Raw genomic sequence first — 288358 nt, 5'->3', positions numbered from 1 at the left:
TTTTAAAGTCTGGTGTTGGTCTATACAGAAGAAACAACAAAAACATGGGATGAAAAAATATGCACAAATTCCAGGAATGTTTATTTGATAAAATTGAGAAATGAAAAATTTAAATGTTTTAGAGTCTTATAATATTTATTAAGCTTTTGAATAGGTAAATCCATTAAAGAAGGAAGCACAAGCATAATCATATGCATAAGGTATATGCACATGCATAAGCATAATGTTCTTCCATTATAGAGAGGATAATTCTGTCAACTTCCACTTAATATCAATTTTTTAATAACAAAATTTGTCTATTCATCCCTGCAGCAATAGTATCTAACCATAATTCCAAGCATAGTCTGTCCACAGCTGTTCCAAAGTCATTACTGGAGAATCTTGGAATTAGATGGGGCATTGGAGGTCAGCTCTTCTAACCTCCAACATGGGAATCCCTCCTATAGCTCTCCTATCTTCAGGGAGGCAGAGGAATCCCACTACTGTTGTGGGAACTCAGTGTATTGATGGACAGGTGAAACTGCTCAAGAACTTTTGCTGATGCGTCAACAGTAGCATCCCTGAGCTTTCGATTGGTACTAGCATTATCTTTGGGGGAAGTGAAATTATACTATTAATTCATGTTGTACTTGAAAGTGCCAATTTCCACTAAGTCACAGCCTTTTTTAAGTTGTAGCCCAAAGTGTAAGAATTTAAGTCGGATGAAATTTGATGGAAATAAGTGTTGTTTTGGCCTGCTGTTCATTGGCTTCTAGCAAGGTGTCTTTTGAATCATGATCCAACACTAAATAGCAGCTGCCTCTGCAAGAGTTGTATATTCTCTAAATTTGATAGGTGTCAAGAACATTGGAGAGCCAGGTCTGAGGTTTGCATCTTAACTCTGGCATGCTACTATGAAGGAGTTATTTAACTTCACTGAGCCTCAGTCTCCTCTTTTGTGAAATGGAAGTCATAAATTAATAATAATAGTACTTACTCCAAGGAGTTGTATGAATAATTTGTCCATGTACTCTGATTTATTCAAGTAATTAATAAAAATATTTGACCAGAATAGGACTCAAGACTGAACCTTGTAGCACACCATGGCTGGCCTTTCTCTGGGTTAAATAAACACCATGATTTGAGTACATATATCTGCTCCATCACCCAGCCTACACTCTTTCATCTTTCAGGTATAGCTGGACAGGCTTTGTCAAATGCCTTACTAAAATCAGATACTTATGCAGGCAGGTTGATTTGGGCTACCCATGTGTCTTTTTCCTTTTTCCTCAGACATTGGGGGATAGTTACTATTTTTTAATTCTCTCTTAATTAGTTCCTCCTTGTTCTTCCAAAGGATATACAGAGGTCTCTGGTTTCTAGGCTACTACATTTCCTGAGATGATCCCTAGACAGAAGCGATTTGAGTTTCCCTGGCTTCTTTTAGAAGGAGTCATTGTATAAAACGGCACACGTGTTAGCTAAGACAGATCTCTCATTTTACTTGAGGTGTGTGTGTGTGTGTGTGTGGTGGTGCAACAGGGCTTAAATTACATCTTTGGAACTCTGCTCCCATTTACTTATTCAATATCTCCACCATCAAACCAGCGCTTAGATTCCCCATCACTGTTGCCATCATCACAGGCAATTAAGATTCAGTAGGAGGAGATAGCCTGAAATTCAATTCTAATCAGCAGCCAAATCCAAACTTCTAAAATATGGGTTGGGTGGTAATATGTTCTGATAATCCAGTTTAGTGAGGGAGGAAGTGCCCCCTACAAAATAATAATAAATAGTCCTCAGGAAGTCCTTTTGTTAACAGTGTTCTCCAAGAAACCATCTTTTTCTAAACTTTAGTTTTCTCCTTGCCACAGAAATCCTTTTGTTGGGAGAAATTGTAAGTGAACACAGGAGTGGCAGGTCTCTGTAAGCACCAGCTCTGTCTCCAGATTCTTTTAAATTGTCAGTCTCTTATCTGTCTTTTTGGGAAATCAACCTTCTAGCCCAGGAATCTCTTAACAAATGCCAAAATGAATGAAGTTATTCAGAAGCCCTCTTCTTAGACTTAGTTTATGTCTAGTTTTTTAAAATCAATCACTTAAATTCTATGCAAATGACAATAGCAATAACCTTGCATTTTCTTCTTCAAGGCGATAGTATTATGTACTATCGCCTTGAACACCATATTTAAACTATTCTAGGTCATAGGCGAGGGCATAGAACCCCTTGTTCAGTATGGAGTTAGATTTGAAGCTTCTTAGTAAGCTGAAGCAAATGAAAACCGAAACTGCAGAAATACAGCCCTGGAAGTGAATGAAAAATAAACACAATTAAAATAATGAACAACAGAGTATTGATGAAGGAAATCAGTTAAACATTGCAAAGTTATTGATGGCATTATATATATTGATAGAAAAGGTAATGATAAAGCATAAGAGAGGCAGCATCTTAACCCTGGTTATAAGAACTAAGAAAGCTTTACAAATAATCAAAATCTATCTCCAGATGGATTCTATAAGCTATCATTGTAACTCACCACCACCAACTGCTCAAAACATGCCAAGCTTTGAAAGAATATGTGTAAAGCCATTACTGTAGTGCCTGGTGTGTGGTATCTATCCAGTAAATTTTAGTTCTCCTCTATTTCTCTGTTGTAGACATCAGTGTACACTTTTTCCCTGCCTGAAACTGACATTTTGAAGCTCTTTCAAGAATCTTAATTTTGAGGCATTGCTGCCAGTTACGAAGTCCTAATACCCCAATTTACATTTTGACTCTCCTGAAAAGTGAATATTTTAACATAAATTCAACTCACTGGAAAAGATTTACAGGCCCCAAGTGTCCATGTGATTACTGCTTTTAGTTTCTTTAACTCTAGCACTCTAGATTTTGCTGATCCCAAGCCATTTATTAAACAGTTTAATTGCTCTAGCTTTTCCCTCTTGTGGCTCATCTCAGTTTTATCTCCTTACATTCGTACCAAGGCCTAGGGACATCATGAGATTACTCTAGCAGAGACAAAATCTGCCTTCTCCCTTCTTCAATTGCTGGTGCAGGCCACAAGCTTGACACGCTGCATTTTATTGATTTTCTATTGTGACCGATTTATGTCTACAGGTAACCATTCTTTGTGGAAGGTCACTGTAGATCAGAAAGGCAAGGTTATCTCCCTACCTTCCAGCTGCTTAAGAAAATAAAATAACAACAATAGAAATAATAATAATGTTAATGTAGCACCACCATCTGAGCCCATTTCCATTAGTGTCTTTGATAATTTTATGAAGAGTAAGCCCTCCACTTCACAGAACGCAGCTGAAGTTCATTCTGTCCTTATAACTAGCAGGTTTAAAATAATTATACAGTAAAAGCTCTGCTCTAGAGAATATTTTGCTTGGGAAATACCACATTATATCACCAATTGTAATTCTAAATGTATATTGTCAAAATACAAACTTAGGTATTTCATACAATGCTCTGAGGATCAGCTATAATATTAAACTTCCCTGCTCTTTGAAGACAAGACAATGATCTTAGAAGAGCCAGGAAGCTGGTATCTTTAATGCGTATATGCCTTTAAATCATGACAGCCAAAGATAGAGATCAAAAGAATGAAGAGTGAATCCAGCCATGTGAGTGATATTGTTGGGGGGTGTGTAGGGAGATGCTGGTGGTTACCATCTAGGCCCCTGGGAAGCACGGCCAAGCTGTGGTTGTCAAATGGGTGGCCAAATCATAGGATAATGCTTGTGGTTTGGGATATAGCCAGGGTCACCTAAAGGGCGGGCAGGCTGGCTGGCAGGCTCTGCATGTGGGCTCTACCTTGATTCCTCTATCTCGATTGCTGTCCCATCTACCGCCATGGAAGCCCCAGTATGGGAAGTGCTCTTGAGACATCTACAGGGTTGTCTATATTATGGTGACTTTTGGAGTTGTCCCACCTGGCTTCCTGTGCCAGCTAGCAGTACTCATTTAAGGGTATGGTGGCTTTGGGAAAATCCTTCACAGCACCCCTTCCTCCTCAAGATTACCCTGGAAGGTAATTTGTGCCACAAAAGTGACCAACCATCCTGGTTTACCCAGGACTGAGCCAATTCTAGTACTGAGCATCCTGCATCCAGGAAACCCCTTGGTTTTGGGGAAAACTTTGACAGTTTGTTACCCTTACCAGGACAAAATTTTGCCCTGTCAGTTGACAGTGAGAATTCCCTAGTTAAGGAAAAACAGTTGTTTTCAATTTGCAAAAGTTGCACCTTAGAGTCTATACAAATAGATTTCCAGCTGGGCACTGTGCCTCACGCCTATAATCCCAGCACTTTGGGAGGCTGACGCACCAGGAGTGCAGTGGTGTGATCTTGGCTCACTGCAACCTCTGCCTCCCTTCATCCCACCTGTGTCAGCTGAAGATCTCACACTGATGAGGAAGCGTGGAGGTTCTGTCTTAGGAGCTTTATCCCTGCTCCGGGAGTGGAAGAGAAAGGCAATGCATGTAGTTATTCTCTTTGCCCAGCCCAGGCAATGGAGGCCTGAAGAGGCAAGGCCACCTGTCCTAGAGCTGGCGAGGAAGAACTAGAAACAGCACAGAGGTGCTCTGAATCCCTGAGCAATGTCCTCTTCACCTGGCACCAATTGCTTTTCAATTTGGTCCATAAGGAACCTCACTGTTGCAACCACTTACCTGGAAGAACCTGGGCGATCTCGCCCTTTCTTTTCACCAGCATTTGCTAAACTGGGCTGGGTGGTGACCTGTCTGGTAGGAGGCCAAAAGGTCACACATTTCTGGCTTTAGCCTCACTCCTGAAACTGTAAACAAAGACTCCTCTGTAGGAAGGAAAAGAGAGAAGCACCAATATGTTATTTCCTGGGATCTTTTGTGGTATATTTTTGTCTGTTGTAATATTTGCCACCTGAAGAAATGTCAAAACATGAGCCGGACTTATTTACTAATAATTCATACTGACTCATAGATGACTCACTTTACTGAATCCAATAGTTGGCAAGTGCTTTCTATTTAATTCAATTTAATGCATAGTTACCAAGTGAACACTTGTGCAAGGCAGTATGCTATGTGTTGAAGATGATAAAAATAGGAATAAAACTGGGAGGGACACACACATACACATACAAACAAGGACCAAAAGTGAGGCACAAACAAAGGATTATGAAAACCTCTCCCTCCAAGTCTATGGAGCACAAAGAGAGCACAGACAAGGTGTCCTTTGAGACCTGAAGGATTACTATGCCATCAATAGTGAAGGACTGCCAAGGAGGATATTCCTGGTTGAGGGATCAGCATGAGCAAAGATATGAAGGAAGAAAAGTGTTTGAGGGAACTGCAAGTCATCTTGCATGGTTAGAACAAGACAGACAGGGAGATAAAGTTGGAAAAATAGTTGGAACCAGATGGTGAAGGGAACTAATATCATGTCAAGGAGTCCGGACGTTAGTTAGAGGGTGATGTTAGAGAGTGACAGGCAATGAGCATCACGTTGGGCTAGATATGTTTTAGAAAGTTTCCAATTTTGTTAGTTACATTAGGCAATCTTTTTTTTTTTTTTTTTTTTTTTTTTTTTGAGACAGAGTCTCCCTCTGTGGCTCAGGCTGGAGTGCAGTGGTGTGATCTCGGCTCACTGCAGCCTCCGCTTCCTGGGTTCAAGTGATTCTCCTGCCTCAGCCTCGCAGTAGCTGGGATTACAGGCAAGTACCACCACATGCGGCTAATTTTTATATTTTTAATGGAGACAAGGTTTCACCATGTTGGCCAGGCTGGTCTTGAACTCCTGACCTCAGGTGATCCACCTGCCTCAGCCTCCCAAAGTGCTGGGATTATAGGCGTGAGCCACGGTGCCTGGCTGGCAATCTGTTTATATAGACTCTAAGGTGCAACTTCTGCAAATTAAAAAAAAAAAACTATTTGAAAATATATATACTACCTTTGATGTCCAAATCAGGTATTTGGTTAGCTCAGAATACTGGCAGTTCGCATTTTCCCAAGTGACTGTGTTTGTTAAGTGCTTGCTAGTCCTGAATACTCACTACACTAAAGCTACAAGCCAATTCCTCCAAAAGTTGACATTGCAAGGGGCTTATCTGAAAAGTAGGGAAAATAAAACTTCCTGGCAGATTGCTGTAAGTTTAAAGAAGATAATATATGCAAAACACCTTGTGTTAGTTTCTGATACACAATATGTTTTTAATAAATGGTAGCCATTGTTATAAGTATTAGCACAGATATCTGGGAAAAATAGCAAGAGGCAGCAGCCACATTGTCGCCAAAGCACATCCGCAAAATTTGCTCAGGGCCCCTTTCCACTTGGGCATTGCTTTTCCCAGGTTCACAATTTGCATAAACCTGGGATGCTCAAAATACCTCACAATTTAACAAAAAGAGAGGCTTCTGTCCTTAGTGCACCAAAAGCATAAAATGCCTTAATAATACTGTTTGCTGGAAGCTGCTCACACCCAAAGGGAAGAAATAAACTTGCCAGCTCTGCCTCACCTGGCCTAAACTTCTGCCCTGAAATGCTGTGGGTAATCTGGGGTCTCTTCCTCTTGTATTTGGAATCGCATATTGGCTAGGCTGGAAAGGGGAGCCATCATACCATTTGTTGATATGCATAAGACATTTTCACAAGGACATTGTAATATGCAATTTTGTATTCTACTTTCTTTTAGATCTTGTCATAGCATAGACAGTTAAATGGCTAAAATAAACAGTGCATATACTTTACCAATTATTCTCAAATCAACTCAAATCCAAATCATTTGGGGAACTTCTCTCAGGGAGAAGTATCCTCTTGCCTTGGGGACAGTGGCATGAAAAGCTGGGATTTCCCTTCGGCTTCCTTGCCCCTCAAAAGCAGCAGCTCCTCAAAAGCAGGGAGGGAGGGAGAGAAAGAGACACTATCTGGCAGAACATGCTGGGAAGGCAACCGGTTAATCAAAAGGATTCCAATTTGGCCGTGGACTGCCAGACTCTCCTTCCCAACTCATAGAAAAAGAAAAAGGAGGAAGGAAGAAAGAAAGGGAAATAAAAAACGAAAGAAGCTGTAGCACGGCTCTCCTTCAGCAATCTCACAAATGCAAAACCTTCCACTCTGGTGACTCCTCATTAGCTTCCCGAGGCTGACAGCATAATTATCGCAGCTGCTTCACTCTTAGAATAAATAAATATGAAAGCGGGTGTTTAAAAATTTTTTGAGAAGGGAAATTCAGTCATCTAGACAGTCGGCAGGACAAGTTTATTTAAAACTTTTAGATTCTTATGTATTTAGATCATTTCGGAACGAGATAATGAGATAGTTGTCTTTTTAGTCTAATTGAGTTCCTAAGCTCATGGCTGTTGCCTGTCACCCCTTTCAAACTTTGCTTTAACTTTCCTTCCTTTAGAAATCTGATCCTGGTGTCTCCATTTACTCTTTCCTGGGCTGATAACCTGGTGAAGGCTCAGTGCACTGGAGCGCAGAAAGTGACTTAATGGGATTGAGGGGCTAAATAACCTTTCACAGGAAACAAGATAATCAAATCTCTTTTACTTGCCCATAATGGCTAAAAGAGAAAGCACAAGCCAAAAAAAAAAAAAAAAAAAAAAGGTTGAAAATTAAGCTATCATTTCAAAATGTCTTGTAATCTTCCGTGTTACGTGGGTTTTGCACTACTCTCCCACATCATCAATCCATCAGCTGGAGATGCTTAGTGCATTTAATTATTCAAAGTGCACACATCCTCGTGATTATGCGGTAATTTTAGCTCATGTGTATGTATAGAGAATTCATATCTTCAAAGCCCAGAGGATCACACAGCACTTTAAATTGAAGTTGCTAACTAACATGAAGTGCACTTAAAACTCTGACTAGGGGCACAGTACACATACATTTCCGATTAAAGCAGATGATCTTTCCTTTTAAAATTAATTATGCCTATTTATTTTTTTCTTTCCCTCCTGCCCTTCATTCTCCCAGGACCAAGTTTATATGAACCCTTGCATTTAATGAGTTAGAAGCATTATAAAAATAAATATTCTGTCAATCTGGGGTAAAGAAAACTAGTGTTAACCCATCGTGCAGATGGAGAAACTGAGGTTTATGACAGCCAAAACACATTATGTTGGGAAACAAAAAAGAAAACTCAGGTCCTTTAACTCTCAATCCACAGCTCAGACTGCCTGTGCCATTTTGTTTTAACTTATTCTTTTAAACAACTAAGACAATATAACACCAGTATAAGGAAAGCTCTGAGAAAGGAAAAGAAATGACCTACAACCCCCCTAAACTAGAATACCATTTTTATTTTGTACACTACCTCTCAGTTTCGTTCATGTGCATATTAATTTTCACAGGTATATTATAATATGCAATTTTGTATTCTAGTTTCTTATAGCTCATGTTATAGCATAAAAACTTTCATAATATCACACACTTCTATTAATGATCATTTAAAATGGTTACATAGTACTGTATGTGGAGTCAATATACCAACATTTGTCCAATTGTTTCTCTGGTGTTTAACAGTTACATTGCTTCTTTTTATTTAAAAAATTGTAAAACATTATAGACAACACTGCAATGAACATTTTCATTAATCTAGGTTTTAGGGTTTTTCCCCCTATTCAATTATTTCTTTGGATAATTTCCAGGAACAAAGGCATAGGGTATAAGGGTATGATCATTTTTATGGCTCCCGATATGCATGCTATAACACTTTGCAAAAGTTTCAATACCATCAGCAGAGAATCATTTTACTACAGTCTCATCAACACTGGGAGCTATTAGGTTACAGGAAAAAATAACTAATTTAACGGTTATTTGTACTTTTTTAATCCCTAGTAAAGCAGTCGATTTATTCCATGTGTTGCTGTGCTCTTTTTGTTTCCTCTTGCATAAATTGCTATTTTATGCCTTCAACTCATTTTCCATTGGATTCCTTGATGTTTTCTTATAAAACTGAATGAGTTACAGGTGAAACAAAAACATTTATCACCATCGATTAAGAAATCTTGGCCAGACAAGGTGACTCACGCCTGTAATCCCAGCACTTTGGGAGGCCAAGGCGGGTGGATCACCTGAGGTCAGGAGTTTGAGACCAGCCTGGCCAACATGGTGAAACCCTGTCTCACTAAAAAACGCAAAAATTAGCCGGGTGTGGTGGCACAGGCAGGTAATCCCAGCTACTCAGGAGGCTGAGGCAGGAGAATCTCTTGAACCTGGGACATGGAGATTACAGTGAGCCAAGATCATGCCATTGCACTCCAGCCTGGGCGACAAGAGCAAAACTCCATCTCAAAAAAAAAAAAAAAAAAAATCATCTTAAAACCCAAGGCTGATTGCATATATTATTACAAGAAAAGAAAAGAAAAGAAACTAAGATAAGATGGCATTGAGGAAGAAGTTGGTCCTGGGGCGTAAATCTCTATTCGAGATAAATTGAGCCCTCTTAATTGTGAGATATTAAACACGCTACCTGGGGACGTGTGGAATCTTTCCCAGAAAAGCTTTAAAATAAACACAGTACATGAGAGAGTGGGAGGAGCACAGAACCGGGCATCAAGATTTTGGTTCTAATCTTGATTTTGCAACTAAGTTCCTATGTGATCTTTAGCAAGAACAATGAATAGTAGGAAAGGAGTAGCTTTTAGGAGTCGGATTTAAAGTAAAATGTTGGCTCTACAACTTTCTAGCTGTGTGACTTCAAGCAATTAGCCTACCTCACTTCCAGCTGTCTAATCTGTAATATGAAGATAACAATTCCAGCCTCACCAATTAGTACATAGATTGATAATTTATATAAAGCATATAGATGTCCAATAAAAGGCAGGTACGATTATTCTTCCCCGGGCATCAGTGATTCAGCTATATAATGAAGGTATGGAATAAGTAGTCTTTAAGATCCTTTATAAATAACTCTTTTCCGAATTATTTATCTTCACTTGGAGACTCAGCCATGAACGTAACAAATTTAACCAACTTAAGGGCTTGGTAGGGCTGAGGGACTTGGTTTTCCCAGACTTCTGCCAGCAACACAATGCTATGCAACCCCATAAACCACGTCTCAACCCAGTATCTCCTCTAATGTACTCAAGTGGATTGAGAACAACTTTGTGCATAGAAGGTGAGGAAGTGTGTTATGGAGGACATCTCCAAATTTGCTTCTTAAGGGCTGATTAATGGAGGATTTAAAAGGTGGACAGATTGGTCTGAGTTGTGTTACAAACTCCTAGAAGTAGCATAGAGTCAAGAGAATGGCTGAGAATCTTCCTTCCCTCTTTTCCAACATCCCCAGCCCCTGAAACCTGGCCTCATAGAACGACAAAATATTCTGGTTCAACTTTGAATAGAATACACAATAAAACCAATAAACAGAATAGGTTTGAAATTATGTGGAAGCATTTAGAGTGAAACGAAGCTTGATTAGTACATGTTAAAGAATGTTTAAATTGTTGCAAAAAGGCATACGATGATAAGAAAAACTACAATGGTATATGAGTTAAGACTGAGCCACTATGATTAAAAAGAAGACAACTTCGGAATGATCTTAGATGGTATTGAAAGGAACATGACATTCCTTTGCCCGTATGCCCTTCCTCCCCAATCATCCAGACCCATCATCTTTCAAGGCCCACTCACAAAATCATCCTGGATCCCCACAGCTGGAGTTAATCTCACCTCCTTCAAACACTTAGAGCACTTTGTTTACTTGATCTGCAGCTGTTTATATATTTGTCTTATTTCCTAAAGGACTGTAAGCTCTTTGAGGACAGGGTCTATGACTAATTCATTTTTGTATCCTTTAATATCACACCTCACAGACACTCAATAAACCTCCAGTGAATGAATGGAACATGATTCTCCCACCATGCAAGAAATTTGAGTCTATACTCCCTCCATATTCTCAGAGATAAGCAAAATAATTGGAACAGATTCAGAAAAGAACAATAAAACAAAATGACTAAAAAGTGGGAGAAAGGGAATTTGTATGTGGAAACAAAGGTTAAAGGGATTCAGCCTAAAGTGGCCTTGGGAAGTGATATCATAGGGACCTTCCAATATATTAAGGAGATAACACTCAAAGAAGGCCTGAAGTTCTTTTATTGAACCAAAACAAAATGAGACTCAGATTTTAACCGGGCAATGAGGCATGCTGAAGAACTTTTGGAGTATAGATATCGGGATGGTGTGACCAAAGGTAGAGGTAAATGCCATGCTTTCTTCCATCCCTATGTGTATATAAGTATACACTAACAATGGGGCCTGTGGTACAGCATTTTTGCAAAATTACTTGTGAAACAATTGCAAGCTTTTAAGATTTTTCCCCCTAAGATGCTAAAACCCATTTTAAAGGAGAAGGGGATTTAGTCCAGGAAGGAATGGGAGACTCAAGTATGAGACTTGGCTAGCAAGCAAAATGGGACCAACCCAGAGAGAGAGAGAGACAGAAAGAGAGACAGCCTTTGATGTCCTGATGATCAAGGACCATGGCTTAAGGACCAGACTCTTAAATCACGTGTCATTTACTGCCTCAGATAAAAAATACTTTTCTGGATCAGTGTCTGTAGTTCAAAATGGCTAGGTTCCAAAATCAGTCTTAACTTTCCAAGGGTAACATTTGGAAGGTTTCCTGCAAGAACAGAGCAGAGCCAGTTTTAAGAAGGGGCAGCTTAATGATTTTCTACTAACCCCACCCCCAAATCATTAAACAGTGTTCCTTTTCCAGAGCCCAAGTTCATGCTGAGGGCAAAGGGAATTAAATGAAGGAGCTGAACCTGCAGCTAAGATTAGAGAGTTGCCAAGGGCCTAATTTTAGGTCCTAGCTGCTCCAGCTGACGTCCTGCCCTGCTGGCTCAGCCACGAGGACCACAAGTGTGGCTGCAAGCGGGTGTCTGAGTGGGAAGAGCGACTCCCTGGCCATCTGCAAAAGCAATTGGCTTGCTGTTGGCTGTGTTTTGAGAGGGACTACCAATAATTTCTCCTTCAACAAGTGTTTCTTCAGGTGTTCACGAGTCAATAAGGGAAAATGCCAGAACTTGGCAGAAGTTCCCACATGCTTGCCATTCTAATATTCACACTTTTCCACTTCAGGTGCTGTCCAAAAGGAAACTAATCCTGGAATTCCTGGTTTTCATGGCAAATAACCCCCTGATAAATGCCCTTCGGCTCTAAGCGTACTGCCACAACCTAGGGAAAGCATTGTTCAGGACTTCTCAGCGTCATGAAAATAGAGATGGATGGAACAATTCTTTCATTTTGTGAGGAATTTCTATGCCGCTCCTACACTGGGATTTAGGCTGTCCTTCCACTCTCCATGTATTTCCCAGTCCCAGGCTTTATGCTTTAATTGTCTTCTTTAGAGGGCAGACAATAAGAGCTGGCATCTTCCAGATCAAAGGGGAAACGGAATATATTTTAAAGTGACAACTCTGTTATCCTGCAACCAGAATAAAACCAGAATAATAAAATGATATAAATATAAGCCCCTAAATAATTTTATACTGAAATGCCACCAGAGAGCAAAATTTCTTGCATAATTATGGCAGAGAAACTCTCCTTACAAATCACTCACAAGAGCATGCCGATTTTTGCACAATTCTCATGCCTGGGGCAGCCCTCCTCAGGGATGGAGTTTCTATGTCCCTGCAGATTGGGAACTGTGATTACCCACTGGTGTGCTCTGTCTGCAAAGGAGGCTGTTAATAAAGGCTCATTGCCAGGGGCAATGAAAAAGCAGGCTGGCACTGCCAGGCCAAGGACCGCATCTCTTAGTAGATAATGTGCTGGTGGTGAGGGCCACTCTCACGAAGGTGCACAAACCAGCCCTGGCTGCTTCTGTCTCTTCCTCTATTTTTCTTTCCTGGTAGTTTTGCTTTTTCTATCTACTTGTCCATCTGTCTCTATACATATTTCTACAAGCCCACCACCCTGCCACACACATACACAAGCACACACACATGCTCGTGCACATGAGTGCACAAGCACACACACACAGAGGCACACACACCCAATCTTGCCCCCGCCTTTCCCCGTCTCTTGGCACTGGCCCTTTCATCTTCTCCCTCGGGGATTCGAGATGTCGCTGCAGGAAATGCTTGTCCGCCGAGGCAGCAGCAGCAGAGCCCTGTGGCTTTGACAAACCTCATTTAATTGGGAGGAAGCCAGGAGAATTTGAAAGAACTGAAACATCCACGAAACTCCTTTTATCAGGCATAATTTAAGCGCTGCATGGAAAAACCCCTATATGTATAAAGAAAAGTCAACTTCCCTCCTGCTGTGAGCACTCCTGGTCTCCCCCGCTAGTGCAGGCAGCCTCCTGCAAGATTCCATCTTTTCATTTTTCTAAAAGTGTCAAAGTAGATTTGGGCTCTGTGACTGGGCAAACAGGGAAGGAATACAGATTGTTCTCTCTCTCTCTCTCTCTCTCACACACACACACACACACACACACACACACACACACACACACAACCTTAGACATCCATGTACCAGGGCCCCACTGTTGGTGGCTTTGCTTTTGGGTCAGCCAGGAAAAATCAAAAACCAAGTTTCTAACAACACATGTTTGGACAGTGATTGTTTCTTCCTAATCACCTTGCGTCAGGCAAAAGCTGGAGCCTAGAAAACTTTGAAGATCCCCAGCAATTCTCTGCATGTGGAATAACAGATCCTAAAGGAGGGCCAACAGGGCAAGTTTCTTTGAGTGGAGAGAAGGGAGTGTGTGTGTGTGTGCGCGTGTGTGTGTACATCCAAGCGTGTACACTTGCATGAAGTAGTAGAGTTGTAAGTCCCAAGTCTGAGAGGAGAAAGCTGAAAAGGAACCATCTAGAGGCTTGGACTGGGAAGAGGGGATTGGGATGGGAGTGGCTGGGGAGGAATGGGGCTGAAGTGGGGGCAGAGGTACCAGGAAGGGAGTGAGAATTGTGGATCTGCCTGCAATGTCTTTTGTTCCACCCATATGCCTCTCCCCTCCTTCCAAATTCCACTTTAGATTCACCTCCAGTCTAATCCATCTCATTTGAATTCCTGTTCCTCCAAAGAATTGCCTTCAACACACATAGTCTCTGCACATCTGCAGTTGATTATGCACAGACTTTTAGCTGTTTAGATATGATTTGTGCTGATATGTGTGCGAGGGTGCCCCGTTTCCTCTTCCTCGCCCTCTTTTCCTCCCACTTCATAAAAACCTGGAAGCCAAGGACAAGTCTCTTGTTTTCCTCAACTTTTTATAGCACTTAATATGTTCTTGACACTTAATGGCAATTTAATAAATACTAATGACTGACTCTTTCTACAGGGTTAAGTAAGACATTAACCCCACTTGTATGATTATGGTTATTTTTGGAGATCCTAAATGACTCACTTTAGTCATAAAACAGAATGCCTCAACAAGTCCCAAACTAAGCGCTTTGGACTGCTGCAGGACGATGTCCTAGACACAGAGGAGCTGCGTCTGCAAACTCTGGCAAGGTGGACCAGGCTGTTTCCACACCTCTTGGGCAGTAGCTCCTCACCCTGTCCCCATCCTTATCCCACTGCACCCCATCACCACTCCCCCACACCCCTTCCAGTGTCCTCATCCCAGTTCCAGCCCTTAGGCCCTCCCTCCTAAGCTTTCTTTCCTCTGGCTTAGGACTTCTAAAACCAACCCTGGCTGCTTCTCTCTCTTCTGTTTTTCTTTCCTGGTATCTTTGCTTTTCCTGTCTACTTGTCCCTTGTTCCTAAAACTATTTTTAGTTGGATGGTGGATTTTTTCAAAGAAACCTCACCTAAGGATAGTCCCCCATGACCAGTGCCCACATCCTCCTGTAGCCCTCCCTGGCCACAGTCCAAGAAACATGACGGGAGTTCCAGCCACATGATCCCTCAGCAGATTTCAGATTTGGAAGATGACTTCAGGCCCAGGCAGCAAAGGCTGATTCCAGGGTAACTTGTGTTTACAGGTGGGCAGCCTGGGAGGAGGCCTCCCTTCCTCCAGCACCCCACCCCGGCACTGCCTTCTGCAGCTTGCTATTACCAATCAAGAAAGGCCCAGCTCCCTCTCAGGACGTACCCGCTTCACCTACCATCTTACTCTCTGCAGAAAGGGAGAAGAGTCAGGTTAGAAACACAAGTGTGGCTTCCTGGCAGATGGTAGCTAAGGCAAACAACTCACAGACAACATCCATCTCATCCAATTTCTGAGTGTAAATGTGTACCTGTGAAATGTCTGGACCCTTACAAAGAGGTCCTTGTAACCTCTCCCCACCAGTGCTTCGAAGTTTGAGAGAGGCTCATGCAAAACTCAGACAAGATTGGGTCCTATCTTGCTTCTCCCAGGCAAATTGATCTCTAACTTCACTCCTGGGGGTAAATGCTATGATTCTCTGGTGCTGAGGCAAACTACTTAAGACACCAAGACTTACACTCATGCACACGCACTCACGCACACGCACATGCACTCACGCACACACACACACTCCCTCACTCACCATCAGGAAGCTGGTACAGCTGAGATGGCAGGGCACTGAAATAATCATGAACAAGTGCTTCCTGGGCGGAGACGCGGTCTCTGGGAAAGCCTTTCAGCATCTGGGAGGCCAGGTCTTCAGCTTCAGGAACCCTGCCCAGCCTGGAAAAGTGGGAGAGAAAAATAGAGTTTCTCCAGCAGCCTCCCTTCTGAAAAACAAAGGGAGAAAAACAAAAAGTAAAGGAGATGGCTAGACTTAGATTTTAAGTAGAATTTTCCTGGAATTGCTAAAGTTGATGGCAAGTGGAAAAGTAACCCCCATACTAAACTCTTACTGACTGTCCTGTTACTAAGTTGAAGGGGAAAAATCTCCTCATTCTATCACTCAGCTCCCTTGCCCTCCACCATGTGTCTGGGCACCATGTACACATAAAAGACACAGAAATATAATTATAAACAGAAATACATAATCAAGGATTCCTTTTGGAGGAACACTGCAGCCCCAACCAAGTAGAAAGGCCTGATTCAAAATATGATCGAACTCTGAGAGGCTGAGGTAGGCAGATCACTTGAGGCCAGGAGTTCGAGATCAGACTGGCCAACATGATGAAACCCTGTCTCTACTAAAAACATAAAAATTAGCTGGGCATGGTGGCATGCACCTGTAATCCCAGCTACTCAGGAGGCTGAGGCATGACAGTCACTTGCGCCTGGGAGGTAGAGGCTGCAGTGAGCTAATATTGTATCACAGCACTCCGGCCTGGGCGACAGAACAAGACTCTGTCTCAAACAAACAAAAAACATGTTCAAGGCTCTGGACTCCAAGGGTGGCAGGCACAGAAATCTGGAGGGGGAAAAGCACAAAATTCTAAAGAGGTGATTCTGGAGGGTGAAGCTTGGGTAGAAAATACACTTGTTTGCAGCATTTCTGAAGCTCAGCCAGGCTTATTAGTTAGGAAGCTCTCTTGGTTCCCCTGAGATGGAGCAGAGAAAGAGAGATAGTTAAGTACTTAAATCACAGTAAGGACAAATCCTCGAGTTGATCTTATGTTGAAATATATATCTAGAGATGAGCAAATTCATTTATTGAGCAACTACTATGTGCTAGTAAGCGGTTGGCTTTGGGAGACACAGGAAAAGACTGTCTTCTGGCAGCTCAGGTAGAAGAGTCAGATGTTCTTCAAATTATCACACAGATGTCTAAGGACAACTTTGAAGAAAAGAATCTTATGGTCTGACTGTTTGTATCTCTCCAAAATTCAAATTTATGTTGAAACCTAATCACCAAAGTGATAGTATTAGAAAGTGGGAACTTTAGGAGGTAATTAGGTTATAAAGGAGGCTTGAGAGAGCCCTTTTGCCCTTTCTGCCCTGTGCAGACACAGTGAAAAGGTGCCATCTGTGAAGCAGAGAGCCCCTGCCCAACACCTAAGCTGCTGGCACCTTGGCCTTTGTTTTCGCAGGCTCCAGAGCTGTGAGAAATACATTTCTATTAATTGGCAATCACTCAGTTAAGGTATTTTGTTATAGCAGCCCAGGTATAACATTTTGGTTCCCCCGAGATGGAGCAGAGGCAGAGAGATAATTAAGTACCTAAATCACAGTAAGGACAAATCCTCAAGTTGACCTTATTTTAAGGATTAAGATAGCCTCAATACCTGACCTAGAATGGGAAGAGGTGGTCAGGAAAGGATTTCTTGAGGAAGTGGCATTTGAGCTGAGAGTTGAAGAATGGAGGGCAGGCCAAGAGGCAGACCTTGCCTGACAGGGATCTGTGGTACCTACACAGACCCTAGAGTGGGAGGGAGAAGCCAGAGTTTTAATAAGGGAATCAAGGCCAGTTGGCTGGCCCAGGACAAAAATGGGGAGAGAGGCCTGACATGAAGCTGGGGAGGGTGGCTTGTGGGTCTTCATGTTTCCTATTTACTTACAGTGCTTGAAAGTCTTTGCTCCTCTAATGCCAATCATTTACTTACACCCAACTCCACAACCCACACATAGGTTTATAACTGGAAAGGCACAAGAGGGAAAACTGTGCATATCCCAGAGGGCAGCTGATCATGGGACCGATGTCTGACATTCACAATTAAGTTGTATGGCCACGAAACACCACAGCAAATCCCCAATTAAGCAGACATAGATGGGCTTAGTTAATGTCAAATACACCTACTGACTTAAAGCAAGAAAGACCAGATATTCTTTCCCTTCCAGGTGCCATGATGCAGAGATGCTGGAAGTCTTGGCCCAGAATTGTAATTTACCTAATTTTTGCATAAGATTTGCATTAAAAAATTTGAGCTATTTGATTCCCAAGACATGAAACTGTTTCTGCAAACAGATAACTACCTTCAAACTCAGGAGCAATTGCTTCATAGGCAAGACAGAGAAGAAATTTGCAAATTTCCAAATCCTTGCAAATTTCCAGTCCAGTTAGGAGAAAAAGGAATCGGGTAGAAGTCTACTCATTTGCTGTGGCCTGAAGAAGGACTGGCAGATATATTCCTCATCCAGGGTATCCTGTCCAGGCAGAGGTTTTTTAGGGCCCGTGAAATGGAGGTTTGGAAGAAGAATGTTAGTACAAATCACTACAGCCTAGGATCCATCTGGAAGGAGACTCGGGGAAATCTCATGAACAAATTAAGCTGGTCCACCCACACTATTGGGTGGTGAGGTGAAGTTTGTGCCAAAATTGGGCCCTGAATCCACTTTCTGCAGGCTTCATGCTTTCTGGTTAAATATGAACTTCTGGACATGGGGAGGGCAGGTAGGTGGTGGGGAACAATGCATCTATCAACTTCCACCTCCACAGTCCCACCCCAATCAGCGATTTGTTCTCTCGCATACTCCCCCAACATTAACCCACAACAGATGGCTCCTGAACTGCCCTGTAGTGGGGGCTGAGGGGCTGCAGTCTAATTGGACAGGGAAGGCTGGGAGACCTGTTTTAAACTTGTTTTAGCATGGCAGACATATTGTTTTTACTTAGACTGTGTTTATGTAGAGTGTCTGGGGAAGCCAAGAAAGGCTAATGGAGTTTACAGGGGTATTAGGGGCACCCCTTTTCTTATAAGAACAGGTTATATGGCCAGTGCTGTGCCTCATGTCTGTTATCCCAACACTTTCGGAGACTGAGGTGGGAGGATCACTTGAGCCCAGGAGTTCGAGACCAGCCTGGGCAACATGGTGAAAACCATCTCTACCAAAAAATACAAAAATTAGCCGGGTAGTAGTAGTCCCAGCTACTCAGGGAGCTGAGGCGGGAGAATCACCTGAGCCCAGGAGGTCGAGGCTGCAGTGAGCCATGATCATGCCACTGCACTCTAGCCTGGGTGACAGAACTAGACCCTGCCTCAAAAAAATAACGTAAGAACAGGTTTTTGTTTTCGTTTTTTTTTAAACCAGGTGAATGAATAAAAGAAGAGTAGGTACTAATCAGTGCAAGGACCTCTTTTTTAGGATTTTCCATTTCAACCAACAGAACCTACCCTCACCCTCCCCACAGGGTTGTTTCAGGGCTTCTGGTAGTTTCTGGACTTGTTCCAGTCTCACAGCCTCTGAACTATGACTGCTGCACTTTGCTTCTCCTTCTCCTTCACCGGTAGAGGTGGTCACCAGGGCAAAGTGGGCAGGTGAAGGCTCTTCCTCCTAGGAGCCAAGTGTGTGTCGGTCTCCCCTATACAAGCCAACTCCACCCCACATGAACACAAACCTTCACTGGCAGCACTGGTAGTAAGACCATTAGGATCTGGGCCTTTGGCAAGCGCCCCAGTAATCGCCGCCTTGCTATTGCACATTGAGCTCTTTTTGCGAGGCTGAGGAAAGAGTCCCAGGAAAACAAATGTTGCTTTTTGGGCACAAATGTTGATTTACTGACATCTTCCGTGTTTGTATCATTATGCTTTTTCCCGTCACCTATGGCCTTGCTTGCTACCAATTGCCTTTACTGTCATAGTTGTACACATGGCCACCACCTCTAACTCCCGCTGGAACAATTATCCACTGGTTACAACCCCTACTTTAAAAATAAACATTGGCATAAAAAAATGAACATCACAAATGTTAATTTGCCTACCAGCACCTTTCCATATAAGGTAAATGTGAATTCATACTCTTGGGTTTGTGATGTTAACTACCAAACATGACAGGAGTATCTTGCAGAGGCAGGAAAACCCCCCACCCAATTAATGAGAATCTGCTATTAAAGATAAAGAATCCTGTGATAAATCAGTCCTTCTAGTAACATTTCAAGGGGTAAGAAGTGTTCCAATGCCAAAATAATTCATACTTATTGTGGAGTGCTTAGAAAATGCAGAGAAGGAAAATTATGACTAGCCCATCACTCTGAGATAATCCTCTGATACTCAAAGATAATCACCATTGCTTAAGGTCTTTGTTTTCTTCAGTCCTTTGCTTTTAGACAGGTATAGTTTTTGTTTTACAAAAAAGTGGGATCATACTATACATGCTCTTATAACTTACTTTTTCCATTGAACTACGTTGATCATCTTCCCATAACTTTGAATCACTTTCTAGGACATTATTTTACTGGCTGTTATGGTTCGATGATGTAGGCATACCATAATTTACAGAGCTAGACTCCTATCTGAGTTGTTTCCTTTATTGTTGGGATGGAGGTAGTACTATTAAAATCACACTGTAACAAATATTCTCAAAGAGAAATCTTTGTGGGTTTGTGTAATATTTCCTTAGGATAAATTCTTAGAATTGATGTTCCTCAGTTGAAGGATATATACAACATGTTAAAGTATTTGATTCATACTATCAGCTAGAAGAGCTATACAAACTTCCATTTCTGCCAGTAGCCCAAGAGCGTGCTCAGCCCTATGGGCAAGGATAATAAATTCATTCCAACCCACCTGAATTGCCACAGGCCCCATTGCTTATAAAAGTCATAAAAATAATTAAAATTGTGTATCAATCCTAAAAGATGTGCTGAGGGCCAGGACAGCTACATGTAATCTTAAAAGTCCAGAATAGAAAAACAATAAGAAAAAATGAAAATTGAGTTTTGTGACTGTGTAAAACACCATCTACTAACCCATCACTCCATACTTCTAAAATCTGGTTGTTCTCAGCGGTCTGGGACAGCAGTTTTGATTTCCTAGCACAGCCTCGCTCTGAGTATAAAAGTCTCCCACCCACAGCACTGCCACTGACCTCCGAGGTGCAGGACAGGCTGGTCAGTATGAGCTCAACTGGATTCTTCGGTTTTCCCCCTAGACCTACAGGAAGAGGAACAGGGCAGGGATAGAGTAGGCACTTTTTAAATGTTCTCAGTTCGGGATGTAGTAGATGCCCACAGTAAGAAATACATCCAATACTAGAAAGAAACATTGCAGAAGCTGTCCTACAATTTGCCAATCAATCTAAAAAAGTGAGTGCATACCTACTAGGCCCACATTAAGGAGATACCATCAAACCTCAAGCAAGCTCCAGGGATTCATCTACAGGCCTGTGAATGGTTCCACCGCACCTCTGAAGGGATTGTGTAGAAAAGCCAGTGACACTTCGGCTGCTTGTTACTCGCCACATCTGCAACCTGATTCAACAGCCAAATCCACAGAGACCTGGGTACCAGACGAATCCTGGTTCTACCACTTACTTAGTTGGACTACCTTGTCCAAGTTACTTAACTTCTCTCAGCCTCAGTTTCCTCCTCTTTGACCTGGGAATGATATTTGTAAGGATTAAATGTAATACTATATGTAGCACCCTGCTAGGTACATAGTATATATCCCATCTAATGTTAACCCTTTCACAGAGCCCTTCCCAGAGCCAAGAATTTTCCTATGTGATAATCTAGGCTAACGCTGCCAATGGAATTTTCCATGATGATGGAGATATTCTATTTTTGCTCTGTCCAATATCATAGTCACTACTCCAGTGTGGCTACTGAGTCCTTGGAATGTAGCTAATGCAACAGAACGGAATTTTAAACTTAATTTAAATAAATTAAAAGTTAAATAGCCATACGTGGCTAGTGGCTACTGTATTAGACAACATACCTCTACATACCTCTAAACATTACTTCCCCCTCCACTTTTTTTTTTTGAGACAGAGTCTCACTCTGTCTCCCAGGCTGGAATGCAGTGGCACGATCTCAGCTCACTGCAACTCCGCCTTCCAGGTTCAAGCAATTCTCATGCCTCAGCCTCCAGAGTAGCTGGGACTACAGGAACATGCCACCACACTCGGCTAATTGTTTGTATTTTTAGTAGAGATGGGGTTTTGCCATGTTGGCCAGGCTGGTCTTGAACTCCTGACCTCAGGTGATCTGCCCACCTCGTCCTCCCAAAATGCTGGGATTACAGGTGTGAGCCACCGGGCCCAGCCTAGACATTACTTCCTGTGTTAAAGATCTGAGCAGAGAAGCCAGAAGTCTGAGAAAAGGTGAATACATATTGCTAAGGGACAAGGGAAGGCGCAGAGGCCACGGGTGCTGTATCGTCAGAAAAGCCAGAGAGATATTCAGAGAATTCAAGCCTTGCTCAGCCCTCGAAAAAAGGCTGGTGGGGTGATAGCAGGAGGCTGAACTATCTTCTGCCATGGGACAGGGGCAGCTGCAGCAGCAGCATGGAGTATTAAGATGGTTCTCAAGTTGAGAGTTGCCATTTACTTTGGAAGCTGATAGGGACATGAAAGAAAGCCACGGGGCAGTGCTAAAATCCACGTATCTCTAGGTAAAGGGGAAGGAGACTGACTATACTGCAAGTCTTGAATGAAGTGATAAACAGTAGTTCCCTAGAACCTGTCTCCAAAAGGTTTCAGGTTATACAGTGCTTTTGAAAATAAGAGTGGAGGGTGCAGATGTCCTGGAGAGACCTGTCCCTCCCAGTGAAATATCTCTGATAGTCCATAGTTCTATGTTCCTAACCTATTTTACTCTTTGTACCCTGATATTTATTCTACGTGGAGGCCTTTTAAAGGAAATGAACAGTAAGAGTGAAGAATTCAAACAACTTTTGGTTAAGTTAAATTCTACCATATTTTCAGGGAAAAACAATGTTTGAGTGTTCAGTCAGGATCTTGGCCAGTGAAACTCTTCCACTTCTCCCCACCTGCAAGAGTGTGTTTTTCTTTGACATTTGAGCTCGTTTCCCCTGTCTCTGATGTTTTCCTCACTGCCCTTTTTGCCTCCTCACTGAAGCAAAAAGAACAGAGCCTCAGCTAATTACTCGCAGATCAAATAATACTGGTTATTGTAATCGGTCATTGTCCGAAAACACTGAGTTCTTCTTAGCCCGGAGGTTGCCTGGCACAGCTTAGTTAGCTAACTATTCCCGGAATGTCTCTATTATCTGTTTTACTTTGCAAAAGAAACTAGGGATTTGTTGAAAGCTGGTAATAAAAGTCTGCCCTGGTCTGAGCTGAGACTGCGTAGAGAGGGCCTGGGAAACCATGACCCCCATGAATCAAGTTGCCCCCCCTCCAATAGCCACTCAATGATGTTATTTGGTTTCTCTGTGTCAGAGAATAATAAACCCACTAGGTTTTCTTGCAGACCAACACACTCCCTCGTTCTCAGGGCCTGGGGCATGGCTGAGGGACACAAAACAATTTTAATGACCAAACTCACTGAAAGTAAAATGGTTCATAGAGAAGAACTAACAGACTCTCAGGGGTCTGGCGCTCCCAGAGGCATCTTCCTACAGCTTAGAGCCCCCACATGGAAGTGCTCGGGGGCTGCTGTTCAGTGGACTGAGATCCAGGCAAATGTCTCTCCAATCCTGCTTAAAGATCCCTTAAAGATCCCTTCCTGAGGTAGTACTCACCTGTTCCAGACAACGTGAAGGCTTCGAGGCGTAGGCAGCGGGAACCATTCTGGGAAGCATACAGAGGGCGTTAAAAAATAAAATCAACCCGAAAACCCTGTTGCCAAATATACTGTTAAAATTCTAAATGCTCTTCTTGACTTGGTATAAAAAAATGATTCAAGTACCAGGTAGGCTAATGTGATTTTTAAAGCCTCGTCTCCTGCTGAATTTTTATGATTTGGTGAAAGGTCACTATTATGGGTTGAATTATGTGCTCCCAAAATTCACATGTTGAAGTCCTAACCCCAACTATTTTAGAATATGATCTTATATGGAAATAGGGTCATTGCAGATGTAATTAGTTAAGATGAAAGCATTAGGGTGGGCCCTAATGCAATTTGACTGCATCCTCCTAAAAAGGCAAAATGTGGACCCAGAAATAGACGTGCGTCAGAGAAGGTGAGGTGAAGAGACTCAAGGAGAAGATGACCATCAACAAGACAAGGAGAGGGAGTTGGAACAAATTCTCCCTCACATCCCTCCCACGGAACCAACCCTGCCAACACCTCAATTTCAGACTTCCCAGTCTCCAGAACTGTAGGACAATAAATTTCTGTTGCTTAAGCCACCCAGTTTGTGACTTTGTTACAGCAACTCTAGCAAACTAATACAGTCAACATATTCAGTAAAGTCAACAAACATTTGTTTAACGTACACTGTGTGCAGAGCATGTACCAAGTGCTGGGAAGAATACAAAACAGATCAAAAGAAACCCCACTACCTCTGCAGAGCTTACAGTTCATTTGGGAGAACAAGTATATGCACGTGAAATGTGATGAATAATGAGGCAGTCTTAAAGACTCAAAAGTGGTTTAAAAAAAAAAAAGTCAGGGGAGCCAGGCGCAGTGGCTCTTGCCTATAATCCCAGCACTTTGGGAGGCCCAGGCTGGATGATTAGTTGAGACCAGGAGTTCAAAACCAACTTGGACAACATAGTGAGACCTGTCTCTAAAATAACAACTGAGCCTGGTGGCATGTGTTTATAGTCCCAGCTACTTGAAAGGGTGAACTGGGAGGATCACCTGAGCCTGGGAGGTTGAGGCTGCAGTGAGCCGTGATTGTGCCACTGCACTCCAGCCTGGGAGACAGGGCAAGACCCTGTCTCAAAAAAATAAAAATAAAAATAAAAAATAAAAAAGTAAGGGGAGCTAGTTCTATATGTTACTTGTGGTAAAAATGGAAGTGAATCCTGGCTTGAATATTCCAAAATAGGTGATAATAAAAATTGGAGCACTCTATAACATTTATATTTGGGTGTATGTGTTTCTATGATTCTTAGTATTGATACCATTTAACCCAAACAAAAACCATCCTAAAAGGGAATGATTTCTCATTCACTCAAGAAATACTAACTGAATGCTTCTTCTATGTAAGGGCTGTAAGAGAAGCTGTGGGGGAGGCAAGCTGATGGATGTTCTTCATCAAATTTCCTTTATTGTCCACTCCAAATTGAGAAAATAATATTTCAATTCTCATTCAAAATGGTATTTCTGCCTTATATTTTTCTTAGGCCTGAAATGTAATTATTTTGTTAGTTTGTTTAGAGACAGGATCTCACCCAGGCTGGTGAGTACACTGGCATGATCATGGCTCATTGCAGCCTGGAACTCCTGGCCTCAAGTGATCCGCCCACCTCAGCCTCTGGAGTAGCTAGGATGACAGGCATGCACCACCACATCTGGTTTTTTTTTTTTTTTTAATTTATCTAGAGATGGGAGTCTCACTTTTTTTTCGTCCAGGCTGGTCTTGAACTCCTGGCCTCAAGTGTTCCTCCCACCTTAGCCTCCCAAAGTGCTCGGATTACAGGCATCAGCCAACGTTCCCAACCATTATTTTGGTTTTAAAAATCTCTTCCTCCAGTTCCTATATAAATGGAATAAACCAAGGCTGTTCATCACAACAAAGAATTTAATCATGGTTGGGCAAAAATTAATTTGATAATACTCATGTGTTCATGTTTGTACGCACATAGATCTGGAAGACTATTCACTAGATAGTGGTGGTGGTTACAGGGGCTTACCCTTTTTCCTTCTTTGCCCATTTTCTCAAACATTTTTGAAATAAAGCGTATACAATATTATTTTGTAATTTCAAAAGGAAGTTCAATGAAAATTTGAATTTGTAGTGCTAAGAGTTGTAGAGTGAAAGGAGTGATCAAAGAAAGTGACTTCAGCTGAGTTTTCAAGGTCAGATGCAATCAAATGTGGACCTCTCTGCTGGCATTTTATAGTCCCAGGTGGGCACTAAGGGAAGCACTTGTCTATACAGGTTATTTACTCTCTGTTCAGTATGATTTTGCCTAAATTCAAAATAACCAGTAAAGATAAGAATATCTGGCATTTGCTTAGTATATTTCTCTTCAAACCACTTTCTGCTGCCTATTTACAGCTCTTCCCTGGCCAAGCAAAATCAAAATATTTCCTCATTCAGTCATCTCCCAATTTCAATCAACAAAATGAAATCCATTTCCATCCTTCCCCATTTTCTATTTTTCCCTTCTGAGAGGTCTATGTGCTGTGTTTTTGGCCTTCAATATTTTAATACTCTTTCTAACTTGAGTGGGGTTCTTGTGGCACGTGGGTTGGGGGTTAGCTGACTTAGGGTTTCAATATGGATTCTGCTGCTTCAGTTTTGCTGAGACCTCATGTAAGATACTTTGACCATCCATGGCAACCCTCAGTTTTCTTTCTTTATTTTCTGATTTTTTTAATTTAATTTCTTTTATTATTGTACTTTAAGTTCTAGGGTACATGTGCACAACATGCAGGTTTGTTACATAGGTATACATGCGCCATGTTGGTTTGCTGCACCCATTAACTCATCATTTACATTAGGCATTTCTCCTAATGGTATCCCTCCCCCTGCCCTCACCCCACGATAGGCCCCAGTGTGTGATGTTCCCTGCCCTGTGTTCAAGTGTTCTCATTGTTCAGTTCCCACCTAGGAGTGAGAACATGCAGTGCTTGGTTTTCTGTCCTTGCGATAGTTTGCTCAGAATGATGGTTTCCGGCTGCATCCATGTCCCTGCAAAGGACATGAAGTCATCCTTTTTTACGGCTGCATAGTATTCCATGGTGTATATGTGCCACATTTTCTTAATTCAGTCTATCATTGATGGACATTTGGGTTGGTTCCAAGTCTTTGCTATTGTGAATAATGTCACAATAAACATACATGTGCATGTGTCTTTATAGTAGCATGATTTATAATCCTTTGGGTATATGCCCAGTAACGGGATTGCTGGGTCAAATGGTATTTCTAGTTCTAGATCCTTGAGGAATCGCCACACTGTCTTCCACAATGGTTGAACTAGTTTACACTCCCACCAACAGTGTAAAAGCATTCCTATTTCTCCACATCCTCTCCAGCACTTGTTGTTTCCTGACTTTTTAATGATCACCATTCTAACTGGTGTGAGATGGTATCTCATTGTGGTTTTGATTTGCATTTCTTTGATGACCAGTGATGACGAATATTTTTTCATGTGTCTGTTGGCTGCATAAATGTCTTCTTTTGAGAAGTGTCTGTTCATATCCTTTGCCTACTTTTTGATGGTTTTTTTTTTTTGTAAATTTATTTAAGTTATTTGTAGATTCTGGATATTAACCCTTTGTCAGATGGGTAGATGGCAAAAATTTTCTCCCATTCTGTAGGGGCAACCCTCAGTTTTCTCAATGCAAATTGAAGGTGGTATTCACCTTGCAAGGATCCTGAAGTGAAACAATGAAATAATGAGTGCAAAATGCCTGCTCTGGACCATTAAACAAAATAAATCCTATGTGCTTTTCCTTCCTCTTTCCCTTCCTTTGAAAAGTTATGGGCAGTATAAACAATGCGTGGCCAGGCTCTTGGACCCAGGACCTGAGTGAACCCACACTATGCCTCTTACCAGCTGTGTGACCTGAAGATATTGGTTAACCTCACTGGGCCTCAGTTTTTCCACCTGCAGAAGAGGGATAGTAATAGTTTCTACTGCATAGGGTTGTGAAACTAGGATAGTAAATGTAATATAAATATTTTCTCACTCTTTGTCTCTTTTTTTCCTGCTTCTCTCCCTTTCTGACATAACATCCCTCTCTCTCCCACTCAGGTGTTTCTGCCTTATTGTTAGTTCTCCTTGGAAACCTTCTCTAAATGTCTTCTACTAAAATTCTAACTTGCTCCAAGCCCCAGTTCCTCTAAGTCTGACTTGATTTCTTCTGAGTCCTCAGTGTGGGTCAGTGGTGTGTTTCTTAGCTTGGTAGTATGGTAACATGAACACAACCCCAGGCTCAAGTCTCCTTTTTGCCACTTACAAGCTTTGAGACTTTAGAGAAATTGCTTAGCCTCTCTGGTTAAATAATTGAGAAGTTTCCAAACCTGTAAAATGGGAATCATTTTCCAGTTGCTGGGAGAATTACAAAAGATTAAGCACGCAGCCTGTAGCAGGGGCTCAGTAAGTGTTAATCTCATTCCTTTTCTTCTTTTGGTTCTGACCTCTCATTTTGGAGAGGTAGGTTCTCAAAGGGAGTTGCACACTGGCATCGCCTGGAAACCTTTACGAGAAAGGAGGCCCTGAGGTTTGATTCAACTAGCCTGGGAAGGGTCCAGACATTAGTTACTTATTGTACTGTTATTATGAGTTTCTTTTGGTTTTTGAAAGAGGTTCTCATTCTGTTGCCCAGGCTGGAGTGCAATGGCATGAGCATGATCATGGCTCACTGCATCCTTGACCTCCCAGTCTCAAGCCATTCTCCTGCCTCAGCCTCCTGAGTAGCTGGGATCATAAGTGCATACCACCACTTCTGGCTAATTTTTAAAATTTTTTGTAGAGATGGGGTCTCCCTATGTTGCCCAGGATGGTCTCAAACTCTGGTATCCAGCAATCCTCCAGCCCCAGCCTCCCAAAGTGTTAGGATTATAGGCATGAGCCACCATGCCTGGCCTGTTATTATGTCTTCAGTGGTCTCCAGAATTTTCCAGTGAGGAGCTAAGGCAGAGGACCTTTGGTCTAGCAAAGAGGGCAGGGTCTATCACTCACCAGCAACTCAACAAACACTTCTCTGAGGCTCATTTCCTCATCTGTAACAACTCAAATGAGGTTGTTGTAAGAATTTAATTAATCAATGTATATAAACGTTGCAGAACATAGGGTCTGACACATACTTAATATGTTTGTTCAGGGATGTGAGAGAGGAAGCATGACAAGGGAAAATTCAGTTCTCATAAATTCTGCCAGAAAAGGATGACCTGTAATAGTTGCCCCAGGACCCCAGGAGTAACAACATTTTGTACTTGAGTCCATGTTTGGGGTAGAAGGATTGTGCTGACGCCCCTCCCACCTCTATTTTATAGCTACATTAGCTGAGACAGGAATGGATGTGTCCGGGTCAGTCAGGGAGCTGCTATTAAGCAGAAGCAAAGCCCGTCGCCTATTTGTGGCCTGCCCTCCCACTCAGGCAGATAACCTGAGGCTGAATGACCTGCCTCTCTCCCATTGATTTTTCCCAGTAGGTAAGCTGTGAGCGATCAGTGGGAGAATGATCCACAAACAGATAGGCATTTCACACAGCACCATTTCAAGAGGAGTCTGGTTTCTCCGGATTCAATAGCCTCTAAAAATAATAGGCCTGGAGGTAGCTTGTTTCCCTTCTCCTTCCAAAGACAAGAGTAAATCATTAGACCCGATTTTTCTCCTTCTCATCCCTCTGCAGTTCTCTCTAAAAAGTGTTCTCATTTGAGTTCAATTGGAATTCGAGGCAGGAAAAGCAAAGTTGCAAAAGGAAAGTAATAAAGCAGAGCATTTAAATTTCCAAACTAAGTGGAGTGAAATCAAAATGAGGGCAGAACTGTTGCTACCATAGTAAAAATAGTCCATTTTTCATAAATATTTAATAAAGCTCATTTCACAACGGATTTCAAGTCTGGTAACCTTAGTCAACAGAGATTTGTTGATTGATTGGTAAAACATCACTGCACCATTTTGAGTCTTAGCTCAAGGTAAAACATTTTCTAGTTACCATAGTCTTGCCACAATCACCCTAAGGTTATAGCGCTGTCTACTGAACTACACTTCTGGAATTTCCTGAATACAATGCATTCTTGAGATACCGTATATTTAAATAGTTGATAATGTTGTTAGCCTTATTTCACTATCTTAAGCAGTAACTTGAAAATTGCACTGCCAAAATCTGTAACTCTTTTTCTCCTACCTGCCCTTCACCCTCACCCCAAACACACACACACACACACACACACACACTCATGCCCTCACAACCGTTTGCTTCACTCTTCCTCAGGTAGCTGGCTTGGAAGTTTCTCTAGCATTTGGCTCAAGGCTTCCCAAGCTTTTTTTTTTTTTGAGATGGAATCTTGCTCTGTTGCCCAGGCTGGAGTGCAGTGGCACGATCTCGGCTCACTGCAACCTCTGCCTCCTGGGTTCAAGAGATTCTCCTGCCTCAGCCTCCCAAGTAGCTGGGACTATAGGCACACACCACCACGCTTGGCTAATTTTTGTATTTTTAGTAGAGACGGGGTTTCATCATGTTGGCCAGGCTGGTCTTGAACTCCTGGCCTCAGGTGATCCACCCGCCTCGGCCTCCCAAAATGCTGAGATTAAAGGCGTGAGCCACTGCACCTGGCCCTTCCCAAGCTTTACAGTCCCCTTTGAGCATCATCGGGATGCTCTAAAAGCCAGTGTCCTCACTGAGGGTGCTTCTTGGCATTGTTCAACCTTGTTCCTCCAACTCATATTTGTAGTGTATCACTTTTCTAATTGTGAATCAAAACTTTCTGTGGATTCTGAGAAAATATCCCATCCGCTAAAGCCTATTCCTGAGGTCTCTGTAAAGGAAGGAGAGACCAGGCCTTGCTCCTGGTGGATGGAGAAGGTGAAGGGAACGGGCATAGTCAGGACTCTCCCCTCTCTCAGAGGCAGGGCCATGACTGAACTCTGTCTGCCCCAACAAATGATTTTTGACCTATGGCTTGATCGTGCTTCTAAGTGAGTGTTGTATTTAATGATGCATCATTTGACATTGACCACTCCTTGTAGTCTCCACAAATATTGAAGGACCACCACATGCAGCCATTGAGCTCAGCATTGCGCATACACAGGCGTGGAACCCAGTCCTCCTCCAGTGAGTGCTGGCCATATGATTTCCATGGTATTGCTAGGATTACCTACTGGTCTCCTTTAGCTCCTCTGGCTGTTTCTTCTCAGCTTCTAAAGACTTCCTTCCCTCTACCTAGTCCTACAGTACTGGCCCCACAGGGTTCCCTCATTGTCCTTTCTTCTTTCTCTACACACTCTCCTTTGGGCAACTAAATTCACACCTGAGGCTTTAAATACCGATTTAAGCACGTGACTTCTCCTGTATTTCTAGGCTGGACTTTTGTACTCACAGTTTATATTTCTACTTGCTTTTTAGATATCTCCATTTTGTGGTTCCACAGATATCTTAATCTCAAAATGTTAAAACCTTATACTCATTACATTCTCTATAAATCTGTTCCTTCCCCCTTTTGTTTCCTTTGAATAAAATACAGGCACAGTGGCTCATGCCTGTAATCCTGGTACTTTGGGAGGCCAAGCCCACGTCTCTTTCTTTAAAAACCATCCCTAGGGTAGGCATGGTGGCTTATGCCTGTAATCCCAGCACTTTGGAAGGCTGAGGTGGGTGGATCACTTGAGGCCAGGAGTTCGAGACCAGCCTGACCAACCTGGTGAAACCCCCGTCTCTACTAAAAATACAAAAATTAGCTGGGCATGGGGCCGCACGCCTGTTATCCCAGCTACTTGGGAAGCTGAGGCACAAGAATCACGTGAACCCTGGAGGTGGAGGTTGCAGTGAGCCAAGATTGCGCCACTGTACCCCAGCCTGGGTGACAGAGTGAGACTTCATCTCAAAAAATAAATAAATAAAACTATCCCTAAATTCCCCAAATTAAGAGGGCCGTTTCCCTAGTTCCTTCTTTTCTTTTATTTTCTGTTCTTTCTTGTCATATCACAGCCAAGTCCAAGATTTCCCTAGTTTCTTAAAGATCCCCAGGCAATGCTGCTGTAGTATATTTCCCACATTGTATTATTTATTTATTTTCCCCTCTAGACTATATTCCTGGAAGGCAGGTACCACTGTCATATTTATTTTTTACTCTCTCAGTCCCTAGTACCTAGCATTCAATACATATTTGCTGAATAAATAAGAAGTAGATGGTTGGATGAAAAATAAAAATGAACTAAATATATTAAACCTTACTTTTAAAACGTTAAAGTAACTCAGGTGAGCCCACTTGTGTACCTGCTCTGTTTATGTATGTTTTGTTTTGTTTTGTTTTGTTTTTTTTCTGAGATGGAGTCTCACTCTGTTGCCCAGGCTAGAGTGCAGTGGCATGATCTTGGCTCACTGCAGCCTCTACCTCCTGGGTTCAAGTGATTCTCCTGCCTCAATCTCCTGAGTAGCTGGGATTACAGGTGCCTGCCACCACACCTGGCTAATTTTTGTATTTTTAGTAGAGATGGGGTTTCACCACGTTGGCCAGGCTGATCTTGAACTCCTGACCTCAAGTGATCCGCCTGCCTCGGCCTCCCAAAGTGCTGGTATTACAGGAGTGAGCCACCACACCCAGCCCCAGCTCTGTGTTTTACAGAGCTTGATGGTGCAAAGCACTGGCCATAAACATGGAGAAGGAGGCTCTGGTTTGAGCCATTTACATGTTATTTGGCACCTTGAGGCCTCTTTTATTCTTCAACTTGGAAGGAACTTTATTTCTTAACATTAAGAAAATTTATTCATTATTTTTTAATTAATAAATTAAAATTGTATATATTCTTGGGGCTTTACTTTAGAAAAAATACTTTTTACCTGCTTTCACTCACTTGCAATTTTTCCTAATCTTAATTACTTTAAGATCATCTACTCCTCCCTCAATAAAAACTAATAATTGACACCAAATAAATTAAAGATGAGAAAACTAAAAATAAATGTAGAAACTAGAAGCAACCATTAATGAAGATCAAAGTGGCTGTGTATCTAAATTAATTTCACTGACTGATTTGGGGGACGGGTTAATAAAGATGTTAATAGTAACTCCCCAGGAGCTTTCGGCAGCGCTCCAGAAGTGAGACAGTAATGAGCCCAATCGAGGTTCATAGATTCAGTGAACGCCAGTGGCTTCATTAGCTGCAGCGAGGGAGGCTGCTGGAGTCCCAGGGTAGGAACTCCACTCAGATTACACTCCTGAAATATGTCGCCAGGCTCACAGATTCTAAAATCAGGTCTGGGTGGAAAGACATAATCATTTGGAAATGAACCTGCAAAAGTTTATGGCCAGTCCCCAGTCTAGGGCACTGTTTTAATTACCAAATCATTATATCTGCCCTTTGATAATTAAGGTAAAGTGGAATATGGCTATGACCCCCTTGGAGTCCAACAGGTGTGGATATTCTAGGTCACCCCCTTCCTGGTTAGGTGACCCTAGGCAAGTCACATACCTCTCTCAAAGCCTCAGCTCTCTCATCAATAAAGTAGGGATTACAACATTGTCTCTATCTGATAGGGCTGTTGTGAATCAAAGTAAAGTAAAATATGTAAAGTGTCTAGCTCATAGTTAGTCCTCAATAAATCGTAATTATTATTACCATTAATAAGGTGAATAATAACTTATATGTTCTTCTTTGCAAAGCAGACAATAAGAATTATTTAGAATCCAAGAGGGTGCAATTGGAACTAGAACTCAGGTTTTCTAACTCTTAGTCATTGATTTCATTTCACAGATATCTACTGACTACTTATTATGTGCCAGGTAGGGGGCTTGTGTAAAATACTAGAAGCACTAGAAGTGGTCAGGTGTGCTCTGTAGAAAACTTCAGCACTCTTTCCACTATACCATGTTTGGGTGAAATTAACAATGGTAACACTAATGTTGTCTGTGATTTAGTAGCCCTTACTGGACGCCCATTATGTAGCATGTAGATGACAAGGATTCTCCCAGGGAAAGGCCCTGTGGGCATAGAGTGGGCAGACATATCACTGCAGTCCAGGTGTGGGGAGCAGAATGGACCCATCACCAAATAAGAACAGCCTTAACAGGCGCACAACTGACTTAGGTAGGCGTTTGAAAACTGAGAGTCAGCTCTTAGGATGTGCGGATTCAGGCAAGGTTTAGGCCATGCAAGTAAAAACAAAAGTCAGTTTTGGTGCCTGGAGGTATTTCTGACCTGTAGAAGGAAGCCAAGATTTCTAAGGGAGCAGAGATAGCATCAGTTCTCACACACCTGTCACTAGGTCTGAACCATGGCAAGTCCCTGAGCAGCTGAACTTCCACACTGTGTAAAAAAACCGAATGGAGGCAGTGGCTCACACCTGTAATCCCAGCACTTTGGGAGGCTGAGGCAGGTAGATCACTTGAGGCCAGGAGTTTGAGACCAGCCTGGCCAACATGGTGAAACCCTGTCTCTACTAAAAATACAAAAATTAGCTGGGTTCAGTGGCTTGCACCTGTATTCCCACCTACTCGGGAGGCTGAAGCAGGAGAACCGCTTTAATCCAGGAGGCGGAGGTTGCGGTGAGCTGAGATCATGCCACTGCACTCCAGCCTGGGTGACAAGTGAGACTTCATCTCAAAAAAAAAAAAAAAAAAAGAAAAACAACAAAACAAAACAAAACAAAAAAAACCGAATGGGAACTTTTATTGAGCACCTACTAAAAGTTAGGCACTATAGCAGATGCAATTCAATATCATTTATTTTTCAGACTCATCCTGCAAAATGAGACAGAGGGATACAACATGATTAATGAAAGGAGAACAAGGTTTGGATGCAGATTTCACCCATTTCCAATAAGTATACGCCTCTGTGTGAGCCTAGGAGAAAGCCTCTGTTTCCTCATCTGTAGAATCGGGCTACTCCACTCAGCATTGATCTTGGCAGGCAGTAATAGGATTAGCAATTGTGTATGTTCTGTGTCTGGCACATAGGAAACACTTTTACAATGATAGGATTTCTCTCATTTTGTAGATTAGGGAACTAGGAAATAAGTAACTTCCTCAAGTTACCCCAGACAGTAAAATGGGGAGCTTGGACTTACAGTTCCATATGAATTGATGCCTGCAGTTAAAGCCTCTTTTATCAATATCTTTCCCCTTAGTTCAACCCACTGAATAACTCCCTTGGCTAATAGCTCATGCAACCAAGCTGATGCCGACCCAGATGCAGACCTTAGCTTGTGCTCACAGCAAACACAGAGACTTGCTCAGAACTCTTTTGAGCCCAAAGCAGAATAGCTCTTTATCATCCCAGTGGGGACAAGGATCATTTTAATCATCTTCTGTCTCATAGTGGTTTCAGATGCAGTGAAGCTCTCACACTGGATTTAAGGTCAAAATAAGACATTCCTAGAACAAGGCTGCATTGCTGCAGTACAATGCTGTCTGATGTCAGTATGCCATCCATGCTGTTTCTTGCTTCCACCTGGTGGTCAGAAGTTGATAAAGCAAGCGTACTGAAAAACAAGTGGGCGTCCCTTGGCCTGCTGCTTATGGTACATCTGATTCTGGTCCCTGCAGGGCTTTTAGTACCGCTTTCCTGACTTTTGATTTTCATTACATCCTTTTAGTGGAAAAACTTCCCACGTGCAGTGTTCTTTCCTGGGACTAAAAAAACCAGGATAATCCCGGATGCTTCCCTGCGGCTGAGCTCATGTCACAAATCAGGCATGATTTTCAGCAGATATTTCTTTAAAAGTTTGAAGGCCTCTGTGGACTCTATTCCCTTCTCTATGGGAACAAGCATCAAAGAGACAGGAATAAAATGCTTTGCACGCACATCAGGAACTAATTGCCAATTTGGCAAATGCATTGACTAATGTCATGCACTGTTATTTCTAAATCCTCTCCTGTCCTTGACCCCCAGTATCTAGATGTAAACTTGGAACCATTAGTGGAGAAGGATAAAGTCTTCTGGTGCCTCAAATGGAATTGAGAGGGATTTAAACTCAGCGCTTTTGAGTGTGGTGAAATGAACCCAGCAGTACATTAATGCTAGGATTTGAGCTCACACAGCGTGAGCGCTTTCAAAAACCGTGTTTAAGGAAGCAAACAGAGCTATGACAGACCCTTTCAGTGGAGCAAAAGGAGTCGGATGAAACAATCAATGACACATTAAAAACCACAACTGGGCTACAATCATGTAGGCAGAAAAAAAGTTTCTCTTTATCGCAGGATCTTTGCATCTAATGAGATGGTGACTGGACAACCTCCAGAGGAGTAAGGCCTCCGTTTACTTTAGTTGAGAAATGTCTAAATATTTAGTTGATTCTCTTAAAAGCCCTACATGATTCTGTAGCAAACTGATTTCTAAGGTACGATCTTATCAGCTCTGTATTGCCATTGGAACATCTATTTAAAGGGAATTTGAAAAAGAAAAATCAGAAAATATTAAAAATACAAATGTTAACTTTTTCTCTCTCAAAATTATTTTTAATACCCTTCAGATGCTTAGTTTAGGACCAACACCTTTTCAGCTACTTAACTGGTTCTAAATTGAGAGAACCCTCGATTGGGCTCCCAGCTGGGCTCCCTCAAATTGTACTGGCTGAATTCAAAGTTTGGGGGTGCTTATGACTACTTTGAATAAAATGGAAAGGAATGGAAATCTCATCCAGAATGGTATTCTCTGCTTCTTGTATATTCTTCATTTCTATTGGTTCTGATGGTGAAACCTACACTGTAGGGTTTGTCATAGCCACTGCCCAGTGCTTGAGTCTCCAAAGGGGAGTGGCTCCTGAGTGCATTGTCGTGGGAGTGGTAGGGAGAGCTAATAAGGCTAAAGGAACTTTGTAAAAATGTCTCTAGAGGTTCACCATTTGAATGCACAGTACTGTCTTCTACTAGCAGATTTTAGCCAAGACCAACATTCAATTTGCTCGAAGTTTCTGGGATCTTCAGCGCCACAACTCCTGTCCATTCTAGCTATGGCATCCATTGGGGCTTTAAACTCTTCCAACTTTCTGATAGCAGAATCCCCTCTAGCTTGCGGTTCTTTATTGCTTCCTGTGGAGTATTATTAAGGCTCACCAAACTATCTCCCCTCCCCCACTGCAGGAGGCCCACGCAGCCCCGTCCCGCCAGCTTGATTAATGTGTCTTGGCTAATTGTGTGAAAGACAGCAGCCCTTTAGCAAGTGTGACCAGTTTATTGTTCAGCCAATCACGGGCGCCTCAGTTAGCATGTGAAAAGGGGGTGTGCTGCCTGAGGAGGGTGAGTGTTCTGGCGGCTGAGTCAAAGGAGGAGCGTTTTGGGGGGTCACAGAGCAACACCCACTTCTTTGAGGGGATGTTACTATGCTCTACTAAACCTGTAAACCTCTTACTCAAAACACTTTTTTTTCTCCTCCCTCTTTTTTCAAGATTTATTTTTTTTCCCTTGGTGAAAGCAGGCAAGACACTGGGTACTCTGCAGATGGAGTTCACGTTCCAGGGTTTTTAATATTTCACTTTTATATTTCTGTTAGAGAATGATCCTGCTGAGAGTCTGGGAATCCGTGCTCATCAGAACCCCCTCACTGACACTTGGATATATTGCTCTGAAAGCTATCCCAAGAGAAAAGATTAAACAAAAAAAGCGCCTACTTTTCAAAGCCTACTTTTCAATCTGCCCACATCAAGATAAGACAACTGGCCCTTTGAAGTGGAGGACACAGAGTTCTCAGCCAGCTTGCTTAAAATGGGGAGTGGGGAGGACAGAAAGGAAGGAAGGAAGAAAGGAAGGGAGGGAGTGAAAGAGAGAGAAGGAAGGAAAGAAGGAGGGGAAAGAGAGAGAGAGAAGGAAGGGAGGGAGGGAGAAAGGGAAGGAAGGAAGGAAGGGAGGGAGGGAAGGAAAAGCAAGTTTCCAAAATTATACAACCCTCTTACCTTGCCCAGGTTTAATCAGGCACTAGAATCTGAATTGATGGATAGAAAACTTACAACCCTGCTCATCAAAGCTCCAAGAAAACAGTTAACTGTCAGAGAAATCTGGCTGGGTCAGCATCAGGTGACTTTTTAAAAACTGTACAAACGGAAACTTTGCTGTCCTCCTAGAGGTGTCCAGATAAGGCCTAGAAATGGCGGCATGGGTGTAGATGGACACTGGATGGTTCTCCCAAGTTCTGGACAATTGGACTCCCTCAAAATTGTACTGGCTGATTCAAAGTTTGGGGGCTCCTAGGACTACTTAGAATGAAAAGGAAAGGAATGGGAAGCTCATCCAGAATGCTGCTGACACAGTGCTCATCTGTGACACTTTCCTGCCTCCCAGCTTGTCTTCTGCTCCCCTTAATCATTGACATTCAAGTGTGTAGAAGCCACAGCAGCTCAGGGATGGGGATGGGTAGGGGGTGGCTCAAAAGGAACTTATTGACTCACGTAAGAGGATGTTCCTGAAATGCAGATGTTGAAGACCCTTTTAAAACACAGTCCTTGGGACTGAGTTATCAGTAATACTGACCCCATGGCCCAAGATAGGCTGGACTTTTAAGATTTCCAAATCCAGGTTTAGACATCTTGGCTATGGCTAAGGTTCCGACTCCCTTTGCTCCATAAGCTCAGCCTGGCCCACAGCCACAAACTCTCCAAGCCATGGAAGCAGGGCTCACAAATGAGCACCCCAGTAACAAAGAGAACTGGTGAAAGAATGTGGGTGAATGAATCCAAACCCAAACACTAGAGATCCAAGAATGCACCCTCTCCATCTGTGTAGCCCTAGCACACGGCACTGCACCTGGCAGATAGTAGGTGCCTGAAAATTTTTGACTTATTTGAATTAAACTGAAAACTTAAAAGAAAAACAATGGATGATGAGCCCTATGGATGTTGGGCCTGGAGACTTTTCTTCTTATATAGAAAAACTGCACATTGTTTTGAAACAACAGAAAATTTTTAAAAATGCAACATATTTTCTCTGTTTTATTGGAACCCAGTTATCTTATTAAGCACACAATCTGGCAGGGAAGCACTTTGGCCAAGTTTCTTGATTATTGCTCTCACCAAGACATTTTGTATTAAGGATCACTGTTGATGGCCTGGACCAAACTGAAACCCAAATGTCTCAAGTTTGGGGGAGCAGCATATGCCCACCACAGTAGCTTTGTATTGGCATCATCCAAATTGTTTCCTACAATCCATCTGTGACTCTAAACTTCTGCTGGCATCCTCAGTTAGGAAGCTGAGGGAAAATAGAGAACAGAGTAGACAGGGAGAAGTACAAGCAGGGCAGGAAAAGATGAGAGCCATGTTCTCCTGGAAACCATGGCAACTGGAGATAGGAGCAATTTGCAGACTGGACCACGGCTCCACGAGAAACTTGTTCTTTTTTCTCTATCTCAGACCAATGGAAATAGGCACTATTCTAAGCCCTGTGACCAGAGAGTGGCATTTTTCTCAGGTGTTAAACTCTAGAAAAATAGTTAGAAATCATAAGCCATTTGCAAATGATTTTAAGGCCTTTTAGCAATGGATATAACCATTCACAAAGCAGCTGAAAGGACTTTACAGTTAGTTTTTAGCTTGCTGTAGGGCTTCCATAATCCTGGTGGTTCAAGATGCCTGATCCCTATGGATAGCTGTAAGCAAAAGTATTGGATGCTAAATAAAAGAAGAAAAAGAGTCCCCAGCTCCCTATGTATTTTATTTTCTTCTTTAATCACATTTTAACTCTACCTACAATTTCTTGCTCTCAGGAAACCCTTCCAGGATAATCTCATACCAAAGTTAGTAAGGACAACAGGCCAGGCACGGTGGCTCATGCCTGTAATCCCAGAATTTTGGGAAGCTGAAGCAAGTGGATCACCTGAGGTCAGGAGTTCAAGACCAGCCTGGCCAACATGGTGAAACCTCATCTCTACTAAAAATACAAAAAATTAGCTGGGCATGGTGGCGGGTGCCTGTAGTCCCAGCTTCTTGGGGAGGCTGAGGCAGGAGAATTGCTTGAACCCAGGAGGCGGAGGTTGCAGTGAGCCGAGATCGTGTCACTGCACTCCAGCCTGGGGGATGAGAGCAAAACTCCATCTCAAAAAAAAAAAAAAAAAAAAAGGTTAGTAAGGACAACAATTTGGGAAGGTTTCATTTTTAGTAATGGAACAATGTAAGACCATAAAGACTAGAAAAATCTGGCTTGGAGCATATCCACCCTAATCTTGTCGTTATCTGTACCTTTCTACCTCCCCTTCAACCCTGCCAGTGAGAGCTCAGGTTTGGCATGGTCTTTATTTGCTTCTTCAGCTTCTAATACGATCCTTCATCCTGTAGTTCAGTGCCTATCTCCTCCCTTCTGTCTCAACATCCTTGAAGTGACTAGTGCTTAATCTGATCCCTCTGGTGTGGCCTTGAGACAACTTCTCAAAGAAATCCCCCATGGATAACACTTCTAGCACTTCTAAATCCATCCCAGAAGCCAGTCTTGAAAGATGAAATGTGTGAGAGACAATGACCAAGTGTCAGGTTTACAGGCAACGAATGAACTCTTAGTAAGTATAACCTAGAGACAGCTTACTTGGCATGTCCTAGGCCTAGCGAGCCTCTACCTCTGTTCTGTTGCATTAGCTTTCTTTTTATACATATGAAATTCAACACTAATCAATAAACTTATGACAGTCAGGGGGCCCAAAAGTGAGCCCATCTTTTGAGTTGTTCTTTTGAGCCATTGGGTATTTGATAGTGGATGTGGAATCCACCGTAATAGTCATTTCAAATTCTATTCAGCTTACTACTTGTGTTTTACAGAGCTGGGGAACTGATCTAACCTCATACTCTTTTAGTGTCTTCCTCATACAAAGATTAGTCAGGGGATATATGAATGTAGAAATTCCTCTACACCCATCTTTGCTGCTGAGTTCACAATACAAGAACTCCCTGTTAGCGTGGTCAATGCTCTCCTTACATTACTAATTCTCAGAGTATTCAGAAGCTCAGATCAATATTACCTGGATTGTAGTTAGGTAGTTTGGAGACTCCCGGCCAAGTATCCTCTGTAGGGACTCCCAGCACCTATATAAAGCCAAACAAAGAAAAAGAAAGGTGAGGTGGGGAGATGAGGTGGATGGAAGAGGTATGGAGACATGCAGGACAGATCAGGGAAGAACAGGGAAGAGTCAGATGTATGTCCCATTGCATGACACCAGCTGATGTATACGAGAAAGAAACTTGAGTGTTTCCAAAGTTTGTGGTTTCTTGGGCAAAACTGTAATACATTCCTATGGTCCTGGGCCTGCATTCTTACTGACTCACTTGTACTGAGGCAGATCATACAGCCTTGCTCAAAGTCATGTTCTTATCACTGAACATTTACTGCATGATTATCATGCATTAGGACACCATGTTGGGAGCTAGGGATATAAAGAAGCAGGAGTGACTGTCTATTTGCCTTACATCAGATGACCACATGTATATTGACAGGAGACACTTGACAGCTTAAATTATGCCTCAACATGGGTATTCAGCTGTTCCCCGATGTGCTCAAATTAAAAAGGATTCAGATTACTGACCTTCAAGCAATGGAATGTTGGCTAAAGATGACCCCAAAACTAACTCTAGTCTTTTCTATTACATTCATCTCATCTGCTTGTTTTCTCTGTGACTAGCAGCTTGGAATATGGTATTTGGTTTTTCACTGATGGATTGTCATGGAAACAACATCACTTGAAAAAGGGCTGGTCTATGCTTTGAATTACCGATTTTTTTTCTTTTCTTTTTTTTTTTTTTTTTTTTTTGAGATGGAGTCTCTCTCTGTCGCCCAGGCTGGAGTGCAGTGGTGCGATCTCGGCTCACTGCAAGCTCTGCCTCCCAGGTTCACGCCATTCTCCTGCCTCAGCCTCCTGGGACTGGGACTACAGATGCACACCACCATGCCTGGCTATTTTTTTTTTTTTCTGTATTTTTAGTAGAGACAGAGTTTCACCGTGTTAGCCAGGATGGTCTCAATCTCCTGACCTCGTGATCTGCCCACCTCGGCCTCCCAAAGTGCTGGGATTTCAGGCATGAGCAACCGCGCCCGGCCCTGAATAACCAATTTAAAGCCCCAGTTTTTAGTTAAGATGAATGAAAATAAAGTCTTTTGGAGTACAAAGCCAAAACAGCTCAGACTTTGGATGAAGCCAGCACCATGAGTTCCTTGGTAGGCATTACCTTAGTATTTTTTTTTAAGAGTAATCATAAAAGCCCATAGATAGTTATATATGGGAGCCAGAGTAACATTGTTCTTGTGAAATACTAATAAAAACACTAGTAGCTTTCATTACACTACTACAGTATAACTTTTCTTAGAAGCATATCTCACTATAACTCTTTTCAGAAACATCTCTTACAGAAAGAGTCTAGTGAATCCAGCTGTAAAATGCTGGTTATAGATACTGGCCCAATTATTATGGCAGGGAGTCAATTGCCCAACAATGACTGAATATAATCAATGAAGAATCCAGAATCTTAATATCTATCAGCTTGTTGACTAGGACTCTGGCTGAGAGGTGTACTTTTTGGCGTCTGTTAAGCTTGTCTTTAAAAAAAGACAGTGAAGTGCTATTTTCCCTCATATAATAAAAAAACATGCCACTCAGTAAAATCTTCCTTCTTTGATCCATTCCCCAAACAAACTGAAAAGTGACTGAGAGGATTATAGGCTTTTCCTATCAACCACCTTGAGCCCGAGGGAACACTAAGAATCCTGGAATCCATTTTGAAAAACCAACTGGACTAATTCTTTTGTGGGAGAAGGCCAGGGGACAGGACGCTAATTCTTCTTTTTTAACCTACTATCTTATGTATTTGCGCAGATGCATGTGTAAACAAGTGGGTGTGAGTCACATGTACCCATACATCCTCTGTTGGCTGGCAAAGTGCAGTGAAAAGAAAGCAAAGATAATGAAGAGAAAACAATAGAAGAAATAGGTAACAACCACTATCATGTTTTCTCTAAGGTGAAAGTTACCAGATGGTTGGTTACTTTGCATGATATTTAACTAAAGCCAACAAAATGGATACTAAAAAAAATTTTTTTAATCTTATGTTCAAAGCTTTAAGCTTGAGATTTTAAAAGTTTAAACAAAAATTCAATATACTTTATTTGGGAATTTGATCTCAGTTTCTATTTGAAAGTTATTGAATTCTTTTTCACTTGAGAAAATTACTAAATCTCTCCTTCACTGTCTGGGAAACTGAAAACCAAAAATTGTTGTTTTACTCCCTCCCTGAAGGCTCTTAAAAGGCAGCCAGTGAGTGCTATGTTTCAAACCACAGTGGTCTGAAGGGGCTGTTTATCTGCCTTTGTTGGAATGGAAACTAAAAGCATTTTGATTAATGGATTCAAAGTTTGCATAGTTTATTCTGATTTTAGAACTAAATCCAGGATTATTTATGAAAAACACTTATTTAAAATTAGTTTCTAAAATTGATCAGAAAGTGGTGACAGCTATTATTTAGATGTAAACACACACACTACAGGCACTTCAGAAAAATAGTAAAATAAAGATTCAGGACTTCTCAATGTGTTTTTATTCCTAAGAGTGAGATCTCAGGATAAATATAGAACAAATTATGGTTAGAGGTTAGGAGAGTTAGAATGGACCCATTGCTTTCAGAGATGCACTTCTGACATCAAATATCACAGATTCTGAAGTAGCTTTCCTGTTTTCATCTGTGTAGGCTACGCTTAGTAAAACACAAACTCAGGAACTATTTATAATCTGCATAATTTTCTAACCTGCTTATAGGCAACAAATGTGAAAATAGACAAATGGGAATAAATAAAACTGAAAAGTGTCTTCACAGCAAAGGAAACAATCATTAGAGTGAAGAGACAGCCTTCAATGGGAGAAAATATTTGCAAGCCATACATTTGATAAGGGGTTAATATCAAAAATATATAAGGAACTCAATAGCAAGAAGACAACCCCATTAAACAGTGGGCAAAGGGCTGGGCACGGTGGCTCATGACTGTAATCCCAGCACTTCGGGAGGCCGAGGCAGGCAGATCACCAGAAGTCGAGAGTTTGAGATCAGCCTGGCTAACATGGTGAAACTCTGTCTCTACTACTAAATATACAAAATTAGCTGGGCATGGTGGTGCACACCTGTAATCCCAGCTACTCTGGAAGCTGAGGCAGGAGAATTGCTTGAACCCAGGAGGCGTAGGTTGCAGTGAGCCAGGATCAAGCCACTGCATTCCAGCCTGGGCAACAGAGTGAGACTCAGTCTCCAAAAAAAAAAGTGGGCAAAGGACTTGTTATGGTTTAAATGTTTGTATTCTCTTCATAATTCATGTTGAAACTTTATCCCCAATGCAACAGTATTAAGAGGTGCAGCCTTTAGCATGTGATTAGGACACAAGGACAGAGATGAATGCCCTTATAAAGGAGTTAGAGGGAATCAGTCAGGCCTGTTTGCTCTTCTACCCTTCCACCATGTAAGGACACAGCATTTGTCCTCTCTGGAGGATGCAGCGACAAGGCACTAACTTGGAGACCAAATCTCTCACTGGACAACAGGCTACAGTGCCTTGATCTTGGACTTTCCAGCCTCTAGAACAGTGAGAAATAAATTTCTGTTCCTTTTTTTTTGAGATGAAGTCTCACTCTGTTGCTCAGGCTGGAGTGCAGTGGCACGATCTTGGCTCACTGCAACCTCCTCCTCCTGGGTTCAAGCAATTCTCCTCTCTCAGCCTCCCAAGTAGCTGGGACTACAGGTGCACACCACCACGCTCGGCTAGTTTTTGTATTTTTAGTAGAGATGGGGTTTCACCATATTGACCAGGCTGGTCTTGAACTCCTGACCTCAGGTGATCCACCCACCTTGGCCTCCCAAAGTGCTGGGATTACAGGCGTGAGCCACCGCACCCGGCCAATTTCTGTTCTTTATAAAGTGCCTGCTCTATGGGATTTTGCTATGGTAGCAGGAATGGACTAAGAACCTCAATACACATTTCTCAAAAGAAGACCTACAAATGGCCAAGAGGTATATGAAAAAATGCTCAATATCATCAATCGTCAGACAAATGAAGGCTAGGACCATGGTGAGATATCGCCCCACAACCATTATCAAAAAGATGAAAGAGGTGTTGGCAAGAATGTAGAGGAAAGGGAACATTTGCACACTGATGGTGGGCATGTAAATAGTACAGCCATTATGGAAGATGCTATGGAGGTTCCTCAAAATATTAAAAATGGAACTACCATATGATCCAGCAATCCCAATGCAGGGCATGTATCCAAAGAAATGAAGTTAGTTTGTTATCTACAGTCCCATGTTCATTGAATGTAGTTTTGTTATTGCATCTATAGTTTCTTGCTCTGCGGACAAAGTGGGAAAGTCATCACGTTCAGCAGCTGTGTTATCATTTATACCACTATGTCTCAAGCAGGTTAGAAAATTATTATTTTTTCTCTTTCCAGCATAGTACCTAGCCCATTGTGAGTCCTAAAGAGTGATCAGGCCTTGAGAAGCATCTTGTTCACTTTATTCTATGATTTCTAAGTGCTGTGCTAACTGTACACTAAAGAACCAGAAAATGATTGTTTTTTAAATTGTGTGGTCATTCAAAGATAGTATGTCATATTTTAAAATGTTATTTTAAATTTATATTTATTATTATTAGAGATGGGGGTCTCACTATGTTGCCCAAACTCCTGGGATCAAAGGATCCTCCTGCCTCAGCCTCTCAAGCAGTGGGGACACAACACTATGCCTAACTGTATATTGTATTTTAAAAATCAGTTTACAAGGCTGGGCGCGTTGACTCATGCCTGTATTCCCAGCACTTTGGGAGGCCAAGGCAGGCAGATCACGAGATCAGGAGTTTGAGACCAGCCTGACCAACATGGTGAAACCCCGTCTCTACTAAAAATACAAAAATTAGCCAGGCGTGGTGGCGGGCACCTGTAATTCCAGCTATTCAGGAGGCTGAGGCAGGAGAATCGCTTGAACCGGGGAGGTGGAGCTTGCAGTGAGCCGAGATGGCACCACTGCACTCCAGCCTGGGTAGTAGAGCAAGACTCCTTCTCAAAAAAAAAAAAAAGAAAAAAGAAAAAAATCAGTTTATATACAACTCTTCAAATACTAATGGCACACAAGGATATACTTATATTCTTTTCAAATAAACTACTCTTCAAATATCCTAATAGCACATCTTATTTCAGTATTACAATTTATATTAACTATCAATACATACATCCTTTTACATATATACATAGTTTATGTTTGTTTCACATATATTTACGTATACTTCACCCATCACCCTACCTAGACTGAACAACACTTGAAAATACAGATCATGTATTTTTCTTATTCTTCTTTTTTTTCCCCCTTGGCTTATAGCTTCTTACAAGACCTTGTAGAGTCTTGTAGAGTTACTCGCCTTATATATGGTAAATAAGTGTTGTTTCCTAATTAAATGACCAGGAAAAACTCTGCAAATGTATAAAAGGTCATTGCAGTGTCAGAACTGCAATTGTGCTTCCTCTATTGTGGACAAGAAATAATACTGCTAAGTGAAAGAAGAGAACAATCGGGTTAAAATTCAGGTAATACTTGCTAGCAGTCAGGTTACTGAAACATCTGTACAACAATTTGTGTGAGACAGGAAGAAAGCAAACATCTATTGAGCATTTATGGTGCATGGAGCTTGTTATGCATTTGTTTTTATGGAATTCTCAAAGAAAGAATTAGGAAGTCCTTATCATTGTTCCCATTTTACAGACAAGGAAACGAATCAGAGGGACTACATAACTTGCCCATGTTCATTTAGCCAGAAAATGGTTAGAATTCAAGCCCAGGTCTTTGGACTCCAAAGCTATTACAGCAGGCTGTCTCCAGCTTAGATGATGTTATAGCACCCAATAACATAATGTGAAGATAGCATTTCTCTGTCTTGCAAGAAAGGTTTTAGAAAAAGCCTTTTGTCTTGGATTTTTTTTTTAAGTTATGAATGCTTCCCAGTTTTTCCCATGTTCCTTCATAATAGTCCCCATGTTTCTAGAAGAAAATTTAATGTCAGTAATTAATCTCTATAAAATGTCTTAATTTCACAAAGTACATTTTATTTTAGCCAGAAGACAAGGAGCAGGATCCAGGATACCAAGTAATAAAGTACCCCCCTGCACCTCACCGATTTAAAGCCGCTTGACACATTCTACAACATGGATGAACCTTGAAAATATGCTAAGTGACATAAGCCAGATACAGAAAGACAAATTTGTATGATTCCACTTATGTGAAGTACCTAGAATAGGCCAATTCATGGAGACAGAAAGTAGATTAGAGGTTACTAGGGGCTAGGGGAGTGTGGGGAGGGAAGATGGGCAGCTATTGTTCAGTGGGTCCAGAGCTTCCCTTAGGGATGATAGAGAAGTTCTGGAAATGGATAGCGGTGATGGTGGTGCAACTATATGAATGTATTTAATGCTGATAAGCTGTACACTTAAGGAGGGTTAGGATGGTAAATTTTATGTTTTGTATATTTTACCACAATAAAAATATGACCAAAAAAGGAAATATACAGATGACTATAGTATGACTGTAATATTATATAAGGGCCATAAAAACAAAGCATATCATAGGCAATTGCGGTAGGGATAAATAATGAATTAAGAAATGGAGCTGCATACACAAAGGCACCTTGACACTTTAGGAACTTGGTTGTGGATAAGCATGATAAATGGTACACTTCTCTCACACTAAGAGGGAAAGCCTCTGTTCTATCAGGGTTCTATGAAAATTTTGTGTCTTTCTTTTGTTGCCCAGCCTGGAGTGCAGTGGCATGGTCACAGCTAACAGCAGCCTCAACTTCCCTGGGCTCAAGTGATCCTCCCATCTCAGCCTCCCGAATAGCTGGGACTAAGGTGTGCGCCACACAGCCCACTCATTTTTGCTTTCGTAGACATGGGGTTTCACCATGTTGCCCAAGCTGGTCTCGAACTCCTGGGCTCAAAGCAATCCCAAAGTGCTGGGATTACAGGCATGAGCCACTGCACCCAGCTAAAAATTCTGTGTCTTATTTTCAGCTGACAAAGATCCAGGGCCAAATATATGGTAGCATTAGAAGTGGAGGTAGCAAGGTACGGGCATGTCTGAGTAGTAATGGCAGAAATTGCCCTGGGAGGTTAAGACAATAATAATGACAGGGAGCAGGAGACCTGAACATCATTCAGTGAGCTGGATTCATGGGCTGCTATGCGGCAACAGGGAGTTTCCTGACCACACATTCCCAGGGTGCTTATAGCTGTGGCAAATGCTACAGTTTCTACAATCTTAATATACGGCTTAATATCTCAAAGGAGATGGACTGCTTCATTTGTCTGTAAGGCAAATTTGGTTCAAAACTTAAAATGCAGATATTTCATTTTCTTTAGAAGAATTCTTCTCCTACCTCCCAGATTTTCTCCAGCTGTTCAAGGATGTTGGAAACCCCAGGAAACAAAGGTTGACCCTGGAACATTTCAATAAAGATGCAGCCTGCACCCCTAGCAAAGGAAACAAGAGTAAATTGACACTTTGAAAGAAATCATACAAGCGAAACTGAACTACTAGAATTTCTCTTCCCAAGAAATATTTTACGGAGAGTTAAATACGGACCACATGATATTAAAAGTCTTGGGCCAAAAAAAAGTCCCTATGTCAAAAATAAGAACGGCCCACAGCTTTTTATTAAAATGGAACACCACGAGCAGCAGTTAGGAAAGCAGTAGAGTTAGCAAACATTGTAGATCATTCAAGCTCATTACCTGTTTTAGGAGAAGAGGGGAAAGTACTGTATCCCCAAATTTCATTTCATCCCCACTTTTCATTGAGTCTAAGATGCTATCATTGTAAGAAGCATCATTGGTTTTTTGCCATTAAGAAAAAAAAATGCAAGTTAAACTATGACATGATCAGAATGTTCATTTTATACTTATTGAAAGGGCTGTTATAAATTTAATTAAATAGAGATTATTTTCTCATATAGCATACTTGTACATGAAAAAGAGAAACATTAAGCAAAATAAATTGGTTTCGGTATTCCTAAAACTTTTTCACATTCAGCATTTGACTCAGACTCTTTGATGTCTACACTTACCCATGTATCATCCTCTATATTAAGAATTTGATGATGCAGCATTTCTTAAAATAATCCATAAAAGAACAGAACAGAGTCATTGGCCCTGGGCTCCTAAGCTGGCCTTGCAGTTATGTAGTGTTAGCTTACTTTTGACTCCTGCTAAACATGAATGTTGCAGCTGCTAAGCTGAATGTTGCTAAACATGTCTGATTTACTCCTTCTCCACAACCATTTGGTTCCTAGGAGTTAAAAAAAAAAAAAAAAAAAAAGGACTTTTCTTTGCAGAATTTTCTTCCAAGTCGCTGACACCAATTCTGCAATTTTTTTTTTTTTTTGTGGAATCTTGCTCTGTCGCCCAGGCTGGAGTGCAGTGGTGCGATCTCAGCTCACTGCAACCTCCGCCTCCCAGGTTCAAGTGATTCTCCTGACTTAGCCTACCAAGTAGCTGGGATTATAGGCACCTGCCACCATGTCTGGCTAATTTTTGTATTTTTAGTAGAAATGGGATTTCACCATCTTGGCCAGGCTGGTCTTGAATTCCTGACCTCAAGTGATCCACCCACCTCAGCTTCCCAAAGTGCTGGGATCACAGGTGTGAGCCACTGTGCCTGGCCATTCTGCAAGTTTTGATGCTGGCTCATTTGATGTTCACACATGTGCAATTCTAACTACAGTCACAACTGCAGCCTGGCTGACTTATACTGTTAGATGCTACTGATTATAAGGTGCATCCTGATTTAATGGGAAATGTTCATCTTTAAATAGATTAAACAGTGAAATGTAAATTTTCTTTCATACATGGTCAAGCTGAAGGATAATTACAGAGGGACAGGAAGGAGTAAGATTTATTTTGCTAATAAATCTTAGCAAAAATCAGATTTTTATTCTCATAAGTCTTTTGAGTGTTAAAAGTGGCTCAGGTGACTGATTACAGAGACTATCCCCATGGTCCCATACTTCTCTCTCTCTCTCTCTCTTTTTTTTTTTTTTTTACTGCAAACCTCTTTCACTACACCACATAATTTTGCAAACTCTTTTAATCATTTTGCCATTTTTGTGTGGCATGATAAAGAATGAAATTTAAGTAAAACATTTTATCATAGATAATATTATTAAAATTTATTATCAAGTTTATTTTAAAATATGGTCCTTAATATTATTCATATGTGTTTATTACATATTTTTACTTTCTCCATCTGACTGCAGACATATGGTCTTTTTTTTTTTTTTTTTTTAGTACAGATGGGGTTTCGCCATGTTGTCCAGGCTGGTCTTGAAATTCTGGGCTCAAGCAATCTACCTGCCTAGGCCTCCCAAAATGCTAGGACTACAGATGTGAGCCACTGTGCCTGGCCTGAAAAACACTGTTTAGATTACTTTTCATTGATTGTGTAGGAGAAAACAGATTTCTTGACAATCAAGTTTAAAAATTGCTTAGTGTCTGGTTTGGGAACAGAATACCTATTAAAAGAAAGACTGAAATTTATTTGTATCTTATCCTGTAAAAATATACAAAAACCCTTTTCATAACCAAATATTTGGTTTTAGCTTAACTGACTGGCTTGTTCTTAGAGTTTTGTTTAAAAAATGATATCAGACTGAGTTTTGCAAGCAGGTTTTTCCTCCATCAAGCAACAGGTTGTTTTTACTGCCAATTTTTTTTTCCCTTTTTTTTTTTTTTTTGAGATGGAGTCTCGCTCTGTCGCCCAGGCTGGAGTGCAGTGGCGCAATCTCGGCTCACTGCAAGCTCCGCCTCCTGGGTTCACGCCATTCTCCTGCCTCAGCCTCTCCGAGTAGCTGGGACTACAGGCGCCCGCCACCACGCCCGGCTAATTTTTTTGTATTTTTAGTAGAGATGGGGTTTCACCATGGTCTCGATCTCCTGACCTTGTGATCTGCCCGCCTTGGCCTCCCAAAGTGCTGGGATTACAAGCGTGAGCCACCACGCCTGGCCTTTTTTCCTTTTTTTTGAGACAGGGTGTCACTCTGTCACTCAGGCTGGAATGCAGTGGTGCAATCTCAGCTCACTGCAACCTCCACCTCCCAGGTTCAAGTGATTCTCCTGCCTCAGCCTCCCAAGTAACTGGGATTACAGGCATGCACCACCATGCCTGGCTGATTTTCGTATTTTTAGTACAGACAGGGTCTCACCATGTTGGCCAGGCTGGTCTCAAACTCTTGGCCTCAATTGATCCACCCGCCTCAGCCTTCCAAAGTGCTGGAATTACAGGCGTGAGCCACCATACCCAGCCTTATTGCTGATTTTTAAAAAGCCAATTTGGATATAACAGCCCCATTTTATTCTTTTTCTTTTTTATCTTCTAATTTTTTTTATAGAGATGGGATCTCACTATGTTGCCCAGGCTGGTCTTGAACTCCAAGCCTCAAGCAATCCTCCTGCCTTGGCCTCCCAAAGCACTGGGATTACAGGTGTGAGCCACCACACACTTGGCCTATTTTTTCTTTTCTACTGATTTTTGCTGTATAAGAAACATCTTGATATGGGACACAAGAATTTTGATCAGATAAATGTAACTTATGAATTTGGTAAAGTATCTTGAGGTAAATTTTTAGAATTATTGTTATTTTAAAGTTCCTCATTAACTTGTATTTAAATATCCATGTTCTTTTTGTCTCCTGTCTTTAAAACAAGAGATACTAAGGGTATAAATGAAACAATATATGAAGGCAAATAAAAGTGATGGAAAACTCTCAAATGCTTAAAAACACCCTGGTTGCTAGCAATGGTCCACTAAGAGATAAGCCAACTGAGAAACCTAGTTAGTGGGCACCACCAAATGGTCTCCACCCTGCCCCCCATGACTTCTCCACATGGACTTTCTTGAAAGGCCTCAGACCATTTTGTTTTGAAGTAAAAATAAGTATGTGTCTGTGTATATAAAATACATACATAATTGGGTTATTACTTGCTTATAAAATAGAAATGGAAATGTACTGGCTTTTAAAGGCATGAACTAACCCTCTATCCAGTTCCCAAACACCTTCCAGAAACCCCAGGAGCTCACAAACCACTAGAAGGATTGAAAACATTTTAAACAAGTTTCAAAAAATGACATTCCTAGGTTTAAACCTGTAATTCACTTTCTTTTCTCCCCCAAAAAGCCTTCCATTGCCTGGAAGAAGCTTGTTGCCTTTTCAAGGTGTGTTTTCATACTTACAGCTGTAGGGAACAATGAAGTCATTTTGTTACACAATTCCTTAGTGTCCTTTATCTTCTATACCACTAAACTTGTATACAAAATTATGTAAAATATATTAGCAAAAACTAGAGCATTCAGGCCATTACGTAAGTACCATAAAGTAACACAAGATGTTTGTGTTCCAGAGATAAAATGCCAATATTTGGTTTATATGGTTGAAATTCTCCATTTGCATTTTGGGGAAGGTTGAAACCTTCCTCATCTAACAAATCTAAGTCTAAGGTTACTCATTTATATACACACACACGCACACACACTATGTATATAGTGTGTGTGTGTATGTGTGCACTTGTGCAAGCCTTTAGAACACTTATAAGACAAAATTCCTAAATCAATTTTATTTCAGTACATGGACTATCCATAGGTACTGTAAATATCAATGCATTGATAATAAAATAAGCCCACACTGTAAATTTGAAAGGTGACAGATCTGTTCTAGGTGTAAGCTTGTAATCCCAGCACTTTGGGAGGCCGAGGCGGGCGGATCACGAGGTCAGTTCGAGACCAGCCTGGCCAACGTGGTGAAACTCCGTCTCTACTAAAAATACAAAAATTAGCTGGGTGTGGTGGTGTGTTCCTGTAATCCCAGCTACTCAGGAGGCTGAGGCAGGAGAATCACTTGAATCGGGGAGTTGGAGGTTGTAGTGAGCCGACATCACACAACTGCACTCCAGCCTGGGTGACAGAGCCAGACTCCATCTAATAAAAAAAAAAAAACTATGCAATTTATCTTATTTTTTCATTTCTGTTCAGAACTGTTTTTTTTTTTTAAATTTGCTTCTTACCCTTAAGAATACAAGTCATGTGGCTATCATCTATTTTGCCCACCACAGACTATTCTTAAAGCAAACATTTTAAATATTCTGAACATTCAAGTCCAGATAGGGAACCAGCTTCTATTTCCATTTATTTTTCTGTTTTGTCTTTAAATCTTCATTCCTGGGGCTCCTCTTACCCTACATATCTTTAAGCTTCCCCTGGATTTCTGCTCTGTGGAGATACCCCTGGGGCAGCCCATGTAGATGAAGGGGAAATTTATATGCAGGGGAGAAAAGACCCGGTGACATCAAACATTAAACCCTTCCAGAAGGGAGAGATGCGCTGGGTCATTTTATTGTTGCAACTGTGGTTCTTCAGTCAAGTTAGAGGAAACTGCTTACATGTTTTCTCCTCTTTCTGGTTCTCCTCCTACTTTTTCTCTATTCTGAGCATGAACAAATTCTTCCATAAGCCAGGAAAGATTCCTCAGATTCCTTAGGCAATCCCTGGAGAAAAAAATCCATCTCAGGAGTTTTAGGCTTTTTGGAGGTGCAAGGAGAATATCAAAATGTTGTTGGGAGAAATGAATCAGTATTTCATTTTTTACTGTTGAAGTTAATTCAGAATAACATAACATATGGCAGTGACATGACATTCTCACTTGCTTTTCTCTAGACCACTCTTTTTATATTTGGAAGTTTGCAGCGAGAAATGTGACAGTAAAGGATCTGTTAGGCGGAGACAACTTTCTCTAGTCCTAACACCAGCAGCTGCCTGAAACTGATACTGAATAGCTGCCTGAAACTTGTGCACTGAAATAAATGCTTCTTGAAAACTCAGTGTACTACGACATGGATGAACCTGGAAAATGTTATGCTAAGCAAAACAAGCTGGACACGGAAGAGGTATCGTAGGATTCCACTTACATGAGGCACCAAGAATAGTCAAATTCATCAAGATAAAAAGTAGAATCGTGGTTACCAGGGGATGAGGAGAGAGGGTAATGGGAAATTATCATTTAATACGTGCAGAGTTCGAGTTTGGGATGATGAAAAGTTCTGGAGATGGACAGTGGTGACGGTTACACAACAATGTGAATGTACTGAATGCCACCGAATTGTATACCTGAAAATGGTGATGAATGGTAAATTTTATGTATACTTTAACACAGTACAAAAAACTAAAAACCACACCATTTAATAATTCTAAAATATTGCATTTTTCTCACTAAAGTCACTAATGGAATCTTTTAAGGTCTGAAAAGGTAGCAGAAAGAGAGAGAAGAAAAGACGTCGGAAGATGAGAGAATGTTGGTTGGGAGCTTTGGGAATAACCAATATGTCCTGGTTGCAAGTTTTCCATAATTAACTAGAGCCCCTGTTTATTTGCCCTGGCCCCCTACTGACACTGCTGCCACCAGGCCTCATTGTGAAGGAGAGGCTCTGCACTACGGGTTATAATTGGTTTCTTTAAGACAAAGGCACTAATGCTCACTCAGTGTCATCTACCTCCTACAAAGGCATTCACTTTGGACCCTATGGGGTTGCATGGCCTAGCAGAATAGGATTATTCTTTCTTTTTCATTCTTTGTCAACTGGAAATCTTCTCCCTTCTCACTTCCCCTCTTATCACTCTGAAAAGAAAAAGAAAAAAATGGGAGGAGAGGGATCTCAGTGTAAACACCCAAGGTCTAGCAATTACTTGGAGGGTAAACAAATATAGTGAGCTCAATGGAAGATGCATATTGTTCTATTTCTACATTACATTTTTAGTTTTACCAAGCAAACAACAATCCAATGGAATGAATAAGAGTAATAACAATAATTTTAACTTATAACTGCATTTTTATATTGTAAGTGTCATTGTTATTCATGGTTAAATTCATGAAACATTTATCCATGGAATAACATACATTTTTGTATATGCAGTAAAAAGGTAAGAGATATAGGTTGGTGCAAAAGCAATTATGGTTTTGCCATTACTTTGAATGGCAAAAACTGTGATTACTTTTTCACCAACCTAATACATAGTTTAAGAGAGACTTAAAGAACTGGTAGATGAGCTGAAGAAATTACCCAGAATGCATCACAGAAAGTTAAGGAAATGGAAAATATGAAGGAGAGAAGAGAAATGGATAACAGAAGAATGTGGTCTAATAGTGTTTCATTGGAGCTCTACAGAGAGAGAATAGAATAGAGTCAATATTCAAAAAGAAAATGGCTGATGAAAGACATGAATTCATAAATGGAAGAAACACAAGATATACCAAGCAGGCCAAGTAAAAAGAAATCCACACTAGACACCTCCTAGAGAAAACTGCATAATTATAAAGGCAAAGAAAAAAGTCTTTAAAACATCCAGAGAAAATGAGATCACCTGCAAAAGGAAGATAATAAGGCTAAAAGCAAACTCCTCGACAGCAACAATGGAAGACAAAGAAGGGGAATGACATCTTCAAAGTTCTGAGAGAAAATAACTGTCAGTCTAGAATCACATCCCCAACAAAACTACCTTTCAATAATTAGGGTTTATCGTCTGAAAACAAAAACAGAGAATTTGCCACCAGCAGGCCTACACACACACATACACACACACACACACACACACACACAAAACAAAACACTCTAAAAGATGTGTTTCAGGAGAAAGGAAAATTATTCTGAAAGTGGTAACTAAAGTGTACAAAGGAATAATGAGCAGTCTTAAATTTATTTGCACTTAATGAAAATAGCTTCAAAGCATATAAAGCAAAAGTGGACAGAATTCTGACAAATAAAAAATATAGTGAATGAGTTCAACACACCTTTCATTGGTAGGTTAAAAAGACGAAGATAATATAAAGAAGATTTGGATAATACAATTAGCAACCTTGAATTTTTGAACATATGTAAAAATGGGTACTTGGCCAGGCGTGGTGGCTCATGCCTGTAATCCCAGCACTTTGGGAGGCCGATGTGGGTGGATCACCTGACATCTAAAGTTCGAGACCAGCCTGGCCAACATGGTGAAACCCTGTCTCTACTAAAACTACAAAAATTAGCCGGGCGTGATGGTGTGCACCTGTAATCCCAGCTACTTGGGAGGTTAAGGCAGGAGAATCGCTTGAACCCAGGAGGTGGAGGTTGCAGTGAGCTGAGATTGAGCCACTGCATTCCAGCCATGGAGACAGAGTAAGACTCTGTCTCAAAAAAAAAAAAAAAAAAAACAAAAAAAAAACCAGCACTGAACAATTGGGCAGACACACACATTCTTCTCAAACACACATGAAGAAATTACAAACACTGATTACATATTAGGCTAGTGCTGCCTTACGCTAACTTTGATGAAACAGTAAGGATTTCGCAAGTTGGAGGCAACTTTTAATCTTGAAATAATTTCAAACTTACAGTAAAGTTGCAGCAGTATAAAGAACTCTCTTATATCCTCCAAACAGGTTCATCCATTGCCAGTATTTTGTCACTTTTGTTTCATTATTTTATCTGTCTGTCTGTCTGTCTGTCTATATCTTTTCTGAAGCATTAGGGAGTAAATTGTAGATATCATGACTCTCCATCCATAAATAATTATGTTGGTATTTTCTGAGAACCAAAGTATCCTCTTACATAACAACAGTGCAATTATCAAAATCAGGAAATTTAACATTCATCCAATACCCCTATCTAATCCACAGTCCCTACTGAAATTTCACCTATAGTCCCTACAGTATTCTTTAGAGCACCATCTCCCCCAAGATCCAATCTAGGACCATGCATTACATTTAGTTGGCAGGTTTCTGGAGTCTCCTTTAATCTGGAACAGTTCCTCAGTCTTTATCTTTTAAAATCTTGACACTTCTAATAAGTACAGGTCAGTTACTCTGTAGAATGTCCCTTAAACTAGGTTTATCTGATGTATCTTCATGAAGAAGATGAATAGGCTGGGAGACTTGGCCTACAAGATATCAAGTATTATTGCAAAGCTATAGACATTAAAAAAACCCTGAAATATTCACTAACAGAAAATAAAGTATAGCTAAACAGATCAACATGGATGAATCTTAGAAACATGTAACATATTGAATGAAACAAAGCCAAGTCACAGAAGACTAAAAGCAATATTACATCATGGCTGAGGCAGGAGAATGGTGTGAACCTGGGAGGCAGACCTTGCAGTAAGCCGAGATGGCGCCACCGCACTCCAGCCTGGGCGACAGAGTGAGACTCCGTCCCAAAAATAAAAACCCTCAAAATCAAGTAAAACAAAAAAAATTCTTTAGAATACCTCTAAAATGTAAAAGGATTATTTTTAAAAAGATATAAGAGAATACTGATGAAAAAAAGAAAAAAAATCAGGTAGAAGGCCTTCTAGTGGAGGGGCAGGTTGATGGAAAAGGGACACAGTTGATAGGAGAGTATGGATTATGTTCTAGTTGTTACACTGGGTAGCAGGTTATGAAGCTCACGTTATTAAGCTTCTTAATTGGTTGGGCATGGTGGCTTATACCTGTAATCCCAGCATTTTGGGAGGCCAAGGCAGGAGGATCTCTTGAAGCCAGGAGTTTGAGACCAGCATGGGCAACAAAGTGAGACTCTGTCTCTACATTTTTTTTTTTTAATTAGCCAGGTGTGGTGGCACACACCTGTATTCCCAGCTACTCAAGAGGCTGAGGCAGGAGGATCACTTAAGCCCAGGAGTTGGAGGCTGCAGTGAGACAATCTCACCTCTGTACTCCAGCCTGGGCAACCAAGGGAGACCCTGTCTCTAAAAGTAAATTAAGCTTCTTAATCTACGTCGGCTTTCTTAATCTTGATACTACAGACGTCTGGGGTTGGATAAATCTTTGTTGCAGGGGGCTGTCCTCTGCACTGTAGGATGTTTAGCAGCATCCCTGGTCTCTACCCACTAGATGCCAGTGCTACCCCCCACTACCCCACCCCCAGCTGTGAAAACAAAAAATGTTTCCAGACATTGCCAAATGTCCCCTGCAGAGCAAAATTGCTCCCTGGTTGAGAATCACTGATCTACATATATGTTATATATACTCTTGAATGTTTTAAATATTCCATAATAAAATATAGTTTAAAATTGATGGGCAGAAGTTTCACTCTCTCTGTGAAACATAATCAGGAAGACATCATTAAGAGCTGAGTAAGCCAGAGCCTGCCGGAGTCCTTTGAAGTGACAGTGCTGAGTAGTGTGAGCTGACAGTTTCAGGAGGGTTTTGACTAGCAGATGATATTTCTATAAATTGTATCGGGTATCAGAAATCAATGACTCTGTACTGGAGAAAAATGTCTGCAACCTTTCTTAATTCTTTGGGAGATCTAAAAGCTTAGTTTAGCCTTTTAGGACACCATTTAATTTTTAAAAATCAATTATGGATTTTTGAAAACGGGGCTTTGTGTTTTTATGTAAACCCTTTCTTCCAAGGTACTGAAAGAGATTCATATATTTCATTACCTTTGGGGAGTTGTCTGTGTCTGTAAAATCATCATATATCTAACAGTGGCCCCCAAATGACTGGGAGGTCTCCAGGAATATGATCCAGAGAAAATAACACTGCCGTTCTAGGATGATGAGTGTCTGAGAGCCTATGCTCACTATTGTACCCCATTAACTTTAGAGCCTCCCCAACTCTGTGGCTTTACTTGATAGCACCTATCTGGATTCCTTCCTTCCTTCCTTCCTTCCTTCCTTCCTTCCTTCCTTCCTTCCTTCCTTCCTTTCCTCCCTCCCTCCTTCCCTCCCTCCCCACCTCTCCCCCCTCTCCCTCTCCTTCTCTTTTCCTCTCTCCCTCTCTCTCTCTCTCTTTCTCTCTTTCTTTCAGATGGGGTCTCGCTCTGTAACCCAGGTTGGATTGCAGGGGTACCATCAAGACTCACTGCAGCCTCAATTTCTCAGGCTCAGGAGATCCTCCTACTTCAGCCTCCTGAAGTGTTTAATTAGCCATCACACCTGACAAATTTTTTTAAAAAATGTAGAGACAGCATCTCACTGTGCTACCCAGCCTGGTCTTAAACAACTGGGCTGAAGCAATTGATCCTCCAGCCTTGGTGTCCCAAAGCGCTGTGATTACAGGCATGAGCCGGCAAGCCCAGCCACCTATTTGGTTCTTATATTTGTACTACAGTTCCATTTAACTCAGATGGAGAGAGTTTATTACCTTCATTTTTTAAAATGGAGAAACATAGACACAGAGAGGATACATGACTTTTTCAAGATAACGGAATCCAAAGTTAATTAATTAGAAATCGAACTGGCATGAAAATCAGGTGTCTTGAAGTTTGGTCTTTATGCTTTTTTTTTTTTTCCCTAAACCAGGCTCTGAACTACGTTTGGACATGTGTGAGTATGTTCATGCAGATGTGTGTGCATGCACATGCACGTGCGCACACATCTGTGTGTCTGTGGTTTGGGGATGTATGTTTGTTTCTCTGAGGATAAGGTGTCAAGGAGGAGACAAGACAAAGGATTAAAGAGAGGAGCTAGAAGGAAACGCATGAAAGAAAGAGCATGAGATTGCCAGGGTGCAGTGGTGCCACCCTATAGTCCCAGCTACTCAAGAGGCTGAAGTGGGAGGACTGCTTCAGCCTGGGAGCTCAAGACCAGCCTGGACAATATAGTGAGACCCCAATCTCAAAAAATAAAATAAACAGAAAGAGTGTTGGATTCAGAAGATGCCTTGGGCAAGAACTCTGTGGGTCTCAGTTCAACAGTAAAAGGTTATAGAATAATTTTAAGAATCTTATATAAATATTAGTATTTTTTTAGTAGAGCTACTCAGGAGGCTGAGGCAGGAGAATTAATTGAATCTGGGAGGCGGAGGTTGCAGTGAGCCGAGATTGCACCACTGCACTCCAGCCTGGGCAATAGAGCGAGACTCCATCTCAAAAAACAAACAAACAAACAACAACAAAAATATATATATATATATACCATATGATTGCCATTTTTAGAATTATTATTAAAATATAATGTAGATGATAAAGCAACCCTTGTGAGTAGGATGACTCACATTTTCTCCATTTTCTTGGCACCACTCTTACCATATGTCCAGCTCAGAGGAATATTCAGTGGCTCCCAGCAAAGCATCGGGGGGCCGGTACCAGAGGGTCACGACTTCTGAAGAGTATGTCTGGCTGGGAATGGACTTGGCCCGGGCAAGACCTGTCCAAAAGGGAAAAGCATAAAATCCATTGTTCTGGACCTTGGCTTGCACCATCATGCACTGGACCAGGGTAAACACCATTAAAAAAAACACACACACACACAAACTTTAGGTGCTTTTAGTAGAACTAATCGCTATCTTGACTCTATCACTTTGTCAAGTGAATTTCTCAAATTTTGGCCTGCTTTGCAGCTAGATGTGGCCTTGGCAGCTGAGTGTGGTCAAGTGACTAAGTTCTTGCCTATATGACATGAACAGAGGTGATGTGTGAACTTCCAGATCATGCCTTAGTGGAGGGGTTAAGGATTCTGCTTCCCTTTTCTCCTTCCTCTGGGCTGTGATGAGCAGGAGGTGGCAGCCATCTTGAAACGTACAATTGGGGATGGTGGAGCCACGTGACAGAAGCAGCCTGGGCCAAGATCACATGGGGCCACCATACATGCTCTGCGTGCTTAGGTCAGGACTGTGATGCGAGAGAAAGTTAAGTTTCTAGCATGTTATACCTCTGTAATTTTGGGTCTCTGTAACAGAAACTGAGCTGTTCATGACTAACATGGCCACCTTCTGTTTTGGCACTCCAGGAAAGCCCAGTTTAGTAGATAAACGGTAGGGACTGCTCATCCAAATTAATTAGTTTGATAGGACCTTAGATGAATTTCTAAGTACTGTTCTGCAAAATTAGTCTTTCTGTCAGTCAGCTGTTTATCTCACAGAATTGCATGATCTATTGTTGGGAAAAACTTCAAGAGATGAGTTTGTTATTGTGGAGAATTGATAAACAAATACCTGTTAAATGCTTACATGTCAGGATAAAAGCTGCCATCTCACAATAAATACTGCAGTGATAGTATCACCATTTGGCATCTGCCAAACAGGGAAGAGTGGTTCCTTAGCTCACATAGAGCCAGTTTTTCAACAAGTATTTATTAAGCACCTACTATGGTACCAGGCACTAGGGATAAAATGATAAGCAAAAACAAACCCAGGCTGCCCTCATTATGCTTACAATCCAGTTGAGACAAAATCATCATGCAAATCTATATATATTTGTGCATGTGGGTGTGCTCACACATGTGTATTTATTTGTACGTATGCATGTATGTATTTATGTGTGTGAATATAATTATAAACTGTGATAAGTGCTAAAATGGAAAGATATAGTGATACTTAGAGGAAATCTGCTTCACTTTAATGGGAATAAAACTTTGCATCTCACACTTATATAAAGAAGGTAGGAGAGCATGAACAAGTGTCCTGGAGTCTCCATCCTGACAGGAGTCCATGCTACAATCTGGGGTTAGCCTCTTTATCATCTTGGGATAATCTCAATCTATTCCAATATAATTTGTATATTCACTTAGATTTAGGAAAACTTACTAAATACAGTTTACTCTACCAATGTCTCTATATCAAAACTGGCAGTGGGGCAGCAGGGGTGCCCAGCTTTTGGCCATCTGACTAAACTGGGACTTGGTGGAATCCTAGAAAGCTACCAATCCCTCCCTGTTTCGTGCCTCACACTTCCTTTATGGTAGTTTGATAGCCTCACAAAGCATCATGTTCTCGGGCCTCCAGTTTTCAAAGGCCAGGCCCAGTCAACGCTTAAACAAGTGCACACAAAAGCGTCATTGTTCACAGCCCAGAATGAGACCCGAGGGGCGACTTACCAAAATCAGCCAGTTTGAGCTCTCCCAGGTGACTGATGAGTAAGTTCTGAGGTTTCAGGTCCCTGTGAAGAACGTGTTGGTGGTGGATGTACGCCAGGCCCCGCAAAAGTTGAAACATGAAAAGCTAGAAGGAAGAAACACTATCCATAAGGAGATTTGAGCCACCACGTGCTGATTTCACCTCTAAATCAAAAACAGTCATCTCAAAGAATATAGTAAAAGCGTCTCTTGAGAGACCAAAAAAAAAAAAAAAAAAAAAAATGAAGAAGAAGAAGAAGATTTTTACATTCAGAGGGGGAAGAAAAAGGACAAGGAAAGTCAAGTAACTAGACTGTGTCCTAAACAAAGGGATTCTGGCTTTTCCTGACATCTCATTTCTTTGATACTGAAGGAATTACCCTTCTTTAAAAATCTAAAGTGAAACTTTGAAGTTTCCTTTGGAACACTAGTTATTGATTTAGATGTGAAAGATTTAATTTTTTCCCCACCAATGAACTTGGCATATAAGATCAAAGTTGACCTGGAAATGATATTCTAAAGTTTACAACTGCTTAAGTTTTCCAGGCTCTCTGATATGAAACCCTTTTAAAAACACAACACAAGGAGATCACACTAAAAAATATATCTTTAGATGGTATTAGAAAATAAAGAAATCTTTATCTTTTTAAAGCTATTTTTAAAGTCTTAAATTCAAAGTTAAAACAAGGGAAATACACAGTACAGATGAAAAGGGAAGAGAGACCAAAAGAAGTTAGACCCTCCCCCCTCAAAAAAATCAAAAAAGAATAAGGAATAAATTGTAGGGGGAAGAAGACAGAAAGGGTAAATGGTAGTGGTGGAGAAATAAAAGGGAAAAACACATTCTGAGCCCCAATTTAAAAATGTTTCATGTGGTTATGAGGCACAGAAACCAAAGCCATTACTAGGTTCCCATCACTACAGAAACTTATGGGAAAAAAAGAATGCTTAGTATTCCAAGTATCTTTTGCTATTTTCCAGTGCCATTGGCAATTGAGAATTCAAACACCAACATCAGTATTTACAAAGACCTATGTCAACTGAGAACATGTTCTGGCAGTTGAGAAAGGAAGGGCCAGGCCCAGCATTCCTGGGACATGGGCAAAATGGCAGATGCAGAGTTATGTGGATTAATCCTCTTTTTCAATAGCATCTTAGAAAGCTAGGACCTTCAGAGATGCTAGGACCAGTAATGACCTAACAAAGACCTGGAGACACCGGAGCCAAATGGTCCGATGGAAGCAGGAGCATGGGGAGTTTACCTACCATAGCATACCTGCAGCTGTGCAGGTTTCATGTAGCTACCACATCAGGTTCATAAACCATTTAAGAATTTTAAAAATTTCTTATGACTCCTAGTTCAAATGTTAACTGGTTCTATGAATCTTCCCAGCATTTTCTCTTCCTGGTGCTTCAAATATACACACACTATTCATTTTACCATTCACCAAGCCACGAAGCTTCCACAGCACAAAATTCCTACACTGACATTTAAGCCTTCTGATTGGTTATAAATATAAATGTTCATGGAAAAGATAATACAAACAACCAGCTTAAATTCCAGGTAAAAGACAAGAAGATACCATAGTATGTGCTTAAAAATACATTTTGCAGACTGGCCCAGTGGCTCACGCCTATAATCCCAGCACTTTGGGAGGCCGAAGCGAGCGGATCACCTGAGGTCAGGAGTTCGAGACCAGCCTGGCCAATGTGGTGAAACTCCATCTCTACTAAAAATACAAAAATTAGCCAGGTGTGGTGGCGTATGCTTATAATCCCAGCTACTCGGGAGGCTGAGGCAGGAGAATTGCTTGAACCTGGAAGGCAGAGGTTGCAGTGAGCCAAGATCACGCCACTGCACTCCAGCCTGGGTGGCAGAGCAAGAATTCCATCTCAAAAAAAAAAAAAATGTTTTTCAATATGCAGGACTAGGGAAAGAGGAAGATGAAGACAGGTAGATAGAAGACAGAAAGCTGGTGACCAGTGAGGGATACAGCCTTTGGGATAGCAAGCTGATCCTCAGTTTACAGAGAAAACTAGGGCTCAATGTAACTTTAAAAACATGTCTAGGGGCCGGGCGCGGTGGCTCACGCTTGTAATCCCAGCACTTTGGGAGGCCGAGGAGGGCAGATCACGAGGTCAGATCGAGACCACAGTGAAACCCCGTCTCTACTAAAAATACAAAAAAATTAGCCGGGTGTGGTGGCGGGCGCCTGTAGTCCCAGATACTCGGAGAGGCTGAGGCAAGAGAATGGCGTGAACCCGGGAGGCGGAGCTTGCAGTGAGCCAAGATTGTGCCACTGCACTCCAGCCTGGGCGACAGAGCGAGACTCCGTCTCAAAAAAAAAAAAAAAAACATGTCTAGGAAGAGTCAGAGCCAAGACTCAAATTCAGACTTGTCTGACTCCACTCTACCATCTTGAGAAACGACAGCAAATGAAAACATGACAGGGAAGGAGAGAGCCAGCTGGCTGAGTCAGAGACAGAGCTTCTTAGTAGGTCAGCTTGAAATGCCTTTTATGTCCCAAGTGTAGATTGTTTTCACTAATTAGCCACAGTCCCTTCCCACCTTCTTGCCATTCAACCCCTTTCCTCTCTGCCAGATACGTCTACAGGCATTTGTAGGTGGTAAAGCACTGCGGCATTAAGGTATGGTATTTTATAACCACATTTCTCAAAACTGCAGTCTGTGCTGACAAACCTCACCACCCACTCACCCTTTCATCCCTTCCAACCTGGATTCTTCCTTCAACACTGCAGAAGCTTCACCAATTATTGCATCCTAACATAACCAAATATGATGATGTCTGCACAGTTCAACATCAGCTAGATTGTGGGTGACTCTTTCCAGAAAGGCTTCCCAGATCCCAGCAGTTAGAGCTGTTTCCAACTCAATAAGTTTTGGGGGAACAAAATAATTCCATTGAACTAGTGCCATCTGGGCCAGGAGTTACTCAAAAACCAATGAGATCAGTTAGCCAACTCCTTATAGGGAAGCCTGAGTCCTTCCATCCCCCCTGGAATCCCTGGGACTCATTCTACTAGAAATCTGAAACAAGATAGCCTCACTAGGATTCCCACCCTGTCTTCCTTGGTCACAACTCAAAATATAAGCCTCTGACTATTCCTTTTCCTCCCAACATACTCATCTCCATTCTGCTCTGTGCTTCCTCTGTTTAGCCTCGTATCTATTGCTCCTCTCTCTCCCAAACATTTTCACTGTTTACTCTCCATTCTTCAATCCTGCTTTAAAAACTACCTAAAAGCTAACCTCTGGTGAATTTCCTTCTGGCTCCTTTCCTTAAATGAGACCTTGAGCTCACTGCTTCCCTATATTCTCAAGTGGATGTTAATTTTTCTATAAATTCCTCATACCTTTGACTACTGAGAAGTGTCATAAGCTGCCTCCCTTTTCCCCGCTACCACTTCAAAACCATTACTTCCCTACTTTTAAGTAAAAACTCCTGTCCCTTGGATTTTAATGCCATCCAGCCACATCTTCCATTACTCTTCTTTTAGTGGTCATTCACTGAACTCTCAATCACTCTCTGTCATTCACTGAAGATGTGGGCACTTGGATCACAGCTGTTGACTCCATGACATTAGTGCCCATGAGAACAGCTCTAGCCAACCTCAGCTCCAATGATCTGCTTCTCCAATCCACTTCAGACACTAACTCCTGTGGTCACACACTAGATCTTGCCATTGTATGGAACTGTTTGTCCTCTGAAATACAAAATTCATCCCCCTATAAAAATGCTTTTGCAATGATTGTGTCATTCATAATGTGTTTTTACCATGGTTTCCCATGACTTTTCCTATGAAACCCAATGGATACCTCTTATTCCTTATCTTTGCAGCATTTGGCATCATAGACCATGCCTTCCTTCCTGAGGCACTCTCTTCTTTTGGTTCCACAATCTCCTAATTTTCCTTCTACCCCTCTGGCTGTTCTTTTTATAGGTTCTACTTCTACTAATATCTAATATATTGATATTCTGGCCAGGCGCAGGGACTCACACGTGTAATCCCAGAACTTTGGGAGGCCAAGGCAGGAGGATTGCTTGAGCCCAGGAGTTTGAGACCAGCCTGGGCAACATAGCAAGACCCCATCTCTATAAAAAATAAAAATAGGCCAGGCACGGTGGCTCATATCTGTAATCCTTGGCACTTTGGAAGGCCAAGGCAGGGGGATCACTTAAGGTCAGAAGTTCAAGACCAGCCTGGCCAACATGGTGAAACCCTGTCTCTACTAAAAATACAAAAATTAGTCAGGCGAGGTGGTGGGTGCCTGTAGTCCCAGCTACTTGAGAGGCTGAGGCAGGAGGCTGGCTTGAACCCAGGAAGTGGAGGTTGCAGCGAGCTAAGATTGCACCACTGCACTCCAGCCTGGGCAACAGAGCGAGACTCCCATCTAAAAATAAATACATAAATAAAAATAAAATTAAAAAATAAAAAATAAAAAATAATAACATACTGATATTCTTAGGGTTCCATCTTTGATCTTCTGTTATGACTCTACACATGCTCCCTTACCTATCTTACCCACTGACAGTGCTCTAATGAACAACTGTATTCTGATGATTTCAAAATCTTTATCTCCAACTCAGATTGCCTTTCTACTTTAGGCCCACACAGTCTGGAGTTCGCCTGTACATCCCATAATCACCTCAAACTTAGCATGTCTAAAACACAATTCATGTTATCTCTCCAAAATAAATTTTTCTTTCTGATTCTCTATCACAGTGAATGGCACCATCATCCATTTTAATACTCGGATCCAGAAAAAAATATCGCTGACTCTTGTTTTTCCCATCAGTTCCGGCTAAGTAATTGGTCTCATATCTGTCCACTTTCTCCCACCATCATCTCACATCTGTACCAATGTGGTTCTGATTAGCCTCACTGTCAAGGCTGGAACCTTAACAGACACCAGCATTCAGGGAATGAGTAGAGGGAGAGAAGTTTTCTGTGTGAGTAGGGGGAGAGAGATAGAAGAAAACAAGGAGAAAGTAGGGTCAGGGGAATATAACATTTCAAAAAAAAAGTATTGCCCTCATTCCAATCTATTCACCACACTGTCATCAGTGTAAGCTTTATAAAAAGAAAATCTGAATTTATCACCTCTTTGGTTAAAACCATTTAATGGTGCCTGATATAAAATAGCACGACTGTGATATTGTGAAATATATATTTGATCTTCAACTAAATTCCTGACAGCCATCTCCTAAAACCCTTAGAATCTCCAAAGTGATGTCTTTTTGTAGAGTTGACTGATAGCTGGCAGACCGTTGGGTAGCTTTAGGATAGGGACTGGTCACTGGAAAGACCAAGGCATGATTAGGGAGGGGAGAGGGGCTGAAGGTTAAGTTGATCACCAGCGGCCAATAGTTTAATAAATCATGCCTACACAATGAAGCCTCTGCAAAACCCAGAAAGATTAGGATACAGTGACCTTCTGGATAGCTGAACTCTCATGGAGGCTTCTGGAGGGTGGCTTGCCTGGGATGGGCATGGATGCTCTGTTCCCCTTCCCACATTCACTGATGCCTCCACCTTGGAGAACTCATCCCTACTCCCACCTGCTTTGATTTGGATAACCTCTTCCTTTGTGCCTCCATATACCCACAATAAATTCCTTTATTTATTAGTGTGTCCCTCACAAATCCACAAGGTCAATGCAGTCAAGAGTATGACTTTTAGCTGTATTCCTGATGCTTGTAATACTGTCCACCATACCTTCCTTCTTGAAATTGCTTCTTCCCTTGACTTCCATGACAGTGTGTATTTTTTTCCAGATGCTCTACATTCCTACAAGCTGCTTCCCTTCGTTCCTTAATTTCCTGTTCCTCTTCTCATCCCAAAAGGCAAAAGTCTCATCATCAGTCCTCCTCTCTTTGTGTATTTGCTCTTTTGGTTGCCTACTCCTTGGTCTTCTAAACTCTATGTGCTGATGACCCTCAGATCTACACGTCGAGCTCACAGCTCCCTTCTGAGCACAGATTTCCTTTTAGGTTGCCTACTGCTCATTTCCCTTTGGAGATCCTGTTTCACCTGGGACCTCAACACGTCTGAAACAGGACTCCTCCTCTTTCTCTCCAAACCAACTTCTTCTCCTATTTCTGTTAATAGAGCTACAATTCTCCTCGTCAGTCAAACTCAAAACCAGTTATGTTTGGCCCCATCCTTTCCCTCCTCATGCTCACATTACCAAGAGGTGAACTCTTCTTTGTTACTGATTTTCACGTTCCTCTCCATTCTTATTGTCACTACCATATCAGCCTTGATTACTAATTGCTAACTAGATCCTTGCTGCTTGGTGCTTGGCTCTTGACCAGCACCATCTGCATCAGCTTGGCTCATGTTAGAATGCAGAGGCTCAGGCTTAAACCCAGACTTGTTGAGTCAGGTTCCCGGTCACTTGTCTGCTTTTGAGTTTGAGAAGCACTAGGCCAGGCCACATCAATAAACTCTTTGGCTCACCCCTGTAATTCCAGCACTTTGGAAGGCCGAGGTGGGAAGATAATTTGAGGCTGGGAGTTTGAGGCTGCGGTGAGCCATGACTGCACCATTGCACTCTAGCATGGGTAACAAAAGGAGACCCTGTCTCAAAACAAACAAACAAACTCTTAAGTGGAATCCTTGACTCTAGTCTCTTATTTCCTTTCATACATCCTACAGACCACAGTGATATAAATTTCTTCTGATCAATTATTTTCTTTCAACTCAAACTTAATGACTAATGACTGTACTGTCTAAGGAATAAAATCCACGTTTCTTTCTTTTTTAGGGACAGGGTCTTCCTCTGTCACTCAAGCTGGAGTGCAGTTGTGTGATCATGGCTCACCTCAGCCTCAAACTCCTGGGCTCAAGCGATCCACTCGCCTAGCCTCCCAGGTAGCTGGGACTACAGTCGTATGCCACCATGCTCAGCTGATTTTTAAAATTTTTGTAGAGATGAGGTCTTGCTATGTTGCCCATGCTAGTCTTGAACTCTTGGGCTCAAGCGATCTTCCTGACTTGGCCTTCCAAAGTGCTGGAATTATAGGTGTAAGCCACTATACCCTGCCTAAGGTCCACATTTCTTAGAAAATGAGGCTCTCAGCCACCTACCCAATCTATTTCCCCAGACTTGTGTATGCTGTTTCACTAATATATTCTGTATTTCAGGCCAACAGAACTAGAAATGCAGTATGGCACTAGTGGGAAAGAATTTTAACTAAGAATCACTTTTAGCAATGGCACAAGCTGGTTCTATAACCTCAGGCAAAATGTTTGTCCTCTCAGATCTTGGATTTCTCCTCTGCAAAATAAGGAAGTTAGACCAGGCCAGTGCTTTAAAGATTTTTTGACTGCAGTCTACAGTAAGAAATATATATGTATCCGGTATTCACATCCATACACAAAAATATAAGTACAGTTACAATTGGAGCAAAAGTTGCAGAAAATAATACTTGCTCTTTCAAAATGTAATGCATGCTAATATTTTCTATTCTCTTCTCATCCATTTATTTCATTTTTTAAAATGCAGGTTGCTAACCACCATATTGATTTCATAACGCACTAATGGAACCTGGAGATTGCAAAACACTGTGTTTCCTCTAACCCTAACAAGCCATGACTCTGGGGTCCTCTTCCTTGAACATATCCTGTATTTCCCTACTCTGTACCTTTGCTGAAAACATTTTCTCTCCCTGTAACATGCTCTCGTATTCCAGACTCTTGAAATGCAGTGTGTTTAAGATCTGAAACTTTTTTTTTTTTTTTTTTTTTTGAGATGGAGTCTCACTCTGTCACCCAGGCTGGAGTGTGGTGCGGCGATCTTGGCTCACTGCAAGCTCCGCCTCCCAGGTTGACACCATTCTCCTGCCTCAGCCTCCTGAGTAGCTGGGACGACAGGCACCTGCCACCACGCCTGGCTAATTTTTTATATTTTTAGTAGAGACGGGGTTTCACCGTGTTAACCAGGGTGGTCTTGATCTCCTGACTTCATGATCCACCCGCCTCAGCCTCCCAAAGTGCTGGGATTACAGGCTTGAGCCACCGCGCCCGGCTGATCTGAAACTTCTTGAAACTAGAAGATATCTTTGATGCCGTTGCACATCTACAGTACTAGATCGTATTTCTTTCTTGACATTCTACACAAATGTCCTATAATAGCATTGGTGTGTATTTCTTATCTCTTGCTTTTGGCTGTAAGTCCCTTGAGGGCAGAGATCATGTCTTTTATATCTAGTTACCCTTCGAAGCATTTAGCACAGTGTCTGGTATGTGAGAGTCACTCAGGCCTGAAAATCTCACTCTCTCACAGTTATTCTTTCTCCAATCATTCTTCTATTTAATCAACACCTCTAGGTCCTTGAACTCTTCCACTCTCTTCGTAACTATCAGCAAGCTGCTTATCTTCACTTCCTTCCCTCAGATTAGACTCAGACTAGATGCCACTGGCCAGCACATTAACTTCTGTCTTGATAATCTCTTCAACTCTCTTGCCTACCTGTCTCTTCCTTTCACATGTCTGGCAGAACTTCAACTCTGACTCAATCCAACTGTCTACATTCTCTGCTCCTCTATTCAAATTGCCAAGCGTTACCATAAAAAAAAAAATCCCGTGATCCTGCAGATAATGTAATGGTCTTCATCCTTACCAGGGTCCTTAACACACCATGAAACATTCCTATTTGATTTCCTAGTTAGCTCCCTATCCCATTCTCCACACAGCTAACTGGTATTTTAATTTTTTTTTTTCACTCTCCTTAACCCTTTGTCCTCAAACATTCCTTTCCAAAACCTTACTTCCAAGACTGGGTTAGGTTCCCTTATTATGTGTTCCCACAGTATTCCTAGTTACCATGGTCATAGGCTTTAGCACTTTGCTTCTCACCGCCTGTTTATTTATTTGTTATAGCACAACTTACATGTTTCTTTTTTTTTTTTTTTGAGATGGAGTCTTGCCCTGTCACCCAGGCTACAGTGCATTGGTGTGATCTTTGCTCACTGCACCTCCGCCTCCTGGGTTCAAGCAATTCTCTTGCCTCACCCTCTCGAGCAGCTGGGTTTACAGGCGTGTACCACCACACCTGGCTAATTTTTTGTATCTTTAGTAGAGACGGGGTTTCACCATATTGGCTAGGCTGGTCTGAAACTCCTGACCTCATGATCTGCACACCCTGGCCTCCCAAAGGGCTGGGATTACAGGTGTGAGCCACCGCTCCAGGCTAACAACTTATATATTTCAAATGTACGAAAACTAGTATCATTTACAGTATCTTAAGATAAATTTCCTTTGAATGGGAGCTTCCTTTCCAATACTTTGAACTCTACAAGATGTATCTAGAAAATTTACTACTATGGAAAATGAAGACTGCTTACATCGAGTATGGGGGAAGAGGAAGGGCCTGTGGTTTTTCTTTTTGATCAACTGCTGTAACACTGTCCTTCAGATGGCTGAGGGAGTTTCACATTTTCTTTAGACATCATTAGGCGCTGAAGCTCTTGAAGGATAACTTTGATGATATATGAATTCTGCCATTTTGCTAGCACTGATATGGCTCTTGGGTTCACCATTCCATTAGAACTATTAACTCCATTCATATTAATTTTTGTTACAAATCTTACAAAGGGGAGTGCTTCTGGGTATTTAGGTCCACATTCTATTTTAAGGCTGTATATTCGGCTTTCATAAATTGCCCGAGCCCATGGTGGCTGCCATCTTGCATTGCTGTCGCTTGAAGACTGGCCCTCACTGCCTATTTAAGTTCATATATCTTAGTGGACTTTAAGCTCATTGAAAATAAGAAACACAACTTATTCATTATTGAAACCCCAGAACTTATTACAGCAATAAGTACTCAATAAATATTTCTTAAATGAATGAATAAATGAACACATAAATAAATATTAGTTAAATGAATAAATACATCATATACAAATTTCATATGGTTATTTTAAGAGCCAATCAATTAATTAATGCCAATAAAACCTTAGGGAATAAAAAGTATGAAATATAAATGGTTTCTAAAATTTATAACAGATGTAGAATTATAGCTAATTAAGAGTTTATTATTTCTATTCTAATGACTGGAAACATGGGAGTTAGGGCCACATATATAATAGGATCTGCTAGTACAAGTATTGCAGACTTCATCATAGACCACAGTAATCTGATATGAAGAAGGTATTTATTTTTTGATGGCCTAGCTTTACTTTTTTCCTTTTAGTATAATTCTCCTTCACTCGTTTATTCATCTAAAGGCACATTTGCATGTGGCCATGACTGACAGCATCAGGTTGCTCAGAAAACATTGCTCCATATCTTAAGAAGCAACTCAGCAACTCTTTTTCTTTTTTCTTTCCTTTTTTTAAAAAAAACAAAAACAAAAACAAAACAAAACTTTTCTGTGGAATATCAGTGATGTCCATCCTCTTATTTAGTATCATAGGACTTTGCTTGGTGAGGCAGTCTGTTTCAGAATTCTCCTTCTGTGGGCAAGCCAGGAGAGGGTCCTGACCCTTAACGTACTCACTCTGACATTGTGAGGATGAAGCCCTCCTGGATGCTGAGACATATACTGGGCCAGGTCTGTGTGCTAAATAAAACAGCGGAGAAAGAGAAGAGAGTGAAGTCAGTGGTGCTTGGATAGCGTCCTAAAGCAGAATATTGACTTGACTGTCAGAAGGTATTAAAAAGTACAGAATTTTAAGAATAAGGTGCAAAAGGAATATAACCAGGTTTTCTGAGAACCCACTGTTAAGGTCAAACACAGTGTGTCTTTCTAACTGGCTGCTCTTAGAACAAAGACTGTTTCTCAGCACAGAGATGCTCATTTTAAATGACTGGCACTGAACACAATGACGCAGGAATTTTTCACTCTCCAAGTGTCCTTGGAGGCAAGTCAAGTACACATACCTTGTAAGTTCTTTCTGCTTATTTAAATATGTTTTCTTCCAAAAATACAACATGAGTTATTCTTTAGCAAGCTTGCATACAATTTTTAAATATCTTGTGATTTTTACCTTGTCAATGAAAAAATGTTGGATTCTGCTCAGATAGTGATTAAAACTAGATTAAAAATAAGTGCAAAAGCTTTATTTAGAAGGTAAACTCAAGATCCTCATTTATTATTGCTGATGAGGGGAAAAGGGACAGCAAAAGTTATGGGTAAGGAAGCAGGACCAAAGACGGATGTGGGAACAATAAGGTTCTACTAATCACAGTAATGAAAATTTCCATGATACTTTCCACATTGTAATAAAAGTTTTATCATGCCATAAAATATTAACAGATTCATTATACAAGTACCAGGCTATTTTTCTCAAGTGTTGTAAAATGCTCGAACAACTCACCATGTATTCAAAAACGAATGTCAGTGTCTCTTTGGTGTGGATTATGTCATGCAGGAGCACAATATTGGCATGTTTCAAACCCTTCAGGAGAGAAGCTAGAAAAAGTAAACAAAATGTTAAATCCATCATTGATAATGAAAGTGCTGCTCTAAAGATATCAGACAGTATATATTTTTTAAACATTTCAAATCAAACATTCTGGTTATTTTACTGCTGAAAAACAATCTCTTGTGGCAAAAGAATATTTAAAATTACAAAGAACCTTCATTATTTCAAAAATGGCAAATCATTGCATTTATACAACTTATTGTTCCTACAGGCTAGAGTGGTTGCAAAAAATATGTTTCCATTTACCTAATCAATTTCATCAAAGCACTCAGAGCACTAAATGCTCCCCTCTGGGAATCTCATCAACCCGGCTTCAGAGCTACAGGAGGAGAGGCCTGGAGAGATAAAGGGCTTTGGAGGAGTAGGAAATGGAGTGTTCTGCCTTCTAGAGCAGGACTTTGCGACATATGACCAGTCTCCAAAATTCTAACTCCCACAAGCGGTCAATAGGGCTGGTGGATATGATTGGTGGGAGACAGAGATAAGAGCATGGGGTAAAGAACTGTTGAAACATGATAGAGACTGGAGATGATTTCTTAAAGGTAATGTTGCAAACCTCTGTGGAAAGGAGAAAATGTGAACTTGAAAAGAGGAGTCGGCCAAACTTGGGGAGCCCAGGGAGGTGAAAGTGGAGAAGGTTGAGGGCTTTCTCTTGCCTCTTCAATAATAGGTTACTAAAGGCAGCCTTGAAGGAAAGAAGTTATCACAAAAGGCCAAGTGACAGGGAGGGGTTTGAAAGTCTGTCTTTGGAGTTTCCGGAGTTAGGAAGACCTCTGGCTTCAGGAAAGCAAAGACTAGAAAATGTACAATAAAGAGACCATGAGGCCGTGCGTGGTAGCTCATGCCTGTGATCCCAGCACTCAGGGGAGGCCGAGGTGGGTGGATCACCTGAGGTCAGGAGTTTGAGACCAGCCTGGCCAACATGGTGAAACCCCGTCTCTACTAAAAATACAAAAATTAGCCGGGCGTGGTGGGGCATGGTGGTGCACACCTGTAATCCCAGCTACTCGGGAAGCTGAGGCAGGAGAATCGCTTGAACCTGGGAGGCAGAGGTTGCAATGAGCCAAGATTGCGCCACTGCACTCCGGCAGGGATGACAGAGCAAGACTCCATCTCAAAAAAAAAAAAAAAAAAAAGAGAGAGAGAGAGATGATGAGGCTCACCTCAGGGCATCCCTGCATGAAGAAATCGTGTCTTTAAAGCTTAAAGGAAAGGAAAAGTAAAGGATAAAAACTCAAAGCAGCATTCTGTAGCCTATGCCTGTATATCATGAATCTCCTGCACCAACTCCCTCCCAGTGTAGAATTCCATAAGATTAAAAACAACTGAAATACTCCCTTAAATTTAGGAACAAAATTATTTTCTTTAGGCATCAACCTATTTTAGTGAATCTGTCGTTTTGCCCTCCTGACAGCCATTCTCCCTTCTAGTGGAGGCACTTCTATTTTCCCCTGGAAAAACAACCGTCTTCTTCCTCAGACCATACTCATCCGGTGGAGCTGACCCTGCGTCTCCCCAAGAGTGGGCATGTGACCCAGGGCTGACCAATCAGAGCACGGCTCTCTCCTATCCCTAGTGATTGGTTCAGAGACAGGCACAAAACCCAAGTTTGGCAGAGCCCTGTTTTGCTGGTGCCATTAGAAAAGAAGTGCTTTCTATTGTGAGAGCTAAACCTGTGGGATTTAGCCAAGAGTTGCTGGGGTCAGATTACCAACACCTGGTGACAACATGCCTGGGAATAAAATGAATGCACAGCAAACCAGTGTTGGGTAATGACAGACACGGCTTCCTGATGATATTGCTTATGCCCTACCAGCCTGTAGTTATCAGATCTGTGAGCCAGTGAATTTCTCTCTTTACTTGTCAATTTAAGCTGACTTAAACGCTGAAGGACCTCCATCACACCTGTTAACCCTACTTGCTGTAATGACTAATGCTTTAATTTTTACTTTTTGCCCCCAGAGTCCTTATGGGCTAAATTTATTATTTCACTTTGACAAATGTGTTGCTTTGTAAATGTAATAAACAGCTTCTCAGGCATCTGTTTAATCTCCCTAGTCTCAGACTGAAGGCCACATGGGAATTGAGGGAGTGACTTTCCCCCTTTTTGAGATGCTGCCACACCACCTAGTACCACACTCAGCCAAGAGTAAGCACTTAATTTGTCAAACATATTTATTGAATGTCTTAAGGAGAACTGTCTGTGGAGCCAGAAGCCCTAATATGAATCCTGGCCCTGTCACTTCCTGAGTAAGCTCTGGAGAGTATCTCAACCTAAGTCTCAGTTCATTCCTTAGGAAAAGAGACATCGTCTTTTCTGACTTACTTCATAGGGTTGATATGAGGATGGAATCAGATACCATTTGTGGAACCTTGGTAAATGTAAAGCATTACAGAGGCAAATTAGAATTATTATCCCTTCCCTCTTCTTGCCAGCTTCTTGCCCCTGTCTTTCACCCTGAACCCCACTAAACCTTTACTCTCAGTCTTAAAATCTTGTTTATGGTATGTTTCTGCTAGAGTTTTAAATACCTTCCATATTTTCTGACCATCAGTTAAGAATGCTTATACTTTAGGTATATTTTTATTTATAAATTATCTCATAAATTTCTCTCTTTCCCCCACCCCTATGTTACAAAGCATATAGCAAAATTAGATTTCAAAAGGATATGGTAAAGCTGAAATTGCTAAGAATATTGTTAAGATATTTTAATTTTATGTTTAGTATAATTTTAGTCTCACCTATTACTAAAACTCCAGATGCCTCTTTTTAAATCATGATGGCATGATTTGTTCATTATGATGGCCTCATGCTCTCATTTGCTAAAATGGCCAAGGAACAATATCTACTTGGAATGAGGCTTCCTGCTAACAATACTGGGTATAAATTTCATGTCATTTTCTTGATAATTACAGTTTTTGTAGGAGTAGGAAAAGTGTCTGTTTTATATTTCTCTGTTGTTCACTTACATGGGAATTACTAATTTTACCTTCAACCCACAGTTTCTTTGCAGAAATCTTTTTAACCATTCATCCATTTTATGAAGATTAACCACTTGTACATGTCAAGTCCTCTCAACTTTTTATCACATACAAATCTATTGGCATTACCTTCCAAATTGTCCAGAACCCCTCCCTTCTTGTCATATCTTCTGCCAGCACCCTGGACCAAGCCACTATCATATGTTGGCTGAATTATTGCAAATGCCTCCCATCTGCCTGCTTCCCTGCTTCCCTCCTATGGCCACTTCTGCACAGGACAGCCAGACACTGCTATCCTTCTCAAATGAGTTAGTGCATGTGCCTCCTGGTTCCAAACCCTCCAGTGGCCTCTCATCTCATGCAGAGTAAATTCAAAGGACTTGCGATTTCCTGCCCACCCCACTGTTGGCTGTGTCCATCGTGACCTGTCATCTCCTCACACTCCCATCTTTGCTCACTTGGCTTTAGCCTCATTGGCCTCCTGGCTGTTCCTTAGACACACTTGCAAACACATTTCCACCCCAGGATTTTACAGTTGCCAGTGTCTTTTCCTGTAATCCTCTCTTCTCACCTCTCTGCCTTCATCCTCCCTCACTTTCTTCAGAGCCTCCGCTCAAATGATACATATAGGTACAGACTTCCTTGACCATTCTAGATGAAATAGCAGCCCTCTACTCCAGCCCACCTCGGCAGCCCTCCACCCCATCCCACCTCTACCCCATCCTACCCTCTCTCTCTGGGCCCTGCTCTATTCTTTTCCATAGTGCCTGTCACCACCATCTGACATTTTATATATATAAATATTTGTTTATTGTCTGTCTCCACAATTGAGAATATAAACTCCATTAAGAGTGGGCACTTTTGTTTTTTTGCTTATTGCTATATACTCAGTGCCTAGAACAATGTCTGGCACTCAATAAATATTTATCTTTAAATCAGTGGTCACTAATTACCTAATATCATTTCTATATCTCTAGTTGGTTGGTAAAGGGTGTTTCTGTTGAAGATGCTTTTATTCCTTCTTTTAGTTGTCTCCCTCATTAGATTATAAATGTTGTATGCTTTATGGCCATTCCTATTACTGCTTTTCTAGTGCCCTAGAACTACTGAAATCATTATATGAAAACTTTGAATTTTGCTGAATAATGAATAGGGAATTCAGATGAAAGAGCAGATGATGTTTAAAGCATTTATCTCACAGTATTGTTTATCATTTTGGTCCATCCACCAGAGGGATCTGAAATGCCTACAGCCTCAGATGTGTGGGTCTTAAACCCAGGAAGAAAAGGTCTTTCTTTCTTCTAATTTTAAGGACATTTTATAAACTGCACAGCAGGATGTGATATCTGTCCTGCAGACTAAACAGTTGAGGGACACAAAAGTCAACTGAGAAGGGCAAAGATCCTAAAATTAGCATTCTGAGTCTCATAAAATAGTGTTTTTTATTATTAATGTATCCTATGTATACTTATTTTTGTTTTTCTTCAAAGAAAAGACACAAAAGTAAATAGGGATGTCTTTAAGGCTCCAGAGGAAAGCTGATTCTCCAAGTCCTAGGATGTGGCTCTATGTAATGAAGGCCTCGTAGTCAAAGTTGTCTTTAGGCTGTAAACTCATTGAGGGCATGGATTGAACTTGCCCTTGTCTTTGCATCTCCAGCACTAGCACAGGCCTGGCATGTGGTGCTCAATAAGTGCTCATGAATTAATGAAAGCCAGGCCATTTGTAATGAGTTTATGAGGAATCATATAATGAGTCAATGATGGAGTCCTCCTCAACCCTCACTGGACATTGAATAAAAAAGTGTTTCTAGTCCCTGTTGTTACATTTCCTCTGACTTGAGAATCACAGATCAAGTCAATGAGTCAAGTTATGCATTCCAAGAAAAGAAATAATTGAAATAATTTTAGATAAATGTTAGAGAAATACTAAGACAAGTGTCAGATAAGTAGTTGTCTTGGTATCTTTGGAATTGTGGTGCTGATCACATACCATTATCCTGGCATTATTTTGTTTTATAAAGATGTAACTATGCACAATGAATTTGCTATATTTGTGATGTGATTTGATTGTGTTCAATGGCAGACTTTCTGTCAACCAGGCCTACCCTAGACTATTTGTGGTCATTGGCAATTCAGAGGTTCAAATCAGCCTCCTCCCCTGCCTCATTGTATGACCTTAGGGAGGCCCCTTAGCCTATTTTCGGCTCAGTTTTCTCATATATGGATTGGGAATCATTACTTTATAATGTTTTTACTAGAGAATGATCTTAAAAGATTCTTAGCTGAGACTGTTTCTAACTTAAACACTGCAATTACCGGCACTGTAGAATCAATGATAGAATCAGAATTGACGAATATACAACATGATATGTTATTTTCTTTAAAATATTTCTTCTGGACACACAAATGGCCAACAAACATGTGAAAAAATTGCTCAATGTCACGAATCATCAGAGAAATGCAAATCAAAACCTCAATGAGATACCATCTCACACCAGTCAAAAAGGCTATTATTTAGAAGTAAAAAATTAATGGATGTTGGTAAGCTTGAGAAGAAAAGGGAATGCTTATACACTGTGGGTGGGAATGTTAATTAGTTCAGCCACTGTGGAAAACAGTTTAGAAATTTCTCAAAGTGAGGCAGGGCAGGCGAGCCCCCAAACTGGGGCTTAGCCTGGGAGGGTTCTTGGCTTCACCCAGGAAAGAATTCAAGGGTGAGCCTGTGGTGTTAGCAGCTTTTATTGAAGCAGCAGTGTTCAGCAGCAGCAGGTGTACCTCTCCTTGCAGAGCAGGGCTGCCACATAGGCAGTGTGCCCAGAGTAGCAGCTCAGAGGTAGCTCTACAGTTACATTTATACCCACTTTTAGTTATATGCAAATTAAGGGGCAGTTTATGCAGAAAGTTTTAGGAAAAGAGTGGTAATTCCAGGTTGTCAGGTTGTTGCCATGGGAAAGGGTGGTAACTTTCAGATGTTGCCATGGCAATGGTAAACTGACATGGCACACTGGTGGGTGTGTCTTCTGGAAAGTTGCCTCCACCCAGGCCCTGTTTTGGCTAGTCCTAAATTTGGTTTAGTGTTCAAGCCCCATCTCTGGAGTCGAGTCCCATCTCCTGCCTCAAAAAAACCAAAAACGGAATTACCATTTGACCCAGCAATTCCATTCCTGGGTATATACCCAAAGGAAAATAAATTGTTCTGTCAAAAACACTCCTAGACTTGCATGTTCGTCACAGCACTATTCACAATAGCAAAGACATGGACTCAACCTAGGTGCCCAGCAATGGTGTACGGGATAAAGAAAATTTGTACACTGGCACCATAAAATACTATGCAGCCACAAAAAAAAAAAAAAGAACAAAATCAAGTTCTTAGCAGCAACATGGATGCAGACGGAGGCCATTATCCTAAGTGAATTAATGTGGGAACAGAAAACAAATACCACATGTTCTCACTTACAAGTGAAAGCTAATAACTGGGGGTATTGGGTACACACAGACATAAGATGGGAATAATAGACACTACACCAGGGACTCCAGAAGGGGAGAGGAAGGGAGAGGGACACGGGTTGAAAAATTACCTATCAGGTACTATATTCACTATTTGGGTGACAGGATACCTCAGCATCATGCAATATACTCATGTAACAAACCTGGACATGTACCCCTTGAATCTAAAATTAAAGATTAAAAAAATACTTCTTCTGCATTTTCCTTAATGTTTATATAAAATGTATAATAAAAAACGGATTCCTATTTTTATTTTTACTGTTGCCAAACAATAAATACTTTAGTTAAGCATTTCCAAATTCATCATAATAAAGTAGAAAGGATTTTAAATAGAATAGATATGGATTCTAACAACTCTGATTACTATCTCTGTGACCTCAGACAAGTTACCTAACCTCTCTGAGGCTGGAATTTCTTTATCTCTACAACAAAAATAGCACATTTTACTTCCTAGGGTTGGTATAAAGGTTTTAAAAATATATATTATATGGGGGGGGAGATTATGTCATATGCCTGGTCCTCAAAAAAGATTAGTTATATGACTCCTTCCTAAGAAAAATGCTATTAACAGGCTGAAAGTCCTCAGTTTAAACCAAAAGTTGACCACTTGAACAAAAATATCTAAAACAATGCACATTATTAAGATATTGCTATAAAGTTTCATAAAACTAAGAAATGTTGTACTATGTAAAAACATAACACATTAGCCTATTCAAATGAAAGTATTTTCTCCTAGTTGTAAAAATAAACACTTAAAATACAATTCTAAAGTCAATTATGAGAGATTTCTAAGGCACTATGAAGGCCTCTGCTTTTCTTAATTAGCAAAGGAACGAGGGTGGTAGGGAACACGTCTATTTTGTGTATTGCTGTGTATCTAGCAGTTCGGCAGAGTGCCTGGTCATAGTAGGTGCTAAATGAATATTTCTAGAGTGGGTGCATAGAAAGCATATGAATTTTTGAATCAGAGAGATTCGGTTTGAATCACCACCATATAGTGGAATAATATTAATAATATCTATCTCTAAAGATTGTTAAGAGGATTGAAAGAAGTATGAAAAGCACCTGACACATGTATTAAGGTATATTTCCCTTGGGAGGCTAAGACACGCGGATCACCTGAGGTCAGGAGTTCAAGACCAGCCTGGCCAACATGGTGAAACCCTGTCTCTACAAAAAATACAAAATTAGCCGGGTGTGGTGGCGCATGCCTGTAATTCCAGCTACTCCAGAGGCTGAGGCAGGAGAATTGCTTGAACCCCGAAGGCAGAGGTTGCAGTAAGCCGAGATCTTGCCATTGCAATCCAGCCTGGGCAACAAGAGCAAAACTTCGTCTCAAAAAAAAAAAAAAAGAAAAGAAAAAAATTATTTCCCTTAGTGCTGTTCATACTTTTGCTAGTTTCATAATATCACATGTTAAGGTCAAATGAAAATAGTACTCCAAATGACCAGACTAGTAAATTGCCACATGTATTCTACCTGTATAGAAAGAGACCATATATGTAGTAAAATCATACTTAATAAATCTTTGGCTGCTATACCATCAGGGCAGCCAAATTGTTCAGGAAAAGCAATTCCTGCTTCAAGGCTTTTTAAAGAAGGCTGTATTACTTGTTCAGTTTTCCTGCACGTGCCTTTCGGTTGCCTTTTTAGCTAGTGACCCTGGATTTTAGCTAATGAACTCCAGCTGTTCTTATTTTGCCTTCCAGCCCTTCTCATTTAACCTCCTGTCTCCCTGGTCTCACATCCTTAAAGTTCTTACAGGAAAAATGGGACAGTGCCAAAGTTTTCGAATAAAGCCTCATATCTTCTTGAGGGGAGAGGGCTCTTTTAACAAGGGCTCCAAGCTTTTATAGTGGTGTAAAAAGAAACATTCATTTTTGGAAATTGGATTCCTAACAACCTCCAATGTGTCAGAAATCCTCTTGTGGTTTTTAATATTACACAAGCAAAGCATTCGGTAAGGTAAGTCCATAAAACAAACCAAGAAAGTCCACAGTTGACTACTAAATGTAATTGTAAACACCTGTGATGGAGAGGCAATTCCTCCGTAAATATGCAATGAAAGAAACATTTAGCATACAGAACAAAACAGATCCAGCTTTTCTGAACCATGCTGAGAACCATCTGTTAGCAAACCTGGCAAAAGGTTTCACTGTTACAGTTAAATGTCAACCTGAAAAACTTGGCTGTGGGCAATATCTAAGCAAAGCCAGTCTTAAGCAATTGGCAAACTCAAGCTCACAAAGGAAACCTTCCTCTTATGCGGGTGACCTGGGAATTTCTATTACGTTCACAAACACTCTTTAACTTATCCATACACCTCTTTCCAAATCTGATCATCCTTTCATGGAGACCATTAATAAGTACATTAGTTAATGCAGTTTCCATTATATTAAACACTTAAAACCATGCCTTCTCCCAGAATGCACCTGATCCTACCAGGATGAATCTCTGGCTAAACCAATAGCCCATTTGGCCCTTCCAATTAAATTCAAAATGATGTATTTCCCAGGGGCTCTGACAGACTTTTGAAAAGGGTATCAAATTCAGTTATAAACTCATTTTCTGAATTGCTTTTTCCATAACCCATCCTTCCAAGCTCAGTTCAAAATCTACTGACTCCATCAGTCACACTGAGACTAACTTGCTCTCATCTTAGTTTATGTCTTTTATACACTTGTAACTTGAATCATGTGCTCTGCTAAGACTGCAAATGATGGAACAAAGATATGGGTTTCTCTTCTTATCCATCACAGCATCCAGCAGCATACTCTGCATATAGCATGTGCTCAGTAAAGAACAGAAGATAAGTAGTTAAAAGTGGGAGAAAATAAGGCCGGGGAAGTGCCATTTCTCTGGGATTTTGCTGAAATGCATAGCAATCCTATCATCATCTTATTTCAAATGGCTCATGCAATAAAGGTTGATAAATTATATTTTTAATGATTCATTTCACTATGTTGGCTTCTTGATGTTTATATTATAAAGTATTAGTTATCTTGATGGTAAATAAGACATTACCCAGGAAAAGAAGAATGGAATAATAATGGTCAACATTTGTTGAACTCTGAAAAATTGACTCTGTGATAAGTGCTTTATATACATATTCTTGTTGAATCCTCATAACAACTCCATGAAATAGGTACCACTATTATCCTCTTTCTGCAATAAACTGAGTAATAAATAAGTAAAGTAACCTACCCAACATCATACCACTAGTGATTGGTGGACCTGTGCTGCAAACCCAAGTCCATTTGACACCAGGTTCCTCACCCATTTGCTGTACTGTCCAGGCCACAGAGAAAATCAGGCAGAACACTAAAAATGCATGCCTTCTGCAGAATCTCCAAGTGCTAGCTAACAACATGCTATGTTCAGGCAAATTTCCCAGGAAGAATTTGTGTGATTATATATTTTCACTTTTATAGGAATTTTCTGAGGTTATATAGGTATAGCCTTAGCACCTAGCATGAGGCCAAACACATGGAAAGTATTAGTAATTGCTCAGTGAATTCATAGTTTCGGTCAAGTGATATAAGAGTTTTAAATCTCAATTTCCTCAAAATTAAGTAATAAAATAGCAGTGTACAGGCTCTTGAAAAACTTGTATGAAAAATAAAAATGTAATTATAGTATTCCAGAAGAATCAAAACTAGATGCTGAATGGATCAATGCAATACATTTTTTACCAAATCAAGGACTCAAAACAAATCTATTGGGTCCATTTCTGCTGTTCTTACCTTCTCGGATAGCTGTAAATGGGACTCCTTCCTCTGCATTCATGCTGATGACTTTTAAAGCCACTAGTTGTCCATTTATTCTAGAAGAGAGGGATTGAGGGGCACACACTTATTGGTTCAAAGCAGCAATTTATACCAAAGATGGCTTAACAAAAGCACTTTCGCTTCAAAATATATTCTAGCACATAAATCTATAATTTTCTCAAAATAAAAAGTTTAACATGTATCAATAAATACATAACATATATATTGCAAAGCATTTTCCCTCTTTGCTAAAGTGATATATATATGTCCATTATAGAAAATTTGGAGCTTATTATTATTTTTCATCTGACTTATTGTATTTTTTTTTTTTTTTTTTTTGAGACAGAATCTCGCTCTGTTGCCCAGGCTGGAGTACAGTGGCATGATCTCGGCTCACTGCAACCTCTGCCTCCCGAGTTCAGGCAATTCTCCTGCCTCAGCCTCCCGAGTAGCTGGGATTACAGGGGACCCCCACCACACCTGGCTAATTTTTGTATTTTTAGCAGAGATGGGGTTTCGCCATGTTGGCCAGGCTGGTCTCAAACTCCTGACCTCAGGTGATCTGCCCACCTCAGGCTCCCAAAGTGCTGGGATTACAGGTGTGAGCCACCATGCCCAGCCTTGTAGTGGTCTTCTAACAGTTTCCCTGCTGAGACACTTGCACTCCTACTATTTACTCTCAGCAGAGTAGTTGGAGGTATACTTTTCAAATGACAATCAGGACAAGTCAGTTTTCTGTTCAAAAGCCACCATATCTCCATGCGTTACTTAGAATAAAAGCCAAATTCTTGCAGCGGGCTTCTAAGTGCTACCTGATCTTCCCAGGCCACACCATTATCTCTCTTCATTTCCTCCTACTCTCCCCTCATTCATCATTTTATTCATGATATCAGCTAAGTGCTGAGAATAGAGAAGAGATTTTAATGCAGGTATAAATCCATTGTTCTTAATACAGTGGGATTAAAATCATATAGTTAGTAACTTTTTCTCCTCCGTGTAACTTTTCTCTTATAGTTCATTCTTGTACAATCCGATATTTAATAAAGATTTAACATTTCATCAGGCCGGGCACGGTGGCTCATGCCTGTAATCCCAGCACTTTCGGAAGGCAAGGCTGGTGGTTCACGAGGTCAGGAGATTGAGAACATCCTGCCTAACACGGTGAAACCCCGTCTCTACTAAAAATACAAAAAATTAGCCGGGTGTGGTGGTGGGCACCTGTAGTCCCAGCTACTCGGGAGGCTGAGGCAGGAGAATGGCATGAACCTGGGAAGTGGAGCTTGCAGTGAGCCAAGATCGTGCCACTGCACTCCAGCTTGGGCGACAGAGCGAGACTCCGTCTCAAAAAAAAAAAAAAAATTCATCATATAAATGTACTACACTGTATTTAGCCAATTTCAAATGCCTTTCCATTGTTTCTAGCTTTGGGCTATTATAAAAATACTGTGATGATCGTACTTGTTGACAAATCTTTTCACAAAACCCCAATTACTTCCTTAAAGCAGTGGCAGAATTGCTGAAACAAAGGGTACGCAATGCACATGTTTTTATTGATTTGCACTCATGTTCCCAAACTGTCCCATGGAGTATACTACCTGGTCATGCGAATGGCCATTCTCATGCTCCCCCACCAACATGGGGCAGGTTTTGTTTTGGGGGCTTTTGGGCTTCATTTTTTAGAACAGTTCTAGATTTACAGAAAAATTGAGAATGCAGTACAGAAAGTTCCCATCTATCTCTCATTTAGTTTCCTCTATTGTTAACATCTTACATTAATATGATACATTTGTTATAATTAATTAAAAATATTGGCACATTATTACTAACTAAAGTCCATAGTTTATTAAGATTTCTTTAGTTTTTACCTAATGTCTTTTTTTTGGTCCAGGATCTCATTCAGGATTATATTTAGCTGTCCTGTCTTCTTAGGCTCCTCTTGACTATGACAGTTTCCCAGACTTTCTTTGTTTTTGATGACCTTGGACAGTTTTGAGGAGTACTAGTCAAGTATTGGGTAGGACTCCCCTCTTTTGGAACTTTTCTGATATTTCTCTTATGATTAGACTGGGTTATGGATTTGGGGGAGGTAAAGTACCATCTTTATCATATCATATTAAGAGTGCATACCATCAGCCAGGCGCAGTGGCTCATGCCTGTAATCCTAGCACTTTGGGAGGTTGAGGCGGGTGGATTGCCTGAGCTGGGGAGTTTGAGACCAGCCTGGGCAACATGGTGAAACCCTGTCTCTACTAAAATACAAAAAATTAGTCGGGTATAGTGGCACACGCCTGTGATCCCAGCTACTCAGGAGGCTGAGAGAGGAGAATCGCTTGAACCCGGGAGCCGGAGGTTGCAGTGAGCCGAGGTTGCGCCACTGCACCCCAGCCTGGGCAACAGAGTGAGATTCCATCTGGAAAAAAAAAAAAAAAGAGTGCATACCATCATCATGATTTATGACTTTTGATGCTGACTTTAGTCACCTGTCTGAGATAGTGTTGGTCAGGTTTCTCTATCCTAAAGTTACTCTTTTTCCCCCTTTTTCATACTGTACTTTTAGAGAAATGCCACTATGAATGACCCACACTTAAGGAGTGGAGAGTTATGCTGTACCTCTTTGAAGGTATATTATCTACATAAATTATTTGTATTTATTTGGCATGAGAGATTTGTTTCTTCTCTCCCATTTGTTAATGTACTGAATCATTTATTTATATCAGTATGGACTCATAGATATTTATTTTATACTTTGGGTTATAATTTAATACCACTTTTTTTGGTTGCTCAAATTTTTGCTGCTTTGTCCTTTGGAAGCTCTTTCACTTGGCTCCTGCGTCCCTCTGACATAGCCCTATCATGTGGGTTGGCTTTTTGCTTTCATCTTCATTTTTTTTGGCCTATTTGAAAGGTAAAAAGGTTTATCACATTTTAATTTATATTTATTTAACCATATGTGAAACTGACTTTTCATAAGTTTATGGATCTTTTCTGTCTTTCTTGTGATTTGCCGATTTGCCCACCTTTTTATTGAACTATTTTGCATATACTTTTCCCCAGTTTCTTTTGTTTGCCTTATCATGTCTTTGAAATTTTGTTTTAAAGTTTTATGATGTAAGTATTTTCCTCAGAACATGGTTCTGTGAAATTCTCCCCCAAACTCTGCAAAGAGTTTTTTTGGCAAATAATGTTTATAAGAGAAAATGCTTTTTTTTTTTTTTTTTTTTTGAGACAGTGTCATTCTCACCCAGGCTGGAGTGCAGTGGTGCCAATCTCAGTTCACTGCAACCTCTGCCTCCAAAGTTCAAGTGATTCTCCTGCCTCAGCCTCCTGAGTAGCTGAGACTACAGTTTTATAAATAAGTAACACTTGAACCAGGAATCTGATGGAGGGGAGGAGTCAGCTGTGTTTATGAACAGTGGAAGGCAGCTCCAGGCAGAGGGAACAGCAAGTTAAAAGTCCTTGACTGAGGCAGGAGCAGTCTGGCATTGAAGCAGAAGAGCGGAAGGAGATGAGGACAAGGAGGAGCTGAGTGTGTGCTGGGGAATGGAGGGTAGGGATTCTATAGGGTCTTGTACAATGACCATTCCAGAGACTGTTGTATTAGATATTTACAGGATATTTGTATTAGAAGATCTAATAATGCAAAGATGTCAATAATTCTCTAACTTAGAGTTTTGATATATTCTAAAAATAGCCTAAAGCAACAATAATTAAAATCATGCAGCACAAATATAAGAAAAGATAGATTAAGGAAACATGATTTTTAAAAGACTAGAACAGAAAGAATTTCAAGTATTTGTGAGATCTAATATATAATCATGGCAGCATTTCAAACCATCAGAGAAAAGAAAATCTAATAAATGGAGCTGGGATAATTGTGAATATACAATATAAATTCCCAGTAGATGAAAGAGTTAAATGAAAAAGAAAACATACAGTAACTAGAAGAAAAGATAAGTGAATTCTGTGTAAACTTTGGGCTGGAAAGGTCTGTTTGTGCAGAACAATCAAAGTCAGACCTCAGAAGATCAGGAGTGTCCATGGGGCCCACGTATCCAAGTATGTTCTACGGTGCCCCCGTTCTGAGCCACCTTGAAACAGTTACCATGGCCAAATTGATATGAGGAAGGTTAGAATAAAATAAAATGCGGTCCTTTATTGCAGATGTTCTCAGCATTAAAAAAAGTTAATGTACACCATGACTAAAACAGAGTAAGAAAGTATAAAGGGCCAGGGGCAGGAGAGTTGCTTGAACACAGGAGGTGGAGGTTGCAGTGATCTGAGATCGCACCATTGCACTCCAGCCTGGGTGACAGTTTCCATTCCAAAATAAATAAATAGATAAATAATAAAGTGAAATAAAATTGTATGTCCCCTACAATCCTGTTTTAACATGTAAAAATAATAATAACAGCATAAATACTAAGATAAATAATAAATAGTCTTATAGTAGTTATATAAAATTTTTCTTTTTTCTTTTTTTGTTTTTGGCCAGTTAAGTGAAGCAGTGGGAGTGGAGAAGGAACAAAGAAATCTGTAACTGGTTGTGATCAAGTAGTTGTAAACACCGCTGCACTCGGATCAGCTATATTTTTAAAATTAATATTTAACCACTATTGAGCCATTACTTTTCTCTCTATTGGAGTAACATAAAGAAAAAAGCGACCTTCCAACTTTCCCACCTTGACTAAAAGGGGAATTGATGGATCTTTTACATATATTTAACAAAGTTGGTTGTTTACCAAAATTAGTACTTAGCTTTTGGATAAGCAGTATTTTTATTCTCCAGACATTTTGTGTATTTTGCAAGTATAAAAAAATCTAGGATTTATCATCTTTTGCATGTACCATAATTTGCAGCAACCAACTTCTGTTTCTTCTATAAAGGCCAGGTGGAGGAATGAAGCAGCAAATTCCAGGTTGCCATTACAAACTTCTGTCATTGTGATTTAGGGAGGGATATAAAAAACCTGTTAGAGACGCTTTACCAACTGTGCCTCCCACCAGCCTGAAGAGTGGTAGTTGTTCTTTGGGTCAGTAGTAGAGAACGTCTATTTTCTTTGAATTCTCTGAATTGAATGCAAGAAGGGAAAGGCTGATAAACACTTAAGTGGGCTGATTTTAATTAGGGCAGGGCAGGTTTGTTTTTCTTTCAAGGCTGTTTAAGTCATCATGTCTCTCTCCCTATTGGCCATGGTGTCTTGCATAGGTCCTGAGTGCTATGAACTTCTATGATGTCTCACCTGGTTTATAATGTGAAATTGGGGGAGGCGGGACCCTCATCTCTAAAGTCTCTCCCAGCTATGTGTCACTCACCTGCTAATCCCCTTGTAAACTGTAGCATAAGAGCCTTCGCCCAGCTTCTCCAAGTTCAAGTAAGATGAGGCTGCCCCAAAAGCGAGGCTCTTCCTCTGCTCTAGGGGAATGGGGAAAAGGAGTGGGTGAAAGGGAAGAGAGAAAGAGCACTTTTTTTTAATGTTGACTTTTTTTCCCCAGGGAAATTAGACAGCATTGCCAGAGCAGACTTGGGAAGGCTCGCTCAATAATTGCCCTGGAAGTAAGGGCCGGCTTCCCTAGACAAGCACACATTAAATTCTTCTTGATCAACATCAGCTGCTCACTCACCCACTGAAAACCCTGCCTCAGATCCTCTTCCTGAAAAGAATCACTGTTACTCCGTGGCCTTTTACTCTTGAACTTCTGGGCACGGACAGCTTGAAGTCCCCTGGGGTGAAATGAAGTCATGGAACATGATGCTTCTTTTAGGTCTGTTAGCTAGAGAAAAAAGAAAGAGCAGAAATCAAATTTATGCAAAGTAAAGATTCAGTGCCTGGTAAAACCATTTTTTCTTTATTTGCCTCATTTTCACTCTTCAAATGTTTTCTAAGCTTCCTGTACCCCCAAAAGGCACTTTTCTTGAAAGATCCCTGAAAAAGACCATAATGGTATCAACTCCTGAAATACTGCATTCTTTCTTCACCTAAAAATGTGTCTTTAACATTTAGGTTAACCTAAATCTCTTTGATAGATGTTTTCCAACTTTTTTCTGTTTGAGTCTGGCTTTTTTTTTTTTCCATGTCCACTTAATTTATTGCTGTAGGGGAATAATCTATGGCATTGCTAATAATCATTAACTAATTACTAAAGTTTCGAATCCATAGCATACCAACTAATACTGCAGCTTGCCTTTTAAGTTTCAGCTCTGTAATTTAGGACCTTAGAGATTTTGAGAGAACTACTTTCTCGACTTCAAGCCAAGTGAGTTTCGTGCAGCCCAAAGCCAAGGATTATTTTTCCCTTTTGGTTTACAAGAAATTCCCCAAATTTGATAACTACAGCCATAAATTTTCTGTGACTTTAATAGAATTTTCATTTTATTGGTTTAGACCTACAGCAAAAGATCAGACCCCGCTACGAAAAGGGAGTGTCTGAACTCCTTGGTTTATCAATAGAGAAAGATGCTCTCCTCCTGGGATACAAATACCTTGAACGCAGCCTCCATGGTCTCAGGCTGACTCCTCCGACAGCTGTGTGCCTCGCCTCCCTCTGAACAACGATAGCAGCTGCATCCAGGCTGTACAGTCTTTGCACACAGCTCTTGACCCATAATCTTCTGGGTTCAAGGAGAAAACCCGCACTTGAACCTTTCCCCCACTGCCTCTCCTATCCTCGTTCTCTCCCTTTTTGCCAGAGGTCAGCAGCGTGGAGCTTTCATATGACTCACATGATGGCTCTGCCTGGAGCAGCCTCACAACTTCAGCAGTTTTTCCTTATCAGTGCAAGAAACTCCACATCAGACAGGGATTGCTTGCATTCAGATGTGCACAATTGAAAACGAGGCAGCTGCTATTGAACAGAATAAAATTTGGCACAGTTAAGGTTCTTGTTCTGGCCACAAGTTAGTGCTATTGGTATACATAGTTTTTAGGAATTGACATTGCTTATCTATGTAATGATATTTATATGATATAATTGATAGTGATATTGATATTAGGTTTTCCTGGTGCTAAAGTGGACATGTTGAGGAGTATTTTTCTCCCTACCTTTTATCTGAAAGCATTTTGGTTTTCAGACTTTAAAACAAATTTGCTACCTAGCTAACTTTTAGTAGTCAAAGAAACCACAGAATCATAAAACAGGAAGAAACTTGAAGATATCTACTCCATCTATTTGCCTTCAAACAATAGTGTATCCAATAGTCTTAGAAGGGTTGCCATTCATTCATTTATTCAAAAACTATGTGGTGAGCACCTATGTTGTTCTTAACTATACAAATGATGATATTAGCCAATGGTGATGGAGAGAGAGGAGTTTGAATGAAATACTTTCTTCCTTTCTTGCTTGTATTCTTCCACATATATGTAATTAATGTTTACTATATGTAAGTACTATATTAATAGCACGACATGTCAAGGAATCTGGCTTAAATTTGTTTGCAGTCTCTAGTCTTCAAATGCAACATTTTTCTCTGTTAGATTCCTAAGATTATTGCCACTATAATGTACTAATCATAGAGTGAGACAGAATGGAGGATGTATAAACACTCAATCATTATTAAGGGAAAAAATAAGAGTCATGTCTATTATCACAACAATATTTACGAATATTTGATATTTGAACCTCATGATGGTTTTTAAAAATGTTCATGTAATTTAATTATGAGCATGTATTTTTTCATTTCAAAATTGCCACAAGAGAAGAGACTTAAGCCAATTCCAAGATTCAATCTAGAGATATTTTTTGAAAAAAAAGAAAAAGAAGAAGAAGAAAAGGAAGACTACTTGGCTCAAAGACCATTCAACTTTTTTTTTTTGAGACAGTCTCGCACTGTTGAGTAGGCTGGAGTGCGGTGGCACGATCTCGGCTCACTGCAAGCTCAGCCTCCTGGGTTCATGCCATTCTCCTGCCTCAGCCTCCTGAGTAGCTGGGACTACAGGCGTCTGGCACCACACCCGGCTAATTTTTTGTATTTTTAGTAGAGATGAGGTTTCACTGTGTTAGCCAGGATGGTCTCGATCTCCTGACCTTGTGATCCGCCTGCCTTGGCCTCCCAAAGTGCTGGGATTACAGGCGTTAGCCACTGCACCTGGCCAAAGACCATTAGTTTTGACTGACAACTGAGAGTGAGAAGCTAGTTTCTCAGAATATTTAATTCCATTTGAATTTATAATAATATAATTATAATACATTTTATCAGAAATGCTAATTTCTTCCTAAAAGATTGTGAATTTCATCACATAAAAGTTATGTCCCAGGTCAAGTTTATGATGTCTTTTCTTGCATTTTTTTTTTTGGAAACAGGGTCTCCCTCTGTCTCCCAGGCTGGAGTCCAGCTGGGCGATCACCGTTCACTGCAGCCTCAGCCTCCTGGGCTCGGTGATCCTCCCACCTCAGTCTTCCAAGTAGCTAGCTGCAGGCCTGTGCCAAGACAACCAGCTAATTATTTTTTATAGACACAGGGTCTCACTATGTTGCCCAGGCTTGTCTTCAACTCCTGGCTTCAAGCATTCCTCCTACCTCAGCCTCCCAAATAGCTGGAACTGGGGGTGCACGCCACCATGCTTGGAATTTTTTTTTATTATTTGTACAGACAGAGGTTTCACTATGTTGCATAGGCTTGTCTCCAACTCCTGGGCTCAAGTGATCCTCCTGCCTCCCAAAGTGCTGGGAATACATGTGTGAGCCACAGCATTGGCCTATAGCCTGATTATTAAAGGGTGTAAATTGCTATGTTTAGATACTAGAATTAGCTACTTTTTTTTTTTTTCTTCCAGAGACAGAGTCTTGCTTTCTTGCTCAGGCTGGAGTGCAGAAGCTATTCACAGGCATGCACCATGTACCTGCCTAGAACTTCTGGGCTCAAGCATCCTCCCACCTCTGCCTCCCAAATAGCTGAAACTACAGGTGTGTGCAACCACACTGGCTTTATAGTCTTGTTTAAAGCCAAGGAAAAATATCTGATGACTTCTTAAGATGTTTTCTTGCTGTGTCAGAAATAGCTTTTGTTCTGAAAGATTTCTGAAGGACAAGACTTAGATGATTTCATTTATCATTGTGCATTAGGCTCAGCTTGTGAACCACTCCAGATTGGCTTGGCTGCACCTCCTTTAGCAGCCTGGTCGCCATCATAGCAACAGAGGCCATTTCTGGGGTCTTGAAGCGCACTCATTGTTGCTGCCACCTCCCCCCGTCATAGGACAAGGAGCCCCAACACATGAAGCTGACTGACCAGGAGAAACCCTTGTGCTTACCCACCAGCCTAAATAGACCAAGAGCCAGAGAGGCTCAGGCTTCTCTCGCAACTGCTTGCGAGGGCCAGGTGATACAATCCAGAATTGCAGGAAGTTCCACGGAGCACACTTCCACCATTGGGAAACCAGAGATGTTGTGGAGCTGAGATCAGCTCAGAAACATGCTCCATTTGGGGAGTGTCACTTGAGCCTGGGAGTTTGAGGTTGCAGTGAGCTATGATTGCATCACCCACTCCATCCTGGGCAAAAGAGTGAGACCCTGTCTCAAAAAAAAAAAAAAAAAAGAGAGAGAGAGAGAGATGAAAGATGAAAGAAAGAAAGAAAGGGAAAAAAATCTTCCATTTATAAGGTTGATCCTAAAGTAATTACAGTTTTGCCATTACTTTCAAGGGCAAAAACTGCAATTACTCTTGCACCAACCTAATAATCCTAATATTTGCTCTCTCCTTCTCCTCACTTCTACTTCCCTAGGATCGCACAAACTGCCCCTACAATACCCACCCCCCCCAACCCTTTTGCTTCAGGCTCTGTTTTCAGGGAATTTGTGTTAAGAAAAAATGGTAGCCACTTTTTAAATTGGCAGTAAACATTTTAGGTTACTGATCATTTCAGGCTAGCTTCTCCACCTACCACATTTTTGGAGTTCTTTTTCCTTTCTCAAGTGGTGTGAATTCAAACTACTATGTTTAGTTAAGAGTTGCCATTTTTTTCCAATCTTTGCATTCTATCTTTATTAAATTTAGCCAAATATAACATTTCTAGAATATGTTGATTATCACAGCATTCAACAGATAATATGAAAAATAATGTAAAATCTATGTTATAAACATTGAAAATAATTCACATATGTCCACACAATGGAGTAATATGCAGCTGTTAAAAGAAAGGAGATCTATATATAATGACATGGAGTGATGACCAAAATATATTGTTAAGTTAAAAAAGCAAAATGCAGAACAATATTTGGTGGCAAAGAAATGAAGGGAAATAAAGTATAGTCAGGGTCAGGCATGGTAGCTCACACCTGTAATCTCGACATTCTGGGAGGCCAAGGTGGGAGGATTGCTTGACCCCAGGAGTTGGAGATCAGCCTCGGTAACATGGTGAGACCCCATCCCAAAAAATAAAAATAACAAATAAAAAAAGTGTAGTAGTAATCTTACCAATAGTAGCAATATTATTACTATTATTTTAAATCTATTGTAGAGGAAAAAAGATTTCTCACCCATCTCTAGGTTCATGGATGACATCCATATACCAATAGACAGATTAACAAGAGAAAAGCACACAAATTTATTTAATGCAAGTTTACACAACACAGGAGGCTTCAGAAATGAAGACCCAAACAAATAGGGAAATCTGTATTTTTATGCTAAGCTTGATGAAGAAAAGTAGATAATTGTGAAGAAACATGATTGGAGGACAAAAGGGTCTGATCTAATGGTAAGAAACTGGGGAGAACTTAGCAAGACCTGTTTGTTCAGATTATTCTTGGTGTCTGTGTGTCTTCAAGGATAATGATATTCCTTTTTACGGGGTATAGGAAACTTATCTCTGGAGTTGAGGTCTTATGACCTACTGTAGTGGGAAGTCAGCTAGATTTTATGACCTGCTTTCAGGGAGAAGGGATGAGAGGAAGATGGGAAGATGAGAATGACTTTCCTGCTTCTGCTGTTTTCTCAAATATCAAGGTGCCATACTTGGGGGTAGCATATTCTGAACCCCATCATTATTATAGGCACATCTTAGGTTAAAACCAGTGAGCAATTACGTTAATGCCATTGGAAACCAAACTTTTCAGCGTGAGAGAAAATAGACATAAATATCAAATCAAAGAAATCAAGTAAAAATTATGTGATCTTAAATTTGACTTGGAAATAAAAACTTATGGTTTTTATTTGTTTAAAAAAAGCTCTGTCAACCAAAAAGACCTAGAAGCAATGACAACTCAATAGCTATGAGCAGCCCTACTGCTCCAATTTTGGTCTCTTAACACCATTTTCCACTAACAAGAAAGAGCTAAACATCCGTGGAGAAATGGTGGATTCCAGATTCCAAGTCTGGAGTATGAACTCAACAAACGAGCCTGGGATATCTTTCTTGCCAGAAAACAAGGAAGTTATCAAGAAAGATGTCCTAGGCTCATCTTAAGCCAGTTGGAGTCCTGTCAAAAGGATATGAAAGCCAACCTGAAAGGGACTCCCATTGGCTTAAGATTGGGCAATTTGAGTAGCAAAAAGAATAATAACTGCAATGGATTGAAACACAGGGAATGCGAAAAATCTATAACTTTACAGTAATTCTAAACAAAAGTGGTCACTTGAAGGTTTCTAGTTTACAAACTTATTACTCTGAATATTAATAAAGGAGAAAAGTCAAGTATTTTTGGTATTTTCTATATAAATTAGTTTTTCAAGATTATAAAATACTTAATGAGGGAAAATTTTTTCCTTATGGGAGAATTCCAGCTAATAAATGCAGAAGAAGGGATAGAAATAGAAATATCACTATCATGGCATCTCTAATGCAATGATCTAAGAAAACAATCATTAATGGATGCTAAAATCATTAGGTGGAGGATTGATGAGGAACTTTGCAATGAAGGGGTCAGGCTGACACCATCTGAGCCCACTGATCAGTCTTAGCTTCACTAAATTTGGGACATCCAGATATTATGTGCCTCCTGTTATGATGGAACGGGACATATAGCACCATCTGTGATGTATTTTTGACTAAAGAAAACAATTAAACCAGAATCTAATAAAGTTTCTAGCTCTAAAACCAAATTACAAGAAACATGGAGGACACAAGTTAAATAACACCACAAGGAATCAAATAGGCAAATCAGGAAGGACAAAAATCTCTAACAGATTTCTCTAACAAATCAATGGCATTAAATAAGAAGAAAATGAAGAGAATTTAAAAGACTTAAGGGCCAGGCCCAGCGGCTCACGCCTGTAATCCCAACACTTTGAGAGGTCGAAGCGGGACAATTGCTTGATCTAGGAGTTCAAGACCAGCCTGGGTAACATAGTGAGACCCCATCTCTACAAAAACTGAAAAAATTAGCCAGATGTGGTGGCACGCACCTGTGATCCTAGCAACTGGGAAGGCTGAGGTGGGAGAATTGCTTGAGTTCAGGAGGTCAAGGTTGCAGTGAGCCATGGTTGTGCCACAGCACTTCAGACTGGGTGACAGAGCAAGAGCCTGTCTCAAAAAAAAAAAAAAAAAGACAAAAGATAACAAATGCAATATGTAGATATTGTTTGGATCCTGATTTGAACAAATTAACTGTAAAATGACATTCCTGAAAGAAGTATTGAAATTCAAATATGGTATTAGATGATTTTAAGAATTTATTTTTAATTTTACATGATGATTATGTTTTAAAAACAATCCTGCCATTAGACATGTACACTAAAGTATTTATAGGTAGAATGGCATAATTTCCAGACATAATATTACAGACATATAATGCTGGGGGTAGAAAATACAAAAGTGGTAAAAATATTGAATCATCGTTTAAACTGAGTGATAACTATATGGAGGTTCATTCTGTGTATTTAAGACTTCTGAATAAAAATGTAGAAAAATAACAGTATTAAAAAAACACCTTTCTACAAAATCTATACATTTCAATAATGTATTTCTTTTTTTATATTCATGGCTATTTTCATCAAGGGTGGTGGAGGCTTTCAATAAAAATACAGCAATCATCATCATCATAGCAACAGCTACCATGTCACTGCTTGCTCTGTGCCAGGCTCCATGCAGGCAGAGATTAATCCTTACAATGCCATGACAGTGAGGTAGGTACCATTATTGACCACACTGAATCATTGAGGGAACTGAGTTCAGGGAGTTTAAGTAACTTTCCCCAAGGTTATTAAACTAGCAAATAGGCCAGGCATGGTGGCTCATGCCTGTAGTCCCAGCACTTTGGGATGCCAAGGCGAGTGGATCACCTGAGGTCAGGAGTTCGAGACCAGCCTGGCCAACATGGTGAAACCCCATCTCTACTAAAAATACAAAAATTAGCCAAGTGTGGTGGCATGTGGCTGAAATCCCAGCTACTTGGGAGGCTGAGGCACAATAATCGCTTGAACCCAGGAGGCGGAGGTTGCAGTGAGCCAAGATCTCACCACAGCACTCCAGCCTGGGCAATACAGCAAGATCCTGTCTCAAAATAAATAAATAATATAAACTAGCAAATAGTAGAAAATATTTATAAAACTCCCCAAAGACTATATACCAAATTTCACACATTTTATTTAATGAGGAGACATTAATAATTTGTATTTGTAAAAGGGCATGAACTCTCTCTCTGTGTGCTCACATTTCTTACTAATTATAAGGCTGAAGTTTAAATGAGTTGTTATATTTCGAATAAACCAGTAATAGATAAACTAAACCAGGTATAAGTGACGCTAGTTCATTAATCAAGAGGCATGTAACATTATCCTTTGTAAAAGATGGTATGTCTTTTGGTAAAAAATAAAAGCAGCAGAGTATATATATATATATATATATATTTTTTTTTTTTTTGAGACGAAGTTTCGCTCTTGTTGCCCAGGCTGGAGTGCAGTGGTGCAATCTTGGCTCACTGCAACCTCCACCTCCTGGGTTCAAGTGATTCTCCTGCTTCAGCCTCCCAAGCAGCTAGAATTACAGGCATATGCCACCAGACCTGGCTAATTTTGTATTTTTAGTAGAGATGGAGTTTCACCATGTTGGCCAGGCTGGTCTCGAATTCCTGACCTCATGTGATCCACCTGCCTCAGCCTCCCAAAGTGCTGGGATTACAGGAGTGAGCCACCACACCCGGCCAATTCTTAAGTCACACTTCTTCCTTCTTCCTGAAGTACCCTAACTTGAAACTGACATGCTGAGAGTGCTGTCTGCTGACTGTCAGCAGAACTGCAGGCACATGGTATCTAGGTCTCCTTTGTAGCCTTACACACATACCTATCTGTCCTTTCTTTATATCATACTATTATTGCATAATAATATGCTATTTGTTTACTAGTACTTAATTTTCACAAAGAAGTTGATGTTGCAAATTCCAGTGTTATCTTCTATCTCCATTGTTTTTAATAAAGAGTAAGGTTCAAAACTGGTGAGTTATTGAGTTTTTACTGACTTTAAGAGACCATTCCTGGGGCCCTGCGAATAATATGCTTAGGTTTCTAGCCTTAAATTCCATGGTCCTTGCCTTGATACTAGATTCCTGCCTCTCATTCAGGCTTTCTCCACATCCTGGACTTCACTCCTGAAACAAGATTACTGGTTGTGGATCAAAATTCTTTTAACTACAAATGGAATGTTCAAGAATGCTGAGTGATTCCATATGTGTAGGTCCACATTCTAAATCTACTGGAAAGCATTTGACATGAAAAAAAAAAAAAGACATTGCAGAGGCAGGTAAGGAAATCTCATTGCAAGTTGTTCTTGTGACAGAATGGCTTAGCTTGTGAAACAATGCCATTCCAGTAGTCCTCCCCAATCCATGGTTCTGCTTTCCGTGGTTTCAGTTACCCGTGGTCAACCACAGTTTGAAAATATTTAATGAAAAATTCCAGAAATAAACACCACATAAGTTTTAAATTGCATGCCATCCTGAGTAGTGTGATAAAAATCTCACACTAACCTGCCCAGGATGTGAATCATCCCTTTGTCCAGCTTATTCACCCTGTATATTCTTCCCTCTCATTAGTTACTTTGTAGCCCTCTAGGTTATCAGATCAACTGTATCTCGGCGCTTGTGTTCAATAACCCTTACTTTACCTAATGGCCTCAAAGCGCAAGACTAGTGATGCTGATATATTGTTACAATTGTTCTATTTTATTATTAGTTTTTGTTACTAATCTCATATTGTTCCCAATATAAATTAAACTTTATCATAGGCATGTATGTACAGGAAAAAACGCAGTGTATATAGAGGTTCGGTACTAGCTTTGATTTCAGGCATCCACTGTAGGTGTTGGAACATATCCCTCGTCCCTCACAGATAAAGGGGTACTGCTGTATACTGACCACGTACCTAAAAAAGGACTCATTATCTCAAACTGTAGGAATACCTGGGATAGCTGTAGAAGCAAGGAAAGTAGAATACTTCTTGCTTCCAGTCTAAACAAAAAAGAAAATTATGCTTCTACAGACCAGATACTTTCTGTTTTTCTTTGCATTTATATGGTTGATTGGTTTCTTGAGTCTGAATGGACTATGGGAAAATTCCAGAAAGGACTTGAACTGATGATGTGATTCCCCTGAAATGGAGAACCACAACTTTATATTTAATTTTCCACTTTCAATATAACAGCATGAATTTTTAAAAGAATGACTCAACGTTCTTTTTATAAAGAACAGGTTGCAAATATAGCACAATCAGGTCCCAGAGTGAGGCAACTTGTCATGAATTTAGTCCAAGTCTTCTGGCTCTAGGAAGTGAAAATAATAAGGCAAACACATGGTTTACTTACATTTACTCATAACCATTCTGCGGCAAAATTATTAAATAATTTGCCCAAATAAGCAAGATGTGGTAGAACTAGGATTTGAACCAAGGTGGATCAGCTGCAGAGGCCATACTTTTAGCCTACCTCACCATTTTCCTTCTTCATACAATTTACGAATGTGGAGATGATGAGTCATACCAGAGTTTTTGTGCCTGTGCTTGCTTCTGCCTTCCTTCAGTAGGCATTATCACCGAATATGGCTACCATTTTGTATCTGTTCTAAACAAGCACTTTGCATACATTATCTTAGTTAATTCTGTGATGTAGATATTTATTCCCCCAATTTTGGATAAGAAAACTGCAAATTGTTCAAAGTTTTTTAGAGCATAGATGTCAGAACTAGAATTTAAACTCACTGGTGCTGGGATCAGTGGCTCATGCCTATAATTACAGCACTTTGGGTGGACGAGGTGGGCGGATCACCTGAGGTCAGGAGTTTGAGACCAGCCTGGCCAACATGGTGAAACCCCGTCTCTACTAAAAATACAAAAATTAGCTGGGCGTGGTGGCACGTGCCTGTAATTCCAGCTACTTGGGAGGCTGGGACGGGAGAATTGCTTGAACCTGAGAGGCAGAGGTCACAGAGAGCCAAGATTGCACCATTGCACTCTAGCCTGGGTGACAAGAGCAAAACTCTGTCTCGAAAAAATAAAAATAAAAATAAATAAATAAACTCACTGGTATTGACGCTAGGGACTTAGCCATGTCTCCACACAATGAGGACCTGGGTACTGTGAGTAAGCACCCTTTCCCCGATACAATGGGTCCGAGAGCTCAGCACATCATTCTTTGTATGTGGGATTTGCTTTTTGGTACTCATGTGAAAAAAACTTCCTCTCTGACAGGAAACATGCATTACTAAAATAGAGGCTGAGGTGAGCTTCCTTCACCTGCTGTCTTCAATTCTATGCCTCTCTCTCTAGCAGTCCCTCAGTCAGTGCACACACAGAACAATCAGTCCACTATAGAAGTGCCCAACCTATTGACTAAAGAATGATATCTTTGTACAACTTGTTAATTCCTGTGAAGTACATTAAAACGCTCCCATTAACTTCTTTAATATTATCCTAAAGTTTCTTGCTCTGTCAGAATAAAGTGGTCTGGCCTAGAAACCCTCCTTTTCATGAAGTTCAGCATACTCTGCAGTACTAAAAACAGTAATTTTAGAACTGTTTGAAAAACGTCTTCTGCAAGTTATTACTTTAAAATATGCTACATGTTTTATGGATGTATAAAATACAAATAAATGCAAGTTGCAAAACCTGATTTGTAAATTTCTGATATTCACAAACTGTGTGGGAGATCCTCTAAGAATCCCTCTTCCCATCTCAATCCCAGGGTGCCTGGACCCTTTCTGGCCCTCTTTCCAGAAAGAAGACAGCTTTGTACCGACAGCACCACTCGGTGGCCAGGATGGAGAACTGACCAAATCAACTTTTCTTCCCTCCCAACTTTTTTTTCCTCAAGACGATGATGCCCTTCCAAACCCCAAACCTCTCCACCTACCCCAATTTTCCTTGGACTTTGCCACTCACAGCCAAGTTGGTTCCACCTCAGGCACTCTTTCTCAAATGTACACACATCCTTTGTTAAAAAATCTTTTTTTTTAGCCCTATCCAGTTGCTTCATAAGATTTTCTCACTCTTCCAACTGCCTTTATCACATAACATAAGCCTAGCAGTTGCTAGGGCCAGACAAACCAGACTTGGCCCCAAGGCTCTGAAATGTAGAGGGGCTAACCACAGTTTTTAAAAATTAAGTATTTTAAAGCTTTGTATAAATTGATTAGGCCATTCACCCCTCAGAAATTCTGTCCTCCTCCCAGCTCCCAACCCCTAGTATCCAGTTGGCTCCTGCCCATAGCAGAGTCTTCTATAGCAGCCAGGGATGGAGGTGGAGATGCAAAGTAAGAAAAGAAAATGGAAAGGAAAAAAGGAAGGAAGAGAGGGAGGGAGAGAGGAAGAAAGAAAAGAAAGAATAGGGAAAAAGAAAAATATAGAGGGAATATTTTCGCCTGGAAGACCCCTTATGCAGCTCCCTTCCTCACTGTTTCCAATGGGTGCTGGGACTGAGAGGAAGCATAAGGGGACCCCAAAACACTCAGTAGTTAAATGCATAAAAATAATAAATAATCTCAAAATGCAATATTTCTAAAAAAAACTTTAAAATTAAAATAGGCTGGATGCGGTGGCTCACTCCTGTAATCCCAGCACTTTGGGAGGCTGAGGTGGGTGGATCACCTGAGGTCAGGAGTTCGAGACCAGCCTGACCAACATGGTGAAACTCCATCTCTACTAAAAATACAAAAATTAGCTGGGCGCGGCGGCAGGCGCCTGTAGTCCCAGCTACTTGGGAGGCTGAGGCAGGAGGATTGTTTGAACCTGGGAGGTTAAGGTTGCAGGGAGCTGAGATCACACCACTGCACTCCAACCTGGGAAACAGAGTGAGACTCAGTCTAAAAAAAAAAATAATTAAAATAAAAATTAGTGCACAAAAATCCATGATGAGCAAAATAATCAGTATCAGAATTTTAAATAGAGAATAGTGGTTTCCAATCAGTCCACAGGTCCCAGGTCACTGGGCTGCCAGGAGGGCCCCCCTCCCCATCCTCCTCTCTGCCCCAACACACACAGAGAGGGTTGATCTCTATGTGAGAACAGATTGACAACAAAGGGCTTTATATGTAGGTGTTTCCCAAATTATAGGAATTGTATTAATTTTTCTACTTGATTCAATATGTGGGAGGATATTTTGATATCCATAAGTATAAAGGCACACATCGTTCCTTCTGCCTTGGGCTCCCATATGGCTGGGCAGGGTGCTGTTTCTGCTCACCAACCCCTTCTTCGCTGTGCCCCACAACTCCACAGTTTCTGTGGATCTCTCGGTCCTGGTACCCTGAAACATGCTTTTCTTTAAGCACCGATATTCATGAAAAATGACTCACTCCATACCAAGGGTTTTTTCTTCTCATTTTCTAAATTACAAAATACTGCAAAAGCATTGCTTTCAGCTAAGAACGACATCATAAATCAGTAATTGTAAGTTAGCCCAGGAATTAAACCATTATTAACCTCACTGTTTCTATGGGAAAACAACTCACTTGCAAATAAATATCTGAGGCATGATTTTTTGGTAGATGGGGGACTAACGCTTTTTAAATAAAAATGTATATAGAAATGTATGTGTTATGCATTGTAATATGAAAAAAGAAGCTCTTTAGCCCTAAACTACTGCTCTTAATTTTTAGAAAAAAAAAAAAAAAAAGAAAGAAATTTTAAAAAGAAAAAAACAAACCAGGGTGCTTGTAATGCCCAGCTTGAGATCAGAATGCTAGGCCATGTCAACAGCACAGGCTTTGCCAACAACACTGAGACAAGAAAAGAATCAGACAGAGAAGTATAACACCATTAGGCACACATTGCATAAAACTATTCAGATATAGAAGAACATTTTATTTAAATATAGATATTTACATTTTATTAAAATATTTTTGCTTTGATGTCTAATTACTTATAAGTCAATATAGGATTTATGAATGTGTCTCAACAAGTCTCAAACAGCATGTGCTTCCATTCTAAAAATAGCAAGCTAGCATCTGCTTACCTGCAGCTGGTGGTTAGTCATTCAATCCACTAATTATTTTTTGGTATGAGATGAGTAGAAGCATTGCTATTGAAATCATTCCTCCAAATTACCGTATGTCATCAGCAGGTCTTTTCTCCTCACTTTGGGCTTTATCTTCTTGCATGAAGTTCAGCCACATAGTAAAATACTCCCAGATGTCAATGAGGGGTGAGTGCCCCTTTTCTAAGATCTCATCCACTTAGAATCTCATCATGTATTTTTAAAAAACAATAGTCTAAGTTGTTCTTAACTACCTTGTTTAACTTGAGAGAGGAAATGTAATCTAATTTAGTAAGAATAAAAAATGTGGTCTGACTGACAGCTTTGAAGAGAGTAGTGGTTCTCCCAGCACGCAGCTGGAGATCTGAGAGCGGACAGACTGCCTCCTAAAGTGGGTCCCTCACCCCTGAGCAGCCTAACTGAGAGGCACCCCCCCAGTAGGGACAGACTGACACCTCATTCAACCGGGTACTCCTCTGAGACAAAACTTTCAGAGGAACTATCAGACAGCTGAATTTGTGGTCTCACGAAAATCCGCTGTTCTGCAGCCACCGCTGCTGACACCCAGCCAAACAGGGTCTGGAGTGGACCTCTAGTAAACTCCAACAGACCTGCAGCTGAGGGGCCTGTCTGGTAGAAGGAAAACTAACAAACAGAAAGGACATCCACACCAAAAACCCATCTGTACATCACCATCATCAAAGATAAAAAGTAGATAAAACCACAAAGATGGGGAAAAAACAGAGCACAAAAACTGGAAACTCTAAAAAACAGGGCACCTCTCCTCCTCCAAAGGAACGCAGTTCCTCACCAGCAACGGAACAAAGCTGGATGGAGGATGACTTTGATGAGTTGAGAGAAGAAGGCTTCAGACGATCAAACTACTCTGAGCTACGAGAGGAAATTCAAAACAATAGCAAAGAAGTTAAAAACTTTGAAAAAAAATTAGAAGAATGGATAACTAGAATAACCAATGGAGAGAAGGGCTTAAAGGAGCTGATGGAGCTGAAAGCCAAGTTTCGAGAACTACGCGAAGATTGCAGAAGCCTCAGTAGCAGATGCGATCAACTGGAAGAAAGGGTATCGCTGATGGAAGATGAAATGAATGAAATGAAGAGAGAAGGGAAGTTTAGAGAAAAAAGAATAAAAAGAAATGAACAAAGCCTCCAAGAAATTTGGGACTATGTGAAAAGACCAAACCTACGTCTGATTGGTGTACCTGAAAATGATGGGGAGAATGGAACCAAGTTGGAAAACACTCTGCAAGATATTATCCAGGAGAACTTCCCCAATCTAGCAAGGCAGGCCAGCATTCAGATTCAGGAAATACAGAGAACGCCACAAAGATACTCCTCGAGAAGGGCAACTCCAAGACACATAATTGTCAGATTCACCAAAGTTGAAATGAAGGAAAAAATGTTAAGGGCAGCCAGAGAGAAAGGTTGGGTTACCCACGAAGGGAAGCCCATCAGACTAACAGCTGATCTCTCAGCAGAAACTCTACAAGCCAGAAGAGAGTGGGGGCCGATATTCACCATTCTTAAAGAAAAGAATTTTCAACCTAGAACTTCCTATCCCGCCAAACTAAGCTTCATAAGTGAAGGAGAAATAAAATACTTTACAGATAAGCAAACGCTGAGTGATTTTGTCACCACCAGGCCTGCCCTAAAAGAGCTCCTGAAGGAAGCACTAAACATGGAAAGGAACAACCGGCACCAGCCACTGCAAAAACATGCCAAACTGTAAAGACCATAGAGGCCAGGAAGAAACTATAGCAACTAACGAGCAAAATAACCAACTAACATCATAATGACAGGATCAGATTCACACATAACAATATTAACGTTAAATGTAAATGGGCTAAATGCTCCAACCAAAAGACACAGACTGGCAAACTGGATAAGGAGTCAGGACCCATCAGTGTGCTGTATTCAGGAAACCCATCTCACGTGCAGAGACACACATAGACTCAAAATAAAGGGATGGAGGAAGATCTATCAAGCAACTGGAAATCAAAAAAAGGCAGGGATTGCAATCCTAGTCTCTGATAAAATAGACTTTAAACCAACAAAGATCAAAAGAGACAAAGAAGGCCATTACATAATGGTAAAGGGATCAATTCAACAAGAAGAGCTAACTATCCTAAATATATATGCACCCAACACAGGAGCACCCCGATTCATAAAGCAAGTCCTGAGTGACCTACAAAGGGACTTAAACTCCCACACAATAATAATGGGAGATTTTAACACCCCACTGTCAGCGTTAGACAGATCAACGAGACAGAAAGTTAACAAGGATATTCAGGAATTGAACTCAGCTCTACATAAAGTGGACCTAATAGACTTCTACAGAACTCTCCACCCCAAGTCAACAGAATATACATTTTTTTCAGCACCACACCACACCTATTCCAAAATTGACCACATAGTTGGAAGTAAAGCTCTCCTCAGCAAATGTAAAAGAACAGAAATTATAACAAACTGTCTCTCAGACCACAGTGCAATCAAACTAGAACTCAGGATTAAGAAACTCACTCAAAACCGCTCAACTACATGGAAACTGAACAACCTGCTCCTGAATGACTATTGGGTACATAATGAAATGAAGGCAGAAATAAAGATGTTTTTTGAAACCAACGAGAACAAAGACACAACATACCAGAATCTCTGGGACACATTCAAAGCAGTGTGTAGAGGGAAATTTATAGCACTAAATGCCCACAAGAGAAAGCAGGAAAGATCCAAAATTGACACCCTAACATCACAATTAAAAGAACTAGAAAAGCAAGAGCAAACACATTCAAAAGCTAGCAGAAGGCTAGAAATAACTAAAATCAGAGCAGAACTGAAGGAAATAGAGACACAAAAAACCCTTCAAAAAATTAATGAATCCAGGAGCTGGTTTTTTGAAAGGATCAACAAAATTGATGGACTGCTAGCAAGACTAATAAAGAATAAAAGAGAGAAGAATCAAATAGATGCAATAAAAAACGAAAAAGGGGATATCACCACCGATCCCACAGAAATACAATCTACCATCAGAGAATACTACAAACACCTTTATGCAAATAAACTAGAAAATCTAGAAGAAATGGATAAATTCCTCGACAAATACACCCTCCCAAGACTAAACCAGGAAGAAGTTGAATCTCTGAATAGACCAATAACAGGTTCTGAAATTGTGGCAATAATCAATAGCTTACCAACCAAAAAGAGTCCAGGACCTGATGGATTCACAGCTGAATTCTACCAGAGGTACAAGGAGGAACTGGTACCATTCCTTCTGAAACTATTCCAATCGATAGAAAAAGAGGGAATCCTCCCTAACACATTTTACGAAGCCAGCATCGTCCTGATACCAAAACCTGGCAGAGACTTAACCAAAAAAGAGAATTTCAGACCAATATCCTTGATGAACATTGATGCAAAAATCCTCAATAAAATACTGGCAAACCGAATCCAGCAGCACATCAAAAAGCTTATCCACCATGATCAAGTGGGCTTCATCCCTGGGATGCAAGGCTGGTTCAACATACGCAAATCAATAAATGTAATCCAGCATATAAACAGAACCAAAGACAAAAACCACATGATTATCTCAATAGATGCAGAAAAGGCCTTTGACAAAATTCAACAACCCTTCATGCTAAAAATTCTCAATAAATTAGGTATTGATGGGACGTATCTCAAAATAATAAGAGCTATCTATGACAAACCCACAGCCAATATCATACTGAATGGGCAAAAACTGGAAGCATTCCCTCTGAAAACTGGCACAAGACAGGGATGCCCTCTCTCACCGCTCCTATTCAACATAGTGCTGGAAGTTCTGGCCAGAGCAATCAGGCAGGAGAAGGAAATAAAGGGTATTCAATTAGGAAAAGAGGAAGTCAAATTGTCCCTGTTTGCAGATGACATGATTGTATATCTAGAAAACCCCATTGTCTCAGCCCAAAATCTCCTTAAGCTGATTAGCAACTTCAGCAAAGTCTCAGGATACAAAATTAATGTACAAAAATCACAAGCATTCTTGTACACCAATCACAGACAAACAGAGAGCCAAATCATGAGTGAACTCCCATTCACAATTGCTTCAAAGAGAATAAAATACCTAGGAATCCAACTTACAAGGGATGTGAAGGACCTCTTCAAGGAGAACTACAAACCACTGCTCAATGAAATAAAAGAGGATACAAACAAATGGAAGAACATTCCATGCTCATGGGTTGGAAGAATCAATATCGTGAAAATGGCCATACTACCCAAGGTAATTTATAGATTCAATGCCATCCCCATCAAGCTACCAATGACTTTCTTCACAGAATTGGAAAAAACTACTTTAAAGTTCATATGGAACCAAAAAAGAGCCCGCATCGCCAAGTCAATCCTAAGCCAAAAGAACAAAGCTGGAGGCATCACGCTACCTGACTTTAAACTATACTACAAGGCTACAGTAACCAAAACAGCATGGTACTGGTACCACAACAGAGACATAGATCAATGGAACAGAACAGAGCCCTCAGAAATGATGCCGCATAGCTACAACTATCTGATCTTTGACAAACCTGACAAAAACAAGAAATGGGGAAAGGATTCCCTATTTAATAAATGGTGCTGGGAAAACTGGCTAGCCATATGTAGAAAGCTGAAACTGGATCCCTTCCTTACACCTTATACAAAAATTAATTCAAGATGGATTAAAGACTTATATGTTAGACCTAAAACCATTAAAATCCTACAAGAAAACCTAGGCAATACCATTCAGGACATAGGCATGGGAAAGGACTTCATGTCTAAAACACCAAAAGCAATGGCAACAAAAGCCAAAATCAACAAATGGGATCTCATTAAACTAAAGAGCTTCTGCACAGCAAAAGAAACTATCATCAGAGTGAACAGGCAACCTACAGAATGGGAGAAAATTTTTGCAACCTACTCATCTGACAAAGGGCTAATATCCAGAATCTACAATGAACTCAAACAAATTTACAAGAAAAAAACAAACAACCCCATCAAAAAGTGGGCAGAGGACATGAACAGACACTTCTCAAAAGAAGACATTTATGCAGCCAAAAAACACATGAAGAAATGCTCATCATCACTGGCCATCAGAGAAATGCAAATCAAAACCACAGTGAGATACCATCTCACACCAGTTAGAATGGCCATCATTAAAAAATCAGGAAACAACAGGTGCTGGAGAGGATGTGGAGAAATAGGAACACTTTTACACTGTTGGTGGGACTGTAAACTAGTTCAACCATTGTGGAAGTCAGTGTGGCGATTCCCCAGGGATCTAGAACTAGAAATACCATTTGACCCAGCCATCCCATTACTGGGTATATACCCAAAGGACTATAAATCATGCTGCTATAAAGACACATGCACACGTATGTTTATTGCGGCACTATTCACAATAGCAAAGAGTTGGAACCAACCCAAATGTCCAACAACGATAGACTGGATTAAGAAAATGTGGCACATATACACCATGGAATACTATGCAGCCATAAAAAATGATGAGTTCGTGTCCTTTGTAGGGACATGGATGAAACTGGAAAACATCATTCTCAGTAAACTATCGCAAGGACAAAAAACCAAACACCGCATGTTCTCACTCATAGGTGGGAATTGAACAATGAGAACTCATGGACACAGGAAGGGGATCATCACACTCCGGGGACTGTTGTGGGGTGGGGGGAGGGGGGAGGGACAGCATTAGGAGATACACCTAATGCTAAATGACGAGTTAATGGGTGCAGGAAATCAACATGGCACATGGATACATATGTAACAAACCTGCACATTGTGCACATGTACCCTAAAACCCTAAAGTATAATAAAAAATAAAAAAAAAATAAAAAATAAAAAAAATAAAAATAAAAATAAAAAAAAGAAAGTTGAAGCAATAAACTGAGTCACGCAGTTCAAAAAAAAAATAAAAAATAAAATAAAAAATCAGATCTTGAAAAAAAAAAAAAATGTAACATGCACACACACACACACATACACACAGTCTCTATTTTAATAGTTAAGTAGAATAAGGTACCCAGACTACGACTGTACTTTGAAAGCACAGAAGATCTTTCTGCGGTTTATTTATCTATTTATTTATTTATTTTTGAGATGGAGTCTTGCTCTGTCGCCCAGGCTGGGGTGCAGTGGTGCAATCTCGGCTCACTGCAAGCTCCGCCTCCCGGGTTCGAGCCATTCTCCTGCCTCAGCCTCTCCGAGCAGCTGGGACTACAGGCGCCCTCCACCACACTCGGCTAGTTTTTTGTATTTTTAGTAGAGACGGGGTTTCACCGTGTTAGCCAGGATGGTCTCGATCTCCTGACCTCGTGATCCGCCCGCCTCGGCCTCCCAAAGTGCTGGGATTACAGGCATGAGCCACCACGCCCGGCCTGTGGTTTATTTTTTTAAATGCCTCTTTGACCATTTCTGATTAAACATCCTCATAGGTCCCCTACCTACCTGTGGAATCAAGTGTCGATTCCTCAGCTTGGCTTCTAACTACCTGACGCTTATCATGCCCTACCTACCTGTGTTCACAGGAGCCACACCAGTAGCTCCTCTTTCTAACCAACCTTCCTTGCTCAACTGACTGAACCTTCATGTGTTTCTCATCTGACATGTTCCCCTTCCTTTGTGCCTAGCCCTCTTTCAAGTCCAGACTGAGGTGCCATCTCTGCTAAACCTTTACTTGCTTCTTTGCCCTCCCCTCCCCAACACTGACTTTCCCCAAGGCTGAGATCTGCGTCACTGATTGTCTGATTTGTGCAATCTTTTTTTTTTTTCTTTAAATTTTTTTTTAAGACAGTCTCGCTGTGTCACCCAGGCTGGAGTGCAGTGGCATGATCTTGGCTCACTGCAACCTCCACCTCCCGGGTTCAAGTGATTCTCCTGCCTCAGCCTCCCAAGTAGCTGGGATTACAGGAGTGCACCACCACACCCGGCTAATTTTTGTATTTTTAGTAGAGACGGGTTTCACCATGTTGGCCAGGCTGGTCTTGAACTCCTGACCTCAGGTGATCCACCCACTTTGGCTTCCCAAAGTGCTGGGATTACAGGTGCGAGTCACCGTGCCCAATCGTGATTTGTTCATTCTAATCACTATTTTTATCATTTTCCTCACAAGATGGTAAGTATACTATCAGGGTATGAACTAGATCTTCCACCTCTTTTAGAGTCCTAATAAAGGCTTGTCAAATTAAGTAAGGGTACTTATATAAATGTGAACACACCTCTCCCACACACGCACATATACACGCACACAGGATGGGCCCCTGGAACCGATGTTTACTTAGTATTCATTCCGATCCCCCTCTGAGGCATATCCCTGTACCACTCTCCCATGAATCTTATCCTCAGTTTTTAATACTGGCCTTCACTGACCCTGTTATTTCATTTCTATCATCCTCTATCATCCCTTTCTTAAACTGCACTTTTTACATTAGTCCTGAACTCTACTTAACACCTTAATTTGTCCAGGCATTGTAGTTCACACCCATAATCCCAGCACTTTGGGTAGGCTGAGACGGAAGGATCACTTGAGGCCAGCAGTTCAAGACTGGTGTGGGCAACACAGGGAGACCCTGTCTCTGCAAAAAATAAAAAAATTATCTGGATATGATGGTACCTGCCTGTGGTCCCAGCTACTCAGGAGGCTGAAGCAGGAGGATCACTTGAGCCCAGGAGGTCAAGGCTGCAGCGAGCCATGATGGTGCCACTACACTCCAGCCTGTGTGACAGCATGAGACCCTATATCACAAAAACAATAAACAATTTTCTGGGTGTGGTGGCAAGCAGCTGTAGTCCCAGCTACTCAGGAGGCTGAGGCAGGAGGATCATTTGAGCCTACGAGTTCAAGATTACAGTGAGCCATGGTTGCCCCACTGTACTCCAGCCGGGGTGACAGAGTGACACCCTGTCTCAAAAAAATAAAAAGTAAAATAAAAACACCTTGATTCATTAGGGGTTGATGTAGGGAGAAAGCAGAGTATTTGGAGTTTGGAGACCTGGGTTTGAGTCCCTCTCCCACTTAGAATAGTTGAATTAACTTGGACAGGTCACTGGGCCTCAGTTTCTTCATCTGTATTTTAGGAATAATTATTCCTAGTATGGGGTTGTTTTGAGGATAAAATGCACACACAAAGAATTTTGCAAATAGTACATTAAAAATATATCATATTGCAATATTATTAAAATTAGTCCAAATATCATCACCTCCCAGAGGCTGCATCACATACCACTCCACACTTGTGGATCACTCTGGGAAAGAAAAGCCATTGCCTTCAGTCTTTTTGCCATTTGAGACCAGGAAGATCCTTGTCTTGTATGACTTTTAAGGATAGGGAATTGGGAAGACCTCTCTTCAATTCCTCCCACTGGGCAGCCAATCAGAGGATGTGAACTATAACCAATGGCAACTGGGTAGGTGACAGAAAAGGCAAGTACTTATGTCTATTTCAATGAACTGCATTTCAACAAATGGTTAAATTGCTGAATCTCAATAAATGAATTCATCAAATAGTAAAGTGCAAGGCACTGTGCTAGACTCGAGAATTTAAAAATAAGTAAAATTGTCTGAGAGCTTAGATTCTAATAAGAGAGACAGACAGGTTTGTAAATTAGTGTTATATATGCCATGATAAAAGAACTTATAAGTAGATTTGACCCAGACTGTGCACTCACAGTATTGAGTCTACGACAATATATAGAGAGATACATTTGGATATCTTTTCTGTTTTCCTTTTAAGGTCAGATTCTGTCTAATAGAAAATCTAGCTTTGCTGTCATACTATCTGTCGTCATCATCGTTGTTTTTAAATGCTTGGGTTTGGAGTATCTAGTCTATACCTTGACCCCACATCCTCTCTAGATACCGCCCCAGGTTGTGACTCCACACAAACCTCGAAGGAGATGTCTTCACTTCCTCACCTCCTATTCTGTCTTTAACTCATCCCAACAAAGTTTCTGTGTTTATTGCTCTAACAAACCTACCTTTGCCAAGTCACCAGAAATTCCGTGTTATCAAAATCCAAAGGCTACTTCTCAGATCTTACCTTGCTTTACTCTTTGATGGCATTTAACACCATAATCATGCCACCCTTTTTGAAAGCCTCTTTGATTCTGTGAAGTGGGCACTTTCTTGGTTTTCTTCCTGCCTCTCTGGGGACTCCTCTGCAACCATCTTTGCTGATTCCTCCTCCCCTGCTCAACTTCCTAATTTGAGTGGACCCAGTGTTCAGTCTGAGCCTTATCTGTACTTTGCTTCTAGATAACTTCATCTAGTCCCTTGGCTTTGAACGGCACCTATCTATGAATAATTCTCAAATCTCCAGCCTGACTTCTTTACAACACCAACTGTCAATTTGACATTTCTACTTGACTGCCTAAAAGGTATTCCAAAGTTTAATAATATGTCAAAAACAGATTTCTCGAACTGCGCAGAGATGGCTTCTCCTTAGTTTTCTCCAGTTCAGAAAATGGTATTCTTGGCTGGGCGTGGTGGCTCATGCCTGTAATCCCAGCACTTTGGGAGGCTGAGGCGGGCGGATCACGAAGTCAGGAGATCGAGACCATCCTGACTAACACGGTGAAATCCCGTCTCTACTAAAAATACAAAAAAAAATTAGCTGGGCGTGGTGGCACACGCCTGTAGTCCCAGCTACTTGGGAGGCTGAGGCAGGAGAATGGCGTGAACCCGGCAGGCAGAGGTTGCAGTGAGCCAAGATCATGCCACTGCACTCCAGCCTGGGTGACAGAGTGAGACTCTGTCTCAAAACAAAAACAAAAACAGAAAACCAGAAAATGGTATTCCCATCAATCAGTTACTCAGAAAAGTAAACCCAGGCAGCATACAAATAAAATCTCACATCTAATCCATCAGTAAATCATGTCAATTCTACTTCCAGAAAATAACTCAAATCTAATTCTCTATTCATATAGCTGTCTCTCCCTAGTCCAAGCATCACCATCCCTCATCTGGCCTAACGCAGTACCTTCTACTAAGTTTCCCTGCTTCTGAAACCACCTTTGCAAAAATTAAAACTGAGGAAATTATGACAGTGAAAGTGATCAGACCTAACCGACTCCATCTTGCTTCTAACCTTTGAGCTGTCCTTGTTCATTCCTGGGTGAAGGCCAAACTGACTTTGGGAAGGAAATCAGTTCATGGTTTGACTCTGAAACAAAACTGATAATAACCCTTTCATGAAAAAGGGCCCCTTCTTGCCTGGGGACCAGTTTGCCTTTGCAGGACTAACAAATTAGTTATAAGACTAGAAATTAGGTTTAAGAGTCATGCAGCCTCTGGCTCCAAGAGTCTGAACCTCCCCAAATTGCTCCTGGGGATAATGTTACTACTATAAAACCTAAGATCAGTGCTTGGGGTATTTTGCAGACCCTGCACTGGATGGATCAGCTGACACCACCCGGAGCCATAATCTGGCTCAACCAGTTCTGCCATCCCACTCAGGAACAGAAGACAGCCAGAAAACCTCACTTCGACCCCCTATGATTCCATCTCCAATCTTACCAGTCAGCACTCCCCACTTCCCAAGCCCCTACCTGCCACTTTGTCTTTAAAAGCTCCGATCCCCCGAGACTGATTTGAGTAATAATAAAACTCTGGTCTCCCGCACAGCCAGCTCTGCCTGAATTACTCTTTCTCCATTGTAATTTCCCTGATAAATTTTCCTTGATAAATCGGCTCTGTCTAGGCAGCAAGAAAGGTGAAGCTATTGGGCAGTTACTTCCTTCCTAAATTTCCTATAATCTATTCAGTCTGAATGAACTCAAACAAATAATATTATCTTAAGTAGACATCTTTTTAATATTCTGTGTAATGAAATGGAAGTACCTGTAAAGCACACACTAGAATGAACTTTGAAAAATACAAATCAGGTCAGGTCATTCCCCCACTTAAAACTTTCTGATGGATTTAGGATAAAATACAAAGTCATACTCTGGCCTACCAACCCCTACATGATCATTGTAACCCCATTTTGTGCCACTCTTCCCTCTCACCCCTTCTCTGCTAGCTATTTTTGGCCTTCTTTCTGTTTCTCAAACACAATGATTTCTCCCTTCAGAAAACCCAGCAGGATCTTGGACTAGATGCTTTCTATCTTTGCAATCTCTAAATAGAACGAGTGTCCCAGGGCTCAGGCTTCAGACTGCTTCTCTTTTCTATCAATGACTTCCGGTATTATATCTCCAGCCCTGACCATTCTCCTCAACACCAGACTCCTATCCAGTCAATGCCTAGTAGCCATATAAAATATTGCCATTTTCTGAACATGAAAACCTAATACTTCCTTCCCATAGCCTCCAACATACTCTTTTTCCAGTCTTCCCTATCTCAGTAAATGACAGCTCATCTTTTTTTTTTTTTTTTGAGACGGAGTTGAGTGCAAGGTTGCTTACTGCAACCTCCGCCTCCCGAGTTCAAGCGATTCTTCTGCTTCAGTCTCCCTAGTAGCTGGGATTACAGGCGGATGCCATGATGTCCAGCTAATTTTTGCATTTTTAGTAGAGACGGGGTTTCGCCATGTTGGTCAGGCTGGTTTCGAACTCCTGACCTCAGGTGATCCTCCTGCCTCAGCCTCCCAAAGTGCTGGGATTACAGGCGTGAGCCACTGCACCCAGCCAGCTCATCTTTACCAATAACTCAGGCCTTAATTCTTCTTTTTTTCAAAGCTCATGTCTAATCAATGAGCAAATATGGCAGGCTCTACCTTCAAAATACATCCAGAACCAAACTGCTTTTTACCTTTTCCTCCCTTGCCGCTTGGGGCTAAGCCATCATAACTATCTGCAATTATTACATTAGCCTCTTACTGATCTTTCTGCTTCCAATCTGCCACTCCTACATTCTGTTCTCTACTCTCCACAAAGCAGAAGAATCATCCCTTGAAAAAGGGAAGCTAGATTACAAAACCTTCTGTGAAAAGGCCTCCAAGGGTTGCCTGTATCACTCAGATAAACCCTTAGATCTTTTCCTGGCCCTATTACCAGATCATTATCTACTGGCTCTTATCTTATCTCTCACCTTCCCACCCTTTTCTCAGCTCTAGCAGCACCACCCTCCTTGCCTTTACAGTTATGTCCATGTGGTTTATGTCCTCACTTCTTTACAGGTCTCTGTTCAGATGTCTTCTTCTTTTTTTTTTTTTTTTTGAGACAGAGTCTCACTCTGTCACCCAGGCTGGAGTGCAATGGCATGATCTCGGCTCACTGCAAGCTCTGCCTCCTAGGTTCATGCCATTCTCCTGCCTCAGCCTCCCGAGTAGCTGGGACTACAGGGGCCTGCCACCACGCCCGGCTAATTTTTTGTATTTTTTAGTAGCGATGGTGTTTCATTGTGTTAGCCAGGATGGTCTCGATCTCCTGAACTTGTGATCCGCCCACCTCGGCCTCGCAAAGTGCTGGGGTTACAGGCGTGAGCCACTGCGTCCGGCCCAGATGTCTTCTTAAAAGAGAGGCTTTCCTTGTCCAGTTAATATAAAATTAGACCCTTTGCCTTCTAGTTCCTTACCTTTCTTTGTTGTTCTCAATAGTAATAATAATAACAACATACATAACATTTACTATGTAACACGTACAATAGCACTTTACATATATTACGTCATTTAAACCTCATATCACTCCATAAAGTAGGCAACATTATTATCCGTTTTCTGGATGATGACATTGAGACACAGGGAGGTTAAACAAATTGCGCCAAGGTCACAAAGCTGGAGTTGAAATGTGAATGCAGGCTGTCTGGCTCCAGCATGGCCTTTTAGCTACGCACTATTTGGCCTCTTTATAGCCCTGGTCATTACCGTATTTTAGATTTATTATCTCCCATTCTTCCCACTTGTTTCAGTTACTGCTGCATAACCAACCACCCCAAAACTTGGTAGCTTAAAGCAACAACTTATTATTTCTCAGGAATTTAGGTCAGGAATTCAGGAAGTGCTGGACTAGGCTGTTCTTCTGCTTCACTTGGCATTGGCTGATGCCACTCATTCAGCTGCATTCAGATGGTGACTGGGCTGACCTGGAAGGTCCCAGAAGGCTTTACTCATATGTCTGGTACCTCAGTGTTTATCCATGTGACCTCTCTCTTCATATGGTCAATTAATCTGGAGTATACCATGGAAGCTGGCTTTTTAGAGAGAAACATGGAAGCTGCCAGTTCTCTTAAGGCCTTGATTCAGAACTTCATTACTGCCACATTCTATTACTTAAAAAAAAAAAATCTCAAGGCTAGCCTATATTTGCGGGGAGAGGACACAGGATCCATCTCTTGATGTCAGTGATGTTTGTATGCATGGAAGGAGGAAGTGATGACTTCCATGTTGAGACTCTCTTCCACACCACCAGAGTGTTTGTTCCATGAGAACAGGGACTCGTGTCTATTTTATTGATTATTATGTCTTTTCAGCGCCTAGAACAATGCCTGACACATAATATGTATGTAATAAATATTTATTTTGTCCCTGAATTTAAGGAGCAGGTGAAAGAAGGAGTCTGCAAAGGTAAAGGAAAGGTCTGAAGGAGTAGGGGGAAACTCCTGCTATGACTCCTGGAAGGAGTGTGTCCCAGCAGTCAAGGAAGAAAAAAGTGAAAGGAAGATACGATTGAGAACTAGACCCTTAAAAAAATGTTTAGGGATGGGTGCAGTGGTTCATGCCTGTAATCTCACCATTTTGGGAGGCCAAGGCAGGTGGATCGCTTGAGATCAGGAGTTCGAGACCAGCCTGGGCCACCTGGGCCACATGTGAAACCCCATCTCTACTACTAAAAATACAAAAATTAGCCAGGTATGGTGGTGTGCACCTGTAATCCCAGCTACTTGGGAGCTTGAGGTGGGAGGATCACTTGACCCCAGGAAGTCAAGGCTGCAGTGGGCCAAGATTGTCCCACTGTACTTCAGCCTTGGCAATGGAGCAAGACCCTGCCTAAAATAAAGTTTAAAAGCTTTAAAAATAAGTAAAGAGCATATGATTAAAAATTTAAACAGCAGAAAATGGCATAGAGGGAAAAGTGAATTTTCTTCCCCCCTTGTTCCTGATTCCCCTCCGCAGTGGTAGCCACTCTTTAATGTATCCTTTCAGAGATAATACATGCATATACTAGGATAAAAATATATGTTATACCCATCTATTTGTTGATAATTAAAATTAAAATCCTGAGTCCCCCACCCAACTGAATGGACCCTCTTTTGGCCAAGGGGACCCCTGAGAAACCTTAAAAACTAAGTTCCTGGCAACGGCAGAGTCAGACGTGTCTCATTATAACCCCTCCCTTCTGTGGCTTAGATACAAGTGACCAGCCGTTAAAATAGAGATCACAAAACTAATGGAACAGACTCTTTGTGGCAATAAGATACCAAATTACAAACAGGATCTAAGGCCACGCCAGGAAAGGGTTGTCACGCACCCCTACACTTAAAGAATAACCTATGTTCTGGGCCAGGTGCAGTGGCTCGCACCTGTTTGGGAGGCCAAGGTGGGAGGACTGTTTGGGCCCAGAGGTTTGAAACCAGTCTGGGCAACAGAGTGAGACCCTGTCCCCACAAAAAAAAAAAAAAAAATTAAATTACCCGAGTGTGGTGGCATGCACCTATAGTCTCATCTACTCGAGAAGCTGAGGTGGGAGGATCACCTGAGCCCAGAAGGTTGAGGCTACAGTGAGCCACGTTCGTGCCACTTCACTCCAGCCTAGGTGTCAGAGTAAGATCCTGTCTCAAAGATGAATGAATGAATGAATGAGCTATGTTCTAACTGCCAAAGGTTTCTTTTTTTTTTTTTTCCTAGCAGCTAAACAAGTGCTGGCATTGAGATAAGCAATATTAAAACAATTGCAGCTCATTTACCACCAGACGCTGACTAACTGAGCCTCTGTCCCACAAGCCATAACTACAGCTTTGATTGGACAAGAGACTGATTTCAGTAACTTTCTCCTGATAAGAGACCACCGACCATGGACTGGTTCTGGCTAGTTCACAGTGGCTGAGCACTTAAGTGCCTTGTATTCCTGCTTCACCTTAAACATTAAATGCATTACATAATTATAATTGCCCTCCATATCAAAATGATATTATAATTATGTAATGCAATTAATGTTAAGTCTCTATCCCAAAGTGAACATGGGATGCACGTAACATGCATGCTATTCAGTATACATGTGTCAGGACTCCCCTTAGTGAATATTCAATCTGTTCAATGTGCATGTTTAGCCAACACATTCAGCTCCTGCCTCAATCTTTCCTCCTTCAAAATGCCTGCTAATGGTCTCTACTGTAGGCTATACTCCCAAGCCTGTCAGTAATGGCCACCTTGCAGGTTATAACTCTTTATAAGAAAAGAAGTCTCAGCCGGGTGCAGTGGCTCACGCCTGTAATCTCAGCACTTTGGGAGGCCGAGGCAGGTGGAACACGAGGTCAGGAGTTTGAGACCAGCCTGGGCAACATGGTGAAACCCCATCTCTACTGAAAATACAAACATTAGTTGGGTGTGGTGGCACGTGCCTATAATCCCAGCTAATTGGGAGGCTGAGGCAGGAGAATCACTTGCACCTGGGAGGCGGAGGTTGTAGTGAGCCGAGATTGAGCCACTGCACTCCAGCCTGGGTTACAGAGCAAGACTCTGTCTCAGAAAAAAAAAGAAACGAAGTCTCCTTTCTAAATTTGAGATATTTGTATATCTCAAATTTAGAAAGGTGATTCTTCAGTTTACACTATCTTCCAACCTACCTATCTCTCTCCTGAAAAGACACACGTAACACACAATTGGTAGACTACTATGCACAGGACTTGGCATCTAGCTTTTTTCTCTTAACTCCTAATTTCCAGATCATTCCATATCAGTATATAGAGATCACCCTCTTTGTTTTAGATGGTTGCATAGAATGCTTCCATTCTATGACAGTACCATTAGATTACAAAATGAGAAGATGACTATTGATTTCCGTAGACTTAAGGAAAGGGTGAGGAAGACTGGGAAGTCAGAAAGTAGAGGTAGGAAATTAAGTTGGAAAGGAAAGAAGGCAGAAAGTAAAAAAATTAAAGATGAGATAGCAGGTTTATACACTAAGTATATAGGAATAAGAAGATAGGCAGAGGTTGAAAATACATGAAGGAGAAGTGATAAGTAATGGAAATGTAAATAAAAAATGAAATTCTCAGCCCCCCAACCAACTGAATAGATCTCCCTCCACCCTCCTCGGCCAAGGGGATCCTAAAGAAAACCTTAAAAACTAGTTAAGGCCATGATGGGAAGGTAGGTTGGACATACCTCATTATATCCCCTCCCTTTGGAGTTTAGACCAGCATTAAAGTGTTCTAAACCATTTTCATGAAGTGAAAATAGAGATCATAAGACTGACAAAATAGACTCTTGTAGCAATAAGATTATCCAACTCTAACCTGACTATGGTATAGCATTACAAGACAGATAGCGGGCCCTGAAGAAAATAAAAATATTTTACCCCAAAATATATTTCTTTGACATATTTTGAAATGACCCTGCAAAGCTGTCTCTTGTGGGGGGAATTTGCATTATACAGAATTCCTTTCCTTTTTCAGGTCTTTTCCTGATCCAGGAGAGATTTAACCAAGAGTCTGACACATTTTAAGGTCCTATAACATATGCTACCCGGAAGCTTCATCTACGTAACAAGAACCTTGGCTTCCACAACCCCCTTCATTTTAACTCAAACATTTCTTTCTGCTAACTTCAACTCTTTGGAAAAGCTTAGCTTTTTCAACCCATCATAAAGTCTCTGAATCCACCCATGATCTGTGAGCACCACCACCCCCCCACGTATTGATCTATGTCTTTGCCTATAACTTCTGTCTCTCTAAAATGTATAAAACCAAGCTGTAACCCTTGGGCACATGTTCTCAGGACTTCTTGAAGCTGTGTCCCAGGCCATAGTTACTCATGTTTCGATCAGAGTATATTCAATCTCTTCAAATGTTTTACAAAGTTTGTCTTTTTTCATCAACAGAACAAAGTCTTTCCTTTGGGGAGATTGGAGGGATTCTGAGTTCAGGTGGAGTCATTAACCTTGAGAGGACAGAACACCTCTTCTAAGAAGAAAGAGGGAGAAGAAAAGGACTCGGTGAAAAGAAGCCGGGCTCGGTGGCTCGCGCCTGTAATTCTAGCACCTTGGGAGGCTGAGGTGGGTGGATCACTTGAGGTCAGGAGTTCAAGACCAGGCTGGCCAACATGGTGAAACCCCATCTGTACTACAAACACAAAAATTAGCCGGGCGTAGTGGCGGGCACCTGTAATCCCAGCTACTCGGGAGGCTGAGGCGGGAGAATCGCTTGAACCTGGGAGGCGGAGGTTGCAGTGAGCCGAGATTGCACCACTGCACTCCAGCCTGGGCGACAGATCGAGACTCCTTCTAAACAAAACAAAACAAAGCAAAACTGGTTGCAGGTAGGTTTTGTGGTAGTGGCTGATGGGATTTGGGATTTCAGGAAATTCACCTCTAGTGGTCTCACTTTCCTCAGAGATATGAGACAAAATTTTTTATTTTTATTTTTACCAAAGCGGGTGAGTGAGTAGAGTTCAGTAAGAGGTTAGAAGAGCATGAGGGCTGGAAACAGCAGGGGAGGGGAATAGGAGATAATCTGAGTAGCAATGTGTAAACGTGACTGTCTTAGGCTCAGCAATATTGTGTAGTCGCACGTGGAAGTCCCGACTGAAGTTGGACACTTTTGGTTCGCAGTGGTGCCTGTTCTCAGGGTTGTGTGATTTTCTGCACCGATGCAGGAGTGAGCAAGGTTGGTTGAACTTTTGCAGACTAACAGTTTTGCAGGTGGGCGAAGGATCAGGGAGGAAATTGAGTTGAGGGTGTTGGTGAATGTGATATAGGAGTTTCAGAACCTGACTACACATCTGTCGTTGATGGTCTAAATATTTGCATGTTTGCAGGTCCAGCGATGGCACAATGCCTAGCAGCAGAAGGTTTGCACCCACTGTGCGACATGAGTGGCGGCTCTGGAAAATCATAAAATCATGGGAGGACTTGGGAGTGCAGGCTGGGTGGGGTGGGACTGTGGCTGCGAAAAACAGTGTTATGAAACTGTGAGCGGGACAAGAAAGCTGATTTTACTGATTGTATATTGGGGAGTCCTACGGGAATCATTGGAGAGGCCAACTCATTTTCTCCTATCCCACCCCATCTTTTGGAGTTGCAACTAACCTGTAAGTTTACACATTGCGGTACAATGGCAAAACGGGGCCGCGAGGCGATGACGTCATTCGCGGGAGTCGGCGGGGGAGCAGCGACCACCGTTAGGGTACTGTCCATAAAGGCAGTTTGAAAATATTTCAGCCTTTTTACTTTCATACTTCTGGCTCTTGCAGTTTGAGGTGGTAGCAAACGACTGCTGCTGACAACCACTCTCACCACTGCCTGTTACCACGGAAGAGCTCGCGTAGCTAGGCTTGGACAACTCTATTTACGTCATCGTCAAAGCGCATCCCAGGACTGATAGCTCCGCCCTAACCTAAGGGAGGGGCTGTGCTCCCAAGTACGTAGCCTGCAGTGCCTAACGCATTCTCAGTAATTTTGACCCCCAACAGACGCCGTCGACAGGCTCCCAAGAACAATTCCCAGGAGATAGGATTCCAAGAGCCGCCCGCGCCCTCGTTTACCTTCGCTAGTCGCCCTGCAGCCCCGCCCTGTCCGGAGGCCCCGCCCCCCATGAATCAGCTGATCCCGCGGACCCACGGGGTTGCCAGGCTCGCGCCGGATGCAGAGCGCCGTGCTGCCGGTAGAGCTTCAGGTGAGCGAGCGCGGGTCCCGGGTTGGCTATTGGCTAAGGAGGGCTTATCGGCTGGGACCCCTTGTAAGCGGAAGGCCGGGGACAGGGAGCTAGGCGGAGGCTGTGGTCGAGGCCGGAGAGCGCGCTGCGGGGGCCTGCGGAGACGGCGCCCGCATCTTCCCAGGTCTGGGTGCGATCGACTGCTCCTGCCGGTCCAGCAGCGCCCGAGGCGGCCCCTGCCTTGGCCCCAGGTTCTCCCACTTGCCCCGGTCTCTCCTTCCCCAGACTGGGCGCCGCTGCAGTGGTCTCAGCCGCGTGAAATTCCTTCAGGCCCCCTCTTCCCGCCTCCACCCACGCTGCCTTCCAGCTATTCATTCATGAGAATTTCTTTAATGCCCACACTAGACGCTGAGCTGATAAACGGGTCCGTGGCCGGGAACCCTGCCGAGTGTCCCTGGCGGCCTTGCCACAGGGTGCAAATCGCGTTGAAGAGTGAACCAAGGGTTACTTGAAAAGGCGGTTGCGGAGAAAGAAAATGGCTTTGATAATAAGAGTTAGTAGTTTAGGCAAATCTTTGAGCGTATCAAGTAATTCATCAAGAGGAGAAGATAAGTTATTTTGAGAAGCGAAGCCAGAAAAATAACACAGGTCCTTGACGCTGGTGTTGGTCCTCGGGTAACAGGGCTACTTTGGAGACAGGCAACAGTAGACTGGTAGAGTCGTACTATTGCTTAAGGCTTTGATGGTGGAAGAGAAAAAACACTCTTGTTGAAGTGGCATATCCACGAACAGTGCTTTCTTTCTGGTTTAGGATGGAGAGGGAACTGACTGCTGTACCCAAATGAAGATCTTTACTCAGTTACCCTTATATTTGGCTGTACGGAATAAAATTGTGTGATGTGTTTATTCTGAGCAGGTACAAAACTTCAGCAAACCTATTGGTCCCACATTTTCCCCTCCATTTATCATATGATTTGGAGTGACCGGTTTACCTTTGAGTTAATGAATAATTTAAAGCAGTGAAAAATTTGTTTTTGCAGTAAACTACCGTGTTTTAACCTTAATAACATAAGCATAGTGGTTAAGATTCTAGGCTTTGCATCTGAACATACCCAGAGTCACATCCATTTACATCTTTGATTTTGGGCAAGTTATTTAATCTCTCTGCCTCAGTTCTCTGGTCTCTAAATTGGGGATAAAAATGTTTTCCTGATAACAGTACCTTTACATGTAATGGTTCATGTATCGTATTTATTACAGTGCCTGCTTTATGGTAAATATCCAATACATATTAGCTATTTTTATAATTAATTCCTCCCACTACATCATGATCCAGACAGACTCTTTTCCTAAGTGATGGGGAAGCGAACTGAGTATTTTAAGGAAGTAGCTATAAAATATGATTTCAAGTTGTTCTGTGGTAATTTTGGTATTCCATAGGACATTTTAATGTGAAAAAGATACTGACAGAATCCATACGTGGTTTGAATTTATTAGTTTCTAAACTATGACCAGTATTAGCAGATTTAAAATTCATAATTAAAGCAAGAAAACGTCAAAGCTGTTTAATAGTGTTAAAATTTGAAACTATAATGATCCAGAAAAATGAAATACCAAACAGATAATTTTGGGAAAAAAACAAAACTTGAGTGGCATTATGCAGGCCATTTATGTTTTAAATGTACACAATATAAACAGGAATCCCTTCTCTCCAAATTTCAGTTTTTCAGAATTTGGGCTGTCATTTGAAACACTTACTTTGGGCACTTTGACTGTTAAAGACGCAAAGGGTATGCTAAGAACTTCAATGAGTCTTGATGTTAGTGTTTTTGTAATTAGGTAGAATCTCCTACCTTTTCATGAAAAATGTGGGTTTAAAGCAGTAGCTGCTGGGTCCATTCTAATGATAATCTCAAAAATGTGACTGACTTGTAAAAATCTACAATTATTTATTAATGTGAGACTAGGTAAAGTATGAGTTGAAAAACTAGGAAGAAAGGCAGAGTGGTGATTTTTAAGCTTGTATAAAGGAAGGCCTGCTTTGGGTACTATGAGGTACCTTTCTCACTCAGAGGCATGCTGTGAGGATTTGTGACTTTTGAATCATTTAGCTCTTTTTATAACTTTGTGGATTAAATCTACCACGTATTTCAAGTGTATTCAGGATATGAATTTTCCTGGTAGAGTTTCAACAGATTTTTTTCTCTTAACCCTTCATTGATGACCAAACAATTTTGTTGTCTGTAATAAGAAAGGACTCGGTTTTGTAGGGTGTCAGTCCTTAAGAAAATGTTAGGTAGCCATCAATAAAATAGCAACAATCTCTGGCTTGTTTGTTTTTCACATTGCATTTAATTTTCCTTTCCCTGTCTCTTATTCCTCTGTATATGTGATGGTGCTTTCTTTAGCTTATGTCTTGATGTTTGCCTGCATGTAGTGAACTGATTGATCCAGGTGGGTAGAGGAAAAAATATTTAAATTGGTAGTTTTTGGAGCTATTGTGTATTTCTTTTAAATTTGAAGAAAATTTACAGTTTTCTCAACACCTATGAGAAAAAGACTGGAGTTTGTTTGCAGAGGTTCTCTTAGCTGCTAGTGAATTATGTCCAGAGAGAAGATCCGTTTTCGTCTCATTAATTCCACAAATTGATCATCTCATGTTTCCCTTAATTATCACATTTTAAATATTTTTCTTTTGAGTCATCACACAGTTCTTCAGTTCACATGGCCTCCCTATCAGGAAGAGAGTAGTTTAGACCCAATAATGGTGTTTGGGTGGGCTAACATTCACTCCAGGATTTTTTTTTTCTTCCATAGCCTAAATTTTTGTAGAGCCAAGATCTTGACTAAACTTGGGGCAATTGCCTAAGCAAACATATAACAAGGATGATTATAGCAGCTCTTTAAAAGAGCAATAAAGTAGAGCAGTCCAACTGTAAAGATTAGTAGGGAAATGGATAAACTGGTTTATTCATGCAATTCAATACTATCTTCTCATAAAAATGAATGAGCTAGATCTATACTTACCAACATATATACATCTCAAGTATGTAATACTGGGTGAAAAAAGCAAAATGCTAAAGGATTTATACAGTAAGATGCATTTGTATACACTTTAAAAGCAACATAATAGCATGCATTATTTATTGATATGTGTGTATCTAATGAAAGTACATAAAAGTAAATATAAAAACGCGGGAATGGGATACATTAATTTTAGAAATAGTAACTAATTCTGAGTGGAGTTTCTTCACCTCTGTAACTTGTTTTTTCTTGTATTTTAAAAAAGAGCTGAAGCCAATGTGAAAATATATTAGTATGTGTTAAAACTGGATGATGAGTACATAGATTTGTTATTTATTTTTACAGTTTTATGTATAGTTAAGATAGTTTATGAAACTAGCACTTTAACATTTTTATTTATAATCAGGACTGTTTCCCAATATGCTTGCTTTATTTTACTTTGTACCCTCAAATTAGGAGACTGTGGAAAAAGAACTCTTCTCTACCTGCAATAAGACAGGAATGTGCCAGTGCAGCTCCACTATGTAAAGCTTTTCTAAGGAGAGGAGACAGACCAATTATTTGTTCAGTTTTGCTTTGCTGTTTGTGCTCCTGGGAAAATGCTTTCTTTAGGACATGAAGCCTGCAGGGGAATTAACATTCTAGAGATGCTTGGGAAATGTAGGCATATACCAATCACGAACTCTGGAAGTATAGGGGAGCAAGTTGTATAATAAGGCCCTGAAAGGAATTTGGACGTAGAGTGACTCAGATACAAAATTACTACAGATTTGTGTAGTATTAACACTAACACTTTAAAAAGCTTAGCTTCGTTACATTTTATTACAATGTAGTTATCTTGAGTTTATACCTTGAATGCAAGTATCCTAGTTATTGCTCAAAGAAAATAATTGTCTCTGTAGATATTAGTAAGTAACCTGATGACAATGTGTTAAATGGTTGACTAATGAATAATACATTTAGTAGCTGATCCCTAATGTAACCTCAGTATTTAAACTTGTGAGTTAAACGATATTTTCATTTCTAATAAAGAATACCTGCTACTAGCACTGTTAAAGTAAGTGAAACTTGTATCATCAGAATAATATTTTTTAGTATGAGTAGTTCCTGTTTAGTTATGTGGCCCCTGAATGATCCTAAGCACTAAGTGTTATCAGTTAGTAAAAGAAGTCATCATACTTTGAACTGTAAATCTAATATTGCCTTTAAAAAAAATTGTGGCCATTTTAATAAGAGAGTAGTTGCAAATATTAAGGGAATAAGTAGTTTGTATCAGGACTTACCAGGACATTCACTGTACCATGTAATAACAGGCACAAATAGTGGCAGTACCTGGGAATTTGAAATTCATTTGTTAGTATTATAATATTCATCACAATGCATCATGGGATTATTGTTTAATAATCCTGAAAAATGTGTTAAAAAATATGCAGTGGGTACAAAAAAGAGCTAAATGGGCATTGCTGGAAACTTATTGTACCGTGTTTACACACTTTCCCCCCACTCCACCATGGATAATTTCCCGTTTAGAGGATCCTCATAACCAGGAGAGTGTAGTTTCAGTAAGTTTCAGCATGAAATTAGCAAGGCATTAAAAAAAGACTGTAAAGTCTTCCTGTTTCTCATTGCACCAAAAGCTGTGTACTAAGGAGAAAGGGAGAAAGGAACACTTCTCTGAGTTGTTTAACCGTTTTTAAAGTGAACATGAGATAAAAGTGTCTTCATTGTTAGGATATACCTTTAGCAAATTATATATGAGAGTTTCTATTAGGAGAAGACACTTTTCTTTTGTATCTGATACTTTTATTACAGGCACTAGAAATCTATAGCATGGAAGTCTGTGGATTGGAACTGAAAATCAGGGGCTGTATCTTTCACTGAAGCACTCACTTAAATGTAACCAGCTTGTTAGAATGATTATTATGGGTACAAGAGTATACCAGTGAATAAGTCATAGTCTCTCATTTCCAGGGGCTTAAAATATATTTTGAACCAGTGACTTAGTGCATATCCTATTAGTAACAATATTATAACTAATAAGTAGCTTTCTAGGCCAGCCTACTGAATATATCCAATGCCTTAATTTACTGAATTCCCTTACTCTGAGTCAAGATTTAAAGGCTCGTTGGCTCCCATACTGGTATCAGGCAATGCTTTCTGTGCGGCAGTTAAGGCTGAGAGGCGTGGGGTTCCAAGTGGCCTTCCTGATGATTGGTTGGCCAAGGCTTCAGTGCAAGGTGAGTTTTCCTCAACCTTCCACAGGGGTTGGGAAGGCTTCAGTGGCAGGATATCCCGGAAGTAGCAGTTGTTGGTGTATAGATTATTTGTAAGTCAGGTGTTTGAGTCAAAGGTTACCATAATCCATGTGTAAACATTGACCTAGCCTCTAAAAGCAAATTATTTATTAAGCATTTACCACGTGTAAAATACCAGACTCTATTATTGTTTACTGCAAAGTGTAAACTCTGGTTTACTACATTGTAATAATATGTAACCAACTCAGACTTTAAAAAGAAGGTGTTAATGGCTATAGGAAATTGATGGTAATTTTGTATCCAAATCACTTGCCACTCTACTACATTGTAATAAAATGTAACCAACTCAGACTTTAAAAAGGAAGTGCTAATGGCTACATGAAATCTATGGTAATTTTGTATCCAAGTCACTCTATGTCTGTATTCCATTCAGGGCATTATGATATAGTTTACTCACCTATTATTTTTATTGCCTTTCTATCTGAATGTCTTGTCATAATAATCACTGATTAACATTACTCTTATAACTACAATTATTACTGTTGTTTTACTATTTTAAACCAGTAATTGAGACAGGAGAATAAGACTAGGAAGGCCCAGCTTTTCTAGTGTAAATTAGCTTTCTTATCCCTTAAGGGTACTATCTAACTCTATAGAGAGCCATTATTCTAATGAGGAAGAGGACATACTAGTATGGAAATTTCTTAAGGGCAGGAACTCATGTATTTACAGATATTCATTGAGTACCTGTTATATATCAGGACTAAGCTGCTGGGATATACTAGAAAATATGATATTTGTCACTCTGCTTCCATGAAAATTTTAGATTAGCATAGTACCTGGAACATAGTAGATGAAAAAAATACATGTGGTTTTAGTGGTTGAAATTTAAGCATTTGAAAGTTATTATACTTATGACTCACAAATTTACCTTTCACCAAATTAAGCCAAAAAGACTTTGTCCAGAAAATAGTTTAGTAGAGATGAATACATAGGATCCTGCATGATTTAACTTTCTCTTTGCATTTGGGATAATAGACTCAACACATTTCTGTACCACATTTAGAATTTTTATTTATATCCTGCCTTGTTCCCCAAAGGATTTAAAGCAGCTTACAAAAATGTATACCAGGGTGGGATAAAATAAAGAAACAGAATGAGTAGAGCCAGGAGGGAGATTAGACTATACAACATGCATACTGTGAAGTCCTCGTCACTTCCAGGTACCATCATATGGAACCCTTATCCTCCCACCACAAAATTTATAATTCTGCTTATATCTATACCTGTGATCTCTCTTCTTTCAAAAACGTAGACCTTTCTCCTTATGAAAAAAAATCCCTCCACATATATTCTGGATGGCATCCTCCTTCATTTTGTCTAGGACTTTGGCTCTGCCCACTGTCCTCATCATCCTTGTATCCAGGATCACAGCCTTTGTCATGCAGACGTATTCAGCTTCCTCTCATCTCCCCAACCTCCAGCAAAAGAAAACCCTTCATTTTCACGTTCTCCTCCAGCTACTGCTCCATTTCTTTGTTTGCCATTTCAACATTTTTCAAAAGGATCACCCACTGAAAATAAAGATATTTCCACATTGCCACCTCCTGTTTATATTCAGCTTACTTCAATCTGGTTTTCAGTGCCCAAACAAACCACTGAGATTGTGGCCATGCTCCGCAGTTACCTGTGTTGGCAAATCCAATGACACTTTAGTTATCTTACAAGACCCCAGCTGCCTTGACCTAATTGAGGTCCTCCCTGAAGTGCTTTCCTTTGCTTTCATGTGCCCACGGCAGACCACTTCTCAATCTCAGTCCTCTTTGTCCGATCCTCATCCTATCCAACTTCCAGACGCAGGAGCTCCTTAAAGCTTGACACTGCGCTTTCCTTTCTCTTTCCATATACCCAATGACATTATTCATTGTCTTGTTTTTAAATACTATCCGTACGCCCTCCCAATTTTAGCAGCAGCTGATACTTTTCTCTTGAACTCCACATTCATATATTCAGCTGCTCACTTAATATGTACTCTTGGGTTTCTCACAGACATCTTGGACTTAAAAATAAATTTTATCCTACCAGAATCTTATCTTTGCTTCAGAATCCTGTCTCCCTCACTCTTGCCCATTTCAGGAAATGGAGCCACCAACACCCAGCTATTTGAGGCAGAACTAGGGATCATTTCTGATACCTCCTTCTTCTTGATCCCCCACCTTTGTCTAATCACCAAGTACTAGTTGTTCTGCCCCCCAGAGCATTTATTCACCTCTTCTTCACTAAATTGGCAGCATTGTATGAAACTTAAGAACCCAGGCTTCCTTCCTCCATTGAGAAGATGAGCCGATGGAGTATTTGCAGGCAGGATATTCCTTGCAAAACTTCATTTTGGTGCTCCATGAGTGTTCACCATAAAATTGGTTTAAAACGTTTGAAACAAATGTAAATCATTGTCATTAAAATAAATCATTGGCCCTTCGCATTGGCTCACGCCTGTAATCCCAGCACTTTGGGAGGCCAAGGTGGGCAGGTCACAAGGTTAGGAGTTCAAGACCAGTCTGGGCAACATAGTGAAACCTTGTCTCTACTAAAAATACAAAAAAATTAGCCAGGTGTGGTGGTGTGCACCTATAATACCAGCTACTCGGGAGGCTGAGGCAGGAGAATCATGTGAACCTGGGAGGCAGAGGTTGCAGTGAGCTGAGATCACGCCATTGCACTCCAGCCCAGGTGACAGTGCAAGACTCCATCTCAAAAATGAAAAAAAAAAAAAAAATCATGAAAGCATCCATAGACTGTCCCACTGGAAGCAATGCAACTCCCCAGTGTACTCTCCAAAATGAAGTAAATGTTCAAAGTACATAAAAGAAACCAAGTTAAGTATAAAATAGTTAGAAGTTTTGAGACTTCTACTAAAAAATGATAGTTGTTGTTTTTAAATATAGATCCTGGTCCTTTATTCAAAATGCTTGGGGCAAGATGCGTTTTGGAATTCAGATTTACATTTTGTTCTTTAGAATAAGATGCATAAACCATATATTATGTAACACTTCCTGTGGGATCTGTGATGCTGCCCTATTATATTCATATTGATATTTCTACAACACGATGTATGAATGTTCACACTAAAGGGATAAAAGTGATAAATAACCTCGTATTAGTTCAGGTCAGATTTTGCTGTCAGATGAGTTCAGGTCAGATTAGATTTTGCCACCAAAAACATTATTGAAAAAACTTTTAATTTTCAGAGCTATAGATTTCTGGTTAAGGTATTGTAGACCCGTAAGATGGTTGTAGCTCATCTTTCTAACAATAGTTGGGACATCTAGACTAGATTTTTGTTGTTGTTGTTGTTAAGGGCACTTCCATTTCATGGTGTTAAAATGATATCCTTGGCTCGTACAGGGCAACTTATTTCTCTGTTAGATGTAACAGAAGGATGTGTATCCAGTGGAGTCTAAAAGTGGCATCAGTTTATTAAGAAGCAACGTTTGCCCTTTGTTTAAAGGGCCACCTGGGGTTTAGTTACTTTACATATCAGTGTGAAGGAGATAATAATTTGAAGGATAGACGGGTATGCTTTAAAGTGAATCTAGCTGTGTTCTGTGGTTCAGAAGACTGAAGTCTGGTTTGCTCATTTTATGGAGATGCCATTTATCTGTAGAGAGGCCATGCAAGGTAAGAGAGGGTACCACAGTAAATACTGTTTATGCAACATCACATGGCTTCTTTATCAGAGCTGGTTAACAGGTCTATTCAGGGAAGTTACTGTAACAGAAGAAAAGCAGCAGAGTACAAGGATCTTGCCCTCTTAAGGAATGTAAAGACCTTAAAGCTCCTCTGGAAGAAGTATCCCCAGAGGAAATTTGATGATTAGGCAATTTTATAAAAACTTAAAATGTTAAAGCAATGAAATAACATACAGAAATTTGAATGCTATTTGACTGGTTGAGGTGAGTCAATAGATTTCCTGGAGAGACAATCATAAAAATATTAGAAAGACAAAAGTTTTTCATTTACTTTCTTTTCATGGATGGATACATAATTGAGAAAGAATGTTAGATTAAATAGAGTTGGTAAATACCACCCTTAAGTATATGAGGATAAAACTTTAATAACATAAGATCCCCACATTTAGTTGCAATATTCCTTTTTAGTTATGTTTCCTCAGCAGTCAGTTTTCTTCATTGCCCTATTTGAGTTTCAGGCAGACATATCTTATTGGAAGATGTCAAACATATTAAACACTATTAAAACAAAATGAGATAGGGGCAGGGCACGGTGGCTCAAGGTGGCTCATGCCTATAATTCCAGTACTTTGGGAGGCCGAGGCAGGTGGATCACCTGAGGTCAGGAGTTCGAGACCAGCCTGGCCAACATGGTGAAACCCTGTCTCTACTAAAAATACAAAAATTAGCCAGGCGTAATGGCGGGCACCTGTAATCCCAGCTACTCGGGAGGCTGAGGCAGGAGAATTGCTTGAACCTGGGAGGCGGAGGTTGCAGTGACCCAAGAGCATGCCATTGCACTCCAGCCTGGGCGACAAGAGCAAAACTCCGTCTCAAAAAAAAAAAAAAAATCTGTAAGTACTGATATAAAAAGATGTCTGTGAAATAGTATGTTAGTTTTCTACTGCAGCTGCAACAAATTGTTATGAACTTAGTGGCTTAAAATAACACAAATGAATATATTATCTTCAAGTTCTGTAGTCTGAAAGTCTGACATGGGTCTTGTAGACTAAAGTTAAGGCGTCGGCATGGCTGCTTTTTTCTGGACGCTCTAGGAAAGAATTCTTTTCCTTGCCTTTTCAGCTGCTACCTGTCACCTGCATTCCTTGGCTCATGGCTGCCTTCTTCCATGTTCAGTCAGCAATGTCCATCATCTCTGACCCTGCCTCCATCATCATGTCTCTTTGATTCTCCTCCTGCCTCCCTCTTCCACTTTTAAGGATGTTTATGATTACATTGGGTCCACCTGGATAACCAGGATAATCTTTCTATCTTAAGGAGAGTTGATTAGTATCATGCAACCTAACATAGTCACAAGTTCTGGGCATTAGGACCTGGACACGTTTGGAGACTGTTATTTGGCCTGCCCTATATGTAAGTAAGAAAAGAAAGTTGTAAAAACAGTTTGTAGAGTTTTAATTCCCTTTAGGTTAAAAAAAAATGAGTGGTAGTGATAAATAATATTGAGTAAGGTGTAACCAACTTTAAGGAAACTGTAATCAAAAATCTGGCACTAAGAGAGAATAAAGGTTGACTTTATTCATTGTATCAAAAGATTCTCAACATTTTTTATTGTTAGTCAGTAGGGCAAAATTCCGTTTACATATAGTGTGTCAGTTGTGTGAAGTAAGGTGTGCTTGTGTGCTTCCACATCCTCGTAGAATAATTCTCTGGCTTCTGCTACATATTGTTGAAATTTAATCAAGGGCATAGTAACTCCATGATCTCTGATAGATAAGCACAGATTAGATCTGGTGGCAGAATTTCTCTGTACACCATGAACTGTGCATTTTACAAAAGGCTAATTACCATCATGGACAAAGCATAGTAGCACTTAATTATTTATTAAATGAATAGCATTTATTAAATTTATTCAGATATATCTCTTGTTAACATAGTACCCATCTTCCAACTTTGAATGATTCATAATCTTTCTAAAATAAGCATTAGGTAGAAAGTAATTTTCTTCAGATGTACAGATGGGAAATGGTAAGAATTCACAGGCAACCTGGAGGAAACAGATGGACCCTAGATCACTCGTGCCAGTATGGGCTGTTTCCAGAACACAGTGACCATTCCATATCCTTTTGCAGAAAAACCACAAATTTGGCACCAATATTTTTATGGTTTACACAAATAAGACCTAACTGCTTTTGTTTTCTTGTGTTTTGGTACCCTTACAAATGTGGATTTCTGAGTTGAAATGCACTCAGCATTTCTGTTTATTTTTCTATCTCTTATTAAATACTGAGTTTCTAAACTGATGGGCCATGATATTTGTAACCATAATTTTCATACAGCTATTTTCTATTAAAGGTGGATTTTAAAACAGCTGATTTAAAATTCAGACTTCTTTCAACCGTTTGGGTTATGAGGCATGTTGTTCTGAATTGAAGGTGATTTGGGGAAAATGTTCCTTCTTCCAATAAGTGGAAAACTTCCTATTTTAATGACATAATTTTTTGTGCATTACTGAAAAATATAAATTAAAACTACTTGAATCAGATACATTACTGAAGAGATTTTAGAAAATCTGAGTTAACTGGTATTTAAGTCTTCATACATTCCAGACAGAGTGTTTAAAAAGTAACCTTAATGTGTGTGTACTTTTTGTATTTAACATATTGATTTTTCGGATTGAACTTTTTTCTTTATAGTAAAAAGCAAAATCTATTGCCTGGAAGAGTACAGCTTAATTGTGGGTAGTCTTTTCATCCTTTGACATTACATTTGACAGTCAATGGGCATTTTTATAAGCTTAGTGGACAGGCTTAGCCTATGTTTGACTTTGGCAGGCAAGATATGAAATAGTTTAAATAGTTTTACTGTATATTTATTTCCTAGTGAATGTGCACTTGTTAGAGGGCTGCCTTTTTTTTTTTTTTTAATGTCTGAGGGGTAAAATATTCTTTTACTGCTCTTTTCCTTACTTGTCTTGTACTGTTTAGGTCTTGATAGACTTTCTGTAAAGAAGGAATGATTTGGTGATGGAGTGTTCCCACTGACCGATGGACTCAAAGAAGAGAAGGTAAAACCATTTCTTCCTTTTCTCTTATCCACCTAGGAAAACATAGCAAACAGCTTCACATATGTGTAGCTTCTCTTCAGTTTAATTTCCTTGTTGACGGTTGTTAAGTGGGAATAGTGACATTTGTAGTTAGTTGATTGGTAAAGATAAAATTTTAAAAAGGCTAGTTAGTTGTAAGCTTTGTAAGAAGCACTAAATGTCTTCATTTCATCATTTTAAAGTGCTTGTAGCCATTTTTCCCTCACAAATAATTTCGGGTTTTCAGAAGTAGCCTTGCTAATCTTAATCATCTTCCATCCTTAAAGAACTAGTTATGGAAGATATTTAAAAGGAAGGTTAAATGTGTAGTGTTCCTCCTATAGAACCATGGTTATGTCCAGTTATAATTTAAGGGAATATTATTTAGCAAATGTAGAGAAATTCCTAGCTATTCAAAAGTTTCTGTGCCTCATTAAAATTTTGGCATCAGCGTTCTAGAAAAAAGAAAATGAAAAAATGTATTACCAATGGTGGCACATATCTTAACGTGCCCTTTTCTTAGAAGAAGGCAGTTACGATATGGTCATTACTGTGCAGCTGTGTGTTTTATATTCTTTAAACCAAAATCATCAGATATGTAGAATTCTTTAGCTAGAACTTGAGCAAAGCATTAAGGATTTTACTGATATCTATTATAAACTTGATTCCTAAAAATTTAAATAGCAATTCTACACTTAAACTCAACATAAAGTGAAATATGAATTCCTGTTTCTCATATTGTTCTCATCAAGTACTTTTTACTTACTATAAAATTTTATGATAAGACTTCAACTTGGGCATGTTGTAGCTTTGATATCTAAACAAGGAGTGAATATATTGAGAAGTTAGAATCTTGGAATTTTATGCTACCGAATGCTAAAACTTCTAAAAATAGCCCAAGTTTTGTTTGCTTCTTAGATGGAGAAAAGTAATTTGTGGGTTTAGAGTGTCCTTCAGTCTTTTTTTTTTTTTTTTTTAGACGGAGTCTTGCTCTGTCGCCCAGGCTGGAGTGCAGTGGCAAGATATTGGCTCACTGCAACCTCTGCCTCCCGGGTTCAAGCACTTCTCCTGCCTCAGCCTCCTGAGTAGCTGGCACTACAGGTGCGCGCCACCATGCCCAGCTAATTTTTTTTTTGTATTTTTAGTAGAAACGGGGCTTCACCGTATTAGCCAGGCTAGTCTCGAGCTCCTACCTTGTGATCTGCCTGCCTTGGCCTCTCAAAGTGCTAGGATTACAGGTGTGAGCCACCACGCCCCACATCCTTCAGTCTTTTATATAAATAGTTGTTTTACTTTGGCTCCTGTGAGCATAACCAAAGCATAAAATAGGTGCTAATTCAGCTATCTGACCCAGTCATCCATGTGCTGGTAAAAGGTACAATCATGAAAAGTATTAAGAACAAAGGATACCGTTCTGAATTGTAGAAACAATTAAGCTATGTTTCTTGATGTTTTAGCTCAACAGAGGCAGAAGGATCCAAAGAAAGAGGCCTGGTCCATATCTGGCAGGCAGGATCCTTTCCCATAACACCAGAGAGATTGCCAGGCTGGGGAGGAAAGACTGTTTTGCAGGCAGCCCTCGGAGTGAAACATGGAGTTCTTCTGACTGAAGGTAATGAAAAGAATGGCTTAACAAATACGAACTGCAATGCTAACAAATGCCTGAGTGTGGAAGGTCAGGTATGGGAATCACTGAATGAATACTAGGGGTTCGTTCTTTCTTTTTTTTTTTTTTTTTTTTTTGAGACAGAGTTTTGCTCTTGTCGCCCAGGCTGGAGTACAATGGCGTGATCTCAGCTCACCACAACCTCTGCCTCCCAGGTTCAAGCAATTCTCCTGCCTCAGCCTCCCAAGTAGCTGGGATTACAGGCGCTCACCACCATGCCCAGCTAATTTTTTTGGTATTTTTAGTAGAGATGGGGTTTCGCCATGTTGGCCAGGCTGGTCTTGAACTCCTGACCTCAGGTGATTCACCCGCCTCGACCTCCCAAAGTTCTGGGATTACAGGGATGAGCCACCACTCCCAGCCTAGGGGTTCTTAATGAACTGTTTCTGTTTTCAAGATATATTCTTACTCCCCTATCAGAAATCAGATTAGTTCTTAAATTTAAAATATACCACTAACTAGAATAAAAGAGAGAATTATAGTTTTAAAATTTTATGGTAGTAAATACATGAAAAATTAACTTTTTAAAAGGTTACCTATTCAGAGACTCTTGCTATAACTTTTGTTCATTAAGTCTATCAGAATACTAATGCTAATAATAGCTAATGTTTGTTAAGCCGTTGTGTGCCAGATACTATACTAAGCCCTTTCCATGTGTTATCTCACTGAATCTGCACTACTACCTTATGAAGTAGCTTCTATTATTATTCACAGACAAGGAAACTGAAAGTCAGGGAGATTAAATTTTCCCAAACGCACACAGCTATTGAAGTGTCAGAGTCAGGACTGGAACTCAGTCTGATTTCAAAGGCTGCTTTTAAAGCCACTTGGCTGAACTTTCTCAGTATAATTTTTTTTTCAGGCATAAATAGCAATTCACAAAGCATATTATAAAATCTATGAGTCTATTACAGAAACATGTGTTATAATTTATAGAAGTACCTTTAATCTTAATGGCACTTTATCAACGCAATCATGACAAATTTGATTTGGGCACCAATTGCCATCTACTTGACTAATTTGTAAATTTCTGCTCAGTAAGCATTTATTAAGGTGTTAAATAATGCTTTGGTATTTTCTTTCTAGGAACTAAAGGAAGACAAATTCTAGGAAACAAGGATTAAATCTGGTCCTGGTGCTTGTATGGGATAAACATGGATTTCTTTCTAGTTTGTCTTATATCAGTTTTATTATGATATTATTATTCAGGACTTTAAAAACAATCTTACTTTAAAAGTGTGAACTATATTCAATACCTGTCCTATGAGATTTAAAATATATAGTTTTCAAGCAAATATAAGTGGAATTCTGTTGTTGTTTTCAATAAGATATTTGGAATATTTTCATTAAGATAATGAAACCAGCTGGGCACAAATTGCCCACACCTGTAATCCCAGCACTTTGGGAGGCCAAGGCAGAGGGATCCCTTGAGTCTAGGGGTTCAAGATCAGCCTGGGCAACATAGGGAGACCGTGTTTCTACAAGAAATATTTTAAAAATTAGCCAGGCATGGATGCCCACGCCTGTAGTCCCAGCTACTTCAGAGGCTGAGGCAGGAGGATAGCTTGAGTGTGGGAGACCAAAGCTGCGTGCCGTGAGCTGTGATTATGCCACTGCACTCTAGCCTAGGTGACAAAGTAAGAACCTGTCTCAAAAAAAAAAAAAAGTTATTCGACTATAAACATGGTATCTTTAGAATCATACCTTCAAGGCTAGGACAACTGAAGGAAAACTTTTCAAAAATATTTAAATAGCCTATCATTGTTCATGTTTAAGCAGTGTCGTGGTATTAAGTGTCACAGTTACGAAAAAAATGTCTTCTAACACAAGCGTGTGTTTGAAATTGCATACAGATCTCCAGTGCTATCTTTTCCAGCTGAGGAAATGGTTGAGTGCTAGAAATTTTCAAGGTTCTTCATCTCTATTAAATATGACCATTAGCTCATAATTCAATGAAGATACCTCATTGATTCACTTTTTTTTGTTTGTTTTTTTGAGATGGAGTCTTGCTCTGTTGCCCTGGCTGGAGTGATGGCATGATCTCAGCTCACTGCAACCTCTGCCTCCCAAGTTTAAGCAATTCTTCTGCCTCAGCCTCCCGAGTAGCTGGGACTACAGGCGAGTGCCAGCATGCCTGGCTCATTTTTTTTTCATATTTTTAGTAGAAACGGGGTTTCACCATATTGGCCAGGCTGGTCTCAAACTCCTGACCTTGTGATTCGCCCGCCTCTGCCTCCCAAAGTGCTGGGATTACAGGCATGAGCCACCGCACCCAGCCTGTTTCACTATTTTTTATATGCTCCAGTTGTTGTTTTTGTTTTTTAAGGAGGGGGATCTAAATATCCATTTCTTTGCAGTATTGCTCTTTCTAGTGGAATAATGTTAATTGAAAGACTTGGTGAGCTTTTTCAAATATATTGTTGTATTAGGAAACAAAGTTTAAAAGAGCCTACCAGTGAGCTTATTTTCTCATCTCGGTATTCTTGATCCAGACTATACATTTCCTAATAAATGCACATATCTTCCCTCTAGCCACTATTGAGTCCTTACTTATATAGATGATGTGATGAGTTAACTTGAGTGTATACATGTATCTGCCATGTATAATAGGTCAAAGATAAAGTTTGCATGTTTTCATCATCAACTCAATTGCTGCCTTACGAGAAAAAAAACAGTGCTTATTTCTCCATTAATTAAAAAATCATAAGTCTCTGGTCATATGGAAAAGAAAGGATAGTGGGCTTGGCTCAATATTTTTTGAAACCAGTAGCCAAGTCTTTGTTTCATTGAATTTTTAGCCAGCATAGATTCTGTGTACCTGCTCCCAAGCTCCCACAATATTACAGTAAAATTAAGACTTGGTAGCATAGCTGGACATACATACGTTATTTATTTATTTATTTATTTATTTATTTATTTATTTATTTTGAGACGGAGTCTTGCTCTTTCTCCCAGGCCAGAGTGTGGTGGTGCGATCTCGGCTCACTGCAAGCTCCGCCTCCTGGGTTCACGCCATTCTCCTGCCTCAGCCTCCCGAGTAGCTGGGACTACAGGCACCCGCCACCGTGCCCAGCTAATTTTTTGTATTTTTAGTAGAGACGGGGTTTCACCGTGTTAGCCAGGATGGTCTCGATCTCCTGACCTCGTGATCCGCCCGCCTAGGCCTCCCAAAGTGCTGAGATTACAGGCATGAGCCACTGTGCCTGGCCATACATAAGTTATTTATATACCCAACTCACTGGTGCCTTTCATTAATTCTAAAGCTAGCCAGTTATTCTGACAGGTTCATTTGCTTTTTTGCTTTGTTCTGTTGTGATAATTTGCTTTTTATTTTTAACATTTTTTAGGCTTAATTCACTTTATTTTTCTTGTATAGAAACCCTATGTTGTAGCCACAGCTGGAGCCTGGGTCCTCTCTCTGGAGACTCTGGTGTGGGTCTTGACGAGGTGGCCAGTGAATTCCTGATAGGGAGACTTGGTGAATACAGTCTCCTTCCAGAGGTTGGGAGCCAGTTAGCTGTAGGTCTTGGAGATGGCATCATAGGTGGCCTTGGTGAAGTTGGCCAGGGTGGCAGTGCAGCCCCTGGCTGAGGAGTAGCAGTCATTGATACAGGCCATCAGCAGCAGCTTCTTGGGCACCAGGGCTAAGAGAATGCCAGTGCCTCTGGGTGCAGGGATGAGGCGCACCAGCACAGAGCCACAGCAGCCTATCACCTTGCAAGGGACCGCGTGGTACTTGCTGATCTTGTTCCCCCAGTAGCCTCTGTGCATGGGGACAATGGAGAGCTTGGCCAGGATGATAGTCCCTTGGATGGCAGTGGCCACTTCCTTGGAGCAAGTGGCCATTGTAGTCCCCAGTGGCAACAAACACCTGGAACCTGGTGTGCTGGCCGGTGCACATCTGCTTCTGCACTGGCACAATCTTCAAAACCTCATCCTTGAGAGACATCCCCAGGAAAAAGTCAATGATCTCAGACTCCTTGATGGGCGGGGAGAAGCGATAGATTTTCACCAGGACTTGATCTTCGTGTCTTTGTCCAGGCAATGCAGCTTGGTCATGGGTGTCCACTCCTTATCCTCAGCCTTGCCTCCTTGAGCTCTGTGGCCCCAACCCTGGCCCCAGATGCCACTGACCACGCCTCCACGGAAGTCGCTGTGGTTCCCCATCCCAGGGTCCCTGGGGCCTCCGGGCCCTCCCGCTGGCCTGGCTTCATCTGCCATTTGATGTTTTTTCAGAGAAGAAGCTGATTTGCTTTTTAAACAAATCTCACCTCAGAAAGACTAGCTAGTATCTAGTACATAAAGTCCAGGGTGAGCATCCCACATTAAAAAATCAAATCTAAAATGATCCAAAATCCAGAACTTTCTGAGCACTGATATGAAGGTGCTCAAAGGAAATGCTCACTGGAACATTCAGATTTGGGATGCTCAGTCAGTAAGCATAAGGCAAATATTCCAAAACCTCGACCTGAAATCCAAAACATCTCTGGTCCCAAGCATTTTGGATAAGTGATACTCAACCCATATATTTATGTAACATCTCAAAACTATATATAACATGACATACAACGTAAAGACAGCCATGTCTTGTTAAGAACTGATGCTTCCTGTACAGCTTAGAGTCATAAAGTTAATTTCTTAGTTTTGGCCAAAATGAATCTCTAATATTTTTAAGCTATTGCATAATGTTTTGCTGTTCCAACTTGTTTAGTAGTATTGAATTGTAGATATTAGTGAATGTGTCTGTTTTGTCTTATTTTTTGCTTACTTTATCTTAACATGGTTATTTATTTTGCCTTTGAACACTTGGAATCTGTTTCTATAATAGCCTGGATGATGGCCATTAGGAGTGGATTGATGTGAGGAGTTTGTAGGATGAGGCTGAAGGAAAGGAGTAGCCTCCTGCACTTTGTAGAAATTCTCCCTATAGTGCAGAATATTAAAAAGAGTCATTTTTAAAAAGATGAATCAATGTGAAATACTGTGCTTGAACCAGATTTCTACAACTGCTTTTGAAAATTTAAAAAGAAAATCCAATTTGGTTAAATCTAGAGGGGACTAAAAGTTTGCTGTTAAAATTTTTAGTTAATTCACTAACCCCTTTTTTTTTTTTCTTAACCTTCAGATGGTGAGGTCTACAGCTTTGGTACTCTTCCCTGGAGAAGTGGACCAGCAGAGATTTGTCCAAGTAGCCCCATTCTAGAAAATGCCCTGGTTGGGCAATATGTTGTTACTGTGGCGACAGGAAGCTTCCATAGTGGAGCAGTGACAGACAATGGTGTCGCGTACATGTGGGGAGAGAATTCTGCTGGCCAGTGTGCAGTAGCCAACCAGCAGTATGTGCCGGAACCGAACCCTGTCAGCATTGCTGATTCTGAGGCCAGCCCTTTGTTAGCAGTCAGGATTTTACAGTTGGCATGTGGCGAGGAGCACACTCTGGCATTGTCAATAAGCAGAGAGATTTGGGCATGGGGTACCGGTTGTCAGTTGGGTCTCATTACCACTGCCTTCCCGGTGACAAAGCCGCAAAAGGTAGAACATCTTGCTGGACGAGTGGTGCTTCAAGTTGCCTGTGGTGCTTTCCACAGCTTAGCCCTTGTACAATGCCTCCCTTCCCAGGATCTGAAGCCAGTCCCAGAACGATGCAACCAGTGCAGCCAGCTCTTGATTACTATGACTGACAAAGAAGACCATGTGATTATATCAGACAGTCATTGTTGCCCATTAGGTGTGACACTGACAGAATCTCAGGCAGAAAACCATGCCAGCACTGCTCTCAGCCCCTCCGCTGAAGCCCTTGACAGGCAGGAAGAAGTATTTGAGAACACTCTTGTAGCAAATGATCAGTCTGTTGCTACTGAACTGAATGCAGTAAGTGCTCAGACCACGAGCAGCGATGCCGTATCCTCTCAACAAAATGTCATGGGAACAACTGAAATTTCCTCTGCCAGAAACATACCATCATACCCTGACACCCAAGCAGTCAGTGAATACCTGCGGAAACTGTCAGATCATTCAGTAAGAGAGGACTCAGAGCATGGTGAAAAGCCAATGCCATCTCAGGTACCTGCTCAATTTTATAAAAGTGTGTCTAGAGTTGAACTGTATGAGCTTTTCTTTAGAAACTTTAAAATGAGTAAGGCTTGGAAGCATTTTTTATTTTTTGAATTTGACTATAATTTAGTTTCATCAGGCAAGCCTAGATAAAGGAAAGAAACTGGATTAATTCAAAATCACTCTTTATGTTTGTTCTGGCCCTTTATGATATTGAAAGGTGTCATGTTGGGCTTGTTTATAAGTAGGAGCATTTCATTTTTTTTTTCTTGCTAGTACTTTTTCTCTATGGCTAAAGTACTGAATTTTGGTGGGCCCTGAATAGTTTAATATAACTAGAGATACACAAAGATTATTCTTACTTGTGTTTGTAACACTCTTCAGAATTCTGTAGAGAACAGTCTTTTCCTTCTTTAACAGGGAAGGTTGTTTTGTGGCAGATCCTTCAATTGTAGGCAGATTTAAAACTTACAGGCAATTACATGTTTCAGTTTTTTTCAATTACAGCTGTGGTCCTTACTGGGCTTAATCTGAAGAGGTGGCCAATATTTTATCTTTCTGTTTGTTTGTTTTTGAGATGGAGTCTTGCGCCATCAACCAGGCTGGAGTGCAGTAATGCGATTGTGGCTTACTGCAGCCTTGATCTCCCAGGTTCAAGCGATCCTCCCAGTTCAGCCTTCCAAGTAGCTGGGACTGCACACATGCCACCACACCTGCTGATTTTATTTTTAAGTAGAGTAGAGCCTGTTGCCCAGGCTCATCTCAAACTCCTGAGCTCCAGTAATCCTCCTACCTCAGCCTCCCAAAGTGTTGAGATTACAGGCATGAGCCATCATGCCCAGCCTATTTTATGTATCTTATTAAAACTATTTTCATTTTGAAGATTTGTGGTAGAATGAACAAAAGCTGTTATCAGTAGCACATGGTAAAGTTTGAGTTCCCACTTAAATTATTTTAAAAGGATTATTTCTGTGTTTCACTCTTAGTGTGGCCTTTTGATTTTGCTTTACCAAAACTCTAAGAAAACAAAACAAAAGATCATAATCATAAAAGATCTGTCCTGCGGTGTTTCTTTTTAGGTTTTTGAAACCACATAGCCTCTTGATTCTCGATTCTTACTGTTTTACTCTGTCAGAATGCGAACATGAAGGTATTTTTAGAAATAGTCTTTATTTCACAATCTATTCACTGAAACTTGTGGGTATTTGAATTTTTTAAAAATCAAGGATAAGCTGTTTGGAGAAAGGTATTATAAAGTCTGAACAAAGCAAAAGTAGTAATTTAACAAGAATGCATGTAGCAAATTCTTAGACTGTACATGCTTATCACATTTAACTTTGTTAAACATTGGAAGTTTTTGTTACTTATGTTAGTAACAATGTGTGTGTTTCTATTGAATTAAATTTAATTTATTTAAATGTGTGTTTCTATTACATTTAATTTATCCTTTGTAAATAACATCTCAATCATACAGCTAATTCACAAGGAATTTATGTGTTTTAGGGCAAGTGTTTTCTCTTCTGGCGAGATGTAACTGAGACTCTCTCACTTGGGAAATAAACCAAAGTATTACTGGTTGACTGGAACTCCTAAAATTATATATTTCATCAAAATTGCTAATTATGTTTTTTGTAGGGGAGGGCTTATTTACTTACTATATTTTTCAATATAATTAAGTAGAAGGAGCCAGTTAGAACAGTAGTAGTTCAAGGTTTATATAAGGTAGAGTTTTGTGACTTTGCTCTACCTAGTGGTTAAGAACCCCCTAAAATAGTTACCTCTAAATACCATCACTGCTTCTGTAAGGAGCCTTTGTAAACAAAAAGTAGACATAGTGACACTAGTTCTTCTGAACAAGCTATCGTGGGAGCTGTATCACCAAAGAAGTAATAGGCTTTGTATTTCTTTTTCGTTTTATTAAGTATATTTGTTTATTGACTATTTACAGACTAATTTGCATGGAAATAGCTCTTTTGAATTTAGTGTTTAATTCAACAAAATGTTTTGAGTACTTACATGTCAGGCACTTCACTAGGTACCAGGAATTATTTCCTTTAAGAAGTCAGAAGCCAATGTTAAAATATACAAACACACACACACACACACACACACACACTATGTTTGTATTTTAGTTTAGGACAAATGAAGGAATGTGTATATTCCCTTTGAGATCTTTGGGTACAATAAGAAGCAAATTTTTCAATATGATCTATGCTGATGAGCTGAAAGCTTTTTTATGTGTTTGGTAGGTACATTTAATGACCTTCCTTTTTAGGGAACAATGATGTTTGACAGCTTAGAGTAAATTTCAACTGATTTTTTCATTAAGATATCAGAAAACTTTTTTTTCTTTTTTTTTTTTTTGAGACGGAGTCTCGCTCTGTCGCCCAGGCTGGAGTGCAGTGGCGCAATCTTGGCTCACTGCAAGCTTCGGCTCACTGCAAGCTCCGCCTCCCAGGTTCACGCCATTCTCCTGCCTCAGCCTCTCCGAGTAGCTGGGACTACAGGCACCCGCCACCACGCCCGGCTAATTTTTTTTTGTATTTTTAGTAGAGATGGGGTTTCACCGTGGTCTCGATCTCCTGACCTCGTGATCCGCCTGCCTCAGCCTCCCAAAGTGCTGGGATTACAAGCGTGAGCCACCGCGCCCGGCCTAAGATATCAGAAAACTTTAGTTTGACTTTCTAGTACACTTCTAGAATCACACTAAGAACATTGGTTCCAAATGTTTAATTATTAAACTACCACATTTGCCATTTGTGGTAGCAAGAGCAAAGGTAATCCTACAGCTTGTCTAGCCCCTGGGTCATAGAAAATAACTCATTGATGAGCCAGCAAAGGCACTCGAGTTGAGCATAATTTGGGAGATGATAGGTTACAGGTATAACTTATTTTTCCATCTCTATATGCTATATCTAAATTTCAATTTATAAAGCATTTCAAGGAAAGCTTTTTTTTTTTTCATAAAATCTAATTTTTTTCCTGCCACTTCTAGGTAGTAGTCTGTATAAATTTTCCTGAAAGGGATCAATAATGAAATTTGCATTTTTTCAACCTTTTGTCCAGGGCTGTCACAGTGCACTTAGCATTAAAGGCAGTGTTTTCCGTGCCTTTTCTTCTCCCTCCCTTTTTACTGTGTTTAATTTTATAAAAGCAGCTGAGGCTTATTTATAAATACCATAGAAAAACACAACATCTAGACAAAAGGAAGTACTTTGGAAAAGGAACTGTATTTTGAGTACTCATTTCCATTTAATGTGTTAACTCCATGATCAAGAAGAGAACTTCTGTCGTTTTAGATTCTTACATGCAAATAGTGATGGATATTAGACTTTCTTTTTATTGATTGCTTATCGTATAAGGGATTATATTTTTATATAATTTTTTATGTGTGTATATTTTAGCCTCTTGTAGAAGAAGCAATTCCTAATCTCCACAGCCCACCTACCACAAGCACCTCAGCCCTAAACAGCCTGGTGGTCTCTTGTGCATCTGCTGTTGGTGTGAGAGTGGCTGCTACTTATGAAGCTGGTGCCTTGTCACTGAAGAAAGTTATGAACTTTTATAGTACAACCCCTTATGAAACTGGAGCTCAGGCAGGCAGTAGTGCCATTGGCCCCGAAGGTTTGAAAGATAGCAGGGAAGAACAGGTTAAACAGGAATCAATGCAAGGAAAGAAAAGTTCAAGTCTTGTGGATATCAGAGAAGAAGAAACGGAGGGAGGCAGTCGAAGACTCTCCCTCCCTGGATTGTTGTCACAAGGTAAGGAAATAACCAGGTTTTGTGAATTGACTTTTGGGGAATCCAGGATGCTCCTGACATCAAGTGCTGTATTATTAAAAAAGCTTTCCTAATTATGAAGCTGACATATTCAAATGTCAAAATTTATTTAATGGTGGTTTTAAAAGAAAGTTACAGTTTATCTGCTTTAGATATCACTATAAATTTAGAACATCACTTTTGCTCGATGTTTGCTCCTGCTTATGAACCTTATTATGAATCTTATTTTATTGTTCTGGAGTGTTAGAATACCCTTCTTATTTCCTAATTGGGACCTATACTACAGATTGATGAGGTTGCAGATGTGACCATTGGATAAGTGAGGAATTACCGTACTTGACTTGAAAGAGGAGAGAATTCTTAAGCTTCAAGAAGAGAAAACTTCATTTTCTGAGACCATAGGCAATAAACTTTTTAGAATATTATGCAGTTGGTTCTTCTCCTTTTCTCAATCAGTTCAGCAGTCTCAGCCATCTGGACTTGTGCTTCTCAAGAGTGGCCTGCAGACCAGCAGCATCAGCAGCATCTGGGAACTTGTTAGAAACGCAGACTCAGGTTCCACTCTCAACTTACTGAATCAAAACATGCATTAGAGGCCGGGTGCGGTGGCTCACGCCTGTAATCCCAGCACTTTGGGAGGCCGAGGCGGGCGGATCACAAGGTCAGGAGATCGAGACCATCCTGGCTAACACGATGAAACCCCGTCTCTACTAAAAATACAAAAAATTAGCCGGGCGTGGTTGCAGGCGCCTGTAGTCCCAGCTACTTGGGAGGCTGAGGCAGGAGAATGGCGTGAACCCGGGAGGTGGAGCTTGCAGTGAGCCAAGATAGCGCCACTGCACTCTGGCCTGGGCGAAAGAGCGAGACTCCTTCTCAAAAAAAAAAAAAAAAACATGCATTAGAGCAAGATCCTCCAGGTGATTAGTATGCACACTAAAGTTTGAGAAGCATTTGTTGAGACCAGGATTTGGCAGACTTTTTCTGTAAAGAGCCAAAGAGAAATATTTTAAGGTTTGTAGGCCATCCTGTCTCTCTGTGACAACTACTCAGCTATGCTGTGGTTATGTAAAAGCAGCCAGAGACAATACGTAATGAATGAGTGAAGCTATATCCCAAAAAAACTTTATTTACAAAAACATATGGTAGGCACTGTTTGGCCCATGGGCTATAATTGACCAACTCCTGGTTTACATGATTTTGTGCAAAGCTCAAAAGTTAGGAATTCTAGACTGTACTAAAACTTAGCTTTTTTACTCTGCACCTGTTTCTCCCCTTGTTCTACTTACTGAACACCTTGTGCCACTCTTATTCTGCCTCCTAATTCTCATTACCACCAGATTTTCCTCTACACAAATAAAACTTAAGTCCTGATTAATGTGAGTGTATATGTGTATATGTATATATATATATATATATGTATGATGTATAAGAAGGCCTATGATCTCTATTAAGTCTGAAGGAGAATCTTGCACCAAACTTTTCTTATTCTTAAGTGTCCTTTAGCATTTTAAGTATATAAATATATTTGCAATCTCTTTGAACTACAAATGTGGAATATTTTTTCATATCATTACATCATGAATCCCACTAATAGACTTATATCCTATGGTTAAATTTTACTTAGTAACCTAAAGTATCTTTAGAAAAATTTTACATGTATTCTTTTCCCCTCTGTAAGAATTATCTGGAGTACATCCTTGAGGAATCTTCAAGTAGGTTTATTTGAGTCTCTGTATGCATAGAAACAATACATTCACCAGAAAAGATGTCGATATTAGGCAGAGATGATCACTTTCTTGTGGCCCACAAGTTAATGACTTAATGACTAAGTCTCTACTGAGTGACATTTGATGATTTTCTTCAAATCTTATCCTGGCATCAAACACTATTCACATAGTGTTGTGTGTGTTTGATGTAATTTTGAACACTATAAAAGGTGGCAATGTTCTTTCAAAACATTTTTTAACATCTCTGTAAAATAATTTGAAATAGGCAAATACAAAAGCTTTTTGGTATATCCCTTTCATAATCTTTTTCCCGTCTTAGAAATGTTTACATTTTATAGCTAAAATGAATTCTGTATTACAATTATTTGTAATATATTTGAACTTAGACCTTGACTTAGAAAGGCTTTTTGTGTTTTAAGAGATGGGAGCCGGGCACAGTGGCTCACACCCGTAATCCCAGCACTTTGGGAGGCTGAGGCAGGAGGATTAGGAGGATTACTTGAGGTCAGGAGTTTGAGAACAGCCTGGCCAATATGGCAAAACCCTGTCTCTACTAAAAATACAAAAATTAGCTGGGTGTGGTGGTGCGTGCCTGTAATCCCAGCTACTCAGGAGGCTGAGGCAGGAGAATTGCTTGAACCCAGGAAGCAGAGGTTCCAGCGAGCCGAGATCTTGCCGTTGCACTCCAGCCTGGATGACAAGAGCGAAACTCTGTCTCAAAAGAAAAAAGAGAGATAGTGTCTTTCTATGTTGCCCAGGCTGGAGTGCAGTGGGTATTCACAGGTGTAGTCATAACACACTATAACCTCAAACTCCTGTGCTCAAGGAATCCTTCCATCTCAGCCTCCTGAGTAGCTAGGACTACAGCCACTTTGCCTGGCTCTTTAATTTTTGTTTTCAAATGAGAAAAGTATTTGTCAGCCTTAGTACAGTATTTTGTTCAGCATATTCTTTAGAATACAAGTTCTATAGGATGTCACTAGATGTTATACAGAAAAGGATTCTGTGGCTAAATGTTTGGAATTCCAGCTGGGTTAAACCTATTTAAACGGGGCTTTTATTTACAGGATTTGTCACCACCTTCAGTGTGTGCTAATCTGTGTGTGAATCTCTGCAGAGGAGGTGGTGGGAGGATAGATTGTAGCAGTGAGTATTTACCAATTTCATTTGACTAACAGGTCCCCTTTTCTACAGAGAGCCTCTAGAATATGCTTCAAAAATACCATGGGTAGTGTATGTTTTTGAAAATCTTAAGTTTGTCCAAATGATATGTTTTCTTACCCTCTGGACTCCCACTCCTTCACCCCACGTCTGGTTGGTTTTCAGTTTCCCCCAGGCTCTTAAGAAAGGCTGCACGGGTGAAAACGAGGACAGTGGTTCTGACCCCCACATACAGTGGAGAAGCAGATGCGCTCCTGCCTTCTCTGAGAACAGAAGTGTGGACCTGGGGGAAAGGGAAGGAAGGGCAGCTGGGGCATGGCGATGTTCTGCCTAGGTAAGCGCTACCAACATTTACCGATAGGAGTTGGCTTAAACAAATAACCTCTCTCGGGAAGGTCTCTAAATCTCACTTTCCTCATAGAGGAAATCTGGGCTCTACTAGCTTCAGATTATTACGCACCATTAACTCTGATAAAAAGCTGTCACTTCAGTCAAAAATTTGTTCTTAACAGTAAAGGACTTGGCTGGGCATGGTGGCTCACACCTTTAATCCTAGCGCTTTGGCAGACTGAGGCAGGTGGATCACCTGAGGTCAGGAGTTCGAGACCAGGCTGGCCAACATGGCAAAACCCAGTCTCTATTAAAAATACAAAAATTAGCTGGGCGTGGTGTCGGGCGCCCATGATTCCAGCTACTCAGGAGGCTGAGGCAGGAGAATTGCTTGAATCTGGGAAGGGTGGAGGTTGCAGTAAGCTGAGATTGCGCCACTTCACTCCAGCCTGGGCAAAAGAACAAAACTCTTATCTCAAAAAAAAAAAAAAGAAAAAAAGACAAAGAAAAAAAAAGCAGTAAAAGACAAGTATCCATGGTGCACTTTTCCGTATCTTCTTCAATGTGTGTTCCTCTTGGAGTACAGAAAGGGGTGTTGGGATAAGATTATATTTCACTGGAAGACAGGAATGGCTCAGATTTTTAATTGATGAAAAAGAGGCCCTCACCTGTCACATAGGAAAAGAAAAGAGCCAACAGGTTTTCCGTTTTGTTTTGTTTTTTAACCTGAAATTTGTCTCTGCCACTGCCAAAATAACTATAATTGAAACATCAGACTATGTCTATTCACGTATATTAGGGTAAAACTGGCATTTTGTTTATTAGAAACTGTTACGATATTAACAAATTAGATATTGGGAAGTTTTTAAGTGGGTAATTGGAATGATTATGTAAAGTAGTGAGTTAATATAAATGTCTATTCATAGTAGAGTGAAGGCAACTGGAATTAATTTAAAAATTACCTTCTGTGGTTATTTTTTATTGTATCCTAAGTCTACTTTTTGCTATAAAGAATCATTTGTAGTTTTATGATTCTTAACAGATTCTAAATTATGGGGATTAATTAGTGATTGATAGACAAAGATTAAAACCTTCCAAAAATTATTTATGATATTTAGGAGTAGATTGACCATATATCCGTTATGTTTATTTTAATGTTTTCTTTAGAAATATTTATTTTTACATGACAGCACTTTATAATTTGAGAAAGGCTACGATTCTTGCTGAGAATACTTTGACTTTGTGTGCCTATGTGTTTCTCTTTAAGGCTTCAACCGTTGTGTGTAAAATGTCTGGATGGCAAAGAAGTAATCCATCTGGAGGCAGGTGGTTACCATTCTCTTGCACTTACTGCGAAATCCCAGGTAGGAGGCACTGTTAAATGCTTACCTTATTTTCATGGAAGGCCAACATGACATTATGGGACCCTCATTTGTTGATTATCTGTTATATGTCAGGCAGTGATAACCGTATCTCATTTTAGCTTTCCAATATTTTATATGGTATTATTTCCACTTTACAGACGAGGGAAGTGGAGTGCGAGAAATTATGTAACTTATCTAAAGTCACACATACGTAACAGTAGAGCTTGGATTTAAACACTTGTCTCCCTGATTTAGGAGCTTTCTATAATGTGTTCTCATCTAAAAAGAGAACCCCAGATTTTCCAGGGTATTGGTGAATTTTTGTTACAAAGAAGATACATAGTAAAACACTAAGAAAACAAAGGCATTTTCCTTTAAAACTGTGGCACCTGAAAGTGACCTGTAGCATTACTAAAAACCATACCCATGTACATAAACATAAAGAAGTTGTTTTAAGTTTTTATTTTTTTAAACCCAGACTGCTCATCTGCAATAAGTTAATATTAAATATATTCATATTTCAATAATGGTTCTTCACCGATTCCCTTACCCTTTTAAGAAGCCAGTAAAGGATTCTAAGCCCTTTTAATATTTGATTTGATTGCACATTTCACATACTAGGCTAGCCAGAAAACTAACATAACCTGTATAAATATTAATATTAGGAAAGAAAAAGGAGAATTTACTGTTTTTAACATGATTCATTCATTCAAAAGACTTAAAAATGAGAGATTAGGAAGGAGGTCAGTTACAAAATAAAAATTACTGGCTTTATTGTATACATACAATAAAACAAAACATACTTGAGGAAATTCTGCTCACAACTACACCAAAAGTATTAAGGAAGCAGGAATAAGTATAAAATGCGTATAACCCATATGATGCAAACTTTAGAACTCTTTTGAAGGGTCATAAAAGCAGTAGTAAAGGGAGAGATTTTATTTTTGGATGAGATGCGTCAGTTGTAAAAATGTCATTTCTCTCTTAAATCATTAATCAGCACAGTGAAAATTCAGTACAGTCCCCAAAATATTCCAGTATAATATTTACAATTTGATAAAATAATCCCAAAATTACTTTAGAAGAATAAACATAGATGAGCCAGGTAAAAAGAGAGATTTATCCTTATATATTATAAAATTAAACAGATCAATGCAACAGAAATATGCCTATAGGCTAGAAATAATCTCAAGTGTATATGAGAATTTAACATATAAAAGTGGGTGTTTCCATTCAGTTGGGAAAACAAGACTTGAGTATCCGGTAAATGTAGTAAATGTTTACTGGCTTCGTATTTGTAGGAGAAAACTAGGATGGCTATACATATTCTAATTCTGGGGGTATTAATGATGTCATTAAAAACTAGAACCATGTGTATGTGTGCGTGCGTGTGTATGAACAAATTAAGACGAGTCTTTTAGGCATAGAAAAAGACATAATATCAAAACTGGAAATTAGAAAGTAAGATATGTTTGTCAACATGATAATTCAACAGTCCCGAACAGCAAATAAAACACTGTAAACAAAATGAAAATACATAACAAACTGGGTAAAAATATCTGCAACATATGTGATAATGTGTTGCTGCACTTATATATAAAGGAACAATTGTCAAAGGATAAAAATTGTCAAAAAGATATTTATATTTTCGTCATAAAAGAAGTAGAAATGGCCAGCAATAAATGAAAAGATGATCATTTAGCAAATACATTTAAATTAAAAAACAACAGTACAGTGTTTTTCTCACCTATGAGATTAACATATGCAAACCTAAGGATTGCATTCAATGCTGAGCATTGATTAGGATGTGGGAGAAAATATGCATGCAGTGCAGGCAGGAATGTAAATTGGACCTTGCTGGAAGACAGTTTGTCAGTATGTATCAAAAATCAGAACGGCATCGTCTTTGCCTAGGAATTTATCCTAAGCAAATAGATACATGAATATATGTATTCAAGGAATTTTCCTATCCTTTTTAATATTAAAGAATTGGAGGCTGAGTGTGGTGGCTCATGCCTGTAATCCCAGCACTTTAGGAGGTCGAGGTGGGCAGATCACCTGAGTTCAGGAGTTCAAGACCAGCCTGGCCAACATGGTGAAACCCCGTCTCTACTAAAAATACAAAAGTTAGTCGGGCGTAATGGCAGGCACCTGTAATCCTAGCTACTTGGAAGGCTGAGCAGGAGAATTGCTTGAATCTGGGAGGTGGAGGTTGCAGTGAGCCAAGATCGCACCATTGTGCTCCAGCCTGGGTAACAAGAGTGAGACTCTGCTTCAAAAAAAAAAAAAAAAAAAAAGGAATTGGAAAGAACTTAATTCAGTAGGTAGTTTGTTAAAGTGTATGCACAGAGAGTTCTAGATAGTTATTAAAAATGATGTTACAGATCTATACTTATTGATGTACAAAATAGTAGGTGCCACCAAGTGGTTGATCAATGATTTCACTTTATTTCTACTTTTATTTTTGTACTGTCACAGTCTTGTACAATGACCATGAATTACTTTCATAATCAGAATAAATAAACATTTTAACTAAATCTAGTCATTGTAATCTAGTTTCTTTTGTCTGTAGTGGCGTGTAGGTACTTGTGTTTCTCTTACAGTAACTCTTCATGTATGAAAGGTTTTCTGTTCATTCCATAGTACTTTTATTCTACAGAGTAGGAAATTATGATTACTTTTCCTGTATATCACTTAATGTTTTTATTGCTTTCTCTAAAAGAGGTGGTATACGATAATTCCTGGGATTAAATCCTGCCTCTTACATATGAATTTGTGACCATGGGTAAATTAATTAACCTCTCTGGGTTTCCTTATTTATTTATTTTTGTTAGGATTGTTGTGAGAATGAATCATCAATTAATATACAGAAGGTGTTAAGAACAATGTCTGGCGATTAGTAAGCACCTGAAAAGTGTTAGTTATTCTTATTGTTATTGTTGATTCCTCAACTCTGTGTCGTTGTCTTCTTTTTTTTGTTTTTGATACTGAGTTTTGCTCGTGTTGCCTAGGCTGGAATGCAATGGCACGATCTTGGCTCACTGCAACCTCTGCCTGCTGGGTTCAAGCGATTCTCCTGCCTCAGACTCCCAAGTAGCTGGGATTACAGGCGTGTACCACCATGCCTGGCTAATTTTTTGGCTCTGCGTCTTCTTATGTACCAAGACTATTTGCCTATTATCCCTGGTCTTGTTTAAAAATGAATTTCCTTAATATCTGTTAAAGAGTGAAAGACTAATAGAAGTACTTAATGTATAATTGTTGGTATTTGTATATATATGTTAATTTTTATAAAGGTTCAGAGTTGATGTGCAAAATCAGATTCACAACTCTTAGCTACTTTTCTGTGTTTTTTTTTGATAGGTTTATTCATGGGGCAGCAATACCTTTGGTCAACTTGGGCATTCCGATTTTCCAACAACAGTTCCTCGTCTTGCAAAGGTACTTTTGTGAACTTGATAGCAACTTATTCCACAATTCTTAGCTGTAACACCTGATACTTCTCCATTTCTTATTTTAAAATATCAGGGGAATTTCATACATACAGCCTAAATTTGTTTTGGTTTTCATAAGAAAATTTTTAAAAACAGGAAGCCACGTGTTTTCAAGCTAAATACCTGTTTTTTATGTGTTTGTATTTCTTAGCTTCAACCGTTCATTAAATATTCATAGTTCCTTTGTTTTTTAAGTAAAAAAAATGAAAAAGTGCTTTCTTTTAAAACATGTTTCTAGGACTCTGCTGTTTTCTCAGCGTTACCAGATAATGTCTACTCTTTGAGTTCTCCATTGTTTGACTTTTACGTAACATTATTTGGTGGTGTAATTTTGTGTGTGCGTTTTAAAATAACATGCAGAGTAGTAAAACTTTTTTTTTTTTTTGAGACGGAGTCTTGCTCTGTCGCCCAGGCTGGAGTGCAGTGGCGTGGTCTCGGCTCACTGCAAGCTCCGCCTCCCGGGTTCACGCCGTTCTCCTGCCTCAGCCTCCCGAGTAGCTGGGACTACAGGCGCCCGCCGCCACGCCCGGCTAATTTTTTGTATTTTTAGTAGAGACGGGGTTTCACCGTGGTCTCGATCTCCTGACCTCGTGATCCGCCTGCCTCGGCCTCCCAAAGTGCTAGGATTACAGGCTTGAGCCACCGCGCCCGGCCCAACTTTTTTTTTTTTTTTGTAAGCCTTTTCACTTTCTGTAGTAAAGCTAAAAGTAGAGGTGATTTTTTTGTTTTTTTTTTTTAAACTGTTAGATGGCCTGGTTTTAGTTTATGTAATGCTATTGAGAGACTGGTAGCTTCTAGTCTCTTTGATGCAGTTCTGTAGCAGTGTTTCTCCACCTTGTTTTCCGCCTCATCACCCTGAGGAAATACCAAATTCTCATCAATTGTACTGGTTCCTTGAACAAGAGTTTTAGGGTTTTTTGGTAGAGATGCCCTCCATGTGACAGAATGGAATATGGAGGTCATAGATATGTAGTTGGATTCTGATATCTCCCCTGTCCCAAGACATGCTCCCTCTGGAGTAATGGAGATTAAAGAAGGGCAATTATGTCAATTTTAGGAATATGATTTGAATGTAAGTGACAGTTAATAAATATTCCAATAATTCATATATGCAATGTGCACTATGCATCTGTCACTATTGGAGAGTTTTACATGCTGCCTTTCCTTTTGGTGAACTTAATTTTACTGGGAAGAAAAGGCTTAATAAAACATTAGGGAACAATTATTACTTCTGCCTCCAATCTGAAATGTTTTCAGTATAAAACATCGTAGTAGTAAGCTATTCAGTTTCTGATACATTATCACAAACAAAGATATTGCAAATCATTGTTCCTTGTTTTTTGTTTATTTGAAGTGTGGACTTATTCATACTAAGGAAAGCTTTGTAATGTAGCATGGAGACCTGAAAATCAAACTCCTTTTTAACATTTTAGAGTCAAACAAGAGAATAGTTTGTTACAAGATTTTAGTTTCATAACTCTTCGACATCATTAGGAGCTTGGTTTTTTTATTTGAGGAAGGCTGAGAAAAACATTTTTGAAGTCATCCTGATTAATCTGTGAGAATTAAAAGTGAAGGCAGAGTGAGATTTGAATTAGTTTTGAGACTAGGAAGAAGACTCTTTCCTTTTGCAAAAATTGTAATGCATCCTTTGCAAAATGAATGGGAAGTCCGTTATTTGGATAGCCTGAATTTGAGAACATAATGTCATGCCAGAAGAAGACTGCTATAAAATTAGTAGTAGACACACACACAAAATCACCTATGATTTGGAGCCTGACTAGATACTAAGGATCTAATAGATTAGGGGTTATTTGTTCATCACTCCAGGCGTCAGTGCTGAAACTATCTAAACACAAAGGATCTAACAGATTAGAGAGTGTATTTGTGTGTGTGTGTGTGTGTGTGTGTGTGTGTGTGTGTGTGTGTGTTGCCTATCAGTCTAGGAGCTGAAGCTGGGTCTAGAGGTTAGAGGTAGTAGTTTTTGCAGTAACACACTTTCTCCAAATGAAATCTTCTGAGGAATCCCGTACATAAAACCCACAAATGAGGAACTACTTTGGTTAAGGATGGAGTGGGCGCCTAGAGCCCTGGCACCTCCCTTTGCATGGTGGCTACTGAATCACTGTGTGGAATCCCGAGATTTGAAAATTATTGATTTAAAGGCAATGGTTCTCAAACTTTTGCATACATCAGAATCACCTGTGGAGTGCTTGTTAAAACAGAGTGCTGGGCTGGGCGCCGTGGCTCACGCCTGTAATCCCAGCACTTTGGGAGGCTGAGGCAGGCGAATCATGAGGTCAGGAGACCGAGACCATCCTGGCTAACATGGTGAAACCCCGTCTCTACAAAAAATACAAAAATTAGCTGGGCATGGTAGCGGGCACCTGTAGTCCCAGCTACTCAGGAGGCTGAGGCAGGAGAATGGCGTGAACCCAGGAGGCAGAGCTTGCAGTGAGCCGAGATCGCGCCACTGCACTCCAGCCTGGGCGAAAGAGTAAGACTCTGTCTCAAAAAAAAAAAAAAAAAAAAAAAAAAAAAAAAACAAAAAAAAAACGACAGAGTGCTGGACTCTATTCCCCATTCCCCTTCCCCCAGTAGCTCCGGGACCTGGGAATTTGTGTTTCTAACGTTCCCAGGTGATGGCTGCTGCTGCTGCTGCAAAGACCACTGAGAACCACTGGTCTAAGGGATCCCTGTAGATGGGCTTCTCAGGGGCTCTGCCTGTTTTAACATCCTGGGAGTAGGCACAGTAAAGTCATATAGGACTGGTAGAGTTCCAAGTGGGAAAACTCAATTTTAGCACCCAAGAGTTTAGTTGGCCAGAATAGAATTTAACCTTATTAGATTGTTTTCTTTTACCTCGATTTTTGTGCACACAGCCAAATGTGGAGGGACAGAGTTATGTCCTAATTGTCACTTCTAGAGTAGGGCTCTGGAAGTTTCTGGGTCTCTTCATTATAATACAGTCTGTGCAGACTTCCAAAAGTGACAATAAAAAATTAGATGTGTGGTTTTTCCTTTTTAAATTCCAATTTTTCAGATTTTTATAAAAACAGTTCTAAATTTAAAAGCCGAACAAGGGATTCCATCTTACTCCTGCACCTGCTCTGCATTTGATTGGGCAAATTGCTGGGTAAGTTTGCTCTCAGATATGACTGACTTTGCACCACGCTTATTTAAGCAACCTAACGTTTCAGTTCCTGTGGATCCGAAGTTCTCTCTGATTACCTTTATCTTGGACAGACACTATCTTTCTGTCGTTGCAGATAAGCAGTGAAAATGGAGTCTGGAGTGTAGCTGCAGGCCAGGATTATTCCCTGTTTTTAGTGGATACAGAAGACTTCCAACCTGGGTTATATTACAGTGGCCGACAGGACCCTACAGAAGGTGACAACCTTCCAGAGAATCACAGTGGTTCTAAGACTCCAGTACTTCTCTCCTGTAGTAAGGTGAACAGGAATTGGATCCTAAGGCCCACATTCAGTAACACATGAGAAGTCTTTTGTTTTTGTTTTTATTTGTTTGTATGGCTAATTATTAGTAAGCATCTCTAACTACCTTATTTAAAATTGCAAACTCTTTCAAGCCCTCTTCACTCCTTATCTTTTCTCTCCATAGGGCCTATCACCATCGAATATACTGTATAATTTACTTATTTTGTCTATTGTCTGTCCTCCTTACTATAATGTAAGATTCAGAAGGTTAGGGATTTTAGGCTATCTCATTCACTGCTGTAGCATAGTACATACTTTGTAAATATTCTGATATTTGATGAGCATAGTACATTATAAATGTTTGTTGAATTAACACCCTCATGTAGGAATATTGGAAAGTACATTTTACTATGAAGTTTCCTGACTGCAGCCGTAGAGCCCTCGAGGTGAATTAGAACAGAAACAGAGTAGATGAATTTCTGACTATTAAGTGGGAAGTAACAATGCAAGAGCCTGAGATAGGCTCATGGCAGACCATGAGAGACCCAACAGACAACCAACAGTGTTCTGTTTTTCCCTGCTTCACTTCTCCACTTTTAATTTGATTTAATTTATTTATTTTTTGAGCCTGAGTCTTGTTCTGTTGCCCAGGCTGGAGTGCAGTGACGCAGTCTTGGCCCATTGCAACCTCCGCCTCCTGGGTTCAAGCAATTCTCCTGCCTCAGTCTCCCAGGTAGCTGAGATTACAGGTGCCCACCGCCATGCCCAACTAATTTTTGTATTTTTAGTAGAGACGGGGTTTCACCATGTTGGCCAGGCTGGTCTTGAACTCCTGACCTCAAGTGATCTGCCCGCCTCAGCCTCCTGAAATGCTGGGATTACAGGCCTGAGCCACCTTGCTTGGCCTTAATTTTATTTCGTACTGTTTACCTACTGTTTATCCCCTTTTATTTGATCTGCTTTCCCACTCTGTTTTCCCTTCTTTTTTGTAAACTGAAACCATTGGCTTATTTCTGGCTTTCTTTTCCCCATAAAGTAACTCACATTCTCAAAGTGACATACTGCAGGGACATTAACCCCAAAAACTAGTATATTCTAGGATTTCTTATTTTTATTGAGTAAAATAGCATATGGGCTTTTTTTTTTTTTTTTTTTTTTAGTCTTTGTTTTTCTGGCTAGTAAGTTATGAATGTGTGGGGACAAGATCTTTCTTGTTAAAGGTAACATTGGGGCCAAGTACAATGATTCATCCCTATAATCCCAGAACTTTGGGAGGCTGAGACTGGAAGATCACTTGAGGCCAGTTCAAGACCAGCCTGGGCAACATAGCAAGACCCCGTCTCTACCAAAACAAAAAAATATTTAAAGATTAAAGGCAACATTGGCCAAGATGTGTCTGTAGTTGCTGGTCCTGGCTTTACATTCCCCATGAATGATTTCACAGTCTAGATAGGCGATCAAATAGGCTGATGAAAGGAATGAAGCTCTCATGTGTGTCTTTGGTTACCATGGGATGTTAATAGTTCATTGGGTCTGTAGCTTGCCTGCCTGATTTAATGGGATATGTGAATAAAGACATGGAATGTTTTTTATACAGTGGTATCTTGGGTAAATGACAAAAAGTCCCTTTTTAAGAAAATCTCTTTTCATTGTACAAAAGGCAGGTTAATTCTTAGATCCTAGATATTTTAATATATAGCATAGAGATCCTCCCTGGTCTCATTAATCTTATTTTACTCAGAAGGGGGTCCTGAGACATGTATCCTATCATTTGAATCTTTATATATCCAGGGGGTCTGTTTCCAAACACTTGTAATGTGAAATGAAAGGTGTCTTGGAGATAATTGAAAGTAGGTGTATATAGTTATCTATAGATCCGGATATGCATATATAACAATGATGTACTGATGAACCAGCTCTAAAAAAAAGAAGCAACCCCCACGACCCCCCCAAAAAAAACTCTAGTCTGTAGTGCTTGCAGATTTTCACTATGGCCAATTTTCAAGCTGCCAATGGTTTAATTACTTGCTTGCAAATTTTCTGAATATTTAACAGTTAGCTCTTGTCAGCTGATATAAGCCAGCTTCAGTATACCAAATTACTAACATAATTATATGTTATATTTAATCCTTTTATTTTCTTCTGTTTCAGCTTGGATATATAAGCAGAGTGACAGCAGGAAAAGATAGCTATCTAGCCTTGGTGGATAAAAACATTATGGGGTATATTGCCAGTCTCCACGAGTTAGCTACTACAGAAAGACGATTCTATTCAAAACTAAGTGATATCAAATCTCAGATTCTCAGGCCTCTTCTCAGTTTAGGTAAGTTGCAACCCCCTCTCTCCCACCATTAAACCATCAGGTCTTTATCTCTTCTTCGTATATCACAAATAATGAAAACCTGTTAGTTTACGGTTTACTTCTTTCTATCCACTGTCTTTGTGTGTGTGTGTGTGTGTGTACACAGGTAGTCAACAATTTACAAACTGTTTCCAATTTGTCAATAGCCTCACTGCCCCTGCCCTGTCCTGCCACTCTCGGAGCTCCTGCGGCTTGCAGAAGTAGAAAATGGAACTTTTAGGATATTCATGGCAGAGGAACAAAAACAACTTTGGGAAAGTTGACCCTACATAAAGTTAGACTTCCAAACAACACTTCTCCCCCTGCTGGTCCTAAGAGATCTTCCAGTATACTGTCTGAATTTTTTATTTTCCTCATTGTAGTTCTTAGAATTATATCAAGTAGAGATTTATTTGGATTTACAAGTAGTCTCTTAAAATTGTGCATAACTATGAGAGTGTTAAAGATCTTATCTGTCTGGGCTTGGTGGCTCACGCCTGTAATCCCAGCACTCTGGGAGGCCGAGGAGGGCAGATCATGAGGTCAGGAGTTTGAGACCAGCCTGGCCAACATGGTGAAACCCCATCTCTACTAAAAATACAAAAATTAGCCAGGTGGGCGCCTTTAATTCCAGCTACTTGGGAGGCTGAGGCAGGCGAATTGCTTGAACCCAGGAGTCGGAGGTTGCGGTGAGCTGAGATTGTACCATTGCAGTCCAGCCTGGGTGACAGAGCAAGACTCCATCTCGGGGACAAAAAAAGATCTTATCCCTCAGCATGAGTTCATTAAATGTGATTCTTTTTTTTAGCTATGCCAAGCTACAAAGAGGTTGGAAGTGAGGGGGTAATACAGAGGGAATGGGTTACAGTAGTACTAGATGGGATGCCACTGTCCAGATATACTGGGTACCTGGGGGTCTCTGGGAGAATAGAAAGGAATACAGGATGGAAGTTGAGGGAACTGTTGCAGATAAACTTTTCCTATTTAAAATTTTTTTTCTGGGTTTGGCCCTACAGTCAGAAAACAGAGAGGAAGTTTTCTTTCTCTTTCTCTCTCCTGCACTCTTTGCCCCCCTGTGTTGACCCAGAATTCAGGCTAATTCTCTAGTACGTCACTTTTGCCATGTTGAGGACGTTGTCTTCTGCAGGTCAGCCTGTTGTTTCTTTTCTTTTCTTTTTTTTTGAGACAGAGTCTTGCTCTGTCACCCCAGGCTGGAGTGTAGTGGCGCAGTCTCGGCTCACTGCAACCTTCACCTCCTGGGTTCAGGCAATTCTCGTGCCTCAGCCACCTGAGTAGCTGGGACTACAGGTGTGCATCACCACGCCTGCTAATTTTTGTATTTTTAGTAGAGACGGGGTTTTGCCATGTTTCCCAGGCTGGTCTTGAACTCCTGGCCTTAAGTGATCTGCCTGCCTCGGCCTCCCAAAGTGCTGGGATTACAGGCATGAGCCACCGTGCCCGGCCTGCCCGTTGTTTCTAGTGGAAAAACATCTTTTCAAACAACTAATTTACAGTCTTTGTGAATATAATCCTTTTGTAAGCTGAGGACTGTCTGCATTTGTGTTTTTGTTTTTATTACCTTCTGCCTTTTAAGTGTTGTGGAGTCTCTGTTCTATAAATTCCCCTCCTCTAGTTAGGCTGAACATTCCAGGACTTTGCCAAGGGAAAGGAAGCAATCTAAGCTGGAACCTTCCTGGATTGCTGTGAAAGGAAGGTTAAATCTGCCTCTTTCCTGTCCTGGTTGCTGATTTCTTTGTTGGTCTTCCCAGTCTACTTCCCTAATTGCTTGGAAAGAAGTCCTAGAAATGAGGAACTTTAGACAGGCAAAAAGCAAATAATATCCTGGTGCCCTCTCTGAAATTCAGAGCATCCTCGGCGGTCCAATGTTTGGATTGCCTTCTCTGCACTGAAGGGTTGGGCTTTTCAAAGAGGCAAGTAGAGCAGAAGTCAGAACAAAAAAGCTGAAAATGTTAACAAAGGTATAACTCCCCAAGTGAGTTTAATTCCTGACTGTCACTAATCAGTGGCTTAAATTACATAATTGACTTCCCTTCTCTTGGCTTCAGATTACTTATCTTCAAAATGACCAGAGAGTTGCATTAGCTCAGTGGTCCTCAAATTTGGCTCGTCTTTAAAATCACCTGGAGAGTCTTTTTTAACAGAAAAAGCCATCCTGGAGTCTATAAGGTTCCTGTGAATGTGTTTTTAACAAGTTCCTCAAAGGACTGGATGCTGTGATCTTTGAGGTTGCTTTAATACTGTAATCATGTGGGTTCCTTAGTTGAGAGCACATGGCAAAAGTTTAAGTAGTCGTAGAGGAATTCATAATCCTAATCATATGATCATAATAAAGTGATCGGTTTTCAGTTTGTGTTGTCATCATCATCATTATTTTGTTATAGAAAATTTGGGCACTACAACTACAGTCCAGCTGTTGCAGGAGGTGGCTAGCCGATTCAGCAAGCTGTGTTACCTCATTGGTCAGCATGGAGCCTCATTGAGCAGCTTCCTTCACGGGGTAAAGGAAGCCAGGAGTCTGGTCATCCTGAAGCATTCAAGTCTCTTCTTGGATAGTTATACAGAGCAAGTATCCAGTCCCGTGTCATGTTCAATCTCTGCAGGGTTATTCTGCCAAGGAGAACAGCTCCTTAATCAGAAGAGACTAGATTAGGGAGAGTGATATAAGGTAATAGAAATTGCAAAGCAGTATTTTAATCTTAAGCCAACTATAGTTCTGGATTGCTAAAATTGTCTTCCCTAAGTGAAAAAAAAGTTTAAAAATAATGAATTTTCATGTTTTCTTCTATATTCTAGCAGAGTGATAGCATAATTTACATAAAATCTACTATAATAAGTCTGGTTCTTTAGAAAACAATTTTGTTTACTTAACTAAATTGTACTAAAACTTGAAGAAATTAGTAACTAAACAAATTATTTTAAGACCAACTGCTGATTGTAAATATGGAGCTGTTCTGATGTCTGCTTTTTACTTTTGTATAAATGGAAGTTTTAAAAGACCCAACTATTTTTAACATGAAGATGTTTTTCCTTAATAAAACCTAGAATATTCAAGGTTGTTTGCATATTTTTCAAGCAAAATATCCCAAGTGTACTTGAAAATGTAACTTAAAATGTTTCTCACTTTTTCTTAACTTGTATTTTGATATGATGATGTGAGGCATAATTTAAGTGTTATTTTAATATGTGTTAGGTTATGCTTTGATCTGAAGTATGTATAGGTTTTGTTCTCTATTCGTTCACACCTCAACCATCCAGCAAACACTCAGTGCCTACTCAGTGCCAGGCATTTGTGGGGAGCTCCAAGCCCACAGCAGCACAGCATGGGGCCTGCGAAAAGCACCAGCCCTCAGGGAGTTCATGTTTTGTTGGTGTTTTGTTTTGATTATTTATAACATAAATAACATGTGTTTCTTACTGAAAACTGCACAAATAATCAAAAATCACCCATAGTCCTACCACCAGAACTAACCACTGTTTATCATCTTAGTGTATTTCCTTTCCAACCTATGTAGTATGTACAGATAGTTGGATGCTATTTTAATTCTAAGCAAAATTGAAAATATTTGAAGCTGTTATCTAAGAGGAAATACCCTGGTTTGAGTCTTTTAACTCATCATCTTTCAGAAATGAAAAATAAAAATAATAGAACTTGATACTAATTTCTTTTTTAAAACTAGATTTTGTTGTTGCTGTGATTCCAGCTTTTACTGGTATAATTTTCCTTTTTTGACTTGAATTCATCTCATAATACCTCTATTTCACTTCTTTTTCTTCTCTGGTACTTTAGGCCTTATGCTTAAAAATGCTTTTGTTTTGATACTTTGGGCTTTTTTTAACATAACAGTTTATTCCTGTAGATAGGGCAAGTAAAATATTTGGGCTTATGTGTGAATCTTTAAAATTATTTTTATAATAATTTTAAAGTTATTAAAGCCTGGAGTGCTGTGGCACCATTACAGCTCACTGCAGCCTTGATCTCCCAGGCTCAAGTGATCCTCCCACCTCAGCCTCCCAAGAAGCTAGGCCTACAGGTGCATGTCAGCACATCCAGCTAATTTTTTTTTTTTTTTTTTTGTAGAGATGGGGGTCTCACTATGTTGCCCAGGCTGGTCTCAAACTCCTGGGTGTAAGTTATCCTACTGCCTCAGCCTCCCAAAGTGCTAGGATTGCAAGTGTGAGCCACTGTGCCTGGCCAAAATTATTTTGAATTGTGATAAAATACACATCACATAAAATTAACCATTATAACCATATTTAATTGTACAGTACTGTGGGCTAATTTTAGTAGGAGTTTACCTTCTTCTTCCTCAAAGTCAGTTGATTCCATTTGCCAGCCCAGGTGTGTATAAGAAATGTACAGAGCTCAAAGCAGTATAACTAGACTTGTTCTTTAGCAGCATATCAATATTTAATCAACATTTTCTAACACTGACTCAGCACTTTTAACATATTTTCTTACCTTCACTGTCATTTCTTTTTTCTTTTCTTTTTTTTTTGAGCTGGAGTTTTGCTCTTGTTGCCCAGGGTGGAGTGCAATGGCACGGTCTTGGCTCACCACAACCTCCGCCTCCCAGGTTCAAGCGATTCTCCTGCCTCGGCCTCCCAAGTAGCTGGGATTACAGGTGCCCGCCACCGCACCCAGCTAATTTTTGTAGTTTTAGTAGAGATGGGCTTTCACCATGTTGGCCAGGCTGGCCTCAAACTCCTGACCTCAGGTGATTCACCTGCCTTAGCCTCCCAAAGGGCTGAGATTACAGGAGTGAGCCACCGCCCCCGGCCTTCACTCATTTCTTAATTGGGAAACCTGAAGTGAAGATTAGAGAAAATTTTCATCAAAAATTCAACTATTTTAATTATGTTTTCTCAAGTATGTTAATTAAGTTACCACATAATAGATATTGTTTGGTAGATACCAAGTAAATTACTGCATTTTCTGCTTAGCTTTAGGTGTTTTTAAAATTTCCTTTTATATTACCATCTTTTTTTTTTGGAGACAGTCTTATCCTGTCGCTCAGGCTGTTCAATGTTGGAATCACAGCTCACTGCAGCCTCAACCTCCTAGGCTCAAGGGATCCTCCCACCTCAGCCTCCCAAGTAGTCGAGACTACAAGCATGTGCCACCATGCCTGACTAATTTTTCTATTTTTTGTAGAGTCGGGTTTCCCCATGCTGCCCAGGCTGATCTCAAACTCCTAGGCTCAAGCAATCCGCCCACCTTAACCTCCCCAAGTGCTGGGATTACAGGTGTGAGCCAATGTGACCAGCCTTATAGTACCATCTTTACTAAGCTGGAATTCCCCTACCCCTCCTTTACCTCCATTATTGTAATTATTACACAACCTGCCCTTCACAAATGTTGACATCACAAAACTTCTGAAATTCATTGGTGAAATAATCAAGAATTATCTATTCCAGGTATGTGTTTGGAAACTGAAGAACTAATTTACATTTCAACTAATGTAGATGTGTTTTCTTTTTTGCTCAAGGTATTGCACATCTATTACAAATTTCCTGGTTATGGGAGGATTCCAGCTTCTTGCTAAGCCTGCCATGTAAGCAAACCCACACCTTCCAGTTATCATTCTGTCTGCCAAAGATCATGTTTTATAGTGCTCTGTGTTTTCAAGTGCTCAGGGAAAGCTTTGACTTCATCATTTTACCAAACAGATCAAAATATAAACTTTCAGTAAGTCTTATAAAGGACAGGTACTATTAGCCCCTGGTTATCATTATAAGTAGTATGCTATTGAAAAAGTACTGAATGAATAGGCTCAGGTTCTGGGTCCTTCTGTGCTATCCCTGAGACTTTGGACAACTCTCTTTACCTCAGTAGGCCTAGTGTCTTTCATCTGAAAAATGGGAATGTTCTCTCCCATTGGAGAGGAACAGGTAATGTATGTGATGATACACAGAAAAAAGTGTTTGCGCAGATACAAAGTATTTATATTTAGCTTCTGGGTAAATAATTTAAAGGCTCCTTACACAAGGCAATAATCCTGACCAGATAGTTTCTCAACAAGTGTTGACCCAGCAACAAAGCGAAGGTTTTAAAAATTCTGTATTTAACTTTTTTTTTATTTTTAAAATAGAAGAGATAGGGTCTCACTGTGTTACCCAGGCTGGTTAGGAACTCCTGGGCTCAAGGGTTCTCCTGTCTCAGCCTCCCATTGTGCTGGAATTACAGGCATGCACCACTGTGCCAGGCCAAAAATTCTGTATTTTGATAGAAAATACTTTAAATATGTACTCACCACCCAGATTTAGCAGATGTTAATGTTTTGCCATGTTTTCTTTTTTTGTTCGTTTGTTTTTGAAACAGGGTCTCGCTCTGTCGCCCAGGCTGGAGTGCAGTGGCGCAATCTTGGCTCACTGCAGCATCTGCCTCCTGGGTCCAAGCAATTCTCCTGCCTCAGCCTCCCAAGTAGCTGGGACTACAGATGTGCACCACCACACCGAACTAATTTTTGTATTTTTAGTAGAGATGGGGGTTTCACCATGTTGGCCAAGCTGGTCTCAAACTCCTGACCTCAAGTGATTCACCCACCTCAGCCTCCAAAAGTGCCGGGATTACAGGCATGAGCCACCATGCCCAGCCCCATGTTTGCTTTTGATCTTTTATCCTAATGGAAGGAATGCTAACATTCTCATCTCATTTCTAGTTTTAATGAGAATGCTTTTAATATTTCACCATTAAAAATGATTACTTTAGGTTTTTGGTAGATATAATTTATAGAGTTAAAAAGGCCCTATTTCTAAAAGTTGTAGAGGAATTGATTTTTATAATGTTAAATATCTGAGTTTCCAAATTCCAAAATTCAGTAATCTTAATGTATTAATGTTTTAATACATTGCTGAATTAAATTTACTTATACAGTTGTCTCGATACCCGTGAGGGATTGAGTCCAGGACCTCCCAAAGGAAACCAAAATTCAAGGATGTTCAAGTCCCTGATATAAAATGGCTTAGTACTTGCCTATAACCTGTGCACATCCTTTCATATATGTTAAATCATCTCTAGATTACTTATAACATCTAATAAAATATAAATGCTATATAAATAGTTGTTATATGGTATCGTTTAGGGATTAATGACAAAAAAGTGGTAGAAACATAATTTTTTTATGAAATATTTTTGGTCTGAGGTTGTTGAATCTGCAGATTTGGAACTCACAGATATGGAGGAGCTTTTTCTCCTTTTCTGTTTCCTGGAAGTTCATAGTTTATATGAAGTAGGAATTATTTGTACTTTGAAGATTTAGTAGAATTCATCTGTAAAAATAATCTAGGCTTCATGGGGGCATTTGCTGTAGGGAGTTTTTACTGATTTAATGAATAGGTATGTTCAGGTCTTTATTTCTTCTTATGGCTTTTGTTATTTATATTTCTCTGGAAAATTGCTCATTGCACCCTTGTTTTAAAGTTTATTGGCATAATGTTCCTAGCATAGTCTTAAGATGATTACACCAGAATAACTGTAGTTGTACCCCCTGTTTCTCATTCTTACAATTATTCATTTGGGCCTTTTATCTTTTTTATCTTGATCAGTCTTGTCAGCAATTTACTGCTTTTTAAATTAATTTTTTCAAAAATTAGGGAATCATTTCTTTTGCTTTTAAAAAATTTCATTAATTTCTGCTTCTTATTTCCTTCTACTTTCTTTTTGTTCACCTGTTAACTTCTTACAACTTCGAGTTTAGCACTTGGTTCATTAATTTTTCAAATTTAAAATTTTTCTAATGTAGCCATTGAAGACTATAAATTTCCCTCTAATTGTTGCTTTAGCTGAATCTTACAAGTCTTAATACGTTTTGTTTTTATAGTCATTCAGTTCTAAATATTTTTGAAAGTATTTTTCTAATCCATTATGGATTATTGGACTCACACGCTTGTTGATTTCCAAAATATAGGGGTTTGGCCTTTATTTTTTTAAAATGACAGTTTCAAGAATATGTCTTTAACTTTATGTAGTAACTTTAAAATTCTTGATCTTAATACACCACCATTTTCCATTCTTTTACTTTCAGCCCGTCTGCATTGTTTTGGTATATTTCTTATAAGCAGCAAATGGATGGACTTACTGTTTGTTGTTGTTGTTGTTTACATTTGAGAACTTCTGGTTTTGAAGTTTACATTTGTTATTACTGATTTTATATTTATTATTTTAAATATCTTTATTATAATGACTAAAATAGCTTAGTTAACCTATAATGTTGGTGAAATGCTGAATCATAGCCAAAGAAAATAGGAGAAAATGGGGCTGTAGCCAAACCAATAATTAAATGGAGCAGAAAGAAAATGCAATAGTTATTTTTGCAAATAGTAATGCTTGAAGAAAAGCAAGTTTAATTACAGGAAGATGCAAAAAATAGATGGAGACTTGTGACAGTTTAAATGGAAAGCTTCTGGGCTTCCTGAAGGGCTACAGCAGTTACTGACCCTGGTTCCTTATTCTGCTGCTGTTGACCTTCCTCTAGTATTTCCGAGTTAGATTCACAGTACTGAAGAATTGACCTTGTTAGAGCAGGAAAATGAGATGACACAAGTTGAAAGCCTCTTGCCTTTTGCACAGCACCATGCCCAGAGCCTGGGTTTTACATAGTTAAAGGCAGCAATGACATCTTTTTCCAATTTCTATTTACAAAGTCAATATTTAAAATTACCATAAAGATTTCATTTTCAGAGGAGAGTTTGAGAATGTCTAGAGCACAGCTAGGCTGCCCACATGGCTGTTAGTGGATCTTGGATGATGATGTGCAAGCACTTATCATTCATCCAATTGATCACTCAGCTGCTCACATCAGGCTTGCCTGGTGGTTTGATTATCATGCAAGTTTTTTTCTTAATATGATAAAATATATGTAATGTCATATTTATCATTTTAATCTTAATTGTACACTAATTGTACACTGATAAGTGTACAATTAAGGGGCATCAAATACATTCACAATATTGTATAACCATCACTATTTTTTCATTATCTCCGAGAAAAACTCAGTGCATGATAAATAATAACTCCCCCCATACTGTCTCCCTCTGTCTGCCTGGCTGTGGTAACCTCTATTCTACTTCCTCTCTGTTTGAGTTAGCCTATTCTAGGTACCTTACATGAGTCGAATCATGTATTTATTTGTCCTTCTGTGTCTGGCTTCTGGCTTATTTCTTTAAGCATAGTATTTTCAGGGTTCATTCATGTTGTAGCATACGTCAAAATTTCATTCCATTTTATGGCTGAATAATATTCTCTTGTATGTACACATTACCACATTTTATCAATCAGTTCATCTGCTGATGGACACTTAGGTTGTTTCTACCTTTAATTTTTTTTATTTAAAAAATCTGAGCAAAAAGTACAGACCTTGCCACATAAGGAAAGAGTGATATTGCCACTATTAGATTAAAAACTCCCAAGAAAAGATAAGCTGATCAGAGATGGTTTCTGGTTCAGATTTCTTAGGAGTGTAGCTTGGCCTCTTTCAGGGAAGATCATAGGTAAGGACATGAGTGAGTCCTGGAAAGTAATGGAGTTCACAAGAGTTGGAACATTTCTGGTCTACTGTAGACTGGGTACTGGGTGTTGAGAATTATGGTCCAAGGGAGTTTGTGTTCACTATATCTTACCTCCGTCTCTCAGGAGCAGGTCAAAGCAGAACACTTGTGTAAAATTAAATAAGTCCTCAGCTGATCTCTGCAGTAGAACATGGAGAAGTAGGAACATTAGCACCAGCCAAATATAAATAAAATCTGGGCAGTCTATCTAAGATCTTTTTCTTTTTCTTTTTTTTTTTTGAGACAGGCTGGTCACCCGGGCTGGTGTGCAGTGGCACAACCCCAGCTCACTACAGCCTCAACTTCCTGTGCTCAAATAATCCTGCCTCAGCCACCTGAGCAGCTGGGACTACAGGTGTGCGCTTCCATGCCTGGCAAATTTTTGTATTTTTTGCAGAGACAGGGTTTTGTTATGTTGCTCAGGCTGGTCTCAAACTCCCGGGCTCAAGCTATCCACCCACCTTGGCAGCCCAAAGTGCTGGGATCGCAGGTGTGAACCACGGCACCCAGCTCACCAACTCTTACTGCTTTACCATTAAGTATTTTGGTTTGGTGAGCTAAGCCTTAATGGGTTATTGATCAGCATTAAAATTTGGAATAAAATTTTAACAATGAATTTATTAAAAACTGAATATTAGCTAATTTTTGGCTTCAGTTTGAAGTGCTTTTGAAGATCTCAGCATTGAAATCTTCACATATAATCATCTTTATTTTTTCTTGTTAACTAATACTAGTTCTTGCAGCTTTTTATTACTTTCCTATAATAAACTCTTATTAGGTGATCAACAATTGAAGAAAAAAAGAAGAAATTAGAAGTGTTTTAATATCCACACTGATTCTGTTGGAGCAAGGAGCTTTGCTTTTCTTCCAGTGATTCTATTTAGCACAGCTGCCTAGAACAATTAGTCTTGCCATTTATTGCTGTGACTTTTGGCTTTGAAATTAACAGGTAATGGTGTCAGCTGGTCTCTGATTATTCACCTTAAATTGTTGGATGCATGATTCATTTTCTAGAATATAGGCACAAGTCTGTGATTAACCATTTGTATTGCTACCATTTGCTACTTTTTATACTTAAAAAAATCATGTCTTATAGATAGGGAAATTCTTTTAATTATATCTGGCTTATTTCATTGTATTTCTACTTTCACAGCACCTAAAAAATGTGCATTCTGAAAGAGGTACTTTCTAGTGAAATTTTTTATTTAATATATGTATTACCAATTCCAAAATGATTAACTAAATTTTTTTCCTCTACCTCTAGTGATTTCCTAAATAAAAACCAAGAGCTATTGCAAGATTTGTCAGAAGTGAATGATGAAAACACTCAGTTGATGGAAATACTGAATACTTTGTTTTTCTTGCCAATCAGACGACTTCATAATTACGCAAAAGTTTTGCTAAAGCTTGCTACTTGTTTTGAAGTGGTAAGCTCCCATGTATACCTCTTTGGACATTTGGAAAGCCAAGGATCATAGTTGTTTGTATGGATTATGCCACCACAAGATCTGGAACTCCAGTAATTTAAAATTTACATGTGTCTAATTAATTTAATTTTCTTCAGGGAAATGACAGAGGAAAGTATGACTGTAGATAAATTGAGTTTTCTGTGGATTCAGTTTCCTTTTAGGGCCTTATCAAGATGAATAAACTGTATTCATTTTATGAAACTTTGTCTAAAGTTGAGACTCTATCAGATGCTACTCATTCAGTGGTTGTCAAAATTTATTGGATGCATGCTGACTATGAGTTAAACAGAGCTCTTTAAAGCCCTGGCTTTCTGTATAATGGCACACACCTGTAACGCAGGGGTGTTACCCAGCCTGGATTCATGCTAGACTTTATGCCAGGTGTTTAGGTTACCTTAGCAAATGCTGAGAGGAATCAGTGTTACAGGATTTTCTCAAATGTTAACTGGTCCACTCTTACATAAAACTAGTTAGGTGGAATCCTAGGAAGTTAGCACCACACTAGGATATAGATGTATGTTAAAGCTGGTCCTGAGACATTCACCTTTCAAATCCCATCGAAATGTGTGATTTCATTTTGTTTCTACCCTGAAAGTTTCTAGAGAAATTATAATGACTCCAAAGTCTCTTGTAGGTTTTTTTGTTGTTGTTGTTTGTTTTTGAGACAGAGTCTCGTTCTGTCACTGGGGCTGGAGTGCAGTGGCGCAATCTTGGCTCACTGCAACCTCCACCTCCCAGGTTCAAGTGATTCTCATGCCTCAGCCTCCTGAGTAGCTGAGATTACAGGTGTGTGCCACAACACCGGCTACCTTTTTTTTTTTTGTATTTTTAGTAGAGATGGGAGATCAACATGTTGGCCAGGCTGGCCTCGAACTCCTGACCTCAAGTGATTGGCCTGCCTTGGCCTCCGAAAGTGCTGGGATTACAGGCATGAGCCACCACGCTGGCCCCTTATAGGTTTAGAATCTTCTTAGTCTTTGGGTCTGTCTCTTGATCTAAACAGATTTCACCCCTCAGAGTGACCCAGGAACTGATTGATGTAGGCTTTCTACATTTGAGCCTACTGTGAAACCAGACTAAAGAAAAGACCTACAAGGTCTTTAAACTCATCTAGCTTTAGCTGTGAAGGTTTGGCCTATCAAATATCCCAATGAGATACAGCTTTCACCTCAATATGGCCTCAATTAATAAAAAAATTTTCCACCAGATCAGCTTAGAATTGTTGAGAGTCAGAGTTCAGTTTCCCTGGATGTAGCTTTCATGTGCTTTATATTTCCTTCCTGAAACACTCCCACTCCCATCCTCATTCTGGGACAAAAGTCATTCTATCATGAAAATAAAGCCCTCTTTGACTATATTGGTTCTCTTTCCCCTATCCATCTCTGAAGGATTATTTACCCTGTGTTTTGCTAACACTTTATATTATTCACTCCTCGTGTTATATCAGTGGCCCTTATCCTTATCACAGGGGGTCAAAATCAACTGTGGAAGCTTTTTCAAAACAAACCTGCCTGTATTCCATCACTATACATTATAATTTAGTAAGTCTAAGGCACAGCCTTGACATCATACATGTGTGTACACATATATGTATTTTTTAAATGTCTCCATATAAAAATAATAATGATACTTTTATTGAATGAATTCTATTTGCCAGGCACTGTTCTAAGCAAGTTATATGTATTCATTTAATCCCCACATCAACTCGGCGAAGTAGGTATTATTATACCGATTTCATCATCAGCCTTTTACAAATGAGATAATTGAGACACAGCTGAGAATTGGCGGAGCTAGAATTAATATCCAGGCTCTGGTTCCAGAATCTGACCTCTTAACCTACTTTTCTAGATTGTCTTTTATGATATATAACCTATTAACAAAGTCACTGCATTATTCTGGTACATTTTTCTATCTTGTCTGCCTAATTATGGTACAAAGATCATACCTTATTTTTTTTCCCTAGCACTCTAGCAGAGTGTTTTATATGTGGTAGATACTCATTAAATGTTTCTTAAATGAATGGAAAAAATGAAAATGGGTGGCTCTCAGAATTGTGGCAAGTAAAGTAATTACTCATGAATGTGAGAGATCATCCTTTAATCTTACCTTCTGCTCCCTCGCTACATGGCATAGCAGTTACACCCATCCCAGTAGTTGTTTTGCAGACCGCTGGGGCTTCCAAAGACCATTTCAAGGGGTGCACAAGGTCAAAACTATTTTCATGACAATACTAAGATATTTGCTTTTTCCACTGTATTGTCATTTACATTGATGGTGCAAAAGTTAAGGTGGGTAAGACTGCTGGCTCCTTGGTAGGAATCAAGGCAGTGGCACCAGCCTATACTAGTAGTCACTGCATTCTTCACTGCCATGCACTTGCAGTTAAAATACAATTTCACTTAAGAATGTCCTATTATGTGTGGTGACGTGCAAAGTACATGTAAAGCAGCTCTGCTGCATGCTGAAGTGTGGTGGTTTTTCAAGAAAAACACGATTGTGATTGTTGAGTTGAGAGCTCCTCTTGAAATAAATGGGTTGCTTTTTTTTTTTTTAAACTTGAAAGGACAATTGACAGATAAACTGATTTTTCAGATTTGGATATTGGCAGATATTTTCTCAGAAATGAGTAAATGAACCTGTCATTTCAAAGAGATCAACTGATAGTATTTGTTGCCAATAATAAAATCTCAACTTTTAAGCGAAAATTAGAATGTTAGAGATGGATCTGACACTGTGAGTCTGACAGTTTCCTGATACTTAGGACTTTATCTCATGAGATTGGTAGTTCTATTATCCTGTGATTTTTGATGTTGTAGAAAAAAGGTATCAACATTTGGAAAATCTGCATAATTCAGTCAACCAATATTTTCCGTATGTCCAATCCACAATCATAGATGGTACAAAGTCATAGATGGTAAAAGACTCATTCAAAGTGCACGATAGACCCCTGGATTTTAACATCACAGGGTATAAAAAGCTCATTGCTGTGGTTTCAGATTCTACATTGCAGCTCCCTTTAAGAATCTACCACATAGCAAGTTTTAATATAGTATCAAAAGAGAATATCCACATTTATTTGAATGGCTATTGAAATGCTTCCCTCTATTCCAGATATATACCTTTGTAAGGCCACATTTTCTTCATAGGTTTTAACCAAACAACATGTAACAGATTAAATGCAAAAGCTGATATAAAAGTCCAGCTGTCATTTTTAAAGCCAGATAATAAAGAGACTTGAAAAAATGTGGACCATTGCCACTTTTCTCACAAAAAAAATTTTTTTTTTTTTTTGAGACTGAGTCTCGCTCTGTTGCCCAGGCAGGAGTGCAGTGGTGCATCTCAGCTCACTGCAAGCTCCGCCTCCCGGATTCACACACCATTCTCCTGCGTCAGCCTCCCGAGTAGCTGGGACTACAGGTGCCTGCCACCACACCCGGCTAATTTTTTGTATTTTTTTAGTGGATAAGGGGTTTTACCGTGTAAGCCAGGATTGGTCTTGATCTCCTGACCTCGTGATCCGCCCACCTCAGCCTCCCAAAGTGCTGGGATTATGGGCGTGAGCCACCGCACCCTACCACTAAAAAATTTTTGTACGTGAATTAATAAAAGCTTTTAACATTTCTTAATTTTATATTCTAATATGGTAAATATCAATAGATACAGTCCACATAAGAAAAATAAAGGGATCCCGAGACCAAAACATTTGAGAACTCCTGCCCTATCCTGGGGTCTCTGCTGCTCTCTTCACTAACTGCCAGGTTTTGTCTCTCTCCCCTGAGTTATACCCCTATTTCATATGTACTTTTATGTAGTAGAATTTTTCTGAAACCAATCTCCTTTTCCCAGTCTCCTGCAGTGTGCTACTTATGCTCTTGGGTCAAATTTTCCCCTACATCTAATACTGTGTATCTAAAGCAGACTGAGGCTACAGATTCTGGATAATGGTTTTATGTTCTTTTTCTTTTTCCTCTTTAATTTTTGCCCTGTAGGCATCTCCAGAATATCAGAAACTGCAGGATTCCAGTTCTTGTTATGAGTGTCTTGCTCTCCATCTCGGCAGGAAAAGGAAGGAAGCAGAATACACACTGGGTTTCTGGAAGACCTTCCCCGGAAAAATGACGGTAAGCCATGCCAGTTGTCATTTGTTACCCTAGCAAACAGCAACCATTTCGATAACAATTGATATAATTTCCTCTGTTCCTCACTTGTTTATGGTAATAACCTTTTAATGACCCCTTTCCTAAAATGTCTAAGGACGATACCATTGGGTACTCTAAATTCCTTCTCTCGTTTCTAGAAATCCTCTCTGAAGACTTACTCCCTTCTTTAGTTTGTTTTTGTCTTCTTTTTAATCTCCTTCGAGCTCTAATTTTGTGAAGTGTTTAGATCCCGTATAAATTTAGATTTTACACCAAGCTAAGCTACGACCAGCAAATTCCCTTAAATGTGATTTGTGTCTGTTTTATTTTCTCTTTACATGTTAAAATAATTTTGATTGTTTGACCTGGTATTATATTTGTCTTTAATTCCAGGATTCCTTGAGGAAGCCAGAGCGTCGACTGCTGTGTGAGAGTAGTAACCGAGCCCTGTCTCTGCAGCATGCTGGGAGGTTTTCTGTGAATTGGTTCATTCTCTTTAATGATGCCCTGGTCCATGCCCAGGTAGGCTGGATTCCTAACCTTTAAAGAATCCCTGAAAGCTGGACTCCTATCCTTATTAACTGTACTATCAGTTTATGTTCAAAACTAGTGTGATTTTACTGAAACTGTTGACTAAAAGAGGCTAGCCATCATTCTCAGCAAACTATCGCAAGGACAAAAAACTAAACACTGCATGTTCTCACTCATAGGTGGGAACTGAACAATGAGAACTCATGGACACAGGAAGGGGAACATCACACTCCGGGGACTGTTGTGGGGTGGGGGGAGGGGGGAGGGATAGCATTAGGAGATATACCTAATGTTAAATGATGAGTTAATGGATGCAGCACACCAACATGGCACATGTATACTATGTAACAAACCTGCACGTTGTGCACATGTACCCTAGAACTTAAAGTATAATAATAATTTTAAAAAAAGAGGCTATTTAGCTACAGCATAGATTTCTGTATGCGCTGGATTTCAGAGAACTTCTTAAGTTTCCAGCTTGAACTCCTTAGTTTCAGCCATGTGAAGAGGGCCCTGCAGCAGAGATGGCAAGGCCCTTTGGGTTAGCTGTGTTAGGGGGACAATGTGGCAGAATTGGTGGCACCTACATGGACTTAACTATTTCAAGGGGTTCTGCAGCAGAGATTGCAGGGCCCATGTGGGGTAATGACATGAAGGGGATACGGGCAGAGACCCCGAGGTCTACATGGGCTTTCATAAAAGTGCCTCCGTGTTCTCTGTTTCAGTTCTCCACGCACCATGTTTTCCCTCTGGCCACGCTGTGGGCAGAGCCACTGTCTGAAGAAGCTGGTGGTGTGTAAGTGCGTCCCCCTTCCCCACCCCACCCCGTCCAAGTCTGTTACCCAGGTTGCTTCCTTAAATGTGAAAAAAAGCTCAGGAAGGCTTGGGAGACAGTCTCCCCATTCTGCATAATGAGGCCCACCTCCCAGCACATTAGACAGTAAAGTAGTCTATTGATAATAAAATGGCCTGTTGTGAAGATCATGGCAAGTCATGATTAGGTGATGAAAGGGCATCTTCATTGCACACATCCCCATCGTTCAGCACAGAGCAGAGAATTCTTTGTTCTTTCCACCGTGGTGGCACCCAAAACCAAACAAGCATTTACATTAATTGACTTCTGCTCCTCTTGAAATAAAGAGGTTGCTTTTCATATTTGAGGATTGATACTGTAATGACAGGTTGTTAAACCTACTGGTATTTATCCTTGTGAACGTTTTAGGAATGGCTTAAAGATAACTACACCTGAAGAGCAGTTCACTCTCATTTCATCTACACCCCAGGAAAAGGTTAGTCCATTATGGTATTTTCCTTCAATCTTCGCCCTGGCTCTTTCTGCCTCTTGTGTAATAGAGAAGAAATATAAATTGTTCTTGCTTGACTAATGATGCACAGTTCTGTCTGATAAATCTTCATTAACCCAAAACTGTAGGTTCTTGGTTGTTTTTTTTTTTTTTAATGTGACTTAATTTTAAACATATAGCAGAGAAATACAAGAGCCAGTCAATATTACTCTATTAATAAGAAAAGCATTAGGACACAAATAATTTATTTGCACCAAAGAAAACTAGCAGGATTTAAAGCAATGCTTGATGAATTGTTGCCTTAAACTTATTGATGTTACTTTTTGCTCCTAGACAAAGTGGCTACGAGCTATAAGCCAAGCTGTAGATCAGGCTTTGAGAGGGATGTCTGATCTCCCCCCTTATGGAAGTGGTAGCAGTGTTCAGAGACAGGAACCACCCATTTCACGCAGTGCCAAATATACTTTCTACAAGGATCCTCGCCTAAAGGATGCCACCTATGATGGACGCTGGCTTTCAGGGAAGCCTCATGGCAGGTGAAAATGTTGAAGATTTATGCCTGGGGTGAGGATGATCATCACATGATAGAAAAAGTTTTAATTATCTGAAATATTAGTTGACATGCATTATTCTTTGCTTATACATTCCAGAGGGGTTTTGAAGTGGCCTGATGGAAAGATGTATTCTGGCATGTTCAGGAATGGCTTGGAAGATGGGTAAGAAAATCGTGTAAAACATGACAATAAATTCAAGTTCGGTAAGGTTGTAAATTATGTTATTTTGTATGCAGAGCTGCTTTTCAAACAAGTGGTAGATTTTTGTTGTTATTTTTTAGAAATGCACATGTATGAGCATGAAGAGAGCCAGGAGTGAGGAGTACAACCTCTGATTTACCTAGACTGGGTCATTTTCCTTGATAGCTGTGTGACTCAAATTACACAGCCTTCCATCTGTTAAAATGGGGCTATGTTTTCTATACATTTCTCAGTTGTGAAGACTGAGAACTTTGGTAATGTCAATGGTGGAACCATTGAGACGGTAGTCCCCCTTTACACAAAGGACATAGAGAAATTTTCCTTTCGGTTGTTTTAAGTCATCTTTAATTTCTGTGATCTGTTCAAGGAGAAATTTTCCAAGTGCTATATTATCTTAATGATGCTCTAATGACTTTTTTAAAATGAGTTGATCATGTTTTCTAACACTGTAAATGTATTTACATGATTAGTTTATGGCAGTATTTTGTATAATGTTAAGGAAGTAATTTAGTATATAAAAAATGTTGGGTAGGTGATTTTGTGTGTCTGTGTGATCATGTAAATTCTTGTGATGTGTTAAAATCTCTTTTTAATAGATTGTTAGAATGAGAAGAGACTTTAGGTCATCTGATTTACCCACTGAGTTACCCCTCTTATTATCCAAATAAAGTAGCTAGATACCTGGGCTTACCGCATGGTGGTGCAGGTAATTAGTGACAGAGATAGGTGAAGGACACAGGTGTTCTGTTTTTCACTGGAGTTGGATTAAAACACAATATCTTAGTGTAGTGGGGCTGATGTCCCACTCCTCCTGCCAAACAGCTTAGGTTATAGATTCACCTTAACCAAGATGCTGTTTTAACCCTTTACTCCTACAGGTGAATGTTTTCTCTGTCTTCCTTGTTAAAATGTTTACCAGGATATACATACAAAAGGTGAATATGTCATAAATGCATCTTCTTTTGTTATTTTTTCTTTTTCATGGCAGTTATGGAGAATACAGAATCCCAAACAAGGCAATGAACAAAGAAGACCATTATGTGGGCCACTGGAAAGAAGGAAAAATGTGCGGTCAAGGAGTCTACAGGTAATAACATTGGAAAGGCTGTTGGACTGGTGTTGGTTTTTCATATAACCATGTGAACCTGAATGTTTGCATAGCCAAAATTTCCAAGGTTTAAGTTTTATTTAGTCTTATAGATAAAATTTAGAGGAGTAAATAAAACTGTAACTCTGTGTGATCATCTTTTAAAGGTCAACCCCTCATCTATCACAGGATTAAAATACTGGATTATTAAATTTAGTTCTTATCTAAATTTTTTTTTTTTTTTTTTTTTGAGATGGAGTCTTGCTCTGTCACCCAGGCTGGAGTACAGTGGCGTGATCTCGGCTCACTGCAAGCTCCGCCTCCCGAGTTCATGCCATTCTCCCGCCTCAGCCTCCCAAGTAGGTGGGACCCCAGGCGCCTGCCACCACACCCAGCTAATTTTTTGTATTTTTAGTAGAGACAGGGTTTCACCGCGTTAGCCAGGATAGTCTCGATCTCCTGACCTCATGATCCACCCGCCTCGGCCTCCCAAAGTGCTGGGATTACAGGCGTGAACCACCGTGCCTGGCCCTAAATTTTATATACCTTATAAACCATAATTTTCTCATAGAGTCTCCTATATGTCTTATCTATAAATTTATTTTTATTACTTGACTCTAATGGACAAAACTTTTATTCTTCCCTCTTAAAAATAACTCATTATTTCATTTTCCCATAAGAGAATAAAAACACACTGTTTTTCATGTTAATGCAAAATACCACACATGGTGTCTTTAACTTTTTAACTTTAATCATTCAAAAATGAGGTTTTTTTAATTGGTGAAAAATAATCATATAAACAATTACAGCTACCAGTGAGACTGAGTATGGTTTTGGATTTTCTAAATTTTGTAAAAATGAGCATCAGAATTCAATGTGCATGTGATAATTATCCATTCTTTCCAACCACAGCTATGCTTCTGGTGAAGTATTTGAGGGTTGTTTTCAAGATAATATGCGTCATGGTCATGGCCTTCTACGAAGTGGGAAATTGACGTCCTCTTCTCCTAGTATGTTCATTGGCCAGTGGGTAATGGATAAGAAAGCAGGATATGGTGTCTTTGATGATATCACTAGGTACAGTATTATCCTTCTATTCCCCCAGTTTAAGCCAATGATTAAGCACCATCATTATTTAACAAGCAGTTTATACTTATTTTGTCTTTTTCATGGAGATTAGTAAGATTTCTTTGAGTTTGAGTAGGTGAAAAATGAACCTTCTTTTATGACAAACCCTTTTGTTTTTTATTTTTTGAGACAGGGTTTCACTCTGTCACCCAGGCTGGAGTGGTGCGATCTCAGCTCACTGCAACCTCTGCCTCCTGGGTTCAAGGGATCCTCCTACCTCAGTCTACCGAGTAGCTGGGACCACAGGCATACACCACCATGCCCAGTTAATTTTTTGTATTTTTGGTAGAGATGGGGTTTGCCATATTGTCCAGGCTGGTCTCGAACTCCTGGCCTCAAGTGATCCACCTGCCTTTGCCTCCCAAAGTGCTGGGATTATAGGCATGAGCCACTGCAGCCAGCCTCTTTCTTTTTTAAGTTAGCAAACTTTTGTGTAAGAAAAACCTGTGCATAGGTTTTATTCTGCTTATTACATTTTAAATGAAATTATTTAGAGTTGAATTCTAGGCCTTCTTTTTAAAAATTATGTATTTTAAAGTTATCAAGTAACTACCTGGGGTATATACAGATCTGTGCCAGATAGACCACAACATTAAATTCCTCAGAGAGCATTACTGAGTGAGATGTCTTTTGCTGTCACCTTGTCCCATATTTGAGGAGACAAAGTTAACTATTTTAACTAGAAAAATGGAAGCAATACCAACCTAGGGTTGATGCCTAGGATCTCCCATGTGATAATTGTCTTTTCCCTACTTTATCCTTGTCTTCAGTGCTTTTTCTTTTCTTTTTATTTCTGTGCAGGGGGGAAAAGTATATGGGAATGTGGCAAGATGATGTTTGTCAGGGGAATGGTGTGGTGGTTACCCAGTTTGGATTATACTACGAGGGCAACTTTCACCTTAATAAAATGATGGTGAGTGGAATATTTGCATATAGTTGTTAGTAACTTTTTAAAGCTCCTTTGTCCTTTTTAAATCATCTTTTGATTAGCTTCCACCTTCTTAGTACTATTTTCCTTCTTTTAAGATTCCATAAGTCTTTGGGGATATGACTGCATGCACTCTTAAGTTACTCTGTATTTTATGTGTTGTAATTTTTCTCTTGTTTCTTCCTGTAGGGAAATGGGGTTTTGCTTTCCGAAGACGATACTATCTATGAGGGAGAATTTTCAGATGACTGGACTCTTAGTGGAAAGGTTGGAAACTAGCTTTCTTTTTTTTTCTCCCTAATAAATTCTTTTACTAATTTTTTTGACTTTAAAAATAGCTGATTTACATGCCATAAAATTCACCCCTTTCAAGTGCACATTTCAGTGATTTTTCGTCAACATGGCTGTACAAACCACCACCACAATCCAGTTTCAGAACATTTCCGTCACCTAAGAGAATCCCTTCTGCTCATTCAGTGACTTCCATTTCCACCTAAAGTCCCTTTAATCACTCTTAATCACTCTATAGATTTGCCTTTTCTGGGCCTTTTGTATAAATGGAATCATATATGCAGTCTCCTCTATGTGGCTTCTTACACTTAGCATAATGTTTTTGTTTTTTCCATATTGTGGCATGTATGGTATTTGTTCCTTTTTATGGCTGAATAGTATTCCAAAACTACATTTTGTTTATCCTTTTACCAATTGATGGACGTTGGGTTATTTCCAACTTGAGACTATTATAAATAATGCTGCTATAAGCTTTTGAATGCAGTTTCTTTTGTAGACATATGTTTTCATTTTCATTTCTCAAGTATGATGCCTAGAGTGTAATTGCTGAGTTGTATGGTAAATTGATGTTTAACGTATTAAGAAACTGTCAAACTTTTTTCCAAAGTGTCTGTACCATTTTACATTCCCATCAGCAATGTGTGAGGATACTAATTTCTCCATATCAAAAAATATTTCTTATTTTCTGTCTTTTTTCTTATAGCCATTCCAATGGGTATGAAGTGGTATCTCCTGGTTTTAATTTGCATTTCTCTAGTGACTAATGATGTAGAACATGCTTATTAGTGATTCATATATCTTCTTTGATGAAATCTCTATTCAGATCTTTGGCCTATTTCTAAAATTTTGTTTGTACTCTTGTTGAATTTTATGGGTTCTTTCTGTATTCTGGATACATGTCCTTTATCAGATATGATTTGTAAATATTTTCCTGCTGTCTGTGACTTGTCTTTTATTTTCTTAATGATGTCTTTTGAAATAGAAAAGTTTTTCATTTTAATGAACTCTATAAAAAATTTTATGAATTATGCTTTTGATGTTATGTCTAAGAAGTCTTTGCCTGTTGGCTCACGCCTGTAATCCCAGCACTTTGGGAGGCCGAGGCGGGTAGATCACGAGGTCAGGAGATCAAGACCATCCTGGCGAACACGGTGAAACCCCATCTCTACTAAAAATGCAAAAAATTAGCCAGGAGTGGTGGTGGGCAACTGTAGTCCCAGCTACTCGGGAGGCTGAGGCAGGAGAATGGCATGAACCTGGGAGGCAGAGTTTGCAGTGAGCCGAAATCGCAGCACTGTGCTCCAGCCTGGGTGACAGAGCGAGACTCCGTCTAAAAAAAAAATAAAGTTTTATAGTTTTGCCTTTTATATTTAGGTCTGTGATTCATTTTAAGATAACTTTTGTATATGGGCTGGGTTATGTGTCCAAATTAATCTTTTTGCATATGGCTATCCAAATTTCCCAACACCTTTTCCCGTTGAATCTTGGCACCTTTGTTGACCAGAAAATGTGTTTATTTCTGGTTTCTCAGTTACATTTCACTGATCAACATGTCTATCCTTGTGTTAATACCATACCATCTTGATTACTGTTGATTCCTAGTAAGTTGTGAAATCAGGAATATAAGTCCTCCAAATTTGTTCTTTTTCAAAATTGTTCTGGCCAATCTGGATTCTTTGACTTTTCATATAAATTTTAGGACTGGCTTATCAAAATTCTGCAATAAACCTTGCTAAGATTTTGATAGAGATTGCATTGAATCTATAGATCATCTTAATATTGACTCTTCCAACCCATGAACATAGAACACCTCACAGTTTATTTAGATCTTTAATTTCTCTCCGCAATGTTTTCTAGGTTTCAGTGTACCCATCTTGCATTTCTTTGGTTAAATTTATTTCTAAGTATTTTATTGGTGCTATTGTAAAGCATTGTTTTCTTAATTTCATTGCTATAATATAAAAATGCAGTTCATTTTGTATTTTGTTCTTGTTTCCTGAAATCTTGCTGAATTCGTTAATTAGTTTTAGTAGTTTTTTTGTGTGTGTGGATTTCTTAGGATTTCTTACATACAGAATCATGTCACCTACAAGTAAAGACATTTTTGCTTCTTTCTTTACAATATGGAAGGCTTTTATTTCTTTTTCTTGTCCAGTTGCACTGGCTAGAGTCTCCTGTGGAATGTTGAATAGAAAAATGTTAAGATTGGACATCTTTACATTGTTTTCTATTTTAGAGAAAAGCTGTGTGTGTGTGTGTGTCTGTGTGTGTCTGTGTGTGTGTGTTTGAGATAGTTTCTCACTCTGTCACCCAGGCTGGAGTGCAGTGGCATGTTCTCAGCTCCCTGTAGCCTCAACCTCCTGGGCTCAAGCGATCCTCCCTCCTCAGCCCCTCAAGTAACTGGGACTACAGGCACATGCCACCATGCCTGGCTAATTTTTTTTTTTTTTTTAGAGACAGGGTTTTGTTATGTTGCCCAAGCTGGTCTCAAACTCCTGAGCTCAAGCAATCCACCCACCTTGACCTCCCAAAGTGCTAGGATTACAGGCATGAGCCACCATGCCTGGCTGAAAAGCATTTTTGTTAAAGTGCTTTTCCATTGTCTGTTGAGATGATCATGTGGTTTTTATCATTTATTCTACTAATATAGTGTATTATATTGGTTGCTTTTCTAATGTTAAACCAACCTTGCTTTCCTGGGATGAATTGTACTTGGTTATGGTGTATAATTTTTTTTATATGTTGGTGTTGCTGGATTTAATGCCAATATTTTGTTGAGGATTTTTGCATTCATATTTATGAGAGGTAATGGTCTGTAGTTTTCTTTTATTGTGATGTCTTTGTCTGTCTTTGATATCAGGATAATTCTGGCCTCATAGAACAAGTTGGGAAGTGTTCCCTCCTCCCCTATTTTCTGAAAGTTTGCGAAGCTTTGGTATTATTTCTTCTTTGAATGTTTGGGAGAATTCACCAGTGAAGTCTTCTGGGCCTAAGCATTACTTTGTGAGAAAATTTTTAATTTCTAACTCAGTTTCTTTACTTGCCTTAGGTCTATTTAGATTTTCTATTTCTTATTGAGTCAGTTTTGGTACTTTTTGTCTTCCTAGGAATTTTTCTATTTCTCTATGTTATCTACTTTGTTGGCATAAAGTTGTTCTCTTAATGTTCCATTCTGTCTTTGTATGTTTGTGATGCTTGAACAAAATATCGTAGACTGAGAAATTTATTTCTTCACAATTTTGCAAGCTGGGAAGTCCAAGATCAAGGCAACAGCATTCCCTGTCTGGTGAAGGCCTTCTTGGCTAAGTCCTCACATAGCAAAAGATGGAAGGGGAAAAAGGCCTAAGATAGTTCCCTCTGGCACTTTTCATTTTTTTTTTTTTTCTTTTGAGATGGAGTCTTGCTCTGTCACCCAGCCTGGAGTGCAGTGGCATGATCTCGGCTCACTGCAACCTCCACCTCCTGGGTTCAAGCAATTCTCCTGCCTCAGCCTCCTGAGTAGATGGGATTACAGGCACGTGCCACTGTGCCCAGCTAATTTTTGTACTTTTAGTAGAGACGGGGCTTCACCATGTTGGTCAGGCTGGTCTCGAACTCCTGACCTCATGATCCTCCTGCCTCGGCCTCCCAAAGGGCTAGGACTACAGGTGTGAGCCATCGTGCCCAACCCTCTGGCCCTTTTCTAAGGCACTGCTCCATTCATGAGGACACTGTTTCTAATCACTTCCCAAAAGACCCCACCTCTTACTACCATCACAGTGGGGTTTAAGTTTCAGCACAGATTTTAGAGGAGACACACTTTCAAAACAACAGCACTTTCTAACTTTTTTAATTCTATAGACTAATAGTAATACCCTGTTTCACTCTTGATTTTATAAACTTATATTTTGTCTTTTTTTCTTGATTAATCTGGTTAAATGTCAATTTTGTGTATCTTTTCAAAGAAGCAACTTTTAGTTTCATTGATTTTTCTTTATTTTTTGTTTTTTATCTCATTTACTGATTTTTGCACTAATCTTTATCATTTCCCTCCTCTTTCCTGCTTTGGGTTTAGTTTGTTAGTTTGTTCCTCCTTTTGTAATTTTATTAGGTGGAATTTTACATTACTGATTCGAGATCTTCCTGAAAAGACAGGTGTTAACAGCTATAAGTTTCCCTCTAAGCACTGCTTATAATTTACATCATCCCCTAAATTTTGATATATTGTATGGTCATTTTATACAGTTCAAAATATTTTCAAGTTTTCCCTGTGTTTTTTTTTTCTTTTACCCATGGATTGTTTTCATATACTCTTTTAGACATGCATGTGCCCATATTTTGTTTGAGTTTTACAGAGTTGGAGACTGGTAAAGAGCAAGTTAAAAAGGAAAACAACCATTTAGTGCTTTTTTTCTCTTGATTTTAAAAATCGAGGGCTGGGCGTGGTAGCTCATGCCTGTAATCCCAGCACTTTGGGAGGCCAAGGTGGGTGGATCACCTGAGGTCAGGAGTTCAAGACCAGCCTGGCCAACATGGTGAAACCCCGTCTCTACTGAAAACACAAAAAATTAGCTGGGCGTGGTGGCGGGCGCCTGTGATCCCAGCTACTTGGGAGGCTGAGGCAGGAGGATCACTTGAACCCAGGAAGTGGAGGTTGCAGTGAGCCGAGATCGCACCACTGCACTCCAGCCTGGGCAATAGAGTGAGACTCTGTCTCTAAATAAATAAATAAATATTGAATATATTTCCTCTAACCCCACATTTTATTCTCTGACTTTACCTAGGGAATACTGACTATGCCAAATGGAGACTACATTGAAGGTTATTTTAGTGGAGAATGGGGATCTGGGATAAAAATCACTGGAACCTACTTCAAACCTAGTCTGTATGAGAGTGATAAAGACAGACCTAAAGTTTTGTGAGTAACTGGTGTTAATTCTGGATTAATTATTGAATATTTGAAGTTGTCTTGCTTTTATCAAAGCTGGTTAATATTTTAAAAGCAAAATCAAGTTGTTAAAGTCTTCTTTTTTATTTTATTTTTATTTTTTGAGACAGGGTGTCACTCTGTCACCAGGCTGGAGTGTAGTGGCGTGATCATGGCTCACTGCAGCCTTGACCTCCTGGGTTCACGTGATCCTCCCACCTCAGCCTCCCGAGTAGCTGGGACTACAGGCATCCGCTACCATGCCCGGCTAATTTTTCTAATTTTTGTAGAGACTGGGTCTTGCTATTGCTCAGGCTGGTCTTGAACCTGAGCTTAAGCGATCCTCCTGCCTCAGCCTCCCAAAGTGCTGGGATTACAGGTATGAGCCACTGCACCTGGCCAAAGTCGTCTTCTTTTTTTTTTTTTTTAAACAAGATGTAACCTCCTTGAATTGTCAACTGACATTGATTTAGATGACTAAATCTATAGTCTTATCTATAGTCTTGGTTTAGATTATAAGCCTTAAAGCATGGATGTTTAAAAGGAAAGTTCCATATGTGAAAGAGTGTTCTTTTTTTTGGGTGGGGGGGGTGGGGAGATGGAGTCTCGGTCTGTCGTCCAGGCTGGAGTGTGGTGGCGTGATCTTGGCTCACTGCAGTGTCTGTCTCCTGGGTTCAAGCAATTCTCCTGCCTCAGCCTCCCAAGTACCTGAGACTGTAGGCGCACACAACCATGCCAGGCTAATTTTTTGTATTTTTAGTAGAGACGGGGTTTCACCATGTTGGCCAGGCTGGTCTCAAACTCCTGACCTCAAGTGATCCGCCCACTTTGGCCTCTCAAAGTGCTGGGATTACAGGTGTGAGCCACCGCACCCAGCCTGAAAGAGCATTCTTAAATGGAATCTGTACACAACTTGATTTTGAAAAGTAAAGAACATACACACACATACACACACACACACACACACACACACACACACAGCCCAAGTGGAATAGTAAAATCTGCATATATGAGGAAAAAAAGGCAAAATCTAAGTATATTATGCCCAACCCCATTGCATTTTTGGCTTTATTCTCTGTTCTCCCACCATCTATCCCTAGATGTGGCACAATCACAGAAGTGGACAGTTTTTGGCATATGTCTATTTTTCTTTATTGATTGCAGCTTTAATTTTATTATTATATTTGGTAGCACGTCAGTTTTTTGTTCCCAAGGATATGTTTTCTGTACCATGTTTATTCTTAGAGTCTTTTAGAACCCAGTATTTAATGCATTTTAAATTCTCATTATAAGATGTGCAAGGTTCAGAAAGTCTTTGTTCTAACAGGAATCAATTTTTATTTAATTTTTTAAATTTTTTAATTTTTTTTTTTTTTTTTTTTTTGAGATGGAGTCTCACTTTGTCACCCACGCTGGACTGCAGTGGCGTGATCTCAGCTCACTGCAACCTCCGCCTCCCAGGTTCAAGCGATTCTCCTGCCTCAGCCTCCTGAGTAGTTGGGATTACAGGTGTGGGCCACCATGCATGGCTAATTTTTTTTTTTTTTTTTTTTTTTTTTTTTGAGATGGAGCGTCACTCTGTCACTCAGGCTGGAGTGCAGTGGTGCGATCTCGGCTCACTGCAACCTCCGCCTTCTGGGTTCAAGCAATTCTCCTGCCCCAGCCTCCCAAGTAGCTGGGATTACAGGCATGCGCCACCATGCCCAGCTAATTTTTGTATTTTTAGTAGAGATGGGGTTTTGCCATGTTGGCCTGGCTGGTCTCGAACTCCTGACCTCAGGTGATCCACCCTCTTTGGCCTCCCAAAGTGCTAGGATTACAGGCGTGAGCCACCGCACCCAGCCAATTTTTTTGTGTTTTTAATAGAGACAGAGTTTCACCATGTTGGCCAGGCTGGTCTTGAACTCCTGACCTCAGGTGTTCCGCCTGCCTTGGCCTCCCAGAGTGCTAGGATTACAGACATGAGCCACCACACCTGGCCAAGAATCAATTTTTTTTTTTTTTTTTTTGAGACGGAGTCTCGCTCTTTCACCCAGGCTGGAGTGCAGTGGCACGATCTCGGCTCACCGCAGGCTCCACCCCCCGGGGTTCACGCCATTCTCCTGCCTCAGCCTCCCGCGTAGCTGGGACTACAGGCGCCCGCCACCACGCCCGGCTAATTTTTTGTATTTTTAGTAGAGACGGGGTTTCGCCGTGTTAGCCAGGATGGTCTCGATCTCCTGACCTCGTGATCCGCCTGCCTCGGCCTCCCAAAGTGCTGGGATTACAGGCGTGAGCCACCGCGCCCGGCCGAATCAATTTTTTTAAATTAATTCTGTGGAATTATAGGAGGCAGAGTCCATTGGTTTGCTTTGTACTTAATATTCCATACACTTTAATATCCCCAAAACAATAATTAGCTAAAAAACATTCCTTTAGAATTTTCATTTAGTGTTTTAAAAATAGAATTACCATCAGTCTTGGCAGTTTTGGTCACAAAAAAAGCATTCTCAGTTGTATGTTAGAAAGTTTCTGTTCTTTGGAACAATTTTGCACAAAAGAAATGATTAATAAAAGGTTGATATGACTTTATTAGCAGGAAGCTAGGAAACCTGGCAGTGCCAGCTGATGAGAAATGGAAAGCGGTGTTTGACGAATGTTGGCGCCAACTGGGCTGCGAGGGCCCAGGCCAAGGGGAAGTTTGGAAAGCATGGGACAATATTGCCGTGGCCTTGACCACCAGTCGGCGCCAGCACAGAGACAGGTGAGTGAACACCTGTTCAACATACAGCAGAGCATGTTAGGAAGATGAAACTTAAGACCAGTAAGTAGTCAAGGCTCACTACATTTAATTTAAAAGTTAATGATGTACTTGTGCTTCTGAGTAAGAGGGATTAAAACACACTTTCTTTATCTTCTGTTGAACTCAACTATTAAACCTGAACAGAATACATGGACAGTTATTTATGAACTCTGAAAAGTAAGTATCAACAAGTAGATTGAGAAAGAAAACCTGAATTCAAAGTACCACAAAACCAGTGGTGAGTTTACTTAGATGTTTTGCTCCAATATCCCTCAGCCAGAACTCAGTGCAGCCTGAAACGTGAAAGCAAGTACTGTGGTGCAGACAGACAGGGATACAGAAAAAATCCCTCTGGTTCTGGCTTAAGGAGTGACAAAGGGACTCCTAAAACTCAGAGTGGTTGATATATACTCAGTTTTCTTTCTGTCTTTTTTCTCTATTCTCTCATGCCCAAGCCTCCAGGACCTTCTGTGGCAGTAATGGCAGCAGCTGGAGCAGGCATGAACAGGAAACTTGCAAAAGTCAAAACTCTTGAGAGAGTGGAATCTTCTTTCCCCTTTGGTGGCTCCTTAGATCAAGAGAAGGCCAAGCCCCAACCCCACTGCATTTTTGGCTTTGTTCTCTGTTCTCCCACCATCTGCCCCTAGATGTGGCACAATCATGGAAGTGGACAGTTTTTGGCCAGAGGACCTAAAAAGGGGTGCCTGAGAACCAGAAAATACTGGGGATGTGATGGAGAGAAGAGCTCTGGGAAACAAGGCCATAAAGTTGTTTGTGAACTCCTGGGCTCACCCTAGACCTGCACATGTATGGATTTGATCCTAATTAGTACCAGAGAGTTTGAGAACCAAGCTCATAGGTTGACCACTCAGGTCCCAGAGTAGTCATTAAGTTGTATACTCACAGAACAAACCCAGGAAGGATGCAAAGGCTTTGAGAAGTGAACTGGCATTGGTACCATGGCCCACAGGAGACTAAAGCAAAAATATCTGCTGTTTTAGGGATTCTCCAATATCACTTACACATTCAGTGATTTGCTGGAAGAATTCACAAGACTCAGCATGTAGTTGTACTCACAAGTAAGATTACAGCAACATGGTAGGGATGCACAACCAGATCATAAGGGAAAAAGACATAGGTAGAGTCTGGAGGAATCCATGTGTAAGCTTTCCATGATCTCTCCTTTCTGGGATGAGTCACACACAACACAGTTTTCACTGCAGCAAAATGCACACGTGTCTCATGCTTAAGCCCAGGGAAGCCCACTAGAGACTCAGTGCCCAGGGTTTATATTGGGGGCGGGTCACATAGGCACCCTGTGCCTGGCAGTTGCCAAATTCCACAGTCCCAGCTTACAGGAAAGCAGATGTTCACCATAAATCACATTGTTAATCTAAGGACAGCAGAACACCTTTGTCAGTATATGGAACTTTTACGAAGCTTAATTCCCAAGTGCCAGCCAAGGGTCAACCTTATAAGCAGGTTCTTTTTTATTTTATTTCATTTTTATAAATAGAGACAGGGTCTTACTATATTATCCAGGCTGGTCTCAAACTCCTGGCCTCAAGAAATCCTCCTGCCTCGGTCTCACAAACTGCTGGGATTGCAGGCGTGAGCTACCACACCTAGCTCAGGTCCTTCTAAAGATAACAGTTTCAAGCCTGCTATGTTTACTGTTTTTTGAATGTCAACATTCTCCATAGGATATAAACAAGACCCAGAGTTTTATAATGCTCAAAATATCCAAGACATTAACCAAAATTACTCAGCAATGAAAGAACCATGAAAATCTCAATTTATTTCAGGAAAGAGAATCAATAAATATAAACAGATGACATAGATATTGAAGTTGTCTGACAAGAACTTTAAAGCAACTATTATAAAATATTCACATGTGCAATCACAAACACCCTTGAAATAAATATTAGAACAAATGTATCAGCAAAGAAACAGAAGATATAAAGAAGAGCCAAATCAAAATTTTGGGGTTGAAAATTACACTAACCAAAATCACTTATTGTGTGAACTCAGTGGCAGAATAGAGATGGCAATGGAAGAGTCAGTGAACCTAAAGGTAGATCAATATGGATTATCAAATCTAAACAATTGAGAGAAAAAAACATGAAAAAATAAAAAAGTGAACACAGGGTCAAGGACTTGTGGGTCTAAATTTGTTTCCTTAGAATTCCAGAAGAAAAGGAGAAAGAATGGGCTGGGCATGGTGGCACGCACCTGTAATCCCAGCACTTTGGGAGGCTGAGGCAGGCAGATCACCTGAGGTCAGGAGTTCGAGACCAGCCTGGCCAACATAGCAAAACCCCGTATCTACTAAAAATACAAAATTGGCACGGGCGTGGTGGCAGGTGCCTATAATCCCAGCTACTTAGGAGGCTGAGGCAGGAGAATCGCTGGAACTCGGGAGGCGGAGGTTGCAGTGAGCCAAGATAGCGCCATTGCACTCCAGCCTGGGCAAAAATAGCAAAACTCCATCTCAAAAAAAAAAAAAAGAAAAGGAGAAAGAATGAGGGATGGAACATTTTGTGAAGAAATAATGGTTGAAAACTTCTCAAGTTTAGTAAAAAGACGTGAAACCTATAGATTCAAGTAGCTGAACAAACTCCATCTTGGGAAAAACCACAGATAACCATGTATAGACACATATTAAAATTCATGGACAAAGATCCTGAAAGCAGCTAGAGTGAAATAATGGGAAATCAGCAATTCAAATGACTGCATATTTCTCATTAGAAACCTTAGAAGCCAGAAGGAAGTGGCCCAACATTTTCGAAATACTGAAAGAAAAGTTACAGATGTACTTGTTCATTTCTCTCTTTTTCTTTCTTTTTCTCCTTTTTAAAACTTTCTCTTTTTCACCTTCTTTTCTTTTCTTTTTTTTTTTTCTCCATCTGCCTTTCTTCTTTAACTTGACCAGTAACTCCCACAAGCATTGCTTAGCATTTGGACCTAAAGAATTTACTAATCCCTGCAGTAAAACTTCCTAATTAACTATGGCTTTTTTGAGTTTAATTCTAGATAATGGTTTGTTTGAGCTGTGCCTTCGTTGTTAAAATATCAAGGAGCATACTTTAATCTGTGCATGTAACTACATACAGTTAATTTTTAAATGAGTTTTATGCTGGTCTTCATTTCCATATGTCAGTTGCTTTCTAAAAGGAATTGAAGAAAAATTGAGCAAGTATCCATTTATTCAGAATGTAAATGTTTGTTCTGAATAATTAAATGTTCTAGTTTGCTAAAAGTTACCAAATTCTTTAAATAAATTACCAATATTCAAATAATTTTAATATACTAAAGTATAGTTACATAGAAATTAAATTCCAGAGGCTGAAAGATACTTCAGGAACTTTAAACATTTCACAGTCAAGTCTAACAAATACTAATTGTTATTGTAGCCTGGAGAGATTAGTTTAGAGTCCATCTAATGGAGTATCCCCAAAATTGATACTTAAACCATAGTATAATTTTTGCTTGCTTAAAATTCGTGTGTGTGTTTCAAGAAATTAAATGTAGAAAGAAGTAATTTTTTCTCTATATTTGGGATAAATAGAAATTGATTTTAGTATTTCATTCATGAAGTTCATAATTGTTACCTTCTACTCTATCAGTAGAAGAAAACTCTCAGAATTGATGAAAGCCATTGACTGCCCCTTGTGCGTGATACAGATGGTCAGCTTAGTACAGCCTGTCAGTTCCACCTTAAGACTTTAGCCCTTTGGTTAACCTGGGTTAACTGTTGTTAGGTGTTTCTAAGAAGTGAATATGAATGACTCTTTATATAAAATTATGTTGCTACCACAAAGATCTTATGTGTTTATCTAAAATCTCTAATAATAATGATTATGCACAGTTTTCAGTTTCTCACTGGTTGTCATCTAATGATAAAATACTATCACCAAAAATTTCAGTTGATTACTAGCATGTGTTTTCTCTTAGCCTCTTCATCCAGTTTCTGTTTAACTGTTATGTGCTTACATTGTCACCTGTTGGAGTGTCATTGTCTCCTTGCTTGTTAACCTCATTTTCATATCTTCCTTTGCCCTTTGACTTATTTCCCTTTTTCCTTAGCTCCCTTCCCTCTTTTATTCCTTTTATTCCATTTTTGTGTTGTCACCAACGGGTCTATCACCTTCAAGCTAATATTGTATTTATCTTCAAGCTAATGTCATATTATTTCCAACACCATGGTTTAGATTGGAGTAGAATCTTCATTAATTTATTGCAGTTGTTACAAAGTAACACTACCTGATTTTTTGAATGAATGTTATGTAAACTGAGTACCTAATAGCAGGATCGTGATGATTTCTGAGTTCGTTGGGTTTAGTACTATGTTGGATGCTCCACTTTGACTGGAGCTAGTGATTGTGTTTCATGTGACTATTTACACGTATCTTGCTTTCTTGAAGTGAAATACAATAGAATTTTCTTTCCATTTTTATAGTCCAGAAATATTAAGTCGTTCACAGACTCAGACACTAGAGAGTTTGGAATTCATTCCACAGCATGTTGGTGCCTTCTCTGTGGAGAAATATGATGACATCAGGAAATATTTAATAAAGGTAAACTAGAGTAAAAATTACATTGGTCTTGTGAATTAATGATTCACCTACCACAATATATCATTCAGATAGACTCACAGCTTAATGTTATTCTAATCCTGTTTTTGCATCCTGGGCATTTCTTTTGTTAATTATCAAACTACCAAGATTACATTTCTACCTAAAGATTGTCCCATTATTATGACAGAACTTTTTAAAGTTTCTTAAGGCATTCAAGGGGGTTCTTAAGAAATAAGATTAGAGTTTAAAATTGCTTTTTGTTAATAATGTTAGCAAACTAGAGATTGTATATGTAAAGCATGCTGCCCTCACCCCTGGATAGGCTCTTTGCTTCCTTCGAAACCTTGTAAGACCAGCTACAATTTAAAGTGTGATGTATATTGATGGGAAGTGCAGGAAGGAGTATTCTGAGAAGTCAGGGGAACTGAAGGATGACTGTTTCAGAGTATCATCAACAGTCAATGTTTAGTTTTCTCCAAGGTAACATTTTTTTATCATTTTTGTGAAGTTTAAAGTATATTTGAATCTTTTTAAAATTTTGTATTCTTTTTTCTTTTTTTTTTTTTTTTTTTAAGAGATGGGGGTTCTCACTGTGTTGCTCAGGCTGGCCTCAAACTCCTGAGCTCAATCGATCCTCCTGCCTCAGCTTCCGTAGTAGCTGGGACTATAGGCATGAGCCATCACATCCAGCAGAATCTTTCTTTTAGTGGTATTCCATATCAGTACTTCCAAAGCTATTTGCCCAAAATGTTAAGGAGATTCTTTGATCAAGATTAGGAACTCTAGCTTCATATAAATGGGGTAGATTCAGTACTTTCAAAAAAATCAAAGTATTTGAATATTCCTGGTCCCAAAATTGACTCCTGACATTTTGACAATTGTTTGTCATTTATGAAGTTGTTTCTTATTGATGGATTGTTTCTACTGTTAATGCACATCAACTGACTTCATTGATTCTCTTCCTACTCAGGCCTGTGACACTCCTCTGCACCCCCTGGGCAGGCTTGTGGAGACACTGGTTGCAGTGTATAGAATGACATACGTGGGCGTAGGAGCCAACCGCAGGTTATTGCAGGAGGCTGTAAAGGAGATTAAGTCCTATCTTAAGCGAATTTTCCAGCTGGTGAGGTAAGAGAGCTTTTCACTAAAGTCTGCAGGCTATGGAATACTATTTTATACCAATGCTTGGGTAGTTTCACCCTGAATCATCAAGAAAATAGTTTTATGCCACAGTCCTTTAATAGATTAAATAAAACATGTTTTAAATGTATGTGTAAGCTATAAACATAAAAAAGATGAACCTTAGCTATTGTTATTTATTTATTTTTATGTCTTACTAAGTGTAACAGAAAGCTAAAATAAATGTTTGGGGTTTTAAAATTCTAATTTTGGTATGAAGTATAGTAGTCGTCTTATTTAGATTCAGTCTCTAGGCAAAATCATGTATGTAAAACCCAACCACAGAGTAGATGAAGTTTAATATAAAGTTTTGTCCCTGAGTTTTTGTGTCTTGTCCTTTGGCAACAGTATCACATACGTTCATTTATTTAACAAATATTTATGGAGCATTTCTATGTAATAGCCATCATTCTAGGCTCTCAAGGGATTTATCAGTGAACAAAGACAAACAATCTTTGCTGTCATGGGGCTTACATTCTAATGGGGGAAAAGAGTAAACAAAAAGTATATGTAGTATGTCAGAGTGATTAGCACTATAGAGAAAAATAAAGAGTACTAGGTGTGAGATGCTATTATTTTAAAGAGAAGGTCAGAGCAGGCTGACTAATACGGTGGTGGTATTTGAGCAGAGACTCGAAGAAGGCAATTAAATGAGACAGTAAGCATCTTTGGGGAGAGAGTTCCAGGCAACAAACAGATTTAAGCTTGTGAGATACAAGATCTTTTACTGAGTTGAAGCCAACAAGTAAATATTATAGTGAGATAATTATACAAAAGTTTGTAAATTTGTCCCAGAACTTCCATATATTGTTTGCCTCAACATTGGAAGTATTTCAGGTTTTGAGGGAGAAGTGTGATCTATTAAAAAGATCACTAGCCTGGGCTAGCTCTGACATTAGCTAGATGAGTATAATGAAAATAAGTGTCCTGACCTTTTTTAGTTTTTTCAACTATACAATTAGGGCAGATGGAGGTGCAAGATGTAAGTCTACAAAAATAGAGAAGACTGCATATTGCCTTTAAAGGGCCAAAATTTAAGTCCGTAAAAATAAGAGAAAATAAACTTATTTATGGTAGAGTCCACTAGCACACAAGAAGTCAGAGATAAAATCTGTGGCAGAACTCAAAGCCCAGGAAAAAAAATTCCTCACCAATTTATCCCCTTGATCATTTGAAAAATTAATTTTCATCAACTTTTAAAAACACATTTTTAAATTTTATGTTGAGTACAGAGGGAAATAATAGACACTGAGGACTCTAAAAGGGGGGAGTGTGTGTGGGAGGGGGTGAGGGTTGAAAACTTACTGATAGGATACAGTGTTCACTGTTCAGGTGATGGGTACACCAGAAGCCCAGACTTTACCACTATCTGATATATCCGTTCAACACAACTGCATATGTGCCCCTTGAATCTATAAAAATAAAATAAAACTTTACGTTGTGTCTTCTATAATCATTTTTTCCTTAATGTTGGACATTTAATTTCTGTCGGTGTTTGCTTATGTTCTAGAAGAGTGGTCCTTGCTCAGTTAATATAAATTGACCTCAGATGAGATTTGCCAGTAAGGAACACATATCTCATATAGATCGGAATTCTCCATTCCTTAGTATCTAGACAGAAGAAAATCATAGCACGTGAAGATTTTGTAGTGGTATTATTCATTAGCTGCATTCTTAATTTTATCCTGTCAGAAACATCAGTTTTCTCAGGGAACTAAAATACTTAGTTGATAATAAAGCTTGCTTTCATAGCTAATGGAAATGTGTTTTTATGCTTTTCAACCCCCCTAGAGATATAATTGTATAATTATATTTTTTATTCTTCCTTAGGTTCTTATTTCCTGAGCTGCCTGACGAAGGCAGCACAATTCCTCTCTCTGCTCCTCTGCCAACCGAAAGGAAGTCTTTTTGCACTGGGAAGTCAGATTCCCGATCTGAATCACCAGAGCCAGGGTAAATGGAGTTGGGTGGGGACAGTGAAGAAAGGGAGTGGTGACTAGATGATCTTACTCAAAGAGTCCCAGGGAGAAAGTATGTTCTCTAGATCTATTTCCTCATTTCTAAAATGATATGGTTGGGGCCAGCCACAGTGGCTCCCACCTGTAATCCAACACTTTGGGAGGCTGAGGTGGGAGGATTGCTTGATCTTAGGAGTTCAAGAGCAGCCTGGGCAACATAAGGAGACCCCATCTCTACAAAAATAAAAAAACCATTAGCAGGGCGTGGGGGCACACACCTACGGGCTCAGCTACTTGTGAGGCTGAGATGAGAGGATCACTTGGGCCTGGGAGGTTAAAGGCTGCAGTGAGCTGTGACTGCACCACTACGCTCCAGCCTGGGTGACAAAGTGAGACCTGTCTCAAAAAAAAAAAAAAAAAAAAAAAAAATGTAGCTGGGTAGGTGCCCCCTCTGAGGTCCCTCTTAGGTCTCTCAAGTACTATTAGCCATACCCCAGGAAAAAGCAACCACAGATGATCTGAGCACAAAGGCTGCTTAGCAAAGGAAGTATCATCACACTGTCCTAGAATAACCTCAGAGAAATCAGCCTCAAAATGGAAACAAAGTAGGTTTTCAGTGAGATTTTTAATTCATGAAAAGAATTCACAGTTTCCTCTAAGGCAAAATTATAGATAATGTCCTCATATCAACTCCATATGTAAAGAGCAGAGTTAATATTGTAACTTCTTTAAAACTTCCCATCTCTACTTTTGACTTTTTGAAACTGAAGCTCTATCTTGGATTCTGTATTCAATTTTAATATGAAAAATGCTCCTTTCCTCCCACTCCATTATTTTGTAGTTATGTAGTAACAAGTTCTGGATTATTGCTTCCTGTGCTGCTACCTCGGCTCTACCCACCGCTGTTTATGCTTTATGCTTTGGATAATGATCGCGAGGAAGACATTTACTGGGAATGTGTCCTTCGACTAAATAAGCAGCCAGATATTGCTCTCCTGGGCTTTCTTGGGGTGCAGAGGTAAGGGTAGTAGTTACAAGCACAACCAAATGGTTTTAATTTAAAATGCAAACTGCATTATTGGAAATTTGGCACTTTGATATCTAATTATATATATGGCTTGTAATTATTTACTTTTTTGCATACGTCTTATTTAACAAAATAGTGATAGTTAATAATCTTTATTTCTGAGAATATTTCGAGATTAGTATGAAACCTGCTGATTCTTTGGAATGTGTTTTTTATTATGTTTTCATATATATGTAATATATGTTTATTATATATTAGTAATATATTTTATATATTATGTATAGTAATATATAATATATATCTTTATATATACATATATATAGTAAGTCTGAGCTATTTTGCCTGGTATTTTATAGCTCTTTAGAGCAGAATACCTATCTTTGGCATTCTTCCTTCTCTTCTTTTCTCTCCTCCCTCTCCATTTGCAATTTTTAAGTTAAAGGTTTTGAAGTGTTTTTTGTTTGTTTGGTTTTTTTGAAAGAGAGTTTCGCTCTGTCATGCAGGCAGGAGTGCAGTGGTGCAATCTCAGCTCACTGCAACCTCCACCTCCCAGGTTCAAGCAATTCTCGTCCCAGCCTCCCAAGTAGCTGGGATTACAGGCACGTGGCACCATGCTCAGCTGATTTTTGTATTTTTGGTATAGATGGAGTTTTGCCGTGTTGGCCAGGCTGGTCTCGAACTCTTTGCCTCAAGTGATGGGCTCGCCTCGGCCTCCCGACGTGCTGGGATTACAGGTGTGAGCCACTGTGCCCAGCCCTGCTGTTTTTATTAGAAGACATTATTGCTCATTATCCAGGGAATACTAAATTATTATGTTTTCTTTCTAGGGCAGTGATAAAGCTGATTCCACCTCCCCAATCTCTATTTGTGCTACCAAGAAAAGTGAATAAGCCTTAATTTTTTTTTTTTTGAGACGGAGTCTTGCTTTGTTGCCCTGGCTGGAGTGCAGTGGCTCAATCTTGGCTCGCTGCAACCTCCATCTCCCAGGTTCAAGTGAGTCTCGTGCCTCAGCCTCCCAGCTAGCTGGGATTACAGGCCTGTGTCAACGCACCCAGCTAATTTTTGTATTTTCTTATTTTTGTGCTATTTTTTTATTTTGTGCTTTAATTGTTTTCAGTGGAATAATTCGGTAGTAGAAATGAGATAAAACTGAGTGAAGGAAAAATATTTGGTAATATCTGTAATGTGTAGGGTTATTGGGATATAGAATGACAAATCCCTTAGGGAGATGATAAAAACTCTTAAATCACTTCTGGAATGTTTATAAAAACTTAACCTATTGTGGAGCAGTTCTTTTTAATGGGGACAGGGAAGCCAATATAGCTGTCAACTATTTTTATGGGATTTTGTCTACCATAAGTAACAACTTACATTAATAATTTATGGATTCCATTATAGGAAATTTTGGCCAGCAACCTTGTCAATCCTTGGAGAGAGTAAAAAGGTATAGTAGATTTTCTTTTCCTCAGCAAATATGCTTTTCTCTAATGGGAAGGATTTGAGATAGCAAAACTTTTTCATTTTATGTTGATAGAACAGTACCCAAGCTTGCGTTTGCATCTGTTATTACCAAAGACCTGCACTCTGACATCAATATCATTTATTTCTGTTGTTGCAGAAAATAGTTTTCCTCCTTGACCTTCACTCTCTTTTTTGCAGGTTTTGCCAACCACGAAAGATGCTTGTTTTGCCTCAGCAGTAGAATGTCTGCAGCAGATCAGGTAATCTCTGATTTGTTGAAAAGCCACACAAATCGAAGTAGTGCTTGGTCTATTAAGATATTATTAATATGATCTTATCTTTACCTAAGCCTTAAGCATCCCCATTCTATATGCTGATGGTGTCAAACTCAACCTGGAAATCAGAAATCAGAATGAGACCCTTGGGTTATCTTTTACTCTAAAATGACCTTGCATTTTCAAAAGTAGTGGAGAGCCAAGCCAGAAATTTATCCATATAATCACATCTTTAGCCAATTGGAAATTAACCAAATTTCTCGTTCAGAAAAGAGCATATATTAGGAGAATGAGATTTCACATGGGTAAAAGGAAACAATATATGAATCGTAGACAGTTGGAGGCTACTTTTCTCATAGCACCATGGGAGTACAAAGTCATCCTTTCCAACGACTCATAATGCCTACGTGTCCAGGTTAAGGCATCTGAACCCTAGGAGGGAATATTGTCAAAAAAGCATGATCAGATGGCTTTATTAAGAAAATTATAGGATGTCTTTTTGTCATTGTTTCTGTAACAGCACAACATTTACCCCATCAGACAAACTTAAGGTCATCCAGCAGACTTTTGAGGAGATCTCTCAGAGTGTCCTGGCATCACTCCAGGAAGATTTCTTGTGGTCCATGGATGACTTGTTTCCTGTTTTCTTATATGTGGTGCTACGGGCCAGGTAATTGTTTTATGACTTTATTATTAGTGAGTCGTTATTTTTAAAAGTCTGCTGCTTGCATTTTCTGAACTGACAACAGGAGTATGCTCTTCTACTAGAAAAAAATTGATTAACCCATTCCACTGTGGCATTACCTTTTTATTGAACTATTCTTTCTTTTTCCCATCAACTAGATTCAAAAGGAGAATGGACATGTAAGTGAAAATAACTCAGCATCTTTTTCTCTTTGGGGCAGGATTAGGAATTTAGGCTCTGAGGTACACCTCATTGAGGATCTAATGGACCCCTATCTTCAGCATGGGGAACAGGGTATAATGTTCACCACCTTGAAGGTGAGTGTAGTTATTATTTAATACTTTTTTATCTTCATATCTGTCTTTCATTTATCATATTATAAATGCCATTAACCACTTTTTTTGTATAAAAGTTTAATGCAAACCTTAAATGCCTTTAGAGCACATTTTGTTCTACACTTTAAAACATTATATAGTATATTAAAGTAGGATAAGCCAGTTGTTCCTCAAAATACTAAAGCAAATTCTTCATTATCTAATCCTCCTTGTAAATTGATCAAACTGTTATAAATGCTTACATTTATATAAATAGTCGTAACTCTAAAAAAGAAACAGAAAGGATTCTTAGTGTCCAAGAAAGTTTCCAACAGGAGTGCTATTTAATGGAACAGGGTAAAACACAGAAGGCAGTATGTAAATAACGAATTTGAATTCCATCTTCTTTCTTTGCCTTGTATTTACTGTAACCAATAGATTACAAATGAGCTTCTTTGATCTGGGTGGCCTGGAGAGATTTTTAGAAGTCATTTGTTTCCCGCCTTGATTTTTCTTGGAATTTGGAAGAATCACTCCAAAGTTTATTGAAAGAACAGCAGATAGAAAGTGCAAAAACACTTGTGAAAAATGAGAAAGAATAGACCTACTCTTCCAGTTAGTAAAATTTATAAAATTATAATAATGAAGATAAAATAGTATGTGACTGTCACAGGAATACACAATTACCTAAATAGAAGGGATAGCTCCCATATAAACACATCATAATAAAAACTTCACATGAAAGTGGAAACACCAAACCAAAATGGAAAAGAGGAATTATTTAACAAATGGTAAAACAAAGTATTGGATAGCTTATTAGCAGTTTTGGAGGGAGGGTAGAATAGCAAATTATATAGATGCTTTGGGGTTTAAGTATAGAGAAAGGAAGAGAGAAGGAAAGACAGGTAAATTAAAATAAGAAAAACAGCTGGAGGGCAGTGGTGCGATCTTGACTCACTGCATCCTCCACTTCCCAGGTTCAAGTGATTCTGCCACCTCAGCCTCCCAAGTAGTTGGGATTACAAGTGCCTGCCACCACGCCTGGCTAATTTTTGTATTTTTATTAGGGATGGGGTTTCACCAGGTTGGCCAGGCTGGTCACGAACTCCTGACCTCAGATGATCCACCCTCCTTGGCCTCGCAAAGTGCTGGGATTACAGGCGTGAGCCACTGCACCCGCCTACCATTAGCACTTCTGTTAAATAAACTGAAAAGGGGGAGAAACTGGGGAAAATATTGGCCACAAATGACTTAGATTATTAGTGTTTACATTATATGAAGAGTATCTCTAAACAGATCACCAAAGAAGAAACTGAACTAGTAAGTTTACGTGTAGAAAAATACTCAACCTCACTGAAACTCATAGTACTGCAGATTTAAATAAGGTACCATTTTGTGCTGTTAAATTAGCAAGAATGTTTTAAAATTACTGGTGGGGTTATAGTGAAGTCATTATTATTCCCACATTGCTGATAATGGGGTAAGTAGCCATTACCCTTTTGGAAAGCAATTGTTACTAACATAGATATCAACAACATCAAAACATGTAGAGTTTGACTCAATGGTTCTACTCCTGGGGATTTATCCTAAGAAACTAAAGAATGGAAAATGTTACATGTTATCTGGATGTGCTATTCATTGGGGTATGAGTAATTCCCATACCTGGAAACTCATAATTCAGGGTGCTTCTTAAAAAGGCATTCCTGGAAGTTACGACTCCGCAGGTCTGCAATGATGCTTAATCTGTATATTTATTAATCATACTAGGTGATTCTAATTAGAGTTGTATCTTTTAATGACTGGTATACTCTAAATGTCTAATCAGTAATGGCAAATTGTAGTGTCTCTGCGTGGTGAAGAATATTAGATAGCTTGTAAAAAAACTTTGTTTTAGAATAAGACGGGAAATGAAAAAATTTTGTCTATACTAATTACAAGTAGGCAGAAGACAGCCACTAGATAGGGGAACTAGAAGGGAACAGGGAAAAGTGAAATCAGTTAAATCTGTTGGGCCATCAACTGAATTTGTTCATAAGGGATTTTGTTTCTTTAGTCCCATATGCATTGCTCTCTTTATGTAATTTCTTTAAAAGTGAACTTGAAATTATTTTGTACTTTTTTTCCAGGCATGTTACTACCAGATTCAACGTGAGAAGCTTAACTAGGCTGCATAACAGCTTGAAAACTGGATTATCTACTACAGAGTGTTATAACACCATCTGGAGTCTTCCCGTAGTGGCAAAAAAGAACAGTGTTGAAATTGGAAAGGACTTTGTGTTATTTAGGTTGTTAGAATGAGCCTTACTAATAATAAGAGCCCTGAGCCCAGAAAAAAGGACTGTATAGTTTAAAGAGAGGATTGAAAAAGAGGTAAGAAATCAGATTAGACCAGTTCTTGGCCTATGATAGTTCCAAAAATACCATTCATCTACTGTTTGAAAAAAGAAGGGGATATCCCTTCCTACAGTAAAGGGTATGTCAGCTACATGAAGCTGTAAGGAAAGCTTCCAGTAGAACTTCTTATATTAAAGAAGTTGATGGATATTTTTGAATTTCTGGTTTGCCTGAATCCACCTGCAGTTACCCCGATCCCTTTGCAAGAACCAGATCGTACTTGAAACTATAGTGGCCACACTCTGCCTTCCTGAGTCCCTTCCAGTCATGTGTGCATCATGTCTCTTTGCCAAGGGAGGGGAGAAAGGAACTTTTAAACTGTAGTTTTAACTTTTTCTAAGCTTTTTCTTGTTGGGCAAGGTTCTGTGCAAAACTACCACATTCTGTCCCCAAAATGTGGAATGCATCCAAATAGGAGTCTTCTGCCTCTTAAAAGAACATAGGAATTTTGTTTTTGGTTTCTTTATCACGCTACAGAGAGTGAATACACTGGAATTCAGACACTGACTTTGAGCTGCTAAGAACCTCATTTGTCCACGTGCAAACGCTGTATTCCGAGGCCTGTGAGTGGCAGCCTGAGGAGGTTTTGCATGCAGGCTGTGTTTTCGAGCAGGACTAACAATTGGGAAATAAGCAAAAAACTGCATCGGTCCCCAGCCTGGTGGTGTTCTTCCCTATACTTCACACTGAACTCAGGATGGGAAGAAAAAAGGAAACAAGCTTTGGCTTTTTCCATCTCAAAAGTATTGTGGCACCTCAACATTTCAGTGTTTTGCTTTTTAAAAATGCCCTATTGTAAGTTGTTGGTTTATACTGTATAACACTAGTAGCTGTTTTGAATAACATAGGTGCTCTTCCTCATCTCATCTCCTACACCGTGGTGAGCATACAGAGTGTCCTGATTTGTGTTAAGTGACTGAGAAGATGTTAATTACTTTTGAAAAAGGATCATGGTTTTTGCTCTACTTTATAATCAAGACAAGTGTTTATTAAAATACTGTTTTGGAATGTTGGCTGTAATGTAACAGCAATTTTCATAATAAAAGGCATTCATCTTTATGTGGTTGTTTTATGATTGTAGAAGAAATAAACAGGGCAGCCTAAAAGATGAAAGGAAACCCAGACTTAGTATTTCTTTAGCCCGTATTGTAATCCATGCCTCTAAGTATTGGCCTCAGAAGTCCCTCTGGGGTTTTAGAAATCTCTGTCTTTAAAATAAACGTAAACCAATAGTTATAGCACCCTTTCTAGCAAACAGCAAGTTAACTTTCTGACCCCAATAACCCAAGGACACGGGTCTCAAAAGAAATCTGTTATTTCTTTGAATAAAAAGCATATTTTGATAGTTACTCATTTTTTTTTCCTCCTAAACAGATTGAGGGAAGGGAAGGTGAGGCTTTAAAATTCTGCTTAGAAGTGTTAGATATTAATTATCTCCCAGTTGTAATGTTTTCTCAGGAGGCCTTTCCATCTTGTTGCTGCCTCTACCAGAATGTGCCTGTCCACTGTTGGAAGGGGACCAACCCTTAAAGATCCGTTTATGTTAAATACTTTGCATTTACATTGGAGACTGTTTTGAGTTTCTGAACAAACACATAAATAACCACATTTGCCTGGTAAAGCCAAATTTACAGAATTTCTGACTCTGGGTGGGGGTGGATAATATGTGGAAATGGACAAACAAAAACTTTGAGACAAATTGACCCATTGAGAAGATTTCCAATGATGATAGGCTGTCTCAGTTCTAAGAAAAGCCATGTTACAATTCGTCCTTTTACTGGAGTCTTGAATGAAACTGTTCAGTTACTTTGGATTCTTCCTAGTATATACTTTTCAGATAGCATATTAAAATTATAAATTTTGAACTGTATTGGAAGAAAAACCCTAAATCTCCAGGCCAATGTTTGTAAATAGAAGTCCGCAGCACTCCTGCAGCAGTTTACAATGGTCATTCACATGCGTGATGAATGCTTACAGCAGCCCAAAGATGCAGGTGTTATCCCCATTTCCCCCCATTTTTCAGACAAGCAGTGACCAAGAAGATTTGCTCACTGCCAGAGCTGGGACTCCAGCCTAGAACTTCCCTACTCCCTACTTCTCTAGAAGCCCAGTGCTTTTTGCTACTACAGCTGCCAGAGATGTCATTTCATAGCTGGTTATGTATTGAAAGTTCTTAAAAGTGAGTTAAAAATGAAAATCTTATTGAAATCAAGTGCTTTTCACAAAATATGCTGTACTCAGAACACAAATGTATCACATTCCCAGCTTGTGTTTTCATCTATGATGGAGAGATAAGGAAAGCCACGTGATTAATGTGGGTAGAAGGGCTGATGACCCTCTGATAACTGCCATTTGGTCTCTACCTTTTGCCTTGCTGTCAGCAATACCTTCCTCTCCTTTCTGCAATATCCCCTTCCAAATGCTCTCCCACTGAGCACTCCCTGCAGTATTAAGTTTTCAGATAAAGAAGAAGCTCCTATCTGAGATAGAAAATGCTATTTGTTAAGTTCAGAACAGTGGCTTGGGAGGGGATTTACCAGAAGGTACTGTTTTTGATGGGCTTCTGTTATTAGCTGAACAGTCTTCAGTTGTTTTCTCACCATAACATGAGAGATTTAATAAGGTTGATAGGTTATTGGCTTATTTCTGGTCCTGCCACATTTTTTTCTTTCATTAAAAATGCTATCTGCTGTTGTGGAATGCCTGTCATCTTGAAATAATCAACAAAAATATTAGTGTCTTTCTGCTGTTAACTATGTGTTGGCAATTTGAGAGAAAATACTAGAATGTAGGTTTGAAAATGATACAAATTAGACTTCAGTTCAAGGAATACTTAAGAAGATTTGTGGCAGGAAAGGCTTGTGAGTAATTTAGTTGTTAGGCTGGGTTAGGCATCTGTGGATTACATCAAAGAGGATGTGCAGAGATTTTATCGGGAGCAGTGAGGTGACTTTGGCAGCTAACAGGCCACTAGTATCCTACTAAAGCTTTTGTCTGGATAGGAGCAACATTGCATGTTTACAGTCTTGCAGGTAAGAGACCTTGGCAAATAATCCTCAGTTACCAGAAGATGTATCCATAACTGCCTAGCTTGCCTGTCAGTTTTTAATAGCTAAAGATATAAATCTGGGTAATCTAACTCAAATGGCTTAGTTTCATGTTAACTCAAATGATATGGGGAATTTTATGATCTTGAAAGAGCAGGTTTTGCTTTGAGAAGCCATTTCTTCAGTACGGAATAATGAGTTGTCAGGAAGATTGAGTACAATGGGCATTTGCCCTGGTCCTAATCAACAGCATTTGGACCCAGAGGAAGCCAGCTATTTTTGTAAGGGCCATTTCTCATCATTAAGTTTTCAAGTGCTTTTTTAGGGTTTGTCTAGTAAAAAGCATTATTTTGAAAAACAAGCATAGTAAGGGTAGGGGGTTGTGGCATTTAATAATACATTTTAAAAAGCTAATGAAAATACTGATTTTTAAAACAAGATTTAGGACAGATTCCTTAGGCATCAGTCACACTAATGCATCTTCTGAGTCAAGAACTGGCTACCCTCTCTGTGCACTCAGTCCGGAATTGCATGTGGCGGGGTGCTTACTTATTTGCAGTCTAAATCAAGAATTCTCACTCTCAAGATGGCAGAAATAGATAAGTTTCAACTGACAAATTTGGTACAGAAGTCATGGAAAGGAAGGTAAGTCTTTTGTCAGGCATCATGCCAGGCATCGGCATCTTTCAGGACTAAGGAAACAAAAGAGGAAAACTTGATTTTACTACATGTTAACTCTACTGAATACCTCCTTGAATGTCAGATTCCTTATCTGTAAAACAAAGGTTTTGCATTTGATTATCTCTAAGATCCCCTCTGCCCCCAGTTTTAAAGTTTGATAGGGAAAGAGGTTTAAGTCAGGATACCAGGCCAGGGAGGAAAGGAAGGGAGGGCATAGGCCTCTGGAGTTCAGCTGCCTCCCCCATCAGGATTGAAGTCCCAGCTGCTGGCCACTGCCTTGAGGGAGGTATCAGCCTTTTACTTCTGGATCTTGGCCTCTGCTTGTTCTACCCCTTCCCAACAACAACTGAACATACCGAGTGCTTGCTATAGCCCAAGCACTGTTGCAGGTGAAGCTGCAGCATGAACAAGATAAGCAACATCTCTGCTCCCCCGGCCCTCTGCAGACTTTACACCTGCGGGAGGCAGACACTGAGCGAGCCAATGGATATGAGAACTGGGAAAATGAGAAGTGCTATGAGGGCAGTAAGTTGCAACTGTTTTCTTAGCTACCTGGAGGGAGGGAAAATCATTTTCGGGAAGTTTTTTCTATGAGTTTTGTCTTAGCTTTGGCTGCCATAACAAAATACCATAGGCAGTGGCTTAAACAACAGAATTGTATTTTCTCATACAGTTCTGGAGGCTGGAAGTTGAAGATTGGGATGCCAGCATGGTTGGGTTATTGCGAGGGTTCTCTTCCTGGCTTTCAGATGGCCGTGTTTTCACTGTGCCATCATCTGGCAGGGAGGGAGAGAACACATGAACTCTGATGGCTCTTACCCAGACGCTAATGATATCATGAGGCCTCTACCTCATGAAGTTAACTAAACCCAGTTACCTCCCAAAGGCCCCATCTTCAAATACCATCAACACTGGGGATTAGGGCTTCAACATCTGAATTGGGGGTGAGGACACAACATTCAGTCCACAGTAAATTTGTCATAGAAACCTGAAGATGACCAGCTAAGCACAGTTTTTAGAATTTACATAAGTTGTAGATTAATTATTGTTTTTGCCTCTTTGGCTGAGAAACTTTGGGTCAAAACAAGCCTTTTAGAATGTATAAATTAGTTATCTAGGTAGCCCTGAAGTTGGCTCTAGATTTATTAGAAGCTATTTTAACCATTGCATTCACTCAAGAAACCACCGGCTATCTGTGAAGCACAGTCTATCTGTAAAGCTCCCTCACAATAAATTCATCTCAGAAATTTGTAGTCTCTAGTGTGTGCCCCCAACTGCCGAATGGGTAGGCCTAGCTCAGCACAGTCATTCGGGCATTAAATATGGTAGAAATGTGGTCCACCTTATGATGTGCAAACAACAGTTGGCTTGTTTAATCTGCACTGCTTCGCCAAGGACGTGTGATTTGTGAGATGCTGGAGGGGAACCAATTTTAAGAGTCAGCCTGAGTGTCAGCCTCATCTGTCTGCTCTGACTTTTGTCTGCTCTCTGGCAGGCACTCCATCTCCCTTTTCAATTTTCTACCCTGGAAGTGCTCCCCTCCAGGGAGGAAGATGAGTCAGATATGCAGCTGTGATGCTAAATGATTCAATAGAGGCAAAAACGCAGAACAGAGGAAAACGCATGGTTTAATCTGACTCCGTTGCAAGTGGGCAGGGTAGGTGATGGAGGGCAAGTCAAAAGCATAACGATGTCAAGCTTTGGTAGAACCTAGCAAACTAGAAGACTTCAGGGTGTTTGGAAAGGAATGTGTAGGGGAAAGTTGTCTAAAATGCTGTAACAGCTTTCTGTGTTGCTCTTCTCACTGCCTTAGAATTTAGAGTCAAAATAATAATGATCTTTTCTTCTTTTAGATAGCCTTCCTGGCTTCAGCCCACAATCTGTCTAGATTCTAGACAGTGGTTCTCAACCCTATCAGAGTCAATACTCCAGTCTTTAACAACTAATTTGAAGTGTTCCTTTTATAACAAAAACCTTAATTTATTCTTTATTGTCCTACTATAACAATGTTGTTGGTCCCTACCCCCACCGCATACCCCTTGGTCGTTACCATTTTGGTGCACTCTGGGCCCACTCCAGCTGTTAGCCCCTCCACGTCCTATCTGAAGGTATACATGTTGCATGCTGGAAGAGTCAGAAATAATGCTCTCTGCGAAGAGCTCTCAACCTGTTGGCTCTCAACAGGGGCCAAGAGAGTGAGAGTATTTATATACCAAGGTTGCCATTGGTGTATAAAAACCCTCATGTTGCCATTGGTGTATAAATACCCTCACTCCCTTGGCCCCTGTTCCCCCGTGGGATTAATCTCTAGTTGCCCACAGTGGTTACTTCTTGATAACAACCTATTACTGGCTTTTTCCCCTTCCCTGCCTCAATGCCCTACGCCCCATTGTATATTAAACCTGTGCAAAAGTGTCTTGTGTTTGCATGTAAAGAAAAGTTGGTGTCTAGATTCAGATAACTACAGGTTTTTTTGTTTTTCAGTGACATGAAAGTTCAGTGGGACATTTGAAATACAGGGCATGAGGCGATTCTTCACTGTGTAGGGCAACTTGTGGAAAACTTTGCTTAAAGAGCAGTAGGCATGTTTTCTTTGCCCATGTTTTCTTAATCCCTTCCTCCCCTACCCTGCTGGCTGAAATGTAGACGTGATGGCTGGAGCTGCAGCTGCCATCTTGGAGCAGGTAAACAGAACCATACTACACCCTAGGGTGGCAGAGCAGTGGCTGGAAGGAACCTATTCCCTGAGGACTCCATGGAGCAAGGCTGCCCTATTAGCCCTGGATTCTCTTTGTCTCTGAACTTTCACGTGAACAAGATATAAACTACTCTGCTAAGCCAAAATTATTCTGGGTTTCTACTTCTTGAAACTAAATCTACCTAAAGCAATATCTGAATTCCTTTTAGAAGCTCCAGCAGGGAGGATGATACAGTCAGACAAAGGAGCAGATCCACCAGACAAGAAGGACATGAAGCTTTCTACAGCCACCAATCCGCAGAATGGTATGTGTCACCAGGGCTCCTTTTCTAGACCAGAAAGTAATATCACCTCTGACATGTGATCAAATGAATAGGCAGAAATCCTGACAGACTTACTGTGATCCCTATGAGGATCTTGTACATTTTTGGTTGCACTACTGCCCTACCAGTGATAACTTTAAGAGCAAATTTCAAGCCAGGAAGGAAATAAACAGACATGGTGGATTCAAAACCTTTTTTTCCCTTACCTGACAATGTTTTATGTAAAACTTAGAACTTCTTAAGTTGTTCACATTCAGAATATCACTGCAACACTATGAAAATACTGTAAAAAATAGAATATTCACTAAAATCTGTTTAGACCCTTTAATAAGGAGAATACTGAGCTTTGCATTAAAAATCTATTGGGAGTTAGAATTTTTCAATATCACTCTCAATAAGAATTTTTTGAGAGGATGAAATGACTCTTATGTTTGAGTTAGAGAAAGAGGATACAGAACACAACTAGATAATTTTGGGATAAACGACAGGCTGGTAAGATGGGGGAGGGGGAAGCAATCATTTTCCTTTCATGACATCTTACATCTGCACATCACAATCTATTATTTTACTCAGTGTTAAGAACAACACTATGACAAAGCTAGCACCTTCTCATCTTGGGCAAAGAAACTGGGTTTTGGATAGTTATGTGACTTTGCGACGTTCACAAAGTAAGAGATGGAACAGGGTTTGAAGTCCGATCTTTTGGCCTGAGATCCAGTGTCATTTCCACTCCTGGTGAGACCCCATGGCATGCCCCAGCTGTCTGAGTTGCCTTTCACATTTACACCCGCACCTGCCACCCCATCTCTGCTCTCTTCCTTTCCTAGGCCTCTCCCAGATCCTCAGGCTTGTGCTGCAAGAGCTGAGTCTGTTCTACAGCAGAGACGTGAATGGAGTGTGTCTCTTGTACGATCTCCTCCACTCGCCGTGGCTTCGGGCTCTGCTAAAGGTGAGTGCTGCTTTGCTCGGAAGCCTTTGCTTGCTGAAGGGGTTGTGGGGAGTGTGTAGACAATGACAGTTTCAGTCCATTCAGGCTGGATAGCTGAATAGTTTATAAACAACAGAAATTGATATCTCACAGTTCGGTAGGCCAGGAAGTCCAAAATCCAGTCGGCAGCAGATTCAGTGTTTTTTGAGGGCTCCCTCTCTGGTTCATAAATGGTACCTTCTTGCTATGTCCTCACATAGTGGAAGGGGCTAGCCAGCTCTCTGGGGTCTCTTGTATAAGGGCGTTAATTCCCTATTCATGAGGGCAGAGCCCTGATGACCTATCGGCTCCCAAAGACCTTCCTTTTTTTTTTTTTGAGACAGTGTCTCACTCTGTTGCCCAGGCTGCAATGCGCTGGCCTGACCTCAACTCACTGTAACCTCCGCCTCCCGGCTTCAAGCGATTCTCCTGCCTCAGCCTCCTGAGTAGCTGGGATTACAGGCACCCACCACCATACTTGGCTAATTTTTGTAGTTTTAGTAGAGATGGGGTTTCACCATGTTGGCCAGGCTGGTCTCAAACTCCTGACCTCAGGTGATCTGTCCGGCTCAGCTTCCCAAAGTGCTGGGATTACAGGCGTGAGCCACAGCACCCAGCCAGCCTGACTTTTTAATATCATCACCTTGGGATGAGGATTTTAACATACGCATTTTGGAAGTACACATTCAGATCATAGCAACTACTTACCCAATGGTGTCATTTATCAACTGGTAGGAAATTTCAACTTGGAAAAAGTTCTTAGAAGGCAACTATCAGAGAAGAGCTACACAAACTTCTAAGCTTAGGAAGGAATTAACTTAGGTGGAGAAGAATATGGTAGTCCCTTCCTTTTCTCCCCACAGCTCTTTTTCTTCCAGAGGCCCCCTGGAATCACAAAACAGCCACCACAATGGTCATTGGCAACACTTTATCAGCTGGCTACAACCGTTTGCCCTTGCAGCAACCCTGGATATATAAAAGTGCTTTAAAAAGTTATTCCTATTTGTTTGTTAAAGTTAGAAAGTAAAATATCTACAGTTGTGTTTAGGTACCCTAAAGTTTCTTATTCTAAAGTTTCTTCTGGCCCAGTGTGATGGCTCATGCCTGTAATCCCAACATTTTGGGAGGCCGAGGCGGGTGGATCACCTGAGGTCAGGAGGTTGAGACCAGCCTGGCCAACATGGCAAAACCCTGTCTCTACTAAAAATACAAAAAATTAGCCACGTGCAGTGGCACGCACCTGTAATCTCAGCTACTCTGGGAGCTGAGGCATGAGAATAGCTTAAACCTGGGAGGCAGAGGTTGTAGTGAGCCAAGATTGAGCCACTGCACCTGGGTGACAGAGAGAGCCTCCATCTCAAAATAAATAAATAAAATAGAATAAATAAAGTTTATTCTTTTTTAATTTGGCTAAAATTCCATGCACTATACAATAGCATCTAATAGATAGTAGAAAAATAGCATCTACTATCTAGTAGATGCCACTACTATAATTTTGTTGTTCTCAACAAATGTTATTATTAAGAGAGATCCTTTTGAAGTTATTTTTTTGGGATGTGGGTATTTCCTTCACTTAAGTGTGAAATGTGGTCTGTCTTATAGTGCATGTTAATATTATACAATAAAAGTGGCAACATCTTTGGCATGAACGAAGAAGTACTCCTCCCAGCACTTGTTATAAAACACCTGATTTCTATCAGGCATTTTCCCACAGGATCAGCTAAGATAGGAGTTTTAATTTCATGATGGGCATTGCCTTTGCTCACCACTGCTAGGCCCTTGGTGAGTCATCTAATCAGCCTTCATCACTTCCAGGTAAACGTGAATGCGGGCCCTGAGATAGAGCAGGGAAGTAGCATCGTCACTAATCTGGATAGAAAAGACTGGGGGGCTCAGCTGGCCCCTTGGGCCTTATTTCTTCATCTGTAAGAGAAAACTCCTAAAATAAGATCGAGGGGTGCACTGCAGAGCTAGGCAGGCTTTGGTGTCCTCAGCCCAACCCTAGATCTTGGTATGGAAAAAAATTCCCAAGGGTATGCAGAGATGAAGTTGGAATTTTAAAAAATGAACTTGTACTGCAGAATTAGGAGAGGAATGGGGACAGCCCCAAAGTGCAAAGCAGAGTACAGAGAAGCGTTTGTAGCATGCCCGCCTCTTATTCAGAACCTTCAGTGGCCCTGAGCCACACAGCTCCACATGCTGCACAGGCGCCCAACGCAGGGGTCCTCACAGATGTCTGGTCCTAAAGGGCCCCTCCTTTAAGATGCTCCTTTATACCTCATCTACAAATCTCCATTGGTTTCAGCCCCGGACACCCTACCCTCACTCCTTTTAACAAGATTAAAAGTTTGAATTTCTTTTTATTACTGAAATGCTTGGGGAAGATCAATTTCCCAATGGCAGCCAATAATTAAGCTTTTGAAGCATTGGGGCCATCAAACTCAAGTTCATTTCTCTTTGGCAACTAGAGACACAACTTACTAAACACCAACACACACCATGCTGTGCAGCCATTGGTGCAGTTGCCTGGGGTGTTTCTTCCCTTTGAGAGTCTTAAATCCAAAATGGCAATAGTCATATTATCAATATCAATTCCCCCTCCCTTGTCCTTCTGCAGATTTATGACTGCCTCCAGGAATTTAAAGAAAAGAAACTAGTTCCTGCCACACCACATGCACAGGTGCTATCCTGTGAGGTAAGGAGATTTTATTCCAAAGGATAGTAGAGCTCTGATGTGGTGCCATTTTACCCACATTGCTGGTTCAAATGAATTAAAGGTTCTAAGGAAAAGTTTTATTGATGACTATGCATCTAATAAATGTTTTTAATTGAACTTTAATATAAGGAAGAACATTGGCTGGATATCTCCCCAAATTAAAACACTCCCCACCACCACCTACATCATTTTTAGCATGTGTCCATTTCTTTCTTTTTTCCTAAATCTTGTACTCTATTTGCCCTTCATAAACAGGGTAATGTTATAGTAATAATTCTCGGATTTATATGTCTAGCCTGGAGACTTCCCTAGATTCCAGTCTCAAATATCCAACCGCCTCCTCTCCATCTTACTTGGATGTCTAATGGACTCCTCCAAGTTCACATGTTCCAAACTGAGCTCCCGATCTTCCCCACCTGCCGATCACCCCACCCACTCTTCTGGGAGCCTTTTCTATCTCAGAAATGACACCTGTGTTCTTGCAGTGCTCAGGCCAGAATCTTAGGGGTCATTTTGACTCTCTTTTTCTGATACCTCACACCCAATCAGAAAGCAAATCCTCTCAGCTCTACTTTCAATATATATCCAGGATCTCACCACCCCATACCATCATCATCATCTCTTACATAGATAATTGCAAAATTGCCTCCTACCTGGTCTCCTGTGTCCACTCTTGCTCCTCTGTAGTCTACTCTCAATGCAGCAACCAAAGATACCCTCTTTGAAAGCAGGTCAAATCATATCACTTCCTCACTAACACTCAAACCCTTCAAATGACTTCCCATCTCAGAGTAAACACCAAAGTTCCTTTTTTTTTTTTTTTTTTTTTGATACAGAGTCTTGCTCTGTCACCCAGACTACAGTGCAGTGTCATGATCTCTGCTCACTGCAACCTCTTGCCTCCTGGGTTCAAGCAATTCTCATGCCTCAGCCTCCCGAGTTGCTAGGACCACAGGAACCCACTACGCCTGGCTAATTTTTGTATTTTTGGTAGAGACGGGGTTTCACTATGTTGGCCAGGCTGGTCTCAAACTCCTGACCCTAAGCCATCCGCCCACCTTGGCCTCCCAGAGTGCTGGGATTACAGGTGTGAGCCACCGCACCTGGCCTAAACACCAAAGTTCTTACATAGCTGAACACAATCAAGCTGCTGTTACCTCTTCGACTTCACACACAATGCTTTCTCCATTCACTCTGCTCCAGCCACATTGACCCCTTGTTGTTGTTTAAATTCATCAGGCTGGGTGCAGTAGCTCATGCCTATAATCCCAGCACTTTGGGAGCCTGAGGCAGGCTGATCACTTGAGCCCAGGAGTTCAAGACCAGCCTGGCCAACATAGCGAAACCCCACCTCTACTAAAAATACAACAACAACAACAAAAATTAGCTGGGCATTGTGGTGCATGCCTGTAATGCCAGCTACCTGGGAGGCATGAAAATTGCTTGAACCCAGGAAGTAGAGGTTGCAGCGAGCCGAGATCACACCACTGCACTCCAGCCTGGGTGACAGAGTGAGACTGTCTCAAAAAACAAACAAACAAACCCAAAAAACAAATCATCAGGTATGCTTCTGCCTGCGGCCTTTTGCACTCGCCATTCCTTATGTCAGCAATGCTCTTGCCCAGATATATACCTGATTTGTCCCTCATCTCCTTCCAGTCTCCACTCAGATGCCACCTTCTCAGTGAGGCTTTTCCTGGTCACCTATCTAAAATTGTATCCCCTCCTAGCACTCCCTAGCCAGCTTCCCTGGTTTATTTTTCTTCTTAACACTTGTCACCATCAAACAAAACTATTTTACTTACACTTTTCATTTGTTGTCTGTGTCTCCTCCCTAGAATGTAAACTCCGTGCGAATGGAGATTTTTGTCAGCCACTGCTGTTTTTGCATCACCTAAAACAGTTCCTAGCACATAGTAGTGTTCAATAAATATTTGTCAAATGAATGAATAAATATAATCCATTTTATTATTTGTTGCCCAAACCATATTAAAAGAAACAGCAAAAAAGAAAGAAAAAACTTCTACTCTCAATTCCAGTAATCAACAACTCAAATTGTTCTCAGTTGTCCACAGGAAAAGCACATATATAATATTTTATTCAGTTGAAATCCCAGTGAATGGACGTAAACCTTTGTAAACTGCTTGTTTTCACTTGACTGTAGGTAATGGGGCTGACTAAAGTCTTGAAAGGTCTTATGTCCTCCGAAAGCAGGTCTACGCCTAAACCACAGCAGAGAGATCAGAATTTTTTTCTGCTTAGCACTTTTTTATTGTAACAAGCATTAAAATTGCTAATCAACTGATACTCTAAAAGAGAAATTATGATTTCCATTTTCTATTTGAAGAATGGAGCATCCCGTGGGATTAAGCTCTTTGAGTTCCCCAGGTACGTTCCTAGAGAAACTCATACAGCTTCATAAGCCTGCAAAGCATTGACATCAGCCAACAGCTATTATATTTTAGAGGCACTAGAGGAAAAGTGCCTTGGTTCATATGCTGTTACCAAATTGGTACATCCTCCATGTCTGTGGCCAGGACTGGGGCATTGGGTTTAGATCCATCTCAAATCTTGAATTCTATTTGCTATATTAAAGTAGCAATTTTAATGAATAAAGAAGGATGGTAGGCTTTAATGGGTGGCTTTAAAGATGAAAAATAAGGCTCCAATAATAGCTTTGTAAAGGTCAATATCATGTTAGTATATATGTTATCCAGCCTGGGTGAGATTTTTTTTTAATTTTATAATGTATGCTTTTCCATGAACCAGGTAGTGGAGTTATTACGTGAAACCCCTACTTCCCCTGAGATCCAAGAGCTGAGACAAATGCTCCAGGCTCCACACTTTAAGGCAAGTGCCTGCTAAAATAGAAAAGATGTCCCCATCTGGCACATAGACAGAGTTGGGAAGGAGAAATATATGTGATGGAAAATGTTCTCTCTGAATAGATGTTCTATTACTGTACACGGGTACTGACCAACAGATTGTACTTAAATATGTGGGACTCAGATGTGAGTAGCTCAGTGTTGTCAATCGTGCAGTCAAGCCTCATGTGTTTATGAGGAGGCATCCAGAACTTTCCATGGTGCTTTGTTTCCCCTACAAAGCTATTGCCCATCTAAAAATCTTGAGTAGCAAACAGGGAACATTCTAGTTATAGAGGAATACCTCCATGCTTCCTTTCCAACGTGGGACTATTTTGAGTTTTAGATAATGTGTGTGTATTTGGAAGATACAGTATAATGATGATTATCCCTGTGAGAGGGTTTATGAAGAACATTTGATTGCAGAACAGAAACCTATCTCTTAGTACTTACAGATTTGAGACCAATTTATCAATAAATTAGAACTTTAAGACAATGTCTGCATTTGGAGTGCTGAAATTTATCAGTCAAAAGTTATAATTCACAACACAACCACCAGTCATCAAATATCCTCAAGGGCACACACTACTTAGAGAATTTTCTGAGTTCCAACTAAATTCTGTCTACCAATCTCAGTCAGGGCGGCAGAGTGACAGCTTCTCCACTCCGTGAAATGAAGAATTTAACCTAGTGGGCTAGTCAAAGAAACTCTTTGATCATACCCTATGATCATACCCTATGATCAAAGAGTTTGATCATATGAACTTCTCATTCTGTACCACATGAGCCCTTGAGTGTTACTAACAAATTAAACCAGCAAGATATTTTGATTGCTGCCCTTCATTCTACCTTAATTAGGGAAAATATTATAAAAGTTGTTTTGTAGTTCAAACTCCACAGGGGCATCACAGATTACATGGGCTGCCAGGAAATAAGAATGTCGTGGCATAATACATTTTAGCAGAAATGAAAGAGTGTATTGTGCATTGCTTAACCTCTCTGTGCCTTATTTCCTTATCTGCAAATTGAGGACAATTAATGTACCTGCCTCATAGAATTATTGTGAAGATTGGATTAATTCATATAAAATGCTTTGCACTGTGTCTGGCATGTCTGTATTGGTGTTTGTTGTTGCTGCTGTGTCTTAGATAGTATCGAGTCACTATCTTCTAGAGGGGTTTGGCCCATGTGTGACATTTGCTCACCTTTTCCTTCCCTGTGCCCAGGCCTTGCTCAGTGCCCATGACACGATAGCTCAGAAAGATTTTGAACCCCTTCTCCCTCCACTGCCAGACAATATCCCTGAGAGTGAGGAAGCAATGAGGATTGTTTGTTTGGTGAAAAACCAACAGCCCCTGGTAAGGAAATCATTTTTTATCTTTCCATTTAGGATATGCTTAGGTTAATTGTGAACCAAATTATATCTAGTCGTTACTTGGGCAGTAGTCTTGCCTGCGATCACATATACAGTGATAATAACGGCAGTCAACTCTACAAGTTTTGCCTGTGGTTTCAAACATATTACATGTCATAGTATTTTCTCTAAGGAAAGATTTCAGCTTAGTGTTTTTCTTTTGTGAAAAGTAAGATGAGATTTATAAGACATTTTTGTGAGAAATAAGACATAAGTTTTATTTTAATATTTGGCTTTCTGACCTATGCATGTATTTGACTCAATTCCATTGCATTTGCCCATTTCCTCCTATATTAATGAGAAGCTAAGGAAGGCATTAATTTAGTTTTCTAAGAACAGTCCCTCTAATTAGGTTTTAATTGTGGGAGGTTTCTGTATCTTTGGAAGAATCTAAATATTCTTTTATGTCTATGTGATTGAAACGAGACCCCAGGAAGCCAAAGTCGAATGGCCTTTCCTTTTTGATGGCATGCTATGACTGACAGCTCACAGGGCACTGTGTGGCCCCTCTGTCCCTGGTTGCCTGAATAGCCTTGTTTGAAAAACCAGAGCTGCATTGATTGAAAGACCAGAACTGCATTGATTGAGGGAAGCCACCTGGAAAATGGTCATGTTAGGTAACAGAGGGATCTCGTCTATTCTCTCTTCAGGGAGCCACCATCAAGCGCCACGAGATGACAGGGGACATCTTGGTGGCCAGGGTCATCCACGGTGGGCTGGCGGAGAGAAGTGGTAAGCTGGAGCAGCTGGGATTGAGAGTTACCAGAAAAACAGGAAACCCTTGCTCTGTCGTCTAGGCTGGAGTGCAGTGGCGCGATCTCAGCTCACTGCAAGCTCCACCTCTGGGGTTCGCCATTCTCCTGCCTCAGCCTCCCAAGTAGCTGGGATTACAGGAGCCCACCACCACACCCGGCTAATTTTTTGTATTTTTAGTAGAGGCAGGGTTTCACTGCGTTAGCCAGGATGGTCTCAATCTCCCGACCTCGTGATCTGCCCGCCTCAGCCTCCCAAAGTGCTGGGACTACAGGCATGACCCACGCACTTGGCCTGAGAAATCCCTCTTTCCTAACTTGGGCCAGGGCTTTAGTAAGTTCCATTTCTTGGATAAAGCAGTAAAGAAAGAAGAAACAAATATTCCAGAGAAATCTTACTCCTCTCCTTCAATGAGTCCTTCCCATTCTAGGTACCACATTAAAGTCTCTCAGTTTACATTCTCATGGCAACCTCAAAGGTAACTATTACCATGCCATTGTATAGATGAGGAAACTGAGGCTCAAAGAGATTATGAAACTAACTTGCTCAAAGTTACGCCGTTTGAGTCAGGATTCAAGCTGCCTAGCTCTATATTCCAAACTTTTTCTCTGCACTTTGTCCTTCTACTTTCAGAAAGGCATAGCTCTTTCCCATCTTGAAATGCCTTTTGCTCACACTTTCAACCAGTTAACCAGATTTTTATCCTTTCACTGCTGTTCTTTTAAAAACTTTTTTTTTTTTTTTTTTTTTTTTTTTGAGACAGGGTCTTACCCTGTTGCTCAGGCTGGAGTGCAGTGGTATGATCATGACTCACTGCAGCCTCAACTTCCTGGGCTCAAGCAATCCTTCCACCTCAGCCCCCGAGTAGCTGGGACCACTGGTGCACACTACCATGCCCAGCCAATTTTTCTATTTTTTGTTTAGATAGGGTCTCACTATGTTGCCCAGGCTGGTGTCAACCTCCTGGGCTCAAGCAATCCTCCTGCCTTGGCCTCCCAGAGTGTTGGGATTACAGGCATGAGCCACCACACCTGGCTACTGTTGTGCTTCTGAAATGAGTGGTTCTATACCTGTTATGCATCTTCACTACCCTGAAGCCCTAAAACCTGGCGCATGCTTTATACTTCAACATTCTCATTATAAATACCAAGAATTTCCTAGTTGCTAAGTCCATCATTGGCCCTTCCTTCCTCCTCAGTTCCTTTTTTTTTTTTTTTTTTTTTGAGACAGAGTCTCAGTCTGTCACCTAGGCTGGAGTACAGTGGGGCAATCACAGCTCATTGCAACCTCTGCCTCCCGAGTTCAAGCAATTCTCCTGCCTCAGCCTCCAAAGTAGCTGGGATTACAGGCATGTACCGCCATCCCCAGCTAATTTTTTTTTTTGTATTGTTAGTAGAGACAGAGTGTCGTCATGTTGGCAAGGCTGGTCTTGAACTTCTGGCCTCAAGTGGTCCACCCACCTTGGCCTCCCAAAGTGCTAGGATTATAGGCATGAGCCACCATGCCTGGCCCCTCCTCAGTTTTATTTCCACTTCTTGACCACATCTGATGCTGGTGACACCTTTCTTGAATTTTTTTCATCCTTGGTTTCTGTTCTATGACATCATTCTGCTTCTTCTCTCAACTATCTGACAACTCTACTGTTTTACCTCACATTTCTCAAGTCTTCACTTAAACCCCAAGTTTCTCCACATTTTCTCTTGAAGAATACCTACCCCATTTCCTTTTGGTCATTGGCTTATGACCCTGACATCTTTGGTTTTAGTGCTATTTTCTTACCAGTGTTCTGGTTCCATTTTACAACATCAGACTAGCAAAAATAAAATTATTACCATAAGTCAATTCCAAGTATTTGTGATGAGGTAGAAAAATGGACTGCTCACACATTTCTGGGGGTGATGTAAGTTGGAATAATCAGCTTTCTTTTCTATTATTATTTTATATTAAACATTTTTAGAGCATGCTTGGGTTAGTGAGTTTGTTAAATAGCTATTGAGGTAGCTACTGCTATTTTTATCCTACTTCTTTGTATCTTTCTGTGTTTTGTGTTACTGTCTGCCTAGGGTTGCTATATGCTGGAGACAAACTGGTAGAAGTGAATGGAGTTTCAGTTGAGGGACTGGACCCGGAACAAGTGATCCATATTCTGGTAAATCTTCTTTTTGCCTTTTTGTTAATGACTTGGAGAAATGTCAAGGCTGAACTGGGACCATCAAGCCCACGTGTGTGCCCTGGGATGTACCGGGGACTCGAGTTCTCTTGACAGCTTTCTCCCTCCAGGCTCCCAGACCTTGTCTGTCACCCATGTCACTTGCTGACCTCCCACTCGAGAAGTTCTGGTCTTCGCTGGGAAACTTCCCTTCCCAAGCTGCTCCTTCCTCCTTCAGCCTCGGGAAGGCTGGCAGGGCCGCCAGCCCAGCTCCCTCATCACCTGGATTGCTCCATTGGAAACTGAACCTGGGGTGGGCAGAGTGAGACTTTGTAGGAGAGTCTGAACCTGAGCAAACCACTCCTTCCCCCACTAACACTTTTCTACAGCTGAAATGTTCAACATCTTCTTGGAGGGCAGCTTTGGGGGAAGAAAGGAGTCACCAGACAGCAGCATATAGGGCGGGGGACATCCTTGGTGACCCTGCCACTCTTCCTTGTGGTTGGAGCTAAGGATTGATAACCTGATTAATGAGCATTTGCTCTCCCTCAGGTTCCTATTCCTGCCCTTCAAACCGTTCCCCAAATTGCAGTTCAGCTGTTAATAGCCATAGCAGCATGCCCCTCCCACCTCCCACCATGCACAGCCCAGGTGTGGGGCCTGGGTTGATTACCGTATAGTATAGTGGATAGACCAGTGGTTCTCAAACTGAGTTCCTGCCAGGATTTCATAGCAGTGGCTTCGAGACTGAGGTGAGGAGTGGTGCTGTGAGACAAGCACCTAAATCCTTTGTAAGCCACTGCTGCAAGATTCTGTGTGGTATAGAAGGTGCTGCAAAGGAAGCTTGGAGTACTGGAAATCACAGATACGCATGGCTTCTACCTGCTGGTGCCAGCTGTGATGTTGCCGGGACAGTGGGATTATGAAATTCCTGAGTACAAACAGGGTCTTAATCTCTAGATGTTTAATGCCCATCACAGTGCGTGTAACAGGGGAATTCTTCCTTCCCCCAGTCTGAGAGCTCCCTATTTCCACCATTAGTTTGGAAGGTTGTCAGTTCTCCCAGAAAACTTAGGAGCCCCTCTTCTTCCCCATCAGACTGGGGTATCTGGTGTAGAAACAGGCATTCAGGAAATGCTTACTGAGTAAGGGAATAAAGAGGGAAAGTCAGATGGAGATCCCGTCTCTCCCCAGGGCCTGTGTGCGGAAGACCTCGCTGGATGGGGTGTTTCTGTTTCAGTGCAGGGTCGGGGGTCCCTGGAAGAGGCCACTTCAGTGTGGCTTTTAGCAGACCAGTGACCCCAGAACCCCACAGCAGGGCAGATGTAGGGGTAAATTGCTTCCTGATTTCCATTTCTGGATGGTGACAGCTGCAGAGCCCCTGTGAAGGGCTCTCGGGGGATGTTGCCATTAGACCTGGATACATTGCACTGTAACTCTGTCTACCGAGCCCCAATAACCCTGCTACCTCCATGATTGTCATCCTTTCTCCTCTCTCATTTTCCAGGGCATGTCTCGAGGCACAATCATGTTCAAGGTGGTTCCAGTCTCTGACCCTCCTGTGAATAGCCAGAAGATGGTAAGAATTTACTGAGCCTTCGGCCGGGCGCGGTGGCTCACGCTTGTAATCCCAGCACTTTGGGAGGTGGAGGCGGGCAGCTCATGAGGTCAGGAGATCGAGACCACGGTGAAACCCCGTCTCTACTAAAAATACAAAAAATTAGCCGGGTGTGGTGGCGGGCACCTGTAGTCCCAGCTACTTGGGAGGCTGAGGCAAGAGAATGGCGTGAACCCGGGAGGCGGAGCTTGCAGTGAGCCGAGATTGCGCCACTGCACTCCAGCCTGGGCGACAGAGCGAGACTCCGTCTCAGAAAAAAAAAAAAAAAAAAGAATTTACTGAGCCTTCAGTCTCACACACAGTAGATCCCCAAGTAACAGCAACTAAATATGATGTGTAATAATCCTATCCTTTGTACCATGTTGGACCTGGGTTCAAGACTGTGTTGGATATTTTTCAATACTGATGGCCTGAAAAGCAAAATGAGTAAATGAGTACAGTACAAGGAGATAGGATACTAAGAAGTCAAGAAGCAACATAAAAAATCGTGAACATTTGAGCCTAAACTTCTCTAAGCTAAGAGATGCTTTTTATCATGGTACTTAGGCTCAGGAGGTGAGTTCTCTTTTTTGGTGAGGGTGGAGAGGAAAGATAGGAGTAGCAGCTAGAGGAGTGGGAGAAATGGTTTTAAGTCATGATGGCCCATGGGCAAGGGTTCTTCGGATGGCACCATTAGGCACCTTCTGATAGCGTTATTATGCACCTGCCATCAGGTATACGTCCGTGCCATGACTGAGTACTGGCCCCAGGAGGATCCCGACATCCCCTGCATGGACGCTGGATTGCCTTTCCAGAAGGGGGACATCCTCCAGATTGTGGACCAGAATGATGCCCTCTGGTGGCAGGCCCGAAAAATCTCAGACCCTGCTACCTGCGCTGGGCTTGTCCCTTCTAACCACCTTCTGAAGAGGTAAGGAACGTCACCACTCCTGGACTCAGGGCTGAACCATCAGGAAACAAAATGTTTTTCATGGGCTTCTGTTACCACAGTTAAGATGAGATAAAGAGGGACAAGCAGATGAATGAACACACACACATTGGTTTATAAATCCAAATGTCAACTTATCGATAAACCCTAAGCATCTTAAATACCAAGGAGACGAGAATAATCATATCAGCTAGAAAACAGGGAAAAGTCTTGGGAAACTAAATTAAACTTAAAAAGTGCTATGGCCTGAATGTTTGTGTCCTCTCCAAAATTCATATGTTGAGACCTAATCCCCAATGCAATAGTATTAAGAGGCGGGGCCTTTAGCAGGTGGTTAGGTCATGAGCACTCTGCCCTCATGAATGGGATTAGTGCCCTTATAAAAGAGGCCTGAGGGAGCTTATTTGCCCCTTCCACCATGGGAGGACACAGATAAAAGGTGCCATTTATGAGTCACGGAGCCAGCCCTCGCCAGACACTGCATCCACTGGTTCCTTGATCTTGGACTTCCCAGCTTCCAGAACTATGAGCAAATACATTTCTGTTGTTTATAAGTGACCCAGTTTATGGTACTTTGTTATAGCAGCCTGCACAGACTAAGACAGAAAAGGATTCATCTTTCAAGGCTGAGTTGAGACCTCAATTTCAACCCACCACCCTCACCTTATGCTACTGAGGTTTGACGAGCTACCAAGGGAGGGCGTGCAAATAGAAAGCAGCAGCAGTCCCAGGCTCAGCCACTGTTAAGAGATCAAGAAGAAAAAATGGAACCAGTAAAGGGTATTGAGAAGGAATGACCAATGAGGCAGAATGAAAATCAAGACTGTATGGGGTCCTCAACAGCTATATCACCTTCTGCTGAGAAGGCTGAGAATTGACCATTGGATTTAGCAGTATGACAGTCATTAGTGATCTTAATAAGAGCAATTTCAGTGGAGAAGTGGGGCCAAAATCCTCATTAGAGTGGGATTTGAAGAAATGGATGACAGTGAGCATAGGAAACTCTTTGAGACATTTTGGGATAAAGCAGAGCAGAACGATGGAGAAATAGCCAGAGGGGAGAGTGGAGTGGTGTGAGTGAAATTTTTAGATGGTGTAAGTAATGGGAGTCATCCACCAGAGGGAACATTTTGATGATAAGAGAGAAAGAGAAGAGAACTGCTGTTGTTGATGTCTTTGAGCAGGCGGAAGGAGATATGCTTTAGTATTCAAGAAGAGAGCTTGGCCTGACCTAGGATCATAAACAGCTCATCCATAGAAATGGTACCACGAGGGAAGATGGAGTATGGGGCACAGCTGAGGTTGGAGCATATGGCAGGCACTTGTGGAAGTTCTTTCCTAGCTGTTATTTTCTCAGTGAAATGAGAAACCATAAGCAGAGAGCAGGGTGGGGAAGGAGGCATTGGGAAGGAGAGAGCAGAAAGCTTGAAAAGTTTCCGTGAGAGTTGGAGAGCAAACGGATTAGGTAAACATAGTGTGATCAGCATTAAGGGCCCTCTTAAGTTAAAGGTCATACATTTGAAGTGCTTCTGGGGTGCGGGTCCAGATTAGACAGAGGGTTGGATTTAACAGCAAATCAAGAGGGGGCCAAGGGACAGATTATAAAGATGGAGTGTGACATGTAAGCTGTTTAGGAGGGAGATGAGGAAACGAAGCAGGTGAGGATTGGTGAGAAGGAAGTAAGATCAATGGATTGCAGGTCTTTATGAGGTCAACAGTACATTGGGGCTGGGAAGATGGGAGGTGTTAGTAGGAGAAAGGGATGCTGGAAGTTAAAATTAAGGAGAGATTGCTGTTGTCGGTACTGATGAGGTCTTGGGTATGACAATGGGAGGCAGTGACTGAGGTTGAATGAGGGAAAGGTTATTGGAAAAGAGGAGATCAAGCACCCAATAGGCCAGGGTGCTGAAAGGGACATTTGTATGTGTGATAAAATCATTGAGAACTGTGACAGAACAGTGTTGAGACCTAGGAACGAGCAGGAGTGAGCTGGTGATGGCTATCAGAAAAGTAGTGGGATGATGTTCAAAGCTGGGGGCTCCTAGGGAAGAGGAAGAATAATCTTGAAATGGCAGTGAGAAGCAAGGACACACCCCCCACCTCCAGGCCCAGTGGAAGGAAAGCTATACATGAGGATGTGCTGGAGCCATCTGACACGAGCCATCTGTTCACACACCCACATTCAGTGAAGACAGGGTGTTAGCTTGAAATCAGCCACCGTGAGAGCATAAACACTGCAGAAATCAGCAGAGCCTCTGAGTTAGGGCTCCCATCCCCCAGAGCTATTTCACCAGCACCCCACTGGGAGTGGGAGAGGAAACATCCCCCTCTTGAAGGCTGCAGGAGAAGCAGACCACAGGGAGAGTTGGGCTGCAGTTAGAGCAAGAAGAAAGGGCTCAAAGAAGAGGCTGAGGTCTAAGAGAGTTTGCTGAAGATTTGCTGTGAGTTCCAGAGGGCGTGGGTGGGTGGCAGGGGTCTTATAGGGATTAAAGCACAGGGGATAAGGGGTGACCTGAGCTTGGGGGCTGAAGGACATGAACAGGGATAAAGGCCTAATGAGATTAGTCCTCATGGTTTCAGGTCCGAAAGTGGTGAGGAGGGTCTGGCAGGGGTCTTGCAAGGAGCACACAAAACCCAATTATGGGTTTACTGGGGGAGCACACAAATAAAGGATGATAGGAAGTTCTTATGCTGCTTTTAGTCATTGCCACATGAAAACCTAATATGAAAATAAGAAATTAAACAATTTCATTTAGAAGCAATATGTCAATAGTAGAGTCTACACAAATGTCTTGTTGGGGACAGAATGACGGAAGTCACCTCAGGTTCTCCTGAATCTCATTCAGAAAACCAGGAGGCACATTGGAGGCCTGGAGGAGGGTGTTGAGACTAAACCCACTGCTGCATCTGCACAAGAGGCTTGTCCCCAGCACAGGCTGATGTGGTTTTTGAGAAGTCAGTATCTCTGAGCCTCAATAAATGAGGTCTTTGATATCTACAAACAATTTTTCTCTCTTCCCACCTCTCCAACTTTGCTATGAGTAAAAATGAGCTGGGTATTTTGTAAAATACAGATACCCCGGCTCTGCCCTCCCCTCCCTGAGGATCTGATTCAATAGATACGGACTGAGTCAGGAATCTGCATCTTCGCCAAGCACCTCAGGTGCTCAGGGTAAGTGGTATGAAGAGCAGCATTGTGCTTAGGAATAGAGAATGAGCGCATAAAATATTTTTTAAGCTCTTTATAAGAGTGACAGATTTGAATGCAAGTAGCTGGGGGGTTTTGTTGTTGTTTTGCTTGTTTGTTTTTATTTTCAACAGGTAGAAAATTACATCTGATTTTAGAAAACTGTGAAAGAGTGAGGAGGAAGGCTTCTCCAAAAAGGGCATATTGGTGGAAAATAATACCCATCTAAAGGAGTTTGGAATGACTATATTGCAAATTGGGGGAGTTAGATGTTGATGGTTTGTGCCAGAGTAGCAAATATTTTTGGCAAGTGGACATGACTTTCCAGTGAGAGGCCCCATTCGCTGGAGTTTCCCCCAGAGGGAACATGTGAAGATGTACAGGATATCATTTTGTAAGAATGAAAAACCAGGAGCTCCCAGAGGAGAAAGGCCAGGGTGAAGCCTAGAGAGGAAGCTGATAGAGAATGAGAGACACAGAGACAGAGATAGAGAGAGATCAGACTACCAGGTAATTAACCATGGACTAACCAAGGGAAGGTACAGAAGGTTAAAAAACAGGAAACACAGATATTTAGAGAACTCATCACCTAACTAGGAATCAAGAAACTTGGCTCTGGCCTGCATGTGCTGTGAATTAAAGTACCTTAATTATGCAGATAATGTTTCTGGAAGAATGCACAAGAAACTGAGCAGAAGGAAGGGAAGAAGCCTTACTTTTTAAAATTTTTTTTATTTTTTGAGATGGAGTCTTGCTTTGTCACCAGGCTGGAGTGCAGTGGCATGATCTCAGCTCACTGCAGCCTTGGCCTCCTGGGTTCAAGCCATTTCCCTGCCTCAGCCTCCAGAGTAGCTGGGACTGCAGGTGTGCACCACCATGTCCAACTAATTTTTGTATTTTTAGTAGAGATGGGGTTTCACCATGTTGGGCAGGCTGGTCTCAAACTCCTGACCTCAGGTGATCTGCCCACCTCGGCCTCCCAAAGTGCTGGGATTACAGGCGTGAGCCACCACACCCCGCCTACTTTTTTATACTGTTAATATTTTTACTATGTGTATATGTTATCTCTTCAAATAATTAAGGAATCCGAATGCCCTGCATGTCCATGCTAATTGAGTTTACAGTAAGGTTTCATGTATCATTTAGTCCACACAATGCCAAATGCGCTGAGCCCCATTTCATAAGTGGGGAACTAAGTTTCAGATGTTAGGAGATTTGTCCAAGATCCTAAGGAGGGGAAGCATGCCTGGAACCCAGGTCTGTTGATTCCCAGTCCATCACTTTGTAGATTATAGCATAGATGCCTCCTGCTGCTAACTGTTCAACCTCCACCACATTGCTTGACTTCCCTGGATCAGTTTCCTCATTTCTAAAGTGAGGAAGGTGGATTAAATTGGCCCTTCTTCAACTCTCTTGTGAATTAGAATCACATGGACAGTTTGATTTAAACATGCAGATGCCCTGGCCTTATCTCCAGGGAATCGGAGGCAGGAGATCTGGGAGGCCCAGATTATCTGCATTTTAACAAACGCTTCAGATGTATTCCAAAGTTTGAGAGATTAAATTAGAGCTTCTTGCCTTTAACATACATGTGACTTACCTGGGCTCTTATTAAAATGGAGATTCTAATTCGGAAGTCTTGGGGTGGGGACTGAGATTCTGCAGTCCTCACAAGTTCCCAGGTAAAGGTGATACTGCAGTTCTGGGAATACAAAGAACAGAGTGTCTTCAAAATCTTCCCTTGCTCCAAACTTCACAGTGTTGAATAAAGAAGGAAGAGCAACTTTGCTTAGAAAGTTGCTTTGAAGTAGGCAAGGCAAGGAAAACCTGCCAGAAAAAATTGCTGGGGAACTCAAGGGAAGAGGAACAAGTCAACAGTGGTTTCAGGTGCCAAGAAAAGGTGAAGCCTTGCCCTGGAGCCCAGGGGTGACTCTAGAGATCAAGAAAGGAGCAGAGTCATCTATAGAAACTGTAGAGAGCCTCTAATAGCCTGAGAGGGAAACCTGAACATGTCATGAGAATTCGAAGGAGACTGCAGAGACAGGCTAACATGCCTGAGATGCTTACCATGGGTCATTTACTGAAACTCCATGTGCAAACTTGTGATCATGGGCAAGATTGTCACTCTAAGTCTTTGTTGTTCTGAAAAGATCCTGTGAGGCAGAAAAAGAGATGAGAGACCCTATATGTTTGGAAAATTTATTTGACAATGTATTTGGAGAAGCAATCACCCTTTTCACTTGGGTGAAGGCAGCAGAATTCTAAGAAACATTCTGTTTGTCGTTGTTCTGGGTCTGTTTCACCTGGATTAATAAAAAGTGTTGTTTGTTTGTTTGTTTTTTGTCTCATGGGTTTTTTCACCCCATAGGAAGCAACGGGAATTCTGGTGGTCTCAGCCGTACCAGCCTCACACCTGCCTCAAGTCAACCCTATGTGAGTATTGCAACTGCCTGACAGGTTCTTCCTGTTTGCTGCACAAATAAAGACCATGGCATTGCAGTAAAGAAAGAGTCTGATGTGAGGCTGGCCATGCCACATGGCAGATGGAGTTGTTATTTAAATCAATCTCCTTGAAGGGCCCTAGATTAGGGGTTTTTCAAAGGTAGTTTGGGGAGGGGGTGGGGGTGGCTATTCAATGGTCACTTGCTGCTGATTGGTTGGATCAGAGATGAAATCATAGGGAGTTGAAGCCGTCCTCTTGCACTGAGTTGCTTCTGGGTGGAGTCCCAGGAGCCATTGGTTGGTGGATCCAGATGGAGCCACAGGTGTCAGACATGCAAAAAACCTAAAAAGATATCACAAAAGGCCAATCTTAGGTTCCACAATAGTGATGTTATTTGCAGGAATTATTGGGGAAGTTGCATATCTTATGACAGTCTACACCTTAGCAGAATTCAGGCTCCTCTCCTCCCACTAACCTGATGGACTCTCATTACTTTATAAAGGCAACTGAGTTTTAGGGGAAGGACTGTTATCATTTAAACTATAAATAAAATATCTCTCAAAGCTAACCCTGGAATGACGGCAGCTTGAAAGCTAAAAGCAAGAGGAGCTTGGGCTAGATCGGATCTCCCCCACTGCCATAATTTTCTCACTGATGTAATTTTTACAAAGGCAATTTCAGTGTGTGTCTACCTCAGACCCAGCATGTGCATCCTGGGGAGCCTGCTTCCTCCCTCCCAGGGCTGGCTTCCTGCCCAGGAGATCTCTAAATGTCCCCACTGCCCCCAAATAATCTCCCTGGCAGCCAGCCATCTAAAGTCCTACCATTGACATTCATTCTTTGGATTTAGAAGAGTTTTCAGCTTATGAAAATGCATATGTTCTTATCTTGGTGACACCTGAAGACATCCCTCCCCAGGTTGAGGCCCTCCAAGATCTCCGCAGCTCATGTGTGCATTATACATGACTGGCAAGCAAGGCTGCATAACTACACATGTACCTTCATTTGGGTTCTATCAACTTAGAGGACTTATTTTTTTTTTTTTTTTTTTTTTTTTTTTTTTTTTATGATGAGAGCTCAGAATTTTATTATTATTATTATTATACTTTAAGTTTTAGGGTACATGTGCATAATGTGCAGGTTTGTTACATATGTATACATGTGCCATGTTGGTGTGCTGCACCCAAGAGAGTTCAGAATTTTGATACAGGTATTACTGAAAATTTCAGAAAATCACCAGCAATTTCCCACTTTGGACTCAGTAAGTCAGTAAGTGGAGAAGCTCAAAATGGACAAAGAAAAGCAACTGAAGGGCAGGGCACGATGGCTCAAGTCTGTAATCCCAGCACTTTGGGAGGCTGAAGTGGGCGGATCATGAGGTCAGGAGTTCCAGACCAGCCTGGCCAACATGGTGAAACTCCATCTCTACTAAAAATACAAAAATTAGCTGGGCGTGGTGGCGGGCACCTGTGATCCCTGGAGGCTGAGACAGGAGAATTGCTTGAACCCAGAAGGTGGAGGTTGCCATGAGCCAAGATTGCGCCACTGCACTTCAGCCTGGGCAACAGAGCAAAGCTCCGTCTTGAAAAAAATAAAAAAGAAAAGCAACTGAAATGCTTTGGAATCCTTTGTTTTTTTTTTTTTTTTTTTTTTTTTTTTTATTATACTTTAGGGTTTTAGGGTACATGTGCACAATGTGCAGGTTTGTTACATATGTATCCATGTGCCGTGTTGGTTTGCTGCACCCATTAACTTGTCATTTAGCATTAGGTATATCTCCTAATGCTGTCCCTCCCCTCTCCCCCCACCCCACAACAGTCCCCGGAGTGTGATGTTCACCTTCCTGTGTCCATGAGTTCTCATTGTTCAATTCCCACCTATGAGTGAGAACATGCGGTGTTTGGTTTTTTGTCCTTGCGATAGTTTACTGAGAATGATGTTTTCCAGTTTCATCCATGTCCCTACAAAGGACACGAACTCATCATTTTTTATGGCTGCATAGTATTCCATGGTGTATATGTGCCACATTTTCTTAATCCAGTCTATCGTTGTTGGACATTTGGGTTGGTTCCAACTCTTTGCTATTGTGAATAGTGCCGCAATAAACATACGTGTGCATGTGTCTTTATAGCAGCATGATTTATAGTCCTTTGGGTATATACCCAGTAATGGGATGGCTGGGTCAAATGGTATTTCTAGTTCGAGATCCCTGAGGAATCGCCACACTGACTTCCACAATGGTTGAACTAGTTTACAGTCCCACCAACAGTGTAAAAGTGTTCCTATTTCTCCACATCCTCTCCAGCACCTGTTGTTTCCTGACTTTTTAATGATGGCCATTCTAACTGGTGTGAGATGGTATCTCACTGTGGTTTTGATTTGCATTTCTCTGATGGCCAGTGATGATGAGCATTTCTTCATGTGTTTTCTGGCTGCATAAATGTCTTCTTTTGAGAAGTGTCTGTTCATGTCCTCTGCCCACTTTTTGATGGGGTTGTTTGTTTTTTTCTTGTAAATTTGTTTGAGTTCATTATAGATTCTGGATATTAGCCCTTTGTCAGATGAGTAGGTTGCAAAAATTTTCTCCCATTCTGTAGGTTGCCTGTTAATTCTGATGATAGTTTCTTTTGCTGTGCAGAAGCTCTTTAGTTTAATGAGATCCCATTTGTCGATTTTGGCTTTTGTTGCCATTGCTTTTGGTGTTTTAGACATGAAGTCCTTGCCCACGCCTATGTCCTGAATGGTATTGCCTAGGTTTTCTTGTAGGATTTTAATGGTTTTAGGTCTAACATATAAGTCTTTAATCCATCTTGAATTAATTTTTGTATAAGGTGTAAGGAAGGGATCCAGTTGCAGCTTTCTACATATGGCTAGCCAGTTTTCCCAGCACCATTTATTAAATAGGGAATCCTTTCCCCATTTCTTGTTTTTGTCAGGTTTGTCAAAGATCAGATAGTTGTAGCTATGCGGCATCATTTCTGAGGGCTCTGTTCTGTTCCATTGATCTATGTCTCTGTTGTGGTACCAGTACCATGCTGTTTTGGTTACTGTAGCCTTGTAGTATAGTTTAAAGTCAGGTAGCGTGATGCCTCCAGCTTTGTTCTTTTGGCTTAGGATTGACTTGGCGATGCGGGCTCTTTTTTGGTTCCATATGAACTTTAAAGTAGTTTTTTCCAATTCTGTGAAGAAAGTCATTGGTAGCTTGATGGGGATGGCATTGAATCTATAAATTACCTTGGGCAGTATGGCCATTTTCACGATATTGATTCTTCCAACCCAAGAGCATGGAATGTTCTTCCATTTGTTTGTATCCTCTTTTATTTCATTGAGCAGTGGTTTGTAGTTCTCCTTGAAGAGGTCCTTCACATCCCTCGTAAGTTGGATTCCTAGGTATTTTCTTCTCTTTGAAGCAATTGTGAATGGGAGTTCACTCATGATTTGGCTCTCTGTTTGTCTGTTATTGGTGTACAAGAATGCTTGTGATTTTTGTACATTAATTTTGTATCCTGAGACTTCGCTGAAGTTGCTAATCAGCTTAAGGAGATTTTGGGCTGAGACAGTGGGGTTTTCTAGATATACAATCATGTCATCTGCAAACAGGGACAATTTGACTTCCTCTTTTCCTAATTGAATACCTTTTATTTCCTTCTCCTGCCTGATTGCTCTGGCCAGAACTTCCAGCACTATGTTGAACAGGAGCGGTGAGAGAGGGCATCCCTGTCTTGTGCCAGTTTTCAGAGGGAATGCTTCCAGTTTTTGCCCATTCAGTATGATATTGGCTGTGGGTTTGTCGTAGATAGCTCTTATTATTTTGAGATACGTCCCATCAATACCTAATTTATTGAGAGTTTTTAGCATGAAGGGTTGTTGAATTTTGTCAAAGGCCTTTTCTGCATCTATTGAGATAATCATGTGGTTTTTGTCTTTGGTTCTGTTTATATGTTGGATTACATTTATTGATTTGCGTATGTTGAACCAGCCTTGCATCCCAGGGATGAAGCCCACTTGATCATGGTGGATAAGCTTTTTGATGTGCTGCTGGATTCGGTTTGCCAGTATTTTATTGAGGATTTTTGCATCAATGTTCATCAAGGATATTGGTCTGAAATTCTCTTTTTTGGTTATGTCTCTGCCAGGTTTTGGTATCAGGACGATGCTGGCTTCATAAAATGTGTTAGGGAGGATTCCCTCTTTTTCTATCGATTGGAATAGTTTCAGAAGGAATGGTACCAGTTCCTCCTTGTACCTCTGGTAGAATTCGGCTGTGAATCCATCAGGTCCTGGACTCTTTTTGGTTGGTAAGCTATTGATTATTGCCACAATTTCAGAACCTGTTATTGGTCTATTCAGAGATTCAATTTCTTCCTGGTTTAGTCTTGGGAGGGTGTATTTGTCGAGGAATTTATCCATTTCTTCTAGATTTTCTAGTTTATTTGCATAGAGGTGTTTGTAGTATTCTCTGATGGTAGATTGTATTTCTGTGGGATCGGTGGTGATATCCCCTTTTTCGTTTTTTATTGCATCTATTTGATTCTTCTCTCTTTTCTTCTTTATTAGTCTTGCTAGCGGTCTATCAATTTTGTTGATCTTTTCAAAAAACCAGCTCCTGGATTCATTAATTTTTTGAAGGGTTTTTTGTGTCTCTATTTCCTTCAGTTCTGCTCTGATTTTAGTTATTTCTAGCCTTCTGCTAGCTTTTGAATGTGTTTGCTCTTGCTTTTCTAGTTCTTTTAATTGTGATGTTAGGGAGTCAATTTTGGATCTTTCCTGCTTTCTCTTGTGGGCATTTAGTGCTATAAATTTCCCTCTACACACTGCTTTGAATGTGTCCCAGAGATTCTGGTATGTTGTGTCTTTGTTCTCGTTGGTTTCAAAGAACATCTTTATTTCTGCCTTCATTTCATTATGTACCCAATAGTCATTCAGGAGCAGGTTGTTCAGTTTCCATGTAGTTGAGCGGTTTTGAGTGAGTTTCTTAATCCTGAGTTCTAGTTTGATTGCACTGTGGTCTGAGAGACAGTTTGTTATAATTTCTGTTCTTTTACATTTGCTGAGGAGAGCTTTACTTCCAACTATGTGGTCAATTTTGGAATAGGTGTGGTGTGGTGCTGAAAAAAATGTATATTCTGTTGACTTGGGGTGGAGAGTTCTGTAGATGTCTATTAGGTCCACTTTATGTAGAGCTGAGTTCAATTCCTGGATATCCTTGTTGACTTTCTGTCTCGTTGATCTGTCTAATGCTGACAGTGGGGTGTTAAAATCTCCCATTATTATTGTGTGGGAGTTTAAGTCCCTTAGTAGGTCACTCAGGACTTGCTTTATGAATCTGGGTGCTCCTGTGTTGGGTGCATATATATTTAGGATAGTTAGCTCTTCTTGATGAATTGATCCCTTTACCATTATGTAATGGCCTTCTTTGTCTCTTTTGATCTTTGTTGGTTTAAAGTCTATTTTATCAGAGACTAGGATTGCAACCCCTGCCTTTTTTTGTTTTCCAGTTGCTTGATAGATCTTCCTCCATCCCTTTATTTTGAGTCTATGTGTGTCTCTGCACGTGAGATGGGTTTCCTGAATACAGCACACTGATGGGTCCTGACTCCTTATCCAGTTTGCCAGTCTGTGTCTTTTGGTTGGAGCATTTAGCCCATTTACATTTAACGTTAATATTGTTATGTGTGAATCTGATCCTGTCATTATGATGTTAGTTGGTTATTTTGCTCGTTAGTTGCTATAGTTTCTTCCTAGTCTCGATGGTCTTTACAATTTGGCATGTTTTTGCAGTGGCTGGTACCGGTTGTTCCTTTCCATGTTTAGTGCTTCCTTCAGGAGCTCTTTTAGGGCAGGCCTGGTGGTGACAAAATCACTCAGCGTTTGCTTGTCTGTAAAGTGTTTTATTTCTCCTTCACTTATGAAGCTTAGTTTGGCGGGATAGGAGATTCTGGGTTGAAAATTCTTTTCTTTAAGAATGTTGAATATCGGCCCCCACTCTCTTCTGGCTTGTAGAGTTTCTGCTGAGAGATCAGCTGTTAGTCTGATGGGCTTCCCTTTGTGGGTAACCCGACCTTTCTCTCTGGCTGCCCTTAACATTTTTTCTTTCATTTCAACTTTGGTGAATCTGACAATAATGTGTCTTGGAGTTGCCCTTCTCGAGGAGTATCTTTGTGGCGTTCTCTGTATTTCCTGAATCTGAATGCTGGCCTGCCTTGCTAGATTGGGGAAGTTCTCCTGGATAATATCTTGCAGAGTGTTTTCCAACTTGGTTCCATTCTCCCCATCATTTTCAGGTACACCAATCAGACGTAGGTTTGGTCTTTTCACATAGTCCCAAATTTCTTGGAGGCTTTGTTCATTTCTTTTTATCCTTTTTCTCTAAACTTCCCTTCTCTTTTCATTTCATTCATTTCATCTTCCATCAGCGATACCCTTTCTTCCAGTTGATCGCATCTGCTACTGAGGCTTCTGCAATCTTCGCGTAGTTCTCGAAACTTGGCTTTCAGCTCCATCGGCTCCTTGAAGCCCTTCTCTCCATTGGTTATTCTAGTTATCCATTCTTCTAATTTTTTTTCAAAGTTTTTAACTTCTTTGCTGTTGTTTTGAATTTCCTCTCGTAGCTCAGAGTAGTTTGATCGTCTGAAGCCTTCTTCTCTCAACTCATCAAAGTCATCCTCCATCCAGCTTTGTTCCGTTGCTGGTGAGGAACTGCGTTCCTTTGGAGGAGGAGAGGTGCTCTGTTTTTTAGAGTTTCCAGTTTTTTTGGTCTGTTTTTTCCCCATCTTTGTGGTTTTATCTACTTTTTGTCTTTGATGATGGTGATGTACAGATGGGTTTTTGGTGTGGATGTCCTTTCTGTTTGTTAGTTTTCCTTCTACCAGACAGGACCCTCAGCTGCAGGTCTGTTGGAGTTTACTAGAGGTGCACTCCAGACCCTGTTTGGCTGGGTGTCAGCAGCGGTGGCTGCAGAACAGCAGATTTTCGTGAGACCACAAATTCAGCTGTCTGATAGTTCCTCTGAAAGTTTTGTCTCAGAGAAGTACCGGGTTGAATGAGGTGTCAGTCTGTCCCTACTGGGGGGGTGCCTCCCAGTTAGGCTGCTCAGGGGTGAGGGACCCACTTTAGGAGGCAGTCTGACTGTTCTCAGATCTCCAGCTGCGTGCTGGGAGAACCACTACTCTCTTCAAAGCTGTCAGTCAGACAGGGACATTTAAGTCTGTGGAAGTTCTTGCAGAGTTTTTGTTTGTCTGTGCCCTGCCCCAGAGGTGGAGCCTACAGAGGCAGGGAGGCCTCCTTGAGCTGTGGTGGGCTCCACCCAGTTCGAGCTTCCTGGCTGCTTTGTTTACCTAAGCAAGCCTGGGCAATGGCGGGCGCCCCTCCCCCAGCCTCGCTGCCGCCTCGCAGCTTGATCTCAGACTGCTGTGCTAGCAATTAGCGAGACTCCGTGGGCATAGGACCCTCCGAGCCAGGTGCGGGACACAATCTCCTAGTGTGCCGTTTTCCAGGCCCGTTGGAAAAGCGCAGTTAGGGTGGGACTGACCCGATATTCCAGGTGCCGTCTGCTTCCCCTTTCTTTGACTAGGAAAGGGAACTCCCTGACCCCTTGCGCTTCCCGAGTGAGTCAATGCCTCGCCCTGCTTCGGCTCGCGCACAGTGCGCTTCACCGACTGTCCTGCACCCACCGTTAGGCACTCCCTAGTGAGATGAAACCAGTACCTCAGGCAGAAATGCAGAAATCATCTGTCTTCTGTGTCGCTGGGGCTGGGAGCTGGAGACCGGAGCTGTTCCTATTCGGCCATCTTGGCTCCACCCGCCAACTTAGAGGACTTAATCTTCACACTGCTCAGAAGCACTGATTAACCATTGTGTATGCCTTTGGTGAATAAATATGGGGTGGGATTGTTACTTAATGAATGTAGTTTGATTACTAGACAATATTATTCAAGCAGTTGGGGAGTGGTGAGTAAAGGCTCCATGGTGGCAAATGCTTGATTAAAGGTGCTGTGGCTTGGCAGAGGCCAGCTGAGCCTACTGAGTGAGGCCCTTCTGAAATGGCCCTCAGGTGGGCCCTGGAAAGGGGTTAAGAGAGGGAACTGGGCACCAGAAGGACAGAGGGGAGGCAAAGAGAGGAGACTAGAAGGGCACAAAAAGTACCAACATCATGGATCTGCCCATGGCAAGCCTCACTCACTTTATTATATCTCCCTTCTCTGAGCCAAAAATTACTTTTCCTTTTCTTTTCTTTTCTTTTTTTTTTTTTTTTTTTTTTTTTTTTTTTGAGACAGAGTCTCGCTCTGTCACCCAGGCTGGAGTGCAGTGGCGCAATCTCAGCTCACTGCAAGCTCCACCTCCCGGGTTCATGCCATTCTCCTGCCTCAGCCTCTCCAAGTAGCTGGGACTACAGGTGCCCGCCACCTCGCCCGGCTAATTTTTTGTATTTTTAGTAGAGACGGGGTTTCACTGTGGTCTCGATCTCCTGACCTCGTGATCCGCCCGCCTCGGCCTCCCAAAGTGCTGGGATTACAAGCGTGAGCCACCGCGCCTGGCCTCCTTTTATTTTCTTATTGAAAAGATATGAGGACAACTATAAAGGCAGTTTTTGACAAACGAAAACATGCCTTCTCAATGACAATATTTTCATATTAACTTCCAGTGGTGAATACATATTTTAGATGGTTACAGTAATAGCTGCAATACCACTTTTTATTTTTTTAAACTTAACATCTTTTTTTTTTCTTTTTAAATTATACTTTAAGTTCTGGGATACATGTGCAGAATGTGCAGGTTTGTTACATAGGTATACATGTGCCATGGTGGTTTGCTGCACCCATTAACCCATCATCTACATTAGGTATTTCTCCTAATGCTATCCCTCCCCTTAGCCCCCACCCGCCAACAGGCCCCCGTGTGTGATGTTCCCCTTCCTGTGTCCATGTGTTCTCATAGTTCAACTCCCACTTGTAAGTGAGAAAATGTGGTGTTTGGTTTTCTGTTCTTGTGTTAGTTTGCTGGGAATGATGGTTTCCAGCTTCATCCACGCCCATTCAGTATGATACTGGCTGTGGGTTTGTCATAAATAGCTCTTATTATTTTGAGATACATTCTATCAATACCTAGTTTGTTGAGAGTTTTTAGCATGAGGGTGTGTTGAATTTTATCAAAGGCCTTTTCTGAATGTATTGAGATAATCGTGGTTTTTGTCGTTGGTTTTATTTATGTGATGGATTACATTTATTGATTTGCATATGTTGCACCAGCCTTGCATCCCAGGGATGAAGCCAACTTGATTGTGGTGGATAAGCTTTTTGCTGTGCTGCTGGATTTGGTTTGCCAGTATTTTATTGAGGATTTTCCCATCGATGTTCATCAGGGATATTGGCCTGAAATTTTCTTATTTCTGTGTGTCTCTGCCAGATTGATGGTGTCAGGATGATGCTGGCCTTATAAAATAAGTGAGGGAGGAGTCCCTCTTTTTCCATTGTTTGGAATAGTTTCAGAAGTAATGGTACCAGCTCCATTTGGTCCTGGGCTTTTTTTTGGTTGGTAGGCTATTAATTACTGCCTCAATTTCAGAACTTGTTATTGGTCTATTCAGGGATTCACCTACTTCCTGGTTTAGTCATGGGAGGGTGTATGTGTCCAGGAATTTATCCATTTCCTCTAGATTTTCTAGTTTATTTGCATAGAGGTGTTTATAGTATTCTCTGATGGTAGTTTGTATTTCTGTGGGATCAGTGGTGATGTCCCCTTTATCATTTTTTATTGTGTCTATTTGATTCTTCTCTCTTTTCTTCTTTATTAATCTGGCTAGTGGTCTATCTATTTTCTTAATCTTTTCAAAAATCCAGCTCCTGAATTCATTGATTTTTTTGAAGGTTTTTTTGTGCCTTTATCTCCTTCGGTTCTGCTCTGATCTTAGTTATTTCTTGTCTTCTGCTAGCTTTTTAAATGTGTTTGCTCTTGCTTCTCTAGTTCTTTTAATTGTGATGTTAGGGTTTCAGTTTTAGATCTTTCTTGCTTTCTCCCATGGGCATTTAGTGTTCTAAATTTCCTTCTAAACACTGCTTTAGCTGTTTTCCAGAGATTCTGGTACATTGTGTCTTTGTTCTCATTGCTTTCAAATAACTTATTTATTTCTGCCTTAATTTTGTTATTTACCCAGTAGTCATTCAGGAGCAGGTTGTTCAGTTTCCATGTAGTTGTATGGTTTTGAGTGAGTTTCTTAATCCTGAGTTCTAATTTGATTGCACTGTGGTCTGAGAGACTGTTATGATTTCCATTCTTTTGCATTTGCTGAGGAACGTTTTACTTCCAATTAGTGGTCAATTTTAGAATAAGTGTGATGTGGTGCTGAGAAGAATGTATATTCTGTTGATTTGGGGTATAGAGTTCTGTAGATGTCTATTAGGTCCACTTGGTTCAGAGCTGAGTTCAAGTCCTGAATATCCTTGTTAATTTTCTGTCTCATTGATCTGTCTAATATTGACAGTGGGTTGTTAAAGGCTTCTCCTATTATTGTGTGGGAGTCTAAGTCTCTTTGTAGGTCCCTAAGAACTTGCTTTATGAATCTGGGTGCTCCTCTATTGAGTGCATATATATTTAGAATAGTTAGCTCTTCTTGTTGTGTTGATCCCTTTACCATTATGTAATGCCCTTCTTTGTCTTTTTTGACCTTTGTTAGTTTAAAGTCTGTTTTATTAGAGACTAGGATTGGAACCCCTGCTTTTTTTGCTTTCCATTTGCTTGGTAAATATTCCTCCATCCCTTTATTTTGAGCCTATGTGTGTCTTTGCATGTGAGATGGGTCTCCTGAATACAGCACACCAATGGGTCCTGACTCTTTATCCAATTTGCCAGTCTGTGTCTTTTAATTGGGGTATTTAGCCCATTTACATTTAAGGTTAATATTATTATGTGTGAATTTTATCCTGTCAAAGCTGGAGTGTCCCAGGTCGACTTCAGACTGCTGTGCTGGCAGCGAGAATTTCAAGCCAGTGGATCTTAGCTTGCTAGGCTCTATGGGGATGGGATCTGCTGAGCAAGACCACTTGGCTCCCTGGCTTCAGCCCCTTTTCCAGGGGGAACAAACAGTTCTGTCTTGCTGGTATTCCAGGCGCCACTGGGGTACAAAAAAAAAAAAAAAACTCCTGCAGCTAGCTTGGTGTCTGCCCAAATGGCTGCCCAGTTTTGTGCTTGAAACCCACGGCCCTGGTGGTGTAGGCACCTGAGGGAATCTCCTGGTCTGTGGGTTGTGAAGAACATGGGAAAAGGGTAGTATCTGGGCTGGAGTGCGCCTTTCCTCACCACAAAGTCCCTCACAGCTTTCCTTGGTTAGGGGAGGGAGTTCCCCAACCCCTTTCACTTCCCAGGTGAGGCAACACCCTACCCTGCTTTGGTTTGCCCTTTGTGGGCTGCACTCACTGTCTAGCCAGTCCCAGTGAGATGAGCTGCGTACCTCAGTTGGAAATGCAGAAATCACCTGCCTTCTGCATTGATCTTGCTGGGAGCTGCAGACCAGAGCCATTTCTATTCAGCCAACTTGCCAGCCACTTAACATCTTATCAGAAACATTTTTTCATGACACAATCTTCATAGTGATATTTTAGTTACTTCTTCCATGTTTTGAAAAAGTTTTGTTTTAAACCAAACTTTCATTTATCAAAGGCACATGAAAATGCTAATTACAGTTTCTAATCAGCATCTGATAATTACCTATAGTATAACTTCTGGTTGGCATTTAATTTGCTTATGTGGCCTGTGTGATTTTTATTAGGCTTTCTAGAAGTCCATGCTAAAAATAGTTTTCAATATTCTATTATTATCTTCACAAATATCTAGGTCCAGAGCCTCAGGTTTGGAGCCACTGACTTAAAGGGTCCCCTCTCTTAGGGAATGTTTCCGATAGACATGATTATTTTTTAAACTACTAGAAAGACCATTTATTTTCAACTATTATAGATGATCCTACAATTAATATTATTTTGTATGTTTCTGCTCTGCTTAAGTCTTATCATACCCTCCTCCCCGCCAAAAAAAATTAGGGGCAGGCTACTGAGTCCAAAGATATAGGGCAATTTTATTAATGAAATGTTATTTATGTTAGTTTGCAGATGATTATTAAAAAGTTATTTACTAAAGGTGCACTTATAGTTGTCTTCCCTCTTTCTTTCCCTTCCTCCCTCCCTCTCTCCATCTCTCTGTCTTCTTTCCTTCCTTCCATTGAAAATTTGGGTTCCTAAAATATGCTGAAGTAAGCATGTTAATTCAGAAATTCATAGAATGCTACCCTTGTAGAACTAGCTGGGATGGAAGAGGGCAGGGTTTACCAGAAGCAAGTAGATTCCCATTTCCAACAAGGTTCAAAAATGTATCAGTTTTATAAGGTATTCATTTATCATTTTCTTACTAAATCTTCCCTGAATTTCTAGAGAATGAACCCAGAATACTAATTACAATAATTTTTACACATTACATTTCTTATTGTAAATTAATCTGAGAAACTATAGTACAGATATTGTGTTCTTTTTATCCCCCCTGCTTCAATCATTTGCTTGTACCCAGCAATTTCTATGGAAGAAGGTAAGAAATAGTATTTAGGAAAAAACTCTTATCTCCAAAGTCTTTTAGAAATTTCTTGTAGTTTAAAAAATTCACTTTAATTCAGTTCAGCTATTTATTAAGCTCTTCCTATATACCTAGTAGTGTGATAGTCATTAATACCTTAATTTATAAAAATATGTCATTCAAAGATATGCATGCAAAGTATAATTGTCCTAACACTGAGAGGAATAAAGAAAAGAGAAGCAACATGTACGTGCAGCTCCAGAGTTTAGCATAGCATATGGCAAGAACTCGATAAAAACTGTGAAACTGATGAGATGTTTTGTTTCAGCTGCTTTATACACATTACCTAACAATAAAACCATAGTGAAATTATTATTATTATTCCCATGTTATGGATGAAAAGATTGACATTGAGAGAAGGTAAGAACAGTTGTCAGTAGTTGCAAACAGTGTAGTCTGGATTCAAGATTCCCTCTGTCTAAAAGGCCCTGCATTAGGGAACAAATGGGACCTTCAGTTACTAGCCGTTCCTCTTCTCCATGCCCAGCCATCTGGATGACTCATTATGATGGCACACACACTCTCTCTCTCTCTCTCACATACACACACACACACACACACACACACACACACACACCCCAAAGAAAGATGCTGTCTGCTTCTAGAGAGGGGAAAGAAGAGGTGTCCCCTTAGCCACCAACCACAGTTCATCCTTGAATTTGGAAAGGGAAACCAGAGAACTGCAGAATGACTTTTGAAGGCTGATCTATGGGAACAAGGCTCCAATCTGTGTCCCCCCAAAACAAAAAAGGTATATGACACAGGAAGGCGAGAGCAGAAGGAGAGGGAGAGAGGGGCAAGTCCAGGGTGCCTGCTTCTGGCTTGTCTACTCAGGGTCATGTTTCAGGCTGCACTGTTAAAAGTTGTGAAGGGGAGCCTAGGCATAGACCTTGGTGGGAGCGGGGAGCTGGGAACTGTATGGTAGTGGTGGGTGATAAGGCCATGGTCTTAGCTTGAGCTTCCATAACAACATACCACAGACTAAGTGGCTTAAACAACAGATATTTATTTTCTCACAGTTCTGGAGGCTGGAAGTCTAAGATTAAGGTTCCAGCAGGGTTGGTTTCTGGTAAGGCCTCTCTTCCTGGCTTGCAGACAGCCACCTTCTTTGCTGTGTGCTCATGTGGTGTTGCCTCTGTGCATCCTTATAGGGAGAGGGAGAGGGAGAGAGAAAGAAGAGAGAGAGAGAGAGGGAGAGAGAAAGAAGAGAGAGAGAGAGGAAGAGAAGAGAAAGAGAGAGAGAGAGGGAGAGAGAAAGAAGAGAGAGAGAGAGAGGAAGAGAAGAGAAAGAGAGAGAGAGAGAGATCGATTGATCTGATGTGTTTTCTTCTTCTTATAAGGCCACCAGTTCTATCAAATTAAGGCCCCAGCTGTATGACGTCATTTAACCTTAATTACCTCCTTAAAGGCCCTATCTCTAAATACAGCCATACTGAGGGCAAGGGCTTCAACATATGAATATTGGGGGGAACACAATTCAGTACATTATCCTAGCTGATAACGTGGAATCATTGATTTGGGGAGAACAAAATCAATGGCCCTATCTTAGATCCCAGAGTCAAGTGTCAGAAAAGTCAGAGCTTCTTGTGCTGTTACTAGACAATCATGCCTGGTTTTTGTACCTTCCTCTGTAAAATAAAAATGAAAATTGTAGTCTTTGTTTGCCCTAAGGAAAAACAACTTTGTTATGTCCTGGGAACGAATGAACTCACTGTTGTTATGGATGGCTAATAACAATCTAATTATTTAACTAGGAAATTAAATTAATCTAATTAATTAGGAAAATAATCTCTAAATGAATTTAAGTAAACAAATGACAGTGCAGAAAATCTCAACCATGCCACTCGTTTATCTGTGTCCCTACCTGTATGAAACAGTGTTATTTCATAAAATTTTTCATATTTCACTTAAAAACATTAATGAGTGATGTGGTTTTTAAGGGGTGGTGATAAGTGTTACTTTATAGTATAGCTTATTCTGCAGACTATACTTTGGACTACATTTTTACAGACTATGTATTTTTGGAACATGTATAAGCCTCATTTATTAAATCGTATTTGTTGAGCACCTGGGATGTGCTGGGCACTGTTAGAAACAAGATGTAAAGTGCTGAAAGAAAAAAAAAATTCAGAACCTATATTCAAATCAACTATTTTGATATTTAAAAGAAAACTCAATTTAAGAATTAATTTATCATTTGCCCACTATGTGCAAAATACCGTACTAAGAGTCTGTAAAAACTAGTGAGACAGTCCCTGCCTTCAAGAAGCTTTCTAGGAGAACAAAGAAGGCAAACCCCTGAATGGTTATAGATGTAGAATAGATAGATGTGCAGTAGCAGACAGTTCAAGGTAGTGGGAAGAAAATGCTCTGCAAGGGGGTATTCATTCTGATCAGTGTTCGGGATGGACCTAGAAGCATGACAGGCACAGGGAACAGTGTAAGCAAAGGCTGTGATGTCCACTCTAATGGTAGTGTATGATGCGTGAAGGAGAGAAGCGGATGACAACCTTCCAAGCTGAGTTTAGATCATGCTGTAAAGAGTTTTGAGAATTAGGATAAGTAGTTTTTAAAGTTATATTCCTTTATTCTCTTATGTATACTTCAGCTAAAGGTAAAGAGAATTCACATTTATTGAGTACTTACCATATGCCTGAGCTTTTCATGCATTTTCTCAGTCCTAGCCTATATGGTAGGTACTATTACTCTCACCATTTACAGATGGAGAACAGAGGCTTAGAGATCAACTAATTTGTGCAGCATTCAAAAGCCTATGGTTTTTAATTTTTAACCATTTTATGTTATATAGCCTCCCACATCATACATTTTCATTTAATACAAGAGAGCCCTTTTTATCTCTCCAAGTAAGCAATAGTTGTAAAAGTAAATTTATCATAAGGTGGACTGAGTTTTATTGACATACATAGTTTTATTTTTATTTTATGAGTTTTATTGACATACATAGGGAATTTATTTTATTTTATTTTATTTATTTATTTATTTATTTTTAGACAGAGTTTTGCTCTTGTTGCCCAGGCTGGAGTGCAATGGTGCTATCTCGACTCACTGCAACCTCTGCCTCCCGGGTTCAAATGATTCTCCTGCCTCAGCCTCCCAAGTAGCTGGGATTATAGGCGTGCACTACCACGCCCGATTAATTTTTGTATTTTTAATAGAGACAGGGTTTCACCATGTTGGTCAGGCCGGTCTCGAACTCCTGACCTCAGGTGATCCACCCACCTCGGCCTCCCAAAGTGCTGGGATCACAGGCGTTAGCCACCATGCCTGGCCGGGAATTTTATTTTTAATGTAGACACATTTTAAATTCTGTTTCTCCCTTTCTATACTCTTTTATAGAAGATGACATGAAGATTGATGAGAAATGTGTGGAAGCAGGTAACATTTTCTCTTCATTGCTTTGCTGTTAGAAGAAATATGAAGCATGTCAATTATGGATTATCTGAAGCACAGGTGTCCAAAGGGGCCATGGGCCTTTCCTCTGGGAGAAATGTGTAAAATGACCCTCCCCCCCATCTTTCTTCTGTAGTTCTGGCACTTAGAAGGAGAAGCTGTGGTAATGTCTCCAGGTTCCCACTGATCTACTAGAAAATGCTCTAGAAAGCAGTGCTTTGTAAATGATCTCAGGAACGCTTAGTAACACTCAGCATATCAGATGGTAGAACACTTGGAAACCTCTGCTCTTTGTGAAATACCATAAAATATTGCAGTATCAAATTTTTAAAGAGCAACATATATTTTATTATTAAGTTTGATGCCATCTTCTGGTGGATTCTAGTATAAAGAGTAGTAGATTCCAAAATGATGAGACATGCATGAAAGTTTTTTACATTCCTATTCTTTATTTTTTTTGTAAATTGGGAAGAGATTTTTCAAATGTAGTGGCAGAACTAAGACTGGCTTAAGAATCACTAGGATTTTTTTAGGAGACCAGTTGGAGAACCTGGTGACAGGTGAATCAGTCTTTGCTTCATAGGCTAGTCTAGTTTTTAGAAGTGAGAGAACAATATAAAATTTTAAAACAGTGGGCATTTCAATGATTCACGTATATTTTCCAGAGCAACAGCAGAATACTGCTGACATTATGTTTATTTTACCAAGTATGCATTTTTTAAACTTGCAGTAATATTCATTTCCTTTCTACAATTTCCATTATATTTTTATTAACAATTCACATAGTTCAAAATTTAATAACTACAAAGGTATATTCAGTAAGAAGTTCCTCTCTTTCCATGTTCTCCTACTCATTTGTCTTTCTTGGGGCAATAAATGTTAATAGTTTCCTCAGTATCACCCCATACATATTCTGTGCACATAAAAGCAATGATGCGGCCAGGCACGGTGGCTCACGCCTGTAATCCCAGCACTTTGGGAGGCCGAGGTGGGCGGATCACGAGGTCAGGAGATCGAGACCATCCTGCCTAACACGGTGGAACCCTGTCTCTACTAAAAAAATAGAAAAAAAGTTAGCCGGGTGTGGTGGCAGGCGCCTGTAATCCCAGCTACTCGAGAAGCTGAAGCAGGAGAATGGCGTGAACCCGGGAGGCGGAGCTTGCAGTGAGCCCAGATCGCGCCACCGCACTCCAGTCTGGGCAACAGAGCTAGACTCCGTCTCAAAAAAAAAAAAAAAAAGCAATGATGTATATATTTCTCCTCCGCCCTTCATCACCCCCATCTTTTTTTCCAAATCCAAATGCACATAGCCTTTGATAGCAGGAAATGCACACTGTTCTGTTCCTGGCTTTTCCAACTTAACATTCTATATCTTGGAGGTGACTCTATCTTAGCACATAAAGAGCCTTGTTTTATTTTTTTAACAGCTTATTGGTTATTATATACTTATACAATCACTTATTTGTAGGCATTTGTGTTATGTCCATTTGTTTCTATTATAAACAGTGCTACAATGAATTGCTTTATATCATTTTACATGCATGAGAATACTTTAGATGCAGCATTGCCTGATCCAAGGACGCATGCATTGGTAATGTTGCCATATATTTCAAATTGCCCTCCATGTATGTTTCTTAATCCTTACTCTCTCTTTAAAATGCTAACAAGAGTTGTTTTAACTAATGAGGAAGTTGGTTTATCTCACATCCTTCTCAGCCACCTGATCAAGCCTAGGTAATCAAGTCATTCATATGCTCACTCTCCTCGTCATCACCCCCATTTGTGGGTCCCCAGCTCTTCAGGCAGGGTGCACCCCTCCTACATCGGCAAGCCCTCTGCAGCAAAGCTGAGCAGTATCCAACAATCTCTAGGGGTTTCCCTGACATTCCACTTTCCCCTTCCCTCTGAGCTTCTTTTTACATTTTATTTTATTTACCCTCTATTATTTTATTTATTTTAAGCTCCTGCTGCACCCCTGACTGTCATCATGGCTCAAATGCCGAATACCATGTCTTTCATTTAAAGTTGATATATGCCATAGAGACACCATCGATTTGACCTTGATTTAGGAAAAAAACTTAAAAGGTGGTGTATGGGCAGAAGTAGGGGGCCAGAGAATTAGACTTAAAATATAGACTCGGTGTAGATGGTCATGTAATAATATTTTTGATTTTTGCCTCCATGGAAAATCATAGATGAAGAAACATTTGAATCTGGTAAGTAAAAAATGAGTATTTGGTACTGATTTTTAAATGTATATTCTAAATTTTGATGCAAGTTATACACATATTTAGGGTTATAATAATTGTTTAAATATATCAACAGTAAAAAAAAATTAAAAAGTAACTGCATGTATCCCACATCATGTTGTCAACCTCAAATATACATCATAAAATTTATTTTTAATTTTAGTTTTTAATTTTTTTGAGACAAGTTCTCTCTGTCACTCAGGCTGGAGTGCAGTGGTGTGATCATGGCTCATTGCAGCCTCTAATTCCTGAGCTCAAGCGATCCTCCCACCTCAGCCTTCCAAATAGCTGGAACTACAGGCATATGCCATTACACCTGGCTAATTTATTTATTTATTTTGAGACAGGGTCTCAGTCTGTTGCCCAAGCTGAGGTGCAAGTGGTAAGATCATAGCTCACTGCAGCCTTGACTTCCTTGGCTCAGGTGATCCTCCCACTTTAGCCTCCCAAGTAGCTGGGACTACAGTTCCATGCCACCATGCATGGCTAATTTTTCAATTTTTTGTAGATACAGGGTCTCATTGTATTGCTCAGGCTTGTCTCCAACTCCAGGCCTCGAGTGGTTCTCCCACCTTGACCTCCCCAAGTGAGCCACCACACCTGGCCCCAATAAAATGTATTTTAAAAAATACAGCAACAGTGCAGTTGTGAGATGCAGATTTTACCTTAACCAGTGCGTCTCACAGGGTTAGTACTGTTCCTGATGCAGCATTTTGGAACTTTCTGGGAGCATTTTTTTTATTGTCACATTGACTGGGGATACTCCTGGCCTTTAACTGGTGTCTCTTGACCCATGTATCTTCTGAATGTCTTGCTGGACAAAACTCGTTACAAATATAAAAGGATCATTTTTCAACACACAAAAAGTTTTCATAAGATTTAGCATGAGAAGCACAGTGGTTTAGAAGACAGTCATTATGGAGAGAGACTTTCAAACAGAATGCAGCCATTGCCTTGTAATTATTGAATGATTTATTCCACGTATCCTGTTTATTTGATATTGCTAGTAAATAAACTGGAAAGTATATCTATACTGAATTAATTTTCTTTTTCTTTAATATATTATCTGTTATTATTGATGACATGTGGTAAATATCAAGTGTCTGTCCCTCAAAATAATGTTAACATCATTAAAAACAAAATAGGCCCCACAGAATTTTTTTTTTAAACTGCAAACCTGCTGGGGCATGTTAACATGACTTATCCAATTCCAAGTATATTATTTTTCCTCATTTTCTCCCATTTCATTGGTCTCTAATTGCTTTGGCATATTATCTTTACCCCAATTAAGGCAATTTCCTTCTTTCTCTTATCACATACAAATAAATCTAGCCTTTTATTACTTACGAAAGCACTTTTTATTCTAATGTCCACTTGTTTCTTTTCTATTTTTCTGTACTTCATATAAGGAATATTTTCTGATTTTCTTACTTCTCTTGAATCCATGCTTCTTTGTTATAAGTAAATATTAATATAAGCATCTAGTAGTTTCTTAGGTCTTCCAAAGATGTTATGCCCAAGGATTTATATTTTGAGATATATATATATATATATATATATATATATTTTTTTTTTTTTTTTTTTTTTTTTTTTTTTTTTTTTGAGACAGAGTCTCACTCTGTCACCCAGGCTGGAGTGCAGTGTGATCTGGGCTCACTGCAATCTCCACCCCCCAGGCTCAAGTGATTCTTGTGCCTCAGCCTCCTGAGTAGCTGGGATTACAGGTGTGCACCACAACACCCAGCTAATTTTTGTATTTTTAGTAGAGACGGGTTTCCATGCTGCTCAGGCTAGTCTCGAACTCCTGATCTCAAGTGATCCATCTGCCTCGTATATATATACTTTTAAAATATAAATTACTTCTTTTAAAATGTTTTTTAATATTACAGCTGGAGCATTGTATTGATTTTTAAAATTACATGTGTGGTAGATTATGCCATCTATTAATTTCCTTTCATAAAAGTAGAGAGATTGCTACAAATATTAGTTATAAAAAAAAGAAAGCATTGAGACAATGAGTTGTGAACCACTTTTCTAGATTATTTACATTTGTTTCAAAATTTCCTGTTTTCCATTAGATGGTTGGCCTGTTAGAAATAATTTAATTGATTATTTATACTTGCCCAGTGTTTGGGATTGGCTTAGTTTTTCATTCCTCTAGCTTATTCTCATCCTTCTTTGTTCTGTCCGACTGGAAAACATTCCACATGCGAAGGCTGTTGTTGAGGCCGGGGAGTGTTTGCGGGTCTGTGGAAGGAGAGGCAGTGGGTGAGACCACCGACTCCAGCCAGATTGGCCAGTTTGAACCCTGGGTTCATTACTCACTAACTGCGGGTTCTCTGGCTCTTAACCTCTCTGCCCTTCAGGTTCCTCACCTCTAAAATGGGAACAATAATTTACATGAATAAAGTGCTTAGAACAGTGCCTGGCAAACAGAAAGTGCTACACAAGTGTTAGCAGGTGTTATTACTGTGAAATCTTGTTCCTTGGGGGAGTCAGCAGCCAGTTCTTTGAGAACAGCACTGCAGAGGGAGGTGCCTACTGTAAAACGCCCCTTGTGGACTCCTCTCGGCTGGAAAAGTGAGAAGTCTCAAGCATTGATATACGTTCTGAACCCAGCTCTCTTAGGAGCTCAATTAAGGAACAATTAGCACCCAGCTGGCATATTTTCTAAGCATAGAACCCTTGGCATTCATTCCATGATGCTTAATTCTGTTACTTAGACTGCTTGGTGAGCAGTTAAGGTTCTTCAGTTTCGGTCTGTAGTCTGAATAAAGTATAGTATGATTTCCTTGAATTTCCCCAGGAGGTGACGAGGTGATTGTATAGTTTATTTAATCAGAAGCGTCATTAAAAAAAGAAAGGCTGGACATGGTGGCTCACGCCTCTAATCCCAGCACTTTGGGAGGCCGAGGCGGGCAGATCACTTGAGGTCAGGAGTTTGTAGACCAGCCTGGCCAACACGATGAAACCCCGTCTCTACCAAAAATACAAAAATTAGCCAGGTGTGGTGGCTTATGCCTATAATCCCAGCTACTCAGGAGGTTGAGGCAAGAGAATTGCTTGAACCTGGGAGACAGAGGTTGCAGTGAGCTGAGATAGCACCGTTGCACTCCAGCCTGGAATGACAGAGGAGACTGCATCTCAAAACAAACCAAAAAACAGAATAAGGCTATTTTCTGATGTCTGGAAAACAAAGAAAACAGTTTGCTTTGTATTTGATTTCCTCTGTCTTCATGGGGCAGCTGGGGATGGAAGTGTGTGAGACCCAGGAAGGGGAAGGAATGAGGACCCTCGCTCTGGCCAGAGGCTGCTGCAGCACCAGCCCCAGCGCCATTTCTACTACTTCTTCCCCTTCACAGAGCTGTTACAATACTGCCTCGGGGAGAGAGGAGAGAGAAGGCTCAAACCTGTTACTTTCCTTTAACTTCTCTCCCTTTCAAGCCCCATTTTGTGCCAACCAAGTAGAGTCTTCCTGGGTTAAAAAGCCTTCAGGGAGAGTCTTGATAGGCAACTTTCAGAAAAAGTTACTGTCCCAAGCAGCAGAGTCAGGGCAAACCAGTTTCTCAGTCCCAATAATGTGGTGATCATTTGCCTAGCCAGGCCTTACCCGAGTTACCTTTTGCTAGTGGTGACGTGCATGTCTTGCTTATGTCATTTGCCTTGATTTGATGGCTAACATGATCTTCTTAAAGGCTTAACTTTTTCATGTCTGTTTCTGCACTTACCCAAATATCCAGAGGAACTTTCAGAAGGTAATTGTTTTTATTTCCTAGATATACCAAATAGAACTATGTTTAAGATCTTTCAGTGCCTCAAAAATGAATACTTGACTGGATAATGTTTAAGATGAAGATATGGTATTTGTTGTTGTTTACGGTTTTCCCCTCATATTTACATTTTTTCCCCAGGAAACACACTTCCAAACTAAGTTTGTGAGGTTCTCTAAGGATATGACATTTTGTGGGTGAAATCAATGATTAAATATTCAGTTTCATAGACAACATTTAAAAGAACAGTAAAAATAATTAAGCTTTATGAATGTATCCCCAAGAAAACATTTCCTTTTAAACTTATTGACATATCTAAGTAAGAAAATGTATTTACTTACCAGAAGATGGAATTGATATTGGTGTGTTTTCTTTCTTTGTATTTTAAAGCACTTAAAAAAAAAAGTTAAGAAAAAAGGTTGCATATGTCCGTTCATTCTATTAACAAATGCTCTTTATATTTTATATATATGTTTATATTTGAGACAAAGTCTGTCTCTGTTGCCCAGGCTGGAGTGCAGTGGTGTGATCTCAGCTTACTGCAACCTCCATCTCCCAAGTTCAAGTGATTCTCCTGCCTCAGCCTCCCGAGTAGCTGGGACTACAGGCACAAGCCACCACACCTGGCTAATTTTTTGTATTTTTAGTAAAGGCGGGGTTTCACCATTTTGGGCAGGCTGGTCTCGAACTCCTGACCTCAAGTGATCTGCCACCCTTGGCCTCCCAAAGTGCTAGGATTACAGGCGTTAGCCACTGCACCTGGCCATATATTATTTCAATGATCAGAGCAGAGCTGTATATTTGAGAAGGAACTTAAGTAAAAAGTAATTTGAAAATAATTTTCTTATAACTTTTTTTTCTGGAGTTTTTTTCTGAGATCTCAATGAAAGGAGAAACAGGAATTCGAACTATCTCTAGATGCTGCAGAGGCACTGGGCACAGTTTTCCTCATTTTGTCTCTCAGAGTCCTGGCCAATCAGAAACATTTGGCAGCCACAGAGCAAATCTTGTCTTATATAGAATGAACCCTTTTAAGAGGGAGAAAATAAAAACCCATATCTAGCAAACAGATTAATTATAGGACTTGCAGAAAAAAAAAGTTAAAAACACAGTATGGTCAAGAACAAGGCCGGGCATGGTGGCTCACACCTGTAATCCCAGCAGTTTGGGAGGCTGAGGTGGGTGGATCACCTGAGGTCAGGAGTTCAAGACCAGCCTGGCCAACATGGTAAAACTCCGTCTCTACTAAAAATACAAAAATTAGTTGGGCATGGTGGCACGTGCCTGTAATCCCAGCGGCTCGGGAGGCTGAGGCAGGAGAATCACTTGAACCTGTGAGGTGGAGGTTGCAGTGAGCCGAGATCGTGCCATTGCACTCCAGAGTGAGCAACAACAGCAGGGGGGTGGGCAGGGAGGGAGAAGAACAAAAAACTACTTTAAGCTTATTTAAAGTTATATGATATCTAATCATAGTAAAAACATAAGAACTGGGTATGTATTTTTAAACATATCCTAAGGAAACTTATCTTAAAAAATTAATAAACTGGTTTTGGCTTTAACCATACTAGACAGAATACATTCAGTGTAATGCTCAAATTCTGTGAAGTGCATCTCTATAGTTTGTTGTGTGTGAATAATAGGATGAAAAATGCTTAGAACGTTCAGTGAGCCACTCAAGGATAAATTCAACTCTGCTGCCATCTACTAAGGTGGTCACTTGAAAAGTTGAAAATGATTTCATGAATTTATTCTAAATAAACTTCTCGCTCTCACATATTATGCTCCATCTGCTCTCTGTGCTTCAGACAAGGAGGAATTTGTTGGCTATGGTCAGAAGTTCTTTATAGGTAGGTAATAAATTAATAAGAGGTGGGCCTCTGTCACTTGTTAAATTATGTTTCCAAACCTGACACGATTTTGAAAGTTTCTTTTGCTAATGAACATTCCAGACCCGTTCCTCATTCTAGTTTCCTTTTCTTTCTGTCCTTTTTTCTTGTCTGTATTCTGATCTATTAATTATTCATTGTTATTCATCTAATTTCCACTGGGTATCTATTAATTACTCCTCAAACACAACTCTTTTTGTTTTCTTCCAGACTGTTTCGTAACCTATTTATCTTATGCTAAAGAGACAAAGTCTCTGACTTTTAAACTTACTTCTTATGGCCACATTTCTATCATCTGTCACCTGGGCAGAGCTTTGTGAAGGACCAGGTACCTACCACTCATCTAAAACCGCTCTGGGCTTCCTTCTATAGGGAGGCAGGGGAAGACTAGCAGAGCTGCAGGGTCTGTAAACTAGAAGGTTGGTTCCCAAGCTGGATGCATTTTGGAATCATCAGGGGAGCATGAAAAAAAAAAAAGAAAAACAAGGGGCCACCTTTCTGTATTGCTTTCAGAATCATTCAGCCTAAAAGCTGTTAGGTAGAGCTGAGCAGAGTAGGCAGCTACACAAAGGTGGAGAGTAAGGAGCATGAGCAGGGTGAAGAAGGCATCTGTACAGGGGACAATGGTAGCCTGGTGCAGATTCTCAGAGGCAGAGTAAAATCAAGAGGTCAGCTGCCATCACTTGGCCTCTGATACCCAGCAGGCTTTACAAAGATGCTCACTTCATCTAGCTTGGGCTCTGACACTTTCTGCGAGGCTATCGACACTGTCTGTCCCCTATCTTGCACACCTAAGTGCTCTTGATTGATACAATAAGCAAATGTATTGAGGACAACAAGGGCCAGGGTTCTCACTGTTAGAGAAGGGAGTTATAAACATGAAAAGGGGAAGTCTGGAATGAATCCTGTAGTGTTGGATTGACATTGTAGGTACTGGTGTGAACTCATGGTTTTCAATATACAGACATACAAATATAGATCGAAGTGTGCATGTGTATTTATATGTACACATAGAGTTGCTAACTCTGTCTACTGAGAGGACCTGGAAACAGCTCTGAAGATACCAGAAAGCTCTATGATTCAAAAGGCAGATTAAGCAGGAATCTAGGAGCTTAGAAATCATGACCCGTGTGTTCTACTTTGCACTGATCACACAGTCCTAAGCAACCACCTAACCTGTCTGTGTCTTAGTGAAACCACCTGAAAAACGTGAAAAATGAGCCTGCTCCACTCTTTCTACCCTGGCCCAAGCCACCCTCATCTCTCACCCTGACCACTGCAGTAGCTTCCTAACTGCTCTCTCCTGAGGCCACACTTGCTCTCCCTACGGTTTACACCAACCAGAGGAGTCTTTCAGAAACATGAATCAAATCATGTCACTGCCAACAGCTTCCCGTCACACTTCCACAGCAATCCAACACTTTCGGAGGCCCTGTGTGATCTGGCTCCAGCCGCTTCCCCAACCCTATTTCCATACTCCCTGTTGCTTACTGCCCTGCAGCTAGACAGGCTTCCTCGCTGTTCCTCCAATGCTCCAAGCACAGTTCCTTTCTCTGCACCACTGCACTTGCTGTTCCCTTGGCCTGGCTTGCCCGTCTCCACAGAGACTTCCTGATCTGGCTCCCTGCCTTCCTCCAGATGTCTGCTCAATGCCAACCTTTCAGAGATACTCTAACCTTACTGCCTATCTAAAAAAGCACCCCCATCACTGTCTATCTACCTCGTCTTCTTATAGGTACTTATTTTTTGTTGCTTTTTATTTTTGTCTCTCTTCTTCTACAAAATGTAGATTTCATGAGAAAATGGCCTTGGATTAGTTGAGCCCTCTATCCCCAGCACCCAGGACAATGCCTGGCAGGTGCTAGATGGGCTAGCACGGGGGGCATTTTCATATTTTTCCCGCATATTACTTCCCATCTTCTAACTTCAGACAGACCTGACTATATTAATGAACACTTTAGGATCATGGTTGCTACATATTTCATCAGGTGTGAAGCTACAAGTGATCTCTCCTGCCTGGTTCTTATGTTCTGTGCACTTCCCCTCCCTAGCTGGCTTCCGCCGCAGCATGCGCCTTTGTCGCAGGAAGTCTCACCTCAGCCCGCTGCATGCCAGTGTGTGCTGCACCGGAGGCTGCTACAGTGCAGTGGGTGCCCCTTACGAGGAGGTGGTGAGGTACCAGCGACGCCCTTCAGACAAGTACCGCCTCATAGTGCTCATGGGTATGTCCCAGCATGCACTGTCTCTCCTCCTTGAGAAGTCTTCCTTCTAGATTCAGGTGTCTTGCATTGGGAATAATGGTGAAGGTAGAACTCTTTATGGACCCCCATACAAATACCTTTTTTAAAAAACGAAATAAAGCCATTGTACATGTGTGTTTATAAGTAACATTTTATTGTATCAAGCTTTTTAAAAAATCTACAAGTGAATGTGGTATGCCATGGTGTCCATGAACTATATAACCAGTATTATGATGTTGTTATGACTGAGAGTTTTTTTTCCTGCTTAGAATTGTTCTGTAAACATAGATGAGTGTTTCCCCAGACAGATCATTAACCTGTATCATGAAAATAAATTCTTAACGTCCGTTTCCCTGAGAAATGTGTTAAATTCTTAAAGTCCATTCCCCTAAGAAATTTGTAACTACCTCATTTAGAAAAGTATCTAACATCTTCTGGACTGTATCTTTGGTGCTTTATAAAGATCATGGCAAAGGTAGTGCAGGAGTGACCTGCTTTTGTGACCATGACTTTTGCAAAGCTGGTCCCTGTAGCAGTAGCAACTTGTAACCTACTGCCTTCCTGTCTGCGTGTTTAGCTTCATGAGCAAGGCAGGTCCCTGTAGAGCAGAACGATGTGCCTTACAGCTGGGACCAGCAATATCATTTGCAGTCCCCATTGTAAAATGCAAATGCAAGGGCCCCTTGTTAAAAAATTATCAAAGATTTCAAGATGCAATAGCAGAGAATTCATCCAAGCACAGTATCCTTCTAAGCATGTGCCCTGTGTAACTAAACAGGTTCTATACCCATGAAGTCGGCCCTGCCTCCAGCCGGACATGGGGGTGCTGACTCGATCATCTGTCAGGAATGTGCCGCTGAATTCTGTAAGTCACAGAACCTATAATTGTTGACGCTGGTTTCTGGCTGTGACTTGGTAAAAACTTCATTTGAAGAAGAAAGGCAGAGCTCTCTGATTCTCTAAAATGAGACCAGCCAATTCTCATGGCATTCAACATTAGATGAAGTTTGCTGGGGGTCAGGTTCCTGTAATTCCTTACCTCATTCCTGAATGTTGAAGCAAGGTGGATTATTCCATGGGTCACTAGAAAAATTCCCAAGAGTTTTCTGGGTTTCTTCCAATTTATGAGAAAGGAAGTTACATAATTTCCCTAAAAATATTTGCTCTCAAGTTTCTTCAGTAGAAGGACTAAAATGATGATTCCATCACATAATTATATTTATCCACATCTGATGATTTCTGTGTGTGACTTTTTGTGTTTAGGACCCTCTGGTGTTGGAGTAAATGAGCTCAGAAGACAACTTATTGAATTTAATCCCAGCCATTTTCAAAGTGCTGTGCCACGTATGTTTAGTTTTGCTTTCATAGTAGTTTGTGTTTTGGTAAAACTTTCTTTGCTGATCTCATTTAACTATGTCATTCCATCTTTGTTGTAAAAGTATACAACACCAGGGATAGTTCTTAATTATTTCTAACCATATTTATTTTAATAAGGAAAATTGACTTATTGGAATGTAGGCAGCTGGCTTTTAAAAGGGCTTTTTTCTTTTTTTAAAATTATTATTATACCTTAAGTTCTAGGGTACATGTGCACAACGCGCAGGTTTGTTACATATGTATACATGTGCCATGTTGGTGTGCTGCACCCATTAACTCATCATTTAGCAGTAGGTATATCTCCTAATGCTATCCCTCCCCCCTCCCCCCACCCCACAACAGTCTAAAAGGGCTTTTTTCTATTTCTTAACAATTATATGGATGGCCTTTCAGGCAAACTAATAATTAGCAATAATAGTTAACATACACCCAGTGCTTACTATCTAAAAATCGATATATGCATATACAACTTTATATAAATTTATGAGTATGATTATACAATACATAGCTTTTTAAAAAATGGTGTTTTCTGGTTGGGCATGGTGGCTCACTCCTGTAATCCCAGCACTTTGGGAGGCTGAAGTGGGTGGATCATCTGAGGTCAGGAGTTCAAGACCAGCTTGGCCAACATGGTGAAACCCCGTCTCTACTTAAAATACAAAAATTAGCCGGGTGTGGTGCTGCATGCCTGTAATCCCAGCTACTCATGAGGCTGAGACAGATAATCGCTTAAACCTGGGAGGCGGAGGTTGCAGTGAGCCGAGATCGCACCATTGCACTCCAGTCTGGGCGAGAAAGTGAGATTCCGACTCAAAAAAAAAAGTGTTTTCTTATTTCCTTTTACTTGTAACTCCTTTATTTCTCCTAAGCTCCCCCTTCACTACTACCAGCTCCAAACCAACTCCTAAAACATAATCTTTCAGACTTTTCTCTATGTAGAGTTGTGTGAGTTTTTTACCCATTTAGAGTTGTTATACGAGGTTTTTTTTTAAGCTTTAAGACATTTGAGAGCTACAGTTCTAAAAATAGAAGGAATTATTTGTTTCATACTGAGATTCACCCTTCAAAAAAAAAACTTTAAAATCACTCTAAGAAAACCTGTTTTGTTGTAAAAATAGAAAAGATCAAGACTTGAGATAGAATTCCTGATTTCAAGAAAATAGAAAGTTCATAATAATGCATGTTTATAATAACGTATAATAATGCATCATTTCTAATATGTGTAAAAGGAAGTTAAAATTTTGACTGAGGCACTAAGATGCACATCTTTAAACGAGGAATGTGAAAACAAGTTAAACTCTTCACACACCTCGAGGATATAAAAGGCTTGGGGAGGGAGATTCATGGGGCTTTTCGTGGAGGCTTTTATTGGAGAGAGCCGTGCTGTGTGTTCCTGACCCGCTAACTGTGGGAAGAGTGTGTGGGTGTGCTTGCTTCCCCCTCCCCTCAAGGCAAGACAGAGGAACCTAGGAGGACCACTTGGAGAGCTTCCTATGTGTCTTCTGCACTTTGGGGGACACAGAAGAATGGTGTCCGAATTACACCTGAAAAATCCGAAGGAGGAGAGCTTACAGGAAGTGGCCAATGGCTATAATTTGGGAAGTAGCTGTCCTTGTAGGATTCATCACAGCTAGACTTGTGATGTTCCCCAAGGACCAGATCTGGGCAGGTAATGTATAAGAAAGTCAGCCCAGGGTTATATGATTCCTGCCCAGGAGGAAGCCTGAGGAGAAAAAGGCCGAAAGTGGATTCCCAAACGTATCAGGCTTTGGAAGGAATCACAGATGACGAACTGGAATAGGTATCGACTTGAGAGGCCTTGTGTTGGTGATAGGGTTTGCAAAATAACCCAATATATCATTTTGGAGAGAAAGAGCCGGATTTAAGCATTTGCCAAATCTAAAGAAAGCCACTAGCAGCCAGAATCAGTATTTGCCAAACCAGAACCTTCCTTCCTGCTTTCCTCTCCCTCCCTGCACTCTAGCCTTAGAGAGTTCTAAACCAGTGGAAGTGAGATCTATCGGGGGCAGGGAGAAGCAGGAGCAGTAGAAATACCGTGAAAGGAAAGAGAAGTGACTCACATTCTCGTCTGGCTCTCGTCTGGCTTCTCTGAGTGCAGGCTTCCCTGGTGCAGCAAATTTGAGCCAGATGTGTGGAGAAGCAGCCTAAAATCTAAGTGAAGTTTATAATTTTGATGATTATGTGGGAATGGAATTTTAATTAGTCAGTTGAGACTGGATGATGAAAATGAAGTTGTGGCATGAGTGATGATAGACTTTTAAATTAAACCTGAGTGAAAGAAAGAGTCATGGAAACTGCTAGTGTTTTTTGTTTTGTTTCGTTTTAAGATGGAGTTTTGCTCTGTCACCCAGGCTGGAGTGCAGTGGTGTGCACTCAGTGGTGTGCATCCAGGCTGGATGCAGAGTTGAAACTGTCTTACTCATCTTTGTGTTTTCAGAACCTAACATGATACCTGGAACATAGTAGGCACTCAGTACACACTAGTTGAATAAATGAATGAGCAGACAACAAATAACTTTTAGATATTTGATGAACTCCTATATTCTACATGACCTGGCACTATTTAAGTTGAAGCTGTCTGTAATCAAAGTGGCAATATCAAAGAATCAGACTGAATCTAGACTCAGCTAATCTTTCCCTCCTAGAGATCCCTAAAACGAACCACCACTCGGTTGGGTATTAATGCATCTGGTCAAGAGAGCAGAATGTCATGGGCTTTCTCTATTTCAAATTTGAGAATCTATTGTTGTAAAAAACATTCATCTAGAGGAGTCAGAACACATAGGTTCTAATTTCAACTTCACTTTTCATCAGTCTTATGAATGTGAGCAAGTTTCTCCAAAAGCTTTACTTATGAGTAAAATATAGATATTAACAGTTTACCTAAGGTAAGAGTGTGGAAGATGAAATGAGATCATGGGAAATGCACTATCCAAATGTAAGATATTATTGGTATTGCTATCTGGGAGGCTTCGGGCATCTAAAGGTTCACACATAATTCACTAGCACTTATTTTGAAGTAATAATAGGTGTTCCCTTAGGTCTTTCTTATGCTGGCTTAATACCTAGTGCATTCTTTTTCACACCATAAGCACTCAGTAAAGGTTTATAGACAAAATGATTTTTATATAAGAACTTATCACCAATTGGGGCTTCTTCTTTTTAGTTCTAGCATTTTATCTACTTGATTATATATTCATTTATTTATTTTGATTAGATATCTTTATTCAAATGCATATTGGTAATCAAAGAATTTTGAAGACACTGAAACCTTTCATTCCCTTTTTTTGATAGACACTACTCGTACTAAAAAGAGTTATGAAATGAATGGGCGTGAGTATCACTATGTGTCCAAGGAAACATTTGAAAGCCTCATATATAGTCACAGGTAAAGTAGAGGTTCAGAAGCTGATTCTTTCCTCTTGTTGTTTTACATTCGAAATAGATTCCCTATTTTTATGTATTTTCCAAAGCTCCTGGGTAATTCCTTTTGTTTCTGAGGAGTTAAGCAAGAAATGTACATCGATAGACCAGCACACCAACTCACTGGGTTTGGAAAGGGAGCAGAATGGAGTTTGCAAACCTTGGAGAACTTGAGGAAATACATAAACTCTAGATATGCTCATTTTGTTCACCTCTTGAATATCTATTCATTCTTTCTGTGTTAATAAAGTCCACATATTTATATTCAACTCTAGTGCAGTTTATCATCATGTTACTACTAATAATATTTTCCTTGTAGAAAGCATTCTGTTTTGTTTGGCCTGCTCTTGCAGGATGCTGGAGTATGGTGAGTACAAAGGCCACCTGTATGGCACTAGTGTGGATGCTGTTCAAACAGTCCTTGTCGAAGGAAAGATCTGTGTCATGGACTTAGAGCCTCAGGTGGGTCCATCATGGAATATTTATGTCCCCAAACAATGAATGCATATCATCCACTTTTTGTGCACATGCCGTAGGTTATAGTTGAGACATTTATTCTGTTAGCCTTTTAAGAATAAGGCCATTTCCCATATCTAAGATCTTACTTAACGTGTCAATTGACGACATTTTATTTTTAGTTGGGAAAGAAGTATTGCTTCTCTGACAGAAAAGCAGAACTGACTGGGTGGCCACAAAGAGAAGCAAGAATCTTTCTTGCTTTAACCTTGATCACAAAGGCATCAAGGTAACTTCTTGTGGAGTGAATAAGATGTTGCTTTGTACAAGGAGGTGAGGTTTCTATGTTGTCATATCTGTGGCTACCTTCCCGAGACCACATGTAGAACGGAGCAAGGGTGAGCAAGTTAAGGTAAGATAAAGAGCATGCAATCCGTAGGCCCAATTTTTACGAACTTTGTATTTTCTTGGTGTGTGTGTGTGTGTGTGTGTGTGCGTGTCTGTGTTTGTTTTGTTTTTTGAGACAAGGCCCTGCTCTGTCGTCCAGACTAGAGTGCAGTGGCACGATCTCGGCTCACTGCAACCTCCGCTTCCCAGGTTCAAGCAATTCTCGTGCCTCAGCCTCCCGAGTAGCTGGGACTACAAGCGCAAGCCACCGTGCCTGGTTAATTTTTGTATTTTTAGTAGAGACAGGGTTTCGCCATGTTTGCCAGGCTGGTCTGGCAATGGAACTCCTGGGCTCAAGTGATCCACCTGCCTCAGCCTCCCAAAGTGCTGGGATTATAGTCATGAGCTACTGCGCCCAGCCATGTTTTCTTAGTCATTTAGAAATATACTTTGTGTGCTAGAGAATCAGAGGAAAACAGATGGTAGCAGTATCCAATGTGAGATAGTAGCAAGAGGAAAGGGAAGTGAAGGTGAAACAGAGCTGATCCACCTTGAGAGTCTGTCTTTGTCTTTGTCATATGAAATCATGTATAGAATCCTACTCTCAGTAAATGAGATTCTCTCATGTATAGACTCTTACTCAGCTAGTAAGATTTCAATTGCTAGTCATAGCTAGTAAGAGTCAGGATTTGACCTTAATTTTGATTCTAAGACTCCATCTTCAAATTTTTAAAATGTTCATTTGTTTTTTAGAATTGAGGAGTTGAGGGTACATGAGACTATACTCTAAAAATAATTGCTAATTTCTGGTCTTAGAAATTTTGAGAAGCTTCATGTTCACTCTAGAAAGCTAGGACTTCTGTTTTTAAACGTGTATTTAGGTCAGGTGCAGTGGCTCATGCCTATAATCCCAGCACTTTGGAAAGCCAAGATGGGAGGATTTCTTGAGGCCAGGTGTTTGAGACCAATCTGGGCAACATAGTGAAACCCCATCTCTACTAAAAATACAAAAATTAGCTGGGTGTGGTGGCACACGCCTGTAATCCCAGCTACTAGGGAGGCTGAGGCACAAGAATTGCTTGAACTGGGAAGGTGGTAGTTGCAGTGAGCAGAGATCCCGCCACTGTGCTCCAGCCTGGGCAACAGAATGAGACTCCAAAATAAAACAAAACCAAATAGCTGGGCATGGTGGCACATGCCTGTGGTCCCAGCTACTTGGGAGGCTGAGATGGGTGGATCGTTTTGAGCCTGGGAAGCTGAGGCTACAGTGAACTGTGATTGCACCACAGCACTCCAGCCTGGGTGACAGAGCAAGACCATGTCTCAAAACAAAACAAACAAAAAATAAATGTGCATTTAAATTTTCTGTGTAGGATATTCAAGTGGTTCGAACTCATGAACTGAAGCCCTATGTCATATTTATAAAGCCATCGAATATGAGGTGTATGAAACAATCTCGGAAAAATGCCAAGATTATTACTGACTACTATGTGGACATGAAGTTCAAGGTAAGAGCAAGTCAAAAACTACTGTATTGCTTTCAGTGGCTTCTGTGTGGGAGAGACCTGGGTTGGGCAGGGCCAAGGATCTCTGATCTCATTGTCCTCCTCCTCCTTTTTGACCCCCTCCCCAAAAGGCCCTCAATAAAATGGTTTACTATGGTTTTATTTTACAAAAAAAAAAAATTAAAACTGCATTGTTTCTACAGGATCTGTGTTAGAGAATGTAATTTTTGTTTCTAATGGATAATGCCCTTATGATTTATCCTTTTGGATGGACATCACTTACAGATATAAAGTTTAATAAGTGTTATGATGCTACCCTTATTTTCTTTCTTTTTTTTTGGGTCTAGCTTACAAAAAATCCTCGAGCCATAGTTTGCAAAGCCAAACAGAAATTGGGCATATATGAGCTGGTATTTGTATTTTAAACAGATTATCTTTTACTTAAAAGCTTACTTTAAAAATGCTCAGTGAGTATATCTCATCTGTAAAATGATGATGGTAATAATAGAGGGGGCAAGCCAGGTGAAATTAATCAGTGATCTCATCCTAGAACAGGTGATTTTTTTCCAGTTGCAACATATATTTTACATTAAATACACTTTAAATATTGTGAGTCATAACATACATTCAGTAAGGTGTATAGAATGTACAGTTTAATGAATTTTTATGTGTATATGCACCCAGATAACCATCACTCAGATCAAGATATTACATCCCCTTGTGTGTGTGTGTTTATGTGTATGGGTGGTAAAAATACATAAAACTTACCATATTAACCGTTTTAAGTGTACAGTTCAGTGTTAGTATTTAGTGTTAAGTATATTCACATTGTTGTGAAACATCTCCAGAATTTATTTACCTGGCAAAATTGAAACTAAAAATATGAATGATTCACTAAATATTTGTATGTCATGCTTGTACAAGGGCCATGCTAATCTCTGCATCGTTTCAGTTTTAGTATATGTGCTGCCAAAGCAAGCAAAGGTATCTTTAAATTATCCTTTCTCTTATTATGTTTATTTTCATATTTTTTTCAATGACTATGGAGGTCTGATTTTCCAGTTTGCCTTGTGAACAGTGGAGTCCATGAATGTATTTGCTGAGTCTTATGGGCATTTAAAATTGTTCTCATTTTTATGGCAGTCTAAACAAATTAACAAAATTGTTCCTGGATCACATGTATGGTCACTTTGTAAAGCCACAAGATTTTGGTGCCTGCATTTGTATTTGTGTTTCAGATTGTATTGGTGACAAGTTGTACTATTTTCATGAACTAATAATAACAGCAATGAATTTAATGCATTAGTGCCAAGTGAATGCCAAATTACCTTCATTAAATGAACATTCCACAATAGTAGAAACAGATAATAACTGGCTTATACCATCCTCATGTTGAAAGTGGCCATTTTGTGTCTTTAATGTTATTCCTATCAGATTAATGTTCACTTGAAATTTATGTTTAAATTTTATTTAAACTGCTACATTTTCTTTGGTTTTATGTTGTATATGGTTAAGTTTCAAGTGTTTAGGTAGAGTAAGATAAGTTCACACAGGAAGTTGAGGGGAGTAATCTGTCTGCAAACTATTACTAAATTTTGCAAAACATGACAAGACATTAAGACTAAAAATTAAAACATAAGTTTTGTAGTTTAGAAGACATTTATTGGACCTCATTTTCTGAAATAAGAACTTCAGTCTTTTATAATTTAAAAAAAAGTTCCAAATTAAAATTTATCTCAGTAATACATTTCTAAGAAATAAAGGATGACATACTGTGGATAGTGATATACTTTTCCCAGCTTTGCTTATGATTCACATTAATTTAGAAGGATATGTTTATACCTGTTATAATAATGATATTTTCTCTACAAAAATTAGCTGGGCATGATAGCATGTGCCTATAGTCCCAGCTACTTGGGAGGCCCAGGTGGGAGGATCACTTGAGCCTGGGAGGCAGAGGCTGCAGTGAGCTGAGATGATCCCATTGCATGCCAGCCTAGGACAGAGTGGGACCTTGTCTTAAAAAAAAAAAAAAAATATTTTATCTATACTTAGCCACATTATTTTAGTAACAGAGGGTAAAATAATTACTATTTTATAGTTTGCGAATTTTGTAGAATTTTGAAAAGATATTTTTTAAACTTTACTAAAAAATCATCTGTGCAAAATTTTCGGACCTGTTTTTATACATAGTTTCACAACTGAACGTGACAGCATAACAAACTGTATTTTTTCCATTTGTCCAATTAAGTCTGTACTATCCATATTTTTCTGTTTCCCCTAAAGGATGAAGACCTACAAGAGATGGAAAATTTAGCCCAAAGAATGGAAACTCAGTTTGGCCAATTTTTTGATCATGTGATTGTGAATGACAGCTTGCACGATGCATGTGCCCAGTTGTTGTCTGCCATACAGAAGGCTCAGGAAGAGCCTCAGTGGGTACCAGCAACATGGATTTCCTCAGATACTGAGACTTAATGAGACTTCTTGTTTAATGCTGGAGTTTTAACACTGTACCCTTGTTACAGCGATCCATAGTTGCAATCTAAAATAACAGTATTTGACCCATTTTAATGTGTATAACTTTAAAAGTGCAGCAGTTTATTAATCTTATTTGAAAAAAATTTTTATTATATGGTTATGTAGTTACCTATTTGGCTCTTAAAATTTTTTTTTCCTTTACTTCATATGCAGCTGTGGCAGAAATATGAATAATGTTAAGTCACTGAGTATGAGAACCTTTCGCAGATTTCACATGATCTTTGTGAGATTTAAATAAAGAGCTTTCCTAAATAAAATAAGCAATATTTAACTTTAGAAACTGTATTTTACTCTATGAAACATGTTTTATGAAAACATCTTTTACAAAAAGTGCTTACTTGACTAACTCAGCAAGAAAGGTTTAATGTACACATTTCACATCTAAAATCAAAACCTACAAGAAACTGCACTGCCTTCACTATTTACAAATCAGCCTACAAGGAAAAAATTATTCTCATGACAGATGTGACAAACACTAATTTTCCTTACAGCCAATATCTACATGCATGCCTAAATTAGAAAAAGGCAATGGATTAATCCTAGAGACCTATATATAGAAAATCACAAGAGTGAAACCGTGTCTCAGAGTTAAAGAAACCAGGGACTAACAAAAATTCTTGAGCATGCAGGACGGCAGATAAAAAACAACTTGCTAAAACACCTAAACTTCTTCCATTGTGAGATTAAAAAACAAAACAAAACAAAGCAAACTGGCTGAAATTGGTTAGTACTAACATGGATGGCTACCTGGAGTCTGTACAAAATGAGCCTGCTGGCGTCACAGCTTGAATCTTCCCCCATGTTTCACACTGACTCCCTCCAAAATTTGCACATGCGACCCATGAAGGGACATGAAGAGGTAACTGCGAACGCCAGAGGATTTTCCAGGCTTCTTTCCTTCCACCAATCACCTACTAATCCCAGAATCTACCCCCTAAACGTTTTCTAATAAAAATAGAAAACGTCTTAAAGCCAGCACAGGGAGACAGATTAGAGCTATACTCTTGTCTCCTTGTTAGTTGACTCGCAATGAAAACTTTTCTCAAAAAACCAGCGCCATAATATTGGCTTCTGTGCGTACAGGGCAACAAGCCCCGTTTGTTTGGTAACAAGATTAGGATGCCATTACAAAGTGCTGTTCCTCTTTCTTTCCCCAGATTTGAGGTTTTCAGGCGCTTTCCCTGTCCCTGTATCTGTTCATCTTCTGCATCATTCTCTTCTCCATATCCACACCATTCTTCCATCTTTTCCATTTCTTTCTTAACTGTAAAACAGAATGCATGATTCAAAATATTTGTAGTTCTCTGTTACTTAAAGTGAAAGTTATCTTAAAAAAAAAAAAAAACCCCAACCAAACAAAACGATGCAAATTAGGTCGTTTGTAGTGATATTTATGTGAGGTTGGATTTGATTTTAAGGTTGAGAAAAAGTTTTTCCAAATTTGATTTACACAGTTGTGGGGTGAAGGGTAAGCAATCGGAGAAAATGTGAGAATTGCCTATATTAACACACATCCACACACCCAGGCCCGCATTCCTCCCAAACCCAGCAGGGCCTGGCAGGACAGAGGCGGGCGGGGACCTGGCTTAGGGGACGGCGGCCTCACCAGGCGCCACGAAGCCCCGGCGTCCGACAGGTCCCGGAGGCCGCGGCGTCGCGGGGAGCTGGGCTCGGGCCGCCAGCGGTTGCGCCGGGGGAGCCCCGCGGGGACAGCACCATGAGGGCTGACTCGGGGGCTCGGCTGGAGGAGGGCCACCTGGTGAGCAGCGAGGGGCGCGTCGGCCTCGAGAGGTGGTGGGTAAACAGCTGCACATGGCGGGGTGGGGGTGGGTGTGTGTGGGGGGCGCAAACGAGCTGGGGATCACTAAGGGAGAGCCTTGCTCGTGGGGAGCGCGCATCCGCCCCTCCAGTGTTCACGGAGTGGGACCGAACTCCCGGAGTGGGACAGAGAGGCCTGGCATGAAGTTTGTGGGGACCTGGGCCCGCGTTGCCATGACGACGCCTCAGTTATCTGAGGCCCGGGGCCCGGCGCGTGCCGGGGCTTCCAGCCAGGCCTCTCCTAGACTCCTCCGAGGAGAGGTCTGTAGCTGCCCAGAAGAGATCGTTGTTTGCCTGCGGAGTCCTTTAACCAAGTCTTCCGTCACGCCCCGCTCCTCGCAAACAAATCACCGCGACCACTTAGGAAACCACGGGAAAGTTGTGTGATTGCAGCGCCACGGTCGCCGGATTTCTGCTCCTGGGTCCACTACCCCCAACTCCGAGGCCCCCTTTTTGGCAGGGCTAGTCTGGACTGGCCAATCCAGGTCCCTTGCACGCCTCTCACCCCAACATCCCGGCAGGGCGCTGCGCTCGGGGTACTAGCCCGGCGGCGCGGCCCGATGACGCATTGCGCCTGCGCGCGCGACCGAGCCGGGAGGGGTGGGGCGCCCTGCGCTTGGGGGCCGGCTGCTGCCGAGGCCGGCTAAACACAGAATGGGGAAGAATCCTGTGGTAAGCGAGCCTTAGCTACTTTTAGTTGTTAGGATTTTTGTCTTCAGTTGAGCCGTCCTACTTTTGAGGATTAGAGGTTGGGTCTCTGGGTGGGTGGGACGTCATTTTTGCGGGACTTTTGAAATCAGTTACGTGAACTGAGTCCTTGGATCGATCGCGCGCGCTTCGTAGCATCTTTAGAACAATAGCGCGTTCCCGTGACTGTCATTCTTTTCCAGTTGTAATTTTGACTACTGGGTGGTATTACGGCAGCTTGCCTCGTCCTAATCTTGTAGTACTTGCATTAATCTACTGTTCGAACGAATGGATTGCTAAATGGGACAAACTACAAGAGTGTCTAAAATTTAACCCTTTTGAATAAATGTCTTATGCAAGCAGCATGAGATACTTGGAACATTAAATTAGCTTCTAGGCATTTCTGTTAGTATATGATTCTAAAATACTTCTCAACTGTAATGCTCTCTGAACTACAAACACTTTTCTTATTCATGTAAATGAGGGTTTAGAAGGGTTCCCCCCACCTTTCTTTCTGCCCTAAAACGCATTCTTCCCAGTGTATGCAAGTGGCCTTTTTAAAAATTGTGTTAGTATGTGGTTTAAAACCTCCATTTGTTTCCCACTGAATTTAAACAAAATCCAAACTTCTTCCCTTGGTCTGCAAGGCCCTAACTAATCTGGCTCCTGCCTACCTCTCCTTGGTAATTGTGCGGCAGCCTTGTTGTCCTTTTACCTGAAACATTCCAAGCCCAATTTAACCTAAAAATATTTGCATTCGTTCCGGTTGCTGCTTTCTCATTCAGGTCTCAGCTCAAACTCAGAGAAACTTTCCCTAACAAAAGTAGCACTCAGTCTCCATTCATTACGTTTTGTGTGTGTGTGTGTGTATATATATATATATGTATATCTTGTGTATATATATATACACGATATGTATACAAGATATATGTCTTAAATATAGCATATAAATATATATTTTATCGTACATGCTGCATATAATATATAGTATATATTATCATATATATATTTTTAACATTGTTTCTAATACTCAACCACTAGAATGTAAGTTTCATAAAAGCAGAGTTCTCTCCATTGTGTTCATTAGTGTATTCCTAATGCTTAGAAAAGGGCCTGGCCTAGAGATAGAAAGGAATGTAGGAAGGAAAGAATTTTATATGAAATTCAGAATGGGAGAACAAATTTTACATTGCCCATGTTTCTCATCAGTACCTCCCAGGTTTCACTGATGAACAAGATTATCAAGAGATTTGAAGATCCTAGTCCGATCCATTATATTTTTCTGTCATGTCTGAACAACAGACTTTTGAAAGGATTGCTTTGGCCGGGCATAGTGGCTCACTCCTGTAATCCCACCACTTTCGGAGGCCAAGGTGGGCGGATTACCTGAGGTCAGGAGTTCAAGACCAGCCTGGCCAACATGTTGAAACCCTGTCTCTACTAAAAATACAAAAATTAGCCGGGCATGGTGGTGGGTGCCTGTAATCCCAGCTACTTGGGAGGCTGAGGCAGGAGAATTGCTTGAACCCAGGAGATGGAAGTTGCAGTGAGCCAAGATCGTGCCGTTGCACTCCAGCCTGGGCCACAGAGCAATACTCCATCTCAAAAAAAAATATATAGCTTTATGGTGTTTGAAGTAAAGATGCTCTAGGCTTTTACTTACAAGCAAATTTATTTTTTTCCCCCACAGCGTCCTCCACGAGCCCTTCCACCTGTGCCAAGGTAAAAATAATTTACAGTAATTCCATTATTGAGCTTTAAAAATGGAAAATGAAGACAGTGGAAAAATTGACTAGTATCATTGCAAAATTACAATGATTCAGGAAACTCTTCTGAAAAATTTAGGGATTTTCTGAAATTTTAAAGGTGAAAAATCCTTGAATTATAAGAATAACAGTTATAATGGAATGTTATATTTAAAAGCCTGAATATCAACATGGTAGGGTAATGGATCCATTCCTTTTCTAACTGATTTAGTGTCTTTTTTTTTTAAAATCAGAATTCTGATCCTTTGTGAGAATAGTTTCCTCAGAGTTTAAGCTGATTTTAATCAGTGACAAGTAAGAGTTCTTAATCTGCTTAATCCACATTATTAATAGACAGTAGGGAATATGTATATGTAGGTTCAGAAAATATTGACATTATTTTATTAGCAGTGTTACTAAACCACTTAATTATAAACAGTAAACTAGTTTGTAAACTAGCTATTACATGAAAGCTAATTTTATTTTAAATTTGTAATGATTTAAGTCAGTTTTCACTGTGAATATTAACAGGTTTCTAATTAATTGTTTCTTTTTTTGTCTTTGTCCTGCTGATTAAATTTGTTTGGTGTTATATGACATGTTAGTCAAGGTGAGTTAGTTTAATGTGAATATAAAATTTTCTAAATATAGTATTTGGTGTTCAAATATTAGTTTGATTCCTTGATTTGTCTCTCTTAAAACTGAATCTGAATGGTGTAATTTGTAATTCTACAATACGTTTTTGTCAAATAATCTCCCATGACTACTATTTAAAAATTGTCATTGATATATAGCACTAGATGACCTTACCATTATAAAAGCACTTCATCCCTGAATGGGGTCACCCAGCACATAACTGTTGGCTAATTTGTAGGTCTATAATGAGGACTGCACCTTCCTTTGTCTCATTTACTCAGGGTAGACAAGGTTATACTATACTAAAACCCCCAAATCTCAGTGACTTAGTATCACACAGGGTTATTTCTAATTAATACAAAGGCTGCTATGGCAAAAATGGGGGACCATTACCTTTCACTACCTTTTTACTATTGATATAGCAATCTAGGCTACTTTTTTTTTTTAATTTTTTTTTGAGACAGAGGCTTGCTTGTTGCCCAGGCTGGAGTGCAGCGGTGTGATCTTGGCTCACTGCAATCTCTGCCTCCTAGGTTCAAGTCATTCTCCTGCCTCAGCCTCCTGAGTAGTTGGGATTACAGGCGTGTGCTACCATGCCCGGCTACTTTTTGTATTTTTAGTAGAGACAGGGTTTTGCCATGTTGGCCAGGCTGGTGTCAAACTCCTGAGCTCAAGTGATCTGCCCATCTTGGCCTCCCAAAGTGCTGGGATTACAGATGTGAGCCACTGTGCCTGGCCTGCAATCTAGGCTACTTCTGTGCTGTGGTCCCACCATCTTAACATGAGGCTTCCTCAGTTACCACAACAAGGGAAGAGAAAACTGGAAGATTACTCACTGGCTCTTTCAACGTTTGGCTCTGAAATGACACAGATCACTTCTGCTCACAGCCTATAGGCCAGAACCAGTCATAGACTACACCTACGTGCAAGGAGGCTGGGAAATATAGGGGATCAGATGAATATTTGTTGAACCCACTTTCTGTGTCATGGTTTCTGCTACTGGTACCACACTGTGGGCTCTCTCTGATCTTCTCAATTGCTTGCCTTCTTCCCCTAATCTATAAATGTTTGCCAGACCCAGGGAAGAGAGGGAAAATTCTTCCCTGTTTAACAGTTCTCTTCTGACTGTTCTCTGCATTGAATTTTAGGCAGCCTTTTCTGTTGACGTTTTTTCCTGCTTTATAGATGATATTCCACTTAGTCGTCCTAAGAAAAAGAAGCCCAGAACAAAAAACACACCAGGTAAGACGTTATTGTTTGTTGTGTGGGATCACAAGTTTTCCTAGGACCTCAGGCGTAGTAAACATCACAGATAAGGGAGAAGTAAGGCCCCAGCAGCCCCAAATCTCCACTTCGTTGAGGATAGAATTAAGGCCAGTTTGAAGCAGTGGAATTCCTGGTGGTGGTGGGGTGCAGGGCAGTGGGCAGCCTAAGGAGTATCTGGACGCATTCATGGACTAGAAGGCGGTGCCATCTAAGCTCCTATTTCCATGATATTCCTGGACTCTTTAAGGTCTTTTATCCCCAGACAACATACATGGTTTTAAGCTATGATTGATTCCAGACCCTTGAACAAGATACTGAATTTAGAAACACAGAGTTCTTATATCTCACTTCAGTCAGAATATCTCTACATTAGAGCATGAGTCTGAAGGCATGGCCACATCATCATTTAAAGAGTAAAACTTCAGTCATGAGCAGAACTCGTTTTTGTCTTAGTCACCCACTAATAATCCTGGAAGTTGCATCCGTAACTCTAAACTCAGCACATCTAGAATCCATCGTCGCCTTTAAGAATAAATAATTTTTTTACGTCTCATGATTTTCTGTTAATGGACCCTGCCATTTTCCCAGCACTCAGGCTTGAAACCTCAAGGTTATCTTTACCTGATCCTTTAACTTCACTCTTTACTTGTGACCTCTCACACTCCTAAAAGGTTTCTGTGGTTGCTGCTCCTTTTTTAAAACAAACAAACAACAACAACAAAAACATAAAAGGAATCATACATACTATCTTTGTTTCTTAATACATAGAGTTCTATGTATTCTTAAACAGTGACTTCATTGTATTACATGATAATGTACCATAATCACTGGTCTGTTATTTATTTAGGTTATTTCCAATTTTTCATTCCAACAGTGTTGCAGTTCTGCATAAAATAGTGGGTGGTAGGGAAGAAGTACTTCTGTAGGATGGATTGCTAGCAGTGGAACTGCTAGGTGCAAGATGTGTGCGTTATTAGTATGACTGACTCTGCTAAATTACCTTAAGGAAGCTTTAGTTATTATCTTGCTACCTGTAGAGTCTGAGAGTGTCTCATTCTCTAAATCCTTAACAACATTAGACAATATCAATCTTTAAAATTTTTTTGTTAATTCAGTGGGGGAAAAGTAGCTTATTTTAGTTTGCATTTCTCTAAATACTAGTGAGGTTAAACATTTTCATTTGTTTATTGATACATTTCTATTTTTTTTTTTTTTTTTTTGAGACGGAGTCTTGCTCTGTTGCCCAGGCTGGAGTGCAATAGTGTGATCTCAGCTCCCTGCAACCTCCGCCTCCTGGGTTCAAGCGATTCTTCTGCCTCGGCCTCCTTGAGTAGCTGGGACTACAGGCGCATGCCACTACACCCGGCTAATTTTTGTATTTTTAGTAGAGAGGGAGTTTTGCCATGTTGGTCAGGCTGGTCTCAAACTCTTGACCTCAGGTGATCCGCCTGCTTTGGCCTCCCAAAGTGCTGGGATTCCAGGCATGAACCACTGTACCCGGTGCAATTTCTGTTTCTTCTTTTGTGAAGAAGACAAGCAAGGAAGGGAATGCAGTCAGGTATGTGTTGAAATTCTTTTAAAAGATTTCATGAGGGAAGAAGTTGAAGTGAATGACCAAATGAAGAGATTTATAAATTACCTGCTAACTCCAATTATCCATGATGACTTTATCATTCTTTAACTTACTAATGAAGGACTTTACTATATGGAGGCTGATGAAAATTCTTAAGGCAAGAGGCAAGTAAGAGAATTCTTTATGGTATCAGTTTTTACAATGTTTTCCACCTTTTTCAAAGTTCTAAATGTTCTGAAGCAATTTCTCCTCCTCCTATCTTTTGCTCTTCTTTTTAGCCCCCTCTTTTTTTCTTCCTCAGCCTTTCTTATTCCTTCATTTATTTCTTTTCCTAACTTAAAGCCCAAAGTTCCAGGTGAGGAGGAAGGAAATATTTGGGGGATAATTAGTTCTGAAAGAGATGGGGTTATTCTGTAGGAAACATTCTAGTTACCTTTTCCTCCATCTTTTTAAGATTCAGTGATCTTTGCTCGAGTAATCTCATTTTTTTCTACTCTGTTTTTCTATAGCAAGTGCTTCTTTGGAAGGCCTTGCTCAGACTGCTGGTCGAAGGCCCTCTGAGGGTAGTGAGCCATCAACTAAAGAACCCAAAGAGCACCCAGAGGCTCCTGTTCAAAGAAGACAGAAAAAGACAAGGCTACCTCTTGGTATGTGAAGAAACCAAGGTTAGGTTGTGATAGCACTTGTGATTTTGATGACATGATAAAAACCTCTCTGCTCTCATTTCTTTCCCCATATCCATATCCCACAGGTGGTTTCTTGCTTTTATGTTTAAAATATTTACCACTAGAATAACTCCAGTGGCTTAAGCCAAGAATACTTTACAGGTCTCTTTTGATCATATATGTATAGATTATGAGAGGAGGGCAACAAATACAGGACTAAACAGAAAGTTCAGATCTCAGTGCATAGAAAAATCTAGTAAATGATGAAATGGACATTTCAGATTAGTGGGGAAATGATAGATTCTGTACTAACAATAATATAGTGAAACAACAGCTAACATTTGTTCAGTCTTTCTATGTCCCAGGCAGTTCACAAGGTAAATAAAATACTATACCATTTTTTGGCCTATCAAATTGGCAATGCTTTTTTCAAATTATAAAATCCAATATTGATGGGAAATGGGTGCACTCATGCTTTGCTCGTAGGAGCATAGATACAGCCTGTCCGGATTTCTGGGAATAGTAGTGAATTCAATAGCTGCAGTAATTAAAGGATGTTAACTGCAGCATTATTTATAAGAGTAGAAATTGGTAATGACCCAAATATTTAATGGTGTGATACTGGCTAAATAAATCATACTTTATCCATAAATAGGAACCAGGTACCCATTAAAAGGATGGTTAGGGTGACACAGATAATCATCAGTTGTATATTATTAAATTAAAGAACAAAGGTTATAAAATAGTATGTATTGGAGGATCCCATTTTTGTAAAATATACTATGTTAATTTCTTAGGGTTGCCATAACAAATTACCACAAACTGTGCGACTTAAAACAAGTTTATTTTTTTCATAGTTCTTAGGTGAGAAGTCCAAAATCAAGTTGTCTGCAGGACTGTGCTCCCTCTGAAGTCTCTAGAAAAGAATCCTTCCTTGTTTCTTCGAGCCTCTTTTTTTTTTTTTTTTTTTTTTTTTTTGATGGAGTTTCACTCTTATAGCCCAGGCTGGAGTGCAATGGTGCGAGCTCGGCTCACTGCAACTTCTGCCTCCCGGGTTCAAGTGATTCTCCTGCCTTGGCCTCCTGAGTAGCTGGGATTACAGGCATCTGCCATGATGCTCAGCTAATTTTGTATTTTTTAGTAGAGACAGGGTTTTGCCATGTTGGCCAGGCTCGTCTTGAACTCCTGACCTCAGGTGATCTGCCCACCTCGGCCTCCCAAAGTGCTGGGATTACAGGCGTGAGCCACCGTGCCTGGCCATTTCTTCTAGCTTCTTATGGTTGTTGACAGTCCTTGGCATTGTTTGACTTGTGGTGGCATAATGCAAATCTCTGCTTCCATCTGCACATTTTTCCTTGTGTGTCTGTGTCCACATTTCCCTCTTCTTATAAGGATATCAGTCGTTGGATTTAGGGCCCATTCTAATCTAGCATGACCTCATCTTAACTTGATTTCATCTGCAAAGACTCTATTTCCAAATAAGGTTACACTCACAGGTATTATGAGTTAGGACTTGAACATACCTTTTTTTGGAGCACAGTTCAACCCAGAACGTAAATATGTACATATATCTACATAGTAAAAAGAATGGAAGAATATAGCAGTGTTACAGTGGTAGAAGTTTTAGAAGGAGGAAGTATGATTTTTAAAATTTTCTTCCTTCATTTATATTTTACTAATTTTTTATATTTTGAGCATTATGACTTTTATAATAATTAGAAAAATGACAAAGGGTTGTACTGGAGTAAAACTCAGGGAAGGAACAAAGATGGGGAGATTAGTGCTCTCCTATTAACATCAGCCCTATTAATAATTTATTATAATTTTCCTAATTACTTGTCCTTCTAGAAAACGGCGTGTCTTGATTGGATGGAAGAATTATAGGAGTAGAAGGGCAGGAACTAGAAAAGTCAGGAGAATGGAACATAATTTTGGAAGGCAAGTTGAAGTGGGATGCCACAGTGCCTGGGGGCACTGAGGGTCTATGAGGAGAACGAAGGGGCGGATGATGGCAGAGGAAGGAAAAGAGACAGAAATGGTGCTCAGACTAGCTTTAACTACTCTACAGTTTATTTCATTAGTGGCAGTAAATGTAGTTTCATTAAAACTACCCTTTTAGTAATTTAGTTAGGATACAAGTTTAAAAATCAAGATGGATACCAATACCTAGTTTTATAATTTGTGAAAAGTGTGTTTACAGAAATGACCTTTTTTAGAAAATTCAGGACCCAACTAAGTTTTGAATCAAAAAGGACCTGTCATTGCCATTTCAAAGTACACCAAGCCTGGCAGGTTCAGCTTTCTAAGTTTCTGGATTTAAAAATTGTGTTTTCGTTTATTTTGTTCAGGATGGTAGGCTCTACTGCTTGCATTATATTTCCAGTCGAGGCTGTAAGTATTTTATTACAATAGAATTGTAAGGTCTTGAAGGTATTCCAGGGAGCTAGTATTTCCAGGTAGGAAGAGTAGCTAGTGGATTAGAAGAAGGCTTCACTGACTCATTTAAACTTAATACCTACCGTGTGTGCAGAAAAGAGTTAATATAGCAGACCTGAGACTGCCATCTTTGGAAAAGCCTGCTGATGAGATTGGCCCTTAGCTGGCATCTGGGAACTTGGATGATAAACAGCTCCCTACATTGATAGAAAATTTCCCTAAATTATAAGGTGGCTCACTGTGCATTTGTGCACACAAAGTGATTTTTGCTGAACATCTGCTTCCCTTCCGGGCATCCAGAATTTTGGTATGTGCTAGGCTTATGTGACTAGCCCCTAACCTTGGGCACTGTCTCTGATGAGCTTCCCTCGTACAACATGTGTCACATGTGTTGTCACAACTCATTACTCTCCAGTAATGTTAGCGCATCCTATTTGACTCCACTGATACAGGACTCTTGGAAGCTTGTACTTGGTTTCCTCTGGACTTGGTCCATGTGCTTTTTCCTTTTGCTGATTTTGCTTTAAATCCATTTGCTGTAGTAAACAATAATTGTGAGTGTGATGATTTCCAAGTTCTGTGAGCCCTTCTAGAAAGTCAGTGAACCAGGAGATAATCTTGGGAATCTTCAACACAGCCTGGGTATTGGGTTACTTAATTTTTTTCCATATTGTTTGGCATTACAATTTCAATTTTTACATTGAGAGTTTAGAAGTATAACATTTTTAAAAAATTAAAAATTTGTAAGATAGTGAAAACATTTTTGCCCAATTAAAATTCTTGAAGTTCTTTTCTCTTATGCAAGTCTTGTACATTACTTTTCTTTTTATGTTTTAGTTATTTGAAAAGTTAAATTTATTTCGTTTTCAGAATTGGAGACTTCCTCCACCCAAAAGAAGTCATCTAGTTCATCTGTATTACGGAATGAAAATGGTGTTGATGCGGAGCCAGCTGAGGAGGCAGTTATTCAAAAACCTCGGAGGAAGACAAAGTAAGAATTTATTTATTCTTCTAACTATTCTCCAGGATTACCCTGATGCTTTGTTTGGAGCTCCCAAACAGTAGCTTCTCATTAATTCTTATTACATACTTGTATTTGTATACCTCTAGGATAAGTATTATTACAACAAATCAGTTAAACCAATCTAATGATAAATTTGAGAAGAGTAAACCACTGAGAAAATAAATAAATTAAGATTGTACTTAAATAAAAATACTTAAGAGACATCTCTAAAAAAGAGGAACACAAATAGAATATATAAGTAGCAAAAGTAAACATTAAGGGTATTTAAAAATTAAAGATAATTGAATTAGACTATTGTGATTTATTTTCTTATGTTAACAGAATTCAAATTATGATTATTTCAGGAATAAGTAAAACTGTGTTTTAGCATTAAGATAAAATGAGTAGTATACTTTAAAGAAATAACACTGGAAGGCATATATATAGCACTATTATTTGTATTTGAAAATGAACCTACAAATAGTGATCAATGTCTGTGTTAGTCCATTCTCACACTACTAATAAAGACATACCCAAGACTGGGTAATTTATAAAGGAAAGAGGTTTAATTGACTCACAGTTCAGCATGACTTGGGGGTGCCTCAGGAAACTCACAATCATGGTGGAAGGTGAAGCAAACACACCCTTCTTCACAGGGCAGCAGGAAGGAGAAGAATTAGAGCTGAGTGAAGGGGGAAGCCCCTTACAAAATGATCAGATCTCCTGAGAACTCACTATCACCAGAACAGTCCCTTGACAGGTGGGGATTATTACAATTCAAGATGAGATTTTGGGTGGGGACATAGCCAAACCATATCAGTGTCTATACAGAATCATACAGTTTTAAATTTGGAAAGAAGCTTACAGATCTAGTTCAGTCACTTCAATTTTCAAATGAGAAAACTGAAGCCCTCAGAAATGTAAGTAACTTGCTGCACATAATAGTTAATAACTGATTTATTTGAGTAAAAACCAAATTTCTTAACTCCAAGTCCAGGGCCCTTTCCATTATATTTATAGCTAGTTCCTTATGTAAGTCTGTAAAAATTCAATAATCATCTCTTTTTCATACATACTTCCTTATTACAGGAAAACCCAGCCAGCAGAATTACAGTATGCCAATGAGCTAGGAGTAGAAGATGAAGACATAATCACTGATGAGCAAACTCCTGTGGAACAGCAGTCTGTATTCACTGCACCCACTGGCATTAGCCAGCCTGTAGGCAAAGTATTTGTGGAAAAAAGCCGTAAGTAGATGCCTTGTTTTAGAATATGAACTCTTTAAAAATTGTACAAGGATATCCTTTATACTTCTGGAAATCTGAATTAAGGAATTAAGCAAAACTATGTACAACAATTTATACACAAAACTAGTCATCATGCTATGATTCATGAGAGTGGAAAACTGGAAACAACCTAAATGTGAAATAGGAGAGGAATAATTTCAGTAAGTTGTGGTGTATCTATATAATAATATTCTTCACCATTAAACATAGTGCTTAGGGAGAATTTTTCATTTTATGGAAAGATTCTGATAAAAAATGAGCATATGTGCACACACACACAGTTTGATCTATGCATAGGACAAAAGACTTGAAGGAAATAGGCTCGAATATTAATGCTGGTTGTTTCTGGATTTATGGGGTTATGGGTAATGTAAAGATCTTCCCCACCCCTGCCTGATTCTTTATTCTTTCTTGTGCTTTACCAGTTTGCTGTAATTGGTAGTAGTTGTGATGGGACAGATAATGATATAAATTCTACAACTGAAAATAAGAGAGAAAATACACGGTGATACTACCATTTAAATAAGAAATACAACATTATAGCTGTATATTCCTTTGCAAGATAGTTCTGACATTGTATAATGTATACTGGCTATGAGACTAGGTTTGCAGTGTATTTTAGCTCAGGCTGCTATAACAATACCACGGACTGGCTTAAACCATGGACATTTATTTCTCATAGTTCCTAAAGCTAGGAAGTCCAAGACAAGGTTCCAGCAGATTAGGTTACTGGAGAAGGTCCCTTCCTGGCTTGCCGATGGCTGCCACTGTGTTGTCATGTGGCAGAGAGAGCTCTGGTGTGTCTTCCTCTTCTTAAAAGGACTCTAATCTCATCATGGGAGCTTCATCCTCATGACTTCATCGAAATCTAATTACCTCCCAGTGACCTCACGCTCACTGGGAGGTTAGGGCTTCAACATATGAATTTTTGGGGGACACATTCAGTCTATAACACAGTGTTTAAGAAAAACCTACTCAAAGCATGATCATGACTATATACTACCATGGATATGTTAAGGATATGCTGCCTAAAGAACTCATCTGAAACAGAAAGGGTAGTCCTTAAAATTTACAATTTGGGTTTTGTGTACATTGTTTTAGAACTCTACTTCATAAGATCCCATTTAAGGGATCTTGCAGTTCTTGGCCAATAAGAAACCTGTGGTCTAGAGAGGCTGACTTACCCAGTGTCTCACAGTTGGTTAGACTGGAACTGGGACTTGAACTGCGGTTTTATGACTTCTAGTCACTTGGTTTTATTCATCTACCATGTGGTTATTTAATTTACTGCAGTTCTTTTTCAAGCAGTATCACTTAATCCTCATTTTTATTCTTGCTTCACTTAGCATAGAAATTTCCCTGCTAGAGTAACTGGCCATAAAAGGCACCAGTGGTTCTATTGTCTGCCCAGAAGTTGTCTTTTCTTAGGGAAAATTGTCACACCCCTGTCTTTCATCCTCCAAAACACCTGCAAACTGGGTTTGGTGAGGATAATTGAAATGGAACCTTTCCTGTTTCCTGAGGTCTATTTGTGGATTACTAGATATACAAGAAGGAGCCTCTGAATCAACAGTAAAAAGGCTAAAGCCCTGCTCATACAATATTGCAGTGCTGACTCTTGAACTGATGTTCTTCACAGGAATGTTCTAAAGAGAAATTTATGAAGCAGCCCATTTCTTTCCTGTCATCCCAGAAAGCCATGATATACATCCTGACATCTTTTCCTAAGAAATTTAAAGTAGTTTTCAAATATTGACTTACCTTGATAGTATAGGCATATAAACTTTAACACTTCTGAAGTCTCTAAATTAGAACTGTGTAGACTAGGTCATGTTAAAGGTTTCTAGACTTTATTCTGAGTTGAAAGTTCATTTTTTTATTAAATATAATTGATTTCTGAAATTGTTACTTCAGTTTGGATTGAGAAGAAAATACACTGACATCACTTATTTTTCTTCAAGATGAAAAATTATGTTTAAGGAACCCAAAGAAAAGATCCTTCTGAAATAGGTACTGAGTCAAGGAGAATTTTCAGATACAACAGCAATATTTCAGTCTTAGTTTGTGGCTACCTGAGTGTGAAATTTAAAAAAAAAAAAAAAAAGGGCTACCAGGGCTTCTCTCTCGCTAGTTGTTAGTAATTACATTATGCGTTCTTAGGGAGATTCCACGCTGCTGATCGTTCAGAGTTGATAAAGACCACAGAAAACATAGATGTGTCAATGGACATGAAGCCTTCCTGGACCACCAGAGATGTGGCACTTACAGTACACCGGGCTTTCAGGTGGCTGCTTTTGTTGGACTTTTCTTAAAACAAATGTTAACTGAGTTCTGTCATTAAAGAAAAAAATAACCTCTTGGTTGTTCAATACTGTTAATGAAATGAAAACTTAAAATGGGGTAGGTATATTTTTTAAATGGAATTGAATGATCCATTTTAAATGGAATTGAATGATCTACTTATCAGTGTAACTAAAAAGAAAGAGCTTGCTTTTACTTGTCATGAAATACTGAATTTTATTCTTGTATATGAAGAGATTTTAAACATGTTTTAGCTTTTTATTTTAGTAATTCATGTATAATAATCAAACCCTTTTCCATTCAGGATGATTGGTCTCTTTTCTCATGGATTCTTGGCTGGCTGTGCTGTGTGGAATATTGTTGTGATATATGTTCTAGCAGGAGATCAGCTATCCAACCTTTCAAACCTTCTGCAGCAATACAAGACCCTAGCGTATCCATTCCAGAGTCTTCTGTACTTGCTTTTGGCTCTGAGTACAATTTCAGCTTTTGACAGGTAATGCCTATGACTCCAGATCTGTCTAACTTCTTCAGGAGGAAATGCTGAGCAAAATGTGTCACTGAGCATGACAGTTTTCAAAATAGAATTATAGAGTATCAATATTACTTCAAAAAGTTTTAAGGCCAGTCTACTTCTGTTCTTTTTTGAGGGGATGAGACTATTGTAAACAAAATATTCCCAAAAGACTTCACCCATTCCAGCATCAATTCATAAGTCCAAAATTTCATCCAAATATAGTCAGCTCAGAAGTTCCTTAATATCATCTAAATCAGCTATAGGTGAGACTCAGAGCATTCGTATTTGTCTCCTAGCACTGCTGTAACAAAGTACCACACACTGGCTGGCTGAAAACAGCACATTTATTCTTTTACGGGTCTGGAGGCGAGCAGTCTGCAATCAGGATGTGGCCAGGGTTGATTCGTTTTTCGAGGGCTCTGAGGGAGCGTCTGTTTCATGCCCTTCCCCTCACTTCAGTGGTTGCCGACAGTCCTTGGCATTCCTTGGCTGTAGATGCATCACTCCAATATTTGCCTCTGTCGTCATGCAGCGCTTTCCCCCTGTGTATCCCTGTATCTGTGTCTCTTCTAATAAGGACACCAGTCATACTGGATTAGGGTTCATCCTAATGACCTTATCTTTATTTCATCTGCAAAGACCCTGCTTCCAAATAAGGTCACATTCATAAGTACTCCAGGTTAGGAGTTCAACATATATTTTTGGGAATACAATGTAACCCCTTTTAAAAAAAATCCACCTAATTAGAGCCTAATGATATGGGTAATAGAAAGAGGTAGAAACTAATGAAATTTTGTAGATCAAGTTTAATTTTCTTTAGGATGTTTTAACCCCAAAGGAATGTTGTCCAAAGTAGTCTAGTTAGATGTTTTATGTGGCCTTTGTAAATAAGATAATTTTGTCATGTGTGTTAAGTATACACTGTAGCTACTTAAAACCTAGTAATAGTATATGTGGTAGCATTAGAATAGAGAAGGAAAAAACTGTAGTCAAGAAAGTAAAGTTTTCTTAAGAAGTTTACAACTGCGCTGTGACAAGAAGCTTTTATATTTTCTAGGATTGACTTTGCTAAAATATCGGTAGCAATCCGAAATTTTTTGGCCCTGGATCCTACAGCTTTAGCATCTTTCTGTGAGTAAACAGTTTAACTTGATAACTGTGTAATACTTGAGTTATACCATAATTTTGAACCAGGATAAATATAATTTTTTTTAAAGTTGTATTACTGCTCCTTATAAACATTACCTATAGCTGTTCAGTGAATTTGTAATTAGAAACTTAAAAGGCATAATATTGATAGAATTATTTTTTCAATTGAGGTTCATCTAAATAACTTTGAAAAGCTTAATTTATTGTACTATATTACTTACTTTTTAACTTTTGTATTTTCTACTTTAAACAGATTCAGTGGGTATGGCCTTTTAATAACAAACACTATTTTATATCTTTCTGATCATTTAGAATGCATTTTGTTCTAAGTTTTGAGAATATTAATAAAACTAGTTTTAGGACCTTGAGCAAGTCATTTAACTTTTAAAAAGATCTTCTAGGTTCTTGTCAGTTCTAATGATGAAATAGTGAACGTCTCAAAAGATCCTTCTGCACCTATTGTTCTCAAAAATTTATATAAGGATATCTGGCCTATTGAAATATATTTATTTGGTCAAATAAATTTCTTTTATATCATCAGTCACCAAAGTATAGATTATTTTCGATATTAATCTATAAATTCAAAATAAACCAGGTTGTTAAAAATTATTAGTAATTTCATTTGTCTTTTTCTCAGTGTACTTTACTGCTCTTATACTATCTCTGAGTCAGCAAATGACAAGTGACAGAATCCACCTTTACACACCTTCTTCTGTTAATGGCAGCCTCTGGTAAGAATTCACAATGACATTAACAATCGTTAATGGCAGTAACAGCAACTTTTCTTATCCTTCCATTCTTTTTCATCTACAAATAATGAAGGCTCTGTTTTTGTTTCCAAATCTATGGCAAGAAACTACTTATTCCTTTGGTTAATGGGTGACTATTGTTTTGTCCACCTGCATTTTTTTTTTTTTTTTTTTTTTTTTTGAGACGGAGTCTCACTCTGTCGCCCAGGCTGGAGTGCAGTGGCGCAATCTCGGCTCACTGCAAGCTCCGCCTCCCGGGTTCATACCATTCTCCTGCCTCAGCCTCTCCGAGTAGCTGGGACTACAGGTGCCCGCCACCACGCCCGGCTAATTTTTTTTGTATTTTTAGTAGAGACGGGGTTTCACCGTGGTCTCGATCTCCTGACCTCGTGATCCGCCCGCCTCGGCCTCCCAAAGTGCTGGGATTACAAGCGTGAGCCACCGCGCCCGGCCGTCCACCTGCATTTTTAATGAAATATCTTCCTTTTAAAAATCTGTTTTAGATCTTCAAGTTATAGTTTCTTCGTTTGTTTTTTTTCGAGATGGAGTCTCGCTGTATCGCCCAGGCTGGAGTGCAATGGCACTATCTTGGCTCACTGCAGCTACCGCCTCCTGGGTTTAAGTGATTCTTCAGTCTTAGCCTCCCGAGTTGCTGGGATTACAGGCACCCACCATCATGCCTGGCTAATTTTTGTATTTTTGTAGAAATGGGGTTTCACCATGTTGGCCAGGCTGTTCTTAAACTTCTGACCTCAGGTGATCCACCCACCTTGGCCTCCCAGAGTGTTGGGATTATAGGCATGAGCCACTGCACCCAGCCAAGTTATAGTTTTAAAATAAGTCATCATACGATGGACGGAAGGAGCCCTGCATTACTTACCCCCTATCAGGGAGTTTCATACCCCAGAACAGTGATGGGAGTGAGTAGCTGGGATAGATTCAGAAAACCAAGCAATGCTAGAAAGAGCAGAATAGGGAGAGCCAACATCTGCAGATCAGTGGCCAGCCATGAAGCTGACAGGATGGCTGAGATTCTAGTTCATAAAACTTAGAGAAGCAGTCTTTTTTTTTTTTTCTTTGTCCCCAAATGCTGCATGTAGCATCCAAAAGTAGTCTTTTTTGAGAGAGCGGCTAGGGACATTAGGTAAAGAGAAAGCAAAGATACTTTATTGATGACTAATGTCATGGTAGTTGGAAGGAAAACTTTTAGAGAATTTTTTTGGGAATACTAACTTTGCATTTATATGAATGTATACAGCAGATCTGTTTAGAGTTTAACCTTTGAACCCTTGTTGTCATTATATATGTAGTATATTTTACAGGGAAATTATATTTTCTTTCACGCTTTACTTGTTATTTCTCTAGGAGAGGACTGCTGTTTTTTCTTAAAGTTCATAAAATAGATATATTTGTGTATATGAACCAAACTGAAGACACTTCTAATGAGTATTTCTACATTTTTAGGGAAGCAGGAATTGAGGAACAGATTCTCCAGCCATGGATTGTGGTGAATCTCGTGGTGGCTCTTCTGGTTGGATTATCTTGGCTATTTTTGTCTTATAGGCCAGGCATGGATCTTAGTGAAGGTATTAAAGAAAAAAAATAGTATAAGAATATCCTGAAATCTTCTATAATGGTTTTATAAACCTCCTTTTAATAGGTATAGCTTATAATATTCCAATAACAAAGACACATTTAAATTAAAATGATACAAGAAGAGAGAAAATAAAGTGGTGTAACAGAATGCCAAGAGAAGCAGGGAGGAGTGTCTAGGAGGGCTTGAGTCTGGAACTACTTAATGAGGGGCTTCTGTGGCCCTTGTGCATTTTCAGGAGGTATTTCTTCTCTTGGAACCCTTCAAGTAATTTAGAAAAAGTCTTTGCTCTTCACTTCTCTTAGTCTCCTGCTGATGAAAGTATCTCTTAATTTTGAAATAAGTCATGCTTCGTCTACATAGCCTCTCTGTCAGACACATACTCAAGTGAATTATTCTTCCTCCTCTATTTGGTACAAATTCCTAACCGTTCATTGTCTAACAGTGTTTAGTACTCTTTTAACATGCTCAGTGTGCAGTGATTCACTCTTCTCTAGTCCTCAGACCCCTTCTGGAACACCTGAAGAAGAATCATCATATTAGCAAACTGCTAACCTTTTATGCTGCTTGAGGAACTGTTTAGTATTTGTATTGTAAATTGTGTTTCCTTGGCCAATGTTCAACAGTTTTACCCTTGAATATCTTTTTTGGAGATGGAGTCTTGCTGTGTCACCCAGGCCGGAGTACAGTGGGTCGATCTCGGCTCACTGCAAGCTCCACCTCCCAGGTTCACATCATTCTCCTGCCTCAGCCTCCCAAGTAGCTGGGACTACAGGTGCCCGCCACCACGCCCGGCTAATTTTTAGTATTTTTAGTAGAGATAGGGTTTCACCATGTTAGCCAGGACATTCTCAATCTCCTGACCTCGTGATCTGCCCGCCTCGGCCTCCCAAAGTGCTGGGATTACAGGGGTGAGCCACCGCGCCTGGCCAAACATCTTTTATGGATATTTTCTGGGCTTGGTTATTATTTTATTTTTGATTTGACCAACTATTTACAACCTATCTGCCTCAGAAGCCTTAGCATGCAGAATTTCGCCAACATCTATGCTAAGTAATAGTTTAAATGTAGAAAATGTCAGCTAATAACATTCTACATTGTGGTCGGCATCAAAACTGCATCTGGATTGTGCAGTATTCAGTCTAAATATTTCCAGAATCCTGTTCTTTTAAGGCCATGTTAGTCATACAACATGTGGATTTAAAAAGTAAGTATAAAATGAGATGATAATACCTGGCTTCTTGCGTTGTTTTGATGATTAAATGGGATGACCCATTTAAAATATCCTGGCACACATCTCTTGTTAGTTCCAAGTCCTTCCTCTGTATCTGTCCGCTATGTTTCAGATGATCCGATCACTGTAGAATTAGACATTTTAGCTGTTTAATGATCTTTGATTCTCTAAGTGACTTAAATTTCCAGGTAGGATTTTGTATATTGTCTCTATTACATTTTACTTTTAAGGGGTTTATAATTTAAAATTTAAATATTTTAAAATGTAAAACTTGTACATTTGTTATCAGCTTACCTTTTAAATCAGATTTCACTGTCAAGAAATCTTACTTGAGGGCTTTCTATTAGTATATATTATGTCAACTTTTTAAAGGACTATTTATAAATAAGCTATACAACTCTGTTGGAGGCACTGGGAAACAATTTTAAGTATGATCTGTTCATTTTCTTCTCCAGAGTTAATGTTCTCCTCAGAGGTGGAAGAATATCCTGATAAAGATAAAGAAATCAAAGCCTCTTCATAATACCAGCTCACCTTTGGAGGAACAATGACCCAGTATTTGTCCCATTTTTTTTTTAAATGTATTTTTATAAGATGTATACATGTGTATTTGTAATAGTTTTTTGATTATATAATACTGAAACATCTCTCAATATGAAAAATGTTAAAATTGTGTTTGCTATTTATGTCTAAATATTAATTTGTATAGCATTATCATCTTAATGACAAAGGGAATAATGAACTAGAAACCAGCAAGTGAAAGTTTTTATTTCCTATTTTCTCAAAACAGTTGTATTTACAACTATTATCTTAAAAAGCACTGGTTTAGAAAAAGCCATAACTTACATAGTGTTATAAAATATATATCAGGTTTAAACATAAATTTAGCGAATATGGTAGAAGGGAAAAAAAGCCTTCATTTTTGACCTCCCCTTACTGAATAAATTGAAATATGAAATTTGTCTTTTCTGAAACTGGCTTAGTGATTATCATGTAATAATTATAATATAATTTAGCTTGAAAGATGCTCTACATCATGACCAATAAAAAGGGAATGTATCTTTTGTTTGAAAAATTATATAACCTAAAATTTTATAACCTAAAATTTTTACCTAGAAGTAACTAAAAAGTTGCTTCTCATTATAATCTGTACTAGTGGTTCTCATATCTGGTTGTACATCAGGGTCATAGAGGGAGCTTTAAAAAATCTATGTAGCAAAAGAGGCTGAGCAGGGCAAGTCTCAGGGGAATAAAGGAGAGCCCTGTGAGCTTGTAGGCTCCCAGTTGACATTTGCAGTACCCTTTCCTCTGTCCCTTTTTTCTGAGTGACAAGAAATAGGAGTAGAAATTCACCATCTCTGTTCTCCAGCTCTTTGTCAGAGAGGTTTCTGGCTTTCCAGGTAATCCCACTCTTGAGATAGGTCCTGCACTGGGAAAGATCTCTTCAGAACTATATCCAGTGGTATCTCAGCTGTTGTGTATGAGACCCTAGAGCTCAAGATGAGGAGAAGACTAGCTATGGGAAAAAATGTTTCAAAGGCTGTTGAGCATATCAATAAAACTATGGGCCTGCCCTGATTAGCAAGCAGCTGAATGTTATAGAACACAAGAGGATTGACAAATTGATGATACAGATGGTTGACCCTGAGAATAGGTCTAAATTTGGAGTGAACATTATACTAGGAATCTCTTTTGCTGTTTGTAAGGCTGGAGCTGCCGAAAAGGGATTCTCCCTGCTGTCACAGAATTGTGAATTTGCTGGCAATTCTGAAGGCATCCTGCTAGTTCCAGTGACCAGCAATGGTTCTCATTCTGGCAATAAGCTGGCAGTATAGGAGTTCATAATCTTCCCCGTCAGCAAACTTGAGGGAAGCCATGCTCATTAGAGCCAAGGCTTAGCACACTTGAGCAGTGTCATCAAAGAGAAATGTGAGAAAGCTGCTGCCAATGTGGGGGATTGTGGTAGGCTGCATAATATCTCCTAAAGATGTCCATGTCCGAATCCCTGGAACTTGTGAATATACTACTTTACATGGCCAAAGCGATTTGCAGATGTGATTAAGGTTATGAACCTTAAAACGGGGACATTATCCTGTATTATCCAGAAGGGTCCAGTGTAATCTTATGAGTCCTTAAAAGCAGAGAAGAAAGCCTTTTATGTCTGTGGTTAGAGAGGTCAGAAGTTGTGATACTGCTGGCTTTGAAGATGGAAGAGGCGGCCATGAGCCAAGGAGAGTGATGACCTTGCAGCTGAGTATGGCCCTTGGCCGACAATGAGCAAGGAAATGGATTTCAGTCACATAACCACGAAGAACTGAGTTCTATGAGTATCCCAAATGAGCAAGGAAACAAATCCTCCCCTAGAGCCAAGAAAGGAATGCAGCTCTGTGGATACCTTGGTTTTGGCCTGGTGCTGCCCATGTCAGACTTTTGACATACAGAACTGTAAGATAGCAAGTGTATGCTGACTAAGCTGCTAAATTGGTGGTGATTGGTTATGGCAGCAATAGAAAGCTATATATCCTAGAGAATAAAGAAGGCTAGAGCTGCTGTGGAATGCACTTGGGAAAGCTGGCTACATTGATAATATGTAACTGGCATGGGCATAGTTGCCTTTGAATTCTTCCAGGTCTGGGAAGTACAACTTAGACTTCAGATCTCCTAATGACCCAGGAGGCATATAAACCTGAGCAGCTAGTAGCCCTGTGCAAGTCCTTCATCAGGGAAAAACATTGAGTATTCCCTGATTAAGGACTTGTACAGAGGACTCTGTTTTCCCTGATGTTTCTGGTGTCTCTCAAAAATTGTTTGACTGTGATGACAGGGAAATTTGGAAGAAGTTCACTGCTAAGGCATGTCTCCAGGAAGTAGGGAATGATCTCACAGTGATACTTGAGGCACATTGCTAAAGCTGTCGATGAGAATTCATGTAACTTTCTCCAGCTTACAGTGGACTAGGTTGACATACAAGCTGATCCAGTCCAATTGGTAGGGCATCATGGTTTCTCATTACTCACTGACTTAAAATACTTTTATTGCCAACCTGGTGAAGCACTGCACTGGGTAGATAACACACGGGCACCTTGCTGATCAGAGCCCTTGGCCAGGTACAAAGAGCTCAGTTTCTAAAACTCTGTCATTTCAATAATGTTATAAATTGAATCATACAGTATGTAATTTTATGGGATTCGCTTTTTTTCTGTTGATCTCTTTTTTTCTGAGTCATCAGCTGTTGTGTGTATCAATAGTTATTTCCTTTAACTGTTTTGTTTGGTTTAACTCATTGACCTATTGAAGGGTATCTGGGCTCATTCCAGTCTGAATAATGCTCCTGTGGACATTCATGTGCAAGTTTTTGTGAACATTAAGTTTTCATTTCTTTACGATAAATGCCCAGGAGTGAAATTGATGGGTTGTATGTAGTTACAAACTGCCAAGCTGTTTTCCAGAGTTGGCGGTACCATTCTAATTTCCCATGACAAGTTTTTGAAGAGTCCAAGCTAGTTTTGCTTTAGAGTGCCCCACCTACATTTTGTAATTGTCTGACTTTTTCCTAATGACATCACTTAATTTGTTCCTCAATCTCCTGAATTTCCTGTAGACTGGAGGTTAGGTCAGGCGGTTTGATTAGATTTTTTAAAAAAATAAGACGACTTCATCTGTGATGCTGTGTACTTAATGTTGCATAACATGAACCCTAAGAACAGAGTGAGCTGCTGGACAGCAAGTTTCATTGGGTGCAATAATTAACACACCACATAGTATAAATCTGAAATAATGACAAACGTGTTAAGGGCCTTGGGATATTGGGCCATGTACTCTGAGGAGCACAAGGTGAGGTGCAGGTTCCTGCCCCTAAAGAACTCTATCTTTTGAGATTAGCAACTAATAGTGTGAGCCCACTAATAGGATGTGAAAGTTGTCAAAATCAAGTTGTAGTCATTGTGTTAAAAATCCTAACAAATAGAACTGGGGAAGGCCATGAAAGGAGGATTTTCATGCACAGATGCCTGATAATGAGGACTATCATAAAAGACTGCACAAAACCACACCTTGCACAAAGGCCATCACAACCTTAAATACTTCTATGAGGACATTTGCCTAGCAGCTGCCTGTGCAATGTCCAGCTGGCAACATCCTTGTTACTGATCCTTGTAGCCAAGGATAATTCTCTCAAAACAATAGTTTTTGCTTTAAAAACTGTTGTCTTCCTTGACCTCCCTGTAAATGCACATAGTTTACTGTAGCACTTGTATTCTTATTGCAATGCCTACTCCTGAATAAACATCATTTTCTTTCAGAGAGTCTCCCTCTCTGTTATTTAGGCTGACAAGGATATGCCAAGAAGTAGCTTGGATACAGCAGTTAACTCTGCCTTTAGGATATGTGTATGGGATATAAGAGTTAACTAAAAGCTGACCTTTGAGCTGGTCCTTGAATAAAAGAAGAATAGATTCCAAAAATAAGAGGAATAAATAATGATCCTGAGCTAGGAGAGTACATTTTGCAGACCTTTGGTTTCCATATTAAGAAATTTAGATTTTTGTGTACAGTAAAGAAGTTCTGGAATTTTCTGGTTTTGTTCTGTTTGTATTTATTTATATTTTTAATTTAACTTTTATTTTAGGTTCAAGGATACATGTACAGGTTTGTTATAAATTTTGTGTCATGGGGGTGTACAGATTATTTCATCACCCAGGTAATAAGCCTAGTACCCAAAAGGTAGTTTTTGATCCTCTCCCTCCTCCCACCCTTCGCCATCAAGTAGGCCCCATTGTCTGTTGCTCCCCTCTTTGTGTCCATGTGTTCTCATTGTTCAGCTCGCATTTATAAGTGAGAACATTTGGTATTTGGTTTTCTGTTCCTGTGTTAGTCTGCTTAGGATAATTGCCTTCA

At 40.2% G+C, this 288358-nt stretch overlaps 4 protein-coding genes and 2 pseudogenes across 12 annotated transcripts in view; 3 read left to right on the top strand and 3 right to left on the bottom strand.

Annotated features, from left to right (window-relative positions):
* CDK15 (cyclin dependent kinase 15) overlaps positions 1-111467 on the bottom strand; it is a 112132-nt gene extending 665 nt beyond the window's left edge. Inside the window, exons 1-15 of one of the 5 annotated variants that reach the window (XM_004092005.2) lie at positions 111261-111467; positions 89524-89642; positions 88425-88574; positions 88116-88210; positions 82779-82858; positions 72437-72531; positions 71617-71679; positions 61073-61196; positions 59284-59404; positions 47610-47703; positions 40180-40243; positions 23202-23250; positions 15431-15570; positions 4655-4797; positions 1-2282 (exon numbers count right to left, since the gene is read on the bottom strand). The exon at positions 1-2282 is cut by the window's left edge and continues 665 nt beyond it. In XM_004092005.2, the coding sequence (XP_004092053.1) occupies positions 4688-4797; positions 15431-15570; positions 23202-23250; positions 40180-40243; positions 47610-47703; positions 59284-59404; positions 61073-61196; positions 71617-71679; positions 72437-72531; positions 82779-82858; positions 88116-88210; positions 88425-88544 (1155 nt within the window). In that variant the 5' untranslated portion in view covers positions 88545-88574; positions 89524-89642; positions 111261-111467 and the 3' untranslated portion in view covers positions 1-2282; positions 4655-4687. Of the gene's footprint in view, positions 2283-4654; positions 4798-6144; positions 7133-15430; positions 15571-23201; positions 23251-33895; positions 34693-40179; positions 40244-47609; positions 47704-59283; positions 59405-61072; positions 61197-71616; positions 71680-72436; positions 72532-82778; positions 82859-88115; positions 88211-88424; positions 88575-89283; positions 89493-89523; positions 89643-111260 lie in introns of those variants that run through there. The other 4 variants (XM_012508345.2, XM_004092006.1, XM_003253951.1 and 1 more) reach the window with 4 other exon arrangements.
* Positions 70508-71403, bottom strand: LOC105738966 (annotated as a pseudogene).
* Positions 111468-120678: 9211 nt separating the features above from the next.
* On the top strand, positions 120679-202193 carry ALS2 (alsin Rho guanine nucleotide exchange factor ALS2). 5 transcript variants are annotated; one of them, XM_030802559.1, is made up of 34 exons: positions 120679-120991; positions 132926-133005; positions 134481-134635; positions 139815-140752; positions 144148-144505; positions 147577-147745; positions 149009-149105; positions 152469-152546; positions 155869-156051; positions 158188-158359; positions 160780-160960; positions 163885-163950; positions 169209-169371; positions 173403-173534; positions 173946-174074; positions 174809-174879; positions 175306-175372; positions 175721-175923; positions 176038-176103; positions 177131-177229; positions 178142-178306; positions 179159-179270; positions 179475-179552; positions 184340-184473; positions 187061-187225; positions 191724-191841; positions 192812-192969; positions 194851-194973; positions 195820-195996; positions 197404-197449; positions 197665-197726; positions 198262-198411; positions 198647-198743; positions 200867-202193. In XM_030802559.1, the coding sequence occupies exons 2-34, from the start codon at positions 132986-132988 to the stop codon at positions 200903-200905; spliced, it is 4971 nt and encodes a 1656-aa protein (XP_030658419.1). In that variant the 5' UTR covers positions 120679-120991; positions 132926-132985; the 3' UTR covers positions 200906-202193. The 5 variants fall into 5 exon arrangements, with proteins under 5 accessions (XP_030658419.1, XP_030658414.1, XP_030658416.1 ...); XM_030802554.1 differs by having other exon boundaries at positions 187058-187225; XM_030802556.1 differs by lacking the exon at positions 120679-120991 and adding an exon at positions 121015-121154 and having other exon boundaries at positions 187058-187225; positions 200867-202192.
* Positions 202194-207760: 5567 nt separating this feature from the next.
* Positions 207761-263079, top strand: MPP4 (membrane palmitoylated protein 4). Its single transcript, XM_030803188.1, has 21 exons — positions 207761-207865; positions 208711-208832; positions 211468-211545; positions 214336-214416; positions 215657-215788; positions 216495-216576; positions 218661-218746; positions 220254-220325; positions 221078-221274; positions 226848-226912; positions 239475-239492; positions 242895-242933; positions 245144-245164; positions 248938-248952; positions 250773-250814; positions 252905-253075; positions 254357-254437; positions 257786-257879; positions 258268-258376; positions 260131-260265; positions 262549-263079. The coding sequence occupies exons 1-21, from the start codon at positions 207787-207789 to the stop codon at positions 262738-262740; spliced, it is 1911 nt and encodes a 636-aa protein (XP_030659048.1). The 5' UTR covers positions 207761-207786; the 3' UTR covers positions 262741-263079.
* On the bottom strand, positions 261140-261240 carry LOC115832567 (annotated as a pseudogene).
* A 2136-nt stretch (positions 263080-265215) lies between the features above and the next one.
* TMEM237 (transmembrane protein 237) lies at positions 265216-288036 on the top strand. The gene is made up of 13 exons (XM_003253948.4): positions 265216-265293; positions 266999-267030; positions 267659-267663; positions 268875-268931; positions 271038-271175; positions 274500-274620; positions 275722-275879; positions 278079-278202; positions 278524-278715; positions 279794-279867; positions 280523-280616; positions 282099-282220; positions 283918-288036. Exons 1-13 carry the CDS (start codon positions 265276-265278, stop codon positions 283983-283985), a joined length of 1203 nt encoding a protein of 400 aa, XP_003253996.1. The 5' UTR covers positions 265216-265275; the 3' UTR covers positions 283986-288036.
* The last annotated feature ends 322 nt before the right edge of the window (positions 288037-288358 follow it).

This window comes from Nomascus leucogenys, chromosome 22a (assembly GCF_006542625.1).
Source record: "Nomascus leucogenys isolate Asia chromosome 22a, Asia_NLE_v1, whole genome shotgun sequence".
NCBI lineage: Eukaryota > Metazoa > Chordata > Mammalia > Primates > Hylobatidae > Nomascus > Nomascus leucogenys.
Note: the sequence above shows the minus strand (reverse complement) of the source record. Positions and strands in the feature narration are given on the sequence as shown.

What these genes read in the sequence shown, in the direction of transcription:
- ALS2 (XM_030802554.1), top strand. Translation starts at nt 132,986, where the DNA reads ATGGACTCAAAGAAGAGAAG. An exon ending in CCCTGGATTGTTGTCACAAG is followed by an intron (nt 144,506 to 147,576) that starts GTAAGGAAATAA and finishes GTTGGTTTTCAG; the next exon opens with TTTCCCCCAGGCTCTTAAGA. An exon ending in CTTCTTGCTAAGCCTGCCAT is followed by an intron (nt 163,951 to 169,208) that starts GTAAGCAAACCC and finishes CTCTACCTCTAG; the next exon opens with TGATTTCCTAAATAAAAACC.
- MPP4 (XM_030803188.1), top strand. Translation starts at nt 207,787, where the DNA reads ATGATACAGTCAGACAAAGGAGCAGATCCACCAGACAAGAAGGACATG. An exon ending in TCTAACCACCTTCTGAAGAG is followed by an intron (nt 221,275 to 226,847) that starts GTAAGGAACGTC and finishes TTCACCCCATAG; the next exon opens with GAAGCAACGGGAATTCTGGT. An exon ending in TCATGGACTTAGAGCCTCAG is followed by an intron (nt 258,377 to 260,130) that starts GTGGGTCCATCA and finishes TTTTCTGTGTAG; the next exon opens with GATATTCAAGTGGTTCGAAC.
- TMEM237 (XM_003253948.4), top strand. An exon ending in CAGAACAAAAAACACACCAG is followed by an intron (nt 268,932 to 271,037) that starts GTAAGACGTTAT and finishes GTTTTTCTATAG; the next exon opens with CAAGTGCTTCTTTGGAAGGC. An exon ending in AAACCTCGGAGGAAGACAAA is followed by an intron (nt 274,621 to 275,721) that starts GTAAGAATTTAT and finishes TCCTTATTACAG; the next exon opens with GAAAACCCAGCCAGCAGAAT.